Source organism: Carassius auratus, chromosome 32, assembly GCF_003368295.1.
Source record: "Carassius auratus strain Wakin chromosome 32, ASM336829v1, whole genome shotgun sequence".
Lineage (NCBI taxonomy): Eukaryota > Metazoa > Chordata > Actinopteri > Cypriniformes > Cyprinidae > Carassius > Carassius auratus.
Genome location: NC_039274.1, coordinates 4,881,770 through 5,113,178, shown reverse-complemented (window position 1 = coordinate 5,113,178; position 231,409 = coordinate 4,881,770). Strand labels below are relative to the sequence as shown.

The 231,409-nt window shown below is 38.7% G+C and overlaps 1 protein-coding gene across 3 annotated transcripts; it reads left to right on the top strand.

Annotated features, from left to right (window-relative positions):
- The first annotated feature begins 72,081 nt into the window (after nucleotides 1-72,081).
- Nucleotides 72,082-202,685, top strand: LOC113051409 (alpha-ketoglutarate-dependent dioxygenase FTO-like). 3 transcript variants are annotated; one of them, XM_026215131.1, is made up of 10 exons: nucleotides 72,082-72,159; nucleotides 95,441-95,518; nucleotides 96,297-97,047; nucleotides 102,061-102,291; nucleotides 104,404-104,483; nucleotides 104,581-104,724; nucleotides 113,704-113,823; nucleotides 128,414-128,538; nucleotides 200,933-201,073; nucleotides 201,212-202,685. In XM_026215131.1, exons 1-10 carry the CDS (start codon nucleotides 72,082-72,084, stop codon nucleotides 201,216-201,218), a joined length of 1,755 nt encoding a protein of 584 aa, XP_026070916.1. In that variant the 3' UTR covers nucleotides 201,219-202,685. The 3 variants fall into 3 exon arrangements, with proteins under 3 accessions (XP_026070916.1, XP_026070917.1, XP_026070918.1); XM_026215132.1 differs by lacking the exons at nucleotides 128,414-128,538; nucleotides 200,933-201,073; nucleotides 201,212-202,685 and adding an exon at nucleotides 124,460-125,542; XM_026215133.1 differs by lacking the exons at nucleotides 113,704-113,823; nucleotides 128,414-128,538; nucleotides 200,933-201,073; nucleotides 201,212-202,685 and adding an exon at nucleotides 106,514-107,026.
- Nucleotides 202,686-231,409: the final 28,724 nt, after the last annotated feature.

Below are 231,409 nucleotides of genomic sequence, written 5' to 3'. Positions count from 1 at the left end.
TTGAAATCAAATCTGCAAAGGCTATTATTTGCTTGCGATGGAGATCCTTATTAGATGAACGCGTGTGCTGTCTACTGTTTAACAGGTAATAACTTGGGCTACATTCGATTACAGTACACGATACCACTGTGACATTAGTTTGTTGTACGTGTGTGGCTTATAACAGGTTGAATGCAGCTTCCAAAAGACAAAGAATAGCCGATTAAGATTTTATTAATTTTAATACAATCACACCAGTGCGAGTACGTTCAGCAAGTCATATCATCAGCTGCTAAATTCAGATCTGTGATCGCTTGCTGGCGCTGAGCCAGAGACAGACGCGTTTTTACAGCGCTGCGCATTAACCAATCACACACGGTTCTGTTGAGCTTTTGAATGCAATCAGGCCAATCAGAGGTGTTCCGATGAGTCATCGCTGAAATGCCGGTGCTTCCTTCACTCGCTCACTGACTGAATACCTCTTTCTGGCGAATTCTCTCGTCAGAAACAACAAAGTGCAGATGTGTGTACGAATCTATAATTAAGATATTGATTTCACAGTGTTAACAGTTTCAGTGATTTTAATGGTAGTTTCTGAGAGTGAATGAAATCTAGACTGTCAGTGAAAATTATGTTTAATAATGTAAATGTTATTTGCTCTCTTTCTGAACAATGAAAGATTAGTAGCAATATTTATATCACATTAACTTTCAATGTTAAATTCACATTTAAAATAAAGTCAGTCGTATTAAAAATATGTTATGGCATGATACCTATATTTGTTACTTAAATAAACAGACAGGGTTTTATAATAAATTACATAAATTGGATTAAAGGCTGATGAAATATATACATTTATACACACACACATACATTACATACATTTTTTGTCTATATATCTATATAAAAAAAGTCTCCGTATATATGACCCAAAGTAACTAGTAACTAACTACTTGAGTAGATTTTTTATCCGATACTCTTTTACTCTTACTCAAGTAACTATTCAAGACTAGTACTTTTACTTTTACTTGAGTAAATATTTCTAGAATTACTTTTACTTTTACTTGAGTAAAGTTTTTGGGTACTCTACCCACCTCTGCAGTACACTAATAATATAATTGGCCCGTGGTTTCTTGATGCAGCCAGTAAACAAAGCAAGGTCACTGACTCATTGAAAGAATGAATTTGATTGGATTCCAGTGGTATTTCCAAAATGTAAATGTTGGAAAGGTGATTGCACTCGGCCTTAAATGCAAATGCCAGGCCCTACCTGACCTGAATATGCTAATAATGCTTCCAGCATAGAAAATTACTGTTTGCTTTGTTTAGCAAATAAAATAATATGACACAGTCTGATTTCAACCTGATCTTTTTATGTCATCCTGATGTTGTGTAAAAACGTCAATGCTGAATGTTTTAGTCCTGCTATGATATAGTAATAGCAATATGTGTGTATATTTTTCTGTAGGCAACAGTGGTACTGTCTCTTATGAGTTAACCTAATGAAGTCTGTGGCATAAGCAGGAAAATTAAAATGCCTTTTTTTTTTTTTTTTTTTTTTGAAGGCTTAATAATAATAAATAATGGATTTCCAACTGGCTTTCAGAAGGTTTTGCTTCCTTAGACGTGAAGTGAAAAAGCAACACTAATGGCCGGCTGGGTTGCTGTTTTGTCCTTTATTGTTAGTATTAATGATTGTACCAAACTTCCCAAAAAGCAAACACTCAGTAGTGCATTGTGTTTGAAATAGCAGATTAAAAATATCCTGTGCTGATCCTCTCCATCACTCTGTGTCTCCTCTGAGACACCATGGGTCTGCTTATTCTGATCTGCAATTTGGTTTAAATGACAGTTAAAAATTGCAATTGGCAGCCCCCCCAGTGAAATATGCCACGACAGTAAAAGCCATAAAGCAGGCAGAACGAATGACTTCACGTCTGGATAATAAGTAATAACAATGTTAGTTTGAATAAGAAAAGCCAGAGCTTGATTCAGATGCAATATTCATTGTTGGAATATGCACGACTGGGGAGAGGAAAGAGGAGGGAAAAAGCATCATCTGAGTCCCACACACCGCAATAGTCTTTCCTTATCCCTTAGGCTATGGCCCGGCTAGCACCTCAATGCAGCAATTATTTGCTTTAATGACTGCAGTGCAAATAAGCCCGGAGATTTTATTAAACCAAATGAGGAAATCTTCGGTGTATTATCACCTTGTGATTGACAGTGACAAGTGTTGGGCTGGCTCAGATATGAGTGTGCTCTCGGCAAAGCTCTCAATAATGTTCCCCCTGATAAAGTTGCCTGTTGAACTCAAGCGAGAAAGGAGAGAAGAACTGCATGCATAATAATTCTCATTGTCAAGACCTGGTTAAGGGAGCAAGGGCAGACGGAGGAGTGAATAATCTGGCTGGGCTGCAAGTCCCTTACTCAGCCTAGGTTGCAGGCACGTGCACAGGTAGGGCTCAACCTGTGCAGAGCACATGCCCTTTTTGCTCTTACACTCCGAAGTGCCCTTTTTTTGGTAGTGTTATTTTTTTTTTATTTTTTTTTTTTTTATCAATGCTATTGGTCACCCTTTACGTCTGTCTGTCTGTTTTACAAATATTTAGCAAATGAAAGTTCTTAAAACGAGCTTGTGTAAATCTTATTCGATCCTCAAGCGGTCAGTAAGCTGATAACTCCGCCCCCTCTATATTCATTGAATCAACTGAAGTTCCACAGCAGCTGCACAGTAGACAACAGCTGAACTGAACAAAGTTTTGCGAAGGGTAAATAAATATCTTGTTGTTTGAATAAGTACTACTAAACACTACGTCTATAAAGGCTCATATTTTATTTATTTGATGTCTGACTGACTCACTGACTGAGACATGTGGGACGTCGCCTGAGAGAGAGAGAGAGAGAGAGAGAGAGAGAGGGCTAGCATTTTGCCATCTAGTCATAGCCATAGCCAACATTTAAATAGCCTGTGCAGATAGTAGCATTTCATCTTTTATAAAATGCGATATAGGCCAAATGCATTTTACCACAGGAAAAACTGAGCGCTCCGTCTATATAGTTAACGTTACAAAAACTAGTTTGTAACCTGTAGATGAAAATGTAATGTGATGCCGGTGTTCTGTCGATTTGTCATACGCTGTCAGATTTTCGGTGTAGTAGCAGTCGATTCTGTTCCCCTCGGAATGTCTGTTCCCCTTAACGCAAACATACTACAATTGTTGCGTAGTTGCCGAGTTACTATACGTACGATCAGAACTAGCGTGCGCAAGAAGCGTGACTGGATGTACGGCAAGTCAAATAGTTCAAAATACCGTCCTAAATCTTAAACTTGAAAATAAATTTAGGACGAGAGGTTTTTCAACTTGAAATGTAAAAATATAAGACAAAAATAACGGAACAACTGCAAGATGAATAATAATAAAAAAGAACATAAACGGGAGTGTGAGAATCATTTTACTATGCTGCAGTGTAGCAAGAAATTTGTCATTTTTTGCATTCCTTAAATCCAGGTGTGTTTGGTGTATTTGCATGCGGGAATGTTGCCAAATCCGCGGAATTTAGGCTACTTTGGGAAAATGTTTGATTAACTTTTGGTTGGGTTTATTACACGGACCTGGCAACCCGAGGGGAACAGACATTCCGAGGGGAACTGAATCGACTGCTGCAGGCGCCGTCGCCGTTTAAATGACGGGCAAAAAAAAAATCACATTTGCACACATTCACTGGTCAAAAACTATATATTGATAAGTAATACAACACCATATAATTTGTTTTTACTATCGAAAAATCATAACAGGTGTGCCCCCGCGCTGTTTCGTACCTCGTCACCTTGATAACATATATTTCTAAGAAATTTTCTTCTTTGATTTATGATTGCTGATACACTTAATTTATTAACATTTAGGCTAATCATGTTATGGTATATTCTCTGCTCGTCCTGACATGTATAAAATGTAGTAAAACATGGTTTACGACAGTAATGTAGTAGTAACTAAAAAAAAAAATTACAGAAGATCTCTGTGAAATCTTTATATTTTATCATGCAGAATGTAATTCATGATTCATTCCAAAGCTTCATTTATTTGATCCAAAAAACAGCAAAAACAGTAATATTGTGTAATATTTTTTACAATTTTAAATAACTTTTCTATTTGAATATATTTTCAAATGTAATTTATTTTTCTGATCAAACCTGAATTTTTAGCATGATTACTCCAGTTCAGTACTCTTCAGTGTCACGTGATCCTTCAGAAATGTTTTTCACTGCAACTGTACTTTTCACACTATTTTTATTTATTTTTTCATTGCTGACTTATTTTAGGGAAAGTGTAGTTAATAAGAGACCTTCAAGAGACCAACATCCCTGGTCCACCAAAGTATAAAATTTTTACCAGGTAGGCTGATACATGTTGGATATGTTATAGTAATGGTATGGCTATAGTTTCTTATAATCTGGAATTGAGTTGTACCGTAGTGTTGGACATAATTACTTAAATTATATTTCAAAAAAGTTTGTCAAAAATACTTGACTCATTGCTCACCTTCCCCTCTTCTCAATGTCATTCATAATCATGTTAACCAAATAATACAAATTAGCTTATAAAACCAAACAGAATAGCTAAAAAAGAGAATATATATATATATATATATATATATATATATATATATATATATATATATATATATATATATATATATATATATATATATATATAATTGATATAAAAAAATGGAGGGGGTGCCCTTTTTCGGTTTCAGCACATGCCCCTCAAAAGGTCTGTGCACGGCCCTGCTAGGTTGCCATTTTTTCTGCACTAATGAAAATGAGATCTATAGTGCCCGATCATGTGCATAGATTTTACTATATGATAGTAATAATGAAAGAGAAATATTCATATTAAAAGCAAAGGTCATTCACATGGTAGGCTAAGCTTTCCTAAGCTGCAACCTTTACAGGAACAGACAACCTGAGATGCAGATGAAGAGGAAAGAGGAGTGAGAGAAAAAGAAAGAGACTGAGACTGAGTGTTGTTTCTTAGTATGACAAAGGGGGGGAGACAATACACTGTTCTTCAGCTGTGTTTACGCACAACTAAAACCTGCTGTTAGAGATAATGTACTGGTTTATTTTGAGATAATGACCATCATTCTGGCTTTCATAAAATACAGTTTGATAAGGTAATATATATATATTGTTATATGTTATAATTGTTTTTTTTTTTGTTTTTTTTTAAATGGTCTAAACTTTTTTTGAGCATGTACATGTCAGAAGATAACGTTATTCATATTTTTTGTTAGTTTAAAATCTGGCCATGATTTTTCTAATGTTTTATTTCACTGTTTAGGCAAATAAAAAGTTCATACTGCTGCTAATTTTATTTGTTGGCTTTTGTCATAAAACTTTCAGTGTGTGTATCAGTACTTTTTTATATTTCCAAAATGACAACTAACCACAACTTTCAGGCATTTTTATTTTTTAACTCAGCTGTCGCTGCCTGAGTAATTTGCTGGCAGTGCAAAAAATGGCCTTTGAGGTGTTTTTTATTGAGCTGAACAGCCAGTTTTTGGCAAGAACCAAATCAAGTCACTTTTATTTCTAAAGCACTCTCACAGTGATAAAAAAACAAAAAAAACAAAAAAAAAACAAAAAAAACAAATGGAATCATTATTGGAAACTCAACTGAAGATAATTCAGATTCTGCAATAAAGCAACTCTAAAAAGACAATAGTGCCATTATAAACACAAACAGATAACACCTTAATTGTGTCAGAAAAATATTTGACATCTAACTGCTAATCCAATGAAATATAATCAAATTGCGTGCAGTCAGCATTAGGTGTAATAATTAATTATTGTTGGTGGTTGGGTATGTTATGCTAATCTTAACAGATCTGCATGCAGAATAATATTACTTAATTATAACTAAGAAAGCGTCCACACAGCAGTTTGAATTAAAAGCATAGGCAAATTAACTTTTAATAACCAATTGCAAAGACAATATAAAGAATTCTCTCTAAGGCTGGATGCTCTGTCTACTTTTTTTTAGACTTAGGCAGAGTAGTTTTGAAAGACAGTACACAGATTATTGTCTGCAGTATGTGAATGAGTGAGTAAGTGATGTGGGCACTATGTCCGCATATGCTTAACACACACCACCATTTATTAGAGCCGTGCACTAAGTACAGGCCATGTTATTGGATTTGAGTACCGACTCCCAGACACGTTCTCTGGCACTGGATATATATTAAGATGAAGCAATCTCATTTAATAACACCCAAACTAATAAAAGGCAGAGAAGATTGGAAATTCAATTTATGAATATTACTCGGCAACAGGGCTTAGCCCAAAAAGGCAACTTGAGCTGTCAGTCTTGAAACAGATGAGTTCAGAGAGGCTTCTAAAGAAACAGAAAGACACTCTGGCACAACCTTCAAAAGCAGGAACAGAGAACGCACTGTGACTTATCTGAAGTCTCCGAGTCACCATATTAAACGTGAGTGATTTAGACATCTGAACATAGCTCCTGGTGTAAAAAAAAAAAAAAATATGCTAGAGGATAGATCATTTCATATGTTAAGCTGTATATGTCATAAACTGTGCCTTTTTTTTTTTATTTTTTACTATAAAAAAGATACCAATATTCCAGATAATGTAGAATGAAGAAAAAAAATGTTTTTAGCTCCATTGCTGTAGGATGATCCATTTTTTGTATCATATCTATACTGCCACAGGACTACAATTCATTGTCATTTGTTAAATCATCTAAACCAACAACATGTATGTTAGACCCTATTCCATTTAGTCATAGAAGTCATAGATCCTCTTCTGACTATTATTAATTTGTCACTGTCATCAGGATATGTCCCCAAAACCTTCAAACTGGCTGTTATTTATGCCTTTCATCAAAAAACCACAACTAGACCCCAAAGAACTAGTTAATTACAGACCAACATCAAATCTTCCTTTTCTGTCCAAGATACTAGAAAAGGTAGTATCCTCACAATTATATTCCTTCTTAGAGAAAAATGGTATCTGTGAGGATTTCCAGTCAGGATTTAGACCATATATAGTACTGTGTCACACTTCACTTGGGGAAGGAACCAGGAGATACAGGAGAATGATGAAGTAGAACATTTAATTAAATTCACACGGAGATACAAACAGAAGACAATCACCTTTGCACCGTTATTTACCAGCATTTTCGTTGACTTGATTGCACAGATAGCCTACTATTTAAACTGAACTGAGCTGGATGATGACATCATTGAATTCAATGATGAACTGCCTTTTTGATTTATGGACACACTTTCTATTTAATGCCATTCAGTTGCTTTGTTAAAATCTATATTGTTAAAAGTGCTATATAAATAAAGGTGACTTGACTTGACATGCATGGACAGATAGAGCTAGACTTTTACTACATAATTGGTTGACTGAATAATAGGCCTCAATCCACAATAGTTATTGTATTCATAATAATACTTGTATTAATAATATATTTATTTACATTTATTTAATATTACAATTATTATAATCATATTTATTTTAACATGTTTCTTTTAATTTTATATCTATCTATCTATCTATCTATCTATCTATCTATCTATCTATCTATCTATCTATCTATCTATCTATCTATCTATCTATCTATCTATCTATCTATCTATCCATGAAATTGTACATTGGTGTGTTTTCTTCCAGAGGAGTGAGTGCTGATTGACTGCAGACATCGACCAGCGCGTCCATCTTCCGCTGCACTTCCAAACCTCCATCAACAGATGCAGATTCTCTTCAGAAACACATTTGTTTATGTGTTTATGTAGATAATTTAGACATCCATTACTGTGATTACCTTTGAGAGTTGGTGGAACAACAGCTGCACAAGGACAGCTCATTCAATATTACTTAGTGAGAGCACCTCCCTACACTGTGAGTGGAGCAAGAGACGAGATTCCTAAACAACTTCAATTTATTCCTAGTTATTATTTGCCAGTCTTAATCAATAACTAAACGTCGTAAGTAATCTACTCCGGGAAGATAATTAATTGGGGCAAACATTGAACGTATGTGTTACTTTAAAGAAAGGCTTTTGGACACAGGAGGGCGCTCATACAACATTTATTAATTGCATTTTAAAGCTAGTGATGTCTCAAGCTCTAAACCAAACTGCATCCAAAAACTTAGACAGCTGACTTTTGCTGCCTCACTACCGTATGAGGAAATGACTTTGCAGGCAGTGTTTTTGCACGAAGGCACCTCATGAAACTGATTTTGGATTTTGGATTTTGGCAGCATAACGGAATAATGATCTACAGCAAAATATAGAGATCTTTGGTGATTAAGTGAATATTTAATTACTGTTATATTAATTTCTCACTAGAAATGACATCAAAAAGGGAAAACATTGATAAAAAGTGTATATTTACACACAAACTGACCACCAAACGCAACTTTCAGATGCCGCCCTTATTTTTTTAATTTTAACTGTCACGGAATGGAATGCACAGGATTGTGGGATATAAAAGGCAGCGAAGGATACATCTACTAGTTTCAGCCTCAGAAGTCGTGCCAATGGCTAAATGTCTGATGCATATGGGACACATAAGTGGAAACACTTCAGGAGTGTTGAAGTCATCCTCAGATTGGTTGAATTATACAGGATTTCCGGAGACGTGTGTTGGCGTTCTTTAAAATGTTCTGCCTGGAAACAAAGATGCAGTGACAATACATCCCCTCACGAACCCCCTCACGAAACAAGAAAGCTGTAGTGTTCACAACTGTGATGACGAGCACTTATCTGAATCAGCTAAATACTGGAATTTCAAAAGAATGTGAAATAAATTTGTGGTATATAATCTTAAAATATGTATGAGAGTTTTACACACTGGTCTGGCGACATTTCCATGACACAGAAAAGCATACACTGCCTGCTTGCCAGGGGGGCAGGGTTTCATATTTTTTTGAAGCTCCCATGGGCGCCGCCATTGGATAGCGGACTCCCACCTGCTGTTAGCATTCAATTGACTCCCATTCATTTTGGCGTCACTCTGACAGCGAATAAATTTACATCTGAGGCATTTAAAGACTCCGTTTGTCCATTATTTATTTCTAAAGATCTATAAAGGGCTCCATTACCTTCTACGTTAAAACAGTTTTTGTAAAAATAGGCTAACGATTGCGTCATAAACATATGGCGTACTGGCGTTCAATTTTAAAAATACTATACAAAATAATTAATCAGAATACTTACTCCTGCTCACTCGCGCCAAAGATCTCCCCACTCAAGCTCGCCGTCTCTGCAAGATTAAAGGCCATGTTGCAGGTTAACCACCACTTTCGATTAATGGGTACATAAATCACTCAAGATATGTATATCATTTTTAAAATGTCTCAAAAATGGGCTTAAATACCAATTTTTTAAGTTTTTGGTATAAACGTTTTTTTACGCAACTCTGTGATGACGTCATGTTGGGAAGAGGTCGAGGAAAGGTAGCCTCAGTCTAGTATGATGCCGCGTTCCAGGCAACCCGTAACCTGTGTTTTTACAACCTTAAGCCAGTGAAAGTGCACTGGAATGGCAATCAAATCCGTGACTTCCCACCCGTGAACTCGTGTCTCGTACTAGATCGATGTACTCCGAGTTCCGAGGTCACACAGCACGCAAAACAACGATGACAGCCCCTACGAATAATACTGCCTGCTGATGCAGTGTTTATGCAAGTGGTACACGTTGAAAAAGCGATTTTAGGTCAATGCAACGTTGCAATAAAATAAATAATCTAGTTACAATTCCTTGCGCTCAGAAAGTTTGGCGTAACTTGCCTGGAACGGTACAAAGTCGTTAGTAGTGATATGAAATAGTGATTACGAGCTCAAAAACCTGCCTGGAACGCGCGCAGCATCAGAACTATAGCGACTGACTGGGATGAGGAAGAGGTGGCAAGAGCCAACATGTATGATGACCCGCAGCTGTGTATTTTCGATCGAGCCAGCCGTGAGAGGGCAAATGAGGAATTGCCAAAAACTGATGTCCGTCAAAGCCTGTAATGCATGGTCCGAGGAGAATGAGTGGAGAGTTGGTGAAGTGTCCTGGTGAGTTGCTATCATTTAGCATCGCAGCAATGAGCACTGGAGCTAGTTTACGAGCAGCAGTCCACAATAACGACACACACATACATATATAATTTTTTTTTTTTTACTGTCATTGAGTAGCACCGATTGAAAAAAAATCATTGTTTTCTTTATATCTAGTGGCAGTGATCATGACGTTAGTTCAGATAAGTATCGGTAATCTTTGTCATATAACGTAGAACTGGTAAATTTTGTCGTTGTCATCTAGAAATAGAAGGCATCATGCTAGATATATGGACGTTTCTAAGCGTTTATCTCTTCCTCCGGTGAAAATGTTGTTGCAAACGTAGCCGTGTGTCTCTCGCTGTGTTTGACAGGAGCTTGTGTGGGTGTCCCATGAAACTGCGCTGAAAAGCTTGTGCTTGTAGGGAAGCGAGTGCGTTTGGGTCACTGTTGGTCGATATCTCTCTATCTATCTATATATGTAGTCTATCTATCTATATATATATATATCTATGTATTTATCTGTTTATCTATAATCTGTGCTCTCTGAATACTCTCGTCTACTACTCGTCTCTATTCACTCTCAATACTCTCAAGGCGGCTTTGGTAAATTCTCTCCCCAGCGTGACGTGATGCAATGCATTGTGGGGGAAAGGAGACCGCTGCAAGATAGTACCTACTTTTTCGTATTATATTCCGTTTTGTGATACCCAACAACATAAAATACAATGGATAACAGTTTAAATGTGTATTACCAACAAGCAAATTGCACAAATTCGTTAAAAAATTAACCTTGCAACACGGCCTTTAACGATGGCAGTTTGCACGCACAGCTACTAGAAGATTTAAATCTGTCAGACAGGTTGCTGACGTCATCAAGCTTAGTTTGAGTCTGTGCGTCAGAAACGGAAGTGCTAAAAAACGCTAAAAATGGGCTTCACTTGTCTCAATTGAGTTCCAATGGGGTCGCTGTGTCCATTTCTTTTACTGTCTATGGATATTACTGTATGGACAGGAGGAGAAGCTCGCAGGCAATCTTTTACGGTCTATGAGGCAATCGGGGGGACGTGGAGGCATGAAGTCAAGGGAGATAATTAATCAGAATACTTAGCAAAATTTGCACCTGTTCACGCTCACCTTCTCTGGAAGATTCGGTGGGTGATTCAGATTTCTCTAGGTACAGCGATTCTAAGACTTTCAGGTTGCTCACGTGACATCTACGTCATCAAGCTCAGTTTGAGTCTGCGCAGTACGCCCGACCCCCCAAGAAGTCCGTGCTTCTAGTTGAAAAAACAATGCCTACAATATGCCTTAAACTGGACAAATAACCTATGTTAGCAAATAATTGTGTGGAAGGGATTTTCCTGCTCATCTGAACACATACAAATGTTTCAAGGCAGAATCAATCAATTACAGAGAGCGTTCACAAATTTCTGACAGTGCATTTTAATAGAGCTGCATTTCCGAAGAAAGCATTTATGTTTTTGGAAAAGACAGCCCAGAACAATGCACCGAATAAAAAGGTTGCATTTTATTCTATTACTGGCGGTCCCTTATGACAATGAACCATGGTAAAGTGAACATAGTTTAACTACAGTATTTATAGATTTTCTTGGTTACCACTACAGTAAACATATTTTAGCCATTTGTAAACAAAAATATAACCTAATAAGTTGCAATTAAAACATATTGAATTTGAATGCATTTCAAATAAGTATGTATTATTACTCATTGTACTCATAATAATTAAATACATTTCAAAATCTAAAAGTTCAGTTTAGAAGTATCGTATCAGTATCAATATCGACGATACTGGCCATTAGTGGTTCAAAACGGCCTAGCAGACATCAGAATGTGCTACCATAGCAGTGGGAACATATTTTATCTGGAGAGTGCTAGGGACTTGATATTGCAGGGCGGAGCCATGGTGGGGGATTTTATATCCTAATATTAAACAGCCCAAACTCAAACAAAAATGAACATACAAATGAAGACAGAGTTATATGTGAACGAGTTTATTTTTGTGCTTTTGTGATTTTAATTCAATTATTTGTTTTGTTTAATATTTCTATTATTTAAGGGGATTTTACTATAATATTATCAATGCTGATAAGCAAACCTTTTTGACAGTACACTTTGGCGAATTCTTTTAGAAACAAAAAAGTGCAGATGTACATGCGATGTAAATAAAACAATAATTCATCATACACTTCAGACAGAATTACTGATTATAACATAACTTTTACAGAGTGCTTACACTCACACTAGATTGAATTCAGTTATATTCTTTGATCATGTAAATTTTCTTTTCTCACTGTATAATTTGTTCATTGTTTGATAATCGAGGACGGGTGTGTTGCTGGTGTAACCTGCAGTACCACGACAAAAGCTGAAGAAGAAGCGTCGGAGAAGCATTATAGCCGTTATGGCGGCAAATACATATCAAATCATTAAATCATTATTTTAAAAATACAAAAGCAGACAACAGGAGAAGATGGCATTCTTTCCATCCCCACAAGAACTTGTATCAACGTTGTTTGTCACGGACAACTATGATGTGTAATGCTATAGTAAAATAAATGACAAGACGCTTGTTATTTGCTTTGTTTAATTTTATATAAGAAGGTGTAATGTTAAAATATATTAAAGTGCAGATAAAAACACGCAAAACTGAAGTACATACGGAGGGAGGGATTCCATCAGACTAATCACAGCGCTTGCGGAGAGGTGCACGTCAGGGGAATGCGTCTATGTGCAGGCTACGGCTTAGGTCCGACGCAGAAGTATAATTCAGCCTTAAAGAGGTGTGCTTATGTGATTGCCGGGGTACATCTTGAGAAGTGAGAAAATGGGTCATAAAAAGGATGAGGACTTGAATGGTTTTTACAAGACAGAATGTAAAATGATGGTAATGTTGTATGAATATTTCACATGAAACTCTGCGAGTAGGGATGTGTCCCGCAAGGCAAGCAAGTAAAACTTCCAATTCAAAACATGGGTGTTTTGATTATTGTTTGTGTGTGCAAATTGAAAGATTCAGATTTAAATCAGAGCTGTAAATGTACATTTCAATTTACAAATACAAATATTAATATGAAAAGTTCTCACATTCAGATTTTCAACCTGTCGAGTTTAGCTACTGATTTACCTCCATACTACAGCTTCATTTGCAAGACTGTTAAAACACAAGCAAAAGCATAAGGCAAAATGAAATACAATGTTTAAGTGAAACAATCTGCTTTGGTATTGGATTAAATGTTAATTCGTTCCCAAACTAAGCCACTAACAATCTACTCTCTTACATTTTTTTTACACACGGATGTGCCCATTCATTAAGCTAAAATTATAAACATAAAGGATATCTCGGTATTATATTTTCTCTTTTGTTAAAGCTCAATCAACCATAATGGCCTTATTTTCCTCTCCTAACCTCATTTCGAATTATCTTGCTAACCATAGATGGGTGTCCCAAAAGGGATTTATTTCATTTATCAGGATTATTGAATTAAATTAAACTAGACACTTAACACAGTAGGGGCACGGCGAGCCCATCTACTTAAAGCTGCCCACAAGTGTGATTTAGGCAAATGCAGTCGAATTCCATTCGACCAAAAACAATTCTAACGACATCCACTAGAAAAACAGTGAGCTGAAATAAAGGTATGTTCGATGGTCGCACGATTATCTTTGTCACACCATATACACAATCAAGTATTTACAGTTTTTTTTATAATGTAAATATATATATATATATATATATATATATATATATATATATATATATATATATATATATAGACTGGATTATTAAAAGTTACATTAATCTGTATATTCAGTCTTTGCAGCAGAGCATTTACGGACGCTAAGGCGATATCAGCTACAGTATTGAAATTATTTGACTAGAAAATACTGATTAAATGTTTTTATCCCTTCTTCTGAGCTGCCAGGCCTGCTTAGCAAGTTCGAAAACAAAATCAAGTTCTTAATGAATAAAAAGCTGTTTCATGTTTAATAAGCACTGACAGATACACAATTCTTTTTTTTCTTTTTTTTTTTACATTTATTTATTTATTTTAGTCAGCAGTAATTCCGTACATTAACAGCAGGTGGCAGCCTTTCTCTATCATTGTGTTTGTCTCCTGGGCTGAACTTGGGCTGTCCCATCTCTGTGATGTTGCTTTCCCAAGCCATAGAGCTCATGCCTGTGAAATGCACTCCCTGTTAAAATGGTTTTAAAAGGCAGCATCACAATTATGGCCATCATCTCCCAAAAGCTGGTGCCACACACAACAGCCTGTGACGGCTGCCGCAAACAAAGGCATGGCACTTTCCTCCCCGATCACCACAGTTACAGCCCCAATCCTGCCAATGGTAATTACAGCCCTAATCAAGTGTGAGGTCTCAGAGAACCAATCACTGCTAATACGATCAAGACCTAATGCCAAAACCTCTCTCCAATATTTCTTTCTTTGCTCCTCTGGTGTGTACAGTAGGTCATGCCTGAGTTTAAGACACCTGCAGATTGGTATTTCACACACTTGGGGGTTAGAAACTGCTATTTTTACTCTAGATTTGCACTCGATTTTTAAGGGTTATGTTTATGCTCATGCTATCAGTGGACCAACGCTTCTGGTTGTGCTACTTCTCTAACATGCTAGGTTGGTATCTTCATATCCTGAGTCATGCAGAGACAGAGTGTGACAAGCATAGTCTGATTCCTGAGCGATAGACTTTTCTGAGATGGTTCTTTTTAGAGAATCAGCATCATACAGTGCGACCAGTGAAATCCCACTGTCCAGTTTGACTCTGTCAGTTCTTAATAGTGAATCAGAAACATACAGTGAACCAGTGAAGTCAGATTCTCAAGCAAATGACTTTTATAAGATGTTTCTTTTAGTGATCTGAAAACAGCATGACGAGTATAGTCTGATTCCCCAGTGAAAAACTTTTATAAACCGGTTCTTTTTAGTGAATCAATATCATGCAGCACAAAAAGTAAAGTCGGATTCTTTTATAAGTCATGTTAATTTCAGTTGGAGCCGTTTTCAATAAAGCTGACCAACTTACTGAACCACAACTCCGTTTTTTTTTTTTTTTTCATGTCCGACTTCATGAACCAAGAACTAATATTATATTTATATAAAAAATATACTTTGGGTTTTGTCAGTGGCATTTACAGAGATGAATTAATGAAATATCACATTTTTAATTTTACTTTTATTATTAAATTCATCTCAGTATTGGATGTTATGTTGACAATTTCCTTCCTCAGAAAGTCTCTTAAGACTTTATAGGATATAGACTTTATAGTATTCAAGGATATAATTAGACTTGAGTGGCAACTATAATGCGGTTTGCCACCAAACCTACCCCCAGCATGTGTCAGCTTTCAGCTGTTGGTGTTGAATGCTGGGTACAAAATAGACACTGGAGACATCAGTGATGTGCAAGTGTCCCTAAACAACCCTGAACAAGTTCACGTCCTCCTGTTATCATCTCATCAGCTGCTACGGTACAAGAATCTCTCTGCACATCTCATCTTTCAAAGTCTGAGAGAGACAGAAAACAAAGAAAGTGTTCCTAGATCAGTGTGTTCAAGAAGGCCTTACTCTAACCTGCTGGACATTAGTGACAAGCGGAAATCAGAGTACCGGTGAGCTGATGAATATGTATAAGGCTCTTTCTCTCTCCATCTCCTTCCCCACCGTGGACCTGTGGTTTCGCTCAGGGAGTCCACACTTCACGTGTGTTAGCATTGCTGTTACTCTGGCAGCTTGCTAAATAATTTGTGCTCTGTTAGTGGGGTCATTGGATAGAGAAGCTGAACTCTGAATAATTTATCCACAGATACAATCTGAGCTGCCCTCTCTCATATCCTTCAGCTTTCAGATGGCTGCTTGCGCGCACGCTCGCACACAAACCTGTTACCACTAACACATTAATTTAGATGGAAATAAGCACCAACAAAATGGGAAATACAGGGCTGGCGGGCTTTGTCCTGATTGTGACCCAGTGGATCTGTACGATCTCATCGTCTTCCATAAACAGAAAAATGTGCCTGTGGATTATGTGGATAGAAATGAGACGGCCGATGGTCTTTGTATACCTACCTAATTGCTTTTCATTATTGAGCAGGCAATGGGAACCTGAGGAGAGCGATGGAAGGACTACAGTTGTTCTTGTTAGGGTTGAAATGTACTGTATTGATATTGCTGTGTCTCAGATGTGCTGAAACAAATAGTGAATTGCACGTGATAGCTTGTGGTGCCTCCCGCAGAATATTAATGAGAGCATCCTTCATTACAGTGACGTCAGACACCTGGACAGAAAGAAATGCACACCTGGACACCACACACCTGAAAACTGAATACGGGAACAGATGAACCTCCTATGGAGGTTTTTGTCAAGGAATCAAAAATTTGGGCTCCTGGAACAGAGCGCAACAGTGGGCGGCCACTTTCTCGCTGGCCTGGGTTGCTTGTAGAAGTGTTTTCTCCACAAGAACATGAAGGTTCTTCAGCAAGCCAGATCTGAGATGAATCACAACAATAACTACATTTGAAAACAGTAACAGTTCTGGTGAACCACTGGTAGAATGATCAGCCAATTACCATTGGAAATCCCTAACAGACAATTATGAGAAGGGAAGAGGGAGACAAAGAGCAGAAAAGAGGTCAGTCATCATCAGATAACCGCACTATGTTGGATGTGTCTCTCTCTATCAGAGCTCACCAGTGTGGCAGGCAGACTTGACTGGTTCTCACCGCAAGAGAACTTTAAACTGAGGACATCCTGTTTGCTGCGAACAGCAACTACAAATGACACAATTACACTTAGCCAATGCAGATCACTCATTGTATTACTGTCCCTGAGATTATTTTGCAGTAGAACCATTCTTTATGTTTCTGTGGCTAAGAGCTGCATATGATGTGTGTGTGTGTGTGTGTGTATGACAGTTTCTTGTACAGTATGTCCCAGTTTCCCTCCAGCATAAAAACAGAAATACATACATTTAAATAAAGCCATAATGTGCCGATTTTACAGAGCCTAAAAGGTGAAGTTTTACAACAAGCCCAGACCCTCCACCCCTCACACCAGCTATAATGAATTGGCAGCTAATCTATCCCATCCCCTATAAATTAGTTGTCTGGAAGAAAGCATAAGCTAATACGAGCACTATAGCCTAATTTTCCAGATCTGTGCTCACATTGCATGCCTCTCACTTAAAGCTCCAAGTCAGATGTGCCATGAGCCACAGCTTTAATATATCATGTAAAATTAGGTCAATATTAATATAGCACAGGTCCAAAGGAATGCTCCACATATGCTGTAAGCATTGAGGTTTTAATAGAGGAAAGGTGTGTGAAATAAAACGTGCATCTTCTGAACTGGAAAACGAAGGCTGTTTTTAGCAACAGAATGACTGGAGAGAAAAGAAACAGAGGAGGATAAAAGGGAAGGATAGATACAGAGTTGAAAATCCTCCATAAATCATGACGTTTTACCTCAATCCAGTCCACACATGAAAAATGTGAGTTTACGGGAATAACTTTGACTGTGAACAATGCAGCAGTGTGTTTGTGGGAGTGTGTTTGTGTGGCAGGTCTGGAAGCACTTTGCGTCCGGCTTTTCTTTTGTCTTAGTGTGGACAACTGTTCTTTGAAAGCTGCTTGCATGATCATAAATTCAAAGTGCACTTAGATGACGATCTTGTCAACACACTCTCGTAAGGAAACATCACTCTAGAGACTTATCATTCTTATGACTCCACTGTGATTCAGCATTCTCCTCATTTCATAGGTTTCCATTAACCCAGGCTAAGCCTGTACAGCTATGTAATAATAAATACGTTTTTTTTTTCTTCCCATGAATATCTGAGATGCTATTTTCCGTAAAATGAAAGTTGACTTTTATTTTTTAAGAGAACTAATTTATGCTTTCTTGCTTGAAAAATTACAAAAGCACTATAAAATTAATTAGTCTTCTAAAGCCAAACAACAAACATTAATTATGTCTGTAATTTTTCTCTTTACATTTTTCTTTCAATAGACCAATGTTTACTTTCTTAAGTATAAATAAAATTACAAAAGCACTGTCTTCTGAAGTCAACATATTTTTTTCTTCTCAGGAATATGTGTAAATAAGAAACTGCTGACTATTTAATTATAAGTTTGGTTTATGTCCAGATTTCTTTTAATTTTTTTTTATATACTGCACATAGTTTCCAGTAAATCTATAAAACTAAATCAACACTTATGTAGATCACGTTATATGAGTAGTCCTGCATCTGGTATGCTATTCTTCATCTAAAACTATCAGCAGTAGTCTATTAAATTAACAAAAGATCTGTCTTATACATGAGAAAGAGCATGTTATTTCCAAAACACTCGTCACAATTTAAATTAATTTAAGAAACTGTGAATAGGAATACATTAAGGCTCTGAGCAAAATTGGCTAATCTTTCTCACGCCTATTTTAGACCACTGCGTTTAATTGATAGCTCTTGCTAAACATACATTAGCATTTTTAAAAGATAGATTAAAACCTTAATCCGAGCAAATTTACAGACTGCTCTTCTTACGAAGAGATGGTCTCTGGTTAAACGCCCCTATGGAGAATTATTGACTGGCACACTGAAAGACTCTCAGGGATAAAAATAAGTTTTTACAAAAATTAAAGCCCGCACTTAAATTCCTTAATCTGTATTTTGAGGGGAAGATAAAGTGTAAAGGATGTCCAACTGACATATTGAACATCTATGACATGTTGGTTTTTACGTCCGTGTTTCAGGTGAAATGTCAACATAACAACAGTACACCGGCACACACTATACTAAACATCACGTATAGCCCATCTCGTCATAGAGAACATGCTATTAGCCATCAAAAACAAGTGACAGGTCATTTCATAGCCACAAGTCAAAGGTCATAACCATTAGGCAGGTTGATAATCTACCTAATGGAAAATAAATACAAGAATAAACAACTCCAACAAAGGTGTTGCAGGTGCTGTTAGCTCTGAAATCAAAAGCATTAGAAAATCAATCCAACCCTCACCTGTGTGTTAATATTAATATCCTCTTCTCACATCTCTTGTGTGTGCACTTAACCCAGTGTAGGAATATTTTATTACACAGACTGATAAAATCAAAACACTGTTCAGAATGAATAAACAACGGACTATATTCCTCTAAGAGGGAGAACTCCTTTTATTTTTTTTATTAGCTGGTGTTATTGGAGGGTCATGGTTATTTTAGTGAGATTGTTCTGGTGTGGTATTTTAAAGATCCATTAAAGAACCATTAGACAGGGAGGTTTCTCCTGTCCGTTAGCCATTATCAGAATCGCATGAATCTCAAAAAACTAGTTTGAACTTGATTTATTTTTACTGGTACCAAAAAACATCTGTGTGCACACATCAAGCTATACTGACATGTGCACAAACACACAACTGAGCAATGAAAAGGTCTACCGAGACGAGTGCTCTTATCCACTAGTTTGCTCTGCACAGTTAAGTTAATCTCACACTATTTAAGGTAAGGGATGTACACCCACTTTCATTTTCAGTTTTACCTTTTTCATTATTAACAGAACATTAGTTAAGGATTACTTTCCAAAAAACATTTACAGAAAAAAAATCCAGAAAGATTTGAAAACCCACCTGCTCTCTGAAAGGAAAGAAAAAAAGAGAAAAAAGGCAAAAAACAACAACAAAAAGAGATACAAAAATAAAGCTGTAAATGAAAGTTCAAAAGGACTTTGTTGATCTCATTGTCTATTATTATTATTATTATTTTTTTTCATTACAAATTATATTATCAGAATAACAGATCTAGTTAAGCATCCTGTAGTGGCCTGTTGAAGATATATAAATTAAACTTGACGTCTCTACTTATATATGAATTTATTGAAATGAAATGTAGATTGTATATTCTTGCAATATGACATGTTAAATAAAAAGCATGATTTTTTCGTTAATTGGATTGACTTAAACAATGGTATGCATGACCACACTCCGCCATCACCTTCACCCTTCATTCAAACATGTAAAGAACATGGTTAACCTTCTTCCAATTTGTCAGCAAAGATAGCATCACACCTCAGTCCATAAATCACACATATTCAGCCTCTCCCAAATCTCCCTCTCTTATTCTCTGCACCATTTCTGTTTGTCAAATAACTACTGTAATCAAAATCTGCTCCGAATTTGTGAAAAGGGAGTTTCAGATAAAGGAATTTTTTCACCCGGGCTGAACAATGGTTTCAAGTTTGAAACAATATCCAAAAGCTATTTTTCTTTCCTGAATTCTTAAGTTATTGTGTATGTGTGTGCATAATTATGGTTATCTTCTCTGTCTGATGTGCATTAGTGGCTTGAGCACTGGCCAACGAAGTTGGACAGACCAAAGGATAAAATCCATATTGAGGAGATCATCTTTTGACATGGCTTGGCAGTGAATACTAGCCTTTAGCAATGATAAAGCTCGGTTGCTTTGAACAAACTGATAGGAATCATTTTGAAGCTGCAATGACAGAGTTAAGTGGAATCCAATTTTGAAATAATTCTCCTCAAATAATCAGATTTCTCTGGATGGATCTGGGGAGATGCAGTTTAAAGGAATAAAATCAGTTTATAATGCCAACAGTAATATGGAAAACAGCACAGATGATGAGAGTGGTACAAGAGAGCCCTGATTTAATGAATTTTGCATGTAAATAGGTAAGTTTTCTATTGTCAATAGTGCAACGAGTGACTATATTGTGACTGAAAACCATATTTGACACTTAAGCTTCATTCCTCTGTGTGGTGAAAATCTAATATATTCTATTAAAATGATGATAATTAAATGATTTCGCAGTTTAAGCGAAAGAATATGATCGTTCTTAATTCAGTTAAAGAGGTCATATGATGCGATTTCAAATTTGTATTTCTATTTGGAGTGTTACAAGCTCTTGGTGCATAAAGAAGATCTGTAAAGTTGACTTCTGAAAATCTGAAAAAAGACTTAAACCTTAAATCCAAAGAGATATTCTTTATAAAAGTTAAGATTCAACCACACCCCCTAAAACAGCTCGTACTAACACGCCCCCACATGTCTATGTCACGATGTGGGAAGAGTTGCATAATGCCAGGCAAATGTCCATGCAAAGAAAGAAGGTGTAACTTTTATTCTCACTATTGTTAAGCAACTCCGCCATGTTGTGGAGAAGCTGTGTGTTTCGTTGTGAAAGCAAGACTACTTTATTTGGCCTTCCAAAAGAGGACACAACTGGAAATCAGTGGTTAAGTTGTATTTACAACACTGTTCCAAAACAGTTCAACCCAAATATTCAGATGTGTGCAGCACATTTTACGGAGGACGAGGACTGTTTCCTGTAACAGTATATAGCCTACAATGCTTCTGTGGCACAAAGGCTATTTCTATAATCAGAATCAGAATGAGCTGTATTGCCAGGTATGTTTACACATAGAAGGAATTTGTTTTAATGACAAAAGCTCCACAGTGCAACAGAATGACAGGGACAAGACAGGACAGAGATAATAAGCAGAATAAGATAAAAATATACGAAATTGGCAATGTACAAATAAACAAAAGCAAAATATAATATAGACAATTAAAATGTACAGGTATGATGTGTGCAATTTTTAAATGTAAACAAGTATGGTGTTAAATAGGTAATGTATGTAGGGGTGGGAATCTATGGGTATCTCACGATTCGATTCGATTATGATTCAGAGGCCCAAGATTTGATTACGATTTAAAATGCATCATAATGTTGTCATGCATCCTGTTCATCTATTGGGGTGGGAATCTTCAGGCACTTCACGTTCCGATCTGATTCCGATTCTTTGAGTCACAATCAAATTCCAAAATGATTCTTGATCTACAGTTTTTCCTTCACTTCAGGTCCTGGGAAATGGTGGAGATTGCTGTTCATGATGGTAAGTGAGTGGAGGGCAGGGGAGTTTCTCTTAAAGTCCACAATCAACTTTACAGTTTTGAGTGTGTTGAGCTCCAGGTTGTTAAGACTGCACCAGACAGCCAGCTCTTTAACCTCCTGTTTGTAAGCAGACTTGTCACCATCCTGAATGAGGCCGATGAGTGTGGTGTCCAAACTTCAGGAGCTTGACAGAGAAGTCTTTAGATGTGCTGTCATTGGTATACAGGGAGAAGAGCGGTGGGGAGAGGACACAACCCAGCTTCTGACTCACAGCCTGTTAGTACGTTTACATAATTAAAGAATTTGCCACTGATGATTCAAATGTCGTTCTCCGATCACAAATGCAGACATGGTTTTTTGTTTACACAGCATGATACGCTACGCAACGCAACGTGTATAGTATAAGGTATTATAATCAGTAATTATGTTCCCACTGGTTGCAACTAATGCCTAATTTGTAATGGATTTTATTGGTTTTGTCTCATCATGCCGGGAGACGGCATCACAGTACGGTAAGAGGCATAACATTTCCATCACATGCTTGAGACATTTAACCAATCACAACGCAATGTATACAGTAGCTTGCCAATCAGTGTACACCTCGCTTTTCAGAATGGTGAGCTTTGTAAAAATCTACGCATTTCAGAAAGGCGGGGCATAGAGGAGAAACAATAATTTACATTATGTGGAATTATTATTTTTTTCTTACCTTAAACACATGGCATTACACCAAATAATGTTTTTTTTTTTTTTTTAGCAACGTCATATGACCCTTTAAAAATAAAGCTGATTATATTGTACCTGTAGATCAGATTTCCCATTATGCATTAAAAAGAGGTAAATACTTTAGGTAGAGCTAGGAGAGCTATAGCACCAAAATTCCCTTATGTTACAAGGGAAATAACACACTGATGTTGCATATACTGTATTGCTACTTGTGAGTTTCATTGGTTTAAAACTCTCAATAAACGAATGTTCAAATATTTAAGTATTTTTTTTCATAATATGAGAAGACCTTAAAATAAAATTGTATGTAAAGTACAACAATCAACACAGGTTTGGCAAAGTTAGGGATGCTCACAGATATATACCAATCTCACAGTTATTCTAGCATAGAAACAGCAAACAGTGTTAATAGGACTTGCTTTATGTGTATGTGAGTGTGTGTTTGTATTTTAATACATGGCTAGGTCTTTTCTTTCATCATTTCATATTACCCACTAGCCATCTCTTGCTTGCAGACAGACAGAGGAAAATAAGGCCCAGCTCTTGTCACTGATCCGCATTCCAAATCAACGCTTATCATCATCATTGTCTACATACTGTAATCATTACCATAATCATTATCCCTGTCATTTCTGCAACAATACAAACTAGATTTCTTTCCTCTCGCTCCCCTTCCGCTAATCTCCATATTCATAATGGGGACGGATATTTTAATGATGTGTGTGAATATTCCTGAAGGCAGTTTGGATAACTGAGACTATCAGTGCTGACAGTGTGCCCTGGTCACATCCTGCTCGCATTTCAGGTGTGAGTCCTTCATTTAGCACCGATTATCGTGACACCCAGCTTATGCGTGTCACTTCCTTTCCTCTTCACAATTTAACTAAGACTGAGGCTGTTGCTGTGGCCGCGAGCCCCGATGGCGAATCAGGAGGTACGCTGCTGACTACCTGGCCTCCCGTCTCCTCATCTGTGAGCCTGCAGTTGTCAGCCATGTGAAAATCACCCTGCCGGGCCTTCAAGGATTCATGCTGCTGCATGAACTGATGCTTGCTATGTCCAATTAAAGTCTGGGGCACGGCCAATGAGCACTGTAACTACACATACAGACTCCTGGGCACGCTCACACTTTGTGTCACTATCTGAGTAGATTATTGGTCTGTCTCCTGATTCAGAGCGTGCAACATCCCTTTCCTTTAGCGGGAGCCGTCACTTCTGTCTGCTGAGGAACATGAATCTACTACACACTCAGAAGCCCACCCTGAAAGATGTGAGGGCCCAGGCCTTTGTGCACCTATCAGCATTCCCCGTTACAAAAGTGACAGATTAATGAATGACCATTGTCTGTGATTAAGACTCACCCAAGTTTAAGGCAACAGTGGCACGGTAAGATGTACAACACCAAGCAACTAGAAAAACCATTCTGAGACCTTGTATTCGCTCCGAGCCTGAAGTTTTCAGAGATAAGCATACACGACAGTCAGTATGAAATGACATTTCACACTATATTTTATGAATGCATGTTATTGATCTTGTGAATGATTTATTCATGTATATGTTCGGAAAAATCTCAATCAACACCCAATGAATAGAACCAAGTCCCCTCCCTACGTTTTTACGATAATCTGTTTCACTTGGATGTTAGTCACAATACGAAAGATCTATTGCTACTTCTATTTTATCACGACTTTAAACTTGTGTCATTATTAACTGAAAATCCACCATGTTGACTTTTGAATGAATCAGTTGATCCACAAATCTGGTCTAAATTAAGTGACCATCATATAATTAAATAAATAAAGGTGCTTTAAATGAATATTTCACACACAAAAAGGAAATTAAGTCATTGTTTACTCCCTCTCATGTTGTTCCAAAACCTGATAAAAATGTATATACTGTAATGGCAATTTTTGGTAATCTGACCACACCAGTCCCCATTCACTGTTATTATATTGACATTTCTTTTAAATCTTCATCTTTTGTAAAGAAAGAAAGTCAACATAAGGATGAATAAATAATGACAGAATTTAATTTAATTGTTTTTTTTTTTGGAGGGGGGGGGGTGATCAATTTCTTTAATAATGAGAAGTTCATAACCTTATGTATACTGTACTGTACATGTCTGACCCTGTTGCATGAGACTTGTTTTGATTGTTGTTGTTTAGCAGTTGAATGGTCGCCACTGAAAATGTGGTCAGATCTTCATGGAACCCAAGCGTAAATCATTTAAATCTGATGCTGGGACTTTTACATTTATTGTTTGAAAATTGTTTTCATTTGTGAAACCACATTCCAGCAGACCTGTTTAGTGACCTGCTCTCTAAATGTGTTTCCTCTCATTCTCTTGCCACACACTGAGCTGTTTCTCTTCCATCCCTGTTCGCATAAACCTCGAAACAAAAAGAAATGTTGGACGTTTTTTCAGTGGTTTTTTGTGTGTTTAGTCACGGTGGCCGTCTAGCTTTCATCATCAAGTATCTCCACAACAATGATGTCATCACAGGGTCAGTTTTGCACATGAAAGCGAGGCCTGTGCTCACCAAGGATTTGTGGGCAAAAACTTTTTACCAACCATGGAGTACCTACTCAGCATTTCAGGCTTCACCTATAATTTATTGAACAATGCAAGAGCGATTGAGTATGATGTCAGTATAAAATACAATGTAGATGGCTTTCATTTCAAAAGCAAATTATGTTTGTGAAATTTTTGTGCATAAACAGCCTGAAAACTGCTTAGAATCAAGCTCTCAACTAAAGCCACTCAACATCTGGGAGCAGGTGGGACCGCGTGTGAGGTATGTTTTACAGAACGGTGATGAAAAAGTCACCTGTGTTGAAAGGAAGTTATAGCCTGCTGAATCTTGTGTGCTAGGAAGCTTGTGCTTCTAAAGCTACTTATGTTAATCAAACTTTTATATATTTGTGATTTTTTTTTTTTTTTTTTTTTACTTTGAAACAGAACAGAATTTTCCACCTTTATTATTTCTGTCCCTCATATCAGAGGAAAGCAGAGGGTGGTGTGATCATCCCGGCTGTGCCCTTCTCAGACATGTGTTACGTGAGGATAACAAGTCGTGTTTCTGAAGAGCTCACTTTTTTAGCCGCAATCCACTCTCAGATGAAGAGGAAGGGGAAGGAAATAAGACAGAGAGAGGGGAAGAGACAAAGAAAGGCACTTTCAAGCTTTGCATTTTAGTACAGGTAACAGATTTAGCAGAGCTGTGATTCCTGTCTAATGTATCTCCATTCTTTCTACTTTTTTACTCTCAAAACAGAGCATGAACCTAAATCTCATGTTTTAAAGATTCTTTGATGGGAAAGTCTAAATATTTCAATATGAGGCCATTTTATTATTCAGGATGTTCGCAGGTGTTTTTAACATCTACCAGTGCTTTTCACACACTTTCACACACACACACACACACACACACAAACACACACACACACACACACAGAGAGAGAGAGAGAGAGAGAGAGGTACACTGCTTTAGCTAGCAATATTAAATTGATTATCATGATATATGAAATATTTAGTGGATTCGTCTCTTCTTTCCAGTCCTAAAATCTAATAAATCAAATGACTGCCAAATGACATTAAAAAGTGTGAGAGGGAAAGCTTTTCATATTCAAATACAAGCCAGGGGAAATACAGCAAAGGAAAAGGTTATTTGATTTAGCACACAACCCTGACTGACCTACAGTGAAGGGAGCCACGGAGAGAAATCAATTATGATTATGAAAGAAAAAGATATTGAAACATGACTGATAAAATACACAAGGAAGCAGACAACCGAAAAGGGTATTTTCACAATAAATAAATACATATAATAATAATTATAATTATATATACATATATATATATATATATACAGTCATGGCCAAAAATATAGGCTGTGAAAATGTATCTGCATTGTTAATCTTTTTGATCTTTTATTTTAAAAAAATCACAAAAATATAACCTTTCATTGAATTATGAGAATTGAAATGGGGGGGGGGGGATGGGGTGGGGGGGGGGTGTATCATCATTAAATACATTTGTTCTCTAATGCACATTGGCCAAAATTAACAGCACACTTTTATTCAATGCTTTTTGAAACCTCCATTTGCCAGTTTAACGGCTCTAAATGTTCTCCTATAATGCCTGATGAGGTTAGAGAACACCTGACAAGAGATCAGAGACCGTTCCTTCATCTAGAATCACTGCAGACCCTTTAGATTCCCAGCTCCATGTTGGTGCTTCTTCTTTTCAGTTCTCCACACTCATATTGTCTATAGGGTGCAGGTAACAGGGAACTGAAATGGCCATAGCCGAAGCTTGGTTTTGTGCAGAGTGACCCATTTTTGTGTTGTTTTTAATGTTTGTGTTTGGATTATTGTTCAGTTGGAAGATCCAAACATGGTCTATTATAATATTTCTAAAAGAGTCAGACATTTTTTTTATTTTTTTATCTGTTGGTATTTGATAGAAACCATGATGCCATGTATCTAGACAAGATTTCCAGGACCTCCAGCAGAAATATAGGCCAACAACATAAAAAATACAGGAGTATATTACATTGTACACATGGGGTACTTTTTATCGCTGTTTTCACCAAACCCATCTTGAGTGTTTGCTACTAAAAAGCTATTTTTTTAGTTTCATCTCACCATAGAAGCCAGTCATATTTGAAGTTTCAGTCATGTCTGATAACTGAATACTTGTTTTTGGATGAGCTAGGAGAATTTTTCTTGAAACCCTTGAATTTTGATCTTGAATTGAATCTTGAATTTTTCTTGAAACAGTATGTGGTGATGTAGGTACTGTTTGACAATTTTTTTTCAAGGTTTTCTAACCCCGAGACTCAACTATTTTCTGCAGTCCTCCAGCTGTAATCCTTGGAGAATCTTTGGCCAATCAAACTCTCCTTCTCACCGTGCATTAAGATGATATAGAAACACGTCCTCTTCCTGGCAGATTTGTAACATTTTATGTTTTTATGTTTTTATGTGTTTATTATTGTCCTGATGGTGGAAATGGGAATTTTCACTGCTTTTTTTAAAATTCTTATTATCCAATGAAAGTTTAGATTAGAAAAAGAAAAAAAAGATAAAAAATATTAACCACACAGATATTTTTTTTCTTCTTCCCTTATTACGAACATAAAAAAAAATAATGAAAAAAAAAAAGAAAACATGATTAATGTTTTTGTTCCACTGTTTTGAGAACATTATAAAATACTGCAGATAACTGGTCTTGAATTAATGTTTTATTAAAAGTACTGGAATATTTTTTTCCCAAAACAAAAAAAAAAGTATATCTTGAAAATATTTACTGTGACGGCAACAACACACACACACACACACACACACACACACACACACACACACACACACACACACGCACACACACACACACACACACAAACCTTAAACAAATAATTTCCAGAAAAATAAATGGTTAAATAGCAACTTTTGATTCCTGGAAAAATCACAGTATAATTAATTAAACGTATACTGCAAACTCTAATAAGTCAGTCTCCAAACTTGTATTTCCCCCTACTTTTCACTTTTATGAGACACTTTTTTTGAGTGAAAATTAGTGAGCCCCTGAGCTCTGGAGGGAGAAGAACAGACATCATCTTGAATCATCCTGACAGGACGGCATGGCCCAATTACAGTAACGCTCTGTTTCACTTTGATGTGGTGGAAAGAGAGATAGACTGGGGCAAATCACTTAGAGACACATGCACACACACATTATGATAATAATGTCATTTAGCCAGAATGCTAAACTCAACGTAGCACCTATAAAGACGATGCTAATGCTAATAACAACACTCTAGCAGAGAGCGAGGTGTGGGGTGAGCTACTATTTTGCCTAAATGAAGAGGCTCTTATGTACACTGTCAACAAAAATGAGACAAAGTGACTTTTCACTTATGAGGGTTTAATTATGCACGGGGTGATGGGAGAAAAAAGGTTACAGGATGGAGTTTCCTGCTTTTACATTAAACCTGTTGGTTGTCTTCCATTAATTAGAGCTTTGGAGAGAATAAAAGAGAGTGGATGATGAGAAGGGGAGATAGACGGGTCTACAAGGAAAGCTTGATATTATCAGGCTGTAATTAAGTTGTCACTTCAATTAGGGCGCCTCAAATTGGAATTGTCTTGGGTTGCAGCACTGAGCGATGTCTGTTTGGTTAATTAGTCTGGTGAGTAGCCAGAACATTGCACACAAACACACATCATCATCATCATCAAGCTGGGTCGTTTACGGTCTCAGTTGACTGGTTAATTTTCGAGCATAAGGCAAACACACTGGAGAACACACAGTCCTCTACAGAATAATGTTGACTGAAGGTCAGGCACAGTCCATCTGTTATTAGGGAATAAACCTGTACTGAAGTGATACGTGGATGTCAGATTTACTGAGCTCATCCCGAGGGCTGATGAGAACACGCCAAATTAATAATCAAGTGAATGTAGATGGCTAATGAGGGACTCTATTAGTCTTTTAATTTGTAGCTATGGGAATGGTTTAATCCTGTAAGCTTTAGTGAACCTGGACTGATTAAATGGAGCACTCATTTCAAATCACGATATATAATCTTAACACATATATTTCTGTGTAATGCAGAGGTGATTCTATTTGAGCTTAAACATTTTTGATGATATGATGATTGAATGATTGAGAATTATGAAAGCAATTTCTCGTGTTGTGGTCTCCCTCTTGACCGGTTCTGATAAAATCTTTTTGAAGGTCTTGGTGTCAGACTAAGAGGATTTTATTCAAGGTCACATTTAAATTGCCAGTGTGTAACACACAGACACTGTGACCGAAGGTATAAGTGAGTTAGGTTTATTGGAAGTGGGTCTGAGTTGAGCACGAGAGATATGCAGAGGAGATAGTTCGCTGATTGCAGCTTGACTGACAGAATGGGAATTTCCAGAGCCGTCAGTGGGATGACCAGGAAGACAGACATGTCGCACACACTTCAGGGTTCACACCGGAGAAGAGAACTTGGAGAAGGGATCATATGGAGACACTCGGGAGGAACAATGGAGAGACACTGGAGAAACACAGTCTAGGAGAAGGAATCAATGAGAGGTAAGTAGCAAGGTTTGTAGGGTGTCAATGCAGGTAGCTAAACAACAGGAGTGATTCCGCTATGCAACTACAAGATCAGACAACCTGGGGAACTGAGGTGTGTGCTTTTATGTGGAGGTGAGCTGATGGGTTGATGGTGTCCAGGTGCTGGTGATTAGTTTTCTGTTGTGAGTGGCTGATTGATGACCTGACTGACAAAGTGCACTGTCTGAATTATTTAACATGTGATGAACTTATTTCTTATTTGATTATTTTAACACAGCTGTTTCCGGTCAGAATTTAATGAGGAATTGTGTCAAAAAAATTTACCAAAACTAATACAAATGGCCAAAATAAAATTCAAGATATGATTGCGATTTTTATTTACTTGAGATCTTGTTTTCATATTACATAGCATTAAGCAATTTCACAAGAGCTTTTTTCATGAATATGAGTTTGACTGCAAAACATGGTGTTGATTTTATGCAAGCGTTAAACTAACAAGAAGTATTAGTGAATTACATTTTAGACACAATTTTATATATTTTTATTATTATTTTTGCTATTTCAGCAATAAAAATAGTTCCAAACAAAGTCCAGCAATCCATAGCAGCTGCTGCGTCCCTGAACAACACAGTTGCATTACTGATTAAATCAGTTGCTTTGATTTGAACAATTCGGTTGATTAAATAATTCAGGGACTCACACATTAAGTGATTTGCCGCTAACTGGTGGTATTAGTTTGACATTCATATTCAATTTATTTTAACATCATATTTCTTTATGCAAAATTGCATTTGGTTTTGTTTCATAGGCCATAGAAACTGTTAAACACTGTTATCACTTGTTATAACTGTTATCACTTGTGACCATTTACTCTTCTTTACGTGTTCAAAACCTATTTAACTTGTGTTCTTCAGTGGCTCACAACAGGTGTATTTCTCTCATTCCGTGATAATGAACATGAATGAGTTCTGGGGCTATCGACTGAAAATGAAAAGCACCATAAAAAAGTGGTCCACATGATTTGTGTGCTGTATTGCAAGTATTCTGAAACATTTGAAAATGTTTTGGGAGAAACAGACTGAAATTTTAAATTTAAAATTTGCCATTGCTTTCCTTGGTGTGTTCATGAGAGCTAATAAGAGAAGAATCAATGGCTGATTCATTAATAAATCTTTTTTTTTTTGAGTCAGATATTTTAATGAATCAATTGTTCGAGTTAATGAAACTGGACAGAATGATTTGTTCAGGAATTGGACTAATTTAGCTCATGGCTCAATAATTCGGTCATAGCTGTTCACAGTTCACTGAAGAGGAAGGTTATAATTTAACTTCTGAAAATGGAATATAGTACACATATTAATATGGACTCCTTTTTGGTGCTCTGGTGTCCTTTTGAGGCTATTAGGCCCACTGTAACTGCAAAAAATACAGATCAGTGCATTATTTAAAATGTCTCTGTTTGTGTTCTACATACAGTATTGTTCAAAATAATAGCAGTACAATGTGACTAACCAGAATAATCAAGGTTTTTAGTATATTTTTTATTGCTACGTGGCAAACAAGTTACCAGTAGGTTCAGTAGATTGTCAGAAAACAAACAAGACCCAGCATTCATGATATGCACGCTCTTAAGGCTATGCAATTAGGCAATTAGTTGAAAGGGGTGTGTTCAAAAAAATAGCAGTGTCTACCTTTGACTTTACAAACTCAAAACTATTTTGTACAAACATTTTTTTTTCTGGGATTTAGCAATCCTGTGAATCACTAAACTAATATTTAGTTGTATGACCACAGTTTTTTAAAACTGCTTGACATCTGTGTGGCATGGAGTCAACCAACTTGTGGCACCTCTCAGCTGTTATTCCACTCCATGATTCTTTAACAACATTCCACAATTCATTCACATTTCTTGGTTTTGCTTCAGAAACAGCTTTTTTGATATCACCCCACAAGTTCTCAATTGGATTAAGGTCTGGAGATTGGGCTGGCCACTCCATAACATTAATTTTGTTGGTTTGGAACCAAGACTTTGCCCGTTTACTAGTGTGTTTTGGGTCATTGTCTTGTTGAAACAACCATTTCAAGGGCATGTCCTCTTCAGCATAGGGCAACATGACCTCTTCAAGTATTTTAACATATGCAAACTGATCCATGATCCCTGGTATGCGATAAATAGGCCCAACACCATAGTAGGAGAAACATGCCCATATCATGATGCTTGCACCTCCATGCTTCACTGTCTTCACTGTGTACTGTGGCTTGAATTCAGAGTTTGGGGGTCGTCTCACAAACTGCCTGTGGCCCCTTGGACCCAAAAAGAACAATTTTACTCTCATCAGTCCACAAAATGTTCCTCCATTTCTCTTTAGGCCAGTTGATGTGTTCTTTGGCAAATTGTAACCTCTTCTGCACATGCCTTTTTTTTAACAGAGGGACTTTGCGGGGGATTCTTGAAAATAGATTAGCTTCACACAGACGTCTTCTAACTGTCACAGTACTTACAGGTAACTCCAGACTGTCTTTGATCATCCTGGAGGTGATCATTGGCTGAGCCTTTGCCATTCTGGTTATTCTTCTATCCATTTTGATGGTTGTCTTCCATTTTCTTCCACGTCTCTCTGGTTTTGCTCTCCATTTTAAGGCATTGGAGATCATTTTAGCTGAACAGCCTATCATTTTTTGCACCTCTTTATAGGTTTTCCCCTCTCTAATCAACTTTTTAATCAAAGTACGCTGTTCTTCTGAACAATGTCTTGAACGACCCATTTTCCTCAGCTTTCAAATGCATGTTCAACAAGTGTTGGCTTCATCCTTAAATAGGGGCCACCTGATTCACACCTGTTTCTTCACAAAATTGATGACCTCAGTGATTGAATGCCACACTGCTATTTTTTTGAACACACCCCTTTCAACTAATTCAACTAATTGCCCAATTGCACAGCCTTAAGAGCGTGCATATCATGAATGCTGGGTCTCATTTGTTTTCTGAGAATCTACTGAACCTACTGGTAACTTGTTTGCCACGTAGCAATAAAAAAATATACGAAAAACCTTGATTATTCTGGTTAGTCACATTGTACTGCTATTATTTTGAACAATACTGTATTAAATAAAATCATACAGATTTGGAACAACATGAAGGCGTGTGCATAATAATAGTAAATAATAATTTCTCGATGAATTGATCCTTAAACACAAACATTGTTTGTAAAACAAATTACAGTCCCTCGATTGTGGTCATCTCTTTCTTTCACTTTTCAATTTGTCCTTCCTTTAACCCCCCCCCCCCTCTTTCTCTCACTAGTCGATATCTATTGATGTGGGCTGTTTCCCATCAGTCTGCTCTCCCCTCTTCTTTTATGGTTTATCCATCACTTGGTGCTGGTGTCTGTGGTTTTGCTTCATGCTCACAATGAGATGTATTACAACTACACTTGTAGATGCCCTTGTAAAAGGCTGGCTTGTAGCAGTCTTGATACTTACTGCTGTCTGTAGATAAAGATTACTCTATCGACAGCTGTCGTAGCACAAGCTGGATGGTCTAGATCTGTTAAAAGAAAACAATACTGGATTAAGAGCGCAAAAGTACATGGGGAGTTTAGATGCATATGCTGAATACAATACAACAATAGTCCAAAAACAATTAGCAATGTAGTTATAGACTCAGTCTGACAGTGTTTACAACACGAAACACATAGGACAGCCAGTAACCACAATGATTCAATGTATTATCCAAGGGTGGATCTTTGGACTCTGCTTACCATCACCATCCGTTTAGCTAAGAACAGATCATAAGAAATAAAAAGAGAGAGATTCATACCACTGAGGCCAGTTAAGATGGAGGGTTTGGCTGGAGGCTGCAGGCTCTGTGGTGAGAGAAAACATGTGAAAATATGTTTTATATTGGATCTCTCACAGTTTGTTTCCTCTGTGCTATGGACCTCATCCTGTGGGTTTAGGCCCCTGGAACTTTAAAATCAGAGTCCACACCACAAATCTAAGTTTAAAGTTAAAGCTTTCTATGAATGTACAGTATATAGAGATGTTTGTGTGTGTGTCTGTGTGTGTGTGCATGTGCTTGTAATATATATATATATACCAACAGCTAACTCACATGACAGCTACAGTAAAATATGAAATTAATTCAGAATTCTGGTTTCTTTGACAAACGTGTCTTCTGAAGATTCTTATAAAAAAAGTTATTCATAATTGTTACACCATAAACTAGTAAACTAAAGACTTACAAAATTGAATGACCCAATTTCACCAAATTGTCATACCCACTTATTTTGGAATTGTGTTTATTGCAAAGTGTTTTGGTTTGACTTTTTCTAATTTTACAAAAATATATAATAAAAGAAAGTGTGGTCAAAAAAGTGTGTTTTCTGTTGTATAGATCATTTTAATATTAAGATTCTAAAGTTATTAGTTGAATATTATTTTATTACTATTTATTGCAAAATTGTATATTCATAATCATTTTCAAAAGATATAAAAAAAAACATTCTTGTATTTTCAAGACAGATGTTGATACATATTCCTCTAAAAAATCAGTTGCTTGTAAGACTCTTAGATGGTTCCTTACTAATTAGAATTAGTAATCTAGTGACTACTCATCCTATTAGAATATCTTGTTTGTTGTATTTTTATTTGTAAATGTGAAACAAATAAATAAATAACATTTATAATAATTAAATCTATGTCCCTAGCCAACTCTTAAACCAGAGAATATTCACTTCTCCTAAAGTTCAGATTCTGACTGGAAAACAATAACATCATCACAACTTTTTGCAACCCATCTAACTGCCATTTTTATTCCCTTTGTGTTTTAGCATGTAATTACTACAGACACACTGGATGTTGTCATTCTGACCAATGAAAATGAGGCACATTTCAGCACCACCATCTTCTTCTAAGACAGACCGCTTTCAGATACACAGAATGCTTAACAAGATTCGTGATAGATGAACTCTACAGACTGTTGGATGACAGTATTCTCTTGGGGTAAGTCCGAAGGAGAACTGATAGTGCCTGACAAACATAAAATGATACAACTGAAACAAAATGCCAAGCTATCAAAGGACCAACGTGATTTTGGGGAGAGTGAGACATGCAGAAAATGCAGCCAAGAGATTTTTACAGTTGCTGAGCAAAACGAGCCCGTCTCTCTCGCCATTGCTACAGTTATTATGTGGGAGAGAGCAGAATCCAAACTTTCATTGAAACACATTGTTAAATCTTTGGCCAATAAATGTTAAAGACTGAAAACAACGAGGCAAACACATAGGAAATGGAAGGAGACAGAATGCAGGAACAGATGAAGGCCAAGTTTGGTAATGTCTTTGTGTGCTCTTTGTCTGTAAGGTCCAACCAATCCACACATGCTCAGATTCTCTTCTCAGACCTACATGTTCACGAGTGACATGCCGTTTTAACTCCCGGGTGGGCACATCAAACAAAGCTCCCTCATCTGATCTGATCTCTGGTGTTCAACGTCTACGTCTGGGATCCGTGTGTAATTAAGACTGACATTGTCGTTTTGAACTGACAAAGCATCTCTGCTTCGACGAGGCATTAAAAAGAGCAGTTAAAGTGCTAACACGAACACGCTGATAAATGACATTTATGTGTCATCGAGCTTCGGCGTTTGCTGACACCAGAAATGTTTTACTAGATCTGCCGAAGCAATGTGTTTTCATTATGATACGCGCACTAACAAAGCAAGAAGGCTAATGAAAATTAAACACACTGCGACCTTTAGTAAAGTCGTTCATACAGAAGACGAAAATACAGGAAGAGAGAAAAAAATGTGTTAAGAAAAAGGTTTTAAGTTCTTCCGTGAACTCAGCCTTGAGGTCAAAATGTTCAATGCATTATGACAAGCAATGAGTTAAAAACTGCTTTTCCATAAACAACACTGCATGTGACCCTGTGAAGGTTTAGTACTTGCAGATGTTGTCCACTTTGACAAATAAAGAGTTCATAAAGGGTGTCTGACTTTGTCACCTCTCAGACACCTCACAGAGCAAAACCACAGAACCGAACGCTCCTTGAATGCAGCTCTGGGTGCTTGGCACAAGTCTAAAGAAGAACATTACAATTGTTTCATGAAAAGTTTCTAGAGAGGCTAATGGCTTAATTAGCCCATAAGAAATAATAAAAGGCAGGAAAAATGGGGCCGCCAAATTATGACAATACGTCAATAACTTCTTACCCCTGCAGATTCTTAGAAAATATGCAGCTCATTAACTGAAAGGGTAATAGGCTAACTTCCTATTCTGCAGACAAGGTTTATTCATTTTTATTAAAGATAGGTGTGGCCAACAGACAGAACATAAAATTATATATATTTTTTCCTTTTATGAACTCAGATATGTAGGCATTGCTGAGTTCTCCCATTAATGTAAAGTCATATTAAACTTTAATTAAAGAAATCCAGTTATGTTTCACTATCAAGGAACATGTTAAATATAGTTTGAACTTTCTGTGCCCTGAAGCCACATTTCTCATAAATATTAATTTGAATTAAAGGATAAGAGCGTTTTTTAGCATGGTTTATTTAAAGGTCTTTGTAGACAGGGCATGGTTACTGTTGGCCTTGTGTTTTTAAAATGTGGTTTTGTAGAATAGCAATTATCTGGGTATTAAGAGTGCAGTGTGATCATTAAACAAGGTGCTATAAAGCACATATCAAATGGCCATGGCTGGACAAATGACCTCTCAGTGACTGCAGCACATGTCAGCAAACAAAATCTCATTGGCTTCAAGACCATTTTGAAGTACTACTTGAATTCACCAACTAGTTGTTTCAGACATGATAAAACCAAAAATAAGTACAAATAATGTCTGTTATCAGCACTTTTATACGTTATTTTTAATGTGTGGGAAACTGACCAAAACATAATTTGTTATACACACACAAAAGAAATAATAAAAAATAAACAACATGTGAGTGAGTGATTAAATTGAAAAATGTAACTAATTCACAGAAATTGTTACTTTTTTTTTTTTTTTTTTTTTTTTTTTTTGAATAAGTAGTTACTTTGTGATCATTAAAAAAATTTGTTCCATATATGAATGTGTGTACTATGAGTGTGAACCAGACCATGTAGTCATAGAATCATTTATTCAAATGATTCGTTCCAAAACACTGATTCATTAAGGAATGAAACACCACTACTGTGTAACAGCTGGTTTCATTTTGACTACTTTTAGATCTCAAAGTAAGTGCCAATAGTGCGTTTTAATTATCTGTTACTCAATATACACCTTTTGTTTATTTAATTGTTGTTTAAATGTAATTTCACACTCAACACACATTGTGCTGTTTTGTGCTGAATATCTGTATTCTAACACATCTTGTGGTTGATTGTCAACAATAACACAGATTTTCAGTGAATAAATTGCAGCATCATAGGGCTTCAGAAGATCTACCCTTATGATTCATCTATCCTTTTTCATTATGCTTTTATTCATTATCTTGGTGCCTGACAGGAATCACTTTCCATTTTTGTTGTTTGGAAAATAGCATAAATTCCATAGAAAATCTCTTTTTGTGTTCCATGGAGGAATACATTTGTTTGGGTTTGGAACGACATGAGAGCGAGTAAATAATGACAGCATTTTTCATTTTTTGGATGAACAAAACCTTTAAAGCAAATGCCACATTTATTTTTACAACAATTTTCCAGATTGTGGTTCCAGACTGCGGTATGCTGTAGCTTACATTAGCTTCATCATTGTTCTTTGATGAAAACCCCTGCCCTTTCTCACACTAAGGATACGGTCATATGGTCTTAACTAGAGCAGACCTTCTTCCAGCTGGGCCTTATGCCACCAAAGAGTTCACACCTAAATAAGAGAGATCAAAGCCCTCCGCAACCAGCGAGCTGCACCTGCCAGACCACAACGTCACAGAAACACAACCTGTCCAGCATATTTCTCTAACCCTCTCACACACTGATCCGAACTTTGATCCCGTTCTTTCCTCTGTTTATTACTCAAAGGGGGTCATGAGTTGATTATCATGAGGGATCTCACAAGGTTCTACATCGCTGCTTTTCCTGGTTGCTTTTAGGTCGTAAAACCACTGTTTTATGTATTTGTTTGTTTGTTTGTTTGTTGTCATGTTTAGACATGAAAAGCCACAGGCGAGAAAAAGTGATGCCAAAAAAAGAAGGAAACTGTGAGAGACAGGGAAAGGGTTCTGCCATCTCCACGTAGCCAAGCCATAACCACCAAGGCTTAATTGTGATGAGGTTTCCACTTGTTAAACAACAGCTTTGGCTGGTGACAGAAACAGCTTTTCATAGGACAAACATGCACGCAGCCCACAGCTCTCCGCTCTCTTTACTGAACATGCCCAGAGAGCTGTTCTGGGGACTGTCATTAGCAAATTCCACAGGGGGAGCAAGATGATTAAACGCTAACCTCTGTGCCATGAAAACAATCACCATAAATGAGGGCTGTACATTTCTTTGGGCATCGAGCAAGGCAACAAATAAGCAAACAGGGTGAAAAAAAAAAAAATCCTGTGAGGAAGAGAAAAGCGGGAGGCAGTTAAACACACGCTCCGTTGTTGATCAATTAAGGGGTATTTGGGATTATTGAGCTTTCGGTATGTAGAGGTTCAATGACATCTGTTGGATCCCTGTTCCAGTATTCCACTTTATCCTTGGAAACATAATTAACTTAAGTACGCACACCCAATTGAACTAAACCTTTTTAGTCCAGATTGATTTGGGGAAATGTCATGGCAGATCAAGTTAATGCTTTGCTCCCATTCTTTTCTCAAAAGGGTATTTGCTTCTTCTCTACTCTCATTACTGCAAATAAAATGGTTGCCATTAAATACTCAAAGTTTCATTTTCCAACTAACAGAACAAAACTTGTTGTTCGAGGGCCCTTAACGCATTGTTAACTTAGAAAAGGAAATGGATGCCAATCATAAATTCCAAATACATGAATTTGTGATATTCACAGTGATAATACATTCAACTGATTCATGATCTTACCTGTATATTATCTTAAAGTTTCTACAATCAATCAAACTAACAGGATGAACAGTGCAATATTAATATGCCTACTGAAATCCTCTGAGGTCTTTTTTTTTTTTTTTTTTTTTTTACAACAATTGATAATTGAGATGCAAGATGGCTGTAGTTCCAGTGAATTGAGAGACAGCGAGTCTGCAGTGTTATAAAAGAAACAGGAAAGTAACATTGGTTTCAGTTAGAATGTTGACATGGATGACAAATAATTTTTTTAACAAATAGAGGGCAACAGTGACGCTTACTTCTTCAGCAACCTTGGTTCCATGTTTTTTTCCCATCCTTTTTCCATAGGGGTTTTAAAATAGTCTTTGTTACCAAACCAGCCAGCTACAAGGTGAATCACAACACTGACTTTGATTTAAGGTAAAAATGTATTTATAAAATGTAAAAATAATATTTAATTTAATTAGCTATATGTGCACATACAGTCTATATACTTAAGCTGTTTGAGAGTAGAGGGGGACTAACTATTTGCCATGCTACATGGGAATGGGCTGACCTTGTCGCTGTTCTCTGATTGGTGGAGAGCTCGTGTAATCTCGTTTTTTTAGCAGGATTCTTGCTAATAAACGTTCTTTTAAAAATACAGTACGTTGAACTAATTTGAGCTAATGGCTTCAATAAAATCATATACAATCAATTAACAACCTCATAGTTCATAGTAGGTCTGTCTTTAAAGATTTATAATTTATTTTTAAAAATCTATTCCGCTATGGAGAAAATGAATAACGCTGTACTTTCAAAACTTGACTATCGCACTCTGTACTAGACAGATGGATGGGTCAGAATCGAGTATTCAAAAAAGAGAAACAGTGGCCATGAAGGCAATATGGTTGATGAAATGATATCTTTACATTTTGCTTTATTGAGGTTTTGCTGAAAAAAAATAAATAAATAGCATGGATGAAGTCATACTGTGATGAATTTATTATAAACCTTTATGTTTTCTTGATATACATATATAAATAAATCTAATAACTGATTAAAAAATAAGCTTCAAATTTACAAAAGATGTGTAGCATACCTGGGGGAAATAAGATCTGTATCATAAAACAGACATTTTAATGGTTTGGTTTTTGGTAACAGCTTTGTGGCATTATGTTATTGATATATTTCTGGCAATGAATAAAAGACACAGAAGAGAGGGAGAGGGGAATCAAAGGGTGAATGGGGTAGAGAAAGAGACCCAGGTCACACTTGAAAAAGCACAGATGTTTTTATCTGAAATGAGTCAGTGTATGAAGTAAGAGCTTATCAGTCAAAAAGCTGTGACGGCCAGACACAACTGTTTCAAGACAAAACCAATTTTCTTTTATGTGCACACTAAAAATAAGGAGAGCAGACCTCAGTTAGTGTCAACTGATCAGTTTAGCATTCAAAGGCTTTATCACAGACCTAAGTGCCCTAAAGATTTTCATCACTCAGGCAGACATAAACGTCTATTTATTCCATGTAACATATATCCCCTAAAATTAAACCAGTGTTGTTGGAGGCAAATTATATAGAAACATTTGGTCTTAGCTCAGTAGTAAATTGTATGATAATATTTCTGCTAGTCTACTGTATTTAGATCATAGATGGAAAAATATTAAGGGCCACCAGGTCTGTGTTTTTGCTTTCTATTATAGAAAATAAAACAGGTTTTGTGGTACTTAATGCAAAGTTAATTGTTTATCTAAGGCTTTAGGTTTCATTTTCACAGTCATTCAGAGCTCATGCAAGGCATAGTATGCAACCGCAAGTTTGCAAGCATGGAAACATTTTCATCTGTGGTTGTTTATGATAGCTGCAAAAGTATTTTTTCTTGAAATGTTTCCAAAGAGAACCTGAGCAATCTAATGTCTATACTTCTAAACCTCATAGAATGAAAATCTTTATATATGTTTTAATATGTGTTATTTAAAAAATAATAATGTTACTATACTGCTGATACTAAGTTTCGACAGATGACAATTTACTGGCCAGAAACATCATATAAAATCATATAAAATAATTTATAGTTATAAAATATCAGTTACACATCTTGTTCACATTTATTGATTTATTTATTGCTATCATGTGCAATGAGAAAACAAGGAATACAATCAACCAAAAGGAGAGTGTGTAATATGTGTTGGAAAGCAGGTTACAGGATATCCATATTTAGAATGAATTTGCAGTAAAAAAGGGACACATTTTTTTACACAGATCATTATATAGAATATGTTCCAGTTTGTCTCAGAGCATTGTATAAAAACAGATAACTACTGCCCATGGAGAGGATTAATTACTTAACTGTGGTTTATTTTATTTTATTTTTTTAGTGGGAAGAAAATTAATTATTCAGCTCAGAAGGTATTTTTGAAATCTGGAAAATATATTGCATATAATTTATTCATATAGTTTATCACACACCTCAGCAAAACAGACTGTATTTTCAAAAAGCTGAACAAATAAATAAATAAATAGAAACCTGTAAGGCAGAATTCACTGTTTTCAAGAAAACTGTAAGACAAAGCACATATTTTAATTGTGTAAGTCACAACTTCACCAGCAATGGCAGGAATAAAATAATTATTTTGTCATGGTTCAAATTTCATAAATGCTAAATGTGGCAGATATATCAACTCATTTTCTTATTGCAAGATGTATAATTTTATCTGTAACATGTATTGAGAAAAACATTAATACAGCATTTTAAACTTTTAATTTTTAAACGTTTTATTTGTGCATCAGTTTCTAAGTTGCATCAGCTTTAACTTTCTAGACATCCTTAATGAAACAAATCAGTTCAGAGGATGAATCATGGGTCGAGAAAGAGTAAAGAGAATCCAGTACTGAATGATTAGCTATTAAGCTGTCAGTCAGTGCTGTTTAGCAGATCTAATACACAAATATTATAAGATCAGTCTGATATTAGCATCTAACAAAGAGGAAACATCTATTATATTATTATCTGTTGGTTTTGGCAACATTACCACTGGCATTTTATTAAACATGCCATTCCCTTGGCCTAAGCTGGCTCTTCATTATCTACTTATAGCTTTTGGTCGGATTTATTGAGGATTTAATGATGATGATTAACTGAGCTTAAAATTATAATGATAATTCCTCTAGTTCTGCACAGTCCCTCCACCACAAACTCTCTCAGTTATGGAGCAATGGAGAATTGTGGAAAGGTTAGATTAGAGAGATGGGTTTTCATTTGAAATAAATGAATGCTGCACTCCTGGTGAGTGTTTTAATCTCTTTCCTGATCTAGTTTCCTGTGGTCTGATCTGAGAGATTACGAGAGTACACCGATCTCAGGTCAACAATAGTAGGACATTGTTGCTAAAATCAAATGTTAGGCACAGAGATGTGTGATCATGTCAGCGTATGGTGGAAAGCAGCAGGCTAATGTCTCACGTGCTCATGTTGGCACACACAACGGACAACTGAATGGCCGCCAGATGTATGTTGGAGGGCAAAGACACAAAGGCAACCAAATTGAAATTTTTCAAAATTCATGGCAGCGCGTGTGTGTGTGTGTGTGTGTGTGCACAAAAGCAGATCTTAATGAGTCTCACAGTCACATCAAAGCCAAATTACACCCGTTAAAACCTTTCTCGCACTTTGGTCTAAAACAGAGAGCGAGAGAGATCTGAAACCAGAACAAAAACCACACAGACAAAAGCTAGCCATGTGCTAACCATTACCGATCCGCTCTTTTCTTGCCCACTCTGATGGAAGCAACATGTATAAAACAAGAGAGACACAATCTCAGCAGTGGCAGCAAAGAAAAGATTTCAACATCAAAGACGCAACACGCACGACAAAAATGTACGCCTTTACCCCTCATGTGTCTTTATTGCTTTATCAGATTTTTACATTTGTTAGATCATTCTGGGAATGAAGTGTACAGGCTACACTGGACCGATACTGAAATCTGTTAGCGGACACGGCTGTCGCAGAGGCAGAGAGAAAGAAAGAGTGAACAACTCAGAATGGATGGAATGTGGTCCTTAGAAAGGATGTGATGACTCGCTGACAGAGCACATGGACGAGGAGGGAATGTTCCGGCATGTCAAACTCAAGTTCACAAAGATATGAACTAGGCCATAAAACAGTGCCGGAGACAAATGGGAAAAACAGAGAACGGGAGAGAGAAAGAGAGACCACAACTGCTTTCAGTCTGTGCTTGTGGCTAAATGACACCATGTTTGCTAGTGTGCCTCTGTTAATTGTGTCAACAAAAACAGACAACAGGCACCCCAGTGCCCCATGCTTGTAAGTGTGGCATGAAGCCTTGTAAGAGGCTGAAAGTAGTAATAAGCAGCAGTCTACAACACTGACAGCACTGGGTTTAGTTTAACATTATTTTGGCCATGCACATCAACTTCTGCCTTAACATTTCCAACGTGGTCTGTGCATGTTATTATAAAACACAACATTGAAATGGCTTAAATAAGCAATGTAAAAAAGAAACTGTATCCAGCGTACTGGGCTGAGTACAGTACTGTTTAAAAGTTGGATGTTTTTATTTATTTATACTTATTTATACTTATTATACTTATTTATACTTTTTTACTTTATACGTTTGTTCAGCAAGGATATATTTAAATTGCTTAAGTGACAGTAAAGACATTTATGATGTTACAAAAGATTTCTATTTTAAATAAATGGTGTTCTTCAAAATATTAATCAGCACAAATGTTTTCAACACTGATAATAATAAGACATGATTCTTGTGAGTCAAATTAACATATCTGAATAATTTTGAAGGATCACGTGAGACTGAAGACTGGAGTAATGACTGTAGAAAATTCAGCTTGGCAAATCAAATAAATAAATTACATGTTAAAATTTAAACAGAAAACAATTATATTAATGACTGCTTTTACTGTTTTTTTTTTTGTTGTTTTTTGTTTTTTTTTTATAAAAATGCATACAAATAGTTTATTATTATTATTTGTATTTTTACAGTAAAGTGATGTCAGTAGTTACAGGTTTTTGCCCAAGACACTAGACCTGAGGATGCTGCGGAAGGATTGCCTCTGTTATAAATGTTCTATTTGAGTTATTTTCGATTGAACTGAGCCTCACTTCCTTTCTAAGGGGAAATGGACCTCTATGTGTTGTTATGCGTTTGATATAATTTCAGTTTCTCTCTCCTTCTCTCGGCCTGCTGTACAGCTGGTTAGGTCTCTCAGGTTTCTGCTTTTACAGTTCTTGATCCCACAAGATGCTCCTGCGAACAGAAAGAGCAAAGGACAAATAAAGGAAAAGAGGAAGTAACACCTGCCTTTCCTTGATTTCATTTCTCTTTCACTCTTCATTTACAAATCTCGTTCTTTTTTTCTTTTTATGAGGTGGGATGAGTTTCCCGCATGGACCAGTGGTAATTTTCTTGCACAGTCCCTTGTCACCATATTATCATCTCTCTAGCCGCCCCACACACAGAGATCGCTAGTTAGAGTCAGTGTGCATGGCTTTAAATATGTGTGGGTCTGCATTGGTTTAAGAGATAATAGCCGGCCACTAATGTGTGTAGAAAGAGAAAGATAGCACAATATACAGTATATATATTTCATTTTCTTTTTAATCAGGACCAGAGTGGATGGCAATGCCAATGTGTAAGCAGGTGATGTCTGAAACAACTATGACACATTAGATCATCTTGATAAGAAACATTGGTCTGTCTCTCCCTCTCTCCTACTGAGTTTAAAGTGGATCCATGTGATGCTGGACTCAGAGCCACATCTGGAGCTGAATGCCATGAGATTGCTCAGCCCCTTATTAGAGAGCACATTTAGTTTCTTTGTTCATGAATATAATTATCCTGTTTTTAACGTATGAAACAGAGCAGTAGCCAATGCCAAATGACAAATAGACCACAGCCATAAATTAAGATTTTTTTTACGATTTTGACTCCCATAATGTTTGCCACTTGCTTTGTGATGCAAACTGCAGTGCTATTTATTTTCTTTCCATCATGTTTCTATCTCTCTCGTTCTCCCACTGTCTCACGCTTCCGAGCAGCAAAACAAATGTGCTACAGTATATGTGAAATGGCTTTCCTCTGTGCATTTGGTTTGACTGCTAAACACCTCAAAGGTAAGTGCACTAAATGATATTAAGAGTTTATGAGGATATACTGTAAGTTTAGAGTGTTTTTGTAAAGATTTATTTTTGCTACATTTCTACACATTAACACCCAAAAGCAATCAGCAAAACACCTCACCCCTACACATATTTATCTATATCATATAATAAAAATAGGAGTAAAAACATAAAAGTCAAAGCTTGTCCCAAAAATTGCCCCCCCCCCCCCTTCCAAAATAAAAAATAAATAAATAATTTTTAAATAATTCAGTCTTATATACACTGATTTAAAGATTACCTGAAGCTCTAAAAACATTTTTGGAGTATGTTTTACAATAAACTTTCTACTTCAAAATTTAATTAAAACAATAGAATAAAATACTCAGTGCTGACAATATAGAGAGCAGGTATTTAACAACATAAATACATTTAATGTACAGTGCGGCTTTTTTTTTGTCAAATATATATATTTTTTGTTTGTAAATAAAACCATTTCATTTTTGACTTCAAAAGAATGACTGAAGAATATGAACTCATGGAACGTTTATGTGCAATTTTCTTTGTCACTTGTTCAAGGACCAGGTGACTAACCCATTTAGTCTAACAGGTGTGTGGCACATACACACACACACACACACGCACACACACAAACACACACTCTTGAATACTGTAAGTATATATCTTTTGGTGGATTCTGATTTATAACAGGCCAGATGTGGCATCAGACACAGTTTCTCTGACTTGTGTGTTTATTTTGACAGTCACCAGTAACAGCCAGGGATGCTGCTTGTTATTCAGAGCTGGTTGAGAGCAGATCCAATAACAAAATGCATTTGGTTCATAAAATAGAAATAGAATCCAAATGCTGCTTAAAATGTTGCGGTCTGAAGAAATGAAAGAAAAACAGCTCATATAAGCCCATTTTAACCTCGCTGTCTCTCTGTTTCTGGGAAATGCTCCGATTCAGTGCTTAACACAAACAAATGTGAAAATTAGGCTTATATGTTCATACAGCCATCAAATATTGTAAGGGTTCAAGCGTTTTCATTTCTCCAAATAACATTATAATGCTTCCTTCTTGCCGCACATCTGCAGTCGATAGCAATAAGATGGCTTTCGATGCATGCCAAAGCTCACCACTAAGAAAAGATTAATAAAACAGACTAAAACCAGCTCTAAAACCAAACTAAAACCAGACTGAAATCAAACATAAACACAAACTAAGAAAATCATCTCCCCTCCTACAAATACAGCAGTCACTCAGTGTGCAAGATACATTGTTTTATGATAGTCTCTATTCCCTAGTGGTGCACTTCTTGCATATATATATATATATATATATATATATATATATATATATATATATATATATATATATATATATATATGTGTGTGTGTGTGTGTGTGTGTGTGTGTGTTTTCTTAATTATTCCAGCTGCTGAGGTATTTTATCTGTTAATTGCTTTCTGCATAATGTGTTTTTCAAAAGCCCTGATGTTTTATTCTTTCTTTGCGCAGTTTAAAAGGGAAAGGGATATCATGGACCATTTGAAATAAAATATTTAATTTATCTTTGAATATAAGACTCTGGTGATATATAACAGGAATGGCAGCATTAAGCACCTGTTACTGTGTCTTTCAATTGAACGGTTATTATACGATATGGAATTATTCGGGTGCATTATGTAGTCAACATTGCCAAGCTCTGAGCTTTCTATTTAATTTTTTTTAGTCTCACTCACTTTTGCTTTACACTGAATACTAACTATACGGTACATTTTGAACATCATAATGCCTGTATTTAATTCCCTGAAAATCATTCCATTATTATCTTACACCTCAAACATATCCAGCTTGATTGTTGTGTCATGTATAAACTAGCACTGTGCGTGTGTTTATGTGTTTTGTGTCTCCTGCTCCCAGGCTCCAGTAAGCTGTAATTGTTTGCTGTAAAACATTAAGTAGGACCAGATGAAGTGGGAGAGATTTCTAGCATCTTTGTTTTATGGATAACTTGAGGTTATTTGCACAAAATGAACAAGATAATAATGAGTCACTAACCAAGACTGAGAAGAGACAATGACATGGAGAGGAAACACAAACTCACACATGCATTTGATGAGCAGCCTCTAAAAAGGCAGATCTCATAAAACCGATCTCAAGCTGATGACGCGCCTCTCAGTCTCTGTCCATCGTGTTTGTAATTATTATAATGCTGAAGGTGATTTAAAATTCATATTTCTTCATTAAATAACTTACCAAAAAAAACTTTCTGTGAGACATAATTTAACAAACATCTTGAATGAATCCCTGCACGCTCTCATTCTGTCTCAAAATGCAAATGGCTTCAAATCACATCACATCTGCACTGTAAGTGAGCTGCATGCTGCACAGTAGACAGAAATTTTCACTTGCACTACCGTGTCAGTGGCGCATCATCACTAAAGTTTATACATTTTATTTTTTATTTTTAATTATTGCCAGTGTTTAAACCATTCAACACTCACACGCTTACCTGAAGACTGTGTGCTCATGCACACTTGCAGCGCACACACATAATGGCCCTGTCATTGGCAGAGGGTGAACCAACTCCAGGGTAAGGCTAAAAGCAGCCAAATGTATTAAACATCATAAACCCATCTTTTTAGGCAACAACCAGACATGGGTGTCATGTAGACTAATACAGTGTTTAATGGGACTGAATTTGTATTTAATGTGATTACAGTTTAATAAAAACATCGTTAAAATCACTGTTTACACTGTGAAATGAATCTCTGACATTGTGATTCATCACTAATTTTCATCCACATTGCAATATGTCATATGCCTTGACTAGGTCTATGAGACCGTCCAGTATGTAATTAAGAGTTTGAGTTGAGTCTCATGCTCCTCATGTTCCTCCATTATGGATAGAAAGTCAAACTTTATCCCTATCACATTCAAGGATTAGGCAGGCGTGAACTTGTGAAGTAATGATAAAGTATTTTGCCTTTCTCATAAACAGCTACCAGAAGTTTTGGATGTGATGGGATCATTTTGACACCTGTGCCATCAGATCCTCTTGGCTATACGTTTAAACCAAACTGCTCTTGTTCCTTTGTTGTCCATTAGGGGGCTGACTTGTACAGCACACACATTTCTTTCTCATTCTCTCTCATTCTGTCTGCATAGAGCCACAATTTGGGTACAGCATTATTACCAAGCATACTGGAGTCTGTCAAAGGCAGAGGATCAACTCACAAGACAGGGAGTAAGAGTGAGGTCTGTCATCACAAATCAGACACACGCACACAAACATCTGAAGCAAATAAATGCTTCAAAATGACACGTGTATTCTAGATTTTCTTGTGGCAAGTGAAAGAAAGAGACAAATGATGGCATCTACAGTTGTATGATTTTAAAGAAATAACTCATCCAGAATGAAAATCCTGTTATTTTTTTAATTCTCATATTCTTCCACATGTAGCTGTTATTTTCTCTGTGGAAAACAAAAGGAAGAAACATCATATAGATCTTGTCCATAGTGAGCACTGGCTGTCAACCTCTGATATGAATTAAAAAGTAATAGAATAGTAGACTTTAGCAATAAGTAACAAACCGACTAAAATTTTAATAAATATTCAAATTGTAATTTATTATTTTTTTTTTTTTTTGGTCAATGATTATCATATCTGAATATGGAGACGATGATTTTCAATAAAAACTGTGCATTATGGTGCATCTATTGTCTTTTTTGGAGACGGGAACTATAAACTGCACTATCAACAGCTGGGTGAAAATTTGTCAAAAGTTCTCCTTAAGACCACATTTCTCTCTCACATGCAAATGCTTCATTGATTTGATGCGAGGTTGCTTTCGCCTATAAATCTAACTCTGAGCATGTGCGGCGTCACATTCTGAATCAATGTCCAGCACTTTCAGCTGTCGTTGAGGTGTCCAGCACTTTGAATGGCCCTCAGCCCATGACAGAAGATGTTATGAATAAATAAAAGCCTATTCCACACCAGAATCTTTCCCTCTACTTTTAAGATGCATATTGCTGCATATAGAAAACATTTTGTCTGCCCAGACAACATCCTGAAAAGTACAAACAAAAAAAACAAATACAGTGTATACAGACAAAAAACGCCTTTATGTCATCAGTTGCGAGTTATAAGTCCTCTGGTTTTCCTTTTCTTCTCTCTTGCTTCATGGCATGATTTACTATCACACTCATTTCTTGTTCACAAACTTGACATTCGTCTTCTAATTCATCCAACATCCATTCCAGCAAACCAGAGCTGTAACTTCTGGCTGACTGTGTCAAGTTCCTCTCTCTTCCGCTTTCTTTCCTCATGCTGCATCCCTTTCATTTGAGTGCTGAGAGGATTAAATCAATTATGTTGATTTTGTATTTATTGCGTGCATGCCCTCAGTCGTTTTTAATTAGCTTATAGCTTTTGATGGGAGGTAATGTGATGAGGGTTACGAAGTCTCTGGAGGCGGGAGCGAAAGAGAGGGAGTGTCAGGCGCCAATGCTGGTGGGTTTATTGGCCATCCCTTTGTTCTGACCCAGTCACAGTTGAACAGGTGAGTTCCACCTGGGCAGAGCGGGACAGAGGGGAAAAGGAGATCAGTGTCAGGGCTAAAGGGGCACATGACTGAGGGTAGGACCACCCAACAGACTGGCGTCAATCCTCAATCAAACATTCATTACATACTGGGGTACCCCCCAATCTTTTCTCCTACACCTCATATACACAATTACCTTAAAGATGGTCTTACCAGCACTCTACTCCCCAGCCCCCAGTCCATCTCTCATATTCCCATACACCCCTCACCCAAAATCCTCAGCCACCCTGCTCTTGGGAGATGTGGGTGGCCGCATCTAGGCTGGTCAGTTCAGGGATGTCGTTTTGTCCCCTGTAAAGCTTTGAGGATGGAGGAGAGAGAGAGAGAAGCAAAGTTGAACACCAGGGTCCATTCACACAGCTGTCATTACTGTTATATATTAAAATAAATCTTTTTAAAAATTAAAATAGTTAAAAGTTAAAGGGCTAAAATAAAAAAAAAGAAAATAAAAAAAGAAAAAGAAAAAGAAAGGAATTATAAATGTTGTGTCACATGTTGTTTTAAAGATGTTTTAAAACGCTGTGTCAAGTTAAAAGAAGTTTTAATCTATTAAATATATAGTTGGATACAATGAACAGACTGCATGCCCTTCAAAGTAAATAAAAATATGGCTTCTTCCCTGACAACAACCTTATGTACAGTATTATAAGGTTCATATTTCTTATGTCGAACAAGCGATACATGAACATTTGTGACTATTGTACCATTTCACATTGCTTTTTTAGCATATCATGTATCAAGTCAAGATAAAAGCACATTACCATTCAAAAGTTAAGGGTAGGTAAAACATTTTTTTAAGTTTAAAAAAAAAAAAAAATCTTATGCTCACAAATTATATTATTGATCATGAATAAAGTAAAAACAATTGTGAAATACTATTACAATTTTAAAATAACTGTTTTTTTTATTTATTTTTTTCAGTTATGGCAATGTTAAATTTACAGTAACCATTACTCTAGTCTTCAGTGTCTAGAAGTGTTTCTTCTAAAATCATTCAAATGCACTAATTTGCTAAGGAAAAATATCTTGTATCTTATTATTATCAATGTTAAAAACAGTTTCTTAATATTTTGGATAAAACTTTGCTGTACTTTTTTTTAGAATTTTCAAAAGAACATCATTCATGTAAATATAAATGTTTTGTAACATTGTAAATGTCTTTACTCTTACGTTAGATCACCTTAATGCATCCTTGCTGAATAAAATATAAATTTCTTAAAAAAAAAAAAAAACTTTTGAACTGTAGTGTACTTTAACTTTTAAATGTTATTTTCCATTTGCTTAGGGTTGCATCTCATGTTTTTTCTGTGCAAACAAACCATTAGGTTTTGCAAAAAGATGCAGAGGGTCACCTGCAGAAAGATGGAGAGATGGAGAAAGAGAAAGGGTAAATTGATTCCCCTCTGCTCTCAGGATTTGAGCGAGGGGTTTAAGTCAAGGGTCAGACACTGTTACAGGCAAACAGTCATTTAGAGCTGGAGTCGGATAGCTCAGGTTGGATCATAGACAGAGAGGCTGTTTGAAGATAAATTTAGTCCCATTCTCTGGTGTCAGTGAGGAGGAGGCATTTTAATGGCCCTGCTCTAAAAAAATGAATTAGATGGACTTCAGACAATAGACGACTTTCATGTCTTTCCCACTGTTCAAAAGACAGACGCCTTATAACACCTACTCCTTTCCATCATACATATTCACACACACACAGATCTATCTCTCTCTCTGTTTATCTTAGGGGTCACTATGCCACATAAGGATCCAGTGCTAAAACACACATGGTTGCTGCCACGGTTACTAAAATTGCTCTGTGGCTGTCTGAACATCCCATAATAAAATAAACTTTGCATGTTTCAGGCTGCCTCGCTGAGGATTTAATGACTGAGGATTTTAAACTCTGGTCAAATTCGAACATGTTACAGAAAGGCAGAGCAAAATCACTCAAACATCTTAAAAAGCCTGAGGATATTGGATTGGACGTCAGCAGCTTTCAAGAGCTGTTTGCATTGGCAAATAGAGCAGTGGATATTTATGGAAGAAGTGTGTGCCGTGAGACACTGCTCCACGAATAACTGCATCACAGTAAGCTATAGGAAACTGGTGGTGAAACTCAACACGTGTAATGGGAGCCACAGGCTAGTAATGCCAGCAAACGCTGCCTCTCCTCTGGAAAAGACGAATCCCACAGGTCTGCAGGGCATCTCTAATTTCTTGATTTCTAGTCTGCTATAATATCATAGATTTTCTGAAAATATTCCTGTTATATATGCTCATATGTTTTATCTTCATAATGTCTTTCCACTTGCAAGTTTATGGGACATTTGGGTAATTAAAGGCTCTAGAGAACCTCACAAACTACGAGGTCAATTGTCCCTTTGCTAAGTCAAACACAAAGATCATCCACAGTCTTAAATAAAAAAATGGCTACAGTCTCATAGATATGATTGGGCGAGTAACACTTTTAAGGTGGGGCTTTTGATTCCAAAAGACCTTTGTCAGTGTAGATGGTCATGCCTGATTCATTATAGCTTTTTGTACAAATAATGTTTTGAAACAGTAGGACTGTGCTTTTGGCCCTCATCAGGTGTATGTCAGCGCTTCACAGTCATTGGCCCAGGGTCCACTAGGGGGTGTCAACATGAAAAAGCTTTAAAATAAAATAATACAACAAGATATTGCTTATTTTCATTCATCTCCTTGCCAACATTTTTTTTTTTTTTTTTTTAAGAAGAACAAGAGTAGTGTCTGTCTTGAAAAAAACGGATAAAATGAGGTGGTTTAATAAGAAAAAGGTGTTTGCTAGACCTGGAAAAGTCAAGTAAATTAATAAAATCTTATACCTTCAATGCCATTTTTATTCTAAATGAGAATTTTATAATGAACTTGTATTTATTGATTTATTTATTTGCCATGCTCTAAAACTATTTTAACAGATTGAAATAATAATAATAATAATAAAAAATCCTCATTCTTAATCCTTGTCCAAAAAAATCATTCACATTCGCTGGTTAAAAAGAATGGAAACCTTGAAGAAAATTCAGCACTTATTACTTCTAGAAACCTGAAATTTAATTTACAGAAACAAGAAGTGTTGGGCCTTCAAATATTGCTGTGGACATTGAGGTGGCTGGAGGGTTGGGGTGGGGATATTTAGGCAAGTGGTTCTCAAACCCTTTGACCCAATCTCGTTCACATTGTAACTCTGCTGTAAGTTAGAAAGAAGGAGGCGGGAACCGGCGAACATTCAAACAAAAACTTTAATAATAATCAATCACCTTTATTTATATAGTGCTTTAAACAAAATACATTGCGCCAAAGCACTGAACAACATTCATTTGGAAAACAGTGTCTCAATAATGCAAAATGATAGTTAAAGGCAGTTCATCATTTAATTCATTGATGTCATCTCTGTTCAGTTGAAATAGTGTCTGTTTTAATTTGCAATCAAGTCAACGATATCGCTGTAGATGAAGTGACCCCAACTAAGCAAGCCAGAGGCGACAGCGGCAAGGAACCGAAACTCCATCGGTGACAGAATGGAGAAAAAAACCTTGGGAGAAACCAGGCTCAGTGGTCAATAAAATAAAAACAAAACAGTGCGACAGCGGCCGACTGCTGCACACAAATAAAACCAAAATACAAACTAAAACCCAGGCCTGGTCCTCTCTCGTCCTTCACTATCGTACCTCCTCTTTTTATCCTTCTGGAGCTCCTCCGTGGGATTCGAGACCGGTGAGTGGTCCAGGTGTTGCTCATTTCCAATTACTCCACAGGCCTAGCTACGATCCCACGGCTCTCGGTCTCAGCCCGGCCACACTCATCACATACCACCATCGCCCCTCGCAGGCCGGGAGATACTCCCGACACTGCGCTCTACTACACTCCCCCGGGGGGACCACTCATGGTGGCGGCGGGTACCTGGGGGTAAGCACAGATAAACGAAGAGAAAAGGAGATGGAAGGATGAGGAGCGACAGAGACAAAATAGGGGAGAGAAAATAAAAAAAATAAAATAAAAAAAATCTTGTTCCGGTTCACCGACACTCTGCCGCTCGGCCCTCCGCCAACTGGGTAAACTATTCCGCGGTGCCTGGCGTTGGCACTGGATAGCCCTCACTGGATGGCACGACACTCCTCCGCTGCCCGGTGGACGGCAATGGCTCTTCCGGGTTCAGACAGCCAGCAGGAGTCCCCCATTCCCTGCTCTTCCCCATCATGGTGGACGGCAGCAGGATCCGGGCTCCAGATGAATGATGGCGACTCCACTCTCTCACAGACAGCAGCCATCCCTTCACACCTCGGACGGCCAGCAGCGAGCCCGTCCGTCCCCCTGGCAACTCACTCTAGACCACCGCCTTGAGCGTCCACGGCAGCAGACTACTTCACCATGCTTGATGGCACCGCGGATTCACCACAGCGGCGAGGGATCTTTGGCAACATGTCCCTCCTTCTTCCCAGGTTTCGGCACCAGTTCATTGTCACGGGAAGAAGGATGCGGGAACCGAACATTCAAATTAAACTTTAATAATAAAATAAGCACATTCATAGTCACGGGAAGAAGGATGCGGGAACCGAACATTCAAATTAAACTTTAATAATAAAATAAGCACACAAAAAACAGCACGACAGCCTCTCGTGAATGACTGCTGCGCACAAACAAAACCAAAACAAAAAATAAGATCCAGGCCTGGTCCTTTCTCATCCTTGACTGTTGTACCTCCTCTTTTTATCCTAATTGAGCTCCTCCGTAGGACTCGAGACCGGTGAGTGGTGCAGGTGTCGCTCATTTCAAATTACTCCACCAGCCTCGACCCATTCCCACGGCTCTTGACTCCACCCCACTCGTCAGGGGCATTAAATGAAATATAACATCTACCCTGACTAAGGCCAACTAATAAGATTTTGTGTGTGTTTTTTGTCTAAAAGTCCCTGACTCTTTCTGTTTTTACACATACACTGAATAATGCACATCTTAAAATAAAACAAATTAGAAAATGTTTCTAGGTTACGTGTGTAACCATGGTTCCTTGAGGGAACGAGATGCAGCATCAAAATGACCAGGAAGCTATAAGACATAAGCATAAGCTGCCAGGCCACCAAATCCCTGCCTAGAGTGTATCCGAAGAGCACAGCTTAGGACGAGAGAACAGAAGCGCCTGGAGTGACTGGCATATCTAGGCCAAAGAATTTTGCAATTGTGGAGGGCGTGGACCACCCTGCAGCATACTAGCAATTGGTCCGATTTTCTCCACAGGGCAGCTCTGGTTGTGGTGTGACAGAGGGAACCTTGGGAACATATCCTGCTCGAGGGTATATGAACACTTTGGCCCTGCCGGCCACAAAGTCAAGATAAGTAGGGGCCACTGCAATGGCCGCCATGTAAACCTTCAGTGTGGAGTGGGTCAACCCTGCAGATAACCTGGCCTGCAGAAACTCCAGAACTGTACCAACTGGGCAGTTAGCTGGGTCAAGCTGATGGTCTCTGTACCATGAGGTGAAGGGTTTCCACCCCAGGGCGTACAGTTTCCTCGTTGAGGGAGCTCTGGCTTGAAGGATGGTCTCAACAACCTCGGTTGAGAAACCGGTTGCTTTGAGTTGTGCCCTCTCAGGGGCCACTTCCACAGCTTCCACAACTCCAGGCGAGGGTGAATAATCATGCCCTGTGCCTGTGAGAGTAAGTCTTTCCTGATCGGTATCTCCCATGGAGAGCCGTCGAGGAGCGAGACCAGATCTGCAAACCATAGTCGGCCCGGCCAGAATGGGGCTACTAGCAACAGACGGACCCCGTCCCGGCGTACTCTTGCCAGAACTCCCGGAAGCAGAGCAATAGGGTCGCACATACGAAGGCTCGACCAGGTCTGTACCATAGCGTCCAGTCCCAGAGGAGCTGGATGAACCAGAGAGAACCAAAGGAGACATTGCAAAGTCTCTTGAGTCGCAAAGAGATCTACTGGAGCTTTGCCAAATATTCTCCATATCTGCTTCACCATTTTGGGATGAAGTTTCCATTCCCCAGGCCTTGACAGTATGTCTGCTCCCATATTTAATTTCCCAGGAATGTACACTGCTCTGATTGAGAGGAGGTTGCCCTGGGACCACACAAGGTTCTGGTGCACCAGCTTGTGCAAGGAGCGTGAACGCAGACCTCACTGGTGGTTTATATAAGATACCACTGATGTGTTGTCGGTGTACACCAACAAATGGTGACCTCTCAGGTCTTGGAGGAAGTGCTTTAGTGCATGATAAACTACTAGCATCTCTAGACAATTGATATGCCATTTCAGATGGCGACCACTCCACAGACCACGGGCAGGTTGGCCACTCATGACTGCACCCCCGCCAGTGAGGGACGCATCTGTCGCTAGTATTACACGGTGACAAGGAGCTCCCAGCACCAGGCCCTGATTCAAGAACCAAGGTTTCTTTCACAAGGCACAGAGGCATTGCAGCATGACTGTGGCGAGTGGGGTGGGGCCGAGAGGCGTGGGAACGAGGAGTGAGGCCAGGTGTAGTGATTGGAGATGAGCTACACCTGCGCCCCACCGCCGGTCTTGAGTCCCACGTAGGAGATGGAAGGATATAAAACTGGAGTGACGACCGTGAAGGACGAGAGAGGACCAGGCCTGGGACATTTTATGTTTTGGTTTTTATTTGCGCGCACCAGTCGTCCGCGAGGGGCTGGTGCGCCGTTTTGTATTTACTTTTGAGTATTAAAATGTTTTTGATTGTGCACCGGTTCCCACCTCCTTCTTCCCGATGAATATGGAGATTTGCATATCGTTACAATGACGTTGATAGTTCGAAGTGGATTGCCCCTCGGGGAAAATCCCTTGGTCTTGAGCCACCACTGTAGGGGTCTTATGTACAGCAGGCCAAGAGTTGTTACGTTGGACGCAGCTGCCTTCAGACTCAACAATCTCTGAAATTGTTTGACAGTGAGTGACTGGCCTTCTTTGACTCTCTTGACTGAGATGAGGATCGACTCGATATGAACAGGGGACAGACGTGCCTGCATCGCGGTCGAATCCCATACTACGCCTAGATTCTAGGTTCTCTGGACTGGAGAAAGTACAATCTTCTTGGTATTCAGTCTCAGACCCAGCTCCCCCATATGTGCGAGAATGACATCTCAATGTTGAACCGCCACCTGCTCTGATTGAGCTAAAATCAAACAATCGTCGATATAATTGAGAATGTGGATGCCCTGCATCCATCATTTTGTGAACTTGCGGGGTGAGAGTGCTAGGCCGAAGGGAAGTACACAATATTGGTAGGCTTCGCCCCTGAAAGTGAACCTCAGAAACTTCCTGTGTTGTGGGAGGATGGATATGTGGAAGTATGCATCTTTGAGACCTATTGTGACAAACCTCGGATATGATTTGAGCTACAAAATGCGTGATTGTGAGCATTTTGAACTTCAGTTTCATAACTGATTGATTTAAGACCCGCAGATCTATGATCAGACGCAACCCCCCATCCTTCTTTGGAACTATGAAATACCAGCTGTAGAACCTGGACTCGCTGTCTTGAGGAGAGACCACCTCGATGGCCTCCTTCCCTAATAGGGTTTTCACTTCTTGTTCCATAACCAGAGCCTGCTTGGGGCTGACTAACGTTGGAGTAACCCTGTTGAATCTCGGTGGTGGAGAGCCGAGCTGAATACGGTAGCCTTTTTGTACTGTATGCAGGACCCATTGAGATACATTTGGCAGTAGTTTCCACGCTGCTAAATAATCTACTAATGGAATCAGTCTCTCGAGACTGACCTCTGGTGTAAGATGCCCCGAAGGGGCATGAGCGTCTCAGCTCGGATACGCACGCGGGCGGAAGAATTTGAGAACGATGGTCGCTGGGGACCGCTGCGCCCTGAAACTCTGGCAGTGGGCGCTGAGGCAAGACGGGCACTGTGTAATGCAGTGTACGCCCCTCCACCCCACCAGAGGCTGCCCTCTGAAGTCCTGAACCCCTGGACATCTTAGCTTCAATTACTGCCCTAAGATCTTGTTTGGGCTCAGAAGTCCTCGACCGAGAGTGCCGAGATGCTCTGCTTTTGAGCCTTCCTGTATGAGAAGCTGGCATGTGGCTGGGGCATCTCTCACCCAGATGCCCCAAGAAAGCGATGAGGGAGGAACTTATGGAACCCTGCCGTTTGTTTGCGTGCCTCCAGAAACCTGTCGACGACAGTGCTGACAGTGTCACCGAACAGGCCAGAAGGTTGGATCAGGCATCCATAAGACAGACCCTGTCCCGCTCTTTTATTTCGGACAGGGTCAGCCATAGGTGTCTCTCCATGGCCACCATAGCTGCCATGGATTGCCCAATCGCTCGGGCAGTCTCCTTGGTGGTGAGGAGGGAGAGATCAGCGGTCCATCTAAGTTATGAAATATCATAGGACTTTATCTCCTCTTCCTCGTCTAATTCTTTTAGCAGGTTGGATTGGTACACCTGTAACACTGCCATGGTGTGCAGACACGCACCATACTGCCCTGCTGCCGGATACCCTTTGCCCACCAATGCAGAGGTTGTTCTAAGTGGCTTGGAGGTCAACACTGGGGCCTTCAGAGACATTGCAGCTCCGGGGGACAGATAGCTCGCGAGTGTCTGTTCAACCTGATGCATCGCTATATAGCCGTGCTCTCCATCCCCACCACGTTGCCTTAATAATCAGACACTGGGATGTAGAGGCCGGTTGAGAAAGGGTGTTTCCACGATCTGGCTATCTCTTCATGCAGATCAGGAAAAAAGGGAAGGCCCCGAGCAGGAGGTGGTTGACTCGCCCGCAGAAAGCGTTCATCAAGCTTGCTTTTCTGTGGTACGGATGTTTTTCAGCGGGCCATTCGATGTTCAGCTTTGCCACCGACTCATACTGTGGTGAATGGGGTGGTGAATTCCTGTCAACAGACTCCACATCAACTTCCTCAGAGGAAGAGGAAGGAAATCCCAGGGCGGAAGGAACTGCAGAGTGGGCTTCCGAACCCAGGGATTGGGCGCCGGATCAGGCCGGAGTGGAAGGAGATAGGAACTCGCCCGTCTCCTTTCCTTCTGCCAGATCCACTTGCGAACACAACGAGTGCAGCTGCCATTCTGCCTCGGCAGAAACAGGGCCAGCACCGTGGGGAACACTGGCGAAGGCTCCCTCCTCAAAGAGAGCCTTCCGGGATCGAAGCAGCCGCATCGACAATCTCCCTCAAGAGCCGACTCAGCATGCTTTGACCCCAAGCAGACCACGCACAGACTGTGTGTATCCCCACTATTTATGTATCGCAGGTAGGGAGGAACACACAACCTGAAATGCGATCCGAGTTCGCCCTTTAAAAGCTTAGTTTTCACCTTGCTCTTAGACATGTTTTGGAGCTTTTACTGTACAGACAACAGTAAATAAGACTCACAAGACAGACTGAGGACATTCACACACAGAGCGCTTGCTGAAGACGCGAAGCTGACGCCTTTTTTATAGCTTCCTGGTCGCTTATGTCACCCTGCCCGTGACGTCACGCTCTTCCATTGGACTGATTACACATGATATTTAGATGATATATGTACATTCGAATCATGCACAGTATTTAAGTGCAGGCATTATTGTGTGACATTATCTTTTTGAATGAAGAACACAATCGGCTAGAGGCGATAAAAATGTCTAGCACTTCAAACTAGTTCCCGCACGCTGCCAATATGTCCACACCCTAAGCCACATATAGGGCAGAAAAAGAAAGCGTGATAAACAATGGAAAAGAGAGCGAAAAAAGAAACACATGTGGCATGAAAACCTGTGGTCTGTGACTTCTGGAAAACATCAGTATCAGAAAGTAATAATTAAAGATACACAAACCAGAATAGGGACAGGAGGAAGGAGAGAGAAAGACAAACATGACAGACAGAGAAAGTTTAAGATGAAAATCAATAAAAGACATAACACGGAGTGAACGAGAGAGTGAGACCACTTTTTTTTTTACTCATGGCAGGGAGACCACTGTCATCATGTCTTAGGAATTAGGCAGACACATGCACTGGTGCTGAAGTAGGAGTGAGGCGCCGCTCTTGGCCTGTGGTTGGGGAACATGAAAGGGTTTGTGGGATGAGCAGGAGGGCTGGCCTGGCCCCTGGAGCGCCACGCTGCTCCAAGCCAGAGAAATTTGGCAGTACACTCTCTCTGCAGCCCGCGGAAGGAATCCACTCCTATATTCCAGCAGGGAACCACAACTCCAAACAATCCCCCGAGAACAGGGCTTCTGACAAAACAACTCTGTCCACACACATTCATATGCACACAAAATCATTAACGAACAAAAGTATACACACACATGAATTAGCAGACATGCCGTCAGAGTACAAATGCGCATCTTAGACCGCTTCACCTGAAAATAAGAGCTGAAGACTCTTGCAATGGATTCACTGTCTCTCAGTTTCTCTTCATCCCTCCTTTCTGTTCTTTTCTCCAGAGGGGAAAAACTCTCCTGTCACACACACACACAGACACACACTCACACTCACACACACACACTGGCATGCCTCAGTGCTTATTTAGATGTAATGTTTCCCTAACAAAGTTGTCTTTGTGTTTTGTTTTATTGCGGCCAATTAAATAGTTAAATCTGATATCTATCATTAAGAGGTCAGCTGATGTGGTGAGATGGGTGAGAACAGAGAGCAAAGCAGTGAAAAGGTCAAAGGAAACCCTTGGTCTCCTCTACATATTGAAACGCTGAGAAAAAATGCTTTATGTCTCAGTAAAACCTCTCCTGATATTAGGGCAGCTATAACAATGTGTTATTGTTTGATGCTCTGAATAACATTCAATCCAGCCTCATTTTAAGTATCATAATATACAGTATATATAGTATGATAAGTATCACTTTTTATTTCTCCTCAGGTTTTATAACCATTTCTTACTATGTGTAAGTTGTTATTTTTTGTGAGTTTTTAGACAGTGTCAAACACACATTAATATAATCTTATATTATTCTCTTATACTCATTATTATACTCTTATACATTTTGTTCTTTACTATTTTTTTTGTTTTGTTTTTAGCTTTATTTTTTGTTTTGCATTTAATTTTAAGTTTTGAAAATTTGTTGTATGTATTTGTCATTTTTATCTTATTTCTGTATTTATTTATTTTTTTAAATGTGTATAGGTAGTATTTATAAAGTTTTAGCTTTTAGTTTTGGATTTTAGTTTTTTGTTATTTTAATACTACGATTGCTTCTGTTGTCCTCATTTGTAAGTCGCTTTGGATAAAAGCGTCTAAATTAGTGGTTTTCAATCTAGCTTCTGAGTACTAAGTTATTAACCCTACAATAGCGGGATCAGTTGAATTTTTTTTTTTGCAGTGGGATGCGCAAACATATGTGTTTGGTTGTGTGGGCCGTGAGTAGAAAAAGGTTGGGAACCACTGGTCTAAACAAACTGTCATTATTTAGGTGTATGTGTTTTCAAATAAATGAGATTACATAGAATGAAAAATGAGTTTGGAAAAAGAATGATGATAATATTTGCCATGTTTTTTTTTTTGTTTGTTTGTTTTTTGTACAGAATCTGAAGAAAAATACCGTAGGAAATAATTTTAAACTCTAGATCAAGGACCTTCAAACTTTTAGTGTCAAGATGTCCAAAATATGATGATATTTCCAAAATTTCTATAGCAATATAATTGATTGTATAATAATAATAATAATAATAATAATAATAAACTTTCTTACAGTCTGAAAAAGATGTTAAGCATCATATTAGAAAGACACAATGCTGTTTCTAAAATATATTATAGTTCAAAGGTTTGGGGTCAGAATGTTTTTGTTGTTATATATATATTATTATTATTTTATTTTATTTTTTTCTGCAGACCTGCTGGCACCCCCATGCATTTCCCTGGATCCCAGTTTGAAAATCCATTGATCTAATCCATATTAGATAATTAAAGGATACATTTTTCATTTAATGTGCAATTTATTGTACAGATATGGCATCTGCATCATAACCTTATAACAATGTAATATACTGCTATACAATGTTATATAAATATAACGATTTTGTACTTACAGGTTCCACCAGATTTCATGCTTATTCCCAATTTGTCTGTCTGGCTACGATATAACCTCAGACAGTAGGAGGCAGCACAGACCGACAGATACGCCTTGCACCATCAAACTCTCTCTGTCATCTGCTTTGTTGCCTCTCAAACACACACACGTTTAAACAAAATGAGATGAGGTTTTAGACCAGAAGTAACTGTCCATCCCTCAGGCTCAGTGTCATGTCTCAGGCACACATCTGCGGAGCAGATCACAGCTCTGCGGCCGCGCCACTGTGACATATGGCCAACAGAAAAAGAAAGAAATGTGACCGAAATCAAAACAGGCTTCTATCTCTCACATTCTCACTTGGTTTCTCTTTATTTTTGATCTCTAGATTTGCATCTGTCATTTCCTTTTCTGTGCTACGGGTGAATTTGGTTGCTGTTATTGTTAGTGACCGTCATTTTGTTGTTATCCTTCACGACAATGGCTTACATGCAAACAAACAGTCATACAGTCACTACAGACATATCTTTCCCACAGAATCTGCAGAAAACTCCAGCCTGACGCTGCCAAACCAGCAGTCGGGAGAGAAAATGACTTGTGGTGACACTCGATTCATCCATACGACCGCAAAATATATTGCGAATGGCCACCGAGTTGAGTGTACATCTGCGAATGATTTTGAGGATGTCACACTATCAAACACATGGGTAGGACAATTTATAACCCTTCACAGGTATCATTTATAGGATTCAGAGGCACAGAGGTTTTTGTAGGGCCACAGTATATGGTCTGTAAAACAAGGCTTATTCAAGACGAATTAAATCTGACAAGGTGTTATTCTATGGAGTCAATATAACGCCTTATATATATACGCAAAAAAAATCAGTTTCCCCAAAGAAAATAAAGTTTTGCAAATGAAAATTAAAGTATTGAGGAAAATAAATTTGCTTTTTGCAAACAAAAATTAAGAATTGCAAAACATAAATGAAACAGCACGAAAGCAATGATTTTGCAATACATATTTTCCATGGTCATATCTATTAATTTATTAATAGATTTTATTTTGCCTGTCAGTCTAGTTTGAGCTTGCGATACCATTTTCCCTTTGCGCTTCACTTTTCTGCGCGTCTTGCTTTGTGGCACTGCTTTGACATGGGGGTGGGGTCAAGGGTCAATTTTGCAATTCTTAATTTTTGTTTGCAAAAAGCAAATTTATTTTCCTCAATACTTAAATTTTTGTTTGCAAAACTTTATTTTCTTTGGCAAAACTACATTTTTTTTTTTTGCGTATGTATATATATATATATATATATATATATATATATATATATATATATATAAGGTGTTATATTGACTCCATATTATTCTGAAGAAAAAAATAAACCCAGTCACCTCTTCAACTGTTAATAAAAAATTTGTCCATTCTGGCACAGACTACAGTTTAATCAAAGCATGATAATGTCTCATACTGCACGAGCAAGAGACACAAAGTATGCACTCATGCAGTAAATTGGCCATAAGACATACAGAGATGAGTTTAGAAAAAAAAAGAATTATGAAGACCGAGAGAGAGAGAAAGAGAGAGAGAAATATGCACATCATTAAACCCAAAAATACACTTCTGCGCATCTGTCTCTCTTTAAACACATTCGCTCAGCAATTTCGCTTTATAATTTCATGCTCGCAATTAAAACATCCTGGCCCGTCCCTGAAGCTGACTGTAATTTACTGAAATAATGCTCTAAATCAAACGTTTCCCCTATGACAGACTCCTTTCTATCTCAGGAGGAATCTTGGATTGAGAAAACCACAGTCTGCCATCCGAATGTTGTTGTCTCACAAAAACACGCTTAATCTGCCATCGCTGACTAATAATCAGCAGCAAATCATACTGGGTAACACCTCAAAATTGCTGTCTTATGTTTTCTGTGGTGCAACTGTGCAATGCCTTTCTTTGCGTTTTTAATTACGGTTGATTTATGAGGCAGGGAGCTGAGGTCAGAGGAGTATTAAAAAATGGGTCACACTAGGTTTACATCTTCACCACTCCAAAAATCTGACACAGCCAAAAAGTTTCAGCAGTTTACTATGTAAATTTAGGGGGAGACAAAGGGAGCACTGTTGTATCTCAGCTTGCTTAGGGCCAAGTGCTGTTTACTGCTTAAACACATGATTATACGCATCCCTTCACCCGCTCATCAGGTCGCTGTAACCACATGTTAAGACTTTCCTAATTGCTACATTCGCTGGCACAACCTTATCCTTTGCGGTCCTCAGATGGTTAGCACTGAAAAGCATGTAATTAGTCAACATTTCTTAGCACTTGTATGTGATGAACACTCAAAAAACATTCAGACTGAAAATTCCTGTGGGTTCTGGCTCAGGGAGATCGTCTTTGTCCATCCAGGGCTGTAAGTCAACAGATATATGGGTTTGAAGGGTCAAAGGACCAGCTTTGTGCAATTTGCCTGCGTTCAGTTGATGCTGATCGAACAACGTATGGTCTTCTGGTGACACGTGGCGGGGTTTTTCTTTTCCTGTGCGATCAGGACAGCGCTAGGATCTTTCATTCCGCCTGTTGGGGTCTTTTGCGGCAGCCCAGAACGACGTCAGCACTTCTGTCACCTCTCCGTTACGGATAAACAAACAAGCTTTATTTGCTGGATCAGAGAAGTGACTAATGCGAACGTCTGGAAGCACTTTCTGCAAAGAAATACATTGATAAGTCAGTACAATTATGAAGTATTATTTTGCCAGCATTTTGGTTGCAATTGCAGTATCAGTCGAAACAAAGGGAAAAATTGATTATTGAAGCCTTGGACGCATATTCCACTGTTAGGAAAACCCCCAAAATTCAGTCGAAATTCATTCTGCAACCACCGTAAAAGTTAAAAGTCAGCTAGCTAGGCCTTTTGTCTTTAATGATAAGAGAAGCATTATATGTGGTCACATATTTGAATGCCACCTGCAAATTATTGGCCAGTGGAGTGTATTTTTTCCCCCCTTTAACACATACAAATGCATTGTGCCGTTTTTATTGAGGTAAGCGAAAAAAGAGAAGTCACTAATCTGATCCTGGTTCAGTCTGAGGACACCCACAACCATCACATCTGCAGACCAGCTGAGTGAAGCATTTCTACCCGATCCAAACCCCTCCCGCTTCAGCATATCAAAGAGCCTAAGGGTGCTTTGGCACTGCTTGGATAGTTGTCCTTTTTATAAAAGACAAATAAGCCCAAACCTCAGGCTGCCGTCCAAAAGCCGTCCATGACACCATGATGAAACGAGCACTTGGCCGGCAGACATGCGACCGACATGCGTTTAAAAGCTGTGATGGTTTCAGGACTGCAGCGCTTGTCTTCCACTGTCACACATTCTTTCATTAATGTGGCTCAGCACTGTGCTGCAAAACAACATAATTTGCAAAACCACTTGTTGTCTTCAAAAGATTTTACCCAGACAGGTTTGGTCTCCCTGACAGTGGGAGAGACAGAGAGGGGGAGGATGGGGGTTATGGAAAGTGTCAGCACTAAGTGTGTGGTAGGTCTTTTTCGGCCTCTCGCGTGTTCTTTTATTTCCCTGAAGGGTGTGTTTACACGTCGAGAGGGGTCAGATTGTTTGTTTGACATGGTGATATCATCAAGAATTACAGTGGTGTTCAATTAAGCAAAATGTCACAGAATGCTTGTTTTTCTTCCCCTTGCCCTCTCACTGATTTTGTGCATGCTTTTGCAGTTAATGCATGTGAGGGTCCTGTGAAGGCTAAAATAATCAGGCATGAGGAAAAGGACGAAAGGCCTCATGATGATGTAGCTAGTGTGATGATGATGCAGAAATTGGAAAACAGTGCTGTGCTGTCAGTAATGATGAAAATAGCCCACTGATGTCCGCCAACTGCAGAAGAACACACACCCATCCCTTTAACGTCTTCGTAATCTCTCGCTAATAATGCGTCCTGTTTAACACAGAGACAACACATCGCCCCCACTGAGTCAGAGTCATATAACAACTGCATCTAAATGAAAACAAGCAGCTTTTGGGTTTCGACATCAAAGCAATTATTGAACGATGGATAACCAGAAGCCACCCTTTAGCCCAGACCAGACCCAACACAACACACACACACATACATGCCAAACCAAATACACAATTAAACACATGCTGTTTGAGCAGGGAGACTGCTTTAATACTTCTTAGATCCAATGAACGACTGCTGAAAACCTCAAGCTGAAAACAATATTCCTTTATCCACACACACACGCACACACACACACACACACACACAGACACACACACAAACACACGTTTTTTTTTTCTGTGTGTGAAAAGTGGGGACATCCCATAGGCGTAATGGTTTTTATGCTGTACAAACTGTAAATTCTATGGCCCTACACCAACCCTACACCTAACCCTAACCATCACGGGAAACTTTGTACATTTTTACTTTCTTAGTAAATTTTTTAGTAAATTTGTACATTTTTACTCATTCTGTATGATTTATAAGCGTTTTGAAAAATGGGGACATGGGTTATGTCCAAGTCACCATCTCCTTGTAATACCTGTGTCATACCCATGTCATTATACAGAGTTGTGTCCTGATATGTCACAAAAACAAGAGCACACACACACACACACACACACAAGCATGTCAATTTTATGTCCTCGTGGAGACAGAATCATTCACTGGGAAAGTTAAATATAAATAAATCATCTGCAGAGTACAGTTATACAGAAGAGATCACAGATTATCACTCTTTGAGATGATTGATATGAGGGAACTGGGGAAAATGTTTGTTTTATCCTTCATAATACTACAAATCTGTCTGCCATCTTTTGGTATAAAACAAAAACATATGGTCCAGCATGAGCAGTCCTATTAAAATGTTTACCTTCATAAATACAAAACATCTGAATGTTACATTTGCCTATTTTTTGTGTTACCATGGCCCCAACTTGTAGGCTAGTACTCAGATCAATTTAACAATCCTCAATGATTATATTTCATTGCTTCTAAATGACCAAGTTTGTCTATTTAATTGTAAAAAAAAAAAATTATTATTTGTAGATTACATTTTATAGATTACTTTTATAGATTAACAGGGATACCATGGTCCTTAAACCAGGTACTGGAAGCTTTGGCACTGTCTGCAGGTGCCAAGTCCTGTTGGAAAATGAAATCTGCATCTCCATAAAGTTGGTCAGCAGCAGGAATCATGAAGTGCTCTAAAACTTCCTGGTATACAGCTCCGCTCTTTGGTGCCTTGCTCTTGTCTCTTGCACAGCAAAATCAACTCTTTGTTTATTTTCTCACAAACTCACACTTCTCTTTTCCATCCAGTGAGTCATCACACATATCTATCTATCTATCTATCTATCTATCTATCTATCTATCTATCTATCTATCTATCTATCTATCTATCTATCTATCTATCTATCTATCTATCTATCTATCTATCTATCTATCTATCTATCTATCTATCTATCTATCTATCTATCTATCTATCTATGTATTTCTTGAACAAGAACCACATCACCAGCTGTACTATTTAATGATATCAGTAATAAATTGAATTAGTAATCTTTATTTTTAGTACCTCTCCACTTTTGTCCTCTGCAGTTTGGTAATGCCTTGTACACAGTGCATCATGGGAAAAATGCACACTGGAGTCTGCTGTTACAAAACATTTGGGTTCAAAGAGTTCGCGTTTAATATTCATTTACCTCTTGATTATCCCATTATTGTTCTTCAGCTTTCATTTTGAAGAGACTTTGATCTGAGGAGGTTGTACAGAACTGAAATTTGAATTATTTTGTAGAAGCTGCCAAGACAAAAAAGATCAAGTAGAAGAATGGCATTTGTTGATCTGCAGTGATGTGCCCTTACTTTCCCTTTGAAAACAATGTTTTGTAGGAAAGGCAGATGACTTCGACCTACTGTGGTGAGGCATGAATAAAAGCAGTCATTCCAGTGGTTTAACCTTCACTATTAGGACTAGCATACGCGGCACAGAGACACAGAAAAGATGTGTGCGCTCTGTATATAGAATTTTATAATGTCTTTCAGCCTGACATTGGGCATGAGTTTTGAAACGGGGCTCTTTTGCATGTCAAACCTCACGTTTTAATGGATTTCCTATGAAACTGTTCACCGATCATGGTATTCAAATCACAGCTCTAGCAAAACTGCCCCCTCTGATGGAGTCTGGAAGTGATCCTATAAGGAGGTACAACCACATCTAACGCTAGGCTGCACGCTTTTCCTTCAGCACCCATCAGGCTTTTTCCTGTGGTACGTGTGATCATTTATAGGGGCTTAATCAACATGTATTTAGTGCATGTATTTTGTGAATAATTTTTATAGGCCTTGGTTGTGCCAGATCTGAACACGGATCCAACAAAAAGGGCCACCATGAGATTCAAAGATGGGGTTGTTAACCTTTATTTCACAAACTATTACAAGGTGCAGTAAATCAGAGACTAATAACGTTTGTAGAGCTTCATATAGTCCTCAAATCCTGTCAGTGCTCCCACTTATTAGCCTATTTATTGAATATCTATCTATTAATTATGTTTTATACCCAGAAGTTCCAATGCCAAAGGCCACCCTCTGACATCCAAGAGCTTTAAAGGTGGGTCATTCAAATATAATAATAATAATATAATAATGAACAGGATAGATAGATAGATAGATAGATAGATAGATAGATAGATAGATAGATAGATAGATAGATAGATAGATAGATAGATAGATAGATAGATAGATAGATAGATAGATAGATAGATAGATATCATTGAGAGGCAGACATGCAGAAAGTCAGCAAGAAAAGAAAATCTCTTTTGAAAGGGGTGCATAATCATTCTGATAGCTTCAGTGTGGAACCTAAATAAAGAGCGCTTTGAAGTTAATTGAAACCACTGGGCAGCAATCTCCTTTATAGCACTGACAAATAACAGTTTCCTACAGCTTATCATTGGAGGTTAGGGCACTGGGAGGCACATGCCTGTTCCATATGCCCACTCAATACAAATAAAACTCAGAAGGCCTTCCTTTTCTTCCAGGCACATCAGGGAGGACACTGAGAAAATGGCCATGGACAGGATGTGGGGAGGTGTCTGTGTCTGACCCCCATTACTGTGTTTTCACCAGACTTTACCACCTCTTAAGAATAAACCACATCACAACTTGATAATGCTAATTTAAAGTGTATAGGTGGCCCAATATATTGTATGCACTCAAAGGGAAACCTATCATTAACCAAAGGAGAGACTGCTTTACTTAAAAGCTGTTTTGCAACCCATGTAGCAGGTTCTGGTTTTAATATATGAGCATAACGGTCACTGAATTCGTCTTTAATGTTCCTTATTGTTTTTCTGCCACAAGGCTCTTTTTTCACCTTTGATTTTAGCTCTCTCTCTCTCTTTTATATTTGCAGAGGTAAAACACAGGCCCGTCGGAGGGTCATCTGCTGTCGATGCGCTGCACAATAACACATAACATCCCCTATGGTGAAAAGTGAGAACAGAGAATTGGCTAGACAAAAGACAAGGAGGATTTGATGAGCTCCAGGAGTTCAACGTTTTCCTCCTCGCTTGTACCACATCTGAAAGCATGCTGCCTCTCAACCTGCATTTAAGTTGCTGATCACGTATTAAAATGATCCCTGACCATGATGAGGCGCGTGATTGGACACAGAACAGGCCGACAGGCAACGTCTCGAGGACACAATTCACCGCTGATGGGTCTGTGAAGTCCCGCTGGTGAGCTTTTAAATAAGCCTTGACTGACAGATGTAATATATGAAGAGTGATTTAACACGCACACACAAAAGAAACACTAATTGAATGATTGGATGTGAAGCATAAACAGACATGAACTTTGTTTCCTCAAAAAGCTATGACAGAATAATAATTTCCTTTCCATTAGATTACAAGAAAAAAAAAAAATCCCTATAGGCACATGTGCTTATATTCTTATTGTCCATATGGAGCCACTTTGCTTAAGGTATTTTTCAAACACATATTTCCCTCTAAAGCTAAAAGAGAAGGGCGGAAATGTAGGTTATAAATAGGAATCAAAAGAGCCCTCCTGTTTATTGCAACACGAGACATTGAAATCTTTGAAAGTATGAGTGCTTTGAGCTTTTTACAAGACAGGTGAAGAGAACACATGTGTTCAATCTGCATACCGGGCTCGCCTGGGTCGGCCCTATCATAAAAGAAGAGAGATTACAAAGAAGTCTAATGAAGACACTGATCAAAGTCTGTAATGCTAATTCATAGCAGATGTTTTGAAACCTTTTAATACCCCCCTGCCCCTCCGAGGGGCTCTTGCCTGTATATCTTTCACAGAGCGGGTTCTTTTTTTCCTCAACTTAAACTGGGAACCAGCGGAGCGCTTTTCAACACCGCTTCATGCATTACGAGATATCTGTTGACCTCAGATGCTTAGAGGGGGTTATGTCCATGCCATACACAAATGCTGCTACATATTCTATTACAGCTCAAATTGGTGTTTTTGGAAAATAGAATATCCTGCTCTGGGGCCCTTCTGTCTTCAGCTGTACAGCACCTGGGAAGAGCTGGAGAAGAGGTTATAAGAGACCTGACAAGACTGACTTTTTGGAATATGCTCAAAGCATGTTGACTATTTTTGTAGGTGCTGCAAAGCTCTGTTTCTGATTTCCATTCATTGAAAGCAAGGCAAACCTCAGGAGAGTACAAACAGTGGCTAAGATGCTCTGTTTTAACTCAGCTATGTATTATTACACCTAATTAAGGTATAATCATTTGTTATTAATTTAAATTTATTTATTAATTTACTGATGTTAATTAGCCTCCATATTGGAAAACCATTGTGACCATACTTGATTACAATGGGTCAAATGTAAAATGTGTGTTAATTTAATCCTAATCTGTTTTACATACATACTTTGGTCAAAACTGATTAATTACACTTAATTAATGTCTTAAATTAACGTCTATCCAAAAGTTTGTCTAGTTCAAGTACAGTCAAATGTATTATTATATTGTTATAAGATGAATGAATATTACACATACACAATCACCATATATATACACACACGCACGCGCACACACACACACACACGCACACACACTCACTGGCCACTTTATTAGGTACACCTTGCTAGTACGGGGTTAAACCCCCTTGTGCCTTCAGAACTACCTTAAATATTTGTGGCATAGATTCAACAAGGGTTTGGAAACATTCCTCAGAGATTTTGGTCCATATTGACATGATAGCATCACGCAGTTGCTGCAGATTTGTCAGCTGCACATCCATGATGCGAATCTTTCGTTCCACCACATCCCAAAACTGCTCTACTGGATTGAGATTTGTTGACTGTGGAGGCCATCTGAGTAAAGTGAACTCATTGTCATCAAGAAAACGGTCTGAGATGATTTGAGCTTTGTGACATGGTGCATTTTCCTGCAGGAAGTAGCCATCAGAAGATGGGTACACTGTAGTCATAAAGTGATGGATACGATCAGCAAAAATACTCAGGTAGGCCGTGGTGTTTAAATGATGCTCAATTGGTACTTAGGGGCCCAAAGTGTGCCAAGAAAATATCCCCCACACCATTACACCACCACCAGCAACCTGGACCTTTGAGACAAGGCAGGATGGATCCATGCTTTTATGTTCTTTACGTCAAATTCTCTACCATCTGAATGTCGCAGCAGAAATTGAGACTCATCTGATCAGGCAATGTTTTCCCAATTTTCTATTGTCTGATTTTGGTGAGCCTGTACAAATTGTAGCCTCCATTGTCTGTTCTAAGCTGACAGGAGCGGCACCCAGTGTGGTCTTCTGCTGCTGTAGCCAATCTGCTTCAGGATTCGACGTGTTGTGCATTCAGAGATGCTATTCTGCATATCTTGGTTGTAACAAGTGGTTATTTGAGTTACTGCTGCCTTTCTATCATCTCTAACCAGTCTACCCATTCTCCTCTGACATCAACAAGGCATTTCTGTCCACACAACTGCCACTCACTGGATACTCTCTTTTTCAGACCATTCTCTGTAAAAGTTTTTGAAATACTCAGTCCAGCCCGTCTGGCACCAACAACCACTCCACGTTCAAAGTCACTTAATTTCAACAAATTTGATTCAGTACTGCTATTTAAACAATATTTTACTGAATATGTTTTTGTGCTGGCACCTCGGCTGGATTAGGACTGTCATGCATAAATATAAGATGACAATAAAACCGCCCGTAGGCGGGAGCAAATCCGTTAGGAATCTCTCACACTCACAGCACAGCTGAGCTTGTATATAGTTCCGGTTTGACTCAAATTATAAGGGAGTTTTTTCCTGGCGCGAGGATTCTGGGAAATGTAGTCCTGGCCGAAATGCTGGTAGGGACTTAAAAATAAAACCCTAATGTAAAATAACAACATCAGGTTTATTGTTATACATGTTGAATATAATATCATAAACACAGCAAATATTATATTTAAATCCGCTCAATTAATGTTTACACGCTTAACGGCACAATCTAAAGACTACATCACCCAGATCTGCGCGCTATGAAACCGAGGCAGCGTAAACAGTACTTCAGGAACATGAAAAGATCGGATGACAGTGAGAGGGAAAAGAGGAGAAAGGTATCGCTTGTAGTTTTCTCTCAGATCTCCTAGCACCACATGCAGTTGTGGAGTTTGTAAGACACCGTTCAGTGTGTCCGTGGCAGTATTGCACGCGCTGGTTGCTGCTGTGTGTTCATTTGAAGTGCGCATGTGATGCTGCTGATTGCTCTGTTTCCATTCTTTAATCGGATGATTTTTGTCTCTGTGTGCACACAGTCATCCGGCACGCGAGTGTGTGTTGAGGCACAGCGCGGGGGGAGTGTTTTCTCATGGCTGTCACACACTGTCTTTGCTGGAGTGTGTTGTGTGGCGGTGTTACAGCGAGCTCAGTCGTGGTAGTAATGAATGAAGTCAGGACGCGTGTCCAAGTGTCTGTCACTCTGTGTCACTCAGGGAAAAGATGTCACAAACCAACAGAATGCCAAAAAAAAATCTGGAGTAATTGTCCCTTTAATGAAGAAGCTCCACTGAGCTCCAACAAAAACTAATAATCTCTGAAAAATGTAATCTTTCTTTTCTTTCTTTTTTTTTGGATATAGTGCATATGAAGTATTGCAAATATTGTACTTTACTTGTTTCTGGAATTATTGTTTAACATGCCTGCATATTTGAAATATTACATTTATTTATAATTGTACATGACAAGTTGTCATGTCACTTTCTGAATTTTTTTGTGGTCAATAGGATTTAGTTTGATTATCAAAATACAAATACTAAAGTAGCATTTTGTTTGCACTTAAATGACTGTGTTTGATTTGTCTGTAGTATAGTCAGCAAAGTTGAGAAGTTCTGTCAGCAGCCCATCTATTAATTTTTCTCTTTTTATAACCCCACTTCATTTTCGACTCCTTTTTCTTTTTTTGTTCAGTTTTAGTCTGCATTCTCTGATAGCATGCTTTTGGATAATGTCTGACAGCAGGGAATCTGTGTAGTACGTGGTTCCTCCACTGTATTGCGGCTGACACAGTGACCAGAAGAGTCCCTGAGAGCTTGATCCAGTGTTTTTTGGGTCTGTACAGCAGACGGACAGACAGACAGGTCTGTTACGCTGCCCAATCTCATTTCGTCTTATCTCTCTTCATAAAAATAAACAGCTCTGGGAGGAAAACCACAGATCAGCTAGACTGAGGCTCTGGTATGTATTCCTGCAGTTCCAAAATATAAAATGCAGGTCCATTTAATCATAATAATTATATAAAAGGGAGTACACTGTTGTCTCAGCCATAAACGTGTGCATTTGTGCCCAAAACATTAGGATGTGGATGGATGTCAGCAGAGACCTGTGAACTGTCCATTTAAAAAAGGAGTAATTTTTTATCATTAGTTCAGCTTTGCCAGGCATTTCCTAACCATATGCATGACAAAAAGAGCACTTCCATTATCATGCATTAAAAGAGGAAAACTATTGGCTAATAACCTATTAAAACTGACTTCATCCTTTTAGAAGTGACCTTACATAGCCTTTAACCCAAAATACTGTTAAATACCAAAAAATGCTTAGTAGTTGATCATGGGACACTGGACAATCATAGTTACTGGTTTTAATGTCGCCCGGGTGACCACAAAGATCCCACTGAAGTGATATTCAATCATAAATGCAATTTTGACCATTTTATTGCATTTGCAGGACAATGCAGGCCCTGTTGTTTGTCTTTCTTCACAGTATTGAATTAGAAAAGCACTGTTTTTGGTCCATCTGTTGAGCATGTTTCATTTATTCGCACTCACAACTCTATTGGTCTCTGCTGCTGCTGCTTTTGACACCTTGTTGAAAAAAAAAAAACAGTCGATAAAGATTAAAAATTCGTAAATAAAAATGATTTTGGAGTGGCAGAGTATGTGTGGAGCACAGAGGGTTGCCAGACGTTCAGAGGCTCGCACTGCACCCGTCCCATCACTCAGAGAGTTCTCGGCTCATTGGCTTTCTCAGCTCGTGTGTTTGCTGGAGAAAGCTGTTTAGGTGATTTCATTTGTGAACACTCATTAAAATGGTTTGTGTTCCCCTTGGCAATTCTGTTGAATTAACAGCTAGCTTCAGTTCAGGCCTGATTATGAGGCCACACAGCCAGTCTTGATTAATCAATTTCTCCCACAAAATGTTCCTTTTGTAAATTAGTGTTAATGTAATGATTTATAGGTCCTAATGCCGAGCCGCTGTCACATTGAAGCCGGTGTTTTAGCGGGAGGTGGTGTCACTTTCAGCGTAATCTGCAGCTTTTCTACCCCCCTTGTCGTTTCTCCCTCTCTGTTCGTCACCGTATGCCTATGTCCTATTAATGAGTCCATAATAGAGAAACAGTGTCGGACAGCCCCATAAAACACACTCAGGAATACATCATTAGACCCTGTGTTCAAGCCCCGCTAGGGGCGGATTTATATCCAGTGATGTAAAAAGACAGAAAAAATAAAACAAAATAAGGAGGCAGTGTAGCTCATGACTTCTGATTCCTAAAATCTGAAAAGATGTAAAAATAGGCAAGGGAAGGTGGGAGTGTTAGAAAAGTACTGCCACAGTTGATAATGATTCCATTACACTAATGGAGGCAGCAAATGAAGTAGCAGGCGCACACTGTGCTTTATTGCCGTAGGGGGTCGTTTTCTGCTGAATTCCTAATGGTTGGAACCGCCGGTATTGATCAGCATTACTTACTGCTGTAACACCGTGTCAGTCTTTCCACTGCTGCCACTCGCAGCCCACCCTGTTCCCTTGCCACAGGACGTGTGATTTAAGGGTCAAGGGTTGGATGGTGTGGAAGGGGTCATTGAATATTGCTATATGGCCTCTTTTGCTTTATGATGCAAAGAGGGAGAGTGAGTGGACTGAGTGAGTAAGTAAGGCAGAGATGTTTGTTTAAATATGAGTTAAGGCATTATCTGCTCTTCTGCCTTTTTATTGTGGTGACTCTGTGTTGGAGTTGGACCGTGAGTGTGCCGCTGTCTTTTCTAATGGTTTGGAGCTGTAAATAAGGCTAGGCTGATCTATAACCATTGCTAAATGGCAAGTAAAAACACCTGGCTTGCCAGATCCTCGATCAATTATGTTATTCCCAGGACTCCCAGTGAAATAGTTTTCAATTAAAAAAACGACTGATCTGGCAGCTCTAGGCTTTCCAATTTTCTTTTGCAAAGAGGAAGTTGATTTAGAGTATTCCATTAAAGGAATCAATCTCAGATTATTTATTTTTTATTTGATATGTATATGTATATATATATATATATATATATATATATATATATATATATATGTGTGCGTATATATATTTGTAAAAAAAATCACTCCCTCAAATTTATTGTGCAAGTCACCTAAGATTAACAAATGTAAATTTTATATAAATTGACTTAAAGTCCCCCTGTAATCAAAAATGTTATCCATTAAAACTCATCTCAAAACTCAAAAATATATATTTTTTTTCTCATGCCTTAAAAATAACTCTAGACCCTTGCCTCAGGCCTTGCCCAGCATCTGTGATCAGACGCGTGTGACGTGCGGATGTCAATGCCGGAGAGGTGCATCTGACTCGGGGCTACTTTCACACTACGGCCGCGGGTTATTATTCAAGTTAGCTAAATACAAATAAATAAACTACAGTTTTAAGGAGAAAATATTCAGCAGTGTTGTTGATAAAAAGGTTGGCACATGGTTTGTCTTAAAGCATATTAAAAACACCACATAAACAAATAAACAACATAAAAAAAGCTTTAAAGCTCGATAAGCATGTACGAACAGGCCTTACTTCAGCTCGGTGCTGCTCTGCTGTCATCTCCTGAGCCATCATTCTGGTTTTCCTGTATCAGCATATCGGCACTAACCTCTGCCCTCCGCTAATCAAACACTTCACCTTAAGGGAAACATTCATTCAGCTCGCTCATTATGATGGCTTCTGTGGTCATAAAGATGTATATTTATATTTCCTCACCTCGTTGCTTGGCTGTTGCAGGGAAACTAGATATTGATCTGGATATTTAGTAATTTCTTTCTGCTGGGACATCAATATTACGCTAACATGTATGCGAGCTGTGCTTGACCCTGGCCCCCGTCTCTATTCCCTCTCTCATTGGAGCTCAGTGATATACTATTCTGAAAAGCAAATCAATGAGTGAATATGAAGTTTGAGGAGTAATATAAGGCAACCCTGAGGCCTATAGCAGCCGCATTGATCCAATGTGAGGATTAAGGTTGATTTGTTTGTTGTGAAGCTTTTTACCTTTATATGATCAAGAGGTCCGGCGCGCACACATACCCACCCATATCCCCTAAATGCCTTTTATGGTTATTTCCTTCATTTCCATTACAACTTATTTGCATTTATTAAGAATATTGATCATGAAAGAATTATGTTATAGGCTTTTGTTCATTCTCTGTTCATCAGATATTCATGTGGGTGTGTATTATAGGCCTATATTACGTTCATTATGAACGTCCTGTTAGATTTCTGGCCCTGCAAATGGTTTTGTGTATTTAATAAAGAATGTGATTTTTATAAAGACACTCAGACACTAAAGTTGGGTTTCAGTAGATTTATTTTGTTCTGAGATCAGAGGATTTCTAAGAAAAAAGCTGGTTTATCAACTGTTATGCTTTTTCATAGTCTGCCTGAGATGGGGTCAATGAGTGGGATTTGTTGTTGACACTAATGTTTTTATCTTCATTATAACATTTCATTTTAGTGATGAGATCAATTTATTGTTTTTCAGATTCACATGAAAGGGGGTATTTATACTTGCTCTTGTAAACTGATAGCTACAATCACAAAAGTTGAAGTGCCAGTCCAGTTCAATATGTATTTAAGACACAAAGCAATAAGAGAAGCCTCCTGTTTTTAGTTTTGAGTGTCATGCCAAATGGCAGCTAAATTTGTCAGACATAAACTGTTATATTTGCACCATGTAGTGCAGGAGAGTTGATTGAATTATATCCGTTTTACACATTTATGTTACCAATTGGATACCCAGTTGGTTAACAGTCCAGTCAACCAAGATGCATAAAGTTAAATAAAACTAATTTTGCTTAAGTCTGCGGTGTGGCTAACTGATATAAACTGACCTGTTTTCCAGTCTGGAAGTGTTTCTGTATGTATGTATATGTGTCTGTGTGTGTGTGTGAGAGTTTGTGAGAGAAATAAAGAGTTATGAAACTCAAGGGAATGTCTGAGATGTTCGTAGGGGTTGATCTGACAGCTATTGGCTGATCAGTGGTGATGTATAGTCAATAATCAATGTGATCAATAATAATAGGATCAACTTAGTAAAGCTTTGAATAAACATAAGATTGACCTTGTAACCTAGACATCAACGGTTTCGTTTTAAGGGCCTTTCATTCAAATTAGTTTAAATGTAGGCTTTTCTCTTCTAATTCTGGTCTTTTCTTTCATATTTTGTAAATATTGGTATATTTTTGTTATCTTAGTACATTTATATTATGCCTGTAAAATATGTTTCTGTTATATTCAGATACATTTTTTTTAAATGTAACTTAATAATCACTCCATCATTTTTCCATCTGCTTGCTCCGCTGAACAGCAGGCCCCTTCTTCGCTGTTTATTTGTGAATTTATTTTCTTGTGTAATAGCTCACCTTTTCTTGTAAAGGGAAACTAGCTAATGGCAGCCCTTTGCCCAACATCTGCTTTCTATTGTCAGTCCAAAGCCCCTCTTTCACTGGAACTACAGGAGGCCACTTTCACGAGAGCCTGCAAACACTAACTCTTAATTTGTACATCATAAGTTATGTTCTATAAATGAAGGGAGTGAAAGTGGGCCTGAGCACCTGGCGCGTGTGTGTGTGGATGCCCATTGGGTGACTGGGCACTGGCCCATAGTTGAGCCAGTTGGAAGGCTGTTCTTAAGTCTGCGTGTGCCAGACAGGAAAATGTAGATCATGCCCTGCCAACATACTGCTGGGCGCACAGAGGCAATGGATTTAGAGAGAGAAACAGGAGGCTTTTAAAGGCTTCTCAGATGAATTTGATGGATTTACCTGCTGTTGCCTATAATGTAACAGGCAGTCTGTGTAGAGAGGGTATTCATGATAATAATGAGTGTAACTCAAAGTTTTAGTAGTATTTTCATATAAGCTGAAATGTATGCGTAGTAATGATGATGGTTGATTTGCTATGATCTGATGACAAGAAATATTTACACATTAACTTTATTGTCAGTGTGCAATGATGTAGATAAAAATAAACCAGCTCAATGCTAATAACTATAAACATAGCATAAGGTGCAAATTAAAAAGTATACATAATGTGCTTTGCAGAGTGAGGTATAGGGCTCTAGACTAACTTTTTGCAGTGGTGTGCCTAAAGTTAGGTGCACCCACATTTTCGACCGCATCACATTTAAAACCGCAGTTCACCCTTTTTTTTCTGTTGCTGTCCATATAGGCAGTATTGACTTGTAAATTATTAACTAACAATCTGGTCAGCATAAAGTCCTTTATTTGAAGCACAATTCTACAAGAAAGATAACTTACTGAAAAAGTGTTGGTGCTTAAAATGCTTCACTGATCTGAAATTTAAACTTAAAGCATCTCAAGATAAATGAAATAAAAAGAAAATCTAAATTAAGTGTTTTTAGTGCTTCAAACTGAACATCTCATGGCTCAATGTCTTATGGACATATTTAAATATCCATTAAGATTAGTGGATTTGCTGTGTTCTTCATCACAGTGCCAAATCCTTAAATATTTAGACTCAATATTGTGCTAATTATTTTCAAAGATTTCTTTTTTACATTTTAATCTGGGCTACAACATACCCTGTATTGTTTGGTAGTGTTTTGATTCTTTATTTTTTGTTCACACTTTACATTAGGGCTTCAGTTAACATTAGTTAATTCATTAGTTAACACTAGTTAACTGCCAATGAAACATTATTTTGAACATTCATTAATCTTAGGTATTCCAATATTTAATAACACGTTGTTAAAATCGAAAATTGCAACTGTGTAATTTAATGAGCTAACATGAACTAAGATTTTTTATTTTATTATTATTATTATTATTATTATTATTATTATTATTATTATTATTATTATTATTATTATTATTATTTTATAACTTGTTGCAAATTTAACTATTTCTCATTGTGAATGTTAATGCATCTTATTGTAAAGTGATACCTATTGTTCTTTGTAGTTAGTTTGCACTTTAATCTGTGTAAAACTTTTAACTTTATATCTTTTTCTGTATTGCTTTATGCATAGTTATTTTAAAGTTATTATTATTTTAAGAAAAAAAGTTATTAATCCTGTTATATTGTATTATGACCATTTTTTAACTAAATTTAAATACTGTGATAATACCGTATACCATTATAAAAGCATTAATAATTAAAATTATTAATTTTAAGTTAATTATTAAAATTTGATACTTTCATATCTCTACAGGAGACTGTACAGAGCAATTGTTTTTAAGCCATATGATTTCTCCCCAATGCTGTTCCTTTAAGACTTGTATGTATCTCTTTACATGTGAAATGGGCTTGCTGACTGGTTCCATATAGATTGAAACTGCTCTATCTTCAATAACAGAAGTTAATAGAGATGGGCAGATCGATCAATATTTTGGAGGATCGTGTTCTATCAGGACGATTGATCCTCATATTAAAAATATTGATACAAAGTGTTTTTTTTTAAATCTGTGATTTTATTGTTATTTGTTTAGCATGAAAAGGATGCATAATTTTGTTCACCTAAATCTGTATGACTGACTTTCTTCTGTGGAACATGATATAAAAAATATATATATAAGAAATAAATAAATACATTTTCCATTCAATGTAGGAGGAGCAGTTTTTTCTAAATGTTTTTCATATTTTATCACTTTCTGAATTTTCTGGTTTCATTTCGAATGTGGTTATTATCCTGTGAGTGAGTTATTTGTCAACTGAACAGCATTAAGCTGTTTCAAAAAAAACATTCAAAAAAGCAACATCCATATTCAGCTGCAGTGCATACATGACCATTGTCTCCTTGATTTGTCACAACTTTAGTTGGCATCTTTCAAGAGTGGCATCACCATGCCAACAGGTTAAATGACACCTTGTCAGATGTCTAGTTTGTGATGCTCTTGTTTCAAGGTGATGTGCAGGAGGAGTGAAAGAGAGCGCGGGTTTGACCGCCCGAATGGTCACCGATGCATGACACTGGCCTCTCATTACTGTCTCTTCTGCCTGTACCAGCACACACACAAACAGGTTTGGTTGTGAGCGGTGGCCTGTTGAATGCTCATTGGTATGCTTGTGGTAATTTCACTGTCAAAACTCCCTCTCTCTGTGTGTTTCTGGCTGTCTTTCTCGCTCTCTCAGTGTCTGTGCCCCTGCTCATCCAGCTGTAAGTTCACCCTGAACTACCGTCAAGCACATGATCAGGGCTGCATAAAGAAATATGCTCTGTTTTGCTGTCTATCATATTCTCCTCTTACTTCTCTTCTCTCTCTCTCTGTGTTTGTGATAAGGCCAGACCTCTCGTCTCTGCTGTTGTTTATTTAGATGAGGTCAGCCAAGGTTGGTAGTTCAAGTTCAGCTGTTACGGTGATGAGCAGACGTCAATGTGCTGTTCTTCTTGAGAAACTGGCTGAATGGAAAATGTCTGTCCCATCATCCTTTGCTCGAGGGAGATTCTTTATTTTCTGTGTTTTGTGATGGAGTAGGCCTGTGTGTTTGTACAGTATGTGCTAAATTTGTTGTCGAGCGTATTACTTCAGACAGTTGTGTTGTGCTCTCATCATTTTGATTATAGATTGACAATTTTTGCTGCAGTGGGTAAACTCCAAAAGACACACTTTCTAAGTCATTAGGTAAGTTTTAAACTGTATTTTAACCCTTGAAAGCCTGATAAGCTCTGTTATTACAGCTGTTTGCACTTTATTTCATGTCTTCTGAACTGTTGACAACAAACACTCGCTTACCCCATTGAAAGGCTTGGAAGAGCAAAAACTATTTTTAATATAACTCCGATTGGATTCGTCTGAAAGAAGAAAGTCACCTACACCTAGGATGATTTGAGGGTAAAGTCAAACATGGATGAATTTTAATTTTCGGGTGAACTAACCCTGTAATGCAAAGTGTCATGTTTGGTGAAAACCTTAACAGCATATCCGCACAAACACCTCATACTAAAAGTCACACATGCTGATGGAGGGCTGGTGATTTTGTAGCCACAAGTACTTGGCATCTCACAGTCACTGAGTTGACTCTGAGTTGTCTGACAGCTAAAGTTGGACCAAGACTTGGTCATGCAAAAGGACAATGATCTCAAGCACAAAAGCAAATCTACAACAGAACGGCTGAAAAGAAAAGAATCAAGAGGTTGCAGCAGTCCAGTCAAAGTCCAGTTCTCATCTTGACAGAAATGCTGCGGTGAGAGTTGTGCTTTAACAAATAGCCACAAACCTCTATAAACTGGAACAACGTTGTAAAGAAGAGTGAGTCAAGATACCTCCAGAACTATGTGAGAAACTGATGAAGTCATACAGAAAATGATAACATCAAAGTATATATATATATATATATATATATATATATATATATATATATATATATATATATATATATTACCACACGTATAGGAATATTTATTCATATTTATTCATATTCATGATATTTGATAATGTTGTTAACAATCCTTTGTGACTGGGCCAGTAGAAAAAATCCTTAGTGTGGACTGGGGACCCCTGATACCCTACTTCTACCCTTTACAAAAAAAAATATATATATATATTTTCTGTTTCAATTGACTTTCAAGAGGTTTTTCTATATTTCCAGAATAAGGAGAAACAAATGTACACAAAAACAGTGCAGGCCATTGTCACACACTTAAGCTGACATGGTAATCTTTGCTAATAAACAACCAGATCAGAATGACACGCACAGTTATTATGAACAACACGATCCTTCTCTGATACTTTCCCACTGTGTGTTTATGTGTTTGAGCAATACATATGTGTCTGAACACGTTTTCGCTTAATCGCATTGTCACACATATAGTTTGCCTAACTTGTTTTCTCTGTTGGTGGTGTGTGTTTTTGAGCAGTTGACACTCTGACAGGCTTCCTCGCCCCTGACTGATGGCACGTATGGATTGGAGTAATCCAGGATCCCGGTTCCTCTCTCACACACACTCTCTTATGTCTTCTGTTCCTCACCCACAGACAGCTTCGGTTGGGCTATCTCTGTTTGTAATGGCGTCCCCTGCTCCGTGATGACAATGGGGATTAAACAGCGAGGTTTTTAAAATGTGTTTCTTCTCTTTTCCTGCTTCTGAAGAAAGAGAAGCTTCCTTATCAGCTCTTTCAGGATCCACCATCATCCCTCTCTCCTCTCCTCCACTGCCAATTACACAGCGGATCATTTACTTCAAGGGTATAAATGTTCCAACAAGTATTAGTGAGCAGAGCGGAGTCAACTTTAAATGTTTTTTTTTTTTTTTATTTAATTAATTTATGTATCATCCTCTTGTCCCTCCTGCTCAGTCTCAGGCTTGCCATGGAACCGGGGAGGAAGTGTTGCAGTTGTCACTCCAGCGTGTGTTTCAGAGGTTCAGGTTCCTCTGTATTCAGAAAGAGAGTAAATGAGAAGTAAACAGAGGAGAACTGAGTCTGTGTTTGTTTAGACGTGGGTCTGTGACGGGACGATGAGCCGTCTGCTGTAGGATCTGTTTTTCCATTACTAAACGTATTATCGGCACATACAGTACCCGTGCTTATAATCTTATTCCAAATTTTTCTCAATTTGAGCTGTTTATTATTATTTGTTTAATTTCTCCCGTTTTGTTTACATTTCAGTTAGAATTTGAGCTTATTTTGATTCTTTTGTGCTTCTTATCACACTATTCATTGTGTTTGTTTTCTTAATAATACTTTTGATCATTTCACGTGTCTTTGCTGAATAAAAGTGTTTTGAACTTTCTATTAATCTAAGAATCCTGAAAAAGAAATGCATCATGGTTTCCACAAAATTATTAAGCAGCTGTTCACAACATTGATAATAATAACAAAGGCTGCTTGAGCTGCTGTTGGTGCTTGTATTTTTGAAATTGTATTTTGTATTGTGCTTTATTAGTGATTTATTTTTAATTATCATTATTATTCTTCATTTTGGGGGGCTTGCAAAAGCACAAAAGTAATATTTAACATTATTCTGCAAGGTTTTACCTTGAGTGATCAATCAGTGACTTATCTAGAGACCGAAAAAATATGAAGGTAAATAAGCATTTTGCTAATCTGTTGTTTGTTCAGTGTAAATTTAATTTAAGAGAGGCAAGAAATGTTGGAGACTGTAATATTGCTGTGTCTTTAGCACATATAGTGAGTGTGGTAAAATGAGAGCACAAGTATCTGCTAATGGGCTAGCTCGTATTGTTTCCCTGGGATTGTCATTAGCTTTGTTTTATTCTCTCTCTGTGTTTTTCTCTCTGTCAGGAGTAGTGACACCTGATTAGCCTGCGGGGTGTGTGTGTGTGTGTGTGTGTGTGTGTTGGAGTAAGTTTTCCTCTGTGCTAATTAAATGTAAATTTGGACTGTCAGAGGAAGCAGAAACAAATTCTTTGTCACCCCATACCTGCTTTTTTGTTCAAATAGCAAACATTTATATATAAAAAATAATAATAAAAGAAAAGGGTCCATTTTAAATGTCAGGATGAACGCACCTTAAAGTGACAGTTCACCCAAAAATGAAAATGTTATAATTTCTCTCCCATCTATCATTCTATAGTTTGAAGAAAGTTGGTAAGAAAAAAAATAAAAATAATTTTTTTGGTGACCATTTGATCTTTTGTATGGATGGGCAAAAAGAGAAATGCTCCAATATCTGCCCATTTGTCATGTTCCACAGAAGTAAATCATTCCTTGAGGTTCAAAGTATCATTGCTGGACATGCCTTTGTTTTCTTGGTGTACGGTGATAAATGTTTTAAATTCTACAAGTGAATTTAGGCATCCTAATGTTATAATGGATATTCGTATTACAGGTTACATACATTTTTTTTTTAAGTTATTAGTGCTTTTAAATAGTACACTTAAATACCATTAAATGACGGCAAATATAATATAAATGTACAAAAAATACAAATAGAACATGTACAATTAAACATCCAACATGATAAATGCAAAAAATATGTAATATTAACTGGTAACTGATAGCTTGTGCTTAAGCTATAGGCCTATGAATGATAGTTTAGTTTTATAGCATCAAAGTACCATGGTATCACAGTACAGTAGTGTAGTCTCTGTGCTGATTGTGTGTGCTTGTGTGTGTGTGTGTGTGTGTGTGTGTTTGAGTAGCATGTCCTTTGCTCTCCACAGGACCATAATTCACTCGCACCCCTCTCCAGATGACTCCTCCGCCTGAGTTGGTTTGACCACTGGTCATGTGGTGTTACACGGGTCAGAAGGAGTCATTATTTCTAGCCGCTGAATACACACTTTAGATGAATAGTTTTTGAAGAGAGTGTAATGTGTGGCTGACCCATGCTGACACATGGTTCATCTCAACTCTTGATTTATCCCCCGGTGTGTGTGTGTGTGTGTGTGTGTGTGTGTTTTAACAAGAGCAGGGTAACGGCTCTCTTAGCTTTACTTCCATCTTCATCGTGGATTACAGGAGACGGTTGGAGGGAAAGGCTCATCATCATTTCCTTATCCTTCTGCTGTCTCATATAGGGCACACACTTCTGATCTCTGAAGAGACTTGTATCCTACAGACAGTGTGTATTGTTTTCAGATAAAACATGATGAGTTTATCTAAGTCCATTGGTTTAATGTCTGAAGTTATTCAGTCAGAAGTGGACAATGGTAAATACTGGTGTAGATAGCATTTTGTGAGCCATGAAGTAGCACCAACTTTACTTGATCACAGCTGTCCACAAGAAACACATAATGTACATCTGTGACACATTATAAAGGCAAAAAATGTAGGATGGCACTTGATTCTTTCCGTCAGTTGTTGATTGGTTTGAGGCAGATCTGAATGTGAGCTTGCAACTGATTTTAAAAAGGGCAAGGGTTTAAAAGGCACATTGTAGTGACGTGGAAAGTTCAGATTATTTTACTGACTCGGACCATTGAGTCTCGTTCAGCAAAATGCATGAATCTTTTTTTCGAGCCATTTCATTCATTTGAGCAAAATATACAGTACAGACCAGAAGTTTGGACACACCTTCTCATTCAAAGAGTTTTCTTTATTTTCATGACTATGAAAATTGTAGATTCACACTGAAGGCATCAAAACTATGAATTAACACATGTGGAATTATATATGGAATTACATACATAACAAAAAAGTGTGAAACAACTGAAAAAATGTAATATTGTAGGTTCTTCAAAGTATCCACCTTTTGCTTTGATTACTGCTTTGCACACTCTTGGCTTTCTCTTGATGAGCTTCAAGAGGTAGTCACCTGAAATGGTCTTCCAACAGTCTTGAAGGAGTTCCCCGAGAGATGCTTAGCACTTGTTGGCGCTTTTGCCTTCTGTCTGCGGTCCAGGTCACCCCTAAACCATCTGGATTGGGTTCAGGTCCGGTGACTGTGGAGGTCAGGTCATCTGGTGCAGCACCCCATCACTCTCCTTCTTGGTCAAATAGCCCTTGATGCCTTCAGTGTGACTCTACAATTTTCATAGACATGAAAATAAAGAAAACTCTTTGAATGAGAAGGTGTGTCCAAACTTTTGGTCTGTACTGTAATTAAACTGTTACATGTTACTTACTTAACACGTCCACTACTAACGCAAACGTTGATCACACTACAAACAATACAACATGCTATAAGAAACAGAACAGCTTATCTCCCGTCATCTGACAAGTCTTTGGTTTTGAGCCATTCGTTCATCATGTGACAGCCCCATAAGCTTTAGCCTATGCAGTCTGAGCCGGAGAGAGAATTGATTAGTTCATCTCTCGAGTCTTTCGCATAGTTTGTTCTTTTGTCACATGAAGTGACACCATTGGATTGGGAAATTAGTTAACTTACAAGCTTCCTTTACGAACAGGTGCATAGTTATTATTATCATTATCATTATTATCATTATTGTTTACTCTTGCAGTAATTTACGTGATGCGTAGCTTTTTACTTCTTACAGTATGTAAAAGTGTGAATTTCTGTCTTGACGGTACTTTTCCATAACACTTGGAAAAAGAGTTGGTTATTATTATTTAGTCTCTTTCCAGTTCAGAATGTAAAGGTTAAGCTTATAGGTCTGTCATGCAATAAACAAACGACTTGAAAAACCCTAAGACTCGAGAGATAAACTGATCAATTCTCTTTCTGGCTCAGACTGCACTGAAGGAATTAATCCCCGACATGACTCGTTCATCTCGAATCACATTAAAGATAAAGATTCGTTCAAAATGAGCGAATCGTTCAGGAACGACGCATCACTAGCTCATTGGGGATCACTGGCTCATTTGGTTACCCACATTCTAGGGACAGTTGTGGCCTAATGGTTAACGAGTCAGGTTTGTAACCCAAAGGTTGTGGGTTTGAGTCTCAGGTCCGGCAGGGGGAGTGAATGACCAGTGCTCTCTCCACCCTCAATACCACGACAGGTGAGACCCCTGAGCAAGGCACTGAACCCCCAACTGCTCCCTGGACCTCATACCAATATGGCTGCCCACTGCTCTGGGTGTGTGTTCACTGCTGTGTGTGCGCACCTGAATTGGTTAAATGCAGAGCACATATTCCAGGTATAGGTTATGGGCCTTTCTTGTCCTCTCCTCAAAATAAATAATATTGTGCTCAACAGAAGAAAGAAATGCAGGTTTAAGAACAACTTGAGTTTAAGTAAATGATGACAGAATTTTTGTTTTTGGGTTAAATATCTAATATTTAAGTAGACTTAATGATTGGAAAAGTCAGAATATCTGATTTACTAAAGACAGACACTCTTATGACCTCATATCCTGTGGTGTCCAATGAAATGCTTAAAGTATAGAGTGGATGTAAATGGGCTACCAGACATTATCTCTTGGCTGACCATTTGAGGTTAGTTCACCTATGAAATAAAATAGTTAAAAATGAATATAATCATATCTGTGTAGTATATAAGAGGCAGTGGTAATGAGAAAAGGGCTTCTGCATTCGTTCCGGCTGTGATACTCCCACCATAGGGCCAGGGATTTGTCACTAGGTGGCAGCTGGACATCATGAATGTATCCGTTTTTACCTCCTCCTCTTCTAGCAGATGGTGAAGTGTGGTGTTTTATAGGGCGAGGTGCTCTACGATAGCTTCTCTTGCCTCTGTGATGCTGTAAAGAGCCCAGGAGCATGACCCGCCCGCTCCGCCCTGTTAACCCTTCTGATTGGCTCTAATTCTTAGTTGCACAGTACACTGGGCTCATGACAGTAACAGTGTTCCAGTTCGCTTGTGAGTGAGCCGCCCAAAAAAACACCCCTCATTCTCTCTTCTAAATACACACACACACACACACACACACACACAAGATCATGTTAGTGCCACTTCTGTTCCACTGGTCTCATATGAACTTAAGTGCTTAAGCAGACTGGTCAATATGCCACCAGCAATTACATTTTGAAATGGGTGGGTTTGCAAACATCATCTGTGTTAATCTGTCTGTCACTGCTCGACTTCCTGCTGGAAGGAGGAAAGAGGATTAAGTTATTCAGTCCCTGGTAGAATATTCTTTGTTCACCCTGACTGAAGGAGAAGTAAATAAAGCAACAGCATTTTTTCCCCCTGACGAGTTAAAAAGGCATCTTTCTTCTGCCATGTCTCTTGGATTTGACTAATGCTGTTCAGACAAGTTGTCCTCCCAGAATCTGTCTGGAAATCATCTAAACGCAGGGGAACATCACGGGTCTGGTGGTGGAAGGAGCAGAGAGTGGCTAGGCCTCAATATGTGAACTTGTACGATTAAGGATTTCCCTGAATCGATTCAATTATGATTCACAATTTCTGTTTCAGTGACCACATGAAAAACCTCTTTCAGCTGTAAATGATGCAGAAAATCTTATAAATGTTTAATTACAAAATATATTATTTGAAAGTAAAAAAAAAAGTGTAAAACTACAAACAATTTTTTTGAGAGAAATTAATACTTCCATTCAGCAAGGACACAAAATTAATCATAAGTCACTGCAAACACATTTAGAATGTTTTAAAAAAATATATTTTTCAGCTAATTGCATTTATTTTAAACTTTATACTTATCAAAGAATCCTAAGTTTTCACCAAAATATTAAGCAACACTATTTTTAACATTGGTAATAATAATAAGTGTTTCTTGAGTACTAAATCAGATAATATAAGAATGATTTCCAAAGGTTCATGTGACACTGAAGACTAAAGTAACGGCGGCTTAAAATTCGGTTTTGCATTACAGGAATAAATTACATTTTGAAAATTTCTTTTTCTTTTTTTCTTTTTTCAAGCCTCGCTTCACTTGAGAAAACGACCTCAGCAGCCGTTTATGAGCACTGTTTATTCATATTAATCATTTAAGCTAAACGCTTTCAAACGTACGGTGTACACTACAGTCTCCGTTCTCACAGCATCCCAAACACAAATAATTGTTATATATATTTTTTTATATTTATATTTTCATAGTCTGGCTATCTGGGACTTCGGTATGGAGTCAAAGGTTAAGATTATAACTTTTTCACTAGTATTATATCACATTGTGAGTTTATATTAGCACCTTTTGTTGTTTTCTCATAGTAACTGATTGAGCGTTTGGACAACGAAGCGCTGCTACGTGACGTCAGACTTAACAACCGTTTTTAACTCTAGTTTTGATCAAATACATTTTGAGCACAAGAAACTTCTTTTAAAAACTCTTTTAAAATTATTAACGACAACTAGATTTAATGAATTAATTAATTAATTTAGTTTTACAACAAATGAATTTTTTGTTGCAATATTTGTGTTGAATATTATGTGTAAAAAAAAATCAGTAACCCCTCTGATGGAAAAGATTTTGATTGCGTTAAACTTTACTGCAGATAACCAGACAATCAATTTTACCCAGCCCTATGAATAAATGAGTCAGTTTAAATGCATATTTCATGGCTCTGTTTGTGCTGTAGAATACTGAAGTGATGCCCATGTCTTTATTCACAGTGCCAGGGAAAAGCTGACAGCAATGGTTAAATGATCTGATTCATTGTTTGAACTGCTGAGAATGAACGTACATTTGTGTCACATTGGGATTTTCAGATTCAGAGTCTATTAACACATTCTCTTGCACAGGAACACATTCTTCAGCTCCGGTTGACAGAAATGCTTTTAAAACATCATACACTAGTGTGCCTAAATGTTATTGAGTTGTTTATTGTAGGAAGATCCCAGCTCCTGTTCTTTTCAGGTTGAAATGCTCAGAGCAGGGCAAGCATGCTCCATCACTCAGCCTGGGCCAAACAAGCGTGAAGCTCCCGCTAGCTGAAATTTAACGCCTCACCCGCTTATTGATCCTTCCTGCAGAGGAAAGAGAGAGAGGGGCAGCAGGTCTAGGCCGGACTCTGTCCTTGACTCCATGTCCGATAGAGAGCCCTGGAGGCCGCCCCACTTCCACCGCCCTCCACAACAGCAGCCTCCTCCCAGGGGCTCACTGCACTTTACAGCACAATATTGATTTTGTAGGAGGAATGCAAGGAGGGAAAGTGAAAGAGAAGAGCAGGAGGAGGGAGAGAAAGTGACAGAGAAACAAAGGGCTTAAACAGGTGAACACAAGAGAGGAGGGAAAGGGAGAGATTGAGACACAGAAGTGAAGGATGATGGGTAATTAAAGAACATGACTGCTCCCCAGAACAATGGACAGACTGAGTTAATCCACTCTGGAATATCTTAATCTTGCTCTTTCAAGCCCATAGAAAGAAAAATACCGTAACTGTTATAGCATAGTGTTGGTGGATTGCCTTAAACGTCTACCATGGTATTCACATGATACAAAAAAAAAAAACATTTAAAAAAAGTATTACAGTGGTACCATAAAGCGAAGGTGAAGGCTGGTACTTGAATTGTACAAATTCAGCAAGTTCAATCTTAAAAAAAAACTAGGTATCTAAGATACCTAGGAGTCAAACTCTCTAACCACTAGGCCGCAACTCCCCCGAAAGAAATTCAGATCTCGATTGTGTTTTACTCGACGGGTGAGTTGTTTTGATTCGTATCTTTACAGAAAATGTATGCTATTATAACGATCAACAATATTAGTAGTATTATGTGGCATACACGCAGAACGCGGGGGATTGCATCTCTAGACCAATGTGAGGACGCGTCTGATCCATAGTCTGACTGCGTCTTTGCATTGACTTTGTATGTAATGTACTAGTGCAATTTATTGAACTCGCGTTGAATCCATGATTTATCTTTCCGTCTGATTGATGGCCGTCAGCGGTTGGGTAGAAGAAAACAAATCCCATCATTCCACGCGATTGTTATTGTTTTGGCAGTGAGCCCTCTCGTAGCATGTCCTACAACCTGTACCTTTAATGTCCGTGTTGAATAAAAAATATTATTAATTTCTTTAAAAAAATAAATTAAAAAAATATAAGTGACACCAAACTTTTTAACGGTTTCACTGAACATTTCACTTTGATCAAGACAAACATTGTGAAACAGGCATGTGCAGGCTAATCTGCAGGCCAATGCTAAACCATCTTTTCCATCAACATAATCTTAGTATTGATGTTTGCTACATAGTCAGACTATAGTCATCAATATTAAGTGTGAAACTATATCATACTATAGTGGCAGTGTGTTTTAATGCTTGCGCAGGGTGTAATTCCTTCAGTGTGTCTGACCTTTCACCTCCGTTTCTCTCCTCTCCTCCTGTCCTGGCAGCTTGTGACATGATCGGTCACAGAAACATCTTTTTCTGCTTTTAGATAAGGATGTGTGTGAAATAGATGTTGACACACACACACACACTCTCTGAAAAACACTTAAGCCCAGGGCTGTGTTGTGCATCAGGCTGGCAGTGGAGCAACTCTCCTGTGTGCATGTTTAAATACTTTCAAATGATTGATTTGAGAACCTGGGCTTCAGTCGCAGGCTTACACCTGCTAAAGACCTTACCAGAGAGAGTGAATTAGAGTAACTCTAGGAGAAAAGGCATGCAGATTGTGAGTTACTTGGGTGTGTGTTTTAAGCAGGTGTAATATGTGTACTGTGTTTAAAGCTAAGATGATCCGTGTCTTAGTTGGCACATTAGTAGTTTTAAACTCGGTGTAACAGTTTCTGACCTAGCTGAACTTTTTGGGACAAAAGTTGTAGTATTCGTTATTGGAATCAGCCAGTTTGCTTGTGAACAATCGTATCAGAATTGGCCATGACAAATCATTATCGGTGCACCACTATTCAGAATTATTAAAGAGAGCAAAACACACACAAAAAGTAAATAAAAACATTCTGATTTTGTTGAATGTGGCGATCTGAAGGCTGGTCGACATAACCAGTGAACAGTTCCTCTGTTGGAGTGAGTGTCGACCTTTATGCCACTGTAATTGTCCTTACCTCCATTACAATTGTCATACATAAAAACTTTACTAGTAAGATAATGGTTTGCTTTATTCAGGTCATATAGACTAGTACTGACTTCAGCTTAAAGATAATTAATAGAGGTATGTTTGTTCCCACACCTCCCGGAACACAGTTTTGAAAAAAAAAAAAAAAAATGGAAGTTTGAGAACACGTGGGCTATTCTTGGCAATAATTAAATTATCCAAAAAAAGGGCGGCACTCCACATAATGTGACTTGACGCTGATTGGACTATATATTTAGAGGCAGGACAAACAGTTTTTGTCTACACTTGCTATGTTTACATGGACACTTTTTGCTTCCATTGGAATGAATTCAGAGAATTCCCTCCCTTTCACACTTTGGTGGTGCGTCACCCTAAACAAATAAATCGCCCCTGATTACTGCAACACCAATGAAAGAGCACACGTGAAATGCTCAATCAGACTGCATGTTAGCACTGTGTTGGCAAAGCCCTCTTGCCACCATTTGCATTCTAACATAATTATATTTTGTATTTTGTGGCCTCTTCACATACTTCACAAAAGGGCCCTGAGCCATATGACCAAGAATATCATAGGCTTGGAAGTAGGACAGTCAATAAATATATATATATATATATATATATATATATATATATATATATATATATATATATATATATATATATATATATATATATATATATAAATACAATCTCCAGAAGTAACATTATCAACAATCACCCCTAAGCTAATGTAGCAACTGCCTTTTTAATATATGTAAAAGCTTTAAAAAGTCATGAGTGGGGTATTACTGATGTATTTTATGTTGTGATAATATCTTGTGCTTGTGATAACAACATTGTTTATTTCAGACCTTTTAACAAGAACCCATTCAAAAAACCCAATGACTTCAGGAAAATGGAAAGGAAAGTCCAAAAATGGTAATACCTTTCCAGGTTTTCTGACTCATTCCTTCAGCTGTGTAATGGGAATTGCCATGTTTTCTGAAAAATTTCCGTATCAGATCCAGAGCTTCTGCGATAAAGGCTCAGGCCCAAAGTGAACTCAGAGTTCCTCAGACTCTGATCCATCAGACTTTTCATTGAGCCTCACTTTAGTCAGTTAGATCTGAATGGTCAGTTATGTAGTGTCGGTTTCCATGGGACTGTCCTGTTTGAGATGAGCTAACCGTGAGTTTGCCGCATGGATCATCTGACTGTCAGCTGAACCTCTTCTGTGGTGTTCACATCTTTTTAACATGATGGAAATTCTTTCCTGTTACTTGGAGATGTTGACACTCTGACTACATTTCCACTTTAGCACGGTTGTGAGTGTGTTTGAGCCGGGCCCATGGGCGTGTGTCATGACATCTATGTGGTGTGTTCTCACAGGTGGGTTCGATGCAGTCACACACAAGCCTTCAGCATGAGGTAAACGGATCTGTTTGTTCAGGTGTGTCTGTTTTCCGATTCCCTTCTCTTCAAGGAGGACATCCCCTGCTCTTCCTCCTGCTTCTGTCCGCCCGTACCACCGTCACCCACAGAACACATTCCGCAACTCTCTGACAAATAGGTGATGGGGAAGAAGTGTGTTTGATGTGTGTGTCCACTGCCATGTTTGCGTTTGATGTTGTACAGGTGAGCTGTCGGAGTGTGTGAATCAGCAGGAGAAAGGGAGCTCAGTAACTAGTGACACACAAGCTCCAACCGTGTACTCGCCAAACAATGGGCTGTATTACACACATGAATCTCAATACCTCCAGACACACGGACACAAAGTGAAACTCTCAGATGTGTTGGAAAACACTTACACATTTAACCATAATGATTTTATCCCCGTCGCATCAGTCATATATATATATATATATATATATATATATATATATATATATATATATATATATATATATATTCGTTGCTTGGATTTATACTTAATTTGCCAATTTTCACTGTCTGCATCATCTAATTACTTTTCAAGCAGCATTTTTTTATATTTATTTTTATTTTTACAGTAATGCAAAATGTATAACAGGACACTTCCAGTGCTTAGAAACTAAAAGTCAAAAATATATGTTGTGTTTATCTTTGACTGACTTGCATCTCTTATGTAAGAGGAGGGCTGTTAGGTTGGTTTGAGTGATTGTTTGTGTGTTTGAATGCAACCCCTTTTTTCTTTATTTATTTACGTGTGTTTGTGTTATGTGAGATTGGAAAAAAAACGCTCGCTTAGGCTCATCTGTGGAGTAGAATGGGTCTGTCACTTTTTTTCTTTGGAATTTGTGAGCGGCTTGATGCATTTGACATATGCATGACAGGCCACTGCTCCTCAAAACTAGCCCACAAAACTGCGCTGTCCAGACCAGCTCTCTGTGTGTGTGTGTGTGTGTGTCTGCATGGGATTGTGTTTGCACATTAGAGCAGCCGAGCGTTGCTACCGGCAAAAAACCCCCACACAAATCCAATGGTCTTTTTTTAAATACGCATCGCTTCTGTCATGAGATAAATTTTGACACCAAGAATGAGCGTGTGTCAAGTTGTCAGTCTCTCTCTCTCTCCTTCTACGCATCTGCTTTGTCTCATTCTCGCCCATTTCCTCTGCCTTATTCTTCCCTTCTTTTTATCTCTCTCAGGCCTTTAAGTCAAGACTGTCCATGAATAGTTCATGTTATTTTGTTTTGTAGATTTCTGTTTGACAGTCTGCCTGTCCTTTTTCTTTGTATTGTTTTGGTTTAACAGAAATAACCAGAAGAATCAAGTCCAGTCCAGACCGGGCCTGAACCGAACCCCCCAGAGCAGCTATTTCTCAAGAGTCTCCTTATACCATTATTGCAAAACCTTCCAGTAACTTCAACAGTTATACAGCCCTATTTTCACTCACTTAAACATCCGCACACTCTCGCACGTGCACCCGTGTCCTTTCTTAAATCAGGACGTAACCTTTTTAATGCTTTACTTTAATGTTATTAACAGGACATTTTATTTTACTCTAAAAGTCAAGACCCATTTGGGCAAAGTCTAGCCGCTTGACTCACTCACAAAAAAAAAAAAACCTTCCCATGTGAAAACACTGCCATTATTAACATTGCTGAAACTCAGTCTCCATAAATGTCAGGGAATATATGGCATATATATGGCCCCCATTCTCCGTTAACGTCTCTGCTGTGCGTCTACATTCTTAAGGGAGCAGCATGGCCATTCTGCCGCACTGCTTGATGGGGGTAATGGGCGCGGGTGCCAGATCGGGGTCAGTGATGTAACACCCCCCACCATCCCACCTGAGCGGGGTGAGAAAAAGCAGTCTCTCTTGCACCTGTGGTGAAGAAATAGAGGAAAGGGACAGGAGTGTGTGCACTTGTGAAATTTATTTGAGTATCAAAATTTTACACCGGTTGCTGTTGGATTTACAGGTTGGAATGGAATGCAGCCCAATGAAATGCTCTTTGATGGGGAGAGCAGGTTGAGTTTTAACAGACGAGCGACGCTTAGAAGGCCATATTTATGTGGCTTTGACAAGACCCTCTGCTGCCTTGTAGCCGTAAAAACCTGAGATGCCCACGAACAGGAGCATTATGGGATGGCAGCAGTGGGTTCTGGGAAATATGCTCTGAGTCTTACTGGGAAGTGATACTTGTGAAAGTTTGTGAATATTTCCTCTTTTGGAGCTTTTCAGTTTTGTAGATGTGTGAATAGAAATATAATAAAACCCAGTGTGGACTTTCCTATAAGCTGCTTTATGAAAACAGTGATAATGTCCTGAGAAGACAGTGAATATACACTGCTTTTGAAATAATACAAAAATAAAATTATTCCTTTATTTGTAATTGGGGTTTTTGTCACCTCTACAGAGATGGAGGCTTATACAGGAACTGGGAGAGCAGAGGATTCCCTACCTTTCTCCAGCTGACCCAGGATTTCAGGAACTGGTTAGAAATTCATGCAAATCTCCAAAATGCATCATAATTTTCGATCTATATGTACTCTACTGTTCAATATATATATATATATATACGGCTGTATTAAATTGATTAAAAGTGACTGTAAAGACATTTATAATGTTACAAAAGGTTTCTATTTCACCGTTACTTTGAACTTTATATTCATCAAAGAACCTTTTTGGTTTCCACAAAAAAATATTATGCAGAACTGTTTTGAGCATAATAAGACATGTTTATTGGGCATCATGTGAAGCAGGAGGCGGTTGAAATTATAGCTTTGTTGTCACAGGATTAAGTTACATTTCAGAGTCATAAAATATCATATTTTACAATCTTACTATTTTTGGTCAAATAAATGCTGCATCTGTGCTGCAAGCGCTTAATATACCTTTTTCGAAACATAAAATCTTACTGACCCCAAATTTGGGGCAGTTGTGTATGATGTAAAGATGTCCATGGGTTTTCCACCATTCATAGGAAACCGCAAATCATAATTGGGGTTTTCCAGGTTTGGAAAAACCGGAAAGGTAAATAATTGGTGCCACTAGCATCAAAAACCGAACTGCAGAAACACACGGCTGTTTTAAATTAGCAAATCAATCTGAAGTTATTTTGAATTATTATTATTAACATTGTCCAGTAGTGCCAAGGAATGAAAAAAAAAATAAAAAATTGAAGTCTTGACCAGCGAAAAATAGGGACTCCTGTAAAGATGTTTGCTTGTGGCAGTGTGTAATCTGTGCTCAATCTTTGTGTAATCTGCCAGTGGGACTCCAGTTATGCAGGACTGGCTTTACGACAGTGTAGTGTCCTGCCAGACGGTCTCCATGAGAGGGTGCAGTCTGCTTTGATAACTCTTCAGCGGCGTGGATGTCTCCTCCGAGATCTTGTCCGTGTACGAGACCGGGACGTCTTCACAGCCGTTTCGCGTGCTCTTGTGGGTCAGCCGGGCTACACATACCGTTATCTGGACACCCGTCTGTTCGCCATCCCTTGGCACTGTGAGGGAGAAGAAGGCCAGAAAGACGAGAATGGGAAACCTTGCTGTGACTCTGACCTGAGGGACGCTTGCAAAGCATTTTGGGAGCTTAATCAGTTTTTTTGCTCAGATGTAAGACCGCAGACAAATGCGAGAGGCGTCAAGCGATCCCGCAGTGACACCGAAAACAGTGAAGACACACCAGGGGAGGGGATGTGCGAAGAGAGTGTTAAGGACAGGTTACTTGAGGAGAAACAGGAGAAAGAGAAGAAGGAGGAAGAGGAAGAAGACAGCAGTCAGGGCTGCTCTCATTCCTCACCTCTTTCATCCACTCCGCCACCTAATGTGGGCCGTCTAGTTCAGTTTAACATTACTCTCATTAACTACATGGACCCCACAGTAATGACCCAGCTGAAGGAGGAGCCCTATTATGGAATGGGCAAGATGGCGGTGGGCTGGCATCATGATGAGAACCTGGTTCCTCTGTCACCAGTTGCTGTCTACAGCTATAGCTGCCCAGCAGAGCCAAAGAATGAAGGTGAGAGGTCTAATGTCTTGGCTAGAGGATATAATATTGTATCAGATCCATGACCCCCAGGTCTCTAACACTGTGGTTCTGAGCCTCTTAGACTCCAAGGCCTCACTTTGTCAAAGACAATATTCAAAACCCTGCTATCTAAGCTGATATGTACCTTTAGTTATTCTGTTGTAACAAATCAAATCAACTTAAAAATATGATGGCAGTTTACTAGTTACTGTACATCTTTATTTAAGTGAGTTTTTAGCATTTTTATTTAAGATCATAATTATTATACCTACATTTATGGAATTTTAAGACTTTTCAGGGCCACTCTGGATGTTTGCCAAGGTCCGCTGGTGGGCTCCAGAGAACAAGAAACAGAAAAATTATTTCAGAAAATTGAAATGTATTCATTTATTGCATGCATTGTTTAGTGAATCTGTGTATTTATATGAAAAGAAAATATCTCACTTCAGACATACCTTCCAGAAAGAGTTGAAAAGAAAATTATTCAACTGCGTTGCTGTTTTAATTTTTGGACAAACCTGTGTGACTTTCTTTATTCTGTGGAACACAAAAGGAGATGTTTTGAAGAACAGTTTTTGTCCATAAATTGAATGTCAGTGGCAATCTTTTTTTGTTCTGCATAAGTGTGAAATTCATTATTAGAATTTTCATCATTGGGTTAACTATCCCTTTAAACATTCCCACACCTATTTCATTCTCATTGAAAAGACAACAAATCCTTTATTTTTCTAGCTCACCACTGAGAACCTAAAACATTTATTATGACTCCAGCTAGTTCAAAACCATCCTTCACTTGAAAGGTCCAATGTGTTCAAGCAGTCATTGTATGAACTTGATCCATGAAGAAGGAGCCAGATCTTCCATATTTCACATGAATCTCACTAGAGACGTTTTTCTGGACATCAGTCTCTCTTCACGTCAGGCTAACAGCTTAGCATGCAGGTGTGTGTGTGTGCGTGTTTGTGTGTCAGTTCGACAGAACAGAGCGCGGTGTGCTAACCAGAACCACCTGCCTCACAAGCTATGTTTCGCCAATCTCTTACTGACCCATTTGACCTTTGACCTCCCCAGGTCCCGCTTCAAACAGCGCATGAATGGTCTGTGTGTGTTTTTGTGTGTGAATGTGTCAGTTTGTGTGGAATTATTCCACAGCTGCTCTCTTGGAGGTAAAACTGACCCCTCTGTTCCAGACTTCAGAGAGACTCCCCTGATGGAACGCTTCTGCAGTGCACTGCATACACACCTGTGCAGAGCACCACACAAAATGTTGCCTTCACTTTAGAGAAATCATTATGAAATGCTGCAGACCAGCTGAAACGGATTGCTGCTCAGAAGAATTTAACTTTGCACATAATTTATTTGTTGCTCTGTGTGTGTGTGAATATATATATATATATATTTTTTTTATTGTGCGTTTGGATAACATCTGTGTGCTGTATAGATCCTTGTTTCACCTGAACACGTTCTGAAGAATATCTCACTGAAGGATTTCATGATATCTTTTAACACATCTGTGATGGGTTTATTGAGTATGCTGGGGCGTGCAGTATTACGAACAGTCTCCGGCGGGGGAGTCGCTCAGTGACAAATCTGTTCAGCTCTTCATCCAGCACTGACTAGATCCAGCTCATTTCCTTTTCTAACAGGCATTGGTTTGTGCCACTGTGATTTTGAAGTGTTTTTGATGGGATCTTTTCCGCCGCTGCTGCGCTGCTGTAGATGGCCCTTTGAGAGCTGTGTCAGAAAGCACAGGCTGAAATTAAGTTACTGTTTATCCCTGCTGAGCGCAGAGAAAGCCTTGCTCAGGGCTAAGGCTTCCAAGAGCGCCTTTGTATTGATTTCACTGATAGGTGCCAGGCTGCCTTATTTTATTTATTGACTTTTTTTTTTTTGTCTTATCAGTTACACTTTCTTTCTATGTTTCTCTTTGGCTCTGTCACAAAATTTTGATTAACACAGATTGTTGGTGAAAGTTGCACAACATGTATTAGTAAGTACTAAGTATTAGTAAGACATTTTATCCAAAGCGATTTACAGCACACTTATTATGGTTCTCGAAACGAATTCAGCAACTTCAGGTAATGACACTAAATGCTGCATTGTATACAAAACCAACATAACAACTAGTTATTAATGTAGTAATGTCTAAAACTACTTGTGTACTGGCTGATAGTGTAAGTAGGGATGCACAATATATCGGTTATCAACCAGTAGTATTAGAGTGGTGTAATACTACTGGTTGATAACCGATATATTGTGCATCCCTACTTACACTATAATGTATATATATATATATATATATATATATATATATATATATATATATATATATATATATATATATATATATATATATATATATATATATACTTTGTATATTGTATTGCAACCTTATTTTGACTTGATAATTTTGTATTGATTATTGATAAGTTTAAAAACATCTTTAAAAACTCTAACATTTTACAGTTTTTTTCAGTTGCTAACAAGCATTTGTCCAATCAGTTGTCACATTTTCAAAACTCTAAACACAATTAGCACAGCATCTGTCTATTGTGGCCATACCATTCACACATTTCATGTCGTTTTCACACAATATGGGGTCATTAAATACATTTCCACAATACTTACATTCTCTGAACAGACTAGCTATACCTCCCAACAAAATTATGGATCGTTTTTGTAGTATTTACAAATGTTAACACACAACATCACACAATAGCAAAAACAATGTTCCCAACCTTAGAGACAGTATAAAAACCTCTGCTTCTGCAATTATATCAGTTCAAAAACAATATATTTTAGCTGATTTATGTTGTGTAAATTGGGCCAACCACAGCTGATTCCTATCTGGCTTAGACTCAATGGCAGGGGTTATTTTTTTCTATTACATTGACACTTATACAATAAAAGGAGGACTTTGAAGAGTGATGTTTTTGGAAACAGAAACAGAAAAAGACAAACACTGTAATGTATGGACGAGGAAGAGTAAGAGCAAGGGGCCCAGGGAGAAGAGCAGGAGCAGTGAAAGATGCAGTGAGAGGAGCAGTGAGAGGAGCAGGAGCAGAGAGAGATGCAGTGAGAGGAGCAGGAGCAGTGAGAGATGCAGTGAGAGGAGCAGGAGCAGTGAGAGGAGCAGTGAGAGGAGCAGGAGAAGTGAGAGGAGCAGTGAGAGGAGCAGTGAGAGATGCAGTGATAGATGCAGTGAGAGGAGCAGGAGCAGTGAGAGATGCAGGAGAAGTGAGAGGAGCAGTGATAGATGCAGTGATAGATGCAGTGAGAGGAGCAGTGAGAGGAGCAGTGAGAGGAGCAGTGAGAGGAGCAGTGAGAGGAGCAGTGAGAGGAGCAGGAGCAGAGAGAGATGCAGTGAGAGGAGCAGGAGCAGTGAGAGATGCAGTGAGAGGAGCAGGAGCAGTGAGAGGAGCAGTGAGAGGAGCAGGAGAAGTGAGAGGAGCAGTGAGAGGAGCAGTGAGAGATGCAGTGATAGATGCAGTGAGAGGAGCAGGAGCAGTGAGAGATGCAGGAGAAGTGAGAGGAGCAGTGATAGATGCAGTGATAGATGCAGTGAGAGGAGCAGTGAGAGGAGCAGTGAGAGGAGCAGTGAGAGGAGCAGGAGCAGTGACAGGAGCAGTGAGAGATTGTTTTTATTTTACCCCCCCCCCCTTTTTTTATCTGTGCTTTTTGCTGTTGTTGTTTTTTTGTTCTGAATGCTCTTGTGTTTCATGGATATTTTGTTCACTGTAGGCAATACTGTCAAACCTTTTCTGTTCTATCATACCGTGTTTCTACTGTACCTCCTGCAGTAAACAGTAAAGGAAAAAAATAACTTTTTTACTGGAATGCTTTTGAATGTGAACATTACTGTACATTTGGACATACAGTTCCTAACCAAGAAATTTAGTGTAAAACAGTGAATTGCATGTTTTGCATGCAAATACCTGCAAAACTGAGACTGAAAAGTCTATGCAGTTTTTGTAATGTCAACAATAGCCAGTATTTTGAAACCTGGTGTACTTTGAATGACTGCATGTATCTTGTGAGGTGAAAACAAGTGTTATTCTTTGACAGAATAATTTAATTTTGAGTCAGATTTCCAGTGTTTTGCTAAAGTTGGTGTGTGCAGAGAAAGATGTGTTCTGTTTTGAAATGAAGATTTAGTATATATTTAACAAAATGTGTTTTTGAGAAGAAAATTATCCATTTGGCCAATTGTGTTTTGTAGGTGTTAGTCTGTGTTAAGAGTTTAGAAAAAATATCTGAAGTATGGTTAAGCGCTTGTTAGTGATTGAAAAAAACTGTAATGTAAGTTATTGAAAATGAATGTCCATTTTGGAAACACTTTAATATAGGGTCCCATTCACACTAATAAGCAGTTGCTTATTAGCATGTCTATTATTAACATATTGGCTGTTTATTAGTGCTTATAAAGTACATATAATGCATGACATCTATAATCCTACCCAATACCCTAAACTCAACAACTACCTTATAAACTATTAATAAGCAGCAAATAAGGAGTTAATTGAGGCAAAAGTCATAGTTAATGGTTAGTTAATAGTGAGAATTGGACCCTAAAATAAAGTGTGACCTCCATTTTTCATACGGTGTATTATAATGTTGTGATATCTAAATTCATTTGTAGCATTTCAAATATTTTATTTACATTTTTAATGTTTTATTCTTTATTGGGACATAAAAAAACCTTTATTTTAATGCATCCTTGTTGCAGTGTAATTGCACAAATGTGTACTGAGTAATATTAATTAACAATATGCACTTATAATAAGTTTAGGGTTAGATTTGATTTAGTGTTAGTTACTTGTTAATTGTGTATGATTACTTTTGTTACTATAGTAAATAAGGACACATTAAACTAAAGTATAACAGATAAAATAAATAAACAAATAAATAATTATGTGATTATGTATATCATTAAGATTTTTATTATTATTATTATTATTTTTTTTTTACAATCCTGCTCTAAATTTCAAACATTTTTGCTTCCAGGGGTGACTGAAAAGGACGGGCAGGGACAGAGTAAAGACAAAGAAAAAGAGACAGAGACAGAAGGTGAAGGGACATGTAAAGAAGAACTGAAGGAAGAAAGAGAAGGTTTGGAAAAGGAGGAAGTGCAGAAAGAGAAGGCTTGTTGGCGTGTTGGACTGAAGGTGGCCTGGGACATCCACACACCAGGTCTGGCTTTGCCTCTCCAGTCTGGAGACTGCTACTATATGACAGGTACACAATCACATTCATCTTTGTCCAGAAGCAGTAGACTCAAGTACATGTGTAAAGCGGATTGTACCGTCTCGGTCATGTTGAAGTGCATTAGACCAGGAATAATCTTTCCCAGAGGACACACATCTACATCCTTTTATTAACGTTTCCCTAGGATTTAGCTTTATATTTATCGTGTGTATCAGAGAGTTTAGGAAAACCAAATGTTATTTTATGAAGCGCTGTGACCCCTGTCTGAGAGCACGACTGAGAGAGAGAATCGGTAAATCAGACTTTTATTACTGATGATAACAACAGATGCCCCCTGTCTACGACCACACATTTGCACAAACACTCTCCTCTAAATATTCCATAAAGTGTGTCTGATGACCTTGATAAGGACACTATTTATTTCCCGATTTCTGTGTACAAGCATGACTAATGCTTTTGCCCCGTGCACACAGTTTTATCACCTCCGTTTGGACCTTTTCATCTCTTTTGAAGCGTTTTCCAGTGATCAGGCCTCTTTGTTGCTGGCTGCTCTAAACAGAGCTTTATTTATACCTACCTAAAGTGACTAAGGTAAAAGATAAAGCAGTATAAACATAATGGGTCATAATGGGTTTCCTGGACACAGGACAAGGTTGAAAGTGTGACTGGGAAACTGGCTCATTAAACGGTTAAGGACACTATGTCTTCTGGCTGGCTTTTTTTTTTTTTGTTGAATTTGTAGGAAGCGACATCTAAAGTCTTGTGAAGTCTAGATGGCAGTACAGTGTGTTGGGATTCTCAACAAGCATCCATTCTCTGAGATGTTAACAAAACAATTCCCTAAAAATCAAGCCTTTGGGATTTTCCTTAGTTGTCGGTTATAATCATCAAAATTAAAAGAAATAAACATTTGAAATATATCAGTCTGTGTGTAATGAATGAATATAATATATAAGTTTCACTTTTTGAATGGAATTAGTGAAGTAAATCAACTTGTTGATGATGTTCTAGTTATATGACCAGCATCTGTATAGGAAAGGAAAGAACAAAATAAAATGAGGTACAAAAAGAAGGTGAAGGATGGAAAACCTGTAGTTTAGCGATCCATAACGCAAAAACGAAAAGAGAACAGAAGGAAGAAAAACAAAACAGAAAGGAAGGAAACAAAAAAAGAAGAACTGAAAAGGAAAGAAGGACAAGGTATGAAAATAGAAAAGTAGTAAGGAATGAAAAGGAAGGAAATGGAGTATTGGGTAAGGGAAGTATTAGGAAAGAAAAGAGGAGAATAAAAATTAAAAAAAAGGAAGTTAAGTAAAGGAATGCAAAGGAAGGAAGACGTGGAAATGGGAAAAGAAAGAGAAAAGGAAAACATACAAGGAAGAAATAAAGAGTGGGTGAGGAAGGAAGGTACAGAAAATAACATAGTTAATCAACTCCACATTCCCATGATTCTCTAACACTGTCACATCTCTTCCCCTCCATCTGCTGATGCCTCAGACTCCTGTGTGCAAATCTAATCAGTGGTTTCTCAAAAATGGAATTTGGTGCTGAGTAGCAGAGAACAATTTGTTGGACCGACACCATTAATAAGATTTCCTGTGCTGAATGCTCCTGGGACAGAACAGACCTAGGGAGAGGTTCTGACTCAATGCATTTAAAAACCTACTTTTAACTCAAGCACAACAACCCCCTGATGACGAGAGAATAATGAGAAATATTTATTAGGGCAATTTAGTGTGGCCCATGATTCACACTGAGGCTGTTACAGAGCCCAGTTTGACTAACGCAGAGTATTATTAGATACCAAGTGTTTAAAGACAATGCAATGTGACAGAAAAAAAGAAAAAAAAAAGTCATACAGAGGAAATGAAACAGACATTACTCTTGTGCTCACTCCAGTTTATGCTGCAGTACATCAGAGAGCGCAGCAAAGCCTTTGATTTCAATGGGACAAATCAAAGTCCCTTTCAAACATAGTCAGTTCACTTAATGGCTAGAATTGCAACTCCTTAGACGGCATATAAATATATATTTATTTATGTTTATATGATACATAAACTCAGAATATTCAAAACAAATGCTCCCGTTCTAGGTTCATAGTGATATTGAAGTATGTTTGTTCTGTTGTCTGTGTGTGTATAGATGATCTGAATCGGACACATCAGCACTGTGTACTGGCTGGTGACATGGCTAGATTCAGCTCCACTCACAGAGTCGTTCAGGTGAGCGTCCTGATCAGACCTCTACCTTTATCATCCTTCGTGTTAAATCCTCAACCAGTATCTCCCTATATCACACTGTTAGTCAATATTCCTTTAGTGTTGTACGAGAACGCTGGACTATATACAGAAACGCTGCTCAGAGGCCTTAGAGAATTTACAGACCGACCCTGAGAAAAACACCAAGAGCCTGAAGTCCCTGCTCCCCTCCACCCTCCAGCACACGGAGGACATCCACAACGAGGTGTGTATTTGAACGAGAACGTGAGTGTGTTTGAAGCATTGTAAAATGTGTACTCATAGCACCAAATCCCAAACGCCTGTCTCAGGCCATAACAGATGAGGTTGTCTGAGGTTTTTTAAAGGTTGTACTTGGCATTAATTTTTCAAACCCCAAACAATAGCTCTTTCAGAGGGCCTAACTATCAGTGCGGCCTTGTGTAGGTCTCTGTTGAACCCCAACTCACCCGGATTACCACTCAGCACCCTAAAACCCCCCATCAAATATATAAAGTGCTATATATATATATATATATATATATATATATATATATATATATATATATATATATATATATATATATATGCATCCCTGCCTGGGGGCGGCAGCTTCCCCGGAGGTTACTGACCTCAACACTCTGACCTGATTGAGGCTATTTTGTTGAAACTGCCCACGAGGGCCTGTGAGTGTTCTTAAATGATGCATTGTTGTATTATTTATTATTAATACTCGTTTTTATCCCAGCATGCTGTTCTGGCAGAGCTCAGTGTCTAGCTCTTGTTTAGTGTGGTTGACTGCATGGAGATTGTGGTAAGCAGCTGCTGATCTACAGTGTGTAGGATTTTTGGAGTGTGTCAGTCCATTGATGTTGATAAAGGCGAATGTTTACCTGTGTGTTTAGGGATTGTACGTGTATAAGGAGTTTCAGGAGAGGTTTTTATTAAATAGATCTTTTTTTTATCTCTATAGTCAAATTTATCTTTAACTTTTTGCTTAATGGACCATACTCAAAATACAATTCTAGGGAGGAAGAGAGAACGTAACTAACCATTAGTCAACCATAAGTTGTTCAAAAATAACTTACTGTTAATTGGCACTTCCCCCCAAAAAATATTTGAAAATATGTTGGAATGTCAACCAGTTACTGCTTGATTATTTGCTATTTTATAATTTATGCATTATTCATGAAAGCGATATTTGATTTATTTATTTTTTTGTATTTTTTATTTTATTTTTCTGGTATATTGTGACACCTGTGCTTATGTAACAATTTTCCAAGTCTTCTGAAGCCATGTGATGATAGTTTTGTTTGAGAATTGTGTCATTATTTGCTGAAAATCCACTGTTCACCATTGCCTTTGATTCTAATTTGCTTATACATATTGAAGTTTTTAGGGGTGCACAATAAATATCGGACAATAATTAATGCACATCTCATCAGTAAAGCCTGTTATCTAATCAGTGGTTAATTGAATTTACTGCTGATTAGAAAGTTTTACACAAATGGAAACTTAAAGATGCAAATGAAATAGCCAAAATACATGCATAAACTACAACACATTTATGGAATAAATTCCTAGATGTGCATAAAAAAAAGCTTTGCTTCAAGAAGTTATGTCACTGAATTACTTGGGTTATATTGTCTACAATTGTCTTTGTCTGAGCTGACGTGCACACACATATATATGGCTCTTTATTTGTATGACCAGGTGTGCATATGTGTGTTGACAGAGCGAACAGCACAGACTGGCCTCTATTGATTGAGTCACAGCAGTGCTGGATTCGAGGGCGATCTGATGAAATTGATTGGCAGTCCTAAGAGTGAGACTTGGGTGAAAGATGTCCAGAAATCTTAACCCATTCGATCGATAAGATGCAGCAGTACTATATCTTCAGGAAACCAGTACCAGTAGCTTAGCTAACTTGTAGTTATCGCCACATTCAGCTGGAGATATAGGCAGACAGACTCTCCACCTGTCACTGAAAGCCTTTTGTTTCTGTCTGTTTCCTCTCTCTCCTTTTTTCCCTCCAGCATATACAGGTGGCATTTATTCTCAGTGCCTCACAGCGGCAGACGGCTTGGCCCTAAATGGCAGTTGTATAGTTTCCAGCTCTGTGCCTGTTGCAGGCCTGCTCTGTGGGAAACTGGCCTCCATGTTGGCTCAAAGCTCTCGCCGCTATGTGGTATTTCAACGCAGAAGGACAGACAGACAATCAGCACGGGGCGGGGGGAGATGGGGGCCGACAGACACAAAAGTGGCTGCTAGCATTTGTAGCCTCCGGCATCCGTGGAGAGGCTGTCAGCGGTCGCCATTGGTCTGAAGTGATTGTAGGTTTGAACCAGCACAAAGTGTAGCATTTCTTTGAAGATGGCCATATGTGAAAGTGAACCCTGGGTGTCTGATCTCAGTCCAACTAAAGATGATCCTGTTCAAGCCAGATTGAAAGCTTGTACTGATAGCCAACACAGGTATGTATGAAAGTCAGGTCTGCGGTTTATGGTCCGTCAGATAAATGACCTGTCCACACCAGTTTTTCAGTGCAACATGATTTAAAAACAAAATACACACACATATTAAATTCTGCTCTTAATATTAAGCATACTACTGAGGGTTCAAAAACAAATAGGCAATAAGATTTTTTTTCTGCTATCCAGTTGGGCTGCTACTATTTTTTTACTTGCCCTGCCAATGTTTTCACTGGCTTCACCATAAAAGAATGGTCAGTTCCTCTTCACAGACTCAAGCTGCGTCGAAACGCTTTGAATAATTTGTTTAGCGTGAGCGACTCTGAATATGATATCTAATCTGTCTTATAGAAGAGTGTCACGTCACGGGGCGAGGTGACGTAAGCGACCAGGAAGCTATAAAGGCACGAGCCGCACAGCTGGCTTCAGCTTCTGCGTTTTCAGGAAGCGCTCTGTGTGTGCATGTCATTCTGTCTTGTCAGTCTTATTTATTGTTGTTTGTTACTATTAGCTCCTCAAAAAGTAAGCAATAGTCAAAGAGCAAAGCTAAGACGAGACATCTGAAAGGCGAATCCAGATCGCGTTTCAGATTGTGTGTTCATCACGAGTAATAATACACGGTCTGTGCGCGGTATGCCTGGGATTGAGGCTAGCTGTTTTGGCTCTTGAGGGAGCCGACTGCCTGCACTGGTAACGTTACAAGCCAGTGTGGACGCTTCGATCCCAGAGGACTCTCGAGGGGGAGTCTTCGCCAGCATTCCTCGCTGTGTCGGTCCTGCTTTCGCCGAGGCGGAGCGGCGCCTGCAATCGCTGGGTTCGCAGATAAGATCTGCTGGACGGTAGGGAGACGGGTGTGTCCCTATCTCCTACCTCACCCGCCAGATCTGCCCGATCTCCAGGTGCGGAAGCCCGAGTGCTGCGGTCCTTCCCCCCCGAGTGACGGCAGTGACGCACCGCCTTTTTTTCTCCGAGGAGATTGAAAAGGAGGGCGACGATGAGCTCGCAGTTGCACAAACATAAGCTGCATAAACATCAGTGGCACAGACAAACATTTACACAAGCATCAGTTTCACAAACATATTATGCCTAACTGTATAACGAGCAGCATTAATGAGGAGCGCAGCAGTCAGCTCTCGAAATAAAAATAAAAATAAGGGGGCTGACTGTGCTTCTCGCATATCTAAGGACGGGGCGAAGACGGCTCTGCCTATCTCCACCCGTATACCCTAGATTTAGAGTTCATCGAGGTTCAGAAGCACGCAAAGCGGTTCCTTTCCCCTCTGTGAACTCGCAGCTGCAGCTACTTATCTCCGAGAAGATTTATATTGTTTGTGTGACTAAGCAGCTCACGTGTTGCCGAGGCCGGGGCCGGTCTGCCAACACTGCCAGTGTTCCAGGGCGCAGCGTTCCCCAGCGAGCATCATTCTCAGTTTTTACCGCCCCAACGCGTAGCGCGGCTGAGACACTCGCTGCCCCTGCGGGGGCCTATTACACCAGAGGTCAGTCTCGAGAGACTGATTCCCTTGGTAGATTATTTAGCAGCGTGAAAACTACTGCCAAATGTATCTCAATGGGTCCTGCACACAGTAGAAAAAGCTACCGTATTCAGTTCGGCTCTGTACCGCCGATATTCAACGGGGTCATTCCGACGATGGACGGCCCCGGGCAGGGTCTGGTTATGGAACAGGAAGTGAAACCCTATTACAGAAGGAGGCCATCGAGGTGGTCCCTTCTCAAGACAGGGAGTCCAGGTTCTACAGCTGGTATTTCACAGTTCCAAAGAAGGATGGGGGGTTGCGTCCGATTATAGACTTGAGGGTCTTAAATCGTTCAGTTATGAGATTGAAGTTCAAAATGCTCATGATCAAGCATGTTGTAGATCAGATCAGGTCCGAGGACTGGTCTGTCACAATATATCTCAAAGATGCATACTTCCACATTTTCATCCTTCCACAACACAGGAAGTTTCTGAGGTTCGCTTTCGGGGGCGAAGCCTACCAATATCGAGTACTTCCCTTCGGCCTTGCACTCTCAATCCGCATGTTCACAAGATGTGTAGACATGGCTACATGCAGGGCATCCGCATTCTCAACCACATCAACGACTGGTTGATTTTAGCTCAGTCAAGAGCAGGTTTGGGGCTCGGCATCGAGGTGTCGTTCTCGCACATATGGGGGAGCTGGCTTGGAGACTGAACGCCAAGAAGAGTGTGCTTTCTCCAGTTCAGAGAACCACCTTTCTAAACATAGTATGGGATTCGACCGCGATGCAGGCACGATTGCCCCCTATCGAGTCGATCCGCATCTCAGTCGAGAGAGTCAAAGAAGGCCAGTCACTCACTGTCAAACAATCTCAGAGATTGTTGGGTCTGATGGCAGCTGCGTCGAACGTGATACCTCTTGGCCTGCTGTACATGAGACCCCTACAGTGGTGGCTCAAGAACAAGGGATTTTCCCTGAGGGGCAATTTACTTCGCACTATCAAGGTCATGCGGTGCTGCCTCCGTGCCTTAGACATGTGGAAGAAACCTTGCTTCTTGAAACAGGGTCCGGTGCTGGGAGCTACCTGTCGCCGTGTAACACTAGCGACAAATGCATCCCTCACCGGCTGGGGTCAAGTCATGAGTGGCCACCCTGCCCGTGGTCTGTAGAGCGATCGCCATCTAATATGGCATATCAATTGTCTAGAAATTCTAGCAGTTTATCGTGCACTGAAGCACTTCCTCCCAGACCTAAGGGGTCACCATGTGTTGGTGCGCACCGACAACACATCGGTGGTCTCTTATATCAACCACCAGGGAGGTCTGCGTTCACTCCCTTTGTACAAGGTGGCGCACCAGATCCTGGTGTGGTCCCAGAGCAAACTCCTCTCATTAAGAGCAGTATATATTCCTGGGAAACAAAATATGGGAGCAGACATACTGTCGAGGCAGGGGCTGAGGCCCTGGGAATGGAGACTTCACCCAGAAGTAGTGAAGCAGATATGGAGAGTATTTGGCAGGGCTCAAGTAGACCTATTTGCATCTCAAGAGACGTCACAATGCCCCCTTTGGTTCTCTCTAGTTCATCCAGCTCCTCTGGGAATGGACGCCATGGTACAGACTTGGCCGAGGCTTCGTCTGTACGCATTTCCCCCTATCGCTCTGCTCCCGGGAGTTCGTCTGTTGTTAGTAGCCCCGTTCTGGCCGGGCCGAGTATGGTTCTCAGATCTAGTCTCGATCGGGATATGTTCCTAAGGTGCCCTCTATCACTCCACAACCTTTAGTGCTGCAGGCCTTCTGTACTCCTCCCTTTCGGGAGCCCGACCAAGAGAAGCTAAATTGTGTGTGTCCAGCTCGAGCGCTGGATGCATACCCCCACAGAGCTGCCCTGTGGAGAAAAATGTACCAATTGCTTGCATGCTGCGGTCCCCCCAAGAGGGGTTTCCCTGCTTCTAAGCAGACTATTAGTCGTTGGATAGTTGAGACTATCAATGCCACTCTGAGTCCTCTGGTCGTCCCCCGCTGTCGGGAGCCAAGGCTCACTCTACATGGGGTATGGCGGACTCCAAGGCCTTTCTAGCAGGTGCGTCCATGCTGGACATCTGCAATGCTACGGGGTTTCCAAGCCTTCTACTTTTGAAAGATTCTATGACTTAGACATGCCAGTAACTCCAGGCACTTCATTCCCCTCGTCCTAAGCTGTGCTCTTCGGATACACACTAGGCTTGTTTGGTAGTCTGGCAGCGTTGGTACTCGTTCCCCAAAGTGTTTCGACGCAGCCCCAGTTCCTGAAGAGGAACGTCTCTAGGTTACGTATGTTACCCTAGTTCCTCAAGGGAACGAGACGCTGCATCTCGAGGCCATACCCCCTGCCGGCACTTGCGGTAACTCGAAGCTGAAGCCAGCTGTGCGACTCGTGCCTTTATAGCTTCCTGGTCGCTTACGTCACCCCGCCAGTGACGTCACACTCTATCATATTCAGAGTCGCTCACGCTAAACGCGTTCCCCAAAGCGTTTCGACACAGCGTCTCGTTCCCTCGAGGAACTAGGGTTACATACGTAACCTAGAGACGTTTATATTTTTACTGATATTCTGATAGAAATGTGTGTTTGTGTGTGTGTGTGTGTGTGTGTGTGTGTGTATACATAAATAAATGTAAATTTACTTTTTACGTTTTAGAATTTTACATTTTATCTTATCTTAAAATCTTATCTTATCATTTTTTTTCAAAATTTCATGTAAGAAATGAAACTAGGTTCTGTATATTCTATATATTAAACTTAAAACATTTTTGTACAGAAATTTATACTTTTATTTAGCATAAAATTATAGAATGTATAGTAATAATTACATATTTGGTAACACTCTACATTACTATTGTATATAAATAAATCAAATAGTCCTTAAAAAATGTATCAAAGCACAATTATTTTAAACATTACTAATAATAATTCTTGAGCACACTTTAGCACATTAAAATGATTTCTGAAGCATTGTGAGTAATGGCTGCAAAAACATTCAGCATTGGCATAACATATTAAAATATAACACAATTATTCGAAATGATTATATTTCACACGATTAATGATTTTCCTTTATTTTTGACCCCAAAATTTTAAATGGCATTGTGTAAATATATTTTTAGCTATAATGTAACTCCAAAAATTCATAAACAAACCTTTTCATTAACACAATATCTGGCACTATAGTGTCTAAAATCTGTTGCTCAGTATTCATTTCTTGCTTATTTAACAGTTTTATATAAACAGTTATAACCATGCTGATATTTAACAAAAAAAAAAAAGGGTACTCTTATGTCATTCAGTAGCTCCAGACCAAACCAGGCCACTGTACAGTGAAAACCAGACATAGACACAGTGGATGTTCGGGTTGCTGTTTTCAGCGTGTTGTTTAGTCGTAACTCTTAGCTGAGGCACAGAGGGGCCTGTTGTTTGGAGAATAAATTTTGGAGCAGTGCTTTGTTCAATGCCTGTGGGAGGGCAAATGTGAGGTGCTTGCATTTACATGTGGGGCAGACACAGATACACACACGCACATTAAGCATCCTTAGGAGGGTTAACTCATCACTTCAAAAGAGTCAAAGATGGGGAGATTCCCAGAGGAGAAAGACTGAGAGCCTGTAGTGGATTCTGTTGCTCCCTGTAGAGAGAGAAAGTGAGAGATTGATGGGATGAAGAACGAAAGCAACGAAGTAAAGAATGAAAAAAGCCGACTGAGGAGGAGAGGAAAGAGAAGTGTGTGTAGGTGCGATGTTTTTGGCGTATGTGATAAATCTTTTTGTGTCTCCTGGGTGTTGCGTAGCAGCAGACATAAACAAAGGAAATGAAACCACAAACAGGAAAACAGGAAATGCAGATGTCATCATCGTGATGACTATTGTGATGACACAGTTTTGATCAGCGGTGCACAAAAAAAACGCAAAGATGTCGAGTACAAAGCAAGCAGTTTGTTTATGTGTGTGGTTACAGGGTGTGTGGTTTGTTCTGCATTCATTGTCCTCTAGGAGTGTGTGTGTGGCTACCTGCGTTCCCTTGTTAGCGTGACCTTAACGTGGGTGTTTAGTTTAGAAAATCACTCCCACCACCCCATATAAATGCCTTTCCCCCATCTCCCCACCTCACTGACTCAGGTGACTAGCACACAGTTCCCTCTGCTGCTAAATTGGCCATTGATGGATGGATAGAGTTTGATAAATGGATGGACGTCTGGATTGCTGTTGTTTGAGACCGTGTTGTTATAATACACTTCACGTAGGCCAGAGTGAGGGATGGTGAAGAATGACTCAAGCACAAAACGTTTTTGTCCAATAGCCACATTTTACAGACTATCAAACACACCTGACTGCTGTTCTTTCAGTTGTTGTAAAGCAGATGTCAGCTGCATGCTTTTGGGTTTGACCTCTTGTTCAAGGACTGGACTAGTTTTCAAAAGACTCTCTAGTGCTGAAATATAAAATGCTTTAGAATTTGTTTTCGCTAGCTTTTTAAACTGTTCTTATATTCAGAAACCAATAATAATAACTGCCCTGGTCTGTTTATGGAATGGTGGTTCCAGACATGTGACCCAAAAGCTTACATTTTAATGGTCAATTATATATATATTTTTGCTTTTACTTTTGAATGATTTTAGTGAGTGAATGTATAATTATAATGTTAATAATAATTGAATTTTTAGTGTTTTTGTATTTACCGAAAATTGATTAAGAAAAGCATTTGATAGAATACTTAGTATTTAATCAAATAGACAAGAAATCCTTTATCAGCAATAACAATTATGAAAATAATATGTTGTAATAATTATTATGATAAGAATAATTATCAGCTTATCATATTTGCCAGAAATTTAATATCAGTGTGCCAATAATTTATTTTAGCCAAGGCAAGTTTTTCTTATATAGGGTAAAGCATTTCACCATAAAAAATGGTAATTCAAAGTGCTTCACATAAAATGCTATTTAAATAATAATAATAACAGATGCATAATAAATAAAAATGTTTTTAAAAACACTATTGCTATTTTTTCTTTGTTTGTTTAAGATTTATAGTATCATTTGATCAACATGTTGTGTGAGTTTAGGCCAGGACTATCTGTTTGTCCAGCCAATGGAAGACAGAGATTGATAAGGAACTGTTTAAAAAATTAAAATAAATTAAAAATCCTTAATTTTGCTGTTTGTTTTTTTTTGGTGTCTCTAGTGGTGTGGAAATGGCACCCTGTAGCTTTAACATCTTGACCCTGTGTTGCTCCTTTCAGGTGGAGTTTGAATGGCTCAGGCAATACTGGTTCCAGGGCCGACGTTACGCTCGATTCTGCAGCTGGTGGAATAAACCCATGGAACAGATGGAGAAAGACTGGAAGGAAATGGAGCGAATGGTAAGAGTGATGGAGTGAACTATAAGCAGGTTATATATGCTAACTATTTCACTATATAAACTATATCATATAATAGTTTTTATATATATATATATATATATATATATATATATATATATATATATATATATATATATATATATATATATATATATAATTTTTATTCCTTTATCAGTCTAATTGTTTGGCTCTCTGTTGCATCACTGATTAGTATTAGACTTTGTCGGTGCAGATGTATTTGTCACACAAATATGAAGACACTGTAATTTTGTCCTTTATGTGTATGTGCTTTTCTGGGTAATAATTATAACAATAAAACCTATAGGTATGCTAGATAAACAGATGAGGTTGCATTTTCCACTGAGGTGTGCAGCTTGTTTTTTTCTGTAATAGTTTGTACTTCTAGATGGTTGAATTGCTCATGTCTCATCTGTGCAGGTCAGGTTTTATATTCACTGGCCAAAGTTTTTTGTTACAGCTGTATGACTAGAGTATGCAGAGCAGCATCCAGGCTCTCTGTACTGCTGGAGAGGATGCGCAGAGGTTCTTTAAATCTAGACAATCACAGCTGATCAGTACTGTCTGTTTGACACATGTTTGATCCATATGTGTATGTGTTCAGCACACAGCTCTGCTCAGGGCTGTAGTATCTTTCAGTAGGGGGCACTGTTGTATCATCATTTTCTGTCTTCCACTCGCTGCCTCTTTTGCTCTTTGAGCAGTAATCACATCTAATGTGCTGCTGGGGCTAAGGACCAGCTCTTGAGCTAGTCGCTCTGTGTGTGTGTGTGTGAAAAGGTGAGACAGTCTCACTGTGAGATAGTCTCCCTCTGTCTAGAAACACAATTTAGGAGCACTGATATCCACCATCATTGTAAGTGTCATTGTTTTGTTTTTCGTCCGTGGTAAATTATTATCTTCTTTATTGTATTACTGAGTATTATTATTATTATGTATTAGTAAATCATACAATAAAAAATAGAATATTTAATTTATTAAATTATATTATATATTGTTTTAACCATAAATCATAAAAAGAGATATATTTATCTATTATTTTCTTTATGAATTGTGGATGCATTTACTTTAACCCGATCAAGCCGTTGTGTGCATTTTATTAGTTAAACAAATATTGAATTTGTAGGATCGTTAGCGCTTGAATAAATAGCTCATGAATGTGAAAGCACTTAGAAAATAAATGTTCATTTGAATTCCTAATATCTGATAAATTCATGGCTGATATAAATTCATTTAAGTATGATTTCAACAGACAGTCATGGCATTTACCAGAGACATGTGTTTGTCTAGATTCTTGGGAATTGTCGCTGTGGTCTTCCGGTACTTTTCTTGATTTTTCAGCGGTCTGAGCAGGTCCAGGGTTGGCTGGTCCATGTGTCAACCCTCTTCCTTCTGTTTATTAAAACTGTTCCTCTCCCATGGGGATTTCTCTCTTTCGTTTTCCTTCTTTCTCTTTTCTTGTGTCTCCCTCTCTTGCTCTCCAGGCTGTTGTGATGCAAATTTTCAGCCCTCCATTTGAACGACATCCTGATAAAACAACTCTCTCTTCCGCTCTCTGTCTCTCTCTCTCTCTGTACCTCATGAATTAATGTGAATTGCTTAATAGGAAATATAGAGGAAAATAGAAAGGAAGAAAGAAAAGAATAAAGATAAGATAAGATGAGGTAAATGTTATCAAACATCAGGTCTCAAGTCCCTTTCCTCAATCTCTCTCTCTCTCTCTCTCTCTCTCACACCACACACACACACACACACACACATTGACTGAACGTCGGGTCCCTACAGAGAAGCTATCATACTCCTCATGCACCCCTGACATTTATTTAGGCTTTTGACTGTGGCACTTTCTTTCTCTCCTTCTCTCAGTCTGTCTATCCTGGCACAGGAGAGATAGTTGGCTATATGCAAAATATTTTATTGACAGTTTTTCTTTCATTTGTATGTGGTTGCAGGGCTGGGAGTGAGACAGGTCTATTCAGGTTTATTCTGATGTTTTAGGTCTAATTTGTCACTTTATCCACCTCTGTTGCTCAGAGCGTCACATCAAAAAGCTTTTTTTTTCCTCTCTCTCTCACTGCGTCTATTCGATTTTTCTGCCACATACACCGTCTTCAAAAATTGGGTGCTGAAACATTTATTTTCAGACTGAATAGAAACCGTTATGCGTTTATGGATACAGTTAGCCATTTAGATGCATCTCCTCGTCCTTTCCGGTGGTGTTTGTTTGGGTCTTTATTTGTGTGTTGGCTCGCACACAGTGACCGTTTCATAATTTCATCCTCTCCGTCCAATGAAAGAAAGCGAGCGAGAGAAAGTGAGCAATCATGACTGCAGGGGTCACCATTGATATCTGATTACGTTATTGACCTAGCGCGTGTGTGCGTGTGTGCGTGTGTGTGTGGCAGACAGGAAGGTAAAGACCTCTCTCCCCAGTGAGAGAGTGAGAGTGAGGGTCAATGTAAATGTTATTGCAGTGTGAGCTCATTTGATCAAAGCCACTGAAAGGTTAAGCGAATCCAATCTGGTTTAGTGTGTCTGAGGGTAGGGGGTGTAAATGTGTGTGAGGGCAGCGGAGAAGAGAGAGCGCTGGACGCAGTGAGGGGATTATCGTATAGCCGCTGAAATGCTGGATGTGCTGCGGAGCGCTTCTCTCTGTCTCTAATGCGTTTAGACAGCAATTGGCCTTAATAACCTTTATTGACTTCAGTAGGTCAGTGCCAAGGATCTAATTATTCAAGTGTATCAATCTCATCTAGTTTAGAGCGGCCTCGTTCTGATAATTATTTTAAGGTCGACCGGGGCAATTAATCTCTGTTCACTTATTTGATGAGTTTGTAAAACATTGTAAATATAATGGCTTTGCTGTGCATTTTTATCATAATTATATTTCAGAATGCCTTTCATAGGGCATCTGTGTAGCTCTTTTTCTGTGGGATCATCTCGTAGTTTCTTTCTCTTTTGGACCGTTTATTCAGTCATGTTTTACAGTCAACGGTTGTTTCCTGTATGATCAAATTAATTACAGATCCATTAACCTGGATTTTACTTTGGCTCGCCTGCTTAAATAACAGCAGAAATGACCTCCCGATTTCTCTTATTACACTTAATAAAAGAAAAGGGAATGATAGGCTCCTAATAAATTTCACAGTAAGGGACGGTTTTTACTGGGGAATGGGGGGGGGGGATGGGAAGAAAAGAAGCAGGAAAAGGGGGCGAGGAGAAAAATACTGTACAGTGGAATTTGCGGGCAAAAGGTATTTATGATTCCCTTTGAAGTCCTTATTGAACAGGGTAAGCTGAATTTGAGCAGGCCGTGATAGTGGGGATGGTAAATACTTAAACCCCTTTAGAGAATGTCATGCACTGACATGCCACTTGCAGGCTCTGTGCTTGTGAGTGTGTGTTTGTGTTTTCTACCTACGGAGGGGGAGAGAGAGAGAGAGAGAGAGAGAGAGAGGTCACTGGCTTTGTACCTGCATGCAGAAGCTTTTACTGATTCTTTGGACAGGCAGGGAGACCAGTGGGTTTATGTGTGTGTGTGTGCGTGTGTGTGTGTGTGTGTGTGTTTTTTTGTTTGTTTTTTGATGGAAGGGGTGGAATCTTTTGGAGGGAATTTTGTTGGATATTTTTAAATACACACACAGAGCCTTACAGGTCCCCATAAGACCAACCGACAAACACTCCACACGTTAGATCACTTCAACAATGCTGAGAAAAACTACTGTGTGGTCAGTCTGTTTCTGGACTGCTAAAATATTTTGAGGCGTAACTAATCACTGGTTTCCCCACAGGTTTCCAGATTAGTGGAGTCAAATGTTTGAAACATGATGTGTGACTGATCGATTGAATGTTGTTCAAAGTGCGCGATTCTTGGCCAGAATAAACTACAGACTTAGGCCAGGCCTCATGTCTAAAAAGTCGGGTTTTATAACATTTCATACAAGATCCGTAGTCCTTGATGGACTTTTTATTATTTTTGTTTTTCGCATGCGTTTTCAGTATCTTTATATTGAAAGATATAAAATATATTTATATAAAAATGCACAATAATATAAAAAGCAGTAATGATCAATTACTTTTACATTGTAAAATAATCATTTGTTTTACATATTATCAAATGAATATGATTCATTTCTTTGATGAATTTTCAACAATATTGTTATAAAGTGAATTCTCAATTTTGAAAACAGTTGTGCTGCTTAATATATATATATATATATATATATATATATATATATATATATATATATATATATATTTTTTTTTTTTTTAATGTAATTTAATATAATTTTTTTTTTTTTTTTTGCATGTGCTTTATGGACATTACTTGTTTTTTTCCTTTCTTGAGTTTCATTAGCAGGCCCACATGGATTCTGCACAAATTTCAGCACAGAAGATATGAAGGAAAAACAGAAGATCTACAGAATCAGACTAGGTCTAGTTGTTAGTATTGTGATTATGTGGAGAAGATTCAGTCTTGCTGTGCTGTTTTTGAGTGTAGCTCAGTGTGTGCAGGAGCAGATGATCTCTGACAGTCGATAAACTCTTTCGCATAAGTCACATATTTTTCTTAGAAAGCCAATATGTGCTTTATAATGCCTGATCTGTCTTATCTTCTGAAACCCTCCTCACACTTTGAGTTCATTTAGCGCTTTGTTTATTTATTTAATCAGCAGTTTTTCCGGTTCGTTTCTTGATCAGCGAGATAAGCGACTGAAGAAAGAAGAATAAGATCTGGAATTACAGACCATGACTGATTCATTTCTACTGGGGATATACATGCAAACACAACACATATATGCTTCATTAAATTCCACAGAGACATACACAAAACGCACAGTTTCCTGTCAGACCGGTACATGCTGACCTTATTCAGTAGATTTATGTCTTTGTGTGTCTAATGTGTCTGTCTTTCTCCTCATTCCTTTCTTTTAATTCCTCAGAGTCACCAGGCTGGCTATCATGTCATGGCTCTTAACTGAGTTAAGCCACGGTTCAGAACAATGAGATGAAGAATGGGAGATCCTGATGCCAAGCCACTGTAAAATTGTCGGAATCGCTTGAAAAGTCACAAAGAAAGAGATTAATTATAAGGAAGATATTGCTGATAATTCGAGAGGTTTTGGGAGAGGAGGGAAAGAAAGAAGATGATATAAAAGGAGCCCGGGAGAAAGAGAGCTCAGAGCGTGTCTGAATGTGAAGTCGTGTTACGCAGGAGAGCAGTCTGGTGGCTGATGCATACTCAGAAGTTGCAGTCTTTGTGTTTGTTTTTGTGTTTGTTTGTTGTGTTTGGACAGAAGTTGAGAGCGAGGGATGACACCCTGGCTGAGATGAATAGACACAGATGCGTTTGATAGTAAACACCCTCTCCAAGGGGAAATGTGCCTGTAGAAATTGGTTATGATCCCCTCGCTTTCAGTTAGCTTCCATTCTCTCTCTCTCTCTCTCTCTCTCTCTCTCTCTCTCTCTCTCTCTCTCTCTCTGTCTGTCTCTGTTTTGTATGGTGCTGTGGAAAATGGCAGCATATTCACAGCACATTTACCGGGGTCATATAATGCGATTTAAATTGTTCCTTTCTCTTTGGAGTGTTACCAGCTCTTGTTGCATAAAGAAGATCTGTAAAGTTGCTAATCCAAAGAGATATTCTTTGAACTCACAGTTGCTCCCCGGGCGCTGGATATATAGCTGCCCACTGCTCCAGGTGTGTGTTCACTTCTCACTGCTATATTGCTAATATTTGCGTAATGCCACCCAAATGTTCACGCAAAGAAAGAAGGCCACAGTTAGTGTTGAAGCAGCCATTTCAGGGAGATGCTGTGTGTTTTTAGGTGAAAGCAAAAGCTCTTTATTTGGCCTTCCAAAAGTAGATGCATGTAGGAATCTTTAAGATTACTTATGTACAACAGAACAGCAACGCATTTTATGGACAACCATTTCGTAAACCTAGCAGAGAAGGTAATTATGACTTAGCTACAACAATCTGGTGGTTCTGAATCAGCTACTGTAAGTAAGTTTTGTTATTAGTTTAAGTATTTGCTATTGAATGTTCAAATGTGGAGTTCTGCGTGTCGTATGTGTGTGTGTGTGTGTGTGTGTGTGAGAGTGTGTGCACATGTGGAGTCAGCTGTCTCAACCGTCCCTGGTTTGTGTACTGCAAACACATACAAGCTTCATCACTGTGTCTGCCACGCTACTCTGTTCCCCTTTCGGTCTTGAACTGATGGTAAAACTAAGGACATTATTAAATGTCTTGATATTTATTTTGAAAGATGAAGCTCGTGATTATGGAAAGAGGCCTAACATTTCTGATAAGTGCTTGTGGTGTTCAGCCAATCAAAATGTACTGGGTCAGTTGGCCAATCAGAGCAGACTGCTTTTGTCGGAAGGAGGGACTTTGTAGAAAACGATGCGTTTGTGAGAGGCAGGACACAGAGGACCTATAACAAGGAACAGTATTTGAAAAATAATGTGTTTTTTCAACATTACAGCATTACATTTAATCATTTAGCAGACACTTTTTTCCAAAGCAACTTACAAACGAGGACAATGGAAGCAATCAAAAACAACAAAATTGGAATAATTGCAGAGTGTATATTACACTTTCAATTAGATATTACAAAACACCAAACTGTAACCCTCTGGATTGCACTAATACTATGTGTTATCTTTGTCATAAATATCAGTATATAAAATATGAATAATGGTTATTATAATTGCTTATTGTTATGATGATAATGATTATTATTATTATTACCACTAACAAATGAAAATAAATAAGTAATGACAGTTGTTGAAAAAAATAATCTGTATCTATATTGGTCATGATAGAGCAATATCGGTCAATCTCTACTTATTAGCTTCATAGAAAGTGTTACAGATATTGCTAATTACTTCACATTATCATTATGAGCCAGTGTGTTACACATTATGAACAGGTTTTATGCATTCTGAGCGGGTTTTGTGCTTTTCTGATTAGATTTTGCTTGTACAGACTATAAATATTATGCTTTGCTCTTTCCTATGGTGTATTTAATGTGAGCGTCTGTTTGTATCTGTTTCCCCGCTAATATCATACTTAAATGTCATAGCGAATGATTCCTGCACATATTTCTTAAGGCATTCTAGCTGGAAGTATTAAACTCAGATTTTGGAAAGAAAATGCTTTTATTCGTTACACTTACTCAGATAAAGTTAATGCACCGGAAAAAATGTGTCCTGCTATACAAGAGCCCTCAGGCTTCCCAAAACCACTGATGCATATTACTTCATTCACTTCACTACTGATATTTTCAGCATTTAGATGACATATAAATTACACAACACGGTGTCTCCTATAACATCATAAATTGTAGTCAGTACAAAGTGGGTTGGTTTTCGTTCTTTTAGTGGCAAGCCAACGTTAATCTTTTTCCCAAATGCCACTCTTCAGCCACCATAGAAAAAAGACATATAATGAAAATGGTTTCAGGTCTGTGTGATGGTAATCTGTGCCTAGAGTTCACATTCTTTAAGTGCTGAAAAAGAATCCGTGCAGAGTGAGGAGAGCCTCCCTCCTTTGGCCTCCCTCCCACTGCCAAAAGCTTTCACTGGCAGGAGAAACGTGGGTACAAGATGCTAATCTCTAATCTCCCATCAGCAGGCCGATCCAGGAGGAGATGGAGGTGGTGGAGAGGGAGAGATGAGGCATATGTGTATACATATGTTTGTGTATGAGAGAGAGTGGAATTGGGTATGAAGTTCCAAAGAAAGTGGTACATTCAAGAGAGAGAGAACAGCGAAAGTCATATTAAAGACATTGATAGTGGATTGTCATAACCATATATACCACCATTTAAATATTAGGGGTAAGTTCTGTGTCTTTTATTTGATAAAAAATACAGTAAAAACAATAATATTGTGAACTATTATTACAATTTAAAATATGTTTTCTATTTTTAATATTTTTCTAAAGCTGATTTTGCAGCAGCCATTACTCCAGTCTTCAGTGTCACGGTCATATGATCCATCAGAAATCATTCTAAGAAACATTTCTTATCATTAGCTATGTTGAAAACAGCCGTGCTGCTTAATATTTGTGAAAAAATCTACAGAATTATTTTTTTGATTAAAAAGTTTAATAGAAAATTTGTAACATTATAAACTTCTTTGCTGTCACTTTGATCAATTTAATGCATTCTTTAATAAAAAAAAAATATTGATTTCTTCCAATATATAAATATATAAATTACTTACTCCAAACATTAAATGGTAGTGTTTATGTGTATATTTGCAATATACAGGTGCTTCTCAATTAATTAGAATGTCATGAAAAAGTTATTTATTTCAGTAATTAAACTCAAATTGTGAAAATCGGGTATTATATAAATTCAGAGCACACAGACTGAAGTCTCTGTTTCTTTATTTGTGTTGATTTGGCTAACATTTAACAAAAACCCACCAATTCACCAATCTCAACAAATTAGAATATGGTGACATGCCAATCGACTAATCAATTCAAAACACCTGCAAAGGTTTCCTGATCCTTCAAAATGGTCTCTCAGTTTGGTTCACTAGGCTACACAATCATGGGGAAGACTGCTGATCTGACAGTTGTCCAGAGGACAATCATTGACACCCTTCACAAGGAGCCACACACATTCATTGCCAAAGAAGCTGACTGTTCACAGAGTGCTGTATCCAAGCATGTTAACAGAGGGTTGAGTGGAAGGAAAAAGTGTGGACAATAAAAAGATGCACAACAACAGAGAGAACTGCAGCCTTATGAGGATTGTCAAGCGAAATCAATTCAAGAATTTGAGTGAATTTCACAAGGAATGGACTGAAGATGGAGTCAACAGCCACCACACACAGACGTGTCAATGAATTTGGATACAGTTGTTAAATTCCTCTTGTTAAGCCACTCCTGAGGCGTCTTACGTGGACTAAGGAGAAGAAGAACTGGAATGTTGCCCAGTGGTCCAAAGTTCTCTTTTCAGATGAGAGCAAGCTTTGTATTTTATTTGGAAACCAAGGTCCTAGAGTCTGAAGGAAGGGTGGAGAAGCTCATAGCCCAAGTTGCTTGAAGTCCAGTGTTAAGTTTCCACAGTCTGTGGTGATTTGGGGTGCAATGTCATCTGTTGGTGTTGGTCAGTTGTGTTTTTTGGAAACCAAAGTCATTGCACCCCGTTTACCATGAAATTCTGGGGCACGTCATGCTTCCTTCTGCTGACCAGCATTTGTAGATGCTGATTTCATTTTCCAGCAGGATTTGGCACCTGCCCACACTGCCAAAGACACCAAAAGTTGGTTAAATGACCATGGTGTTGGTGTGCTCTGACTTTGACTTGAAACCCATAGAGAATCTATGTATTGTCAAGAGGAAAATGAGAAACAAGAGACCAAAAATGCAGATGAGCTGAAGGCCACTGTCAAAGAAACCTGGGCTCCTATACCACCTCAGCAGTGCCACAAACTGATCACCGCCATGCCACGCCAAATTGAGGCAGTGATTTATTTTTTATTTGTATTTTTTTATTGGTCTTATGAAGTATTCTAATTTGTTGAGATTGGTGAATTGGTGGGTTTTTGTTAAATATGAGCAAAAATCATCACAATTAAAAGAACCAAAGACTTAAAATACTTCAGTCTGTGTGCACTGAATTTATTTAATACACAAGTTTCACAATTTGAGCTGAATTATTGAAATAAATTACCTTTTTTTCACGACATTCTAATTCATTGAGAAGCACCTGTATCTATCTATATTAATAGTGATGGATAATTAATCTTAATTAATGGATAACTGATTATTAAAAAAATAGATAATTAATAGTCTTTTAGAAACGTTGGTGTTATGAAACAGTACACAGTTTGTGTGTGTGTGTGTGTGTGTGTGTGTGTGTGTGTGTGTGTGTGTGTGTGTGTGTGTGTGTGTATGGAAGGCAAATAATAACATAGGACTTTGGCTTATAACATGGTTTTACACATTACATTTTTTGAGCTCATATTGTGAACAGAAAGAGTGGTAGAATCATTAAACTCTTAATCTATAGATAGGCAGTAGATTTGAGATGTTATAAAGGGCTTTTGCGGCTTCCTTTTAAAAACTTTCCCACCTAAAAGAAGCAGAGAGTGAGAGAGACAAAAAAGGCAGATAAAGAAAGAAAATCACAAAGCTTTTAGCCTTTGCATCATTAACTCAAGCCAAAAGCATATGTCCAGTTGCCTCTGGCTAGAGGAACCACAGTCCCCAGCACAAAAGCCTGCGGCCCACAGAGCTGCCCTACAATGCCTTCAAACGCTGTCACTTGTTGCGTTGTGCTTTTCAGCAGCTGGGTTTCTATTATCTGTCCCCTCCTCTGTCCTCGGACACATTGCTGTGATGTTGCGAACACATTTTTCTAATGTTTTACACTTCATATAATCCATTCTCTCAGCGTGCTGGCTCTGAGGGAAGAGATAATTGATGAGCCTCAGAGAGATCAGAGGGTCAATGTGGCTGAAAGGCCAAGCTCTACATCTCTCTCTCTCTCACACACACACACACACACACAGAGAGAGACATGCATGTGTTTATATGTTGTTTCTGTTCAACACATTTAACATGGCATGTATGATTCCCTCTTCTACTCTGCTGTAGCTGAACCCTTACAGTGCTTCAGTACATCGACTCGGGTGAGGACCATCTGTGACGGATATAACAGAACACCCCCAAAAACATGTCCCACCAACCAACATATAGTGTGAAATGTGTCTGTGCATTGGCGCAGAATGCCTCATCTACATTTTTAAATGTATGAATGACATTTATTTGAAAGAAATACAGCACTTTTCAAGCAAACCATTCACACAAATGAGATTTGCCTGGTTTTAAGGTAAAGCAATATTGTTTAAAATGTAGACAAAATGTAGTCAGCAAATGTTAAGGTTTTTAGACAATAGTGGAACATGTCAGTGTTTTGAGTTACTGTTCACCTTTGGTTACTCTGACTTTATACATTCACTAAAAATGACATTGGCTGCTCCTGAATTCACAGTTACAGTATGTACTGCTTTTGATGAAGGATTTGCTTTTTGACTGTCGAAAAGTATTTTATATTGAAACAAAAGTTAATTTGTGTCGTATGAATATAATCCAGATGTTTTGTATGTGCCATCATGTTGCTATTGTCATGTGACTTACTATGTCAGTGGTGTCACTTTTCCTTAACACTGAATATGTGTCTCCTGCAGATGATCAGATATGTATTTCAGAATCAGTGGAACCTTACTATTTAATGAATACTTTCTATGCAGACTCATTTGACATTCTGCTCTTCACATACAGTACTACATAAAAAAGTAGTTTGGAAGTAATTAACCAACTTTTATTTTGGTAAAATTAGTTGCAAGTAAAGTTATAGCATAATTTGTTTTCAGATGGTGTTTAATTTGAATGTTTTCTCTAATGATAAGAATGCTACACATTTCTTAACGTGATAGTTAGTTCCCCTAAAAATGAAAATGATGTCATCTTTCACTCACCCTCATATTGTTCCAGATCTGTATGACTTAATTTATTCTGTGGAACATCAAAGAAGATATACTGAAAAATGATGTTCACCAAACTGTTTTATGACCAATGACTTCCATTGTATGCACACACACACACACAAAGTCTTTTGTTACACAGAAAAAATAAAATTATGATTTTGAATAACATTAAAGCTGCAGTCGGTAACTTTTGGCGCTCTAGCGGTTAATAAACAGAACTGCTTGTGTCTTGCGGAAGAACATTGTAGCCGGAACTACTTCTCTCTGTTTATGTCTATGAAGAATCACAAAGGTACTGGGTTACTCCGCCGCGGTACCCCCGAAGCAATCTAAAATAGTCAGAATATAAAACTTATTATAGGTGCACCCTAGTGATTCAGGACAAGCTAAAAACACGGTTTGGAAAATGGATTCATGGTGTACTCACTTATTATATACATTTTTCTATATTTTGAACACAAACAAAGTTACAGACCGCAGCTCTGATTGGTTATTTCTTACCGGGAGCGATGTATTTTCTGCAAATGGCAATAGGACCACTGGGAGGAGCCAGAGGAGCTTGATTTTTTTCACAGATTATCTGTCTCATATTCTACTGTCAGGACATAATGACAGGTTTAACAAATATGTAAAAAATATATTTTTACAAAAATTACCTACTGCAGCTTTAAGGTGAGTGCATGATAAAAATGTACATTTTGAGGTAAATTATCCCTCTAGTTGTCCAGTCAAATGCTCTTGACATTTTAATTACTGAATGATACAGACATGCTGAAATTGCATTTAACATTTTTGTATAACGTCCAACTAATCTGTCCATCCAACAGAAAAAAATGTAAAATAAATACCCATACACAAACCGTTGTCATGCTGCCTATGTTTTTGTATGTTTTACAAGTTGATCCAATACATTCAAACTGTGTACATTTAGTGTGTATGTTTGTCAAACGTAGGTTTTCTGGAAAATGCCCATTGGCTGTTATGCATTTTAAATCCTTGAATCATACATTATCTTAGTTTCTCCTGTTCATTGATTGGCTGATGTACCTGTCACATAGTCCTGGTGAGTGTGCATGTGTGTTTATTCTTCCCCTCTGTTAGTGTGGGGTGACCCAAAGTGTGTTTCCTTGTACAAATACACACTGCCGCCTCTGTTAGTCACTTGCCCTCTGTCTCACCCTCTTCACTGTGGTCCTGAACCCAGGAGCACTGCAGAGCATCATCCAGCTGACGACAGCTACCGTCATTCAGGGCTATACAAGCACACACACAGATAAGGTGCACATATATAGGGTGGTAAATGTAAGTTGGTTGTGAAAATGTCTCTCATCAACCCACCTTGTAAACAGAAAATACATTCTCTCTCTCTCTCTCTCTCTCTCTCTCTCACACACACACACGCACACGATCATGAGTCACTGTTGTTGTGTCATCTATGTTTAGTCTGATGTGACTTAACTGACCTCGTGACCCTGTAGTCAGAGTTAGTCTTGGCAGACTCTTTCACCCGCCGCTTTCTGAGGATGACTCTAACAGGTAACGACCGCTGACAGGTAATGCTTCAGTGAGAGACAGAAGTGCTGTCTCACGGATGAACGAGGGCTGAAAAGATTTAAAGAAGAGGTGAACCAAAGCTCAGAGCACTTTTTGTGTATGTTTCCTCGCCTGTCAATCTCCTGCTGCTGTAGAGGAAGACAGCGAGAGAGGAAAAGTTTGGCATCCTGCATCTTTTTAAAAGAAATGAAAACAGATGGTTTAAAATATATAGTGTAACTTTTGTATTGTTATATTAAACGTTTTTTTTTTTTTTTTTTTATTAATCGAGAGTGACAGTACAAACATTTACAATTTTAAAAAGATCCAATAAATGTTGTTCTTTTACACTTTCCATGTATTAAAAAAAATACTGCATTTCCACAAAAATATTAAGCAGCACACCAAATGTTTCTTGAGCATATTATAATGATTTCTGACAACTCATGACGACTAGTAATGGCTTAAAAAATAATAATAATAACATATAGTCAATTTAAATTGTAATAATATTTCACATATTACTGTTTTTACAGTATTTTTTATCAAATAAATGCAGCTCTGATGCAAGTTGTATATTTTTAAATGCTAATATAGATATTATTATTGTATTTAAAAAGTAGTGCAGATTTAAACATCATTGCAAAGAAAATACAATTTTGTTCTGCTGTTTCTGATTCTGGCTTAATCATCAGTGTTAGGTAAAGAATAGAATTGACCTCTAACATGAAGGGAATGAATGTATATTGATTTGTTTATCTATTCTCAACACTACAAAATGCTAGTAACACACGAATCATGCTAGAAACATGCTAGTGACATGCTTGTAACTTGCCATCGAACTTAAAACTGTTTTAAGTTTTCAAACTTTTTCAAACTCTCTAGTCAGGCAACAACTGCTTAAACATTTCACACTAGGCTTTCTCAAGCCAACTTAAAGTTTGTCTTAACAAACTTTTTTATCTAGTTATAATTATTATTATTATTACAGTAGTTGTGATTTCTCTATATAAAGTACCCAACCATTCAAAAGGTTAGGGTCGGTAAGATTTTTCATGTTCATCAATGCTGCATTTTCTCTGGAGTAATGACTGCTGAAAATTCAGCATTCCCATCAGAGGCATACATAACATTTTAACTTTTCTATTTTGATGCATTTTAAAATTTGATGTATGCCTGATGGGAATGCTGAATTTTCAGCAGTCTCGTGATCCTTCAGAAATCATTCTAATATGCTGATGCGGTGCTCAAGAAACAATCCCCACTTTTGTGGAAACCTTGTTATTCAGGGTTCCTTGTTGAATAGAAAGTTCAAAATAACAGCCTTTATATGAAATTGAAAACTTCTGTACCATTACTGTTGCTTTTGCTTTAATGCATACTTTCTGAATTAAAGTATTAATTTCCTTCAAAACTGTTTGTATAGTGTATTATATTACATTGTTGTGCATAGCTGACGGACTGACCATCACTGTTTTGTGTTATTTGTAGTTTGAAGTTATAAACTGACTGTGTGGTTTGTTCCCAGACTCAGCTGCTGCTGGATGTGGTGGAGGATGAGAACACTGCACAAGAGAACAGAAGAGAGATGGCAGATGTTTTACTGAATGCCCTGACGGACAGACAGCAGCACAGACAGACATGGAGGGACAGGTATGTGCCAGTGTGCTAAACTTCAGTGAAGTGTATAGAAGAAAGGATTTTTCCTTTTTAAGTTTGCAAAGGACAATCCTTCAGGCCAGGAGAGTTCACACAAACACACGCATACACATGTGCTGATAGCCCATTGACTTCCTTCCTCTGAGATAAGGGCGACTGAGAAACATTTGTTCCGATAACACAGCGAACCAGCCATACACACACACATATATACGCATACCAACACATTAGCACACACTACTCTTTTCTCTTGCTTTATTATTTCCCATCAGACTACTGTGTGTGTGCATGTGTGTGTGGTTATCTGTCTTCATTCAGCTCTGACCATTAGTCAGTATGTATGACTATGATAAAATTTCCCCCTTGAAATTCTTGCATCTTAGCTTTAACAAAAAAAAAAAAAAGGACTCCTCCCTGTCTTCTGTAAAGTGGCCCCTTTAAGGGGGTCGTCCCCTCACTTTGACCTCAGAGTGACGCCCAGGACTGCTGGTACCTGTAAACAGTGCTGATGTTTTGCTAAACTTCATTCTTAAATCAGATGATGAAAACTACGAACCAGACCATGATTCATTTGTCAGATGGCGTCAAGGACACAGGCACACACACTTTTAGCCCTGTGTGGTATGGTATGGTAATTTGGTATGTTTCCTCTACATCATGATTTGTTATAGTTAATTAGGTGCTGTTGTTAACTGAATCACATTATCCAACATAGTTTTGTAGACATTTTTGAAACATACACACAAAAACACACTGTTGATAGTGGCTGATAGTGTATTTACTATGATAAAAATGCATTTACTATATGCATAAATAACACAGATTATAAATTACAGTATGTTTTCTACGAATCGCTGCAGTTTTCAGTTGAAATAAACAATAGAGGCAGTGAAACTCCAACAACTTTTATTCTTTTGCACACAAAGTATGATTTTCAGCTCCACACTTTTGATTAATAAAGCCTATTTTTTTGCAATTACATTAGGAATATTATGTTATATATTCAAAACAAATTTAACTTGCTGCGAGATTTCAAAACTGTTACATTTGAACATTAGCCTCACATATGTAGCTTCACATGTATGGGTTTTCATAGTCAGTAGGTTTGTTCGGTAGTTTTTGGCATTGTGTTGAGTAAAAACTAGTGGTTGGCCGTTATCGCCGTTAACGTGCTGCGTTAACGCGAGACTCTTATCGGGCAATAAAAAAAAATATCGCTGTTAATCTATTCTCAAAGTTGGGTTGGGAGCTGGGTCTATACTAAGCAAGCTATGATGACTTTCACCTTGATATTTTATATAACCAACTGGCTGAGGCCAGCCTAACGGACAGCGACACTAAACCGAGCTCTCTTCTGCGAAGTTCTCCTCAAAGTCCCTCCTGCACCGGAACGAACAAATACAAATCGCAGTTTGAACAAACAACAAGATATGAAAGAGCCCGATTCAGTACTCGCTGTGTTCTGGTGTTCAGGGCTCACGCAGAGAAAGGCGTCTCAAGACGCTAAAAATAAGCGTTTTCAAGTGTTTTGATCAAAACACTTGAACATCGAATTTGCTTATTTTGCTCTAGTGCCGACAAATACATACGAAATAAGTCAAAATATCCACAATGGAAATTATGCTCGAAAAAACAGTCAGTTATTTCTTAAGTGAAAGTAAACAGTCGAGGAAAAAAATGGCATGTGTATTATATTGGATGCGTTCATCGTCTCTTAAAGTGACCGAGCCTAATTTAGCAACTGCCTGCTGTAATGTTAATCCAAGAAAATGAAAATGAAAATCACTCACTGCTCTTGACTACTTTGTAGTTTTAACAGTCAAACCAAAAATTATTCAGACACTAGATATATTTTTGATATAGAAAAACTGTAATAATGTGAGAAATGTTGAAGGTGTCTGGATAAATGTAGGTTTCATTGTATATTTCATTTTTACGTTGAAGACTATCCAGTGCTTTTTTACATTTAATTATTTAGTTTCTGTACCTTGACACCTACAAACTTGAAAAAACCGTAAACATTGTGTAAATAGCACAAATAAATAAAAATAAACTAACATACAAATTAGACAATTTCAAACAGGGCCCACTGGTACAACCTTCACCGGGTCCCCGCTTGTGCAATGTGGAATTAGTTTACAGCTTTTTCAAGCAGTTTGTGATGTATTTTGGAAACAGGAGATGTACATTTCTAATGCACCATCTAGCTTGATAAACCCCTTCTCAAAGACTTACTGTTTGTCAATTTTATTTGGGTAACACACATATTCTGAATGCCGTCGGCAGAATTCGAATGAGCCATTTTAATCTAGATTAATCTAGATTAATTTCAAGATCACAGCGATATTAATCTAGATTAAAAATATTAATATATGCCCACCTCTAGTAAAAACCCTTTGTTGTTAAATAAAAGTTTTTTTTTTTTTTTTTTTTTTTTTGAGGGGGCCCACCACCATTACACACAGTATGGAGTTGCACTTGAGTGGTGGAGAGCTCTGGTACAAATCCTGCAAAACTGTGCTTCGAACAGCTCAAACCTGCATATAAGGAAGTTTAAATTGCACGGTTGCATTAACAAATGCATTTTTATATCAGTTTTGGATTTGTTAATGCTATCGATTAGTTTTATCATTAACTTTAAGCAACACTCCCTGGGTATTTGAATTATGAACACCAAAAAAAAAAAGTTACCAATAAAAATATTGTATCTTTTTTATATATGGTAATGTTCAAAAGTTTGGGGTCAGTAACATTTAATAATAGCTTCTTTTTTATCAAATAACTGCAGCCATGGTGAGCATAAGAAGAAAAAAAATTAAATAAATGAATACAAATCTTCCCAAGCTTTTGAATACTATTTGTTTCTATTATTTTTATAAATAAAAATATTTTTTCACCAACAATTTGTACCTTATAGTCTTAGTTTCATCTCACTGCTGAAGAAACGGAGCGGTTACTTACACACACTAGCCTGTACTACACATTTGCACACTCGGTCACGGCCACGGAAGTTTATTTCATCGGACGGAGCAGTGTGATTAGATAAAGCTACCTTCACTCCCCTGTGTGCACACACTGCAATGTGTTTGAACTCATCCCTTTCCACTATCACTTCCTGCCCCCCTTCTGGAGCGAGATAACGTCACTCTTTCAAACATCAGGCACAGGTCTATAAAGTAGCTGTCAACAAATCGCATTTAGGGAGGGGAGGCAGATAGCTCAAGCTAAGGTTAAGACACGCTGTTAAGACAAAAATGAACTCTTACCTGATAATATCTCCGTCGACACCAGCTGATAAAGTGAACGTCATACACCACGCTCTGCTCACCTGAATGCAGTGATGTATTAATACTATTATCTTGACAGACTGTTATAACACAAACACAAACATCCATTTCTGACCACTCTTCTTGAAAAGAAACTTCTTGGAGCAGTGTGCTAAATCATGGCGCTTATTTAGCAGTGAAAGGCTATGATTGTTTTATTAATTTAGTATGCAGCAGGCCTGCTCCTCACATTATGCCTTTCTTTTGTTTCTGTGTCTGTGTTTTGAGTGGTAAAACCGGGTGATGGATGGTTGGCGCTACAGGCTCATAAACATAAGCACAGCCGGCTGATTGATTAAGGCTTTTATTGTCTTACAGACATTTGCTTTCTTAAACAGTAGTTGGAGTGTTGCAGACTGCTTTCAGCTATCTGAAGTTACCCTGAGGGACAGAGATGCTGAATGTGACTGTAGGCTTCTCCTGTTGACTTATGGGTACTCAGGCTTATTAACTTACTTAATGCACTGATGCTGATTTTGGCTCTTTATGTTAACCTGTTTTGATCGACTGGTTAAAAATATGTTTGGCACATTTTTGTCATTTACTTTTTATTTCTTCTCTTCCAATGTGAAAATGACAAGACAGATACTGCAGTCACCCGAATTCACACATGATATCCCATGAATTATTTTACTGGACTTTTACTGGAATCTCTTTTTTTCCCCATAACACACAACATGTGGAATTTAAATCGGGTAAATAAACAGCGAAGCCAAAAATAATACATTTAATACATTGTTTGAAGTTGGTTCTGAGGTCTTGGAAGTTTGCTGAAGCCTCCTGGTTGAGCTCTTTTATAATGAAGGGGTAAGTGCAATGTGTGTAAAGCGAACCATATATGCATATCCATCTGTGCTTTTGGAATATTCTGTAGTGATTTGCACTTTAAAATGTTGCTGTGTCTGTGCCATAGGTCGAAATCAAACACTTACAGAAGGAAGACCTCTTAGAGATTCATTTGCATTGGCAGACGCAAGGGCTTGACCTTGAGGTTTTTGTTTCATCCATATGCAAGCTGCAGTGTTGTGGGTCAAAACCCATTGATCTCACACTCTTCATGCCTGCACAGACGCGCTGCAATGAGGGTTTACGTAAAAAGTACACATGTGAACACACGCTCAGATAGAACCGACCCTGCTCAGGTAGATAGTACAACTCCTGTCACATCTACGTCCCTCTGTTGACCTCTGCAGGGGTCACAGTCCATTCCTGCGGTGGGCAGATTGGGAGGTGATGAAGGGGGCAGTGCCAGGAACAGCTGTGTGGTTTGTAGTGACCGTGCTAACTGTTGTAGGCTTTGTAAGGTCATTATATGATAATGAAAATGATTACTGAATTACATGGGGGTTCTGGAGATGGGAGGGGAATGAACGGGCTTGAGTTTGATAAATGATCTCTGAAAATGCCCCTCTGTCTCCAACCCCCTCTCTTTCAGTCTCACCCTCTGTTATATTTCCCCTCTTTTCCTTTTAATTGCCATTTCTGTGTTTTTGCTTAATCTTTTTTTCATTGTATTTTTTGCATAATCACTAAATTCCGAAAAGTGAGTGAAAAATGGAGCAATATGAGAAGTGTGAGAGGAAATGTGCATCTGTGTGCATGTGTAGTGTAAAACCACAGGAGAGAGCAGCCACCGTTCATACTTTATATCAGATAATGGAAAAATGAGCTCACCTTCCCCTTGATATTCAAACTGTCTATCAGGTTTAAGTGGACAGGGCAGATTTAGGGCATAGTTTACTAAAGCATGTAGGTCATGCAAAACTAGTTTTTCATAGACAAAAAGAGCAGGAGATCATGCACTTGGATGAATGGCTCTATTAAAGGCTTAAGTCATGAAACATTTTATTTCAATTTGAAAAGATTTATGAACTGCATAAGACTTCAGTTAATAGGCTCTCTACGGTATTTCGTTGTGATATTTTGAAAATGTCTCTAAACATATTGGCAACATTTACAAGGTTCAATTCATCAACATTGATTAAAGCATTAGATATCATAATATATACAAATATTATTACAATTTACAAGAACTCTATTTTGAAATGTAATTTATGATAGTTTGGAGCTCAAGAAACATTTCTTATTATGTTCAATGTTGATAATGGATGTGCTGCTTAATATGACTGAAAAAGTATAACGCATACATTAACTAGTGTTATCTTTATTATTAAGTGTTAAAAAATTTTTTGGATTGAGTTAATCATTCATAACCACAATGCATACATTGTGGTAAATGTTTGTTTGCATTTGAGCGATTGAGTGTTGCATCCTGGAGGCTGCAGCTGCCCTCATCACTCACCCTCAGTGCATGACCTCTGACCTCAGGCTCTGAATGTCTGTATTTTAGTAAGTGTGTTGTGACCTAACGTACTTCACCTGGGTGGAAACCTTCTGAACAGAAATGCCACAGGCTGTCATCACATACTCACACACACACACACACACACACACACACACACACACTGAAAGGTCATGTAGTTCAGAGGGCAAGCAGAAGTGTCTCCACAGACTAGAATATCAAACACCCGACATTACACATATAGACAAACATGATTTCTAACACTGTAATATCGAAATTACTTTAAGTGATGCACAATCCTATTTCTCTTCCATTCCATTTGGCTGAGGCAAAAGTGTATTTATTCTTAGTCATAAAAAAAAAATATGTAAATGAATGTGAAATCACATTATTTTATGCTTTTATACATTACTGTAGATTACATTACCTTTATAATGTTAAGGTCTGTATAAAGCAATATTAAATACAGTATGTGTTCTCAGTTTGTCACATCACAGAACAATGTGTGTTAAACCACTCGGCCAAATTTGAATGATAAAAAGCAGCCAAGTAAATAAAATAAGTTATCAAAATCAGGAAAAAAGCAGTATAATCTCTCTCAAATGTTGTGGGCGTGTCCGCTGTCTGTGATGAAACCACACCCACTCGCAAGAAAGGAGCTGTCTCTCTCAACTGTCAAATACCACCACAACCTGAATGGATGCTTCCTCTAGCAGCTTAATTGGATTTACACAGCCATTCATGTTTGGTAATATGGATTCACGTAACGAAGGCATAGCTAGCTAGTAAACTGTTGGCTGTAGTAATTATTAGTAATGACAGTAACTCACAATTGAGTGGGCAGACCTCTGATGTTAATGCACTCTAGTAGTTAGGTGTGTTCGACCTGAACATCAAAATATCAAGCGAGTGATTCGAAAGCATGAGGAGCCATCTGCTCATACTGTAGCTCTTATGTTACTTTGATGCTATTCCAAAGCCACTAGAGGGCAAGCCTGCCGCCTGTAGCCAAAAAAAGTGTAGCAGCTAATTGCTAACACTTCCGGTTTGCCAGTCTGTGGGAAAGGAGACCAGAGGCCATTTTTTCTTTTTTTTTTCTTTTTTATTTATGTCAATGGATGAGTGCCTTCACTAAGCTGAATAAACCTTTTTTTAGAGGAAACAGCTTCATGTATCATTTAATGAATCGATAGCCTATGGTTAATCTCCAACATGTTTTACACTAAACAATAGTTTTGGATTGAACTATTTTAAGAGTTTGCACCCAAAAAAATGCTGTTTTATTAGAGAAGTCATTGACTTTTTGCGGCAGGTGCGATTCAGCTTACGGCACTTCTCATTCAATCCTATGGTATACGTAAAAGGCAATTGAGTGACGCACAACTCTGACTGAAATTCAGTGAAGTCAAGGCTGTAATGTGATTGGATATTAAGGCCCATGTGATCCAAGTTGATGGTTATGCTTCCTCCAGTAGTAAGTAATACAGACCCTTTCATCTCCCAATGGTAACACAGTCTCTGGCCATACAACGATCGGTCTGCGCAGCACTGCTTTGTCTTACACACTTCTTAAAGTGTTTGGGAGAGGCCATGATCTGTGGCTCCAGTGTGTCATCGAGACATTTTCAGCTTAATTTGAGTTTTACAATTTAGTCAAATATGTGCTTTTGTCATAATTAGTTATAAAAAAAAAAAATAATTCTATTTATTTTTGCTGAGCTTTTACTAAGCTTTATTTATTTTATTTTATTTTTTAATTTTTTAAATTTTAGTCATTTTTATACTTGTTCTGGTTGTTTCCAAGGAAAAATTGGTATTTTCATTTAATTTTAGCTTTATTTCAATTACTAGAAACAAAAACAAAGCTGCAGCTGCATTAAAGGAAATTATAATGAAATTTATATTGGCAAAGCTAAAAATGATTATGTTGTAGTGCTTACTGTTCATGAAATCTATAAAATGACAAAACAATGTTTTCGATTAGGCATTTAGGAAAGATATCAACTCATGCCGGATCAAATCATCAATGGCATGACACAACACTTACTAAAAATGCAGCGCAAAAACAACTAACAGAAACTAACATGTTAATTCATTTAAATCCACACTCTACATTTTGTAGGAGTAACACAAAAGCTAGACTTAAAAGTAACCATTCCCAATAACAGAATGTACAACATATTGCATATTAACATATTCACATTTGGTTTTCCCTCTGTCTTTATTCCTCAGTCTCACTTTCACTGGCACACAAATTCAATCCACCAGTCGTCGTCTCATGAGGAACAGGGTGTCTCCATAGCTGTCAATCCTGTGGCATATCTTTTGTCCCAGCAGTGACACTGTCCCTCCCACCAGAGTCTGACAGAGGACAGACAATAGAGCTGTTGTCCCCGAGTAGAGGGGAAAAGACCATTAACATCTATTTTCAATGAGAACGGACAGGCTCACCCTGCACATGACAGCTCAGTTGCTAGGGAGTCCTCACAGTTGGTAAGGATGGAAATATCATACACACACATGCACACACCTACGCTTGAGGGTTTGATGCCGTTTGCTCTCGCTAATTTATCGGTTTAATTAACCGAATCACATTTGTGTGAGATTGTCTGCCAGTAAGTAGTATGGGTTAATGATAAAGACGTAACAACACACAGGTACACACTCATATGCGAACATGCTCACACACACATGGAGCCAAGTGATGGTGCAGTGTGTTTTTTTCTTACGGCCTATGATGGGTGTTTTAGTATCGCTGGCTAGGGCTTCTCATGTGTTTCACCGAAGGCTCCAGTGCTCACAGGCAAACACCTGGAATTTCTCTCCACAAACACACACACACACACACACACACACACACACACACACACACACACACACACACACACACACATGTATATTCTCCTGCTGATGTGTTTGCTCACTGCAAAGCACTCAGAGAGGTACCAGATTTATTTGTGTGCATCTGAGTGTTTCTTTCATCATCAGCAGCACTGTAATTAGTGAGAAAGTGACGGTTGGGTTTAAAGCTATCATCTGATTTGTCTGTCTTTATCAAAACAAACATGTGTGGTCCCTCCCTTGCGATGTGTGATTACCAGTAGAACGAGTGTCTGAGAGATTGATCGTAAATGACTCCGATACGCCTAAACTGCTGTTTAGCAATCATAAAGCTATGCATGTCATACCCACCATGGCTGCAGTACCCTTTGTGTGCCCTCTCTCGTATGCCTGCACTTGTCAGGATTGGAGAGTGCATGCAGTGACCCACTTGGCGAAACGCATGGATTATGGGGGGGGCACCAGTACACACTGGAATGTCATTCTTATTATATTTGTTTGTGGAGATGCGAAGTAAATTCTACTTGTGTGTTTGTGGCAAACGAACACACACAAGTACAAAGAATTACACCCAAAAGTACACATGAATACTGGTGAAAACATGTGGCATCCTAATAGCTGGACAGATGAGGCTTGTTTCTTGGCACATGGAAGGTTTTATTATGTGACCAAACTCTAAACAACAGTTTATAAGAGGACATGATTCAGCAAGTTGCCTCCTCTTGTTAAACTAATGCTCTCGGTTGCGTCCAAATGAGAGGGGAGAATGCCATTAAAAAAGAGAAATTGCTTTTTATTTTAATTGCTCGTTTGGCTTAATAAAAACAGCATCGCATAATTGTGCTTTTTGCAGTGATAGTAAACGGTTTGCCATGCTTGATGCAAATATGAGCACTGCAGAAATGCAGGGGCACAGCAAACAGTTGCTAACTCTGCTATTAAGCATTGCTTTTATATGGAAAGAGAGACTGGGAAACACATGAGGCTAACCAGAGTGGTCCAACATTACAAGAACAGTCCAAATTGAAGTGAGCGAGAGGGGTGAGGATGTAGCTGATCTAGAATGTGGAGCTGTGCTGGAGCTTAATGGCTACTAAAACACTTTAACACACTGACACAATCACTCTTTAAGGCAACAACTGCTAAACATTTCCTTAGCTCAGCTGTTTGATACACTTGAGTTTGCTGCTTGAAACTGTGGTCTTTACTCTTAAAACATAGCATATCAACACCTTTATTGGTTTGGCCCAAACATGAGAGAGTTCACCCCAAAATTAAAAAATAAATAAATAATAATAATAATATAATCAATATAATATAATCAAACTCATGTCATTTAATTTACTTTTATGTAGTTTATTTTCCACACACACACACACACACACACACAAAGAATAATACAAATAAATAAATAAATAAAAATACTGAGCTGCAAGACAATGGAAACTCCTAATAAGAATAAGAAGAACTGTTTCTTGAGCACCGATACAGCTAATTAGAAAGATATAAGAAGGATCATGTAGAACTGAAGAAGGTTAAAACAGATTACATTTTAAAATATATATAACAATTTCAAATTGTAATAATATTTTTTAATAATCTGTTTTACTGTGATTTGGATCAAATAAATGCTGCCTTGATGTAAATAAGATATATATATATTTTTTTTTCAAAAACATAAAAAAAAAGTTTTTCACATTCAAAAACATTAAAACATTTTTTTTTTCATTGTTGAATGGTAGTTTTTTTTTTTTGTACACTATATGTATGATATAATTGAGATTGGAGAATCATTTCCTCACATAGCTACACTATTTTTTTACACTGTTTTAGACTTGCAATATAGTGTAGTGGATGAGTAAATGACAACATAATTTTCATTTGTGAGTAAAGTATCCCTTTAAAATGAAGCCAAGGCAGAAGTTGGGGATTGAATCTGTGAAAAGTGTCAAGTGACTGTTCTACAGATGTGCCTGCATTGGTCTCAGGTTAGAAAATATGAATCTCTCACTTATGACACTGTAATCTGAGTCATGGCACTGTGGGTAGTTCATGGGCTTACAGAGCTATTAGCTTACTTGAACGCCAATGTATTATCTGTGTGTGTGTGTGTGTAATTAGTTCTTCATATCCTTGACTGTGCTGAAATGACATGTACGTTAATGATAGTGTTAGCTCTCCTTAATCTCCCTCTCCACAGACTCTGACACACTCACTCCTTCTGTCCTTGCACTGTTAATTATTTCCAACACCACTGGAGCAGTCTGCTTCATGGCAAGCATATTGTGTCTGGCAGGCACGTGGCGGGTTACAAATGATCCTGAAGGTGAAGATGTGACTGTGAGGAGATAGTTATGAAAATTTCATCCATCTATGTGTTACGGCTACAGCTGCTGATGTCAGTGGAGAAATTACTGCGGGTCAGCCCTGTCAGAGAGAGAGAGGAACATCGGAGCAGACCTGTCAGACCCCTAAACACACACTCACACACTCAACACAGACTGTCCCCAAGCTGTCTTTGTTCATTACTAAACTTAGACGGGGATTCAGCAGGCAGGTGGAGCAGACCTACTGCCATCGGCTGCTGTCTCGCTCCCAATGACCAAATGTTGGTATGCACTATCTATCAAAGCAACTGGTTTCGATGTGATCAAATGTGTACAATGTCATTTTTATTCTTTCTGGATGAATCCAGGTCCAGGTCACGATTTATCACCAAAGATCAAGAAAAAGAGAGAGAGAAAAAAAATAGGACCCTTAAAAAAATTTGTGACACTATATAAAATAAAAGGAAAACCTGTATAATAATAATAATTTAAAGTTGTACACTAATCTAGTTTATAATCTTGTTTTTACATTTTAAAATGACAGGCTGGTTCTGAGACAAGGGTAAAACAATAAAATATTCACATATAAAGCATTCAGAAATTAGCCTAAAAAAAGAGTGGTACAAAGTTTACAAGAATGTTACCTTTATATACAAAAAGAAACATGTTTTAATTAATTGAATGTAGTTTTAATACAAATTGACCCAACATATATTTTATTATAATACAGTTAAACAAAGTATTAACTATTCTTAAAATAATGGGAAAATGCCAATAAAAATCATTTTTGCCCAAAGATGACTCTTTTGTGTTCACAATGGTAATTTTCTAGATTTTTGAAATTATACAAAGAATGTGAAAGTGTGATTTGAGAAAAATATCTATTTAACAATATAATTTCAAAAAAAAAAAAAAAAAAAAAAATATATATATATATATATTTAGAGAGAGAGAGAGAGAGAGAGAGAGAGAGAGAGAGAGATTTACCCATCCAAACAAGAAATGTGATCAGTGTGAATGCAATTTAATTTAATTTTTTTTTTTTTTGTCATTGTAGACATGCCCTATTTTAGACATGCCCTATTCCCTATATATTTTTGTTGCCCATAATTTATTCCTCAACTGAAAGTGTCAATATTGGGTCAGAGTCACTGAAATGAAGCGGAAAATATTCAGTTGGTGACCTCAGCGGGCAGCCTTAAAGGAGAACCACCCTTGTAAAAATTCATAAATCAAATGTGTTTTTAATTTCTTTATGTATAAATCATTTTAAGGGAAAATAAAATTACGTTCACTATTAACTCAGTGTTGCTAATGTTGTGTGTGTGTGTGTGTGTGTGTGTGTGCATTTGTATTTGACAGGTAAATATTTCTGATGGTTCACCTTTCTGATGTCCTCCAAAGGATTTTCACAGGTTCAGTCTTTCCTGAAGCATTGTAATTAATACAGGCATGTCCTGCCATCTCCCTGTCCCTCAGCACCAACTTACAGTTTCCAGAGAATTCTATTAGCCCAGTCCAGCAGCTGTTAATTACATCTCTACATCCATCGCTCTTAGACAAATGAAAAGCTCTGGTCCAGATGTAGGATAGAGTGATACACTGCCTTCTCTCTGCCTCCTGTAAAGCCACTTTAGGAAATGGGTCATCAATCCGCTGTTGATAAGTGTCTTTGGTTGGTAATGAGTGTTTTATCGGGGGGGATTAGTGCAGATATTTTTTGTAATTAGTGTACTAGCCCAGCACTCATTGCTTTCTCTGAGGTGTTTGTCCGTGTTTTACTCGAAGTGAATTGTGTGTGAACTTTTCTGAGGATGAAAGGATCCGGCCCGGGAGAGAGCGCAGCTTATACAGGACTTTGAAATAAAAACACAGAGGTAATCCATGGCCAAGTGCTTTACAAAGAGATTTCAAATTAAGTGAGATTCATCGAATGGCCTGGATATAGCAATGAGGCTGACAACAGGCGATTAAATCAGAGCAAGCTTATAATGGTGCTTTAGCTTGAGTGTGTTTGACTAAAGATTTTGGGTATATATGATGGAAGGTGCTGAGTGTGAACTTGAAGGTATAGATATTTTCAGCTCGATCACCACAAACCTTTAGGTAAACATTTGGTTTGTAATGCAAAATACATGTTTACTGGTGTTTCTTCAGTTACATTCACTTTTAGCCACTGTACTTGTAAAAAGCAAACTGAAAAGTTTATTTATTTATTTATGTGTGTATTTAATTATTAATTTATTTTTCTGACTTTTTTCATTTTTCAGACATTAACATTTTTGGGACTAAAAAAAACAAGATGATTTTACATTTCTCGCAAATAATATGAAAATGTGATTTAGTTGTATCTTAAATACAGAATTTTTACATATATTAACCATTATTACATATATTAACCAGTTTTAACCATAATTTGACCAAATTACATGAACATCAAAGCATGGTGCTAGCAATGCTAAGGTCGTGGGTTCGAATCCCAGGGAATGCATTAATTGATGAAATGCAGACCTGCCGAGCTGTGCGAACTTTGAGTAGCAGCCAGGCATTTTGACCTCAATATACATGATTTTTCAATCTAAACTATGCAAAAATCTAGTGACGCCTCGGTCCACGTGCGGTATTCAAAACAAGCAACAGAAAAAGATGAAGAGTTCAACCAATCAGAGCATTGTTGTAGTTCAAAGTGGCTCGCGCTCGCCCCGTCAGATGCCGATAAAAGAAAGGCTGCGTGTGAGGCTGACAGAGAATCGATGTTTAATGCGTTTGAGAAGTGCTGTTTTACTTAATGCATAACTTACATTTCACAGGTATATTCTCCTTCTGTAAAAAAAGCTGTGTGTGACAAAAAGCTATGGAGATATTTCCATTTTTGCTGTCAGATTCTCCGCTAATCTCCACAGATTTCGTTTAGAACGAGCGCCGTCGCGCGCCAAACAGACTGAGCTAAATGAAATAGGAGAGCAATTACTCTGACTAAAATAAACATTTGCTGAAATATCTATAGTTGGACAATAGATATGTCATGTACAATTTTAAACCTACAAGTAAGTGTATTTGTATGATAACTGTAAAGTGTAATGGGAGTATAACTGTGGAGTTAATGGGGTCATCAAAATAGCCTTTTTACTTAGTATGTGCTTTTTATCATTTTTAGTTTAGTAACTAACTTCTGCTTTAAAAGGATTACTTATTTTTTAGATTGCAATGTTACAATGTAATGTGATTTTAATTAATGCCTTTTTTGCACATAATTTATGCCTACATGCTTACATTTGCTTTATTTGTTTAATACAGACACATATACCCCCCCCCCCCATCCCCTGTAAACTGTTTTAAACAGTTTACATTTCCACAATGGGTTTTTAAATATTCTAAAATATAAATTGTATTCTACACTTTCTAGAATCATTTAACCTTAAAATGAGTCATTTGTAATAAAACAGACACTTCTTGTGTGCATCTATTTGAACTCTTAATTTCTTGTAGAATAATTTCTCTCATGTAAGAAGTGCATGCTGATTTCTGTAATTTTCTGCATCTGCTTCTATCCTATACCTGGTTTCTTCAGCTTTGCTCCATCCTGAGGCTCTCCAGTGCTAGTTTACACAGCCTTTGGTCTGCTGGCCCAGAGGTCACATTATCAACCCACTGCTGGGGGCCTTCAGCCTCAAGGTACCCACTTAACTGCCAGTGGGAAGAGGAGGATTCGCTTTCAACTTTCTTCTCTCTTTCTCATTGCTTTGAGATATCCGCTGTGAGTCATTTTTGTTTCCTCCACTCTCCTTTCTGTTGAAGGGCTGCCTTTTTTCCTCATCTCATGAAATCACAATGCGATGTATTCTGCCCGAGGTGCAACTATTGAGAATGCCGTTTGACACAGAGGAGCTGAATTCCTGCTGCTCGCTGCTGTTTAAACGACCCCATGAGCTTCGAGAGGCCATCAAAACACACACATCTCTCTCTCAGCCCGCAGTCGGTGGCTTATCTGACATTTATGAGGCTCTAAACTGCACTAGCGGGTCCACTAAAAGATACCCGATAAATAATCACATCAGGCTCAGTGCATTAGAAACACATGCTTTATGAGGATGTGTTTAGCTTTGCCTCTTTTGACGTTTACACTGAAATCAAAATGATGAATTTCATTTGCTTTTGCTAAGGATACTAGCAGATTAAGCAGGCTCTGGTAACTGGTCTTCTCAGTGTTAATTGGGAGATTCCTATTACCTTATGTGTACTGTATGTAAGTCTCCCCTATACATTTTCAGTATGTCTTGCGCTTGTCATTTCTGATAAGGAAGTAGCTGAAGATGTCGGAAAACAGTTGTTTGATATGTTTGTCGTCTGATTGAGATGTGACACTAATTATTCCAAAGCTCATATTTTGCTTATTGTGTCATAACCAATTACTCTGCGAGACAGCGACAGGTGATAAAAGCTGTTTCTTCCGTTAATATTTTAGTTTTTGTGCTAACCGCTAACCATAGCATCCAATATGAAATTTTGTTGACCATTTAGTTTCTATTTTCTGAAATGATTTCTGAAACATTGTCCTGGTTTGCTTATGACTGGTCCTGGCTCGATTTCATCTATCAAAATTCTTGATCCACTGTTAACTGTACATTAAACTAGCTGTAATTGTGCTATGTTACTAACAAATGACTTATCGCTTGATTCTTGTCACATCAGACCTGTATAGGCCACCTGTGTATGTGTGCTTGTTAGTGAACGAAAACTGTTGGGTTCAATATTCTGAGCATAAACAATTACACACATAATATTTCTATAAAAGTATGTTGTGCTGCAGGGATGACATTGTTTTATAGCATCACTCTGATTCCCTCGATAGGATTGGCTTTAGGATTATTGTAGAAAATAAGATCTTTAATAAACAAAAGTGGTTCCGGTCTTCACAAATGAAAAATTTCTGGTCTTCAAATATTAACAACTTGAAGCTAGAATACAATTGCCAGAAGTAAAAAGCTTAAGTTTGCAAGAGCACAAATATAATCATAACGATTCTGTAAACACAGATTAGTGAGTACCATATTTTCCGGACTATAAGTCAAACTTTTTTTCATAGTTTGTCTGGTCCTGCGACTTATAGTCAGGTGCGACTTATTTATCAAAATTATTTTGACATGAACCGAGAGAAATTAACCAAGAGAAAACATTACCGTCTCCAGCCGAGAGAGGGCGCTCTATGCTGCTCTGTGCTCCTGTAGTCTACACTGATCAGCATAGAGCGCCCTCTGGCGGCTGTAGATGGTAATGTTGTCTCTTGGTTCTTGGTTCTAAATAAATGCAACTTATAGTCCAGTGTGACTTATATATGTTTTTTCCTCATCATGACGTATTTTTGGACTGATGCGATTTATACTCAGGTGCGACTTATAGTCCGAAAAATATGGTAAATGTCTTTTTCCTGTTCCCTGACATTTCTGTAGTCCCATTTAGCCCACTGTTAGCAACTGCCTTTCAAGTTATGTATTTTCTGTTGTAGAATAAATAAAATGTGAAAATATCTTGAGCTTACGTTTTCTACAATTTAATCCAAATCCCATTGACTTTGGGACAATGTATGCAAAGTGCAAAGTGCAAAAATGCTAACTTATTTACGGCTTTAAGGACTTTTCAGGACACAATACGAGCTTTAGTGTTGAGAACACATACTTAAAGGGGGGGGGTGAAATGCTCGTTTTCACTCAATATCCTGTTAATCTTGAGTACCTATAGAGTAGTACTGCATTCTTCATAACTCCAAAAAGTCTTTAGTTTTATTATATTCATAAGAGAAAGATAGTCTGTACCGATTTTTCCCGGAAAAACACAACCGACTGGAGGCGTGACGTGTGGGCGGAGTCAAAGAATCACGAGCACCAGTAGGCTTTTGCGTTGAGAGCCTTTGAAAGCTGTGACATTACCTTGAGGAAAAAAAACCATCATCCAAAACAAACCATGGCTAACAGTCAGATTCAGCCGTTTATTTATGATCCAGAATCAGATCCCGAGGCTGAAACTGAACGAGAGCAGCAGCAGCAACGACTCGCTCCGAGCGGGGCTCGAACCCGGGTCTCTGATGGGAGGCGGACGCACTAACAAGGAGGCAGAGATATTTTAAGCAGTTTTACTCACCGCCTGCGGTTCCAAAATACAATCGTGACCCTTTTTTGTTGGGATTGCATCATCCTTAAGAAATAAACGATACGCAAATCCGTCGTCAAACTGGGCCTTGTTTGTAAAACAAGCATTTTCGAAATGCAGGGAACAAACACAAACACTTGCACAACTCCGTTGATGCTCTGTAAAAATAAACTCCATCCACTGGTCCCTTAATGCTGTTTTTTCTTTGGTAATCTGTGCAGGGTTGTCTTGCCCTGGCAACCAAAAACACACTTCTTTTGTGACATTTCGTGACGCTCTCGCACTGATCAGTGATTGTCTGTGCTCAGACTCTCATTGCTCTGCTATACGGGAGCGCGCGCTCTTCCGGCAGAAGTGCCTCAGGACCCATATAAGGAAATTCCGCTCCATCTAACGTCACACAGAGCCATACTCGAAAAAAAACTCCTTCAAACGTACAACTTAATTTTTGTTTAGCATGGGAATCCAACTCTTTAACAATGTAAAAAACTCAGTATGCATGAAATAGCATTTCACCCCCCCTTTAATGTTACTTTTCTATTAAATTTTGCTTCTGTACAAACCTACATGCTGCGTTTACTTTTTAAAATCTAAAAATTTTTTCACTAGTAGCATCACCAGAAAGAAAGGCAAAAACAGTGGTTGTTTCCTTACACTGAAGTACAGTAGACCACTGGGCAGTGGAAGTGTCAAAGAGCAACAATCTTCATTCTTCAGGATGGCAGCCTACAAATGACTTACTTGTAGTTGTGTCTTCACAGTATTATGAAAACAAATACCAGTGCTGCTGTTTTGACTTAATATAATAGTTGAGTGCATGTACCTTTCACCAATGTAATTGTTTTGGTGTACATTTCTCTGCTCATGTCTGTCTCTGATGAGTGTAGTGTGCAGGCTGTGCAGTAAAAGACTGTGGTAGCTCTAATTAGTAACATGCAGTATCTAATAATGAAGTCTAAGCGGTTCCTCATTATGCGCTCCTGGAGCTTGATTAAAATGTCAAGGTTTAGTGAGGATAGATTTGGCCAGAGGGTCTTTATTTTTGTGTGTGTATGTGCTTTGTAGCAGTCAGTAAATATCTGCACTTCGGCTTGTTTCCAGCCTTTTAATTGCTAGCTCCAGCTGTAGCCATTTCACTGAATCTTTTGAACAGAAATGAAGCTATGCCCTTCCCAGCAACTCTGTAGTTTGATGTGGCCATTGTTTCCGTTTCTGTTGTATCAGCAATTGTGGGGACTGTGCCCTCGACCCACAATCAGTCACTGGGTTAGTTAGTGGGCACTTTTTTATTTTATATTTTCGTCAATAACAAGGCTGGATCTGAAACCCTAAAATACATTATTGTTGCTCAATAACAACAACAACAACAATGATAAAAATTATAATAATACATATTTCTTTGTAGATTTTTATATTATAGTATATTCAATAATGTTAATTATATATTCATGTTATTATATACCTAATTATAATGCTTGCATTTGTATTATTTCAGCATTTTGATCTCTTGATTATAATATAAAATGTAGTATGTGTTGGTATATGGATGTAAATTTATGTTTTATCATTTTAATATTTTGATATTCTATATTATTGTTTTAATTGTTTTGCAGAGGGTTAGCTACATAACGTTTGAACTACGTAATTTTCATTCATTTATATACACACATTTGTAAGAGTCTAAGATGATGTTTAGGGGAGATGTTTCAGATTAACCAAACCTTTTTTTTTTTTTTTTTCTGAAGCACTTAGCATCCAGGTTCTTACTCTTTTGCTGTGCTTATTAGTCCCTCAATCTTCTTTACATATCTTTTCCTCTTTTTTCTCTTTCCTTTCCTAAAATACTGCAAGTTTGTAAATGGTTATTCTGTCCACAAAGGAGTGTTTCTATTGCTTTGTAATCAGGGCTGATTTAAATTGCAGGCAGCTGAGGCTGACTTGAGGGGGGTCTCGGTGCTTTTATAAGACACTTAGAGTCTGTGTATTAGACTCAGCGCTGTAGATCCCGTGTGCTAAATGCCATTTATTCAGCCAGTTAGTCTGGGAAAACATATGGTGCCATTTGGAGCATCAGACTGTGGCATGCTGTTCCTCCTTAATTAGAGCAGGCCAGCTAGTGAGTGCCACACTTAGCACTCTGTCAATTTCCCATGCACCATGCAGACTGGGAGGTCACACACTATTACACTAACTCCACTGCTTGCACAACACACTGGATGGACAGGGATGGTCTTTAGCTGTGATTGTTGTGTACGTGTAGATGTTTGAGTGCATCATTAGGAGGTGTGAGGTTCGGTTTCTGCAGTATGTTGGTGGTCGGCCAGTCATCTGGGAGACACTTAAGGAGAGGAAAAGCAGGTTGGACGCACTGCAGGTTGTCTCTGTTAGGAGACACTGCTGGGATTTCACTTTATAGAAGTCGATCAATTTAAAGAGACACACTAAAGACAATGACATAAACATTATGGACATAAACAATGTGCCTCTCATAGCTGTCCCACTCTCCTCTCTCTCTCTTTTTCATCACTCTTCTGAGGTTATATACTGTACGTCACCTGTTTTAGAATAAAGACCATATGGCTGTCCTATTTCATTTAAACATTTTGCAATCAGTATGCAGATCAAAAATCAACTGGCCAACCATAAAAATGATGTCAGCTGTAACAATTCTCTGTTGGTGTCTCTTGGGTGCTTTCACACTAGAACTGCGGTACGATTCACTGTTGGCGTGAATGTGATCCACTCTATATTACTAAAATAAACCACTATTGATGATGTGTAATCTTTGCATGTCTCTGATTAGTATATGTGTATGTGTGTGTGTGTGTTAGTGGTAAATCCAATGCACACACACACACACAAAAACCTTGATTAATCTGGCTTCTTTTGTAACATAGTTACAGTAGTAAACTTCTTCAACTCACCTTGATGATGCAAACACACTGTAGTCCAAAAATATAATAGGAAAAGTATGGAAATCAACCTCGGGTTTGAATCAATCAGTTGAACTAAGTGTGGAAGTTTTTTTTTTATTATTATGCTCCAAACATCACCAAGAGCTCTCAAAACTTGTCTCATATTTTGATATCTTTCTTTGTCTTTTTGACTGTTTATGCCCAAACAGCCTAAATAAAAGTGTGGGAGAGCTAGCAGACAAATAAGCATATGCTGCATTTATATTTCAGCAGCATTTAAAACAAATGTCTTCAGCAGTGAATTATGCATGCTTTACAGAGAGGTTCTTGTCTTTTAGCCACCTGGGAATCTAGTCTGATTTGTTTCTGTTTTTATATATTTGCTTTTTAAAAATGAAATGAATTATTTAATCAGCTATTTTCATTCCATATAACATTCTTATTATTGTTGCTATTGGTTCTTTTATTTAGGGAAAGCTGACCTGGTTTGCCTATGAATAAAGAAATGTACCTGATGATTTTAGTAGGGTCCCAAAAAAGAGATGGGGGGGGGGTCATTAGAGGTTAAAAAAAATATAAAAATCTGTCAGGTGTACTGTTTTACATTTTTTTTATATAATTACTGCATAACATGTGCATGTTTGAGCGTGTATTCATGTATTGCGTTTTTATCTCTGCGAATGTGATTCATTGTCAGTGATGGCGGAGTGAATAATTCAGATCCTAATGTCCTGTGGAATGAGGCGTAAGCGGCGTTTGATTGTCAGAGGATGGAGATTGTGTAATGGTAAACATGGCTTAAAAGACTCACATTTATTATGGACAAGCCTTTTCAAAACGCTTGCAGATGCAAATGCACCACAAATCAGTTTAAATATGCTGCGCACAATCCTGCAAAAATTTCTGAATGAGTTTTAGATGTTTTTGTTCATATTATCTTGCTGTGGGTAAATCGAATGAGAAGCCTACGGTCAGAGAGGATGGAGTAAGTGAGGATATGTTTTATGTATCAGTGAATATACTCTGAAGCTCGTATTCATTAGAGACTAAATCTTGCCATCAAAGCCCCGCTGTGAAGCACTGTCACAAAATGATATAGAGCCTGCTTTTAATTCATACTCCTAGCTGTTTTTATTCCTGTTAAAATTAGCATCTGTTTAGGTTTAGCATGTTTTAATGTGGTCTACACATTTAACATCAGGCTAAATTGATATTAATAGCTACTTTATTAGCGACTCAGTTGTGAGCTTCCTCACGATGATAAGCTGCGGTCTGTAATAAACACTCATCTCATAAACAGCACTTTCAGATGCATGCTGGCCTGGGGCAATCGTAACTGCTTCGTATCACCATTTATTGCACCTTTAATAAGTGTTTAATAGAGTGTAGCGAGGTAGGAGAGAGATGAGTAACCTTTCCCAATGGGAGCTGGGAATTGGACCAGGTTTCACAATATTTTGTTCTTTCTTTCCCGAGCATGTAAGACACGCTAAATTTAGCCCAGTGTCGTTGGCCCATCCTGTGCATCTGTAATTTTTATTCTTTGGCATGAAACGTTTGGCTCTTAATGACCTTTACTAGAAAGGTGTATTGGAGCCGTGCTGTTAGATTGGAAGAATTCATTTTTTAACTGCAGAATAGCAAAACAAATGATTGGTGGAACTTTAAAAGGTTAGTCTGGTTTTCTTGTGGGAAGACTATCTTGACTGCTGTCGCTTCTTTGTTTTTGAACTTTAAATATGCTATTGATTGTTGTTCTTGATTTCACTGCCACAGCAGCAATCCGTCCTCCATGTTCTAATGGCTCGAATGAGCTACTGAATAAATTACTTTCTGTTCAAGTACAACATCTTCTTTGTTGGATGAGATTGTGTTTGCTGAGAGGAGCAGCGGCTTCCTTTTCTGAGAGCACGTTTTCAATTCTGTACACAAAAGTCAGACATTTTCTTATTATCTTTTATTAAAGTTACCTCTGGGTCTGGATATCTAATTTTGCTCACTAACTCACTTTCTCCAAATACCAATTTGACCTCCCTTTTATTATTACTTTCTTCGTTCTTTCTTCCTTGTTTTCCACTCTTAGTCCCTCTGTAAAGAATAAAGGTATTAATCTTCTATGTTTTGGAAAAATCAGACGACTGCTATATGCGGGACCTCCTGTGCGGTTCAGGTCGGTGTGCTGGCGTGGGGAGAGAGAGACACCAAATTGCCGAGTAAATCAATACGTTGCTGTAATGTTAAGGGATCCGCTTTCAAAGGGCGGCGTTGAAATTTGTACGTCTTGGTTTTGATCTTTTTTCCATTCCACTCCATCTCTTCTTGTTATCATAGTTGCTGTTGTTTGTATGTTATTTTAGCTTCTTTTCCAAGTAGCTATTTTGCAATTTGGACAGAAATACAATTAAAGGCCCATCTGGATGTAATGGCACTAACAGCAGACAGATGGATGGCTCTATTGAAGCCATACCTCGGCTTTGGCTGGTCTGGGCCCCAGTAATGTACGCCTGTAAATCGGGATCCTTCAGATTTGGGTAGTGTAAACTGTTGAAGAAGCTATCGGAGAACCAGAGGATGAGTTTTTAAGTGGTTAAGACGTGTGTGTGTTGGTGCCAAACAATATGCCAAGCTTGACATCACGGCAGCAAGCTCTGTTCATTTTTACAGTTTTAGCTGCAGTTTTTGTCTTTTTTGATGTAAATATGTTTTCAATTTAGTAAATAATTTGTCATATCCTATTTATCCTATTTATTTATTTAAGTCAGTGCAAAATGAAAACAACATACATATTCCTAATAGCACATAATTTAGCTCAAGTTTGCATAACATTTCTCTTTTTTTGTAAGTAATATTACATGTTTTGAATACACTAGTTTATAAAAACTTTGGTTTTTGAAAGAAGTTTCTTATATTAACCAATGATGCATACAAAATAAGACAAAATGATATTACATTTCAGTTTATTTTTACATTTTAAAATGTAATTTATTCCTGTGATGGCAAAGCTGAATTGTCAGCAGCCATTACTGCAGTCTTCGGTGTCATATGATTTTTTTTTTTTTATAATCATAATTTAAAAACAACAACAACAGAGATGTGTCTTTTTCCAGATTTTTTGAGCAATAAAACAGTTCAAAAGAACTCCATTTATTTGAAACAGATCTAGAATCTATTTATCTAGCATTTGTTTAAACTCTTTTAGGTTGTATGGCTATTTAATGACTGACTGGATTATTTAAAACAATCATATTAATTATATGTTTCTACCTTAAAAAACATTGTTAGTACATTTCTTAAAGAGTGTTTATTGTCTTATTATGATTGATTATTGTTTTTTTTAATATTGTCATCATGCTTGTTTTGTCTTTATCAATGACAAATTCCAAAAATCCTGTGTTAACAAGTTTTTTTATTACTAATGGCCTACTTTTATCACAAAGTAATTTGCATCCTAAATGTACATGTACACTATCAGTGACAGGTTAATCACAGGTTCTAGCTTTGACTGACTACCTGCACTGCTTGTTTTGTGTTAAATCTCCTAGTCAGAGATGCAGGCATCTCACGTTTCTCTTCGACTGTCTTCAGAGTGATTGATTGTGCTGTGAGAATGAGGACAAACCTGGACTACATTTAAACACACACACTTCTCTCTCTCTCTCTCTCTCTTTGTCTCCTAGAGCATGCAAGTACAAACATCTCTGACACCTTTTATTAGCTAGAAACAAACCCTGGAGGCTCGGGCCAAACGGGAAATATAGGAAAATTGAGCTGCTTTGAACCAAGGTGTTTTTGATAACTACTTGGTATGCTTCCTGAAGGATAACCTGTAGGCTTGGCTTCTTCAAACCTAATCCCTTTGATTAGGTGCCAAGCCAGATAGCGCGCTCTTCCCCTGTCTCTCGTCTCACTCCCGATCCCTCTGTCTTTCTCTTTCTCAGAAGGACTGACCTACTCCTCCTCATCTGTCCTGTGAAATTGTTCTTGCCCAGACTCTTTCCGTATAGGTGGACAGGCAAATAGAACTCATTAACACACTCTTCAGAAGTTTGGGTTTTGATGATGCCCTCCCACTCAAAGAAACACATGCTTCTATCACTCCTGTTCAGGGTCACCCTGGCCTGCTCCTCCTCCCATACACCCTCTGCCAGGCATAACCCCGTGGCGCTCTTGCCGGACTACTGTTTCTCTGGATTACCGCATCTTAAGGAGTTGCTCGTTGGCTGGCTGATGGGGTCATAGTGACAGTTGCTAGCGGATACAAGCTGAAGCCTTCAAGTTGGCCGGATCAGGCTCTGCAGATTCCATCCCAGTGCTTGTTATCCAGCTCAGACCCTGGGCTCAACCTTTGTAAACAGCCACCGGTTACCTAATCACCTTCTAATAGCGCTCAGCTTTGCCACTGAGCTGTTTGACCAGAATGTGGCGTAGCCCCCCATAATCCTTCTCGGAGTCCATTGAGAAGACCCTCTCAACCCTGATATTCAAAAACTCAAACTTCGGAAAAATGACAGGATAAAGGAAAGACAAACTGTCCAGCTGACACTCACACAGTAATAGGTAACCTCCACTGAATTAATCCATAAACCCCCCAAACCCCTCTTACAGTATAAGAGCTCATTTCTGTCCAGTTCGTGTTACACAACCCTGTTCGTCGATTGAATTTAGTCCATCACCAAAAATCTCAAACCCTGGTCCCAGAAGACCCCGGTTCCAGTAATCCTCCAATTTCATCATTAGCTTCCGGCTCGTTTTCAAACCCACATCCCCTAAAGCGCCTCTCGCTTTGCTTTTTTTTTTTTACTTTGCTTTTTTTTGTGCCTCTCTAATAACACTTTTGTGTTCAGTCTCCAGAGGTTTCAAAAGACATTCTCTTCCCAGCTGCAGTTTGTCAAAAGTTTGTCAAATGTTTTATCAATTTCAATCCATAAGAACATCTATTTCAGGCCTTTCTATTTAGCTTAGTGATTTGTTATTTAAATGGTTACAATTTGATTTGATTTAGATTCAAGTATTCATCTTATGTTAAATGTAAGAGCCGGCACAGCCATTATTACCCTGAATGCACAATTTCAGCCTCTTCCAGTTATTTTAGCTGTGCAAAAACACTTGATTATGCTGCTTGGTATTTATCAAATTGGTATTTATTATCATATTATTTAAAATTTCTTATAATAAACACTGATTTGTTGCAAAAATGGTCTTAAATTTCACTGCACTGTTAGTCTTAGCTATTAACCTATAGCGACTAATTTGTCAGAAGTCTTGTGCATTCACAGGAAGTAGCTTTCTTATGCATTGAAAAATCATTTATAATGTCTGTTTTTGCTTAGAAGTGTAATAACTGACTCACGAGAGCCACTTTCTGTTCATGTGTATTTATTGTAACACTAAAATACTTCAAACTTTAGGAGAACCACACATTTATGGGATCTCGATTGCCACCAGTTGCCTCCCAGTTTTGTGGCCAAAAACAAATTCAGCAATAATTTTTTTTTCAAGTTAGCTTGCCAGAGAATCTGTTTCGTGTCACTGTTTCATTGAGCTGATAAACCCCTCAATTTTCTTTGTGTCTAACAATAGGTGTCCTTGGTTGTTTCTAAAGGGCCAAGGCTACCCACTGTTCAGTTTAGATATTTTTTTTCTCCTTCTAACCCAAACCAGTCGTGTTTGAGATACATCATCTCCAGTTACTATTCCTTCATCCATATCAGATGTTTTGTAAGAGATCACAGTTGGCTCTCAACCATTTTTTTCAACCATGTGCCTTTTTCCAGCAGCCAACTGAAGGCACATCAGCGTTTTCAGTACGTCTGGTGGAGTACGTGTGCCTTTCATTGCCGTGACATGCATGAATTCTCAGGATGTTCCTTGTTAAGCAGACTGATCAAAACATATCATCAGTGTGAATAGCTATACCTGCAGTTTAGTCGAATCATGACGCTAACAACTCCAGTATCCCATCTACAGGAAACCGTAACCCTTTTCAACCTTCTGATCAGAAGGTTGCTGCATCATTTCAGAAGTTTCTTATTTGTTGAAGAAGTAGTACAAGTAAACTTTCACTTCGTAACATGGTGTTGACATCCCGATGGAAGGGTAAGCTCCTCAAAGATGCTAAACCATGATCTATTAAACATAAAGCAACATTCTGTAAAGTTATTTATTTCTTCCAACTTTTGTAACGCCAGAGCACAGGGTGTAGATAAGCATGTGTCACAGCTCTTTACAATCCCTTATGATGAAGTCCCGCCCTGTCGTAGCGTAGCATTGCACTGTGGTAAAGCCTAGCCCCCAGCAGCCAGAGAGCACAGAGAGCTGCTGATATCCATGACTGGATTTGAGCAGGCAGCCCAGCCCAAGCCTTGTGCTGATTGCTTTTAGTCAGGGATGGAAAGCTGTCTTGAAAGGCTTGTTAATGGGAGTGAAGCCTCTGTAGTCGTGCGTTCTTGAGCGTCTGTGTGTTTGCGTGCTTGAGGGGTCGGGGATGATTCTAGGCTAACAGACGTGGAAGATGGAATGACAGTGACCCTGAGCTATGCTGTTGCTCTGAAGTTACTGTAACTACCTCAGGAAACTTCTTGGCTTAGAACTTTGTGTTTTGCTAACACTTTTCCACATAAATTGTAAACTGGTCTTTCACCGGAATGTAGAAACTGACATCATTTACATTTTAGGCATTTGAATTATTATTCTCTAATAGCATGAGTAGTTTAAATGTGTTCTTATTTTCACTGTATTATTAACAGTGATTAGATACTTTCAGTTTCAAATGATTAGTTCATACCAGATGAAGTGGCTCTTATGCTAACCCAAAGATACAAAATGTAAAAAAATAAAATAAAAAGTTAAAACTGAACACATCTTGCTGCTCCAAGCTATGTATAAACATTTTTTTAAAATCTTTATTTTATTTTTTTCCCCCATTTTTTTTATTTACTTATACTTTTACTTCCAATAATAAAAAAAAAAAAACAATCAAATAATTCAATTAATATTATAAATGGTGACTTAAACTTTTTTGTACTTTTATCTAAATGTGGCTTTCAGGTACTTCATCCACCGCTGGTTAGGGTTTATTTTGTATGCTACTGAATCTACATTATCGGTGATTTGTGTACCACTGACACTGACTTAACATTCAGATTCATAACATGTGACAAACAAGGCTTTTGGTATGTTGAGAATGGATTTTCTACATGTTTGTGCTCACATTTGCTTCGGTGCATCTCTGTTTGACTTTGTCCTCAGTCTTTCGTAAAACAGTCTTGAACATGAGAGAGACAAATTGCAGCTGAGTTATCTGCAGGTGTGAGGAATCTTCTCTAGTCTATAGCTCTGGGCCATGGAGTATATATTTGAGAGTACAGGTAAAGGTGTGTTCGCTTAAAAAGGAATGCATGGCAGATCACAGCTTCTCCCTAAACAGAGGCCAAAAGTAAACGACTGAGCTGAGCGAGTGGGTCAAACGTGTACAAACCATCCCCATTAGCTAGGGAGGAAAAAGTCAGTGTGCCCGGGACATGGAAAAACAGACCAGGAGGAGGAGAATGAAGAATGTCGGAGGTCAAAGTGGAAAAGAAAATGAGAAAGGAAGTGTAAAGGGTCACTTCTAAAAAGCAAAAAAGAAGAAAAAGATAGAGAGTGAATTAAGGTGACTACCAAACTGTATTTTGGACAGCGAGAGTTTGACACATCCCGCTCTACCTCAGTGAGTTCTGCTGGAGGCCATGACATGTAACATGTCCGCCAAAGGCACTGCTCCGGAAATTATGTGATTACAGATGAAATACAGCCTGTGTGTGTGTCACAGATGGTTTTAGGTTTTAGCAGGCTTTTTTGACGCTCTCAAACCTGATAACTCTTTGACAGTAGTATAAATCTTTATATGTGAGAGGTCATGCATTACTGATAAATTCACTGAGAGGAAAACGCATCAGGTGACTGCATCGGACAGGAATGAGGGTCTGGATAGTGTGAAAGGCCCTTCGTACACATCCCTCCTGCACTGAAAGTGATGAAGGTGCGCACATACAACTACATCTTAAAGGAGAACAAGTTTGTGCGTGTAGGTTAAGAACGACAGATGGATGGTGCGCTGTGCACTTTAGTTTATTTTCAATTGCAGCTTACAATTTTTCACGGTCATATCTTTCCCCTTTTCAGAATAATTGGCTGGCTATGCTGGCCTCCTTTCATTTGGGGTTTGTTTCTGAAAAGGTTGCTATTATAGCCAAATGGGTTGTGTGCTTCTCCAAACACTGCAACATTAATCCAAGCTCCAGTTTCAGTGTTGCTTTTTAATGAGAGTCTCAAATAACGAGAGGAGGGGAGGAAGCTCAATTGTATAGCATAGAACCTCAAGTTTGGTTTTACCCCTTCAAACAACCATTCTTTCATTTTCATTCTGTTATTCCTTTTGGTTTTCTTTATCTCTTTTTTCTCCTTTTTCCCCCTGGGAGAAGTGTGTTTATTTGGTTTACCAATGAATTACCAACTGTAACAGCCATCTTTAATAGTGCGGGTGGGCAACGTCACAAGACGGGCAGAGCTGCACTCTGTGGGTTTTTAGCATGTGGAGCCGCTGACTCATTTTTGGCCTTTTACCCTGGCTCCATTTGTGATTCTTGGACCTTTGAATATTTCATAGGTACTGGAAATGCAATTTTTTAAAGAATAATCAGTGGCTATATGCTTTTGCATCACTTTTGAATCTGCAAGTAGCTGATTTGTCATACTAGTGGTCTGAACATTTTTGGATGGTCATAAATACCATTAAGCATGCCAATATATTTAGATGTCTTTGATGTAGAAGTCTTGGGTATTTTTTATTTTGTCACAAGTCCATGTTTCTGTATGTAGTCTCAAATCCCTTTTACTAATTGTTTTGTTTATACAGTACTTCAGTTTAGTTTTGTAAACCCTTTTAAAAACCTGTTTTAGAACAATATATTTGTTTTTCTTAGCAATCAAAAATAATAATAATTTAATAATAATATTTTTCAATATTTCATTCATTTATTTTGGCTTTAATACAATGACGACAGCCAATTGTTTATTTATAAACATCTCTCTTTAATTGTTGCCTTTGATATTTTAGAAAGGGGGTCTTTCAAATGGTGAAATGGAAATACATCAAAGGCTACGTTTACACTGTAGGCAATTGTGGCCCAAATCCGATTTATTTGCTCACATATGACTTAGATCTGTTTCTGTTTTTCTCATGAAAGTATGAACGGCACAAACCATATGGAATCTGATCTTTTCAATTCCGATCTGTGCCACTTCCATATGTGGAACTAAATCTGACATATCCGATGTTTTGGAATGCGCAGTGTGTCATATCGGAATTCATGTGACTTTTACATCACTCAAGATCAACATTCCTAACGATTCTGCCCTCATGGAAGTCACCAAAATATATTCAAAGTGTCTTCATAACCCAAAGATATGAAGACAGGTGCAAAAGCTTGTCAGTGGTAGTACAGTTATGTGTCAGAACTCACTGACAACTCTATATACAAGCAAAACATAAGGGCTCATATCATAAAAGTTTCAAAACTCTGCTCTCTTCTGTCACATCCTTGGTCTTATTTTCCATATTGTCTGGCTTCTGCGGCAGATCGCACTATAATCACTCACGATATACAGTATAAACCCCAGAACATGATTGGGAAAGTTTTAGACTAGTGTTGAGAAGCAATCGGGCAGATATTTTGTGGAAACCTGGCAACCCTGTTCGTACTGTTCTTTTGCACATGCGGGTCAGGTCAGAACCATGATCTGTTCACACTGGAAATCTGATATTGGCCACATTAAAACAACAGGAGCTATACTAAAAAATTGGATCTGAGCACTAAGGCTCACAGTCTAAATGTAGCCAAAGAGACGTCATGTTTTATGGTCCACAGAAGAAAGATAGTCATGCAAGTTTGAACAACATGAGGGTGAGTAAATGACAGAATTACCATTTTTGTGTTAATTATCCTTTTAAGTGTGACTCACTTTTGCAAATGAGTCTAGTCTAGGCTACCCTAGTCTCGCATAGCCAGACCTTCAGACTGACGGCTGAAGGTCTGGAATCTATGGCAGCTTTCGTTGGCCAACGAGTATATTTTGTTTCGTTCAGCGTCACATTTCGGGTTGTGGAAATTTCGCCACAATAACAGGCCGTTGTTTAAAACTCTCAAATGTATTTGAAAGATTCTATGGCGTGTTCATATTCATATTTCACATAGTTTTGAATATCCAGCGTTTAGTTGATCCTGATAAGCGCTCGTCGACACAGCTATAAACACTACGGCTTACATCTTTCGTGAGGGGGTTTGGTCAGCGGTCTGTGGGCGTGACGTCTGAGGCTGAAACTAAGGCTACCCTACCTCAGAATCAAACAAATAACCAAACTGCCCATGCATTTCATCCAGGTCTTAATCATGTTTTAGGTACTGATAAATGCAGCTAGGTGAAGTGTCTACTGCGGTCCCCTCTCACACTTTCTGTCTCAGTCTCATTTGGTCCTGTTATACAGCTCAGAAAATTCCTCTCTTCTCTGCCTCAAACTCTCTTTTTTGAAGTCAGAAGCAGGTGTTTCTTCTCTCCCTGAAGCGGCCGTTTGTTTAATGGTTTATATATTCTTTTTCTGCCTGCCTGATTACTGGGGCGGTGAATTGGGTTTGAAACATTCACCATGAACTGTTTGAAGTTGAAAGCTGCCCCCCCCCACCCCCTTCTGTTCCTGTCTCACCCGAAAAGCATGAGCACGCGCACACATACCCACCTCGGAGCTGTCTAATAGCATACGTTATCAACACATTATTGCTTATTACTGTATAGCTTGACATGGCTGATGTAAAAATAAATAAATAAATAACGTCTGGTAGAATTTCTAAGGACCGGAAGCCTTCAGTGCTTATTACTGCAACAGGAGATATGCACTCACATTCAAACACACACACACACACATACATGAATGAAAAAGCATTCATTTATATGGATAACGTCTCAAGACTTTGTGTGGATTCTCCTCCTGTACCAGCAGGTGTCGTTAGGCTAGTGAAAAGTAAAGCTTCTTTCTATTCACACACTACTTTCACATACCCACCACACACAGGTGCACACAAAAAGCTGGAGGGGACAGGTAAAGGGTGGAGTGCTTGTGCAACGGGCATGTGAGTTACTGCGTTGGTGTCAGCGAGCGCATCTCACCTGTGAAGAATCTTCCTGCCCCAGGTGACTGTCATATACAGATGTACTACCTCAGTTCCCACCATTACGGGCCGTGTCGGATCAGGACTGGATAATCACGCTGTCTGCTTCGACATGCAGAGGCCCAGAGCTGCTGTCTCGGTTAATGACTAACCTGACGAGCGTTTGATGTAGCTGAGCATCGACATTAGTGTAGACTAATTTACCCCACTGATGCGGTATTTTGGACTCACAGTACGCGTTCCTTCGGGCCTCCTCAGACTGTTATTAAGAAATGAGAGTGGTGTGTTTAAGTTGTTCTCTCCCTCTCCTTCTCTCGCTCTCTCCATTTGTTATGTGTGATGATCTGAGTTGAGATAGTGTTTGAGGAGTTCTTATGAGAGAGGTCTTTTGTAATGAGTGGAACGGCTGAAAGGCCTGCAGGTGATTCTAAATTACCCTTTATTTCATAAGTCTGCATGATTTACAGTCAAAAGAATAACATGCCATTCTGATGAATGAACAAGAGGGAGTGGAAAATGAGCCAATTTTGCCATAACACTGTGGCAAGCTTTATTGGGAATGTGGCGTGTGCAAATCCGTACTGAAGCGTTGTGATTTTGGAGCCCGGTGAACTTGGAGAGAAACTGCTCTGAGTAGTTTGAAGTTGTAGAACAAACGTTTGGGAAGATCATGAATAGTAACAGCTGTTTTTGGCACGGTTGGATCAGTGTTCTCATATTGGCTGGGTTGCATTATCTCCGGAGAGCAGAACTTAGGATGGCTACCGGCTACGGCTCTGGGATTTCTCGGCTTACCCTGGCGCAGCTTCGCATCTTCACTTAAGGCGAAATGATCCTGCAATTATGTAAACTCATTTTCCAACACACACACAAAAAGAAAGGCATTAATATATGCTTTCACCTCCAGCCAGTGTTTTATATGCTAATGCGAGTTAGTTTGCAGCAGAAAGAGGAGGTGTTTTATCACAGGGGCTTTTGACTGGGCCTGAAAACAGATCTGTGTGTAGAATTAGATTAGAGACAATGTGGAACTCACGGGAGCAGCCTGGACCCGAGCTTGATGCACGGTAGCAGTAGGTGCAGGTCCCAGCTCTCTGCTGGCTGCTTGTGTGTGAGCTTCCACTGTGTTTGTCTAAGTCATAATGAACTCTAATAAGCCGAATAAATCATGCTGACTGTGTTGAGCTCTAAAGGTACAAGCTGGCATTGATGGAGGGCCCAACCAGTGGGGATAGCTTCTGTGAGGAACAGACAGTAAATGCAACTCCTCCGTTTATCTCCCTTTGGTATGTTCTTCTAAGTCAAATTCAACAAAGTATGTATTTATGTATTTATGTCTAAATTGATATTTTCTGTATTCATTCCTTTGTTTACTTACTTATTTTGTTCACTTATTTTATTCATTCATGTTAATTTGTACTAATTCATTTATTTTCAATTTTGCATTGTTTGGAAATTATTCTTTTTATTTATATATATTATAAAAGTCAGGAAACTCTGATTTCATAAGCTGCATTCAAAGTTGTTATATATATATAAGCAATGTGTTATAGTAAATAACACATGCTAAAATTAATCCTTTATTAATACTTTCAAAACAGCTGATTATGTTGCGTATATTTATTCATACAGTATATTGCCATTGAGATGTTTTGTCCATTTTGTGTTTTGAAGCATTGTATTAAATTGACTGCACAAAAAGACACACAGCGCTTACTGATTAATTTTTCTCTGTCCTTATTGAGACATGTTATCTACTGCTTTTAATGCACTGAGATAATTTTTACTGGGCTATAATTACAGCCAAGTATTTTGCGTCTAACATCAGTCTTCGTACATAAAGCCTGCGATTTACAGTAAAACTTAATTTAAGGCAATAAGTCTCACATATTATGATTAGGGTTAAGAATGGAGATAGTGTGCGTGTTATCAGAGATAGACAGGTTAGAACAGGATCTGAGCAATATTACTGCACAATGCTGCAGGTTATGAAAAATAATTAGAGATGCTTGTGCGTGTATGCTTGTGTGTGTTTGAGGAATAAAAACACACCCTCACTGTTTTCAAGTAGCATATTACAGTTTTCACAACTTTCATTGCGTGTGCACTCTCTTTTAATTCCCCTTCAAATGAAGACCATTACTCTCACTCTTGCATACTGTTATTAAGGGGGGGGGAATATTAAAGTAGCTATTGCATTAAAAAAATCTTAAGTGCACATTAATGAGAAAATAATGCACTGCAAATGATTCTCGCCTTTTATTCTGAGCGTAGAGGAAACGTCGCGGTTATCAGACACACTGAAGCGAGAATCAGAAGTCTGTTGTGAGTCACCAAAACAATAACTTCATGATTATTTGAAAAGAATACTGAAGATAAATGGACAATTTATGTCATATTTTATCCAGTTTATTTTTATTGAGATGCCAAAGCTAATAAAATAGGCAGCAGCCGGGTTTCAAGTTGTTTCTAAAGGTTTCCTGGCATCATGTCCAAAGCCTGTGAAATGCAAACTATAATTAGAGAGAGAGAATGAAAATGAGGAGGGGAGGGGAAGTGTTTAACGTTAAGTGCACAATCGTGTATTTGAACCACTCAGAGTTCAGGCTTCTCGGTTTTGTGTTGCTGTCAGACTGTGTCATGGTGTCAGACTGTGTACTTTTGTGAATTCACAGGAATAAAGATGAGAAGAATCAGATGTGCGCGTATGAAAGCGAGGGAGTGCTCGCCTGCATGAAGAAGAAACTAAAAAGAAGAAGCTGAGAGAAAAAAATAAATAAAAAAACCTCGGCTTTGGTTTTTCAGGCCCACTGGCAGAACTAAACAAACGGGTGCGTATTGCAGGGGGAGCACATTAACTGTAACGGCTCTTGATCTGTTGGAGCTGAGAGTGCTGTCGGCATGGCTAATAAACACTTCATTTAGTTTTAATGGTGCCGGCGCCTCTCGGCAGCCTTCAAAAGCCCTCTTTATTTGGGTCATTTATTTCTTTCCTCGAGGAGCACCCTGGGGACGCGGGATCTGTCCACACCGCTGCGCGCCACAGTATTTGAAAGCGTGGGGGAAATTAATAGGGCTATCTCTAAAAAATAAATAAATGATGGGCAGAATACCACCAACCAGCCCGCTGAGCTTATTAAAGAGAGACTGCGAGAGGGAGAGAGATACTCACAGAAAGAGAGATTTTAAATATATAAATTTTGCACCTTTTAATGTGCGAGTATTTTCCTTTTCCTCTTTGATTTTTCTTTTCTTGTCGCCCTCCCTTCGTCTTCGCAGGCTCTCTGTTTCAGATGGAGTAAATGTAAACATGGCAATTATGGATTGTGTGAGAGTTAATTACTGGGTGTGCTCCCGCCCCGGGGGATGTTTGGCAGCGTGTTTGCGTTGATAAAATGGTCTACTCATCAGCAGCCCTCCAATGGTGGCTGAGCCCTCTGAGAGTGGACCGAAGGGAGCCAATCCCTGGAGTCCTCGCAGTTCAAGGACCAATTAGTATTAAGCAGAATTAATCTAAACGGAATAGTGCCATCCACAGAGGGTCCACTGGAGGTGAGGGGGAATTAACCGACCGGATTGATTGGATGAATCTTTTTAGCGGTCTGCTCTTGCTTCCTCCTCCTGGCAGACTGAAAGAAAGATTTAGAAAGGACAAAAAAATGACACATTTGGGCTGGAATGATAGACTGCTCTTAAATGTTATAATGAGGTCAAAAACAAACAACACAGCTAATTTTTCTGTGTAGAACACTCTTAAAAATGTAGATTCTTTATTAGCATCTGAGGTCCCATGAAGAAATGTTAACCTTTCCAGTACTTTCCAGTTATCTCAGGATAACTTTATTACTCGCACCAATTAAAGGACTTGGGAGTTGAGCGCACCTTCTCCACTATAATTCAAAACCTTTCCAGTTCACAAAAGGCTCTTTTGTAGCAGAAAAATATGCTTTTGATCATTAACAGGGTCACAATATACATATATATATATTTGTGTGTGTGTGTGAACCCAAAATGGTTCTTTTGTGGTAGGGTTTCCCAAATGGGATTTTTGTGGTGGAACTACACTGTACAATTGATGAAAAGCTAAATAATGAATTATATTGAATAACAAATTTAAATAAATAAATGGGACTGCACTATAATCACGGTATAGCTTCAAATCAAATCAAAAGCTGCAACTTAATTGAATAACTATATAGTCTGATCCACTGTGTTTCAGAGTGAAATGTGGCGAGCAGCTCATGATCCAACATTTTCATCATCTCAGAGCTTCTCGGTTCATGCAGTAGTACATGTAGTGAACCCATCTCTGCATGGGCTAGGATTTTAGTGTGCAGAATATCACAAGTATTCTGCCAAAATAAAAACGGGAGGATTTAAAAAGTTAGCGACTTTGAAAGTAGAGCGCCTCACGTGATCTCACGCAGCAGATCATCACTGATTTATTTTTATTTTATTTTGCATCCTAGTAGCTTTCTGTACTGCATTCAAAAATTAGGCGATTTCACTCCAGCGCTTCTCTTTCTCCTTACGGTTGTGATGTGTTTTCGACACATTATACAGACAGTATAACAAACAGTTTCCTCTATCTCCACTATCCAACATAGCCATACATCAGCTGTTTTGCAGTTTTGCGCATTGGCTGTGAAAGTACTGACGTAATCATATAGCCATCATCATCCCTATTTAAATCCTAAATATCAAACATGTTTGATAATAATCCAGGCTGCCCCGATTTGTGTGTGGGCAGATCGGGAGGTGCAAGATTCGATCAGTGAATGCCTCACACTACCAAATAATCAGCGCCGAACATGGGGACAGATCAAGGTACACAACAAGATGTTTGCTCCAATTCTCGAGAGGGGGAAATTGGGGATAAATCGAGCTAAAAGTCCTCTAGTGTGAGCCAGGCTTTCGGGTGCAGTAAGTGTGCACTTTTTTTTGCAATGGGACATGTGACAATTGCGACCCCAGCTCCAGTGGAGAATTGATTATCTGAGGCCGAGAGAATAGGAGTCGGGTCAAGGTTAACCCCGCCAGGCCTTAAGCGTGATATGCTACATTATGCTAAATTAGCCTGTTAGCGGTCAAACAGGAGGGGTCCTGTTAAGCTAATTAGCACTTTCTCATCATATCAGCACTGACAGGAATTCACAGCTTTCCATTGATCCTTTTTTCTGTTTTCCATTTAGCAGGCTCGTCCCAAGTACACCTGACTCGAGCGTCTCGGCGGAAAGCGTGCTCATTTGATTACCTGGAAACGATTAGCGTTAGTTTTCCCGCAATGCTACGCTAATATGCTCAATGCCGCAATGCTTTCTCGCTGGAGTTTCTAGTGTAGAAGCTTGTATTCAGATTTCACGAGTTAAAGAGTTGATTTAGTAGTCCGTGGAGAGCGAGTCGCAGTTTCTTTGCCTCCAAGCCACCTGCGTACACATCAAAAGCAGGTCAAAATTCTCAAACGTCGTTTCGCACAAGCAACCCCAGCTCATGTTTACATGCAGACTCTGGAAAGATGTAAAGCTGCAGGGTTTTATACGCTGTGACAGCTGCTGAGATGAGCGCTGTGTTTGAAGACTGATCTCTTGGAGTTGCAGGTGGAAGTGTTGGGGATGCTCGATCGAGAGAGAAGTAAGGCAGTTGCCTTTTATGATACTGTGATACACAGACTCTTGCTCTCCTTCTCTCTCTCTCTCTCTCTCTCTCTCTCTCTCTCTCTGAGAGACTGGTTCATTTTTTGTGTTTTTGAAATCTTTCTCTCTATACATGCGCTCACACATACCCTCACTATTGGTAATTTCTTCTTTCGGTGATTAAAGCAAGGAAGTGTGAGAGACACGGCTCACGGTGAAACACTGATCCAACTGTCATATCACACCTAATCCCTTCATACAGCAAACTGCCATTGTCTTCATTTCACTTCCTCTTCTCCCGCTCTGCTGTCTGTCCTCTCTCTCTCTCTCTCTCTCTCTCTCTCTCTCTCCTACTTTTGTTTACTTTTCACAGCATGCTGGCATTTGGATGCTGCTTTGTCAAGGAGCAGTTACAATGTCTATGACTCTTTCTTGTGTTTTCACACTTAGGAAAAAGCATTTATCATGAATCAATATTCATTCTGTGTCTACTTTAAATGATGTTCACACTGACGGTGTCATGTGGCAGCAAAGTGAAAAGAAGTCATTCATTTTCAGTGAGAGATGATTGTGTCCAACAACATAAGCAACATCGTCTGTTGGTGGTGCCTTTCTAGCAACTGAACAAAGGTCAATTTTATTTAATTTTTTTTTCTGTCACATACTGTCCAGGGGATATACTGTAATAATGGATGCACAATATATCAGTTCCATATCGGTTATCAAAAGAAATTACAATTATTAAACTATTATTTACCAAACAAACGTAATGTTTATATTTTAAAATATTAATAACTATTAATGTTTCATAATATACATTATAATGTTGTGATTCATCTAAAACATCATTATAAAGATGTAGCATTTAAAAAAAAAGATTTTAGTTTATGGTTTATTTCTTATCTATTTTTTATTATTTTATTGGCCATTTATTGATTATCAGCCTTAATATGAAAATAAGTCTTAGAATATTTAAATTTGAGTTTTTAATTTTAGATACCTCCCTAAATATATTTAAAAAAAACGTATGCATTGTATGTATGCAATTTAGCATCCATTTGTATATTGACAGTCATAATTGCATTCATAACATTTATGAATTGTTCTGCTTAAATGTTATTTATATTTTATAAAAACCCCTTCATAATGCTAAGTTTAAGTATAAAGTAAACTGGTCTGTTGTCAAAATTGTATATTATATATATATATTGTGACGAGTCAGCTGCCTCCTCCCTGATTGTCACCGGCACCCCGTCCTAAATCGCCGCCCTTCACCAGGCTCCCGACTGGAGTGGGTGTGTGAGAGGAGGGGCGCTGGACGAGTCAGGGCTGGCGGCGTGTGATGGGGCACACCTGAAGGAAGTGGAGCCTCATTACCGCCGCTGGTTAAAAGCCCAACGCGCCTCTCCTCAGGAGACCGGTCTCTTCCCCGTGCATGCACGCTGGTGTCCTCGTGGGTCCAGGAAGGGAGCGTTGAGGGACTCCCGCGCCACCAAGACGTGAGCTGCCGGACCCGCGATCCGGAGGAGAACCGCACCCGTTTACACGGCCGACGGGCCAGGATGCCGGGCCGTCCATCCCCTACCAGCGCCGCGGCCAATGAGAGAGACGCGGCCGCTAGGAGAAGCCGCCGCCCCTCGCGCCCCGGACCTAGGAGGGGAGCGCGTGCGGCCGCCGGACTCCGCCCCTTGCCTGGACCCTTCCTCGGTGAACACTGCCTGACCCACACAAACCCCGCAGCACAACGAGGACACCAGATCCCCTGTTATTTTGGACACTTCCCCCCCTTTGGCCACTTTTATTCCCTTTGTTTTATGATTTCTGTTAATAAAAGCCTCTCCGAGGCCTGACGCCACGCCCACTGTGTCTGTCTTGTGCTCCTCCCGTGACACTGGTGGAGAATGCGGGCAGGCGGAGCCTAGACAGCGCAGTTGGGAAACGTCTGGTGACGTCACTCCCTCTCGCTTGCAAACGTTCGTGAGAACCCAGACTGGGACGGAGGAAAACTGGGGACAGCCTCCCAGCCACAAAAAGGGTAAGTGACTTCTGTTATTGTCATTTTACCCTGTGGTTGGTTGAGGCTGTCACTAAAACCCGGTCTCTCTGTCCCTGTTCCGGTGCGCTGCGAGAGGGAGGACCGCCCGGAGAGGAATCCCCGCCCACTCCGACCGTTTGGAGCCTGGTTGAGGATGGTAGCACTCCCGTGTGGGCGGCGCCCTGATGACGGGGATGTCGCTTGGGAGGGGGAATGTGACGAGTCAGCTGCCTCCTCCCTGATTGTCACCGGCACCCCGTCCTAAATCGCCGCCCTTCACCAGGCTCCCGACTGGAGTGGGTGTGTGAGAGGAGGGGCGCTGGACGAGTCAGGGCTGGCGGCGTGTGATGGGGCACACCTGAAGGAAGTGGAGCCTCATTACCGCCGCTGGTTAAAAGCCCAACGCGCCTCTCCTCAGGAGACCGGTCTCTTCCCCGTGCATGCACGCTGGTGTCCTCGTGGGTCCAGGAAGGGAGCGTTGAGGGACTCCCGCGCCACCAAGACGTGAGCTGCCGGACCCGCGATCCGGAGGAGAACCGCACCCGTTTACACGGCCGACGGGCCAGGATGCCGGGCCGTCCATCCCCTACCAGCGCCGCGGCCAATGAGAGAGACGCGGCCGCTAGGAGAAGCCGCCGCCCCTCGCGCCCCGGACCTAGGAGGGGAGCGCGTGCGGCCGCCGGACTCCGCCCCTTGCCTGGACCCTTCCTCGGTGAACACTGCCTGACCCACACAAACCCCGCAGCACAACGAGGACACCAGATCCCCTGTTATTTTGGACACTTCCCCCCTTTGGCCACTTTTATTCCCTTTGTTTTATGATTTCTGTTAATAAAAGCCTCTCCGAGGCCTGACGCCACGCCCACTGTGTCTGTCTTGTGCTCCTCCCGTGACAATATATATATATATATATATACACACACACACATCACACACACACATCTACCTGCAGATACTAGCGAACACTAGTGATAAAATCACTGTCAGTGTGATCCAGATTTTAGAGGAAGAATAAGTCAATGAATGTACAAGATGTTGATCTGAATAGAATTGATGAAAGAATGAATGAATGAATGGTTGTGTGATGTATTTAGCATATGTCATTGAATGCAGGTGAGTTGTTAGGCCTGATTTGTGTTTGGCTGTTTTGTTGTGAATGTTCTCAGGTGAAGAATGCTGCTATTTACCGGGCTCGAGCACAAGCACAGGCCTCAGGCTAAGAGGGTCATTATGACAATTATACAGTCTTGTTTTCTTTTTCTTTGCTGTTCTTCTCTACATTCCTCTGGGTAATTTACAGCACTGCAGTAAATAACTACTTCATTTTGGCATTTGTCTCTTTTTGACATATTTTAGCTGTTAAACAATATTTAAGGTGGAGATACATGGGGTGTAATTACAGGAGTTCAGAGTGAGACATCAACAAAGCCAACTTTCCACCTCTCTGAGAAAAAGAGAATTATAGATAAAAGACACTAAATTAGAAGAGAGCAGACGTGTTGTTTGTTTAACTCTACTTTCAGTTGTCCTTCCAAATCTGGTTAAAGGAATAGTTTGACCAAAACTGTAGATACAATCATTTACTCACCATCATGTCATGCTTTCAAGAATATCCTGGCTGCTCCTTTCCATGTAGTAAAAATGTGTATTTATTTTGTCGGGTCGGTCAAAATTCCTCTGCCATGGATTTCAAATCGTATTCACATTCAGATATGGTGCGTTAATATGGGTTGTGCCAGATTTAATGTTAAACATCATTGGTGTTTGTGCATTTCATGCAGATTATCAATTAAATTAAACAAATTAGTTAAGTAAAGTTATATAAAGGTTACATTTGGAATCTTGGAGTGAAAATACAATGAAAAGTAGGACAGAATTAGTTTGAGACAAATAAATAGTGATAAACAAACAACATGCATAAAGTGTACAGCTCCAATCATAATAATAATAAAAAAAAAATCTCCAAACAGGCATATTCCAGTGATCTGTAAATCCAAAGCAGCTTGTTAAATATCTTGTGAAATATCATGTGATCATGAGAGTTCATTAACATTATTCTCTTTTTCATTTTTGGAAAAGATATAAACAGGGTTCTAAATTAACTTTTTTGATCACCAGCCAATGTGGCTGGTAACTTTCTAAAGTTACCAGCCAATCAGAATTTCCACTAGCCATTTTTTTTTCCGGTAAAAATAACAAATTATGAGTGCCACTAAATGCATTTGATCATTTTATTAACATTGTTGGCATGAAAAACATCAGTTTATAAACCGTACTCACGAATTCATAAACTGTTACCTTGGTTCAACAAATTGTGCCCACGAATTTCCAATCCGTGCGCTCAGTTTTTGTAAACCGTACCCTCGGTTTTTGAATCCGTACCCACAAATTCATAATCCGTGCGCACACTTTCGCAATACGTTCCCACGGATCTGTAAACCGTACTCACGGATTCATGCAGCAAGCTCCTGTTAACATACGGTTTTATTGACTATTATTATGTGGAATAGGTTTAATAATAATAAAGGAATAATCTTATAATAGCAACTGATTATTATTGTACAATAAACCTGGCATTGTGACTAACTCTGGAGTAAATTTTTCCTGTTTTTTCCTGTTCCTGTTGTAAATTGTTTTGGATAAAAGATTATTATGCATAACCTGTATAATAATATATAATAATGATAAAAATAAAAATAAAGTTATTTTTATCATTTTAATTTGTAGGCTAAATAAATGATTACAAGAAAATAATTCATGAATTGCTTTATTTTTAAATAAACTTTGACAGTTTTGTAAATGCTTGTCTACAATTATTTCTTAACATGCATGAAGACTTATTTTTCTGATTTTATTATACTAAGCTCCATCCACCCCACCTGCCGGAGTTAGATGCATGTTTCACTGTTAATGTTTTTAATAAATAATGAGGCCGAAAATAACATTGCATTCAGTTAGAGAGAAAAAGAATGAAAACATAACCGGCATATTATTTGTTTTGTATTGCTTTTTACCCTTATTTTCTTTTTCTTTTTAGCGTTATTTTTTTTTTGGTCATAAAACACAGACGGCTGTGTCTTATCCTATTGGTGATTAATGTAATAATCACTATTAAAATAAACGCTAAAAAGAAGACTATTTGTGAATGCTGATCGTGGACTCATTGGATACTATGAAAAATAATGTTTAATAAACAGAAATGAATCTGCCGGTGGGGGCGGAGCTACAAATGCGTGTCAGTTTACAAATACAAATCCGAGGGAACGGATTGTGAAAGTGTGCGCACGGATTGGGAATTCGTGGGCACGGTTTGTTAATCCGTGGGTACAATTTGTTAAACCGAGGGAACAGTTTATGAATTTGTGAGTACGGTTTATAAACTGAGGGGACGGATTGCAAAACCGTCGTCACGGATTGATTTTTTTTCTCCTACAGGTGACGTGCGGGTTTCTCCGTAATATCCTCATCCCCTGCCTCGTTCCTCTTTTCGCCCCCAGAAATCTGTCCCAACCACCGCCACATTTAGTTTAATCTTATTTTTTTTTCTTTAATAGCTAACTCCCTCCTCTTTCAGTCTATGCTCCCTGCTCTGGCTCCATTCATTCTTCTTCCTTGTGTTTTCTGATGGACGCTATTCGTTTCCATGTTTTTTCGCGCTGGTTTCACTGCAAACTGTGTGCAGCCAATGAGCATATGAAACGTCATCACGTAGCATTACAGCACAGTGTTCGTGGGAAATGTAGGAAGTGCTGCCAGGGGGATAAATGACCGAGAACAGAACCTCATGTCATGCATCACCAGCCAAACTGGCTAGTAAGTTTTAATTAACACCCGCCAAAATGAATTTTAACCCGCATTTGGCGGGTTAATTTAGAACCCTGGATATAAACTAACGACAGATGTACTATCTCTTTCTTTTTCCGCCTGTCTATCCATCTATCTGTTGCTGAGGGTGTCGTCTAGCTTTGTGGGTTTCTTGGATATCCCAGTGTCCCAGAATGGTTTTGTGTGTGTAGTGTTAGTTTGTGCCACCTTGTTATGCTTGTTTTAATTGTGGCGAGAGGAGGAATCCGTGGTTGCATGCTCATATGCTCAGAGCAAGGATAATGGCCAATTATGAGGAACGCAGTGGGAGACAGAGTTGCAGAGATAGGAGATGAAGGCCTGGTTTGCAGCTGGCCTCCTGACTGGTTTGATGCAGTCTCTCTCATGTCTCTCTCTCTCTCTCTCTCTCTCTCCGCTCTTGTACTATAAAGTTCTGCAGTTTTTAATTTTGGTTTCCCTTTTCTCTCTCCAGCATTTGCGCTCTGTGTGGCCAATTAGAGCATGGCTTATGGGGGAGTGTGGAGATTAGCTTTGTTCTGCTGTTTCCTGGCCATGCTGTGCGAAGGGATCGAGTGGGTGTGTTCCTTTGTCCTAAACGCTTCTTCTTTCCTCAGGACCCACTGACTCTTCTCACTAGGCATGTGTAAAACCCCATATTATTAAAATCACTTTAGAAATGAGTAAAAATGGAGTCAGGCTAACCTGGGCTTCTAGTTAAAGGGATACCCAAAAATAAAACTTCTGTCATCATCTGCTCAGGCTTATTAGGGGCAGTCGTGGCTTGTAACCCAAAGGTTGTGGGTTTGAGTCTCAGGTTCGGCAAGGATTGTAGCAGTGTTAATTTTGACACGAAATTTTAATTTAGTGTTAGTCTTAGTCTTTTGACTATAATTCTTTTTAGTTTTAGTCAAGTTTTAGTCATCTGATTTGTTTTAATTTTAGTCTTATTTTAGTCGACTAAAATTGCTTGGTATTTTAGTCGACTAAAATTGCTTGGTATTTTAGTCGACTAAAATAAGACTAAAATCAATAACAGATTTACTAGACAATTTTTTACAGCTGGTATAGGAAACAAACTTAACCAAAATATATAAAACACAAATTCAACTTTATTTCAACACAACTGTGTCTTTATTTCGATTCAAAAGCTTTTATGCAGCAACAAACACTGTCATGATAATGTAAACAATAACTAGCTGCCAATTGACCATCAATAAAAGAAAAATAAAGTTAGGTCCAGGACCTTAAAGCTTACAGCTGAGCTGAACAATAAGTGCATACATTTAAAGTAAATATTTAATAAGTTGGGTGGATAAAAAAAGTAACAAGATTTTATAAGGTATTCATTTGTCTAGCAATATTGTATGTTTTAAATACTACAATATTGCTAGATTTGTATGTATAATGATAGGATGTGAACATTCATGTTTCACATGACTAATATAGAAATATTTGTGATATTGTCAACAAGTAGAACATTATAAAATATACTAAACATTAGTATTAATCAAATGTATTTATCATAATATTACGTATTAGTATTGTGCTCTCATCTAATTTGAAGAAGGGGCTATTTTACAGTACTTTTCAGTTCGCAATATTTAATGCTACAACATCTACGCACTGCACTATTCCAATTTTGCTTAGCTCAATAAACAAAAGAACATCGTTGTGAAATTATATTTGAGAAAATGTCCGGGTGGCTCGTCTGTAAATGTCTTTTCAAATTGGTTGTGTTCTTGCCACGAATGAGCGCTCTGCGTGCTTTACACTTTGTTTTTTTTTTGTTCGTCGTCAAACGTGAAGTGAGCTGTGGACATTTTGTCGCTCTTTTAGACAGTAGGGACTTTAAGCAACAGCTGCGAATGGAACGGCTACAGCGACCGGAAGTTTGCCGTCACACCGCTGTAGCCAAGAACGTAAAAGTCACTAAGCAACGGTAAAACAGAACAGCGCAACGCAGCATTAATTCATTTATTGAGATCCAAAAAAATATATAATTTAAAAAAGCAAGAGAATGATTGCTTTTGGCGTTAAATGACAATCTTTTGTCAGAAGAGGAGTTTTTAATATTGTATGATGTAAATAAGTCTAAAAACATAACATTTATTTACCTAACCTCTCACGTTGTAGCGACTCCGGCAAATCAGCTGTTCTCCCGTAGTAGACCGTTAAATTAGAACGTCACAAAGTAGCAGTTAAATTCGAGCAGGCGCAATACAACGCCAGAATGGCGTTGCCGTTCCACCAGAGGCTGTTGCTTAAAGTCCCTATCACCTCTTCGAATGCCGACTTCCCGGGAGCTCATAAAAACTGAAAACCTTCGCTTCATGTCTCAATAAGTCAGGCTCTGATTGGTTCTCTTCTCTCATGCAGTCTGTTCAGTTTTGCCGGTTCTTTTGCTCATTCCTCGTATCTCTCCCGTCTGCCAGGGCCGCGGGAAGTAATTTTGAACAGGGGGTGCTGTGAATTTTTTTTTTTTTTTTTTTTTTACAAAAAACCTATGAGCCTATAGGCCTATTTAAAATACAATTTAAAAATATATACATTGAGATTTACTACTTTATTGTCATATACACTTCAGTGCACAGGGTCTGAAACACACAGACATCAGTTCTCAGATATGCGCAATGCGCTATTAATCTGAAGCAGAATCAGAATCAGAAATAATAGTTTAAATAATAGTTTAATAATCGAAAAAAAAACGAAATAATTACTTTCATTACAATTTCAGATAGCCTATACATACATGCCACTCATTTAGATACAACAAATAATATTACAACAAAATATAATATTAATCAAACTTCACAATAACGCTAAAACAATGCAATCGATTTGGGCAGCTGGCTTGAGTCACTGCACGTTTATTTCACACGCAACTCTATTAACTCCAAAATCTTTTTACGCACACCACAAGGAAATAATCTCTGACTATTTAAGCAATTTGTTTATTGAACAGTTCTCCACATCCATTACGCAAAGAACACACGCACAGTATAAAGCTTTCTGTCTCCATCTCCAACCTTTTTACACAAACCACAAGGAATCTCCGACTATTTAACAGGGCTGGGTAAAAAATAGATTTTTCGATTAATCGTTTTTTAAAATGTGGTCGATTCAAAATCGATTCTCAAAGGCCATGAATCGATTTTTTTTCCGTATTTATTTCCGCATACATTGAATGTAAGCTTAGCGTTAAACTAATTACAAATCTTCTCCACTAGATGTCACCCTCTTATGTGCCTTGTGCGATGTTACCAACGAACCTATCATTCATTCATTCAGTTTAAAGCAGTGGTTCCATTTTCTGCAATGTGCGTCAGTTCATGCTCCCGTTCGCGTCTTACAGACTGCATCTTAAAGCCTCTTATACTTTCTGCGTCCTCGAGTCCGCTATGGACCGCTATGCAGGCTTGATGTAAACATCGCCATCGGAGAGTGTGTACCGAGTCTGAGCAGACAACCGCGCGGACAGGTGCGCGTGGTCAGTTGTCTTCAAAAGCACAATTGCACATGTTCAGGCAGTGTGAAGAAGCCCATTGCCAATCGAACTAATCGTGCCGGGCTCGGGCTTGTGCGGTAAATGAGCGGCCATGTAATGTTTCGATTAGCGCGAGAAATATGCGAAAATGTATGCTGAGTAGTTGAAACAGAGGCTTGCTTCTGACGATTACGTTTTGGTAGCACCAGCAACTAAAGCAAAGTCTGAGGTTTGGAAAAGTTTTGACCTTGTTTATAATGAGAATAACGAGTGAATAATGACGCACCATCAGTGAGCGCAGGAGCGCGCTGAAGACATCTACAGTGGATTCAGTGATTTTCCTCCACATAAACACTTAAGCCTTACCTAATCTTGGTGAGTAAATGTTTTTCAAATAATAACTAAATATTACTTGAGTCTTAAATGCATAATGTAGACAGAGTAGGCTATATAAGCTAATGTTGGCATTATTATTTTATTATGTCAGCTGCTATGGCGAAGCAAATCCGGCAGAGCCTTTATCTTAATTCATTTCGTTATTGCCAAATACCCATCTTAAATTTATAATTTATCTTAATTAAATTTTTTAAGAAAGACTTGTTTTTATTGGTGCGTTGGCCTATTTATATGCTAAATGAGCCTATACCTTAGGGCTATTTATAGAGTGCGGAGATGTTACGATGTTACAGAGGACTTATTTTATTTCTTTGTTCAAACTTCAAAGTGGCCTATTACGTTAGTCATGTATAAATTATGTTAAACTATGCATAAATGACTCATTCCTGACAAAAGGCAAAAGATCTGTGTGCTGCGTACATTTGAATAATCTCGGGTTGTAAATGGGTTCGGGCTCTTAAAAAGCTGTCAATCAAAATGTACGTGTCGGCTCGGGACATGTCGGGCTTAACTTTTAAGGCCCGATTACATCTCTAATAGAAAATCGAATCGAAAATCGAAATCGAATCGAGGATCGAAATAGAATCGATTTGAGAGCTTGTGAATCGAAATCGAATCGATCTGGATCTGGAACATCTGAATCGATACCCAGCCCTACTATTTAAACGTTATTTAACAGTTCTCCACAACCATTACACAAAGAACACACGAACGAAATAATACTCTCCATCTCCATCCCCACCACCTTAAAAAAATACTATAGTGTACTACTTACAATTGCTTGGCTAGTCAAAGCTGATCCCACACTTGTTGCCAAAAAAAAATAAATGTTACAAGTGCGTTACAAATATTTTAATAGGCCTACATTTTTTTTTATCTCCCTCTCGTCACTAGGGGGTGCTGCAGCACCCCCAGCACCCCCACTTCCCGCGGCCATGCCGTCTGCTGATTTGATTTTCGTCACAGTCTATTTTCGTCTCGTCCTTTATTCGTTGACGATAATGTCAATCAATTTAGTCATAGTTTTAGTCTCCATCAGTGCCTTCTATTTTAGTTTTCGTTTCGTTTTCGTTGGCAAAAATATATTCGTGACGAAAATAATGACGAAAATATTTAGTCAACGAAATTAACACTGGATTGTAGTTGAGGGTAGTGAATGACCACTCTCTCTTCCACCCTCAGTACCATGACTGAGGCGAGACCATTGAGCAAGGCACCAAACCCCCAACTGCCCCCCGGACGCCCCAGTAATTTGTTTGCCAACTGCTCTGGGTGTGTGTTCATTACTGTGTGTGCACACTTAATGGGTTAAATGCAAAGCATAAATTCTGAGAATGGGTCATCATACTTGGCCACACATCATTTTACAGTATGTTGTTTCAATCCTGTATGACGTTCTCATTTAGAACACAAAAGAAGACACTTCGGATAATGTTGGGGCCCAAACAACACTGGACTCTATTTTGTATTGTATTGACAAAAAACAATTTTTTTTTTCTTTTTTTTTTATGTTTGTGTGTTTCACAGGAAATTTGTATAGGTTTGGAACGGTATGCAAGTTAGTGTATGACAGACTTTTCATTACTGAGTAAACTATACTTTAAAAACAATTACTCTACTAATTGTCTGTAGGCAAATCTCAGACTAGTTGACTAATATCTTGATATGAAACATGATCATTCAGAAACAAATATGCTGATTCTGTGTTTTAAAAAAATATTCCTTATTATTATTAATGTTGAAAACAGTTTTGGTGATTTTTTTTTTTTTTTTTTTTTTTTTTTGTGGAATCCATATTGTTCTCCTTCTTTCTCTCCAGGATTATTTAATAGAAAGTGTTTGTTTGTTTTTACTTGTAACATTATAGCTTTTACTGTCACTGCTGATCAATTCAATGCATCCTTACTGAATAAAAGTTGTTCATATTAATTTTTTTTTACTGCATATTTCTACTGCTTAATAAATTACACACAATTACACATTATTAAATATGTAATTCATGGGGGAAAAAAAGTATGCAAGCAAGTCGAAAACTACCTTCTTGAACATGGTAGCAGGAAGCTTTGCTATTCTGATTTGATCAAAGGTGGTTTTGGCCTGATAAGTTGGAGCGCCTCTGAAGCAGAACAAGTCTGAACTGCACAGATGTGTCTGTCCTACAGTGACCGGTCGTCAGGTTTGGCAGAAGCAGGTATGGTTATATGAGAAGTTGGTTTCCTGAGGTGAATATGTATAGCTACAGAGTTGAGGTCCTGACCAAGGAGGAAGCTCGTCTTATCTCCTTCCATCCGCATCACTCAGAGTGATATCGTTCAGCTCATTGCTGTGTGATAAAGAAAACACTGCATCATTTGTCAGGCGAGGCCCACTGACAGGACCCCCATTAAGATCCCAGCCTGAGGCTTTAGCTGGACGAGTCATTGCCTGTCTGTTTTGAGTGACAATTGATAAAGCATGGCCTGGATGGGGAGGACATATCTGTTTACAGATCACTCTCTGGCTAATTGTAGGTGTCTTTTTTCCCAACCCATCGTCCCTCATCTTAAGCTTCACTTTTCTGTCCGTCTTCAAACTTACGGCTCCCCTCCAAATGAGTCTTGACACTGTGGAGAAATGGCTAATGGATCTGTGTAATGGCTTCTGATGACAAACTCCACGCTTGGAGAACCATGTAATCTTTCCACAATTAATTAAAGTTCTTACCGCTCTCTTAAACACACACGCACATATGCACACAAACTCTCTTCCTCCCTCTCTTTTTCTTTTCCTGAGCAGATTTGGCTCAGTGACAGGAATAGCATCGCTGTCAGCTGTAAAAAATGAAGGCCTGGCCTGTTAACAAAGAGAGGGGTGATGTGAAACACATATGCGGGGTTAACGCTGCCGTAATGCCGGGATGGATGCATCATTGTATTTGAGGCATCAAAAAATATATTATATTATATTATATTATATTATATTATATTATATTATATTATATTATATTATATTATATTATATTATATTATATTATTAACCAGATCATAAATACTACTACTACTACTACTAATAATAATAATAATAATGTTAGATAATACTAATAATAATACTACTATTATACTCTTTTTCTTTACAATATTTGAAATATAATATGTAATGTATAGCTTTCTGTAAGGAGACACCTAAACACACCTAAACACTTTGTTAAAAAAAAGGTGTAGGATTAAGTAGTTAAATGATTGGAAAAACGTCAAACTGTAGTGATGTGATTATCGTTTTCATTTGGAAGTCTTCTTCATTGTGATCTTTTTGGTTCAGTTGTTTTGAGGCGGCTGGTTTCTCATTTGGAAGATCAGGATGAGTGGCCACAAAATGCATCTAGCTCTATACCTATTACCACATCATCTGTTCAGTCCCATTAATAATTAGTTACAGCAAATCCTGCATGAACTCCTCTCAGCCCTCGAGAGAACGCTGATATCCCTTCAACTGCATCACCTTCTCCATTTGTCTTTTTCACCTTTGTGCTTTGTTTTCTTTTTTTCACTGCGATATCGATTCCGAAAGCAAAAGCATAATTAAGCTCGTTTGGGAGATAATTCCTCCCTCTTAGTAGATGTTTCATAAATAAATGAGAAATTCTCTATGCTTCGTGTAAGTTTTCATAGGAGCCATCAGTTTGGAGTTGCTTTCGCCATTGATTTGATTATAAAGGCATTATGCATTGTTTAATGAGTTTTACACTTGGCTGGGTGAAGAAGAATTGCAACACCTTCTTTGACCCAAAATGCACCCGTTCTCTTTCTTTCCTCATCCTCTGTCCTTTTCCAGCAAAAACGAGCCAGCGCTGGCACACAGCGCAAACATCGCACAAATCACTGGAGCCTTTTATTTGGAAACGTATTTGTTTTCCCCCCTTCAAATTGATTCTTGAAATAAGTTCTGCTTTAATTTCCATTTTCATAAGAGTTTGATAACTACAGCAGGAATTAATATGAAGATTGGTTACCTACCGTATGCGAACGATTGTTGGCAAAACCACACACACAAAGACATCGCAGTGCTGCAAATTGCCTCGCAATTAGAATTCTCTAAAAGAAACAATTTCTCTCCCACCTTCTCTTTCTCTCTCTGTCTCACTCTTTCCATTTAGCTTTCATAGCAGTCTTGTTTAGACACCCGTTTCATACCTGTGTCTATAAAAAAAAAAAAAAATGCAGCGTATAAAAGATGAGCTGAATATGTTTGGCTGAATATTGCCCTCCTTCCCCGTGCCGATCTGTCTTGCTTAGGGAAGCAATCCTAGGTGCAGTGGATAAACTAATATCGGAGCATCACCTCAGAGAGACAATACAAACGATGGGGTAATCTTTCATCTCTTTATGCATACAGGGAAATATGAAAAATTGCAGTTTAGGAAAATTTCCGCGAGATTGGAGGCTCAAGCAGCGGTCGCCGTGGCGCCCAGGGCCACTTCTGACGCCATGACAACCAGAGGAAGAGTGATGAGAGTATTATGCCCGCCTGTCGCCCCGCTACGAGCCCCCTGCCAGGGCCAGACATCAACACACACACACACACACACACTCTATTTCTCTCATCGTCGTGATTGACAGATGGGCTTGACATAATTGTCTCCGTCATCTCTCTCTCCGGTCGCTTTATTGCTCTTGCTGTGGCGGCGTATCTGCTGGAAGAGAAAGATAAATCTGTCATTTATCCTTCCTCCTTTCATCCCTCCATCACTCGTCTCTAACAGACCCTGTTAAGGGGGTAATCTGCCTGTGTTAGCCAGCGAGTCTATTCATCACCACAAGAAGACCCGGAGGGGTCACGCCGCTCATCCCTCGTCCCCAGACACCGTGCACCACAGCTAGGCCCGGCGGTGAGAGCGGAGCTCAGGATCAAGCTCAGGGCAAACAGAACAGGCTCACAGCAATAAGGCGGCATTAGGCTGGGATCGACACGCACGCTCGGGGTCTGAACTCCTATGATTAGATCTCATATTAGCTGTTAGCATATGGCTAACACCTGAAAACCCCAGTGCACTGAGAAAGCCCTGGGACTTATTGAACACACAGCCCTGTCTGAGATGATATCAAAACTCCATTGATGGTTATATTGCTAGCCTCTTAAAGCGAAGCGTGCCTCCTTGTCCAGTCGTTATCCGCGCCGTCGCCTGCTGTGAAAACGCACCTAAAGACCATCTTGTGTGTGTTTTGGATGCGGTGACTCTAGGGATTGTGGGTAACACCCAGCATCCCCCCTCCACCCACCCTCCAACAATCCTCGAAAGTGCTGAATCCTTTACAATTTAGCAGGTAAATGCTATTGCCTTCACCTCCAAAGCATTTTTCAGAGAGAGAGGATTTTATTTGGTAGTTTATTGCGTCATCTTTCTCTAAAGCTTTTTTTGTTGCTGAGTGTCTCAGAGCGACTCTGTTTACTCCCCATATATATGTATTATCAGCCTCGCTCCCCTCCTCTTCAATATAGACTTTTTTTTTTACTTCACAACCCACTGCTTATTCTTCTTCTTCCCTCTCTCTCTCTTTCTCTCTCTTTTTTATTCAGCTAAATAACCTCTCCATCCCTGGGTAAATCTGCAGAATATGTATGGGTGTGTGAGTAAGGGAGTAGATGAGATCAGCGTTCTCATATCTCGCTCACTATGTGTAGATTTATTGGGCTTCGATAAGCAACAAGCGAGCCATCACTCTGGGCCAATAGGCTGCCTCCTGCCTGCCTGTACTTATTTCCGAGGACCGCTCAGTGCCAAACCAGCAGCCCCCATGGGTCTTCTTGCACCAAAGGCTGCCCACACAACTGCCTGAGTCATTATCTGTTATTATATAAAGAAATGGCACACAGAGGGGATGAATGCTGATAGGTCTAAGTCCCGGGTGCTTAAAGTTGAATCTACAGTATCTTCTTCCTTCTTTCCCTTTTTTTCCTCCTCTCTTTTTTGATAATCTTAGAATACACCTTGAAAAAGTAATAAACAGCAGCATTTAAATTATCATTGTAGTCTATAAAAAGACTTAAAATGCCCCACAGTGACTCAAATTGGTGTTCATTTCCAGTAACCATCGGAGTGAACTGATTCACTAGAATCACAAACACACACACACACACACACACATATATATAGTGCATTGCCAAAGTTTCCTTAATTTTCACACTTTAAGCTATTTTTTATGTTAATGTTTTATGTTTTATTCACACTGATCTGAATATGTGCAGACCCCATAATGGCGAAACAAAAATCATATTTGTCATAACTTTATATTCAAATGTATCTAAAACAAAACAACAAGTTTGAAATGTACCGCTGGTTGCATGCTGTTTCTGAGCTCTGCAGGTGCTGATTCTTTGTAGATCCGGTCTTGAATTATTGTTTTAGTCACACTCTATTTTGATCCCTTAAAAGCTGCACTTGTTCCTGTTGTCAGTACATGTTTTAGTGTGTATAAAACCTGTAGTTCAGGAAGAGGTCAGATGGTAGTTTTTCACAGCACATGTTGTCAAAATACTGTATAGAGTGCCTTTAGACCTTCCTCTCTATGCAAAGAACAGGTGCGCTTTCTGTTATCTCTCTCTGTGTGTGTGTGTGTGTGTGTGTGTTAGTTATGTGTGGTATTAGAGCAAATCTCTGTTTGTGAGGGTGTTACACATTTCTCTGACCTCTGATATCCTGCTGAGAGAAATTTCATCAGATGGCACGCTCAGTCTCAACAGGGGGGTCTGCCTTCCTCTTTCACTCTCTCTGTCTGAGATATCAAGTGGTACTCTCGGTCTTTTTCAATATCTGAACAAAATAGAAAATTTTGTCTGGACAACAAACGACCTTCTCCTGATGTGCATTGTTTTTTTTTTTGTTTTTTTTTTCAGATCCAAAATGAGCTTACACATATCCAGTAGCCCTCAAACCCTGAATTAACCATAACAATAGCTTCATTTTTTATGATAGCATAACATTTACCCTTTTATGTGATTTTATGTGACAAAAACAGGTACTGTGTATGCTATTTGTTTATTGTATTTTAGAAATTTTAAATAATAATAGGACAGTGTGTCTCACTCTGACCTGATTGTCTCTGTTCTTCTCTCTCTCTCTCTCGCTCTCTCACAGACACACACACACACACACACACACTGGACTTGTATGGATTTTGTGTGGGTGAGCAATATTAACAGAAACTGCTACAGCAGGCTAATCAATGCTTGATGTAAAGACATGCAAACTAGTGAGTGAAATCGCCGTTCGGACATGATAACTATCAATAAGCAGCTGTCTTACTGATGACTGTAATTGGCCTGGTGTGACAAATCTGAACACAAAGGATTTGTGCTGTAGTAAATGGAACTGTTAGTGAGAGTGTGTGTTTGTGTGTGTGTGTGTGTAGAAGAATATGTATGATCTATTATTTGTTGACTGTAGAATTTATATTTAATCTATAATTTTTTATTTATTTATTTTTATTGTTCAGTTTAATTCACTAAAATTTAGCTGATTTTTGTAACAATTTAATTTCATTGTCTTAACTCCGCCTGATATATTTAAAATAAAAGTTTGTTTAATGTGTGTTAAAACTGCAGAAATAATATATTGTTGGCATAACTAACTGGGTAGTGCATCTGTAGTTCCCAGCATGCTTTGCAGAGGACTGCATTAGAAGTTAAATTATGGGGATTAAATTATTATCTTTTTAGGTTTTTCGGTAAAGTATAGTAGGCATTAGGTCAGTTATAGGCTTATGAATTTATAATGAAGCCACCATTTGTAATAGCTATTTAGTGATTTAGTTTTTTTTTGGTATTACCAAATTTCCCAGTAGCACAATCATCTGAATTAATTAATGAATTAATTTCCACATGGAATTATTTTGACAGAAGTCTATGTATTTGTATTTCACCCTTATAGTCCTGTGTAAAGTCTAAGAAGTTTGAGAACAGCTGTGTGCGCAGTCACAGTGATCTGGAGAACTTAATGTTCCTAAATGATAAGCCCATTGTGACGACTGCTTATGAGACAGTGTGCTTCTAGTCTTGCCGCACTTGAAAAAAAACAAATATCAAAAGGCATCTTATGTTGGGTGTAAATCTACTAAGTATGGCATGGGGGAAAAAGTCCTTCTGTGGGTGGCCTTAAAGAAAAAAAAGAAATATATTTGTTTTAATTAAATTTATTTTGTATTTTTTTTTTCCTTTTAAATTTGTTTCTGCTGTATAGTAACAATTATGGTATATCCCTGTATAGATAGGTCAATGTGTGTAGGTGCACTCATCTAAGTTAAGCATTTATGCCTCAATTTCTACCATCATGCAGCTCTGCTTTAAATCAGCCAGTTACATCACTGCAGACGACCACAAAGAGTGTGTTATATGAGAGAATCTGATTGGACTTGTACGTGTGTGTGTGTGTGTGTGTGATGAACCTGCACAGTCCACTCTCCATTAATTTAATGTTAGGCTGCCTATCATCACACACAGATGCCTATAGACACATAAATGGCCCTCTAGTGTGTGTGTGTGTGTGTGTGTGTGTTTGCACAAGCATTGCCAAACGAGCCTAATGATGCGGAAAGATAGCATATGCCACTGCAGCACACAGCTTTATTTACACACACACTTTCTCACATAAACACACGTATACACACAGTCATTAGCTGATCAGTACAGTTATAATAATTAACACATAAAACACCAGCTCTTTCGCTGAACACCGCCCACCCCTGTCATTAAGATGATATCATTGAACATTGAGATGGAATGGTTACGTCTGTTCATTCATTAGAGAATGCATCCATCTGGTGTGTTTGGGTGTGTGGGAGTGTGTTTAGTGGGCAGTGTGCCCATCGATCTGAAAGGCTTCATTAGATAAGTGCTGACATCACAGATTGATGTCTCTTTAAGGTAGCCTGCCACAGCGCTGACAGGGGAAATCAGAGATATTGACTTCCCTGTGGGTGTGTGTGTGTGTTTTGGATGCTTAGTGATGTGAGGGGTGTATGTAAAGTGCATGCCTGCATTATGGGAGCAAGTGAATGTTTGTGTGTGTGTGTGTGTTCTATTGCTCTGTTTTAATGGGCTCCCAAGCTTTAGTTGTTTAGCTTTAGGTATGTAATGATTGTTGTTACACACTCCACAGCGCGGCTAAGGGCCTTGTCAAACTGTCAGCATCACGTACACTCGTTCGCACACAGCTGAAGAGAAGAGAAGAGAAGAGAAGAGAAGAGAAGAGAAGAGAAGAGAAGAGAAGAGAAGAGAAGAGAAGAGAAGGAGGCATCAGACTAATAAGAACCAAATGCAAAATAAACAAACCTGAAAGAAAGAAAAACTGCAGGGAGTGTGGAAATAGAGAATGATGATAGAAATAAAAACTGAAAGAGATTAAGGGAGAGAGAGATAGAGAGAGAGTAATTTTGTGAGAGTTTATCTGTACTTAACCCGTGTCTCTGAGTGCTGATAACAAATTGATTAGGGATGTCTTTACCATTCAAAGTGCTTTGCTAATGAAGACTATAGGGCAAGATCGTTCTTACGGACTATGAGCCGCTATTGATCTCAATTTAGATTGAGGAACAGAAGTGCGTGCACATGTGCTTATTTGAGAGTATGACTGCCTTTAAGTGTTTGTCTGCTTCTGTTACTTATATAAATTTGCTAAAGTTACAGTAATCACTAAAGCTACATTTCTCTTACCTGCCATTATTTATCCTAGTAGGACATGTTTCCTCAATCAACATCCTTGTTAGTCTTAGAACAGTATTCTTGTAAACCAGTAAGATTTGAGTCGTTTGTTAATTGTGAAAATGATTACCATGTTTGCCAGGAATGTTGTTCTAAGACCAACAAAAGATGTTGATCCAGAAACAGACATCTTAATTGCAGCTGACAATAACCATAGGCTAACTCTGCTACATCGCTGGTCTTCATGTCTAACCTGTTTCTCATGGCTGCAGTGAATCAGTAAGAATGACATGTTACATGCTACACAGCATCAGTTCTTTGTGTTAGATAAGTTTCACATGGAGCTTCGGTTGTAGTTTTGGCTTCTCTAGTGGTTTGAGAATTGTTGAATTTGGATGATAAAGTCAGATTTTGGTCATGAATAAAATTATATTTAACAACCTCACTGCTTAATAAAACGGCTTTTTGGATCGCTCTTCATGTGCCGTGTGAAAGCAAAACATAAAGTTAAAGCTGAAAGTTTTAGTGGAAGATAATCATAAATGTGAGTGTTTTAGTGTTTAGTTTAGCACAGGCAGTGTTAGCAGCCGCAGGCTGGATCCCCGCTGGGCCCTGCTCACCTAAGGCTCTTTCCCCATTGGCTGCCTCCAGGAGATTAAAGAGAATAAATGCCACCTGATTGGCTGCTTAAAATTTCATAAGGCTTTGAAAAATGTACAGCAATGGCTTGGTTTTTATTTTGTATATAGTAGTAAGGTTTAACCTGTTAAAAGGGAAGGTGTTTTGATGTTGAGTTCATTTACATATAGAATAGACATGCATAGAAAAGTGTCAGTCTCATGTTCCCATCAAATGTCAGTGATAGGTGCTATTTAATTTCAGTTTGTTCTGCAGAGGGTGACTTACAAGCAGCTACAATAGATACACTCAAAGTGAGCAGTACTAATGTCAAACAATTCTTGTTTAATCCAGTTTTAAATAATACCTCAGTACTTGGTTGGGACTAATTTCATGGTAAAGAAAATTGATGCAAACTTTCTGATTACTGTGTTTTACTGTTTTACTGTATTTGTTTAAAATTAATGCATTACCTATGACCGAATCACAGGAAAAAAAAAAAAGAAAAGAAAAGAAATTGTTTGCATCAAAATCTTCCTGTTTTCTCTTTTTCATAAGCCTCTGTTGAATCTCCCAGGGTACTGCTCAGTATTTTATGAAGCTTTTCAGAAATGGTAACAGATCTATTGTGGGATGATTATTACAGAGTTTTGTTGAAAGCCACTGATCAACAGAGCAATTAAAAACAATGAATAAAGCATCCAGCTTTAGCTACAGCTTAGACAATACAATCCTCTCCTGGTGGACATGTGAGTTGAACAGAAGGAGAAATGTCACTCTCTCTCTCTCTTTCTCTCTCTCTCCATATATATATATATATATATATATATATATATATATATATATATATATATATATATATATATATATATATATATATATATATATATTTATTTTTTTTATTTTTTTATTATTATTATTTATTTTATTTTTTTTTCAGTTTACATTTCTACAATTATAGTACATTTTATTTACTACCCTTTCAGTACAAAAGAATAGCACGCATATTGCAGCACAATATGAGGTTGTTAATGTTTGTTAGGTTTGACATGTTCCTCACTGATGTGGCAATAATTTAATAGTGCCAGCTACATGTGTTTACCACACCAAACTAAACCAGCATTCAAAAGCAATGTCATTTTGAACAATTGAAGAAAGAACAAAAACAATTCTGAAAGTGTTGGTAACCAAACAATTTTGGTGACAATTGAATTCCATTTAACGGCTAAAAGACATTAATACATGTCTCAAAATATCTTATTTTAGTTCCTCAGAAGAAAGTTAGTCATAGAGGTTTGAGGATGAGTAAATAAGGGTAGAATTAAAGTTTTTGAGTGAACTATCCCTTTTAGCTCAATCAACAACATTTGTTGGCATCCTGTTCATTACCACCATCAGTAATAATTATAACCCAATAGACAGATTTCACTAAAACAATGTGCGATCATACTACAATCATGAGCGAAAGACTAGATGTGGCATTTGTCATGCACTGTGTGTCAGGATGGCACACGTGCCACCTTATGAATAACTAAATAACTAGAAAGGGGCAGACTGATGTGTGTTTGTGTGTGTGAGGTGGTGTTGGTGCCAGGTTCATGCCAGGCTCTGCTAACGGCGATATGCCTTCACAAGATCCTGTGCAGGATAAGCAGAGGAAGCTGGCAGCATTAACATACTAATGCTGGAGGACTTGAGCGGAAACGCCTCTTCAGTGCCTGTCTTCTCTTCCCTTCTTATTTCACTTCCGTATGTTTCATTTCAGCACTTTATTCCACATGTGTGCTTTCTCCTTTCTATGTACTCTTCCTCTTCCATGTTTGTGAACATCCCACTTTTATTTTTCCTCTACAGTATTATATTCCAAATCCAGGTTGTTACTCAAAGGGTTTCACCATTTTCTGTAGGTAGTCACAAATACGTGGGTTGGAAGTTCATGATAAAATTGGAGAGCAATAGCTTGTTGAGTCTGTTCTCCAGTGTGTGTAGGCTGAAAATTACACTCTTAAAAGCAGTTTTAAATTCCATAACAATCAAAACATGGTGCATTAATTACCCCAAGACTCTGACTTACTGTTGCAGCTTTGGTGAGACATTACTGCTAAGTAGTTTCTCAGTTTACAGCCTCTGAAATCTATTACATTTGCAGTAACTTACCAGAATCAGTTTGGGAATCACAGCCTATAAGTGTATGGACTCAACGTTTAGTGAATGTATATATATATATATATTATGAACTATTATGAGCACTGACTTCATCTCATTTCAATATAAACTATTCATGAGTCTTCACAAAAACATAATTATTTGTTTATTTATTTTTTATGTAAAACCTTTTAAATTAGCACCGAACTACTGAATGCACCTGTACTACAAATGAATTTAGGAAACACAGCAAAATAATGTACAGTATGACAAAATGGATATTCATTTTTAGATCAGCAAAATATTAAATATAACAGTCTTATTAAATTATTTATGTTTTTAGAGATTAACTTGTGAGTGTTTAGTGATGGCAAATCTAATTGTAAAAATAGGGGAAATGAGCATGTGTTATATATAAAATATGCATTAACGGATGCTTTACAATCGATATGATAAATGAAAAATCTGTAATATTGGCTCATAACTGATAATGTACCAAAATATCATGCATCTTATTGACTCACTGTTGTTGCTACAGTGTGTGGGACGTTTCTGCTAACTAGTTTCTCGGTTTACATCCTCTAAATTGTATTTCTCTTGCAATAACATACTTGAGACAGTTTGGGCCTCATCCCAGAGGCATTTTATTTTCAAAGAGCATCAGAGAACTGAGTTGAACTTGCCTTTTACTGCCTGTTCGACATGAGAGGATGTCGTAGTTCCAATCAGAGAGAGTGTGTGCAATTCCCTTGTGTTGACTCCTTGTTCCTGTTTTGGTTTGTAAGAGCATCTGTTGTTCATGTCGCTCCCCTAGTCTGAGATTTGAGCATAACCCTGACCTGTCTTTCTCTCTCATTCTCTCTGATTAAAGACAGGATGGTAGCGGTGGCCCGTGTGCTTTTTAGAGCATTAAATCCAGCCTCTGCAGATTTGCACGCTTGTCGCTCAGTCCTGTCAGGTGAATGCCAGAGAGACCGAGAGAGGTACCGGGGTCCATGGAGCTACATGGATAAACCATTTGTATCTGTTCAGTGCTGTGAACAGGGATCAGACAATGTACTCCCGCGTCTCACGGGGTGCGGTTAGCTGTGTGTGCTGTATTTGAGGCGTGAGTGATGTGTGGGGTGGACAGGCAGTGCCCACAGGAGAGGACCATGGGCCAAGGTGCCATGGAGAGCCACCCACATCATGTCTCCTTCCCTGTAGCTGCCCTCCAGCATTCTCTGTAAATCTCCTCTCCTTCTACTTAGCCACAGAGCAAAGTAGCATCGTCAAGTGATCAAGTCTGTTTTAGCATGGCCATATTTGGGTGATTTGTTTATCTTTTTGTCTAGAGGTGGTCCATATTAAGTTATTTCACAAAGCAATGTGTCTGATAACAAAAGACGCTAAGAGTCATTTGAGTGGCAGCATCTTCATACTTTTTGCAGCATATGATTGGTTATTGATGTTTGTTTTCCTTTTTTATGACAATATTCATTAGAAATTCAGTAATATTAAAATTTTAGACAATATTGATAATTAAATTTTTATTTATTTTTTATTTTTTTATTTTGGGGCCAATATTAAAGTTGGCATGAGACACAAATTGCTACCTTCTTTTCTTCTCTGTTGTAACGTGAACATTTTGTAAAAAAAAAAAAAAAGAATTGTTCATTTTGATTTCATTGTGATTTTAAAATTCTGAATATTTAAAAAAATAAATAATTTTTTAATTGAATATAGGTACTGAAACATTATAATATACTGTATGCAAATTGATATTAATTTTGAGATTTGCTAAAAGTTAACATATATCAGTTTTATTAAACTTTAGTGATGCCACTGGTATTACAAATGGATAAAATGTGGAAATGAGCATGCACTATATGAAATCTGTAATATTATCCCATAACTGATCATTTACCAATACACCATGCATCCTAATATTCATTCCAGCCACACTGAGTCAATAGCATCCAGGACTTGTTTTCCACCACGAGGGGACACTCTTTACTCTGTGCTAATCCTTATAGCTCTTTCTAAAATAAAATGCATCTTTTAATTTCTTATGAAAAAATGTACTTATACATATACCACACATCCTCTAACAGCAATTCATACCTCACAACATGAGAAACTAATTGTCATAAATCACGCCCTGCCTCGACCGTGAGTTCAGCATCCTGTTGAACAGGATGCAAGTGGTAAAGTAGGATCTGCTAGATTAGAACCAAACAAAAGCAGGTGAGCCACAATGTTAGCAAAAGTAATTTGGTCCTTTTGTGGATTTGTGTAGACTAGGGTTAAGGTCTTGTCAAAAAACTGATGTTTGTCGAAAATGATTTGCGTTGTACGCCGCTCAATGCTAGTTTAATTTAAGGTCATTATATTTGGTTGGGTGTGAGTTTGTAGAGTTAAATCTGCTCATAGACTATAATTCAGCCATCTGTTTCAACATACATGATGTAATAAATTAAATCTTTCAAAATGGGTGGGCCAAATCCACTGTGAACCAAGGACAGATGTATGTGAATCTGCTTAAGGCATCGTAACCAAGGTCACAGGTGGCGGCAATAATTCTGTCACTATGATTCCCTGTTCTTTTCAACACCTCAAAACCACTTCAGTGGAGAGAAATTTGGCTCTTATTAAACAACAAAAGGGGGTGGGAGTGTGGTGTTAGAACCTGTTCGTTTTTAATTAAGTGATCTGTCCTCATCAAAGGCTCACCTGCTATATTTTGGGTTTGTTCGATAATGATGCTTTGAATAAGTGTCAGAGCTACAAATAATACCGTGGGAGAGGACACAAAATCTTCACATGCCTTGCTCTGAAATAGCAAACCGGTGGAGGATTGAATGAATCGGAAACTTGTTCTCCACAGACAGCATATTGTATTCCATGTGTTTGTTTTTCATTGAAACCGTGTTTTATGGTGTGTATAATGGCAGGCAGCCAAAGCCTGGCTAAAGAGCTCAATTAAAGGTAAGACACTAAGCACATGAACACCGCTTATGACGTAAAACGGCTAACTCTGCAGATATGACTCACTCTTTGCACCAGATGCCACAACAAACAGATGCTCTGAACATATCAGTTATAGCTTCTTGACAAGGGAAACGATTTGGCACTGGGTTAGGTAAAGATTTTCAATGGTTGAGGTGAGTCAACTGATGTGGTTAGCAAGGAAATTTGATCCTTTGACCTCAGTGCAGATCCTAGACTTCTGGGGGCCCTACGCCAAACTGTGTCGGCGGGGGGTGACGAGTTATGAATGAAAGAAACGCCTTTGTCCGTGATCACTTCATCTCGAATTGCGCTCACTTGAAAAACAGTTTCTTCCGTGGCTCTGTACGCTTTCATATCTCTTTTTTTTTTGTCTTGAGTAAGACACTGTATGACATTCACTTTACATGATTTGACTAATTTTTAAGTAGAAAGGATGATGGCGCACCGCATTAAAAGAAATGACATAAGCTGTTTTCATATCCGCTGGCCAAATTCAAAAATAAAACTAAATTTGAAATCATTGAGAGCAAGGGGGCCCCCTGGTGTTTCGGGTGACCTACGCAGCTTGTGTACTTTGCATATAGGAAGGATCGGCTCTGTTTGAACTTCATAGTTTATCAGCTATGGGGCGCAAAACAATCTCTGGGAATTTTCCCTGAAATAGCTGTATAAAAGGCAAGATCCATGCAGATGCGCACACAATATGCACACATACTGTGTTCTTATTCACCATGGGCAAAAATACTCTCTCCCTATCAAATTTTCATCCAGGCAAGCTGCTGAATGATTTTCTGTCTGTTCTAGCCGTGTGCGGTGACTGGCTGGAGGTGGACGGAGCAAGTCAGGAATTATTAGGCCTGAAGAGGCTGCAGGGTCCTCAGATTTACAGATTTAAGGGGGGGGGGGGGGTGAATGGTGACATGTTGATGTTGTACTGAGTATGTTGGGAGTCTCTTGAGAGGGTAACCCCCTCTCTTTTATGCTCCTCTTCCTCCTCCTCTCTGGCCAGTTTTTGCCCCATTACTCCCTTTTCTCATTCACAGACAGCCTTTAGACTCCAGATTGACACAGATGATAACTTTCTATACTTTGTGTCAGTCGTTTCATTCCAAGAGTGCAGAGGCTAAACAGTTGTGAAGAGTGTAATCTCTCCGATTGACTGGGCTGTCTGGCTCATACTTCTTTGCTCTCAGACACTGGCCTCGGGCCAGCTGAGGGTCTGCGAGTCTAACAACTGAGCCCCTTTAGCAATCCACCCTGCTGTTTCCAGATCAGCAGTTAACCCCTTAAGCTGGTCCTCTCACCGTCCCCTCATTGCTGAGCTCTGTGAGTGAACACAGCCATCCACCGAGGTTCAGAAAGATTACAGTGTGGTTTATACAGCTTTAATGGGAATCGCATGAAGCAGAGGAAACAATTACTGCTGCTAAACACAACGATGCTGAATTATACTTGCAAAAACATAAAGGTCACATCATGAGTATTCAAATTTTGCTTGACCTTTTAAATAAAAGAGTTGTGTACTATGAAAACTATTTTCATAACTTTTACTTTGTCCTGACTCCAAAAAGAATAAAGAATAAAAAAAAAAATAAAAAAAAAAACAATAATACATTTGGGTGACCCATATGTATACCCTCTTTTGACATATTTATAATTTAAAATAAGTTGCGTGGAGCTGGTTGTTGATGGAGTTTTATTTATTTATTTATTTATTTATGTCTGTCTGTCTGTTGTATTTGATTGTAAATGTGCATTTTTCAACCCATGGTCTTGGGATTTTTTAAGGAAAAGCAGCAGAAAGTGGCACATTTAACGGTCAGTGAATGGGTCATTTAAATACAATTATGTTTAACCTTTTATAAGTGGACCAAAATATAAAAAAAAAAGAAAAAAACATTTTGATTATGACTTATAGATATTTTCTTTGCATTTGTCCTGATTCGCTACTGTTGTATTTCATTACATGTGTCTTACTGGACATTGAGACAAATCTCTCATGTTTATCCTGCTATTATGCTCTATAGAAACTTCTGTTTGAATTGGAACATTCCCTTTGTCCTCTCTAAGAACCTTCTCCAGATCACTTGTTCATGTGCCCTTTAGTCTCAATGTCTCTGTTAGTCCTTAAGGTATGAGTTCACTGCAAAAACACAAAGGCTTCTGTAAACCCTCATTGTGGCGTTTCGTTTGCGTGTTGACGCTAGTAAAGCTCAGACTGTGTAGACAAAGGGCTGGGTTCATTGCACAGCAAATTACCTTCCTAATATCAGTGGATGGGAAATATTCATTCTATTCACAACAAAGATAACGTGTTTGATTCTGTCAAGCATGTGTTTACCTATCACTTTAACTACGGTGCTTCATTACCGTTAACACACACACACACACACATTACCTCCTTCCTACAGCTAGCACACATCCTTTTAAACGAACGTACACATGCATGCACACAGAAAATGTGCTTTTTAATTTGCTCTCTTAAGTTTGCTTCAATATTTCTGTCTCTTACTTGCACTCGCTGTGTAAACACACATCCTCCATGCATTTTCCATGTCTGTGATTCTGCTACCTGCTGGTTGCAGTCACCTGGGGGCCTGCTCTGCCTGACCGCTTCCTTAAACACATTGTTGGCAGTTCTCAGGCTTTTAAATGTCACACTGTTTTAATTACACTATTTACTTAATAGGCTGCTAAAAACACAGCAGGAAGAGCAGGTGAATCAGGACTTTAAACACCTGGTGGGTTTTCTCTCACATCTCTTTAACTTGACCTAAGGTTTTTTTTTTGTCTTTGTCTCAATCTGGTTATACAGTATGTAACTCGTTCACTGCATGCATGCTGCTCATATTTGAATAAATTCCTTTTCTATTATCTGTCACTTTGTAACTTTGTCAGTTTCACACCCAGTGCTCTTAAATTACTCTAGTAGCCCATTTACAGGTAGCACGTCCTATTTCTATTTGTGAGAACATGACAGTTGGCTCCTGCGGCTCTCTCAGTGTAACTATTTCTTAGTAACTGAGACCAACCTGTCCTGTCCTGAGTATACGGAAGTGAAATATTAGTGGTATGTGTCCAGGAAATGTTGGCAAGCGGTGGCATTTGTGTTAGAACATGGCAGTGTTTGCTCCTAATGAGATGATATTAATTCATTCAAGCTGTTTGAATAGAGTAATGATACAGGACTCATGACACCATCCAAAGCCCAGAATAATGATAGAGGGCTGTCACCCCAAGTCTTTTTTTACACTTCTAACGCCACTGTAATCTTAAAAATGTTATCTTGTCACTTATGATCAATTTAATGTGTCCTTGCTGAATAAAAGTTTAGTGTATATATATATATATATATATATATATATATATATATATATATATATATATATATATATATATATATATATATATATATATATATATATGTGTGTGTGTGTGTGTGTGTGTGTGTGTGTGTGTATGTGTATATATATGTATATATATATATATATATATATATATATATATATATATATATATATATATATATATATATATATATATACTAAAACAAAATAAAAAAAGCAGAGTCTTGAATGGTAGTGTATATTAAAGTGATTTATACTACTTGAAATGTAGTAAATGTTGAAATATTGCCTTAAGATCAATTTTGATTTTGAGTTTGTAATTATTTGCTATGCTTTCTGAATCATCATTTTTCTTTCTGTGCCATATCTGTAATTTGCAGACTTTTTGATATTGTGGGCTTTATGTCCAATGGACACTGGTCATGTGACTCCGTTCAGGTGTGGGCCACTGAAGCTGCAGTACAGTATGTCTGTCACAACAGGCCTTTCTGTTACATTTCTTTCCACTCTGTGATGCCCACAGGGCTTAGGTTTGTGTATGTCATGCTGAGCGTACAGGACACGTATGCTTACAGGTGTATGGCATTTTATGTATCCATGAGACTGATCGGTTTACTGGTGCGTTTGTCAGTTTTCGTGTGGCAGACATTTAACACGTTAAACGCAGTGTTAGTGTTCCCAACCTCGATGTTATCCACTTACTGATCACTCCGAGATTTATTGGCCCTCAAACATTCCCCTGTGAAAAACTGCAAACATTCAGAACCTCATAACCTCCACTCCCTCAGGCACTTCTCTCTCTTTCTCTCTCTCTCTCTCTCTCTCTTTTTCTACACCCACCTACCCATATCAAGCCTTTTCGTTCTCTCAATCTCTCCATATTTCATTCAGACATGTAAATAAACACCATCAAAACCCTAGTGTCTGTTTAAACGTACTAATTTGTTTTGGCCCATAATATCACAGTGTTGTATGTGGCAGGCTGTCACCTCAGAAGGTGACAAAATGGAGTGGTCGGACGTGTCAGAGCTCAAGTTATAGCAACACTATTTGTTTTTACCTTGATGACACCCAGAGGGACCACAGTCCAGAGCCCCGTTCACACTGCGATTCCGGAAAACACACGGGTAATGTGTCCCGCAATTGTTCCCGGGTCGTTAGATTTTGCACTTTCACACTGCCAGTGATTACCCGGCATATGTGCGTGCGTTCACACACAACCGTAAAGGTCCCGTAACGACACGTGACATCAGGATGTGACGTGTAATGTACGAGTCGAAAACGCTAGGCACTTTAACTTACGGCATTATTTCTGGCTTTTGTTCACACAGCGATCGTTCCGGGACTGAACCCGGCAATGTTTCTGGGTCCCCGACCCGGGATCAATCCCGGAATCAATCCCGGAATGTGTTTGCTTTCACACAGAAGGCAACCCGGCAATGTTCCGGGTCCAACGTGCAATGTGAAAGGGGGACAGCATCCAAAAGGACACTAAGACCCATACAGCTTTTTTCAAGTGTTATTTACCAGATCTGACTGACGGACAAATGAATTCAGGCTTGACTGTTGCCCTCTTTACACACTCCTCCTTATTACATGTACATTTACATTTACATTTATTCATTTAGCAGACGCTTTTATCCAAAGCGACTTACAGATGAAGACAGTGGAAGCAATCAAAAACAACAAAAAGAGCAATGTTATAAAAGTGCTATTATAACCTGTCTCTGTATTTAGTGGCTGGTGCTGGTGTTGACATCTTGCTGTGTTCATTCATGAGGCCTGAGTGGGGCAATCGGAGGGGCGTGTGGGATAATTTGTTACAGTGTTAACAGGCTAATAGATGTCCACCTGGTTTTGAGAGTTCAGAGACAGCAGTGGCCTCCTCTGCAATCAGCTTAAGAATTTAGCCCCTTTTTTATTACCCCAATTATGAGAACCGTTTAGAGGTGGCAGCCACTGTGTTCACGTGTGTGTGTGTGTTTTTTTCATGTCATCTGGTTGGGTTAGGACCCAGACACCCACTCTCACCACATCAAACAAGCTTGTCTGAGTAAAGGTGTGCTGGCGGGCTGTGTCTGTGTATACTGTAGCAGAGCTTGGGAGAGCTTGTTTCATGTGGTCTGCTGTGAACTGTTGGCTTGCAGATGCTAACGCCATCCTGCTTCTGGTGGACTCATTGCCACCCGAATATGGCCCCGCTCAGTGTCTCCCAACCCACTTATGCACGTTGCAAAATAACATTGGTCTGTGTTTTTTTTTTTTTTTTTTTTTTTTGGAGCCATTAATTGGGGAAATGGTAGATGAGATGCTAGTTTTATTAGGCCTTTTAAAAGAATCACATATCACTTATTCACTCACATACTGACCCACCCGCACAGACACTTGCAACTTTGACATGCTTACTAAGATTTATTTAATTAGTTAGTTACTTATTTACTTGCTTCCAGAGTTTATATAATTTAGAATTTAGTTATTTTATTTTATTGTGGAGTCTTGAAAATGTAGTCTAGACTAGTTCAGGTTCAAGTTTTTCCCTTTTAATGTTAGTTTATTTCAGTAAACAGGGAACTTGCTTTCTAACAAGGACATTTGATGAAATTGATTTGTTATGGTTCCCAAAACTCATTGTCAAATAATGTCCGTTCAGATTTATTAAATAGCTTGATAGATTTAACTTAGTTTAGTACTCACCACTAAATTTGAACTTAACCAGTTCATTTTATTTCATCTTAATTAAAATCGGCTCTAGCTCAGTTCAGAAACAATAGGCGGGGAAAAAAACTTTTTATAGTTTAAAATGAGACTGTATGAAGAATATGTTGAAGATGTTATCAGTGTGCTTGTTCATACTTTTATATTGGTGATGTGATTGCTTGCATGGGCCTTAGAGCCAAATCATGATTTATGATCGACTCACTTGTTTTTGCATGACTCGTTTGATGGCATTCTCTGAACAGAGCCAATCACTGCCAAAAATCGTAAAACTACACACACCCATAACACCTGTGCGCATTAAATTAAAGCCACAAAAATCACCCCGTATGAGTAACACCATCAAATACCTGTAAATTTTACAGCAGGCGTATAAAAACCACAGACTTGGTATAGACATGCTGTTGTACAAATAATGCTTATCGCAAGCAGATACAGGATATAGCACAAGCTAACATCACCGTAATGTCCTAATCAAACAGGCCCAATTTGTATTTGTATGGTTGTAGATGGTCTCCTGGTGGGTTAATGCAATTAGCATTGTCTCCTGTCTGTGAACCCAGCATTTTAGCCCTACAGTACATCTATCAGCGTAATAGCGGTGAGTAGAAGCTCTGATGTTGTCTAATAAGGGCATTTTACTCCCTTTAAAAGTGGGGGCAGGTAATGTATGACCTTGGAGGTGAAGTCTAGCGCTGTGCTATAAACCACAGCGATATGTCAAAGAGAGGGAAAGTCCAACTGAAAAGAGGTTTTAATCATTTCATTTATCAGTTCGTTCTTGCTTTTCACTTCCCCTCTCCTCTAGTTTATCTCAGTTGGAGGAGGATTCAGAGAGCGGGGGAAATCGATGCGGAGAACATTACAGTAAAATCTATTGATCAGACACAGAGAGAGCCTTGCGTGCCGCCCAGAGATGGCCTAGTGATGCAATGCTTAAAGGAATTTATCCACTGCCTTCTGCATTAACCTTTTATTGACTGCTTTGCCTGTCCATAATTAACACTCACTTTAGCTAAAGTGGTTAGTTTCAGCTGGGAGGACAGGTGTACGTGTGTGTAGCATTGTTCGCAGAACGAGTCGGAGTTCAAGTGTGCCGAATGTGTCGGGTGGGAGTATGTGAGCCGTCCCCCAGAAGAACAGAGGTGATAGATCTCCTTCCCTCCACATTAGCTCGCTATTCCTGCAGGCCTGGCTGTTGGGTTATAGGGTTTCAGAGCAAATTGAAATGAGTGATTGTACCGTCCATCTCTCCTGAGCGCCGGTCAGATGGGAGAGGTAGACTCAATCTCGCAGAGGTTAATCTGTAAGAATGGTTGGCATACATTTACTTCCAAATATACTTCCAACAGTACACACACACACACACTTGGTCTTTCACCATCTTGTCTTTCAAAACCCTTATGTCTTATGTTTTCCATGGAACACAAAAGGAAGTGAATGGTGACCACGGCTGTCAAGTAAGATATTTTGTGAGTAATAGAAGAGTTAAAGTTTTGTCTCTTCTTTATGCAATACTGTCATATGACATAATGTTATGATTTTCTGCTGCCACATTGTCCTCTTTGGAGTTCAGCAGTTCCTGGTCCCCATTTACATTCAACGTACGGAAAAGAGATCACTGTTATAGGCAGATTTGGTGCTCAAGCTATTTTTTTTATCACAGCTATTAAACAGTTGCTTCTTGAACAGGAATCTTTGTTATATGGAGAGCTTAAATTAGAATGTTCTAATACTATAATGTTATACATTATATTACTCTGTGGTGAAATATTATCGTAAGTTCAATTAATGATGTAAAAGTATAGATTAATGTTAGTTAGCAGCTTGGACATTCTGTTTAAGATCTCTGTTTATGTTCCACCTGCCGTTACGTAAGAGTGTGTAAATGATAGCAAAATGTTTACTTTTGTGCAAACAATCCCTCTAAGTGTGTATGTTTATGTGAATCTCTATGGCTGCCATTCATTTGTGTGCTTGCGGTCTCTTTCATCACAGTCTGTTTACTTCAGCTCCCTATTCTCTCTTCCAATAATCCAGTAAATGATGAGAGAGTTTAAACACACGCGCGTGCGTATAGAACGAGCTCTCATATTATTTATGAACTGATGTGCTACATTAGGGTACTTAGCGCATGTTAACGGATGTTATTGTCAAGCCCTCATGCAGTATGAGGATGATATATTGAAGCGCTATATGCTAATTCCACCCTCGGCGTGTAATGCAGCCTCTCATGTGGCCGGTGCAGTTGGAGAGAGAGAGCACTTAACAGGAGAGCCACTCCACCATTAAGAGGCCCTTACAAAATATATAACCACAAATAGTGTCAGAGAGGGGATGTCCTCTGACCACCAGTCAGCACGGACTCATCCATAACACTGTCCTCCTTCGGGCATCGCTGCAGGCTTCAAGTGGAGGATGATGAGTGTTTAATGTAGGCTATGATTGCTTGAGACGAGTGTTTGTGGGAGAACTTTGTATGTTTGTGAGGAAAGTGGCTGTCCCTGTTTTAAAGGTGAAATGTGTCAGTTCTACACCAATAATGGCACTGAACTGAATTGGAAAATAACTTTTTAGTTGTTGTTTTTATTTTATTTTTTTTATTTTTTTTTTGAGTGATGCAAACCTCTACACCGTAATGAGTGTTGTGGATGGTTGCCAAGGTGTTGCAATGCAGTTGCTAGGGTGTTCTGGGTTGTTGCTAGGTGGTTGCTTACTAGCTGAAGTCTAAAAAATCCACTCTCCCCAGATCTCCAAGTATTTTTAGACTGTTTGAAATTAAAATAAATACTCATATGCTATGCAAAGCTACGTGTATTTGATCACAAATACAGTTAAAAAGCACTGATATTGTGAAATATTATTAAAATGTAATATTTGAATATATTTAATTTTCTCTTTGAATATTTTTTTAAATGTCATTTATTCCTGTGGCGACAAAGCTGAATTTTCAGCAGCCATGCTTCAGTCTTCAGTGTCACAGTATCCTTCAGAAATCATTCTATGCTAATTTGCTAATTTGGTGCTCAAAAAACATTTTGAATTTATTATAAAAACAGATGTGCTGCTTAATGTTTTTTCAAGATTCTTTAATTTATAGTGTAAAATACCACCATTTATTTGAAATTTGGGTATTTTGGAACACACAAAAAAAACTTTTATTTATTGTCACTTTTGATTTTGTTAAGTTTAATGAATCCTGGCTGAATAAAAGTATTAATTTATTTAAGAAATACTGACACCAAACCTTTGAACTAGTATAAGGTATATGATGAAAATCCCTTAACCCTAACTATTTATGCCTATTCACTACCATAAACTAACTGCTGATGAAAAACAAAATCCCCTTTACTGAGGCAGTTATACATAAACCCTTGGATTTCTCTCCATATGCAGTTAAAAGTTCACACTCATTTTATTTAACTTGACTGCAAGTTGTGCACATCTCCCACCCCAACAGACACACACAAACACACACACACACTCATACACTCACACACGCAAACAGTGATGCTACACATTCTCACTAACACACCCAGCATTGTCAAATTAATGAGAAGCTATATTGTTATATTAAAATAAAAACAACACTGTCTGTATATTAATTAACTGACAAAATGAAATGCAGTAACATCAGGTTACTGTGGAATTAAAGCCACAGGCTTCACCTGCCAAGGTGTAAATGACTGAGATATTAATCAGCACTGGCCAGGTGTGTTTAGAAGGTGATTTACACTGCTTACTCTTGTAGGATTGCAGAAGTGCATTCCTGAGCCTTCGTTCAAAGGAAGAGCAAGGGGATGATGCCATACCACACATTCACTTGAAAGCACACACACACACACACACACACACACTCACTAAAGCTGTACAGTCCTTCATTACTTTATAAAAAAAATGTCATTAGGGAAGGTTATTGTGTGTCGTAAAGAAATCAGGAAATAGTTTGTGAACTCCCCCTAGACAAACACACACTTCTTTGTTTGTCTAGGGCGAAATTAACTTTAAAAGGATATGTGAAATAACTGTTTTCTATTTTAACATATTTAATATAATGTATTCCTGTGATGGCAAAGCTGACAGTCTTCATTGTCACATGGTCCTTCATAAATCATTTTAATATGCTGATTTGCTGCTCAAGAAGCATTTCTTATTATTACCATTGTTGCAAAATGTTGTGCTGCTTTATTTATGTTCAGAAGAGCAGCATTATTTCGTTTTCTTTTTGTAGCGTTGTTAACGTCTTTACTTCTGATTTTATGTGCCCTCGTTAAATACAGATATTAATTTCTTCACAAGAAAAATACATCTTACTGAACCCAAACTTTTGAATGGGAGTCTGAAAATATTATAAATAATTATTTATTCATTCACTCATTTAAAATCTTGATCAATGATCAAATCTTGATCAAATCTTAAACAATGTGCCTTTATAAAGATGTTGATTCCTTTTGCGTCCCAACAGATGCCAGTCAAGCCTGGCACAGACATTGCCTGCTGAGGAAGCACCTGTCGACCGACCCTATTGGAGTAATGAAGATCCTGACATGCCTCTCCCCTTTGACCTCTCTGAAATCATCAACCGCGTTGAGTCACTTCTTTGGAGGTGAACTACAATTTCAGTTTTTCTGTGAATGTCTTATGCTTTCAGTGATTGTTGAGATCACTGAAAGTGGCCTTAAGGAATGTTAAGCCATAATTGCTCAAAATGTGACTTACTTCAGTTTTTTTTCTTTCTTCCTAGGATGTAAGGTATTAGCAAAGGAGGGAGATAAATGGAGAGAAAGAATGTCATGAGGTGGATGTTAAGAGATAGAGGCCGGGATTGGAGATAACAGGTGACATAAAAACAATACAACACACACCTGTTTGGTTTCTCCTTTCCGGTCCATCTTTGCCTGAAGACCAACATTCACCATCACACACACCACACTGAGATCCACTGGGATGAATGGACGGATATAAGGATGGACACAGGGGTGGATACGGGGAGCCTTCTGGACGGACATTTTATTTCCTATTTCCATCAGTATCATTTACTATCACTTTAACAGAGTCTGTAGTGTTACAATACACATGTATAGACACATATCAGTAGTAGCATATGATACCTATTCATAAATATACGTATATATATCCATAAATGTATGTATGTTTTAGTTCAGTTCTCCATATATCCTCTGAAGCTTTTTTTTTTCTTTCTTTGGACAGGCATTATATAGATGTATACAGTATACACAGTTCACTTCTCCTCTATGTGTGTGTGTGTGTGTGTTTGTCTGCTTGCCATCTTTTGAGGGGGAAAGTCGGTAGGAATAAAATATGACATTGTGGGGGTGTATGACATCATTAACGGGTGTCATATGCGTGCCGTTGCCTTTCACCTGGCGTATTGTCTAGGGATTTAGTGTGTTTGAATTTGCCCGAAGTGTGTTTGAATGTTTGTGCGTGCATCCGTCTGACTGTTTGTAGGGAGAAGGTAAAGGAAAAGTTGTTAGACTGACTTTGTCGATGATGTTTGTCTGTAGAGGTGCATGTAGGTACGAGACACGCACATGTGTATGTAATCTTTAAGACGGTTTTATTTCTGTGTGACTGAATATGAATGTGTGTGTGTGTGTGTGTGTGTGTGTGTGTACGTAAGATGTTTCTCTCCCAAGCCGAGTATTGTTAATAGGCGCCTCTTACTGTGGTCTCCCAGAGAACTTACACCCCTTGCGTCACATAATTCTCACAGCTCATTGGCTCCAGCCTGTGTCTGAAATGCTGCCAGTTTCGGGATGAATGCACTCAAACATCTTTAAACGATTGTAGGATGAAGAAAAGCACAGATGTCCTCTAAACAAATGAAGGATGAATGAAAAAGGGATGACTGTGTTTTTTTTTTTGTTTTTTTTTTTTTACTGTTTTTTTTTTTATGTTTTTCTATGTCATCAGTGTTAATGAAGAAGACCCCTATTGTAGTATTCACTGAAGATGCTTTAATGTGTTTTATACTTTTGAAGTTTAAGAGTTGTCATTGGTTGCCAAATATTGTGTTCTTGCTGAGTAAATGCTGTGAGGTTGATATATAAATATAAATATATAATCTTTCTTTCATTGTGCTTTTTTTTCTGTATTCTTTCTTTGGAGTGCCACGAGCTCCACTGCTTTTCTGAAAGCGTGTATGTGCAAAGCACTAGTTATTATAGAAATAAAATACAATGCTGGTTTATCAATCAGTGCATGAGCATTGGTTCTTTTTTTTTTTTTATGAAATGTATTTGTTTATTTCTAGCAGTCTCTTCAAATTTTCATTAGATAAAAATGGTTAAGTACTATTCATATATCATTTTAGATAATACGTATGTATCTTTTGAGCATTATATAATCTGTTAATGACTAATTCATTTAATTGATATGAAATGCCAAAAACATATATAATTTGATTTAGTGACCTCTAGGTACACAATCTTATATATTTTCATTTGCTTTCTTTGTTTTAAATTTTCAGTTTGATTTTACATCTCAGTTGTGGTTTCAGACTTTTGGATCAAACTTCCAGCTTATTGTGTTCAATTTATTGTGATAGAGATGCTATCTGTTTATCTGCTTTGATCTAAAGTCTATTTTGTATCAGATATTTTTATATATTTTTATCAGTCAAAAAGACTGATCTGAGGTTTTGTCTCAGCTCTCTCTCTCTCTCTCTCTGTGTGTGTGTGTGTTGCCTGTAGGGGTTGGAGGTATTTCCTCTAGTCTGTTAGATGGCTGAGCCTCAGGTGAGCAGGTGATCGGTGAATGGTCACTCTAAACTCAACTGCAGTCTGTTCTCAGGCATGTGTGCACAGGTATGCATTGTTCCAAGGAATGGCAAAGGTCATCAGTAGTTTCTGTCTCTTACATTACTGTAGGTGAGAGGAAGATAACCAGGTGCATGTGGAATTAAGTACCTGTGTGTGTGTGTGTTTGTGTTTCCTACAGGCTGGCTGATTATTATATGATTGCCAGCTTAGTTAAAGTTGGATCACATCTCAGAGGTGACATTCAAACAACATACATGATTTGAAGGACAAATGCATTGTTACACATAATACATTTAACCCCGTTATGACTGATAATGTGTTATACTATGCAATGAACAAAAATGTAAAACAGTTTAGTTTATAGTCTCAAAACCCGGAAGAGAATTTGCATTTTTGAGTCAAGGCTTCCCTTGGGAATCTTCTGGAAAAATGTCCTCCTCTCCTTTTAGAAAAGCAGTTTTGATTTATGATTCAAATCTGTGGTTAAAATGACCTGAAGAGATGCTCACAGATTGTTTTACAATATAAATTACATACAGTCATAGATCAAATTAAAATTTTAGAGCCATTGTGTTTTGTAAGTTACTAAATTAGGACTTTACATTTAAGACTACTGTTGTAGTCCGAAAAAGGATTGGTCCTCTTTACTGATTGTGGATGTTTTCTGTGATTAACAACCAAATATCTGCCTTTTATTTTCTCTACTAATGTATAGCTTTATAAGACATGACTTATGTAGTACTGACTCATATTAACCACTTTCATGGTGTTTGTTCTTTCCTTTTAATAGCTTGAGAGCATGTGGTTAATGCATGCTTTCATTTTATAGAAAACAGCAGCAATATTCTTCCACAGCTCTCCTGTTGTGTTCTACAGAAGAAAGTCCCATAGGGCAGTAAGTTATGGCAGAATTAAAATTTTACAGTGATCTGTCCTGGCAAAGATTTATCAAATATATTTTTTACTGTTCAGAAAAGCAGGTGTCTAATAATTTGCAGAGAATATCATAGCAAACTTAAGAGTGTGACTGTGTGTGTGTTCACGTTTTCGTGAGTCCACATCTCTACCCAGACTGAAGAGTGAGTTATCCAGTGAGACAGCGAGTCCCAAGAGTACCGTGTGTGTGTGTGTGTCCACGTGATGAACACATAATTCAGTTCTCTCAGTTAACCAGCAATGAGCAGACCTGTCAGACCCTTGAGCCTGATGCTGCCCTGACAACACTCTTCAGTGCTGTGTGGGTTAAACGGCCACTCATGCCTGTCATGGCTGCTCAAGCACTGGGGACTAAAAGCTCTGTGACCCCCTGATGTTACCAGTAAAGGAGAAGAACACAGATTGTGCATTACAGTGATTTCAGCATGGTAAAAGTAGAATGCTATTATAAAATGTCAGCAACAGACATATAATAAACAATGCTAATGTTTAATAGATATAATCACAACTATTAATAATAATCATGTCTTGGCAGGTAGGGCACATCTGACATTTTCAATCAGTAAATTAGGCATCTAGTTTTCCACTATATCTTTAAAAACAACAACAACCTTAAAACCTAATATAGATTTTATGAGAAAATGCAAATTAGGTTATCAAAATAAAACATATCCTCTTTATGCTGTCATTCAAAGGTTTGCATTACAGTGTCTTATTGTGACCAAGGCTGCTATTTATTTGATCATAAATGAAGTAAAATTAGTAATATTGTGATATATTATAACAATTTAAAGTTACTCCTTTGATGGCAAAGCTGAATCTTAAATTTCCTTTATTTGTCGTTTTCTTGTTTTAAGCATAAATTGAACTAGATTTAATGAGAATTATGTTTAAAAGTAAAAGTAAGTTATTTGCATGAGTTAAGAATTCAAGATGTTTTCTCTCAACATCTTGCACAGTTTTACATGGTGTGCAAATGTATCTTATTCATGGATGTTTAGATATTTTACTACAATACAAAACAAACAAAAATACAGATTTTTTTTCTTTCTTCTTCTTCAAAGTGTAGGTATGTGGTTCACCCAATTTGAGAACAGAGGCTCTTAGTTTGTTCATTACAGGATGCAGGGATCCGGGGCTCTCGGCAGTGTGTGTGTCTGTGTTTGTGATGGAACGGATCTGGCTTTTGACTGATGCGCTGATAGTGATGTGAAACTCTTGGAGCACATTTTTGGCACTTGAGTGAAGGGACACTGCTGTGATCTGGCTTAAAGGATTCCAGTGTGTGTGTGTCTGTCTGTGCTGTTGACGGTTTCATTCTGCTAAACTCCGCTGTGACCTGACTTTACAAATGTATTTGCAGCGCAAATGTGTGTGTGTGTGTGTGTGTGTGTGTGTTTGTGCGAGTCCTCCTCTCTGCAATGGCTTTGGTCTCAGAGACCACTTTCGAAATGCCTGTCACATTGTATGACCCACTTCCTGCCCTGTTCCACAGCACTGGCCACCACTGGCCCCAAAACCTCAAACACACCAGAGCCACGTCAGTTCCCCAGCCTGAGCACTGCAACCGTTTCAAACACACACATTGTATTTGAGGTGGTTCAAGTTCAAGAAGACCGTCCGTATGATGTGTGCGGCACTGGTGTTTATAAGTGTTTGTTTTATGAATGGTAGTGGGTTTATTATGTTATCTCTCTCTCTCTCTCTCAGCTCAATCTAGCCTGAAATAATAGAGTCATCTGCAACTCATCTAATATGAATGAAAGGCCTTCATAATATTGCTAGCCTGTGTGTGTCTGCACATATGCTCCATGATCTCCATTTTTAAATCTTTCTTTCTTTCTCTCTTTCTTTCTTTCTTTCTTGAAAAGATGAAGGAGAGGGCGATATATTCATCAGGTACAATATTCACCTTATCTGCTCCGACCTTGAAGGGTGTATGTGGGTTTGGCCACTTCACAGTCGTACACACACTTACACACTCTGCTCCTTGATTGACAGGGGCTGAAATGAGCCCCTGAATAGCTGTGGGCTTCAGTCTCCCAAATAACTCGCCCGTCAAATTACACCCCGCCCTCCCCCCTCGCCCGGTCCCCTGGGAGACCTATTTATTTGTCTGTTTATTTGCTTGGTTTAAATATTTGGTGGGGAAAATATTGAATTTTTGTCCCCCGGTCAAAGTACTCATATTTAGTTAATAACAAGAGGAGAAAAGGTTGTTTGCTCTGAGAGAAGGAGAGGACAGAGAAGGAGAAAAGGGAAGAGGGAGGGTGGATTTTATTTTATATAGGGAAGTCTTTGGAGAGAGAAGATGACCTGTCACTGAGACTCTCTGTGAACCTTTCAACTCTAATTATCACTCATTTATGCGTTCTTGAGCTATGAAGGATAAAATGATTTTTGTAGTGTCTTTTTATTCATCTCTAAATTGTGGTTATGATACTGCTTTGCTACATGACCGTAAATGTATTGAGCTGGAATTGATCTTCCTTTAAAACACTGTTTGTAGTATTTTTCCTGACAGTACATTCAGATTATGGTAACACTGAACTCCAGGGACTTTCTAAATATCCTCTTGTGTGTTCTACAGAAGAAAGCCATACAGGTTTGGAATACAAAAGTTTGTGAATAACAGACAAACTCTGGCCAGTTTGTTTCATTTTTTTCTCCACCAATTGTTCCAAACAAATGAACAAGGATTTTTGGATTTCAACCAGCGTTTATTGTTAGTGTATTGTATGCACTTTTGTCAATTTATGTCTGTTCAGCTTTAATTTATTTAAGTTTACAGTTTTAGTTATTTTAGTATTTATTTCAGTTAGTTTTCATGACAATGAAAGTATTATTTAAATACTTATTTACTTATTAACTAATTATATGCTAATTTAAGAAAACTGAACTCTGTTGATTAGTGCATTCCTCCGCTGTTTAATCACAACCTCCCTCTTCTATTTTACTTCAGCCACAAATGGCAAGACAAGGAGGGAGATGAGAGAGACAGGACAGGCTAAGCCCCTAGCAAGTGAGATCAGTGATTTCATATCCCCTCATATTACAGAGTTAATGTGTGTGTCATTCGGCTCCTCCCTGCCTATTGATTCCTATTTAAAGGCAATGGTTCGTCAATACCTCGGCCCGCTCCATCCGTCTCCTTTTACTCATAAATAAAGTGCACAGCATTGACCGATCAACCCTCGCCTGTAAAAGCCCACATGGTAATGAAGACAGCTTTGCACATAAACACACACACACACACACACACAGTCACTCCGTATCGGTTTAAGGATATGTGGTAATCAAAAGTGGCTTGGAGAATACCTGAGGGACTCACACACAAATACACATACGCTCTCACTCCAATCATGGTAATTGCCCAGCAGCGCAGTCGTTGTTTAACGTCCCTCGTTGGTGGAGAGATGGTTGCTCCAGTTTCATCGATTTTGTTCTATTCATTGTTTTACTTTTGACATCAGCCAACCTCGCGCCCCTCCCTTGTGCTTGTGTAGGTCAGCTCTAAAGCAGTAGCCGAAAGCACACAGACGCACACGTTTATCATCTCAGTCAATTTCAGCTCATACACAGCAGCCTGGTTGCTTTGGTCTGACCGCTGCATTCATTCTCAGCGGTGGCTCAATGTTTCAACCCAGTATACATTTCTATGCAAGACAATGAAAGCGTTAATAGTACCTGCAAATAGAGGTGATGAATTGATTTGGCGTGTTTTTTTTTTTGTTAGTTTTTTTTTTTTTTGTTCTCAAATGAACTCTTATGACAGCATCACTGAGCACTGAACCAACAAATGTTGCTTTGTTGTTAACAACTGCCTTTGAACTAGCAAATACTCTTATCTATTTATCTATCTAAACAGCACTGTCCACCACTGCATCCACTAACTGTGCATTCATACAAAACAGTTAAAGAAAGAAAACACGCACATGCTCTGTCATTGTACAACAAGGAATTACACGAGTAGACCTGAGTTATCTGAACTTTTGAGGAACTTGCAGAAAGTGGTTTACCCGTGTTACGAGGCCGAGAGCCCCTCCGTGGATCCCAGGGTGCAGTGTATGTATGTGTTCAGAGCAGCTCAGTGGTAATTCTTCCTTCCTCTCTCCTGCTTCCGGCTCAGTCTGTTCCCCAGCATGCATTGCAGGCATGACCTCAAAGCCAAATACTATGCCTGCACTTAAAAGAGCACACACCAGGATCCAGGCCTTGAAGTTAGTCAGCATGAAACAACAGGATTATTGTATTACAGTCCATGTGTAAAAAAAAAAAAAAAAAGGAGAGAGACTAAGTTCAGTCTGCTCTTCCGTTGTCTTTTTTTCCATTGAGCGTCAGATGATATCTCCAAATATTGCTTTAGAGCAAACACACATACACACACACACACACTATAGGAGACTCCCAGTGTGTTAACTCCCACATCATTATTTTTGTTTTATAGCTATTATATATTTTTTTATTCTTATTTATTGTTGTTGATGAGACTACTAGAGAGAGAAAGACAACTCGGCTGATCTTATACGTCCTCTTTGTTCTTTCCTCTTTTCCTGTGAAGGGTGGCAGTTCTCTCTTTCTTCTCCTCTCCCTCGTTCCTCTCCTCTCTTGCTCTGTCCGGGGAGTCATTATTGCTTTGGTAAATATTTCATAGCCTTCAATACCTCTGCACACAAACACCTGACAACCTTTCACTCACTTTATCTTGCACACACACACACACACACAGAGAGAGAGAGAGAGACGTGTGCACAGATCACAGATCAAAACAGCTCCCTGCTGCAGTTCCATCTTGCATTTACATCTGCAGGTTTCGCACACACACAAACGCACACACACTACACAGATATTGAGGTTTGTTTTTTAAGAAATAAAGGAGATATTCCTGGAAGTTGTCATCTTTATGGCCAACACACTTTCACAGATGAAAGGAAGAGGTTCAAAGGCTGCTGGTTAGCTCGTGAGAGAATATGTGTGTGTGTGTGTGTGTGTGTGTGTGTGTGTGTGTGTGTGTGTTTGTCCATCCTGAAGGAGACTTAAACCTGAATACACACCAACTCATGGGGACGCGTGTCACAGTGGGGACCTAAATTGAGGTCCCCATGGGGAAACAAGCTTATAAATTATAATACATATACATAATACTCTTTGTATTAATAATAATACTCTTTGGTTGAAGGTTTTATTTATACCATTTTCTTTACCTGCAGTACAGAATTGTTGATAAGATGCACGCAGAGAACAGCTTTCTCACTGAAAAATGATTAACCCTAACCCTAAGTAATTTGCAAGTTTAAATAATATTGCTAAATATCCACCTCATTCAGCACTGTATTTGTTTTCTGTCTTATAAAGTATCCCGTTGTGGGGGGACAGTTTGTCTTTTATTTTAATATAAAACCAACTGGTCACCATTTGGAAAGTTGGCCGGAGCCAAAGCATAAAAAGACTGTTTCTGCTCAGAACTGACTAAAACGAAAATATTTAATTTCTAATCCTTGAAAGTCAGCCCATGGATATCTGTGTTTGAAATTGCTTTGCGTGCACACAGGAATATGTGAATAGTCATGCACAGAAACCAGAACAGAAGAAAGGGCTGTAGCGAATGTTTTGGCTTCTCCTTCTGTTTAGAAGTATTGTACTGCCAGCAACAGTAGTTTGTTTTCCTCCACAGCGACCCGCAGGGAATATGACTTAGCTTCTGCCAAATAGAGGGAAATTTTAAATGTTATTCGATTCACTATTCAGTTCCTTATGGACCTCATTTTTTCAACTTACAGTCTGGGGTCTCAGTCTTTATTGTACATTTACAATAAAGTACAAAACTAGAGTATTTACTTTTTTATTTAATGTTTATTTTAAGAAATGAATTAATACACATTCGTGTTACAAGTGACAAAACAGAAAGGTGAATTCTCCTTACAGAAAAACAAACCTGACTAGAATATTCTTTCTCCAGGAAAAACACATTTGTCTTCTTCATATTTAATGTTTTAATTGTCCAATACAACTTAAAAACCAGACTCCAAACCAACTTAGTACTAATCATAAAAAAAAGTTATTGAATTTAGGTGACTTGTTTCCTTACCCATCAACTTTTGGTGTGCAAAAAGTGAGATGATGGATTTGGAGAAGCTGTATAGCAGTTTTATTCAGATGAATGACATGAAGAGTTACAAAGAGGAGAAATAAAACAGGAAAAGGAATGGGGTGAGTCTGGATTAGACTTTCTAATGCTGTAATCCACCTAAAACTGGGAAGCGTGAGTCAGATGGATAGACTTGGGTGTTGCAGCTGTGGGTTGAACTGCAGGTTAAGGCCTCTGCAGCTATATCTGTCTGTCAGCAAAACACTTTATGATTATGCAGGTTTTTATAAGATCATTATAAAGTAAAATCGCAGATGCATGAGTAGTTTGCAGTGGTTTCTTTCAAATCAGGCCTCATACACAGAAGTGCCATAGAAACACAGATCGCAGTCCTGTATTAAAGAAGCCTGTGTGTCCTCTGCTGAAGGGATTTTCTCTGTGATCAGCCTCTGTTCTTTTTTCTCTGCTCTCTGTCCTTTAGCCCCCTAACTCTATCATTTAACCAATGCATTATTCAGTGTTTAAACAATGCCAGAAGGGCTATGAGTCAGTCTTTGTATAGGACACACACACACAGGTATTTTAGGTTAGCACAGTGGGCATTAATAATGCACCGTCTGCCAAGGAGAGGCAGATTTACCTCGGCCTGGTTAGAAAGCGCCATCTTATACTGAGACTCTTTGATTATACAATGCTAGAAAAACATATTTACTTTTTCTCCTCTGTCTTCCTAAAGGAGACAGCCTACGCATGTAGATTGGCCCAGTGTGTTCTAGTCGGATTCGGGGACTGACATTAATGTTTCAGAAGGATGGTGGAGGATGTTTGGAAACAAGATGTTTTTTCAGAGCCTTGTCCCAGGAAACGGCATGGGCACATGAACATGAGGAGAGATAGACGAACAACAGCAGGTGTGTCAGAGCACTGTCTTGAGATCCTGCGCTATTGTAATACTGAACAATGAACAAAAAGCCTGTGTGTGTTTGTGTATGTGAAAATGCTGTTTAAACCCATTTATCTTGCAGACAGACTGAGCACTAAAGGTGTATAAATTTAATTTCTTTATTTTGAATTTCACCCCTAGCATTTCAGTAAATTGCATCTTGAAATGGGAGTAAAACTCAATGAGATTTCACATGAATCGGATATATTACTAGCTGTCCCTCCTGTTGCTATGCTGTGTACTGTTGTTCTGTATCTCTCTCTAGTTCTATTCCAGAACCTAGTGAGCTGCCTATGGAGGAGCGATTTTAATGCTTCAGAGGTGCGCTGTCCCACATGAACTACATTGCATAATGTTACTTAAATGGAAAGTTCGCCCAAAAATTGACAATTTTGTCATAATTTACTCACCCTGTCACTCCGAATTCAAATCGCCATTGACTTTTTTGTGTAATAATAATAAAAATAGTAGTAATAACAAACACAGACATGTTTTTGTGTTCCACAGAAAGAAGTCACACAGGTTTGGAATAGCATGTGGGTAAGTACATTATTGCAGCTACTGCTATCAAGAGACGAGTGAATTAAAAACAAAAAGTGCAATAGGATGAATAATGCAAGAGAAGTGTTAATTTGTATACATTCCCACGATCATTAAGGTGCTGGTTCCAAAAAAAAGTGTCCCATTATGTGCATGACACACTGATTGTTAGCTTAGCAACATGCTAACATAAAAGTCTTAAATTAATGCTTTTGGCATAAAAGCGACATACACATACCTGCAAACTAGTCGCTTTTCGGTGAAAATCGCCGTTTTGAATGGAAAAATGTCATCCACGTGAATCGTGAAGCTTACAATGTTAGTTCAATGTCACTGTGAAGGATTTTGGCAAGGGTAAGTTATCTCCTCCACTGCATTACTGTTAATTTCATTTACGAGTACTTTTTGTCATTATTTTCATCAACGACATTTTACACCTTTATAATGACAGCATTTTTATAACCGTTTTGGTCACATTTGGTCGGGGAAAAAAAAATATTTTGATTAATATGCCCAAGGGAGAGCGAGCAAGACGGTGAAGTTGACTGCGTGGCCGGGGCTCTCTCTCTCTTTTGTAACTGATCTTTTGATTTTTTTCTGTATGAAAAAATAACATCATATCATAAATGATAGGAAACCCAGCAACAACGATTATCAGTTTCTCCTCCATTTTATATATCAATCTTATTTTGCATGTTAAATAATGGTGCTGCCAGATAATGACTGAATAGGGTGTGTAAAATGTATTTTCTTCTTCTTCAGAAACTCCTTCTGAGTTTGCAGGTATGCATACAACACATTCAGGTTTTACATTCTATCTGTATGTTTATCTGTGTGTTCCCTGGAAGTCCAACCCACATTCAGAAACATGAGTTGAGTGTCCCGTGTGGACCTTTATTTGTATAGCTTGTGGAGTTAATTTCTATAGAGTGATCCAAAACATCATTATGAGGTTCCATCTCATAGGCTCTCTCTCTCTCTTTAGCGTTAAACTTTTCATGCCTACATTAGACGCCGGTCTGGCATGAAGTTAATCAAAAAGGCGCTGTTTTTTGTTTTGTTTTTTACTGCCAGGGGAAGAGTGAGAAATAAGAGAGATGGAAGAGAGGGACTGTCATTTCATATTGCGAGTTATCTGCTTAATTTGATCTTTGTAAAACTAAGTTGCTTCAGGTATGCCACATACAGCAGTGCTCATAGCCTCAGGGCCGAAAGAGACAGAAAGAACCCTCAGAGATTTCCCCTCTCTCCCCCTGCTCTCTCTTCCTGAACCTCCTCTGAAGTTGCCCTTGGTTCTACATGTGTAGTGGTAATTATGAATGAGGAAGAGTTAGATCGGTACAAATCCATGAAACATTTTACAGTTTGCTGCTATTGTAATAAAGATCAGTGAACATCATATCGCTACTTGTCCTGAGACTTGGGAGCGGGTGAGAAGAGTATTCTTTCATTCTATAGCTCGCTCTCATCATCCGTACCAAAGGGAAGCGTATCACTTTTAATTGTCATTTGCTAGCTTTTGTAAAACCCTGTGCTGAAAGACAGCGGTTCTAAAAGAGATTCAGGAGACATACATTGAAAATATAAGAAGGTAAGAAGTGATTAGAGAGAGAAGAGAAGAAGTGGAAGATGGAGTGACAGACAAATCGGTCAACATACAGTTAGACACTGTTTCTCTCTCGCACGGTGCACAGAGTGGCACATTTTGATTGATTTGTGCCTGTGTTAAAGGAGAATCATTTTATACAGGCTTGAGAGATTTGTGTCTCTCTTCAAGCCTGCTCGACTATATAACTTTTCAATCAGCCTGTGATTAATGCACGCAGGATCACTTCAGGGTGATTAAACTCACGAATAAGTATCTTGGCAACACATTAAAAATGAGTCACATAAGAAAATATGTGCTTACCTAAAAGAGTGTGAGTGGCTTAAAGTTATTCCAGCTTGTCACAACTCCAGCACTTTTCTATTAGAAGTGAATTTTTTAAAATCTCTAACGTTTTTTTTGGAGGTTTGTGAAGAGTTTCTCTCTTGTGGATTGTGCTTATGTGGGTTCAGCTCTGTTTCAGTTAAATACTGCTGGTTTAAAAAGTCATTTTTAGTGTTTGACAGCAATGGTGGATTCTTATCTGCCTTATAAAACCACTTGAATGTGTCTTTACTTAGCATAAGAACTGTGTTTGCTTTCCTTCTTCCACTGCAATCGAAATATGTTGACATTTAAAATTTCACAGGCTGTTTGATGTTTAAATCAAATATTGTTTAGGATAATCATTTTATCAGATGAGAGCGAATCTCAAATAGTCTTATCAGAGAAGCTCTAAGTCTATTTATTTGAATCCCTTGTGCTGTGGATGGGTTTAATTGATTCACCAGTGCTCAAGCTTCTTTTAAGAGATAATGCAACTGTTGACAAGGGTCAAGAGCATGTTTATACTAAAAGCTTGTAGAATAATGTCTTATTAGGGTTTTGTATGCTGTCCGTTTGCCCTTCAGACATACTGAAGTCATACAATTTAATGAAGACTTTCTTCTATATCCAATTGCCTCAATGGTGTAGAAACATGCTCAACATTCTTGAGGCGTGTCTATAAAAAACAGCCACTAATATATTCTGACTGTGTTCAGTGCACAGTTAATAAAACCACCATTTATATTCATGAAGTTACAAAGATGCAAACTTTACTTCCAAATGTCCAAAGTCTAACTATAGTGTAAAGTTTAAACTTTTGTTAACCAAGCCACAGTTTACCCACAACAGACCCCAATAGCATTTGGAATCTGAGTTAAATATAGTTATATGTAATGATGGAATTTAGGCAGCAAATCCACCAGAAACTGCACTGAGAAATTTTTCAATTTTGATTGTCTGTTGACAGACATCATTACATGCACCTCACAGTGACTGGCTGCTGCCCAGTGTTTTTCACTTCTTATGTATGTAAAGTTGAGCATTTGTTAAAATGTTTTCACTCTCTTGCTATTCTTGCATAACCCCACTGTCAATCCCGCAATCCACCTCACGGGTGTCATACAGCTCCCATAGAGAAAAAAAAAAACTGGAAACACTTGCTGCTCACTCCACTTTGGTGAACACATAAGAGTTAGGAAGGATGTGAGATTCATTTGTTAATTTTATTTCTACATGGCTTGACTATTGTAATTATTTGTATATTAGGTTACCTCTCTCTTCCACCTCTCGTCTTCAAATGGTCCAAAATGCTGCTGCCTGCCTACTCATGGGAAGTCACAAACGAGACCATACCACACCAATTATGTACATTGCACTGGCTGCCAGTCCGGTATCGAATTGATTTCAAAATTCTGCTATTTGTCTACAAAGCTCTTAACAACTTAGCCCCTGTTACAAACTAAGGTAGTGCTAAACGTAAAACAAAGAGTGTGATCTGGAATAAATGAGGAGTTTACTGAGGATGAAGGAGAATATAGACAAAACACTAGATTACATTCAGCATATACACATTTAGGTTGGGTTACAAACATCTACATTCAAACATTAACATCTAAACAATCACGGACGAGGGAGAACTCAACAGAACGGGTATTTAAACAATCAGGAGGTGATGAGGGAACTGGAAACAGTTGGGATGAATCAATTAACCAAAACTAGGAAGAAGGTGACCAAAAAAGGAAACAGAAAGTTCGTAATTGTGACAGTTCGCCCCCTCCTGGAACGGTGCGTCCTCGGGGTGGGGGTTCTGGAGGCGGGCGAGGAGCAGGCCAAGAGCAGGTGACGAGGGAGCATGGGGGTAGGGACCAGGGCGGAGTGGATGTATGGAGGACCCAGGGAGGAACCCGGAACAGGAGGAGCAAGATGGTCCACCAGAGACCTGCCAGGATGGAGATCCAAGGTGGAGTCGACGGCGGGAGGAGCCATGGTGAAGGAGGGGTTGACGATACCAGGGGGCCGACAGGCGGAGACTGTACCGGTGGGTGAGGAGCCCAAGATGGAGCAGCACAGCCGCAGAGCCAGGGTGACGTCGAGGATCCGGAGGGCCTAGGTGGAGCCCAGGCGACCAAGGTGGAGGCGGGGTCCAGGCAGACCGCTGTGGAGCCGCAGCGACCGAGGATGGAGGTGGAACCGGAGGGAAGGAGGAGCCTGATAGAGCCGGAGGGATGGAGTGACGAGGTGGAACCAGATGAGTGGAGTCCCGAGGCAGCGGATGGTCGACGACTGACCAAGGTGGAGCCGGACGGACGAGGGAGCCTGGTGGAGCAGGTGGGATGCCAGGCCACGGTGGAGACGAGGGAGCTAAGAGCCAATGCGGAGCCGCTGGGTCGAAGGACCGAGGATGAGTCCAGGGCTCGGAGGCTGGAGGCGGAGACAGGGCCTTAACACGCCAAGGCGGAGCTGGAGACTGGCAGTCCAGCGGCGAACCATCGCGCCCAGATGGCGCAGACTGAGGGTGAGCTGCGGGACTGACTGGCACCAGCAGGGATGACGAGGAACAGGCTGGTCTAGGAGGAGGAGAGAGAGGAAGGATTGGAGGGAATACAGGAGACACAGAAACTTCAGTGCTGGGCGGAACCAGCGGAGACACAGAAGATTCAGAGCTGGGCGGGAACAGCGGAGACACAGAAGATTCAGAGCTGGGCGGGACCAGCGGAGACACAGAAGATTCAGAGCTGGGCGGAACCAGCGGAGGCACAGAAGATTCAGAGCTGGGCGGAACCAGCGGAGACACCGAAGATTCAGAGCTGGGCGGAACCAGCGGAGACACCGAAGATTCAGAGCTGGACGGAACCAGTTGAGACACAGAAGATTCAGAGCTGGGCAGAACCAGCGGAGAAACAGAAAAATCAGGGCTGGACGGAACCAGCGGAGAAACAGAAAATTCAGGGCTGGGTGGAACCAGCGGAGACACAGAAGATTCAGGGCTGGGCGGAACCAGCGGAGAAACAGAAAATTCAGCGCTGGGCGGAACCAGTGGAGAAGCCGAAAATTCATGGCTGGACGGAACCAGCGGAGAAACAGAAAATTCATGGCTGGGCGGAACCAGCGGAGAAATAGAAAATTCAAAAAAGGAAACAGAAAGTTCTTAAATGTGACAGCCCCTAGGTATCTCCGATTTACTCACCATTTACAATCCAGGTAGTCACTCAGATGAAAGGCTAATAATTAATGTGTGCAAACTTAAAATCATTATATTTAAAATAAAAACAATGTATTCAAAAGTACAAAATATTTGTTTAAAAGTATTTGTCTGTCATTTGACCATTACCATGTTCTTAAAATCTCTTTAAGTAAATATCTTAGGTCAAATGGGTTTGGCTGGCAAAAATGTGTTGGAATCCTTCTGAGCTAAAACCCTGTGGGTGTGAAAAGCATCTATGTATCTTTGCAGTGTTGATTTGTAATAAATTTCCCTCCTCTGTGTAGAACATTTGGAAGCTTTGTCATCCGACAGTATCATTTAATTTTGCATGGAAAAGGTTATTTGTTCCCTTGCACATTCAGAAAAGAGCTGTAAACTTTTCCTGTCCTCTGTCAGCACAGATATCGCTCCTGTACTTCCTGAACTTCTCACCTGTGGTCGTGGCCCAGGCTTGCAAGCACTCTACATTAATGAATTTCATCCATTGCTGTCAGTCATTTTTCTGTTTTATTGTCCCACCCAAGCCTTTCTGTGCTTGGACAGAGTCTTCTAACCCTGCAGTCAGCAGCTATTTGAGAGTTCAGGGCTGGGTGATAGAGCATAGGGGTAGTTGTTAAGTTATTCAGCGTGTTACTTTGCCTGTTTCTGAGTGTTAACTAGTGTATTTGTCTATAATCTCAACAGCAATCCTGTCATAACCCGACCAGCCCGTAGACATCCCCCCTCAACCTCTGCGTCATTTGGCCCAAAAGCCCCTATTAATCATAGTCTAATTGAATTCCAGCAAACACATGAAACTCTGATTGGGTTTAGTTATTTCATTTTGCAAACACATGTCTCTGCTGAACCGTGTAAAGTGATATGCAGTGGTGAGCCATGTCATCTGGAACTGTCTCGCTGCTCTGGCTGATGTTTAATAAGCAGGAACATGTGTTGTCCCCAATTTGACTGCCATAGCTGGCCTGATGTCCAGGGAGAGCCATACTTCTGGATTGAGCCACGTCTGTTTCTATCTGTGATTAATGCTCTGTGATGTTATTTTGTGAAGGATAGCTCTTGTGGTTGCTCGATTCGTCTCTGTGACCTGCTAAACTTTGGTGTGGAATTGCGTGGATGGCAGCGGGACAACAATGAGAATATTTCCGTCAGAGCCGACCAACACTGGAAAGCCAGAATAATTATCAGCAGCTGTCCACATCAAACTTCAGAACGTCGGGAGGGACCCCGCTCTTCTTGAATGGACATGAGTGACACGGCTCATACCCTCTCTGTTGGACTGGATGAAGAGCAAAAAGGAAAAGGGCAAGGAAAACGAGGGAGACAGAAGGAAAGAAAGAGATCCATATGTCTCTGTTGTACCAGTCACTGCTTATTATCCACGGAGAGCTGCAGAAAGTTTTATGTTTCAAGTGTGTGTGTGTAGATTCAAAGCTATTAGAAGTTATTAGAACCTATGCTCCACTGAGGAAAGAAAAGCCCTACTGTGAGCTTAAAAGATGTTGTCTCATTTCATCATTTAATACGCATTTAAAGTGGTTTTGAAATGGCTGAGGCCATTGTGGTCTGCAGCCCTAATACAAGCTCTTCTCTGCAATTAATATATCCAGACTTGTGATCCTATAGAAACACAGATCCGAAGTACATAGCACTTGTCGATGGTTAACAGTTGCTGTGTTACCGCACATAGATCAGATTGAATTTTTCCCGTTTCTCCTTTTTAAAGGAGCAGCTGTCGCCATCAATGTTCCATCGCCGCCTAACCAAACTTCCCAACCAGAGAGATTAGTAGTGCATGACACTGATTCTGCAGATGGTATGAATACACACACGTGGTTGTCGTGCTTTCGCTACGAAACCCATATGAAACTTGTTTCAGACTTATAAATGATGTTGCTTGTATGATGGCCAGCTGCCACATTGCTACATGAACACCAACATTTAATCTGAACAACAACATGTGCATTCACTGTAGATGACGCTGTTGTTTTGAATAAATTATGGCTTAAATTATATATAAATTAAATTATTAAGTTTTTCTTTTTTTCTTTTTTTTTTTTGCAGAATGATGAGCCCATTCTCTCTTTTCCCTATTCATTAATTACGACAGGGTTAATGATAATAACAATAATAATAATAATACATTATTATTATTCCTTGTGTACTCATCTGAATGGGTCAGTAGATTTTTTTGTTAATACCTCAAAGAAATATTATTTAGCATTGTCTCAAATGGGAATACTCATGGATGAATGTATTCTCTGTGTCTCTATATTTTTGTTGATCCTAGCTTCATCATCCCCCTTACTTGTATTCAGCAAGGATGTATCAATCAAAGTTGACAGTATAGACTTTTATATTGTTACAAAAAAAAAAAATCATAGTTTACACAAAAATATTAAGCAACATAGCTATTATCATAAAAAAAAAAAAAAAAAAAAAAAAGATTATTTGACACTGAAGATCTTGGTGGGCATACGAGACTTCTCTGAAAATCTTACTGACCCCAAACTTTTGAATGTGAATGCAAAACAAAGCACACCTTTCCGAAACTTCCCCCATAATTCATCATTGTTTTCTTTCACTTTGACGGACACCAAGTAAACATGTAAAACACATTCCTTGGGGATTTGCTTCATTTTAAAAAAACTTCACATATTCAGGCCAGGCCACAGAGGCCTGATATCAGTTACTGGCTTTTCAGAGTCTGGCACAGGCTGGGATGCCAACGCTCTTGCTCCAGAGAAGACTCATGTCCAAAACTAACAGAGGGGACAAGCAGGCAATTTTTGGAAATGCGGTTTTCAGTTTCTGCACATATTTTTCCAGCCGTGCTATGAGACCATGATGAAATGTACCTCTGGCCCCTGAGAGCAGCGTTTACCTGAGTGTGTCAGGTGATAGCCTGCCTAATGACTCTGGAAGTTAAACAGAGGTGCTTTTCTGGCTGAGGTTTCACAGAGCCCCCCACACCACTAAAAGTGTCGCTCCAGTGTTCAAATGTGATCTTTTCGCTAATGAACGACACGCTTCGTTTTTCTTGCTCACACGCCTCCTGCTCCGGCCTCTAGTGGGAGCACCACTGAATGATGGTCTGTTTTTTCTTCCTTCTCACATTAACTGTTATTGGCCACTGTAGTCTTAAAGCAACCTGGAACCCTGCTGAGAGAAAGAGAGATTGTATTGCAGACTGTTCCCACATACACTACCGTAACTGTTTGAATGGTCCCTTCCAATTTAAAGTTACGTGTATCGTTATTTATGCGTCTCTCACACTCCACACCCATACCAGTCTGTGAGGTGAACCATCAGTGTGCATGAACAGTGGCTTCAAACACATCACTTTCACCTTGCCCTGCCACACTCACTTCCTCATCCTTCCTCTCTCTCTCACTCAGTCATTTGCTGTCTAGCTGTCATTGGAATATATGTTTCACAAGCAGTAGTGGGACAGTAAAACTCTCCAGCCACAGTGTTATTCTAGCTGGACTAACAGGCACCACTCTGTGATTTATGCCGCTCTCTTAAAGTGGACGCCATGTCAACATTATTTTGTTTTTATTTTGCGTATCAGTGTCCAACATTCAGGCTTGAGCAGCTCATTATAGCCCAGGCGTTATAGTGTGGTGTCTGAAATGTATTTTGAGGTTTTGGCATGTAAAGCCGAGCACACACAACAAGACTGAATGCTGTCAGCTTTTAATGTTTTTAGTCTGTCAAAAAAAAACAAAAAAAACATACCGTCGGCAACTTAATGTGTGTGCCAGCACACAATTAGTCAAAGACGTTTAAAATTCTGAGATGTCTAAAATTTGGCCAAATTGCACTTTAATGATTTCTTTTTTACTTGTTTTACAATAAAAATCTGTAAACATTCTCAAAACAAGATATGTTTACTTGAGAACAATAAAGGGATGGTAAACCAAAAGTGAATATTCAGTCACAAACAGCACTGGACCTCACTGATTTTCATTGTATGGACAAAAAACAGTGAGACATTTTTCAAAAGACCTTCTTCTCTTGTGTTCCACTGTACATAGAAACAACATTTAGATGAGTAGATTTGATATAGAATACATCTTGAATATGTGTAAAGTGTATAAGTGTATGATTGTGTTAAATATACATTCTCTGAAAATGTCTTAAAGAGCCACACAGATGGGAAATCAAAAATTACCTGTATTACAGTGTATGATGTGGCTGTCCATCTGTGTAAACAATGTGCAAATAATTAAACCAAAAAGTACACGATTTATAAAGTTATTGGCTTTTAAAGTAAGGAGTCGACTCTGAATCCCTGAAACAAGTCGTTATAGAGTTAAAATCTTTTGCCCATCTCTATGTACGTCACTAGGAGCACTTTGCATTATAATCTCCGCCTACCGTCTTGAGAGAAACGGAACTCTGACCTGCCCCACCCCCACACACAGACGCTCTGGTTGGTGTGATAGCATCATGTCGAGGAGACAGTGTGTTTTTAATTGTAAAGGCAAGTTTGTTTTATTTTCACTGCCAAAGAATGAAAATCAGAAGAACCAATGGCTAAAATTCATTTTCACCACAATACCAGAGCAGTACAACAAATCCCTTTTGTTGTGTTCACAACATTTCACTGATGACTGCTTTTTTAATCTCGGTGAGTACAGCGGGATTTTCAAAGCATTTTGCCATAAAAGAGGGTTCATTACCAACTTTATTTAGACCAACGAGCATCTCCGAATCACAACGCGAAGTATGATTATGAAGTTATGTGTCTGTTTTCTCCCGAGCGTCTTATCAGTATGTGAAATCCATATGAAAACAACGCGATGTCCGTTTTTCATGTCTCCCTTCGTTGTATCTAATTAGACCACGCCCCCGCGCTGAACGCGCTATTCAGATTCAAACTGAAGCGCACGGCTTGAATACACCCACACAGAAGAAAAAGCAGCGAGACTGTTCAAGTTTTTTATTTTACTGTTTGCTTCGCGGTGAGAGGAATAAGACATAATTCACCCCAAACAGATGCTAAGGCATAGTTTACCATGGAGGTGTGTGCGGAACAACCAATCCAGTCTGCTTGCATGTTAGTTGACCAATCAGAACACAGTATGCTACCGAAAGGTGGGGTTTAAGGAAACTGAATCTTTTGAACAGCTTCGTGCGAACCGTTTGGGGATCTCTGAGAATTGAGGTAATTTTAAAATGATATTACAGTGATAGGAAGCTTATAATTTTCATCTTACTGGCTCTTTAATGGATTATGCAGGGTAAATTTTTTATTTTTTTTGGAAAGTGACATTTTTTTTTTTTTTTGGTAGTATGCAAAAAGCAACCCAAGTCTTTTTTCCACTTTATTATTTGACAAATAATCAAGAATCAAATATTTGAGTTTGTGTGTGAAATGGGTTACAGACACTCCTTGTGTTATTAACTGCATGTATGCACTGATACAACTGAAAACAAGAAATTTTAAGTCTTTAAATGTACATAGGCTGATGACCCTTACTTTAATTTCGCCCTTATTGAGTTTGAAATGAAACATATAACTAAGACACATACATTTTACCCACAAAACCAGCACAGACAATTTAAAAACCAGACCCCATCTGGTTCTGGTCATAATATGCATGTTAATTCAGATTGTTCACTTGCTGTCTCTGCTTTAGTTCAAAACATGTATGTCACATAGAGTTGCATGATTTACTCTGGTATTTCTTATGCTTTAGACTGAAACCTGGCCAGGCTTTCTCCCCACAGATCTGATCCTAAATCTGTTAAGACCAGGACTATTACATCTACAAAGCATATCTAATGTCTCTTCTTTTTCTTTTCTCATGTTTTCGCCTTTTTCTTGATGGTCACATTTAATAATCCAGATACTTCTGGTTGTGAATCAGTTTGCATATGTTTTGCTGCTAACTGGTAAGGCAGGGGGGTGTAATAGACGTTATTGTTGGCCAAAGCAAGGTCCTGTTACACCTGGGTCAGATAAATGCTGTCGATTATGCCTCTCTCTGGCAACTGACATATAAATAAATGTGTCCATAAATTGAGTTTGTGTGTTTGAAAGTGAGCAGGAATATCTCAGTATATTGGGGTAACCTAGCATTTGATTAGCTCCAGCTGCTGTAGCATAACTTCAGTAGGCAAAGCCAGTCTGGCTCCTATGGTGCGTGTGTGTGTGCGCGTGTGTGCGTGTGTGCGTGCGTGTGTGTGTGTGTGTGAGAGAGAGAGAGAGAGAGTTGTGGTAAGGATGTGGAAAGCAAAGTCTGAAGCTTAGCCAAGTAAAATAAAGACTTCTTTATTGCTGTTCAAAAATCATTTGATTGAGTTTGGACAAACACGGGAGTGGCAAGGAGTGTGTGTGTGTGTGTGTGTGTGTGTGTGTGTGTGTGTCAGTTGAGTGCATTAGATATGTGTACTTACACACTTCACGTGCATATGAAGTCCCTGTGATTCCCATCTACGGTAGCCACTCATTGGTGATCCAGCACTCAGAGTTGCATGTAAGTAATGCTGAAAGATCTTTAACATGTTGGCACCAGATTTAGCCACTCTCAGCTGGCTTTCATTCACTTTGCTCCAACTATGTCTGAACAGCAAGATGTTCTACCATCTCTCACCGCAACACTCCCCGGTCCACGGTCTCAGTCGGGTCCATGTGAGCAGCTTTAACAGGGATGTAATGTCTCATGTGGACCACAAGCCATTTTAAGCGGTCTGTGTGCCAGAGGTGTGTGTAGGACAGGGCTGAGATTCCAGAAAGATCACTGCAGATTTACAGATATCTCAGGATCTTTCTGCAGTGCTCCAAAAATCCTTGACCTTTTTTTTTTTTCTTTCCAAATGTTCCTTTTGATTTAGTAGTGCAAAAGGTTTTTTTTTATTTTATTTTTTTATTTTTTTTATTTTTTACACAAGTGCACTATAAACTGACAAAAATTAACATATAGTTTCATAACTTTTAGAAATTGTTTATGGCCTGTACATTTTTCCAATTTGGTAATACTGTATTAAATAATACTTCTTGGACCCTGGCTGTGCCATTTTATGTTAAAGGAACAGGAAGACAATGTGTTGCTTTAGTTACTCAGATGTCCTCCCTCTCTTGTTCATCCCAGTATTTACATGAAATTGGTTTTGGGTGCAAGTTCACACACAGAAAAAGGCATTGTGTAAGAAAGGCAGAAGCTTCATCCAGAACTCAAGGAACACTAGGAAAGACACACTGAATGCATTTCAAGTTGCCACATGTACAGTGCCTTTAGGGACAGTCATAAGTACCGCTGAATAAAACACAGTAATAGGCATGTAAAACAGACACACTGAAACACACTTTCTTTAAAGCAATGCTATTCTCATCCATCACTCCTCCTTGTTTGTAGCATTGCTAAGTATTATACTGTTTTTATCTATTTAGTTAGTTTAGTTTAGTTTAGTTTTGCCACATTTTATATAAAGCTGAACTGATTGGGAAAATTAATTCAAATATTACCATAAATCACCAAAAACTCCACACTTGTACAGTTGTACAAAAAAGTGAGTGCTATTATCAATTGGGTCTCTCTCTCTCTCTCTCTCTCTCTCTCTCTCTCTCTCTCTCTCTCGAGACAATCACACTGCTATTCTTAGAAGTGAGAGGGGAAAAAATGATGAGGGAAAAAATCCTGTGATGTTACTTTATGATTTAGCCAAAGTGTAAAGTCATACACAGTGGATCACAAGGGAGGGCTGATAATGTATCTGAGTCAGAGATATATATTTTCTCCAGTTAGTCAAATGTGCTAAGACAGATCTATCCATTCCAGATGCATGTTTCACGAGTCTGCTCTCTCTCTCTCTCTCTCTCTCTCGTTGAGTGTAAGTTCCTGGACAGCACTATGATGTCAGTAATCTGTGTGCGAGTAGAAATTCGGTTTATATGGAAGTGAATCTATTTTCAGGCTTTCATTCACCGTACACCATTAATGTTCATCAGTGGCCTCTTCGCCGCCTCTTTTTGGACACGTCAGTAACCATTAGCAAATGCAGCATATTTTCTCTCACCCTTCTGAAGGCTGTCCTCTGAATGACCTGCCGGTGTTTTTTATCCTTTGAGCGAAGTTTAGAAAATGAAGGAGTGAATGAGTCTTGTCGTCACTCACTCATTTAATTAAAACTCTCATCTCATTAAATCTGCCTCTCATTAGGGCCCTCATTTGCTGCAGCTCACAAATTTGAAGAGTGGGGAGGAGAGGGAAAAAAGAAAAGCAAAAGCAAATCTGTTTACTGTGCACGCTTTCATTTGTTTAACCAATCCCACAGAACACACTCTGGTTAGGGGTTGTGTTTGATATAATGATGCCGATGTTTATTTTGCCATTTAAATGTGCTGAAAACGAAGGTATCAGGAGATTATGGTGGTCTCCAGCTCGCCTCTTAATTTGTAGCTCCACATGCAGGTCTCTTGTTTAAAACTATGCTAACAGTGTAAACTTGGGTTCACCCCTCCAGCCGAGTACAGTCTGTGAAAACAAGACTCAAGCCCCATCATCTGGTTTCTCTTTTCTGGCCCAAACAAAGTGGGTCTCCTATGGGTCTCTCAAGACTCACTGACTAATGTACAATTATTTTATTTGTGTATTAAAATGTCCAGTTATTTGAACATTTAAACTAATCTAATCTAATGATCATTCGCAAAGGAAATCAAGCATCATGTTCCTACATTAAATAATTGAATTAAGTAATAATTAATGAAATAATAATGCCCAAGTTAATTATTATTTATTATTTGTGGCCTGTAAGGTATTTTTTTTATTTTGAAATAAGTATCTTATGCTTATCAAGGCTGCATGGTAATAAAAGTAATTTTTTCTTTTTCTTATGAAAACCTAACCAGTAACCATTGTTTTTATTTGTTTTTATTTTCGCAGGCCCATGCGGAGCCCTTTTTGAAAACCCCTGCCACAGATGACGTGATGGGCACAGAGACAAATGTACACATTGAAAACACATCGCAAACTGTAGGCTGTCATTGGGAGTTTGGGGAGAGCTTCTTGAGAATATGTCTAATTCCGTTACACTGGCTCTTTATTTTTTTTCTGTGACTTCACACATCAGTCATGTAGCCATTCTGATTGTGTGCCCACCGCTGTCTGCTCACGAGTGATAGTAAGCAGACATCAGCCTGGTCTTCAGGTTTCTGTGCTGTCTGACTGCATCGTGATGTTCTCAGGTTCTCTGTCTGCGTAACAGAAGTTTGCGGGACAGATGACCTCACTAGATTTCATCCTGGACACTCTACATGTAACATGAGTATTCCTGCACCTTGTGAGCCAGTGCCCGAGAAACTGTGGCCATTTCCACAGGTACACATTAAATTAGTACTTGCATTAGGGCTCTGTATATACTGTGCTTTGTGTATTGATGATAGAATAAATCTTTTGCAAATATGCTACCTATTTCTCTCACAAACTGTCAATAATTCATGCTATTAGACCATTATTTCACCCCCGGGTGAATTAATTAGTCATGTAGAGCTTGAATGTACAAATGCCTACAGTGTTAGACACTCTTTTCTGATCCGTGTGACAGCCTTGATGGAAAAAAGGACATCTTAAACCAGCCTAAAGAGGTCTGATGTTCTCACAACCTGGTTAAGATTGCCTGTTGGACACGTTTCAGCTGGCCAGCCAGCAGAACACCAGCTAAGTCCATATTTAGTTAACAAAGGCCAGTTTATTAAACCAGCTAAGACCAGTAACCTGTTCAGGCTGGTTCATTCTGTTTGAACCCCAATGCAGGGAGATTACATGCAGAGAAATATATATATATATATCCTAAAAAGTAGATCTGATGACATGTTTTTGACCTACTTACATTATTATTGTTACAGTAGCTTGCTATAAAACGTAGATGCTATTCAGCTAATCTTAACAATTATTATTCCAAGGAAACAGTATATGAACCCTATTATATGGGAAAGCCAACAAGCCCAAAATAACACAGACACTTCTGCTGCTCTTTCTGTTAACTGGCTTGTGTAAAGCAGCTCATTGTAAGTAGCCTGATATAGATGATGTGGATAGACAGTGCTGTCTGGTTTGGTTCGACCACTTGTGGAGAGCTTAGAATAGTTTGAGAACGAGAGGAGAGACGGGGTGTGGTTACCAGCTCTTAACGAGCGCTTTCCATTACATTCTCTGATGACTGAGCACCTGTCTATCACTGATAGATCTGCTCTGTCTGGCTGTGTGTTATTTCCTTGCCTTAAGCCCACGTTTCTTGTAACGATTTTCCCCCCTCGTCTTAACTGGTTGGATCATATTCTTTTGCAAAGCTTGTCGTGCGTGCTTGTGTGTGCTTGAGCAAATGACCAGCTGTGTGCCAGCTGTGTGCCCACTAAGCGTTGATAGAATCAAAGAAAGAAGCTGTATGACATGTACACACACACACACACACGACATAAATACACACTCAATTCACACCTACCACCAAATGCTTCTCCAGCTCTGCCAGGCAGACATTGGCAAATTTTATACTCACAAGATCAAACGCGGCTGAAAATAATGAACCAGCCTTTGGTGGACTATTAAACATTCCCACACATACACAGACTGAACAGCTTTAAGAGGAACAGATGCAGTACGATGTCTTTACTGTATGTAATATATTATACATCTACATTTAACAAGCCTCATGTTTTTATTACAACCTACATATAATGCTTCACATTATTCATAAACATACATATCCTTTTTGATCTGACAGCAAGTACTATTAAAGAAATATTCCATCAGTACAAGTTAAACAAAACAGCATTTGTGACATAATGTTAATTATCACAATATGAAAAGTGCAATATGCAAGTCCTGAACTCGCTGACCAAAGATGCTGATATTGATATAAATACAATACATCTAAATGGAACATTGATTGGATGAATATATAATGGGCTTTTTTCTTTGCAATTACATAACTCTTTAATGTAATTGTTAATTTGAGTCAATTTAATTTTAACAAATACCACATTTAGCTTTATCTAGTGAAGTGAAATCTCTCCGTAGTTCTCGCAGGATCCAGCAGGCTCCAGAGCACAGTTAGCAGTTGTTAGCAGAGTCAGGAATGCAGCGAGCTCAGATTTGCCAGAACTGTGGTTGGGTTGCATATGTTTGTAATTGATTTCTTAAATATTTATTTCTCCATTCACAATCTTTGTTTGGCTTTGTGTAACTCATATCAGAATGCCACTCTGAGCAATTACAAACTTCTGGGATGGCCTGCTGATGAACCCTGAGATACATTTGATAGGTGTCAGCAGTGTGTGTGTGTGTGTGTGTGTGTGTGTGTGTGTATGTAGTCTGTTATGAGATGAGAGAAACAAAGAAGAGACGACCAGACCAGGCGAAATGGATGACAGTTACATGCCTTTCAGCCAATTAATTGTCATCTCAGCTGTTATTTTAACTCTCTGCCCTGCGCACGTCAACGCTGTTATTCCTATCATTTCCGGAAGATGAGCTCATCTGTGTATGTAAAAGAGCCAGATGACCTTCAGCCCCACAGCAAAGGTCAGAGTTCACCCAATGTATATTTAATTAGCAAACGGCGTGAATTTTTGAGAGAGAGACACAGAAATAGATCCAAATAAAGCTCTGGGGATTTTTCCACACTATAATACACTATTAGCGCTAATTATTCGGCTCTCCGCTGCCGGTGAAATGGCATTCGACATGCTTGCGCAGTTGTCTCACGCAGGAAGGACACTGTCAGTCCTTCTCATCTTCTGGGCGACCAGAATAATAGTGAGAATTATTTAGTCGTAAAGCAGATTATAGACACTTACATCAGAGGCAAATAAAACTGCCTTTCTGCATGAAAACACACAGATAAATCAACTTTTCCTTGAGAGATTTGTCCTTTGGTTGTTCCGCTTCTGGATGTCACGCTCTCCCAGCTGTTGTTTAGTCCCGCATCCTGCTGAGAGGCCATCTCTGCAGTCTTTCAAAAATACACAAGCTTTTGTGCGATAGGAAGCACAGAGAAGGGAAGAAATCGTGTGTGTGTGTCTGAGTGAAAGAGCTTACCATTCCAGTGAGTGACGCTGATTTAGCATTACAACAGAGGAGGCGGCTCTGCTTGCCTACACTTTAAAAGGTGTATGCACACACTTGGCAGGGGATGGAAGGGTGTGCGTTTGGGTCTGACTGGATTGATCGACCATGGACTTCTTTTTTTCTGTCTCCCTGGAGCCCCCTACTTCCTACTTCCTGTCTATCCAGGAAGAGGGCGACGAAAAGAATTCCAGAAAAGAATTAGTTTGCGTAGAATGCACAAGCACAGACAACACACACACACACACAAATTCCTGAACGTATTGTGTCCAGCAAAGAAAAGAAAAAAAACCTTTGTCCCTTGTCCAATAGAGGTCCCCTTTCACCAGTATCTGGAAGACACGCTCACACAAACACATCCTCTCTCATTTGCATGGCAATAGCATTATTAAGAAGAAAGATGTCATGGTGACAAGAAGTTTATAAGTAAGCACAAAGAGAAGTGAGGAAGAATGGAGTGTTCTTCGCTGTTCATTTGACATCCTTTAACACACAAACACACACACACACACATACAGACTTTTTTCTTCTTCTATACACTCACATTCAGACATTTTTGTCCTGGTGAATTCCATCGACCACTGATATTGTCACAAAGCATGTTTACGTGTGCACTTATCAAAGTATAACATGACACGATTAGTATTTCAATATTGTTTATTTGGATTAAACAAACATCATCTTAGTCTTTTGGAGAAAGCACACAACTCAGAGGCAGATCATGGTCTGATTAACACTGCAAAACTGAGCTACAATCAGATTTTCTAGGTCTGTTAGTCTGGCTTGGTACAGTCCAGAGTGGTGTCATTTTGGTGTGATAAAAGAATAGTGGAGGACGAGCCACAGACACATTTTTGGCCTCCTGTTGCATTGCCATTATGAAAAGGGACAAAAGAGTATCTAATAAACTCTATTAATCTTGTTGAGAGAGCAAGATCATTGGTGGGCTCTCCCTTTCCCAGCTCTCCCATTCAATCAGCCGAGCTCTGCTAATGTATTCATGTGAAACGCACAGCACAACTTGTTTGACAGAGCTCCGAGAAAAGAAGAATTTATGAAGTCCTTCCTTCCACCACAACCAATCCAAAGAAGCCCTCAGCCACTCTCACAATCAATACTTCAGCTGGTAAATATATGATCTGTAATTATATAAAGAAACATTAATCTTACATCTGTTGTCAAGACAAGGCTCGAGTGGAATTCACAGAATGTGGCTCACGCTGTGTGATCTGCAGAGTTGAATCTGACTCCGTGGTATTGATGGGGAAGCAGTCCAGGATTTGTTTAACAGGTCAGAAGGAGGTGCTTGTTACACTCATGTCTCATGATGTCATAGCTTTCAGGGCACAAGAGCGATCTTATGAGTTCACACTTTGAGGAGAAATTCTGTACTACACTGCTGACTGATGTGCAAAGGGAAAAGCAGGTGATTTTGTATCTCTCTCCTTTGAACGGAAAAAGAGATATATTCTCTCCTCGGATTTATAGATTTGTACCAAAATGTTGTGTTGCTAAAGGAATGGGTTCAATTGAAAGTTAAGCTCAATCGACAACACTTGTGCCATTATGCTGATTGCCACAAAAACTTATTTAGACTTTGAAGTCTCACTTTTTCTAAATAAATAAATAAAAGAAAGGTGGGTTACATTGAAGCACTTACAGTGAAAGTGAATGGGCCAGTCTGTAAATGTTAAAATACTCTGTTTCGGTAGTATAGCCCAATATGCAAATTAATGTGTATTAGCAGGGTTTTAACATGGAAAAAGATAGTTTTCTAACCTTTTCTTTGTGGTTATATCCAATTTTAAAACATTTTTGCCATGACAAAGCAACACAAGAAACCTGAAAACAACTGTAAAGTAATGATTTAACAGCTTTACAGCTCAAATAAAGTTTTACAAGAAAATAGCCTAAATAATGTTTTTATTCAGTAATAAGCTGTACATTTCTGCTTATAATTCTCCAAAAAGTTGACCACATTAACTTTCATTATAAGTTGCTCAGCATAACCAATTATTTATTTATTTAGCTTTTTTTTTTCAAAGAAAAACAAAGGACGGAGGGGGTAAGTCAAATTGATTTGTGTGTGTGTGTGTGTGTGTGTGAATGTGTGGTAATCAGCATTATTTCACAAATGCTATCAATTTAGCCTAACTTGTACAGAACACTATTATAAGAATAAGAATATTCCTGTACTGAAAAAAAAATAAAAATCTAATATTTCATTTATCTAATACATCGTATCTAAAAGAACCCTTTCTGTGGTCATAAAAAAGTTGATTTTTCAAGCCTGGCACTGGTGTGATCCCTTTGTTGTTTAACCTTTACAGTTCAGTTGCTCCATTCAGATCACATTCACCAAGGCAGCCCTTTTTTCATTTTATGGAGAAAGGGGAGCAAATGCAGGGGGAGACAGAGCCATGTCCGGGCCGAGGCGAAGAGAGAGGGATGGAGACTTCTCT

Bases quoted from the DNA above. Each gene is read 5' to 3' on its own strand.
- LOC113051409 (XM_026215131.1), top strand. From the start codon at position 72,082: ATGAAACCGAGGCAGCGTAAACAGTACTTCAGGAACATGAAAAGATCG. The intron at 97,048-102,060 runs GTGAGAGGTCTA...TTTTGCTTCCAG, and splicing joins AGCAGAGCCAAAGAATGAAG to GGGTGACTGAAAAGGACGGG. The intron at 128,539-200,932 runs GTATGTGCCAGT...GCGTCCCAACAG, and splicing joins AGACAGACATGGAGGGACAG to ATGCCAGTCAAGCCTGGCAC.